Source organism: Solea solea, chromosome 6, assembly GCF_958295425.1.
Source record: "Solea solea chromosome 6, fSolSol10.1, whole genome shotgun sequence".
Taxonomy (NCBI): Eukaryota; Metazoa; Chordata; class Actinopteri; order Pleuronectiformes; family Soleidae; genus Solea; species Solea solea.
Window position 1 is genome coordinate 3,927,464 of NC_081139.1, and position 243,608 is coordinate 4,171,071.

General features: G+C 40.8%; 14 protein-coding genes across 21 annotated transcripts in view; 7 read left to right on the forward strand and 7 right to left on the reverse strand.

Annotated features, from left to right (window-relative positions):
* Positions 1–19,735, reverse strand: part of uba7 (ubiquitin-like modifier activating enzyme 7) — a 34,299-nt gene extending 14,564 nt beyond the window's left edge. The window contains exons 1-21 of the mRNA XM_058632170.1: positions 19,552–19,735; positions 19,272–19,440; positions 18,022–18,156; positions 17,819–17,925; positions 17,635–17,725; positions 17,408–17,537; positions 16,155–16,252; positions 15,917–16,066; positions 15,665–15,829; positions 15,422–15,526; positions 15,248–15,328; positions 14,781–14,936; positions 13,995–14,160; positions 13,711–13,907; positions 12,670–12,734; positions 10,151–10,361; positions 7,849–7,923; positions 6,918–7,119; positions 6,744–6,835; positions 4,359–4,451; positions 3,082–3,273 (exon numbers count right to left, since the gene is read on the reverse strand). Coding sequence (XP_058488153.1) covers positions 3,082–3,273; positions 4,359–4,451; positions 6,744–6,835; positions 6,918–7,119; positions 7,849–7,923; positions 10,151–10,361; positions 12,670–12,734; positions 13,711–13,907; positions 13,995–14,160; positions 14,781–14,936; positions 15,248–15,328; positions 15,422–15,526; positions 15,665–15,829; positions 15,917–16,066; positions 16,155–16,252; positions 17,408–17,537; positions 17,635–17,725; positions 17,819–17,925; positions 18,022–18,156; positions 19,272–19,440; positions 19,552–19,724 — 2,853 coding nt within the window. The 5' untranslated portion in view covers positions 19,725–19,735. The remainder of the gene's footprint in view (positions 1–3,081; positions 3,274–4,358; positions 4,452–6,743; positions 6,836–6,917; positions 7,120–7,848; positions 7,924–10,150; positions 10,362–12,669; positions 12,735–13,710; positions 13,908–13,994; positions 14,161–14,780; positions 14,937–15,247; positions 15,329–15,421; positions 15,527–15,664; positions 15,830–15,916; positions 16,067–16,154; positions 16,253–17,407; positions 17,538–17,634; positions 17,726–17,818; positions 17,926–18,021; positions 18,157–19,271; positions 19,441–19,551) is intronic.
* Positions 19,736–21,969: 2,234 nt separating this feature from the next.
* Positions 21,970–37,291, forward strand: LOC131461114 (macrophage-stimulating protein receptor-like). Of its 4 annotated transcripts, none has more exons than XM_058632117.1 (21): positions 21,970–22,229; positions 22,848–24,141; positions 26,338–26,514; positions 28,852–28,971; positions 29,089–29,259; positions 29,360–29,526; positions 31,370–31,499; positions 31,599–31,735; positions 31,821–32,000; positions 32,083–32,191; positions 32,352–32,570; positions 32,672–32,818; positions 32,899–33,055; positions 33,486–33,575; positions 33,702–33,911; positions 33,985–34,065; positions 34,146–34,327; positions 34,412–34,521; positions 36,358–36,523; positions 36,613–36,749; positions 36,898–37,291. In XM_058632117.1, exons 2-21 carry the CDS (start codon positions 22,936–22,938, stop codon positions 37,121–37,123), a joined length of 4,122 nt encoding a protein of 1,373 aa, XP_058488100.1. In that variant the 5' UTR covers positions 21,970–22,229; positions 22,848–22,935; the 3' UTR covers positions 37,124–37,291. The 4 variants fall into 4 exon arrangements, with proteins under 4 accessions (XP_058488100.1, XP_058488101.1, XP_058488102.1 ...); XM_058632118.1 differs by having other exon boundaries at positions 33,705–33,911; XM_058632119.1 differs by having other exon boundaries at positions 33,486–33,560.
* Positions 37,292–52,075: 14,784 nt separating this feature from the next.
* Positions 52,076–67,519, forward strand: LOC131460856 (caM kinase-like vesicle-associated protein). Its single transcript, XM_058631709.1, has 11 exons — positions 52,076–52,410; positions 62,288–62,405; positions 62,494–62,625; positions 63,383–63,457; positions 63,545–63,683; positions 63,807–63,927; positions 64,052–64,127; positions 64,918–65,054; positions 65,172–65,250; positions 65,389–65,476; positions 66,097–67,519. The coding sequence occupies exons 2-11, from the start codon at positions 62,311–62,313 to the stop codon at positions 66,370–66,372; spliced, it is 1,218 nt and encodes a 405-aa protein (XP_058487692.1). The 5' UTR covers positions 52,076–52,410; positions 62,288–62,310; the 3' UTR covers positions 66,373–67,519.
* A 1,028-nt stretch (positions 67,520–68,547) lies between these two features.
* rbm6 (RNA binding motif protein 6) lies at positions 68,548–81,993 on the forward strand. Of its 2 annotated transcripts, none has more exons than XM_058631338.1 (23): positions 68,548–68,667; positions 69,654–69,729; positions 70,363–71,878; positions 71,988–72,077; positions 72,185–72,254; positions 73,107–73,180; positions 76,138–76,209; positions 76,799–77,093; positions 77,565–77,722; positions 77,832–77,932; positions 78,026–78,095; positions 78,197–78,263; positions 78,358–78,407; positions 78,493–78,610; positions 78,837–78,934; positions 79,205–79,546; positions 79,631–79,780; positions 79,916–79,981; positions 80,063–80,290; positions 80,379–80,453; positions 80,543–80,628; positions 81,217–81,268; positions 81,360–81,993. In XM_058631338.1, exons 2-23 carry the CDS (start codon positions 69,674–69,676, stop codon positions 81,453–81,455), a joined length of 3,930 nt encoding a protein of 1,309 aa, XP_058487321.1. In that variant the 5' UTR covers positions 68,548–68,667; positions 69,654–69,673; the 3' UTR covers positions 81,456–81,993. The 2 variants fall into 2 exon arrangements, with proteins under 2 accessions (XP_058487321.1, XP_058487322.1); XM_058631339.1 differs by having other exon boundaries at positions 78,200–78,263.
* Positions 81,994–99,503: 17,510 nt separating this feature from the next.
* Positions 99,504–183,534, forward strand: sema3fa (sema domain, immunoglobulin domain (Ig), short basic domain, secreted, (semaphorin) 3Fa). Of its 3 annotated transcripts, none has more exons than XM_058631776.1 (19): positions 99,504–99,729; positions 138,662–138,816; positions 162,437–162,597; positions 162,683–162,745; positions 166,432–166,551; positions 167,874–167,963; positions 168,831–168,924; positions 170,421–170,540; positions 172,552–172,691; positions 174,594–174,708; positions 178,331–178,400; positions 179,100–179,244; positions 179,329–179,551; positions 179,893–179,981; positions 180,077–180,118; positions 180,206–180,363; positions 180,998–181,065; positions 181,184–181,317; positions 181,433–183,534. In XM_058631776.1, exons 2-19 carry the CDS (start codon positions 138,705–138,707, stop codon positions 181,859–181,861), a joined length of 2,373 nt encoding a protein of 790 aa, XP_058487759.1. In that variant the 5' UTR covers positions 99,504–99,729; positions 138,662–138,704; the 3' UTR covers positions 181,862–183,534. The 3 variants fall into 3 exon arrangements, with proteins under 3 accessions (XP_058487759.1, XP_058487758.1, XP_058487760.1); XM_058631775.1 differs by lacking the exon at positions 99,504–99,729 and adding an exon at positions 136,341–136,680; XM_058631777.1 differs by lacking the exons at positions 99,504–99,729; positions 167,874–167,963 and adding an exon at positions 136,341–136,680.
* A 1,844-nt stretch (positions 183,535–185,378) lies between these two features.
* gnat1 (guanine nucleotide binding protein (G protein), alpha transducing activity polypeptide 1) lies at positions 185,379–189,441 on the forward strand. Its single transcript, XM_058632767.1, has 9 exons — positions 185,379–185,707; positions 186,719–186,761; positions 186,861–187,002; positions 187,104–187,261; positions 187,340–187,468; positions 187,570–187,699; positions 188,333–188,486; positions 188,593–188,813; positions 188,897–189,441. Exons 1-8 carry the CDS (start codon positions 185,602–185,604, stop codon positions 188,781–188,783), a joined length of 1,053 nt encoding a protein of 350 aa, XP_058488750.1. The 5' UTR covers positions 185,379–185,601; the 3' UTR covers positions 188,784–188,813; positions 188,897–189,441.
* Positions 189,442–191,122: 1,681 nt separating this feature from the next.
* Positions 191,123–199,079, reverse strand: edem1 (ER degradation enhancer, mannosidase alpha-like 1). Its single transcript, XM_058632660.1, has 12 exons — positions 198,439–199,079; positions 196,969–197,041; positions 196,338–196,441; positions 195,802–195,973; positions 195,476–195,659; positions 195,016–195,190; positions 193,957–194,077; positions 193,698–193,868; positions 193,540–193,613; positions 193,366–193,462; positions 192,537–192,722; positions 191,123–192,448 (listed from the first exon to the last, which is right to left on the reverse strand). The coding sequence occupies exons 1-12, from the start codon at positions 198,906–198,908 to the stop codon at positions 192,359–192,361; spliced, it is 1,917 nt and encodes a 638-aa protein (XP_058488643.1). The 5' UTR covers positions 198,909–199,079; the 3' UTR covers positions 191,123–192,358.
* Positions 199,080–200,789: 1,710 nt separating this feature from the next.
* On the reverse strand, positions 200,790–205,497 carry arl8ba (ADP-ribosylation factor-like 8Ba). Its single transcript, XM_058632687.1, has 7 exons — positions 205,281–205,497; positions 203,330–203,410; positions 203,130–203,203; positions 202,933–203,026; positions 202,749–202,816; positions 202,232–202,302; positions 200,790–201,744 (listed from the first exon to the last, which is right to left on the reverse strand). The coding sequence occupies exons 1-7, from the start codon at positions 205,401–205,403 to the stop codon at positions 201,695–201,697; spliced, it is 561 nt and encodes a 186-aa protein (XP_058488670.1). The 5' UTR covers positions 205,404–205,497; the 3' UTR covers positions 200,790–201,694.
* A 1,770-nt stretch (positions 205,498–207,267) lies between these two features.
* tnfrsf18 (tumor necrosis factor receptor superfamily, member 18) lies at positions 207,268–210,397 on the reverse strand. Its single transcript, XM_058632686.1, has 7 exons — positions 210,245–210,397; positions 209,943–210,068; positions 209,708–209,839; positions 208,921–209,029; positions 208,756–208,826; positions 208,491–208,625; positions 207,268–207,847 (listed from the first exon to the last, which is right to left on the reverse strand). Exons 1-7 carry the CDS (start codon positions 210,363–210,365, stop codon positions 207,702–207,704), a joined length of 840 nt encoding a protein of 279 aa, XP_058488669.1. The 5' UTR covers positions 210,366–210,397; the 3' UTR covers positions 207,268–207,701.
* Positions 210,398–213,662: 3,265 nt separating this feature from the next.
* On the reverse strand, positions 213,663–220,341 carry si:ch73-361p23.3 (tumor necrosis factor receptor superfamily member 4). The gene is made up of 7 exons (XM_058630746.1): positions 218,801–220,341; positions 218,560–218,679; positions 218,315–218,449; positions 218,131–218,197; positions 215,163–215,398; positions 214,970–215,074; positions 213,663–214,793 (listed from the first exon to the last, which is right to left on the reverse strand). The coding sequence occupies exons 1-7, from the start codon at positions 218,880–218,882 to the stop codon at positions 214,708–214,710; spliced, it is 831 nt and encodes a 276-aa protein (XP_058486729.1). The 5' UTR covers positions 218,883–220,341; the 3' UTR covers positions 213,663–214,707.
* Positions 220,342–221,564: 1,223 nt separating this feature from the next.
* Positions 221,565–231,027, forward strand: ddi2 (DNA-damage inducible protein 2). Of its 2 annotated transcripts, XM_058631965.1 has the most exons (11): positions 221,565–221,703; positions 221,863–222,039; positions 224,637–224,766; positions 224,854–225,171; positions 225,259–225,385; positions 225,678–225,805; positions 226,005–226,133; positions 226,269–226,372; positions 226,475–226,667; positions 228,191–228,239; positions 228,537–228,637. In XM_058631965.1, exons 2-10 carry the CDS (start codon positions 221,902–221,904, stop codon positions 228,199–228,201), a joined length of 1,278 nt encoding a protein of 425 aa, XP_058487948.1. In that variant the 5' UTR covers positions 221,565–221,703; positions 221,863–221,901; the 3' UTR covers positions 228,202–228,239; positions 228,537–228,637. The 2 variants fall into 2 exon arrangements, with proteins under 2 accessions (XP_058487948.1, XP_058487947.1); XM_058631964.1 differs by lacking the exon at positions 228,191–228,239 and having other exon boundaries at positions 228,537–231,027.
* Positions 231,028–231,699: 672 nt separating this feature from the next.
* si:ch73-15b2.5 (rho guanine nucleotide exchange factor 5) lies at positions 231,700–236,200 on the forward strand. Its single transcript, XM_058631127.1, has 12 exons — positions 231,700–231,923; positions 231,995–232,138; positions 232,216–232,280; positions 232,366–232,664; positions 233,175–233,335; positions 233,425–233,577; positions 233,656–233,785; positions 233,870–233,944; positions 234,456–234,548; positions 234,639–234,787; positions 235,183–235,347; positions 235,453–236,200. The coding sequence occupies exons 1-12, from the start codon at positions 231,700–231,702 to the stop codon at positions 235,496–235,498; spliced, it is 1,704 nt and encodes a 567-aa protein (XP_058487110.1). The 3' UTR covers positions 235,499–236,200.
* cplane2 (ciliogenesis and planar polarity effector 2) lies at positions 235,714–239,738 on the reverse strand. Its single transcript, XM_058632560.1, has 5 exons — positions 239,322–239,738; positions 237,586–237,738; positions 237,346–237,470; positions 237,075–237,214; positions 235,714–236,630 (listed from the first exon to the last, which is right to left on the reverse strand). The coding sequence occupies exons 1-5, from the start codon at positions 239,437–239,439 to the stop codon at positions 236,411–236,413; spliced, it is 756 nt and encodes a 251-aa protein (XP_058488543.1). The 5' UTR covers positions 239,440–239,738; the 3' UTR covers positions 235,714–236,410.
* Positions 239,739–240,392: 654 nt separating this feature from the next.
* Positions 240,393–242,220, reverse strand: LOC131461365 (heat shock protein beta-7-like). Its single transcript, XM_058632561.1, has 4 exons — positions 242,031–242,220; positions 241,805–241,938; positions 240,814–240,939; positions 240,393–240,713 (listed from the first exon to the last, which is right to left on the reverse strand). The coding sequence occupies exons 1-4, from the start codon at positions 242,107–242,109 to the stop codon at positions 240,696–240,698; spliced, it is 357 nt and encodes a 118-aa protein (XP_058488544.1). The 5' UTR covers positions 242,110–242,220; the 3' UTR covers positions 240,393–240,695.
* Between the last annotated feature and the right edge of the window lie 1,388 nt (positions 242,221–243,608).

Consider the following 243,608-nt stretch of genomic DNA (forward strand, 5'->3'; position numbering starts at 1 on the left):
GACATTCGAGAACATCATCAATTCCAGGTTTGACAAACACTGATCAACGTTTTTGAAAGTTTTCTGGTCCAAACGATCGGAAAATAATCGACGAAATAGTCGTTAGTTGGAGCTCTAACTGTGAGTAAAGTAGCATTACTGTATATAGTGCTACAACATCCTTTTAAAAGCCTCCAATCACAACAGCCGTATTATATTCATATATTTTTCTTACTCAGGAGTTGATGCAGTTCAGGCTGGTGTCAAACATCTAGGATCACTGTGACGGTGGTTCATGTGGGACGAACACTGGGTGGGCCGCCAGTGCTAACACTGAGACGTAAAGTGCGGTTACTCGATATAAATGAACTGAGACTGATCTCACAAACGGAGAGAGAGGTCCGTAGTCTGAGCTCTTGATAGTGCATGTCTGATCAGTGATATTCAACAGCTGCACGTCTGCGAGTGCTTTGAAGGCTGTCCAATAAAAACCCCTCTAATCTTGGCGAGATTAGAGAGATAACAGATTATTAATTACTCACTGTTTTCTCAGCTTTTACCACTGTGAGCTCATTTCTACAATGTCTAATCACTTTTTATTGACTTTTAATTTAAGACGTCGCGCCTTACATTCAACTTAATGTTAACGTTTCCTTTGATGAGATAATGCCGAGACTTAAAGAGCCATCAGAGATCATTGGAAAACGCAAACATTCATATATATAATTACAAGATCAATAAAGGTCACACAGGAAGCCAAAGGGCCTGTGGCTTTTGACTGGAACATGATTATACAGCAACTTAACTAAAACTTAATTTCAGACATACTGGTATCAACATTGATACCTACGATGGAGTATGAATGCCAAACTGAAAATAAAAACATATTTAATCTTTCCAGAAAAAACTTGAAATATTGCGAGAATAAACTTGTGATATTAAAAAAGTCCTAATATAACGAGAATAAAGTGATAAATTAAAAGAATGAAGTCGTAATATTATAAGAATAAAGTCATAAAAGCATTTTGTGAAGTAATATTTTGGTTTGTCCTTCACAAATAAGGAAATACTTCATCTTTTTTGTCACGTCAGAGTTTGTTTCAAAGAAAGAATCACACAGGAAATCATCTTCCTGTGTGAGAAAATGGCTGGTAAATTTTAAAATTAAAATAAATAATGGTACAAAATCTTGTACTATTACGACTTTATTCTTTATTCTTTATTTTCTTTGCTTGGCCCTAATACTACTGTCATAGATAACATTATCACAACAGTTTTAAAATGGCAATGCATTTTAAATTGAATGAGTGGATTCTATCCAAGGAAGTGAGGTCATCTCTATGAGTTACTACAGTGCAGGTTAGTTATGGTAATAACTAAAATCAACCACTATTACTTGTCTGCCCTTTTATAGGATGGTTACCATTTGGAATCACGTCTCACTTTGATGTAAACTGCAAAAACATGTGTCATTTGATGCTACATGGCTCATGTACAACACACGAAGACATCACCGATCTGAGCTAATTCTGAAATTTAAAACTGACTTTGACATCAGAGGATCTCCCACTCAAATGGCTCAAAGGCTCTGGCAGACAACCACCTCATGCATGCTCTCTTTCCCTCTTTGTGCTGGTTTTTAATGTCCTGTCTGTTCTCTGTCTCCTCTGCTGAACCGTGCAAGGCTGAAAAGCTGATGCTGCACTACAAGCCTCACTGCAAAAGCCTGAGTTTGGAAAATCTTACGTCTACTCATCGCTGCGACTAAACGATCCAGCACTCCCATATAAACCCTCTGTCTGGGGATGATGTCAGGTACTCGGTCTGTGTTACCAAGTGAATCCTGGGCCAGCAAACATCAGAAATGATTCACGTGTGTGGAAACACTTTGATTGAGCTTGCAGATGACAACTGCGAGCACACAAGGGTCTTTGTAGATAAGTAAGAGGGCATGCCGGGAACTCCAGAACTTCACAGAAAGTCACAGCTGCCTCTGTCATCATAGCGGCGTTTTTATGCAGCTGCAGCGTTTCAGCCTGTAACCAAAGCTGAAATCAGACCTACACTGTCTCGGAGACTCTGTCACTCCAACCTCACGTCCTCCGGGACGGAGTTAGCCCCCTCTACGACCCCCATTGACCCCTGTCTGTCAGAGGCTCAATGCCCTGAGTGAGAAAGTTGGGGAGGGCAGCCCCCAGTGTCTGATTCCCCTCTGAGGCGAAACATCGAGGGGCAAGCGAGTGAGAGGACAGCAACATTATTTGACTGGATACTGGATACTGGATACCCTCTCAAATTTGACCTTAGATGTGACCCCAGGGTGTGTTTTTGTGGGTACTAGTCATTTTATGTTGTGTGTTTTAAAGCCGTAAAGCATAAAAGACCATCCATCCATCCATCCATCGTCTACTGCTTTATCCTCCGCATGAAGGTCACGGGTCACTGCAGCCGATCCCAGCTGACATAGGGCGAAAGGTGGGGTACACCCTGCACAGGTTGCAGTCCATCGCAGGGCAAACACACGCAAACAAACAACCATTTTACTCTCACATTCACACCTCATTTAGAGTGTTCTGTGGACTGTGGGAGGAAACCGGAGAACCCAACTGCAACTGCACTAATCACATACTCCGCCGTGTGACCCTCATAACAGACCATGTCTGACCTTTGAATAGAATAAGCTACTTTGGTACTGCTTTGAATTAAAGCTGCCTTAGAACCACTTGATTTGTACAAACACAGAGGCAGACGCTGGTGACTTATATGCACCGAGATGGTATAAGGAGCACACTGAGCTGGCTGAAGACGTGGCTTTCATGCGAGAGGATGAAAGTTTGCGATGGTCTCTCTGCGCTGAGAGGCACTGATTCATGACTTAATGCTCTCCAGCAGAGAGGAAATAAGTAAACCCAGAAAGGACTCAACAGATTTATCCACAAAGTAGAGAGGCTTAAATTATGAATGCATATACAGTAAGGGTCTGTCAGGCTGTATAAAGTGCCTCAGTCACGTCTTTTAGGGAGAATGACTGCTCCATAGATCTCAACTCTAAATCCTCCCATGATCGCTCAACTTAAAAAATAGTCAAAGGCTGTTACTCACTTGGAATTGCCGGGGCTTGTTCGGCTGGGTCATAACAAAGTATTGAACGGCCAGGTTGATGTAAGTCGTGCGGTACGACCTGATGTCCTGGAGACCCTGCACCAGTTTGTACAACTCCAGGCACATCAGACCTGCCACTGCTGCGGTCGTGGTGGCAATTGCAGGGATGATGCGTCCAGCGATGCGTTTACTCTGTAAAGGAGAGAAAATACAGATTTCTTTTATACATGAGAATATAATTATGTTTCAATGTTTATGTTTTTTACTCCACTCTTGTAAGATCATTAAAACTACTATAACACCAGATCAAACACTAGTTTCAACGTGATAGTAATCACTACAGTTGCTCATGTAATACAATATAATGTTACAGGGGTAATTTTTGCTACATAATGACTAATTTGACCTTTGACACTTAGTCTGGGTTTGTGCTTTGGTAAATAGTGCATTATTTTACCCAGTTGCATGATACAGTATATACAGTCATTTTTGGTTATTCTATAGCAGATTTTGCATCTATTAAAATGCACGTCATACAGTAGGAATTTACAAATCCCTTTGCTCAGCTCTTATGTGTGTTTACATATGGTTGCTGCAATGGTGTATATACATTTATGTATAGTTTTTCTTCCTGTACAGTTTTTTTTATATATATAATTTAAAAAACAAAAATTAACCAAATTTTAAAATGTTATACTGCTGAGTGTAAATTGCATCAAAGGGAGTTGCACTCCAATTTCATTGTACACAATACAATGACAATAAAAGGCTATTGGTCTCACTGTGTCGAACCAAAGGACAAACACCTAAGAAGCCTGATGGTGATAATGTTGTTCCCAAACGAGATGCAACACGTGGTCTCTGTACGATCACACACAGTTAACCCTCTTTTCTCTCCCCCCTCACTCAGCAGTACCCTTCTTTGTTTTTTTCTGTTGCTGTGTGTGTGTGTGTGTGTGTGTGTGTGTGTGTGTGTCTGCAGCAGCGGCTGGTACAAGGTCTGGCTCAGGTGTCGCCTCCCAGGCGACAGGTAAAGTGCCGTGATTAGTTCTGCTCCTGGGACAATAGGTGAGCCGGCCGTTTCTGCGGCTCTGGGGCAGGTGTGTGCTGCACCAACTCAAAACACAACCCCAAGGGAGGGGGGAGCAGCGTGCAGTGTTCTTCTCTAATCTTCACCGCCTTGAATCTCTGACTCACTTTATATGATATGAAGAGAATCAGAGGTATTTGTAAGCCTTCGTGAAGACTGAATGCGACGATGTTATGAAGATGTTAACCTGGTGGCGATCTGCTGCGGGGATGTCGTAGTTCTCGGCCCTCAGGTTCGAAGCGGCAACAATGAAGTCCATGTGGAAGTTACTGTCATCGTCCTGTGCCAGGTGAGATGTTACACATGCATCAGTGAAGTCTTATTACTATATAACAGATGAGAAAATACTTTCATGGACAAAGTGCTGGGAGGCCTGACGTTCCCTGTGATGTGGTTCGCGAGTTAGAACCGCTTTGAAGGCTTTGTTTTTGTGTCCCAAACTACACTGATACACGACATGGTCACCTCATCAGAATGCGGTGGAAATCAGATTTCCGTCGTGATCGACGTGGCCAGTGAGGTCATGCCTGTGCCGCTGTGGCTGCACAAAGGCAGGGGAAGGCGACTGTCACTCAGGGATGGCTTTAGGGACTGTGAGGACGCTCCTAACTGGCAACCTGATGCCTCTGAAACCCTCCTACACACATTCCATCTATCCACAGCATGACCAGGGCACGTAAGGATGAAAATGAAGGGGGGGCAACAGGGAGATCTCATTCTTATTCAAGATGACATTCGATATGTGCCTGCCTTACCTCATACACCTCCATCCTGCTTCTCCTGAGTGATTTATCAGAGCCCTAATTCGGGCTGTCTGGAATTCACTTTCAATAGCCTCACTAATTCATACCATTCACCCCTGCAGCTTTCACTATGCAGCTGTAACTGCATCTTTTCCAGGTTGCTTACAGCCCTTTGTTGAATCCGGAGCACCCCACTTCCATGCTAGAGGTCTCAAAATTGCCCTCTATATATTCAGGGAAAGATAATAGATTACTATTATGTATAGACAATAGATTTTCTCTTATGGACCATGTGATAGTAAAATACCCTCTGTTGAAACGTAGACAGTCCTATACCTTTGGACAAAATGGTTCAGAGAGAACGTATTGGTTGTAATTGTACAAGACAACAAATTAGTGGTGTTTTTTTCTGAAAACTGTGCAATAAAAAGACACACTGTAAGAAACATAGTGGTATCTGCAGTATTGGGTATTGCACTGAATGGTAAAGACAATAAAATGGATTTTGAGCTCAGGATTCTGATGGCTCAGGCTAAGTTGCAAGTTGTTCTTTGTCTGTTTCTTTTGATGCTCCTTGAATGCTACTCATAGGGAAGGGAAGCAGAGAGAAGAGTCTATTACAGCTGTTAATGGCAGATCTGAAAAGAAATCTACAAATGATTTGACGGCATGTTCCTCAAAAGGTTGTATGCAAGAGTAAAGAAGTGTCTTGTTGATTGAATAACTGACTGTCACAAAACAACTAGCTAAGGGATGCGTTTGTGGAAATCTATCTCTATAAGCTCGTGCATACTGTTTCCTGTTGACCTTTACGTCACAAAAAAACAAACAATGAACAGCAAGATGGACGGTGAGTAGTATCGTGCTGTGTTTCTCTATGTGTCGTACCCATTGTACGTGTTAATCTTGATACAAATTAGATGGAGCATGGCTCTTGTGGTTGCTGTGTTGTCCGTATGATTTGCGGCAACATTACTGCATTTTATACATTGTCTCCTTCTACTTCCAGGTCAAAGACCAGGGAGGAAATGTTGGTGCATGCACAGAATGCTAAGTCCGACTCCAGTCTGACTTGAATACATGCAGCAGTAATCAGACTATGAATGATATGTAGTCCGACTAAGACTAGCTTGATTTTTTTCAGACTAACATGTTTACATGACATTAAGAAAAACAAATTATTGTCTTAGTCCGACTAAAATCAGACTTTTAACATGCATTTTAAACACACTGACTATCATACAGGGAAAAAAATTGTTTTACAATCCCTGTACCCAGCCACAAATGCTTTAATTGTCAGCTTAGTGCTAAAGCCAATGAAGTCCAGACAGAGAGTGATGAGGTGTTGAAATGGGGTGTGAATGAGTGGGAGGAGAGACTGCAGTGGTGGCTAGATGCACAGTAGACATGTTATAAAGAGTCAATTTGCCTTGAGGGTTCAGAGTGTGCCACTTCAAAGACTCGGTTTGACACAGTATGTCTCCGTCCCAAGTTCTCAAGTGCACTGCATTTCAGCAAAACAGTGTCACTGGAGCTTTCACTGGAGCTTTCACATGACTCCTGTAGAAATAAATCTGTTCCATATGAGTTGAGTGACTGAAATATTCTTTTTTTTACTGTTTTTACAAGGAGGATGTTCAGTCCCAAAATATACATCTTAAATCCAGGGTGTTCAGTGAGCACAGAAAACAAGCAAGCTCTGTTTCTGTTGGGGGGAAAAGCTCAGACTCAGGTCACTGAGGGGGGGCACCCTGCTAGGGCTCAGCTGCCACTGTGTCTGTGGTGTCTGCACTGGGAGCAGCAGAGCTGTCACGACAATCCCGCCCTACCTTCTCAAAGTCGATGGGGTACATCCGAATGGTTGAGCTCTTCAGAGACGGCGACGCCAACTTTCCTTTCAGCTCCTCAAGTCGAGCGTCCTCTGCAGCAAAGACACAAGAGGTCGTCAATAAAAGATGATGATGGGAGTATATGAGAAAATAAAAGTGTTAAAGGTAACTCACCTGCGTCATCACGTCCCCGTTCCCTGCTCTCCTCCATCTCCTCGTCATTCGCATGAATCGTCACAGAGGAGCTGGGAGTAAAAGACGGTACCTGGACTTTCTCTAGGATCCGTGCGATCGAGGCACCGTCTCTTGTCCCTTTGATCCCATAGATGTGTCCATACAGATTAGCCGCTGCCACCACATACTCCATATGGGTAGTCTAAAAACACAGTATCCATACATGAACTGTTCATGATCATAATCGTAAATAAATGGGTTATTTGAGTATACAAAATAAAAAAAATGCTTATTATATATGACAATAGCCATCTAAGAAATCATGAAATATGTAATACATTACATTTAAAATGCAAAAATGTTTTTAAACAGCACAGAGTACAACTAATATAAAATATAATATATAACTATTTCTCAGTTGTGGATTAATATACAAGTAAATAAATTAAACTGACATATTTCAGATAATTCAAAATTCAAATAAATAGAGATATTTTACATTTGTACACGAGATTAAATGGAAATAGCAGGAGGTAAAAAGCTATGGCAAGAGTGCAAACATGGGGTAAGAAGAAAGCAGAATATAACCTTAAATAAGTTAGATATATATTATATTACTGTGTATTATAGTGTTGTCAAATTGCCAGTGCTTCTGAGCTACAGTATCTCCCATTTAATATCAGCTTATTAGCTCCTTTGTTACTTAATGCGAGAGTGCTGTTATCGAGATGATTATCTGCCTTTCTTTGTCTGTATGCAGGTGAGGCTGTGTCCGCAGCCCAGATAAGACTTCAGTATATGGTTGGATTGAGGAAGAGCCTCTATCAGACCAGATAAAGAAGGAATGTGAGTGGACATCATCACCAAATACTGCGGGGTCTTTTCTGTCTTACCATTTTTATGGTAAGGAACTGGACCAGACACGACTTACATTGTCAGGGTTGAAGATCAGAGGATGAGGGCATCTCTTCGATCCAGACCAAAAGGGCAGACCAGATGAGGTCACCTAAAGAGAGGCAGTAGAAAATCCCTTTATCCAAATGATCAATGAACTACTATTACATTTTATAAACTGGCTAACTAGTAGTACCGAATATTTCCTTCATCGGGGGTTCGCGTCAGATGTTTAGCAGAGACGGTAAAGTGGATATCGTCCTTAACCCATTAACACCTAACCCTCAAGTCTGGACATTTATTTATTTATATATATATTTTCATTTGCTTATTTCAAACATTAAAAGGGGCCACAAAATGTCCTGTGACTAAGTGTTTTTGCCCATTTTTCCCTGTTAACTTTCGATATCTGGAAGTTATTTACAATTTACTGCATGTTAAGATGCAGTTGTACATGAACACCAGATTTTGCGTGTTCAATTTTAAATTTGAGCAGTATAGCACATATTTAAAATAACATCGTCTTTGTCTCAGTGTGTCCAAAAACAGGCCAAAAAGTGGAAACTACAGTATGTACAGGCAGTTTTTCCAGCTCTCTCCTCTCTGGTGACAGAGACGCTGATTCGCCAGCTTCTTGCAACGGCACTAGTGAAATTACCGTAATAACCGCATGTTGGCTTTGACATGCGACTTCTCAGCTTTCAGAAACCGCTGGAATTTTTCCGACAGCACAAACCGCAGCGTAATTTCAGTAATGCAAAGTGTGCTTGCGCAAAGGTGTCGTCTGCGATACGCTGGGTGTTAAAGGGTTAAAAGGTGATGAAAATGAAATGGTCTGTTACCTACGAATTTAAAGAGAGCTGGAAACAGTACTTATTCAACATCATTGTTGGATATTTTACTGCAGAGAGGTTACATACTATAACTTTAATTCGACAGGATTGTGGGATTGCAGATCTTCCCACAGAACATCCAGACTAATATTGTTATCAGTTGTGTGTTGACAACAGTAATTTGTACGTCTGATAAAGGAACAAAGGAGCCTGAGAAGCTTTGATGTTGCCAAATGGTCCATATGTTGGGAAGGAGAGAGTCCTCTTGTGAAAGTGCCGCTTTTTCACTGTAGGGGAGCTTTGTATAGCAGCCAAAAGGCGTCAACAACATTGTCCTGTTTTCATTTAGGCCTCGGATGGCCACAGAGCCTTTAAAACATACATTTCAAGTATTTTCCTTCACCTAAAACATCGGTATATACATAGACAATAAAATGTCCTCTACATATTTTGAATACCTTTTGAGGGAGGTGCATGATTTGTGATTTTAGAGTATAAATACCACCTATTTTGTCTGTTTATTTGATTAAAAAACAAACAAACTGGTATTACATTTTCTGTGATTGGCTCCACCATTCCCCTTAGAATGTTGGATTATATGACGGAGAAAAACAGCTAAAACAATTAAACCTTAATAAAAACATCAAAGACTTCAGTCGTAAGCTAATGTTATTTCATGAAGACCTTTAGTTTCTGCCGTTTTATCTACATCCACATGTGGGTTTATCTTTATTTATCCATAATTAGTTCTTTCTGATCCAGTCATTGTTCTGTGTGTCAACGTTTAAACCACATCCACTTCTGTGTGCAGGCTCACATCCAACTGAACTAACCGTCATATGCCTGTATGTACCGGCATTTGTCAGGTTGGATTGTGACGGTTAACTGACGTGAGCGGCCTTATCATAGTTCCTCAGAAAGTCTGTGGTCAAAATGGTGTGACGCACCGGTAACAAACAAACAGGTAACGGGCACAAAGAGAACTTTGAAAAGAAAAAGAGAAACAAAAAAGTGACAACCGTGATTGTCAAGAGTTCCTCTGCACACAGTTTATCGTCATAAATCATCATAAAAACAAGTGAAAGCTAAATCCATCATGACAATCAGGTCTGAGGGATGTTTTCATTCCTACAGAGATGTATATTGATGGCAGAAACAGCCACTTTTCTGCACTGAGACTGGGGTTAATGAGGGTCTGTTTGGATTGATACTGAGCCGTAACCCTCCACCCCACCCCCCCACCCCAAGATGTGACGGAAACATGTGACATCACTCGGTCTGCATGCCTCACCAGATTACAAACCTACAGGGATGCTGATATTTATCACCAACTGGCTTTTGGTAGTTCAGATTTCAAGCGAGGTCAAAAGTAAACTTTGAGCCGGGGGGAAAAAAATATGCTGAAATACTCCTTTAGGTAAAAACTCCATGCACACACACACACACACACACAACAGTGCCCCTCTGTGTCCACAAACATTAACTACAGCTTTATTTGATTTTTACCTCGTTGGCAGGAAAACAGTGCAGGAGCTGGCGAATCTCATTGTTATAGTGAGTCTCCCATTTGCAGCGAGCCCAGCTCACACAGTCCTCCCAGTGTGTTGGACGTTGTCCTCCACTTTTCATGTCCTGCAGGCTGCTCCACACGTCCCCAAGAACCTCTGATGCCTCCGCATCCTTGTGGTCAAGAGTTCGCTCGACAAAGCCTTCGTCCCTGCAGGAAACCGTCAGAGCAGTTCTTTATAATTGTATTGACAGACGCACACTGACACTGACGAGAGGAGTATGATCTCATTTACGTTCTTAAGGTCTAAAATCTTCAGTGGAATCCAGATGTGGAAAAGTAATGAATTACAATAGTTTTTTTGTGTACTTTTTTGTATTTTAAATGTTACTTTTACTGAAGTATGTTTTTCCTGAAGTACTGTACTTTGCTACGGTTAAAATCAAATCTGTTACTGAGTTAAAAAATGTTGGCCTGAATTTTAAAAAATTAAAAATTCACGCACCAGAAACTTTGGCAGTGAGTGATAAGGACAGGTGAATGATGAGGACAGTTGAGGACAGGTGAATGAAGAGGACAGGTGAATGATGAGGACAGGTGAGGACAGGTGAGTGATGAGGACAGGTGAATGAAGAGGACGGGTGAATGATGAGGACAGGTGAATGATGAGGACAGGTGAGTGATGAGGACAGGTGAATGTGATGAGGACAGGTGAATGTGATGAGGACAGGTGAATGAAGAGGACAGGTAAATGATGAGGACAGGTGAATGTGATGAGGACAGGTGAATGATGAGGACAGATGAGGAGAGGTGAATGATGAGGACAGATGAGGACAGGTGAATGATGAGGACAGGTGAGGACAGGTGAGTGATGAGGACAGGTGAGGGCAGGAGAATGATGAGGACAGTGATGGATGACGACAGGTGAATGTTGAGGACAGTGAATGATGAGGACAGGTGAATTGGCACTAATTAAGGTCCCTGAGTGAGTGAGAAAGCTAAAACAGTTGTGACCTTTGACCCATTTTGACTGACTCATTATGTGTTCACATGTCTTATTTTGTCTGCACTTTAATTTGTAAAGGTTTGCCTTTAATTAAAAACAATTCATGTGAGATTTGTGTCCCCTTGTTCTTTTTGCACGACAGAAAGAACCCCCAACCTTGTTTAAAAAAAGTAACAAAGTAACCTTTACTCTTTACTTTTACTTTACTTAACTTGAGTAAATATTTAGACCAGTACTTTTACTTGTACTTAAGTAAAATGTTATCAAAATAGAGGTACTTTTACTCATAGTTGAAATGGGGGGAAGAATATTTGAGGAAGTGAAAATCTGTAATGTCCTCATGGAAAACCATATAGCTCAATGAATCAACAACAGTCACAGAGGTCACAGAGGTCACAGAGGTCACAGAGGAGAATGACTGAACTCAATCTTTGTGTATTAGTGTGTAGTCCTGACACTGACTCAGAGGGAATTCCTTTGATGAGTGACCATCGACTCATAAGAGAGGAAATGTGGTGTTTTTTGTAACTTTGTAATGTGCTGGTCAGTGCAACTCTACACCCACACGCCCGGACAGTTTTTGTTCCACAGTCACATACCAGCTCACTAACGCATTACACTGCACTTTACTGTGCAAAAGAAAAAAAAGAAGAGAAGAGAAGAGAAGAGAAGGGCATCTGCCTCCTCTGCATGTAGCTCCACCCAAACAAGTCTAAACAGGAACACTTTAGAGTCACGGTTCTGCATTGAGCTACATGGGCAGAAGCAAAACTCATTAGCCGTGACTTAACATTTACATTTTTTCCATGACTGCACTATTCTGGCTACAGTGCACTTACTAAAAGGCAAGGAAAATGGTATTTTTTTAAACATAAGGGTAACATGAGAAACTCCCATCAGCTGCAACAATGATAGCAACAAAAGAAAGTGCTTTAGAATGAGGGGGGGGAGGGGACAGGGGGGGGTTACACCAGATATCCCCAAAACAAACAAAAACACAGTGGGATTAGCGAGGCTCCGATTGGGGCTCAAAGCTCAGGCTGGAAAGTGGAATCTGTCACTGATGTGCCGTTACATTCTAATTAGATCAATACTTTATGGCAAGCTCTGTGTTTTCCCGTTTTCCCCACTTAGTACATAAATCAGAACACCTAATTAGCTGAGAGACTTTATGAATTATTTAGTTTTCAAGTTGCCGTGTAAGATACTTTACAGTGCACAGCCTTGGCAAAGCGTACTGTTTATGTCATCTTTTACTGGAGGGGTTTACTGCTGAGAGCCAACCGCACATTTTCCTGTTTGTAAAACAAAATAATGAGCTCATGCCACTTCATTAGCCTCGTAGGGCCCGCTGGAATGCTTTCTAAGAGAGCAGAAACATCCTTGTAAAATGAGAAGCGAGCGGTCTTTATGTGACAGCCGATTGGGAGAACGCAGTTTCTCACGTTTTTTGCCAGAGGCAACGTTTTTGTGTTGTGGAAAAAACTAAATAATTTTGGCATTATGTCTTACCTCAGGAAGAGATTCACATTTCCGGGCGTTTGTTTAAACAGTCCTTCAAACTGGTCTCTGGCCCACTAAAGGAATTACAAAGCTGGGTGAGTATAAAGCCATTTAAATACCCAGTGTATGAGAATATACTGTGTGACCATGAAGTAGCAGTTCATGTTAATCTCGGTTAGTCAGTTTAAGTCCAGACTGAAATATCTTTATTGTTGGATCAACTGCCAGTAACAATGACTGGAATTCAAATATTCCTCAGTAATGACACTGGTCTGAAGATCTGAAATCCCTGTTAAGCTGCAGTGTGTGACTTTATTTGTGTTGTTGATGTTATTTTTCTGCCTCGGTTTAGTCTCCATGAAAAGAAACAATGCAACATGATTTATAATGCTGTGCGTTTACATAAGCAGGGCTTAAATATAAAATATTAAGTTTTTTTTTAATATATTGTGTCTAATGCACCAAAGCAAAGTCCTTGTCTGTTTATTACTTAAGCAATAAAACTGTTTCCAATTTAGATTCATCTGAAAACTGTCAAGAAATACTTGTGTGTGTACAAAGACATTGGTGGTTTGAAGGCAAGAGACATTTGTTTATATATAAAAGTTAGACACTACAGTTTTAACATCTAATGTCTGTTACGGCAAGGTTTAACCCTTTTGCATTACCGTGCAATACGCAACGTTTTACACTGTGCTATCAAAAAGAAAATCTTAAAAGCTGAGAAGTTGCATGTCAAAGCCAACATGTGGTCATTAGGGTAATTTCCCTCGAGCTGTTTCAAGAACCCAGAGAATCAACATCTGTACATAGTTTCCATTTTTTGGCCTGTTTTTGCACATTTAAGAAACAAAGACCCCAAAAAATGTTATTGTAAATATGTTTCTTACTGTTCCAATTTCAAATGTCACACGCAAAAATCTGTTGTTGATGTAAAACTGCAGTGCCTTTTTCTTTTTCTTCATTTTAATTTGTTAAAACAGTATTTTAATTTTGAGGGTTAGGTGTTAAAGGGTTAATTCGACTCTTAAGTCTGAGTCTACAGCCGACCTGGAGCGTGTGCTCGATGCGGTGAGGGAAGTTCTTGAGTGTGCACAGTGGGATCTCATCTTTTGAACTTGAATTGTCAGGTCCATACGACTCCGTCAGGTGAGGGACCACCACCAGAGTGTGACCTTTGCTACCAAGAGTTCCTCCCTCCAGCATCGGCTTCTGGTGTTGAACGCAGCGTCCGTCCAGATAGACCCCTGGGCACCAGAGAGAGGGGGTGGGTTAAAAATGCTCAAAGCAGTGCTTTAATGACACTTGTGCAGAGACAGAGAAAGTGTCCTCACTGGCTTCCACATTGTCCAGCGCCGCAGCCACTCCATCAAGGCCCTTGAAGAAGTCGTACCCATACACGCCTTCACTGTCGGAGTCCAGACGATTCTGATGAGCAGTGATATTCATCCGTGGGTTCATGTCTCGCACCGCTTTGGCCGCAACCTCCGACTTTGGTTTCTGTTCATGGATGAGTGAGCAAATGTGCAGCGTGTACGTGCGGGAGAATGCAACACTGATCTAGATGTGTTATTAGAAGACAGAAGGCTTCCTCTCTTTCACTATAACCAGCACACACTGTGTTACTTACGCTGTTTAAACACGAGCTATAAAAACGCCTGATTGTCTAGATCAGGGGTGTCAAACTCAAATGACCTGGGGGCCAATTAGCATCTAGTTTGGTCAAGTTTGGTCAAGAGGGGGCCGGTCTAGAGAAAAAAAGTGTTCCATAGCGGGATGGGCAATATAAGATATTCATGATGATATGAGACAGAATTTCAAAGTAAAAGAGCTTGTTTTGATGTAAAATTGCGTATACTTCAAAATAAAAAACCTATTTATGATAAATAGAAAATTTAGCGGAGGATAATTATTATTAAAACAGCTTAAATGTTTGTAATTTAATGTTGAGTAATACATTTAATAAAGCAATAATTACAACCGAATGTCTTATTACTATTATAAGAAATATTGCTAGCCAATTAATTTTGTCAATTGGAGGGCCGCATGTGGCCTGCGGGCCGCCAGTTTGACACCCATGTTCTAGATGAATAAATAACTAGGTTGTGTGTTTTCCTCACCCCGATGTCATGAGACCTGAACAGGAATTGTCGATTCAAGTTGGACCGCTCTATGAAGTCCATGTCAGTGACGGTGATTTGGCCTTCTTCTCCTGCACCGAGCCCCATGAGGGCAAAGTTCTTAAGAAGCTCACAGCCGATGGCGCCGGCTCCGACCTTGAAACGAGAAACGACAAGTTTGAGGACAAAGACTGCGAATGTCTGCGTTACACGCGCATGAAAAGGTCGTATGCACAAAAGCTGCAAAAACAACACTGTTAAAGGAAACAGACAGAGGGCCTGGCACTGCTGCGGGGCCCCTGCACACTGAGGGGTCAACAGCGGCAGGAAATGCCACCTGAATCACAGCCGTTTCCTGTGTGTGCCATCATTAACACCAGGAGGGGAGCAGAACAAATGCAGCGCCATCTTTTCCAGTGCAGAGTGTGCCCCCTGCTGGGCAATTTTATTTTTAAACTGCTCCTCACCAGGAAGTACTTCTGCTTCTCCAGCTTCTCCTGGAAGGCAGAGCCAAACACAGCGACCTGTCCATCGTACCTCGTGTGTTTCTGTCGGGGAGAGAAAAAACAAACAGTTCAATTAGATCTGAATCATCATAAATCGGATGGAAGGAAATTGAATCGTGGAATGTCTTCACATACTGCTGAAAAGGAGGTATCTGCCACTTCACTCTCCCCCTCAGACAAACACTCCAGTGCGTCGAAATACAGCCACTGACGAAGAGGTGTAAACTTCCCGGAACACGCCTGCAGGACGATCATTTATCAATCAATCTGCATATTTTACATTTAGTTTCTCTTCTTATTCATCTCCAACTACATTTGGCTGCTCCCCTTTGTGTCAATTTGAATTTTTCCCCTCAACTTAAAACCCTTAATCGTCACCTTAATAACTTCCTGCGCAGCGAGGCCTCCGATGAAAGCGTTGATTGGAGCTAAGTCGCCGCGTGCAGTGTAGGAGAGGTTTCTCACGGCGACTTCATCCAGCTTCTCCAACCGTGTCACTGCGTTCATCTCTCTCACCATATCAAGCAGGACATCTGCGTCTGACTGTACGGCACAGAGCCACAACGTTTGAGTCTCATTAACATCATTATATGTTTTTTTAATTTTAACTATTAATACTGCTTCCCCTACCTGAGATCGAATATGAGGGAGACGCTGTTCTTTCTTCACGAAGCCATGCAGAGCTTGGAAAGCCAAGTGCAGCGTCTTGTGCCTCGACGTCTTGACGAAGTCGTTCATGTTCAGGAGTTCGTAATCCGACAGCGCCTCACTTAGTGGTTTCTGCAAATTCACGGTGTGGACATTTTATTGACTGTGTGTTTTTTCCCGAAGGGAGAAAAAAAACAACAAGATGTTAGTTAATACTTACAAAATTCAGTATGCAGGACTCTTTGACCTCAGTGACTATTCCACCACTTTCATACTCAGAAAAGGCGGACGTGTCACCGATGCTGAAGGAGTAAGGGTCTGTTGATAAAAGGAAACACACACACCAAATAGTTAGACTTTCATCGACTTTTAAAGGGGCCACAGGTGTGTGCGTGGGTTTCCTCCCACAGTCCAAAACATGCAATATGGGGATTAGGTAAATCAGCATACAGCACTATTTGATCTCAAGTGGGCTGGACAAGTAAAATAATAGCATCATAACCTATGAACAACAAGAACTGCGATTTTTTTTCCCTTTGTTTTACATTTAATAAAATATATTTTTTTTAAAAAACATGAAATTGCTTGAGAAAAATAAGTGCAATTTCAACAATATTATGCCTATATTAACCATTTACACATCACACTGGATCTTTAAAGGCACATACATTTATTTAGTCACAGGTGTCTGGAAATGAAAAATATAGTATTTCACACTATGATTATAATCTTGTCTTAATGTGAAATTTTAACAAATTCATCCTGCGGGCCGGATTGGACCTTCTGGCTGGCTGGTTCTGGCCCAGGGGCCATACGTTTGACACCCAAACAGCGCCCCCTGTGACCCTCATGTGGAGGATAAAGTGGTAGAAACAGGTTAGATACAGCAATATTGGAAAACCACAAACATGAGTGTCTGTCATACTATGTCTAAGGCAGAGGTGTCCAAACTTTTTTTAACAAGGGCCTTATTTGATAAAGTGAAGATTTCCAGGGGCCAATGGTCCTTTATTTCCCCTTTTTTTAGCAGTAACATTTGCATACAAATGCACTGTTTTATAAAAAATGTAGAATAGAATAGCCTTAATTTGTCATTATGCAGGTAAAAACACACCGAAATTGGGGAGGCTTCTCCGCAGGTGTGAAAACATAAACATAAATATGACATTAAAATAAATATGTTTGCCTGGCAGCAACAAGCAATCAGACAATGCAATACAGTATTATAGGAACAGTTTGTTCAGAATTAATGATATTGGGTTATCTTTTTTTTTTTATTGAGATGTAACCAAATCAAAGCCGCGCAGGAGTGAATAAAATGTCTTTCTTTCCACATCTGGAGTCAAATAACATAATAGGAGTTGAGTGCATATAGCTGTCTGTCACAGGTGGGCTGATGGGGGTGACATAAATAATACATTATAAAACTGAGGCTGTGGGTTATACAACATGTGAATGTGAAGCAACACTTACTACGCACTGTGATTTCTATCGGGCCGATGCCGTTGAGCTCCGTCATCCCTTGCACCTCAAAGAAAGAAACTTTGGTGCCGTCTATGAATCCATGGTGCTCATCTGTGCAGAACACCACGCCACGATTTCCCTAAAATAAACACAACACTTTGAAATGTGAAGAAAAATATTCAAGTATACACCTAAAATACACCTAAGCTGCCCAAGGGTGTTAAATAAGGATTTACCTTCGTGATACTCTGCACCAATGCGGACGTTGGTATCTCTCCGTTCTCGTCCAACACCTCAAACTCTTCCCCAAAGTCACAGAACAGCTGACTGCAAACAATCCACAGAGCTCTCACTTGTTTTCCGTCCCCGCACTATAAGCCCCATGGAGTTATTTTCTGACCGTGTGTTTAGTCCACTCACCCGCAGAGTCCTTTGGTGTCTGCCACGATTAACTTTATCGAACGTGAATGGCAGAATTCGCCAAAGCGTTTCTGATCGTCCAGTGAGGAGTCGGTGAGGACCACCACCTGAAAAATGACAACAGAATCAAATATGAGCCCAAACTGAGCCGAGAGAGCAGCTTTCACGTTACACAATTCACACAGTTTCATCCGGTGAAGTACCTGATGTTGCAGAAGCAGGTCCTCGTCCACCGGTCCAGTGTGCGCTGACACTTGCACATGTGGGTTTAAGGCTGACAGCTGTTTCAGGGAACACGTGGCTCGGTTATGACCGAGGTCGGACTCCTTCAGGAAAAACTGTGGGAGGGGGACAACAAAATCACAGACTGACGAAAACGACCCTCGGGTCAAGGTCCACCGGCTCACTTGTTCTGGAGCTCCCATCGTCTGTGTCTAGTTGTCACGGCACCGTCTAAATATTCCACCTCGTGAAAGAAACACTACAATAACCTATATAACTCTATAACATCACACGTAAAAACCACAAATACAAATCCAGACTGAACAATAGCCTTTGGAATTGTAAAACAATGGAGCCACTAGAGCCACAGGACAGGCTGATAGATAGGTGAGGTCATCGGGGGCAGTTTTTGCTGATGTTTCAAAGTGAAGAGAGTCTGCATCTTGTCAACTTTACGCACCCTCAACCGGTGGCTTTGTGTCGCAATAGTCATCGCACACTCAAGTCTAAGTCTGTGGAAACAACAACAATAATTAACTGGAAACATGTAGATTAAATTTAACAGCATACCGAGCAGATATGGGACGGCACGATAGCACTTCTTTGTGTATGATACATTTGTGCTGAGTCATTTCAGAGACATAATTCTCCAACTGTGTGTCAAAATAAGCAGCCCAAACATGACTCAGCTAAAAAAACATATGTGATGATATCATCTCGCGCTGAATCTGTTTCCCTTTCTTGCATTTGTTCCTTAATTGTTTTGAATAACCTATGAAAATGGTAACTTAAGTTTAAAAACATCATGTAAAGAAGGGGGTCAGGCTCAAGTCAGTATGTTTACACACTTTCCTACTACTTCCTGACACGGATCCATGTCTTTTGTTTTCTGTTTTACTTTCGTTAAGAGGAGTTAATATTAAAAAAACTAAATATTTATGACCCTACAGTTGTTGTTACTGTTATTATGTTACAATGAAACAATAACACAGGAGACAGACAACCTTACCAAATATCAAATAGTATGTAAAACATATATAACAATTTCATTTATGGACTTTTTAAATGTGGAACATACACGTTTAATGTAAGAGGTTATAAGAAACTCAAGGGAAATCACTTCAGTTTGATAACAGGAAGTTATAAGTGATATGTGACGAGCAGCTCAGTGTCTTCTCTCAATAATAACGAGAGAGACCAGGGTCCCGGGTCCAGGGTCCCGGGTCAGTACCTGGGAGGACAAGTCAGTCCACGCTGTGAGGCCTTCGTCCTGGACAGTGACAGACTTCACTCCGGACAGAATCACATTCTTGGCGATCTCGACCCCGAGACCGCGCTGACCTGCGATCAGGACGCTGGCTGTGGCCATCCTCTGCATCGCCTCGTGACCGAGAACATACCTGTGGGCAGGTGTGTGTGTGTGTGTGCGCGCGAGAGAGAGAGGGGGAGAAAGGGTCAACAATCTATGGCTCACGCACAGCCTCGTCTGGACGGTCGCGTGTTTTACTCACAGTTGTCTGGAGTAGAATCCCTCATCGATTTCGCCCGTCGCCGACATGTTATTGCACTTGTAATAAACACAAGGTCCAGTCGGACTGAAGTGAACTGACCTGAGATCAGCTGTGGAGCGTGAACAGGAGTGAACACACAGAGAACCGGGTGAGAGGATGAATGACTGAATCATCCAGCTCTCACCAGAACATTTCACTTTCGATTCAGCTTACTCTTTTGTAACTCTCCGTTTCTAGTCAAAGCCACTAGAGGGCGACTCAAGACTGTTAAATAATAATAATACAGTGTGGTTGTAGCTGTAGTTTCAACATAATAATAATAACAACAATATTAATAAATGGTATCAATAATAATGATGATAAAAGTCTGATTTTAAACGACACCATTAACAATCAAGCTATGTTTTCAGTATCCAGTAGTGTTATTATTATTATTGTTGTTATTATATAATGATTATTACCATGATTTAATCTTATATAAAATCATATATTTTATTCTTACAGCATGAGTTCTTTTTCAGAAAGTGGTCTGAGTGGAGTGTGGATTGTGGATGCATTCCTCTCATAGTTTCCCGGATGCAGTTTATGTTGGAGGAAGACAAACTTCATACCTAAAATGAGAGTAATGCACGTTTGGCAAAACTCCTACAGGCACAGAGAGAAAGAGGGAGAGGGGGAGAGAGAGGGGGAGAGGGAGAGAAAGAGAGAGGGAGAGATAGAAAGAGATAGAAAGACAGGACAGACTGTTTGTGGTTTTCCACGGAACTTGAAAACAGTGATGTCTGAGTTAAGTTGGTGACACAACATGACTCCATGTTTCTTTTCTTTATTTAACAAAAAAAAAACAAAAAAAAAAACATGTCAGATTTCGCAACTATTTAGTACTTCCTTGCTGCGGGCGCGGCTTGGCGTGACTGCGCCCACTGGAGGAAAATCAGTGTCAAGCCACTTAGAAAGACAACGGCATTTCCGGTCCTCGCCTTTCAAAATACATCTCCGATTCCTTACAAGTGGCTCACTATCACCAGCTTTCTCAGATTGTCTTTACCCCTCCATTTTAAAGAAACGAATGGTTTGTGGTTTATATTTTCTGACATTTTATGGACCAAATAATTGATTAATCAGCAGGATAACTGACATGTTCTTCTGGCCTGTGGTTCTGCTTTTGAATGCTGTTTTCATTTGTTTATCATTAACTTATGTGTATATTTAGAGACGTGAGAAGCCACTTAAGTTTCATTATTATCCTCAAGTATAAAGATTTCTGACTGATAATGAAAATAATAATAAGTTAGTTTCAGCCCCACAGGTTAAATGTAATGTGCCACTGTGTATTGTAATGTGTATAAAACTATTGCACCATAAGAGTGGATTCTTATCTTATCACATTCATCTTGTCGCGCTAGAGCAACATCAGCAATTCAGCTTTCCGTCTTCATGCAACTGATACCAATGTGGCCATACATATACATATATATACATATATATATATATGTTATTTAAAACAGAACATTTCCCAGATCCAACTGGACAGTTCTGTTCTATTCTATTCTATTCTATTCTATTTTATTTTATTTTATTTTATTTTATTTTATTTTATTTTATTTTATTTTATTTTATTTTATTTTATTTTTATTTTATTTTATTTTATTTTATTTTATTTTATTATATTCTATTGTATTATATTCTATTATCCATCTGTCCTCTACCGCTTTATCATAAACATGAGGGTTATATTATATTATAATATATTATAAAAAGGTGGAAAGACTACTGAAATGTTCTACTCAAGTAAAAGTACAACTATAAGTATATAAGTACTATAAGTACTATATAGTACTACTAAGGTACTGGTTTAATCATGTACTCAGGTTCAAGTAAAAAAAAAAGTAGCTTGTTTAAAATGAACTCAGAGTAAAAGTTACTTAGTTACTTTTTTAACAAAGTTGGGGTTCTTTCTTGTGTCATGCAAAAACGACAAGGGGACACAAATCTCACATGAATTGTTTTTAATGAAAATGCTGACAAAATAAAACATGTAAGCACATAATGTATCAGTAAAAATGGGTCAAAGGTCACAACTTTAACTTTCTCACTCACTCAGGGACCTAAATTATGCCAATTCACCTATTATATCATATCATATCATATCATATCATATCATATCGTATTAAATTAAATTAAATTAAATTAAATTAAATTAAATTAAATTAAATTAAATTAAATTAAATTAAATTAAATGATATTATTTTATATTATATTATGTTATATTATATTATATTATATTATATTATATTAAATAATATTATATTATATTATATTATATTATATTATATTATATTATATTATATTGCATTATAGTATATCATATGAGCGCACCAGAGACACTCCAGAGCAGAGACTTTGTCCTTAGACGTGCTTTTATTTTGAAGGCAAGTGTGAGATCCGGTTGAGACTAGAGTTCAGGTCGTCGCTGGCTGTTGAATGGTTCAGTGTCAGTGTAAAGTCTGTGCCAGTGGCACTTCAGGCGCTGTCAGGTGAGTGGGCCCACGATAGTTGAGTGAGTGAAGCCTCAGTAACAAACACGGGGGCCGTTTGACTCGTGTGGATTTGTCACGCTGTGGGACCGTGGGACACATTTCACTGACACCACAGCACCTTCACACAAAAAAACCGAGGTATGACTTTATTTTTATTTGTCACGGTGAGGACTGGGAGTGTGGAGCTGTGATTGGTCCACGTTAATGAATGACTCGACACATAATCGAGACAAGTCATTAGGTTTCTTTTGCTTCCCTTACCTTAAGGTTTAATCTTAATTTATCACCTTAATGTAATGTTTTCACCTTACAGAGTAAGAGTATTCTCCTCACTGTTTTGAAAAGTGGTCCATTTAAACTGGAAAAACAGAATAACATCTTCATATATTTGTGCCAGTTGGGTATTTATTCATTATTATCATTATTATCATCATTATTATTATTATTTTACTTCTTGTAAATGTATTTTCCTGAGACAATTCTGTGTTTGGCTCTAGGGTCCTAAACATTTCCATAATTGCAGCACCAGTTGCAGCATGTCATGTCTTGCCCATGTCTTGTAGATTTTCTAGCCTCCACTTATTTTTATTTTTTTTTTCCACTCAGGTTTATATTTCTATTCATATAAGCTTTAGAAAAAAAAAGCGGGTGTTTCTTTTCCTTTTGAACCTAAGATACAAACAACAACAATATCCACTTCAAACACAGCCGCCTCTGTCAAATTTCAACATTCTTCTGTCTGTCCTCCCTTTGCAGTGTGAGCTCCAGCTGGCGACCCAGAATGTTCCCTCTGAGCAAAGTGTCTTACAGGTAGCAATCCATCACAGTGGGCTGTGACGTGGAAATGGTCACTTGGGCTGCTCTGCTGACACTATGCATATGGATACAGACACAAACCGCCTCGGGACAGCACTCGTGCCCGGCGACTCCTCGCAGGCTGGTGGATTTCACTGTGAACTACTCCCTCCCCCACTTCCAGTCGCACACACCTATACAGAACATAGCAGTGCACTGGGATGCACATCAGCCCGAGGTGTATGTCGGGTGTCAGAACGTGATCAGGGCGGTCAATTATTCGATGGAAACTGTATGGGAAGTGAGAACTGGACCCGTCGGCAGCCTCGAATGTGACACGTGTTGGGTGTGTGACATGGACGCAGACCCCGACGATCCAGTGGACACAGAAAATGAGATTCTGCTCTTGGATCCTGCTGAATATGTCCTGCCGAACTTGTACATATGCGGGAGCACCAACCAGGGCATCTGTTATTCCATTGACGTTACCTCGCCAACGCCCGAGCCTCTGTGTTTGTACAAAAGCGCCCAGAACTCTGAATGGAGTTGTCCAGATTGTTTGGCCAGTCCGTTTGGCACCAAGGCCACCATCATCGAGCAGGGAGCCACGTCGCTGTTCTTTGTTGCCGCCGCCGTGGATGACAGAGTGGCACAGAAGTATCCGCGGAGGTCGATATCGGTGATGAGGCCACTTTCAACCGAAGATGGCTTTCATGTGGTCACTAATGGCCTGACAGTCCTCCCCACTCTGCGGGACTCCTACAGGATTAATTACATCTACAGCTTCTCCACCGAGGAGTACGTCTACTTTCTGTCCATGCAGAGAGAAAATCCTCTCAAGGGCAATTCGGCGTTTCAGACTCGCCTGGGACGGCTGCCCATATTGATTCCCGAGGTGTGGATGTATAGGGAGGTGGTGCTGGAGTGCAGGTACGAGCCGAAGCGCAGGAGGAGACGGAGGGAGGGCTTCAGGGACATTGTGTATAACGGGCTTCAGGCCGCGCACTTTGGCCAAGCAGGGAAGGACCTGTCCGACGAGCTGGGGGTGGACGACAAAGAAGACATTCTGTACGGGGTGTTTGCAAAAGTGAACGAAAATGGCCAGCCTGAAAGAAACTCAGCCCTGTGTGCCTTCCCTCTGAAGAAAATCAACCTCGCCATTGACATGGGTGTGGAGGCCTGCTGTAAGTCAGGCTCAGAGCAACTGTCCAGAGGTCTGTGCCACTTCCAGCCGTGCGAGAACTGCCCACATGAGGTGAGTAACTCATGGTGTGTGTGTGTGTGTGTGCGTGTGTGTGTGTGTGGTTGTCATCAGCAGAGCAGAGGAACAGTACAAAGGTCCCCGCTGCCAAGACAGGAAGTGACATAGACAGACAAACACTGTGTAATAAAGTCAATGTGGTTTATAATTAAGCTTACAGTTTCACGCTGTCTTGGGCAACAAGCGATAGCATATTATAAGTGATGTGTGCGATTAGTAAGTCATGTCAATCTTGGAACTCTGATGATGATGATGATGATGGTGTTGTGTGTGTGTGTGTGTGTGTATGAGACTGTCTGTGAGGACATGTTTGCTCTTTGAGGCTTGTTTTAGGGTAAAGGTTAGAAGTGGATTTAGGTGAGGTTAAACTTTGTTTGGGGTGTCCAAATGAGTGAAAGGAATGGATTCCTTATGTTGTGGGGACCTACATCTGTTTACACACCGTAAACATCAAGTCCCCAAATCATAAATTACTACATTTTAAGGTGAAGACTCAGGGTCAGGGTTAGGATTAGGATTAGGATTAGGCCAGTAGTAGTGCTGAAACAATTACTCGATTACTCAATTATTAAAAAACTAAACTATAGTGGGTTAGAGGGTTTTTTTTCATTATTAAATGTGAATATTGTCTGGTTTCTTTGCTCCACATAACAAAAAAATAAACATTCAAACTGAATAATATAACATTTGAGGACGTCAAAAAAGATTTTCTGACATCCTACGAACCAAAGCCATTACTCGACTAATCGAGAGAATAGTCGACAGATTCATCGATGATGAAAAGTTGCAGTAGTAATTATTTTAGTGAAGGTTCGAGTAAGTCTCCAGGAGATTCATGTGAGTCAATGCAATGTCCTCTGAAGTCATGGAAACCAGTGTGAGTGTGAGTGTGTGTGAGAGAGAGAGAGAGAGGGAAAGAGAGAGAGAGAGAGAGAGAGAGAGAGAGAGAGAGAGAGAGAGAGAGAGAGAGAGAGAGCCAGTGCCGGGTTAGAAATCTGGGAGAGGTGGATGAGTCAGATGTGTGACATGCATGTTTCTCTGCCCTGATAAGTCTTTCTCAATGAAACTATGGAAACTGTTAATTATCTCTGACTACCCTAACAACAGATTTGAAATAAATTCATCAGATATATATTTCCTCAGTGCACTAAGATAAATTCTTCCACTTGTTTTTGGATTAGTTCCTTTTCTTTTCTTTCTTTTTCATGTTTTTGTTTAATATAATTTGATCCTGATCAGTATCCTTTAAAAGGTGGTAAACTCATACAGTTAAATCCTGATTCGTCCCTTTCTAAAAACACCCTGACTGAGGATTTGGCTGTGGTGCTTGACAAAATAATAAAGGTGTGGTCTACTCCTTTCATGGCGTTCACTTCTGTGTCCTCTTACAGCCATGTGTTGTGTGTGTGTGTGTGTGTGTGTGTGTGTGTGTGTGTGTGTGTGTGTGCACCTACAGGAGGAATGTGTGCCAACGAACACAAGTTATAAATCCTGCTGATAAAAAAGGAAAAGGTGGAATTCAAAGGGGAGGGCCCGCGTTGGCAGCTGCACCTGGTTTTTTACACATTTTATTTGAGGAGGAAATAGCAAAGGATATCCAAAAACAAAACAAAAAAACACGCAGACACAGAGGAAACACTTGTACTCCATAAAACAATGCCGGCTGAAATAGTCGTAAAGTGTGGTAAGCGTGGATGCTTAAGTGCACAGTGGTGACGTGTCTGAGAGGATTAAACGATGTGAACATAACAAAATAGTGGGAAGGCTTATCTTTATTTACCCTTTACTATTATGGACTTCATAAAAAACTGTCATCTATTGTTTTATCTATTATTTGATGTATTTAAGTATGTAAATCTAGTGTTAGTAGCTGAAACCCTCTCCTGTGAAACAGTCTCCATGTCAACATATGGGAGCTGGAGCGACTGCTGTTTTATGACCTCTCACAGCTTTGTTATTATGACTGGAGGTGAGACTTAAAGCACTTCCTCTTGAAATGGATGCACTGAGTTTCCTTCTGCTTCCTCTTTATACGCTTATTCCAGTCACACTCGCGGGTGTGCGTGTACACACATATCACTCTTATTTGCTTGCAACATTGTTAATTGTGAAGTTTTCTTATTTATTTCCGTTGCTGACACAAGTAAGTGCTAAGAGGTGCTGCTTCTGTGTTTTTGCCTCCATGCACAGAGCTCGGAGGGAAACGTCACATGCACCGCCAAGCCCACTCTGGTGTCACAGCCCTACTACAGAGTGGATCTGTTCAACAGGCAGATGACAGATGTCCTGTTCACTGCTATCCTGGTTACCATCATTGAGAATCACACGCTGGGCCACTTTGGTACGTCGGACGGAAGAATCCTGCAGGTAAAGCAACGCCTTTCTTTGATTCTCTTGTTAATGAACAGTGTGATGTCGCTTAAGCTATAAACCAGGGCCGTCAAACTCAAATGAGCCGGGGGCCAATAAGCGTCTAGTCTGGTCAAAGGGGGCCAGACTAGTGAAAAAAAATATCATATTCATGATGATATTTCCCTGAATTTCAAAGTAAAAGTGTTTTTTTTTCAATATGGAATCACATGTTATACAATAATGACATATCTGTGATGCGAAAACAGAGAAATAAATCTAATTAGAGCTGCAACTAACGATTATTCTCACAATCAATTCATCTGTCAACCATTTTCTCCATTAATCGAGTAATCGTTTGCTCCATAAAATGTTGATCTGGACCTGGAAAAGATGACGTTCTCAAATGTCTTGTTTTGTCCACAAACCAAAATGATTCATTTTTAATGGTGTCTTAGTTATACGGAGCTAATAAATTAAGAAAATAGGGACATTTAAGAAGCTGAAACGATCAGAAAATCTTGTTTTAACAGTGAAACAGTGATTCATCGATATATATATATATATATATATATATATATATATATATATATATACATGTATATATGTATGTATGTATATATATATACATGTATGTATATATATTGTATGTAATACATTTAATTATGTGAGAATCACAAACGAATGTCTCATGAATTTTTTAGCAAATACATTTAGTATTATATTCTGTCTACATTCTATCACCTCACCTCTGTGTTTTAAAGGAAGAGGAGGTCACGTTTCATTATAACAAGATATTAACTGGTGGGCGGTACCAATTTGACACCTCTGCTATAAACTGCTATCCTCCACTAGTTCCCCACAGGGCTGTGTCCTTTCACTCACTCACTCACTCATTCACTCACTTCATCCTCCACACGAGGGTCACGGGGGAAGCTGGAGCTAATCCCAGCTGACATGGGGTGAAAGGCGGGGTCACGCTGGACAGGTCACCTGTCCATCACAGGGGTCAACATACAGAGACACTCTCACACTCGCACCTACGGTCAATTTGTGTCCAAATGAATCTCCGCATCTCTGTCCCAGGAGAAAACCCTCGTCCTTTCACCTTTGCTTTTTACTTTGCATATTAACGTCTAGGAGTAGGAGTATGTATAATACATTTTGTATTTTATAAAAAATCATGATGAAATGACTCACTTTTAATGATTTCTTTGTTATCCAGAGCAAAGAAATTAAGAAAATATTCACATTTAAGAAGATTAAACAATCGGTTTTAATGGTTTTAATCATGAAAAAAGCTTCAAACCGATTAATCGATTATCAAAATAGTTGTCGATTAATTTAGTTATTGATTATTAATCGATTAATTGTTTCAGCTCTAGTTAATTTTGCAAAAGACATAAATATCCTTCATCGTAGGTCACAGCTTAGTGTTATGGCGTGTTTCCACTAGCACAACACGACTCGCCTCGCCTCGCCTCGGCACGTTTATTTTGCTTTTCCATTAGCGATAGTACCTGGTAGTTTTAGTGCCTGCTCAGTTGAGGTCCTGAGCCGATATGATGCGTGGCGTCGTCAGACTGCCGGGCACTGATTGGTCAGAGTGCAGGAAGAGATGCAAAAATCAAAGCCGAACAAAGCCGAACCGTAGCTCAGCTAAAAAGACTTAACAAGCCTGAAAATGTGGTTTAATCTCCAACATTTAGCAAAGGAAATGTCTAAAATCTCATCGTTTAACAGAGGAGTCTGGTGTATTTAACTGCATCATGTGTAGAGTCGAGGCGAGGCGAGGCGAGGCGAGGCGGGACTGTGTAGTGGAAAAATGGCATTACATATACTGTAATTCAGGAGAAGGATATTGAGACTATTTCTTATCATAAATACCTGAGAACCATTAATGACAATACTTTTGAACCCAACACTGATGCTGTTTGAACTTTTATACAGTAAATTTAGTCTGACAAAGCTGATCAAACTGGAGAGTATTGCTACAGCTCGTCCGGGTGCAAGATTATCTATAACACCTAAAACAATAAATGTAATCGCCTAGAACACCTAAATCAAGTGCCCAAGCTTACTTATTCCTGCGTCTGTCAGACAATTTAACTCACTCGTCTAACTTGCTTTCTTTTCTGATGTTCGATTTAACAATGATTATCTCATCTGTAAATCATTTCATTTATTTATTCTGTCACTTATTGTTTTTAACCAACTGCTACTTTAAATGTGTCTCATTTTGACAATGTGTTTTGTATGTACTGAATGCTTTACATCTTTGTTTATCTTCTGGCGAGTTACAGTCTTTTTAAACAAATATCTTTTAAACATTACTCCTCTGTCTCACTGATATAGGTGATTCTTGCCACATACAGGCCTTTTGTTTTTGCCAACTATTCTCTGGGAGAGACAGCGGTGTCCAGCACGGCAGCGGTGTACTCACATGATTCACTTCTCTTCGTAGTTGGAAACAAGGTAACGTCTTTGTGTGACGCAGGGAACTGGTAACCTTTTTTTTTTTTTTTACTTCTTCTTCTTCTTCATCCACGTTTGGCTTACCCCCACCGTCTTCTTCCTCTCTCCCTCATCAAGATGTTTAGGGTGCCCTCTGCAGGACCAGGGTGTGCACATTTTATGACATGCTCCATGTGTTTGACAGCTCCACTCTTCATGAACTGTGGGTGGTGTTCAGGAAACTGCTTGAGGCAGCACGAGTGTTCTTCACAGTGGAACAAACACTCGTGTGCACCTATTATTACTGAGGTACAGCCGCTGCAGCTGGTTATCTAACTCACGAAGCTTAAACACAGTGCTCACACACATGCTGATTGATGCTCTGCATGGAAATCCTTGTTGTCTTCAGTTTTTCCCTAAAACGGCACCTGTCGGCGGTGAGACAGAAGTGACCTTGTGCGGTTGGGAGTTTCAGTCCCCTCAGCGACCGGTCATCGTCAGTGGCAAAACCCACGTGGTCACAGTGGGCTCTGGAAACGTGTGCACCGTTCTGCCCGACAAGAGCAGAAGTGACGTGTGAGTAGCACTGATGCAAATTTCCGTCTGCACAACATATGCACAACGCAACACAATGAGTTCATCTTCTCAGGGGTGGAGTGGCTCAGTGGTTAAGACCCTACCTTGTGTACCAAAGACATCATGGTCGCAAGTTCGATTCCACCCCTGGCTAATTGTACTTGATCCATTGTAAGTCGCTTTGGATAAAAGCGTCTGCTAAATGACATGTAATGTAATGTAATGTAATGTAATCAATAACACTGGATGCACTGTGCGCTATTTAACCAAGTGAACAAGCCCCAGATGGTACTGAAATGGAATGAAGGAAATGTTGCTGTTACTGTATTAGAGGCAGACAACTACAACTGGAGGCTTTTTCTTTCTTTTTCTTTTTTTATCCTTTCTGTAATATGATCATTTCTGGTTATTATATATTATATATATATATATATATATATATATGTTATATTATTCTGGTCATAGCAGCAGCACCCTTGTTTGAATCATGACTCTGACTATGGTTTAACTAATCATGACTATGACTATGGTTTAACTAATCATGACTCTGACTATGGTTTAACTAATCATGACTATGACTATGGTTTAACTAATCATGACTATGTTTAACTTATCATGACTATGGTGTCACTAATCATGACTATGACTATGGTTTAACTAATAATGACAATGGTTTAACTAATCATGACTATGACTATGGTTTAACTAATCATGACTATGGTTTAACTAATCATGACTATGACTATGGTTTAACTAATCATGACTCTGACTATGGTTTAACTAATCATGACTATGGTTTAACTAATCATGACTCTGACTATGGTTTAACTAATCATGACTATGGTTTAACTAATCATGACTATGACTATGGTTTAACTAATCATGACTATGACTATGGTTTAACTAATCATGACTATGTTTAACTAATCATGACTATGGTTTAACTAATCATGACTATGACTATGGTTTAACTAATGTATTATCATTGTATTATTGAAGAAAACTTTCTCAACATACTTTATCTGGGATATTTCAACCCTTAACATATAAACATTCCTATATATTGTGAAAGTTCATTATGTCTATTGATTGAACTTAGTTTTTTGGTTCGTTTTTAGACAATAGAAAGTTTTCCTTTAACTGAGTTTCGGCGAGTATATTCTGCCTTCCTCACAACTGTCACCTGATGTTAGGTGGTGACGTGCCTTATCAGCTGTTGTTAGGGAGGCGTGATCTTCCTGTCAGATTTGATGAGTCGACCACGCCTCCTGCTGTCCGGTTGGAGGGCGCTCCAGGTGTGTGACAGCATATACGCTCCCTTATCCCGGTTCATCGTCCTGTGCGCACGTTTATTTATTTTCACTGCCGTTTGCAGTGATCTGAAATGGCTGATTTAAGGTTTTCCTGGTATGCTTTTTCTTTTTCGGGTCTTGTGTGTCTCGTTTCGGTTTCTTTTTTGCATTCTTTCTGGTGTTCTTTTTTGCGTCAATGGAAACATCTGCCCATTTCCCCGTTTCAGAAGAAACTGGTTAACGAGGTAAAGGAAAACTTACTGTTGTCTAAAAAAATGAACCAAAAAACTAAATAAAACATCGTTTGTCTATGGACGAATGGCATTTTTCCACTGTATAGTAGTGGAAACATGCCATAACTAGTATGAGAGTAAAAGAAAAATAGCGAATGTTTCAAATGTGGCTTTAAAAGCAAAATGGATCACTCTGACACTTCTTTATATCATCTCAGTATTAATTATTCTGACATTACTGAAGACAGAGTTCATGTTGTTTGACAACTGGCTGCTTTTACTGTGGTTCATGCATTGACTCTTGTGTCCTTAATACAGGTTAGTTTGTAAGATTCAGGAAAAAATACCAAATCAGAATCTTAGCATCACGCTGGAATTGCACGAGGGGAAAGTGGACGGCCGTTACTCCATCGAAGGCACAGCCCAGACTCATGGCCTCTCTTTTGTGGTGAGAATAACATCTTTTGCGCAATTATTATATAATTTTAATGTTTGGCATTGATCGTTTGTGGCTAATGCAATGTTGGATTGTATCACCTCCTATAAGGAACCAAGCATAACAGAAATCAGACCTGACTATGGGCCTATGTTTGGAGGAACGGAGGTGACACTGACTGGCAGGTATCTGAATTCAGGGATGCAGAGAGACGTCTTCTTTGCCATAAACAAGTGTAACATTCAAAGGTGAGCACACTCATTCATTCATTCATTCACGCTGTCTCAAATTCAAGTTGTATTTGAAGGCTTACACACTCATACATTTTTGCAGCGTATCTGAAGGAGGAGGGGCTTTATCTTCAATTGTCTGCCTAACAGCCGCCGTGGCAGATAGAGGGCAGGTAGCTGTGAACGTTGTCATCGACAGCTTACATTTGACCACTTCCGCCATGTTCTCGTACAGGAATAATCCTGTTATAACCACTGTGCATCCCAACTGCAGTTTCAGAAGGTAGGACTTATGAGGAGAACCTCATGCAACAATGCCGTGGTCAGTGATCTTTATTAACGCGTTCATTTTTACCGATATGCAGTGGCTCCAAGCTGGTGATACAAGGTGAAAATCTCGACTCTGCCCACAAAATCGTGGTTGAATACACTCCCAAAAGTCACTTAAATCCCTTCATACAATCTCGCCAAAAAGTAAGTGGAGTCTAATAAATATCATGAAAGTGTTTCCTGTTTTCAGTACAGAAAATCATTTTATAGTGACACAAGTTGCGGTCAATTTCAGCTGCAATCATTTATAATTTCAGTATTACTTCCCTATTATGACAAATAAATTTACTTCACTTCACTTGAGGTCTGCAATGGTGCAAGAAATGCCACGCATATGGAGTGCTGGGCCCCCGCCTTTGAAGAGGAAAAATATGACCGGGGAGAGATTTCCATTCACATTGATGGAAAGAATAACCTCTGGAAGAGACGTTTTGACTACTATCCCGATGCCAGTGTCATTCCCTTTGAAAACGACGACAGGAAATTGCTTCTTAAACCAGGAGAGACGGAGGTTTCACTGCATGTATGTGTACGCCGCCCGTGAACAGCTCGTCAAACTCATTTGTAGACGTTTCTGTGAAAACTACTTTTAACAGTTAACAATTGTCTGTGTTTTTTCCCCAGCACAACAAACTAAATATAGTGAGCACATGCATGAAGATCACCATGACCATAGACGGTGTGTACTGCAACGTTCAAGTTCTGTCCAACGAGCTGACGTGCAGGATTCCCAAAGGACTTGTTATTCCCAGCGAGGGTTCACCTGTTAAGGTAAGAAAATAAGATTCACTTATAAATACCCCCAGCGTACTGTGTTTAACGATCAATATTGATCTCTTCCACTGTGGTAGGTGTTTGTGAACGGGGAAACGTACGACGTGGGAACAGTATTGTATCACAACAACGACACTGTCATCGCGGGTATTGTGCTGGGCATCATCGCTGCGTTGGTCGTCGGCGCCGGCCTCGCGCTCATTGGGATGATCCACGTAAAGAAGAAAAAAAGAGGTGATTTCTATTCCATTAATTGCCAAGTAATAGCTCGGCGATATCATGTTGTGAGTGTGATACTATCTCCTTATTACCACACTGTTACCATTGTTGTTTCCAAACTGGAAACTGCATTAAAAATAAGATGGTATTACCATAATGTTGCTCCACTATTTATGTTGTTACACTATAATGTGAAGTGTTTAGAGCTGCAACTAACCATTATTTGGAGCAAATAAATGAAGAATACATGGAAGAAATTTAAGAAACCATCATAAATCTTGTTTTGATAATGAAAAAACCTTTAAACCGATGAATCGATTATCAAAATAGTTGACGATTCATTTAGTAATCGATTTATAATCGGCTCAACAGTAGCTCGTCAAGCATACTCATTCTGTTCCATGCTTATTATTATCATCACTTTAACTTGTGTGTGTCCTTTCAGCCATCATAGAGAGTCGTTTATCGACGCGACTTTCGCGGAGCCGCATGAGCAGCAACTTGGATTTTTCCCCAACAGGTGATTACAGACGAGGTATGACACGGTGAACCCTGATATACAAATGATTTTCATGTTTCTACTGGTTAAGAATGCGTTAACTTCCACTTCTACTGTACACCAGAGCAATCAATGGCCTTTTTTACGCTTTTTGTGCCACAGTAGACTTGTCCCATCAAACATCCGGCTCAGGAGGAATGGCCTTCCAAGGTTTGCTTTATGCTGCCAGCTATGATCATCTGTCCGTTCCTTTGGCGCCACGGGACAATATCTCAATGGTCAGCCTGAATTCTGAGCTCCTGGAGGAGGTTAAAGATGTGCTGATCCCTGCTGACATGCTCAGGATTGAGTATAGCCAGATAATCGGCAAAGGTATTCTGTCTTTCTTTCTTTATTTCATTCTTTATTTCTTTCTCTACATCAACCATTTTCTCTTTGCATGCAGGTCACTTCGGGACAGTTTATCACGGATACTTGATAGACAGCAAAAAGCAGGAGACCCACTGTGCTGTAAAATCATTAAACAGTATGTGAAAAACCTATTTTACAAAGTAAATCATCGCTACGTGAGCGCTTGGTTGGTAAAAGTGTCTTTTTTTTACACAGGGATTACAGATTTGGGGGAGGTGGACCAGTTCCTCAGAGAGGGCATCATCATGAAAGGTTTCCACCACCCTAACATTCTGTCTTTGCTTGGCATAACGCTGCCTAAAGAAGGACTCCCCCTGGTGGTTCTACCCTACATGAAGCACGGAGACGTGCGGCATTTTATCCGTTCGGAGAAACGGGTAAATTGTGCGACGAAAACTTCCTGCAAATGCACGGTCATGGTTGTGAGTATTTAGGTTAAAATGCTTCTTTGTCCTCTTCAGAACCCGACAGTGAAAGACCTGATTGGATTTGGGCTTCAGGTTGCCAAGGGGATGGAGTATTTAGCTCAGAAGAAATTTGTCCACAGGGACCTGGCTGCGCGTAACTGCATGTGAGTGTGAATCATACCCTGCTTCTTTTACTGGCTGAAGGTAATTAAATCAAATTCAAGTTTTGCTTTTCACAGAAACGGTGATATATTTGGAGCAACACTGATCACTGCTATGTGCACCTGGGGTGGAGAGTAGATGTGGCTATTTACACCGATGTGGCATAAGCATCCATGTGTTACCATCCTTTACACCCTGGTTTTAGCCACAGCAGCAGAAGCATTGTGAAAGGATATTTTTAACATAATAACTTTTTAGTCATAGTATTAGTTGCCAAGAGTGACATTTTGGGAAGTATAGCTCTTTGCTTTCTGTGAGATCATTTCATAATACAATTTGACAATAATATCCATTTTTTACTTGCACTTCCTGCCTGCTTTCTGGCAAAACTCTCATGGGATCATCACACATCGTCAATCTGATTCTAACTAGAGTTAAAGTGGACCTAAGCAAAATCAGGCTGTACCTAACCCAACAGGCTACCCAGCTCCTAGTTCAGGCTTTGGTCATCTCCCACCTCGACTACTGCAACGCCCTGCTAACAGCAGTGTTGTAGTCAAGACCACCTAAACCGAGACCAAGTCGAGACCAAGACCACAGTGTATTGAGACCAAGAAGAGACCAAGACTTTGAGGGGTCGAGACTAGAGTTGCAACTAACGATTATTTACATAATCGATTAATCTGTCGATTATTTTCTCGATTAATCGATTAATCGTTTGGTGTTCAGAATATCAGAAAACCTTAAAAAATGTGGATCGGTGTTCGTCAAACCTGGAAATGATGATGTTCTCAAATGTCTTGTTTGGTCCACAAACCAAAATGATTCACTTTTGATGATTTCTTTGTTATCTAGAGCAAAGAAATGAAGAAAATATTCACATTTAAGAAGCTTAAACAATCGGAAATCTTGTTTTAATCATGAAAAAAGCTTCAAACCGATTATTCGATTATCAAAATAGTTGTCGATTAATTTAGTAATCGATTAATAATCGATTCATCGATTAATCGTTTCAGCTCTAGTCAAGACCGAGACAAGACCAAGACCGAGACGGTCCCAGCCGTCTCCGTTAGCGTCGCTTTGCAGAATTTACACGTTGCGCTGTGTTTTCGTTTGTATTAGGTATTTATGCACAAAAAGTTTATTATAGATGAGTTGGCTTTTCACGGCCTCTTCTCCTGTCACTCACATGCACTTTTATGGGAGGCGTGTGAAAGGGGGCGGGAGTGGTGACAGCCGTTAGCGGTGACAAAAATTTCAAATGATAAATGAGTCAAGTTACTGGTTGTACCCGAAGCAATACGATTTACGCAAAATCACAGTCATGATATTGAAAAGTTAATCCAAAAATGCACAGGCAATTTATTGATATCCCCACAATTGTGGTCTTGACCGGTCTTGAAATAAAATCCAGAGTCCGCTTTGTCCGAGACCGAGACAAGACCGAGTAAAAATGCAGTCGATTCCGAGACGAGCCCGAGACCTTCAAAAAGTGGTCTCGAGACCGGACTCTAGCTTCAAGAAGCTCTTGAAGACCCAGCTCTTCCAAGAGCATCTTCTGTCCTAGCACTTACCTTATCATCTTTGTGCACCTGGATCCACTTCTACATTCTCACCCTCTGTCAGTCCACTGTTCCCATGTAGGGGATTTATTTCCTTGACTTCTTCTATGTAGATTATTCCTCTTTTGTAAGTGGCTTTGGATAAAAATGAAATGCTTAAATGTAAATGTGAATGTAAACTTGGATCTTCTCAAGAACACAGAGTTTAGAGTTGAGTTTTGAAAGAGAACTGACTTGAGTAGATCATCCTTTCTTAAGCGGATCTCCTCTTTTCAGGCTGGATGAAACCTTCACAGTAAAGGTGGCCGATTTTGGCATGGCAAGAGACATCTATGACAAGGAATACTACAGCATTCAGGATCACAAACGAGTGAAGCTTCCAGTGAAGTGGATGGCCATCGAAAGCCTGCAAACGCAGAAGTTCACGACCAAGTCTGACGTAGTGAGTTGACTTTACCGAGACCACAGACCTGTGTTTACATCCGTTATCTACAGGAAGCTGCATATCTCTTTTCTACCCCCCCCTCGCAGTGGTCGTATGGCATCTTATTGTGGGAGTTACTGACCAGAGGTGCCAGTCCGTATCCGGAGGTGGACCCCTATGACATCACACACTACCTGTTGAAGGGGCGTCGGCTTCCACAGCCACAGTTTTGCCCTGATGCTCTGTAAGCAGCACCTTATAAATATCACACAGTTGTTTTATTTCAGCTGTTCTCATTTATTATCACTCAGTAGTTTAACCATTAATGCACATTCATTCATTCATTCGTTCATTCGTTCATTCATTCGTTCATTCGTTCGTTTGTTCCACAGGTATTCAATCATGCTGACATGTTGGGACCCAGAGCCTGAGTGCAGACCAAGTTTCCACAGCTTGGTTACAGACGTACAAGACATCCTGTCCTGTCTGGAAGGAGAGCACTACATTAGTCTGAAGGTAATCTATGTAAACTTAGACCAGCCAAGGCCTTACCCCTCTCTGACTGGATCTGCAGATGAGGCCGAGGCCTCGGACTTGGATTCAGATGCTGCCAGCTGAGAGTGCTAAGACTCACTCTTAAAAGAAACAGGATCTGGATCAGCATTGGACAACTTAACCTGTCACATGGGTTCTAAGTTCATGTCTGCAAACTGGAGGTTTGTGGAATATTTGGCTACTGATTTCAGACACTGTAGGTACAACAAACTCTTAATGGAGCGGAGACAAAAATCTTTGGTGTCACAATTTCTAACAAAACAGAGACAATGTGTAGACGGAAGAAACGTTTTTACTCTTCTCTCACGTCTGAAGCGCAAGTGTGAGTGAGACAAAGTGAATGTAATAAGTGCTGTTGTTCTCAGATGGTTTTTTTTGTATATGTCCACGTCTTAGACTGTGCGGCGTGGGGGTCTAACCCACGCTGACTTGTGCTCAGGGTTCTCCGTTTTTCTTGCTGTATGGGGATGTAATATATATTACAGGATATTCCATCATATACACTATGGAGTGTAAACTACAAGGGCACGAGCACATGTGAATGCATCACAGCGCATGCATAATAGCTCCATTGATATTGCGCCTGCTGAATTATACAGTGCGATATCAACTGTACCTGTCATCGTCACTAGAGGGCAACCAAAGCCTCCTTCTGAAACAGACTTGTGCTGCTGCTGCTGCTGCTGCTGCTGCTGCTGCTGCTGCTGCTGCTGCTGCAGTGATGCTCCGCACTACAGCAGGCAGCTCAACACAAACAATGGAGCCGTTTATCTGTTGAGCAAATGTGACAAATTCAGTTCTTCAACAAACAACAACGCGGCACAACGTTTGACACATTTGGGTCATTTCTGTTTTCTTTTTTTTTCTTTGCATGAAATTAAAATGATGTCCTCAGATTAGATTAGACAGTCCAAAGCATTTTAGAACATATGCACTGATTATTTCCTCTTTCTTTTTGTTCTCTTAGACAGCAAGAATAATCTTTTAAGCAGGAGCAATGAAATTGGTTTCCATATCTATTTGTCTTTATGCAATTATTGTCCTGATTCTTCAAGATTTCACTGTACTCTACTTTCATACAGTAACACAGTTTTGCTTTATTTTCAACAAACATTAATTTAAACAAACAAAAATAAAGAACAAAATCCAACCGTAGATGAGCAAAATAGGAGACTATAGACTTCTTCCTGAAAGCAGGTCACCACAGCCACTGAATAAGTCTTGCTCTGGTTCTCTACCAAACTCCTGCTTTCGCCTATTGTCAAGTATCTAGTGTTTTTAAATAGTTCCTATGAATAAATTATAGAATTCCATCCGAAAATTCCATTCCGTTTTCTGGTACTGAAAAGGTTCTGGTAATGACAAGTTCTGATTGTCTTTAGTTTAGGACCGGGATTTGAAAAGCTAAAGCCAAAAATGTTTTTGTCACACCAGGATTTTTATTTACAGACTAGTAAAATAGTCAGTTGAAGACGTGGTTACCACCGATTAAATGCTGTGGGGTATTTATCGACTGCACATGAAGAAGAAGAAGAAGAGGAGGAGGAGGCGAAGTGAGGAAAATAAGGGGTTAGACGATAGATCAGCCTGACGTGCACATGAATTAACTCTGATACAACCTGTGTCCTCAGTCCTCTCATCACTCCCACCTGCAATGGGATTATTTTATTTATGTAAATCAAGTCTGTTTCTGTTGCACAGAGCAAATTCATTTGCCAATTTTTTTTTGGTGGGGGGACTGTATGACAGCCGTCGGTATTTAAACTCCAATTTGGTTCAGACACTGGCTACAGAAGTAAAAAAAAAATAAATAAGTGACCATAGAAAGGTTGGCATAGAAAAATAAAATGATTTTTCTTTTTTTATCCCTTTCTGTTTTGACCGTGAATCTTATTTTCTTAATATCTTTATTGTTATTATTTATTGTAACGTCTTAGAGTTCCGAGAGTTTCAAACCTACAAAGACATACTATAATACTATATGAATGTGAGTTTGCCAAAGAAGAGAGTGAGAATGCGTCGTCAACTTTTGACAGGCTTTCATTTGAGACAAAAAGACGCACTTAACAACACAGTCTGAAGAATAAAATCACTGTGTTATTTGAGCCAAATGAACTGGCAGGGAACTGGAATCATCAGTTACCGGGCGGGTTCTCGGATCCTTATGGAACAGTTTTAAGAGCAAATGGGCCTTCATTTGCAAAAGTGTTTGATTCTATGAGGAAAGACAGAACCAGCCAGCAATGGACCAAGGAAATGCCTGGAAGTTCCTTAGCAGAAAGTTTCAGTTGATCTATTTATTCAGAACCAACACACACACACACACACACACAGAAAGAGAGCGAGAGAGACCCATTCCAACCCAGTAGCGCAGTGAGGGGGAATAGCTGTGCTGAGACTGGACCTCTAAAGTGCCTGGTCTAAAATTCCTTTTGTTGTCTTCAAGTGTATATATTTATAAATATTTTACACTTTCATTTCACACTGCCCTGTTCTGAGGAGCAGGCTTTTGGTTGGAATATCTGCGAAACTGCAAATATCATACAGCAGCTGTTGTGCGATCCGTGGCAAACTGGACAAGGGGAGAAAAGGGAGCTCGCCAGTCTTGGCGAGTTCCCTTTTCTGCAAAGAAGACGCACATATTTGTGCCCCACAGATGGGGGGGGGGGGCATGAGGGGGGGCATGAGACATGTAGCACTGTCAGAGTTGTTGCCAGGGTTTAAAACTTTAATTACTGCTTGGAAAAGTGGAACCCGGTTTAAAATCCACTTGTGTGTGTGTGTGTGTGTGTGCATGTGTCCTTCTAGGCATGGACCCATGGCCTTGAGGGAGCCAAATGTGATGACGTAATGACACATTATGGTGAGCCGGGCGCATATGTGAGTGGTTTCGGGCGGATGAAAATGTACGATCTCTCGACACAGACGCTCAAGTCCCACACGTATCGTTGTGTCGTTGCATTTGCGCGGCGTTAACTCGTCTGAAAGGATCCACTTCGCGAAGTGGACTCGTAGACCTTTGGTATGACTTACATGCCAGCAGATGCTCTGCAGTGCACCACTTGGTATGAAATGGCCTGAGGAGTAAGGGAAGAAGAAGAAACGCACTCACACACTCGCTTCATTCGCTGTTGTCAAACCTTTCCTTGCAGGTGTTTTGAACTGAACTGTATGCGGTCTGAAGTTTTTCAGCATTGCTCAAGGTCTCGGGTTGTTTTTTTTTTTTTCAAGATATTGGCGAGAAAGAAAATCTGCAGAGGGAGAGAGTGAAAGAAAATATAGCACTACCTATGTAGTTACGAACACAGCCTTCTTTCTCCCCCTCATCTACCATTTGTACTAAATTGTGTACGATTTAACAAAAATCTGTGGTAAAATCCAATATTTTGCACATTTCTATGAATATACAGGGGAAAAAAGTACTCCATATTCCAGAAATATTCATATTTATGTAGAATATCAAATCTCTTAGCATATCTAATGTCGCCATCGTTTTCAAACTGCAGTTTTAGACGGAAGCCGTTCCAACCTGAAAACCCTCTTGTGCAAAATATCTCCTTGCAAGTGAGTTTGTAGCTTTTCTTTTACTTGTGTTCTCTGAACTCAATCCGCCGTCCTTGAGCTTGTGTACATCAGTAAATACCTGAATAGCGAGGCAATCTTCCTCCCTCTCCCTTGCTCTTCGCCATTGTTGCGTCGCATTCAGAGCCGGGGAGGTCACAGATGGAGAGAGAGGTGTTGTATTTGTTCCCGTCTCTGCTCTCGGAGTGGATGTCTCCGCAGATGGGGGGATTATATTGAAAGGGAAGAAGAAGAAGAGAAAAACAGAAATTTGCCGAGCAATTAAAGCGTTTAAAAGCACAAGGCCATGCCAGGCACACAGCTAACTGTACCTGACAGGATATTTTTTTTCTCATCATCCATTTTGTTATCAATGTGTCAGGATATTTTGTAGCTCAGAGAGGCTTAGAAACGCTGCTCTGTTGCTGTAGAGATTGATGCTATTCAGATAAGTGCACAAATGCAGCTAAATATCAGTCACTTTATTGTTTATAGAGGCTTTAAACTGCTCGTGAGCACAAAAGATGCACGTTGCAACTGAAACTATTATGTTTCTGCGTCATAGTCGGTGTTTGTTGTCGTCTATTGTGTTTATTCATTGTTAGTTAGAGTTTACACACTATGTGTTCACCAAGTTGCATTTAGCTTTGTATTACTAGAATAGGGCTAGTATTTCCCCCGAGTCGAGAAATATCTTCATTCTTTTCTTTGTTATGTGCCCACCAGTGACACTTGGTCCGAGGCTGCGGAGCTTAGTTAGCTTAGCTTAGCTTAGTCGGCGGGTCCGAAGTTTGGAAAATTAAAAATTCTGACTTTTATTGGGTTTTTTAGAGCCAGGATGACGGCCTGTTTGCGCATGCTCACTGCAAATCGGACAGTGACGGACCTCATTCCCAGAATGTAAACAGTGTCGGCCATCTTTGCTAACAGTTACGCTAACAGGAACAAGTGTCACTGGTGAGCACGTAGCAAAGAAAAGAATGAAGATTTTTCTGAGGTTGAGAAGCACAATTTATCAAAAATACTAGCCCTGTTCTAGTAATACAAAGCTAAATGTATTCCTTTAAGTATAATGCACTAGAGAACATTAGCGATGGAAGCCTCGCAGCATTTTGTACATTTTTCCGATGTCTTGTACTTCATTTACAAACGTTTTTTTTCCAGTAAATAATCATTTGCAAACATGTGTAAGTATACAATATTTACACATGTATATATTATATTTGTAGGACACAAAATCTGTACTCGTGAACCACCAGTGAAGTACGACAGCAAGTAGTTAGCACTGCTAACAAGTCGTTTGCCTCGTGTGTGTCCTCAGAAACAATTTGCTCTGACCATGATTTTGTAGAAATCACACTTTTTTTTTGCTCTTTTCTTTTCTTTTTTTCTTCTCCTGACACTGAGTCAAGTTTTTAGTTTCACACCAGCTTTGGAAGCAGCTCACCAGGATGTAATGTGTTTAAGTGCCTGGCGTGTGCTTAAGTGCAGTGACTAAACACTCCAAAGATTGCCTACTGGTGTCGTATCATGTCATCACATCATCACACACATAATTGTGTGGGATTCTTTACACCTGTCAGGATGTTGCGGGGCTGAGACGCAACTGCTTTTACTTTACTGAGTTTACTCAACAATAGTAGTGTGTGTGTGTGTGTGTGAAGTGTAACACTCTCCTCCTGCTTACTTCTTCTCCTCCAAGTCCACCGTCATTCTCCACAAACCTGCCATTGTCTGTCCACCCACAAGACATTTACACACTTTGATCCAAGTCCTAGTATTTTAGGGTCATTTTAGTGTTAAAGTATCTCGTCCCACTTTCATGTTTTCCTATGCTGATGTCACCAGCTCTGTGTCTGTTTGTCTCCTCAACTTTGTCATCGCCTGCGTGTGAGCTACCTTTTTTGTTATGTAACCTTATGCATATAACGCTGGTTCTACCGCACTGGTTTCACCAATTAAAGCAACCTCCCTCTCTCTTTCTTTCTCTCATTCTCTCTGTCTCTCTTTCTTTCTCTCTTTGTGTGAGTGTAGGTCCAACAACCTTGACCTCCAGACATTTAGAGACTGGACAAAGAGATGGTAAAGGAATTGAAATTGTGTGTGTGTGTGTGTGTGTGTAGATCATAGTATTTCATATGGCGTCAGCATATATTCTTTTTTTTTTGCCTCCAGTGGTTTATCACTTTGCCTCATTAAAACTGCTTCCAGGACAGAACAGTGTGTCCGACAGAGCCCCTGTTACTGTTAAATCTGCAGCAAGATGCTAAAAGTAGAGAGGAGTAAAAAGAAATTGCCTACGTTCACCTTGACTTTTATGTCTCGTATGATTTGCCACTGACGCCTAAGTAAAGCAAAGCGTGCGTGTCTTCGTCTTGCCTTACACGCCATTAGGTTACTGGAGCACTCGGAGGAAGCCTACGCACCAAATATGCAAACTGCACACACACACACAGAGGGAGACGTCAGCTGTTCACATCACACTGAAACAAAGGCCCTGTGTATTTCATACCACTGATCCACTGCATAATTACAGTTTAATTACTGCATAACATGTTGCAAAGTGATGACTGTCACTTACAATTATCATTATTATTATTATTATTGTAATAATAATAATAATAATAATTTCCCCCCCTGTGTGAACAGGCATATATGTTGAAACGTTAAAGGAAAAAAAAAAAGCTTTCATCTTTGGGGTTTAGATTGGTTTACAGAGAGAAAATGTGCATAAGAGAGAGAGAGGTTGTTTTTTTTTTTTCCTTTCCCCCCCTCTTATGCTGCTCTGTATTTGTCTTCCAAAAGCCCTGTTGTGGCTTGTGAGCCTGTTGCCATGACGACCATCATTTGATACCAGTGTGTTGTGTAGGAAGGCAGAGAGATATGGTTGAAAATTAGCAGCAAACTGCTTTATGCATGTTTTATAATCTATTCATAATTTCCATGTACCGTGTGTGTGTCTGTGTCAGGGGATTAGATGAGGAAGAGGAGCAACACGCACACACACACACATGCTGGGAAAGAAAAAAAAATGAAAATTCATTCAACTGTTTAGTCAGTGGGTCATATTCCCTCCCATGATTAATTCAAGAAATATCATACTGTACATGCCTCAAAGTGAATACTTTTGAATACATTTTTCCCACTAACTCACCAAATTGCCTTCTTTACCCATCTGCGTTAATGGGTAGGTAGTGATCTTTCATGAGGATCACTACCTCCCAATCCCCTGCACATAATATGCTACAAATGTGCTGAATAATTGAATAATTCCATTATAATGACAACAAATGGTGTGTTTGTCTGTAAAAAAAAAAGAATATCTCACTCACGGGGAAGTTATTTATTGACTGATTTATCTACAGCTGCAATTAGCGATTATTTTCATTATCGATCGATCTGTCGATTATTTTCACGATTCATCGAGTCATCGCTTGGTCCATAAAATGTAAAAAAATGTTTGTCAAACCTGGAAGTGACGATGTCCTCGAATGTCTTGTTTTGTCCACAAACCAAAATGATTCACTTTGAATGATTTCATTGTTATGTGTAGCAAAGAAATTAAGAATACGTTAACATTTAAGAAGCTGAAACAAACAAGAAATCTTGTTTTAAAAATGAAAAAAAGCTTCAAAACTATTAAAATAGCTGACGACTCGTTTAGTAATCGCTGAATAATCGATTCATTGAGTAATTGTTCTATATTTTTCCATAACGTAATATGTTCTTAAAAGATTTAAGAGGAAAAAAATTGTACAAAGACGTCGGCAAAGAAAACGAAAGGAAAGAACAACAGTTGATGAAAGTGTTTAAGTGATAGGACGCAGAGATTATTTGATGATTTGCATTTCCACATACGATCATTACAAGGATTTTCTTTGTCCCGGGAGCACGATCTAATAACCAGACGCAGCCAAAGTTTTCTTTGGAGTGTTTTAAATCTGAAATGAAACAAAGAGGACCCGGGATTATCTGAGCTGAGACTTGTCAGAGACATGCACTCTTGGACTTGGAACAGTTTTTGGAGCGTCAGCTCACAGACACAGGCATCATATATGCACCACACCAGCCACGAGCTCATTGGCGTTATGGACATCCGGTTTTGGCTCTGTTGTGGTAGCTATGGTAACCTCAAAGAGCACCAAATGTTCTACTTTGAAGTGTGAGGGTAACGATTGTGACACTATCCCTCCCTCCCTGCCTCCCACCCTCCCCTCCCCTCCCCTCCCTCCCTCCTTCCCAGCGTGGAGGCAGAAACAGTCAAAATCCACACGACTTCTCCAACTGTCCAAGTCATTTCATCTGTTCACGCCACACAACTCCATCTACGGTTTAATTTCGGTTTATTGTTGCAAGTTTTGTCTCCGCAAAATACTTTGCTATTGACTCAGAAGAAAACAAAAAAATAATGTATTTGAATGTTTAGAAAGATTATCTGAGACAATAATTGATTTATACCTTTAAAACTGAGTAACTGGATAATAAACACCTTCGAAATAATCTGTGAAATAACAAAAACAGCAGCAGAATTATTGATAAATATATGTATATATATATATACATATATATACATATATATAATATTATATAGTTGCTGAAGTTTCATTGAGTTATTTACCTTAATTGGTTAAGGGAGACCTTCATTTCCAGTGATTTCAAGAATTCTGTTCTAAATATTTGGTGCATTACAGTTAGACACATTCGACGTTACAGATTTTAATAAAAGGAGAGATATCGCATTATGTGATATGGCTTTAACTTCCTCACTGTAAATAATTGAACACATTCTGATATTCGGGTCGTCAACCTACTACCTGTATAATATAGACATTCATTGAGATGCTGATTTACACCAAAACTTATTTCTCAACATTCTTAACAGTCTTTTAATAGCAAATTCCAAATTGTATTTGTTGAATATTTTTCTGTCTCTACGCATGTAAACCTGTTTAATTTGAATATTATATTCTAACGTTTGCATTCTTCCTTTGTACGATTTGCAAAAATCATTTGAATTACAATCCTCCCCGTACCTGTCAAGGTCTCAGCTCCGCTGGCGCAGTGAGGAGCGTGTTCTTCAGCCCTTCAAAAGTTTCTATCACATCACAGACCCCATGACTATTGGTTTTAGTTTCTATGACAACTAAGATGAACCATAAGTTGACTCATCTTTTACAAGCAGTACAGGACTGTGGAAAAAAAAAAAAAAAAAGAGAGAATATTTTGGTCAAAGAATCATTTCAGAGCCAATCCTGCGTGACAAAATGTGTGTTATTTTACCACAGCATTTCCAGAATGATCCTGAAACAAACTGCAGAATTATCACTTTTGTTGTTTGTGTTCTTCTAATTCAATTATTGAAATGTTTACAACTCATACATCATCTGTTTAAACAGCCTAAACGGGTGCCTGCCACCTACTGTGTTGACGTTTGTACTTTTTTTTTTTTTTTTTTTTTTTAATCTTTTTTCAGGGATGTGCTAACCATATAAATGTGATCATGTGATAATATAAAAAAAACAACACTGAGCTCACTGTGTGGAGGAACTGCATTTCAGGTTGCGGATGAGAAGACAGACATTTTAAAAAACTGTGTGAGAGCAGGGGAGTCACTCCGGTCCATTCATAGACTTACAAATGCTGGATTAACTAGTCGCAGCCATGGTAACATAACGATGAGCCGAGCATTGAGTATAGTTTCAGTGAAGCACAGTGAGACGCTGCCTGTGAGCTCAGTGACGCAGATTCCACTTTTGCGTACATGCTTCTGACGGAATAAATAGCCTTGTTGTGGGTAACTGCGACGGATAGAGATCACGTGAGAGGAATATATAGTACTGTTATTGTTTGGGGGTTAGAAATAGTCTATTGTGATACATGAGGCACAAAAAAACTTACATACATCATACAGGGCTCCTGTTTACTGCAACACTCTGGGCTCGAACCTGTTCATTATTCATTAGACGGCTACAGAGCAGAGCGTGTTCAAGGTTGAACTCTACCTCATGCACTTTCAGGAGAGCGGCAATGCAAACAATTGTGACAAATTCAAACTGATTTCATAACCGAGATGAAAGATAAAGAGAGGAACTCCATTATCACAGGCAACAGAGGACCACTTTGGAAAAAGGATAGAATTTTGGACCTGTGCTCATCCGGGTTTTCTTTTATTAGCTTCCTTTCAAACGGCACCGAACGCTGCAATATACATATCCCTTAAGAGACCGTTACTATGGTGACAGTGCACCAAAAAGGCAGATGTCAATGACAATTTTGCTGTTGTGTCACGCACATACAAATGCTAATGCTACGGCACAGCGTGGCCTATATAACACACCGGCATTGTTCGCAATCTTATGAAACCAACCTCTTCACTACTTTCAGTGGATAAGTGGTTTTGTTCTGCTGCTGCGGTGTCACGCGGGGTTATATTGATGCTCCCGTGAGTACTTTTAGTGCCAGGAATTAGTATTTTCCTCGTTAAAATCCACTGTTTTGGACTTGAAGTCGAGGCACTGATACCGGGGGGGGATTTGAAGAGGATTTATAAACGTCTCGCTCTTAAAAAATGATGACTGTGATATAAGGGATTTCAGGTCTCAGGTGTTGTGATGCAGCACTGCAACGGCAAAGTGAGTGGAGTTCTGGAAAAAGCCATGTGATACCAGGAGTCAGGGAAGAGAGTGGAGTGGGTGGTTTTGTGGGTAGGTGGGGAAGAGGTTAAAAGATGCTCCATCACTCCCCTTCCTGTTATCCAAGTGGCCTCTTAGCGGTGTTACTCATTTTAGGAAAGAGACACTCCTGTTACATAAGCCAGTGCTACAGAGACTGCCTACCATCCAAAACCCCTACAGATCCTCTGTATACTGTACTTGTGCATAATTGCAAAAACGATGCCACTGGTCAGATCTTTTTTTTTTTCTCTCTCCTGAAACGAGTGAATGCACAGAGAGAATTCTGCGTGCAGCCGCAGAGACTTTAACCCTTAGAACTCAGAGCATTTTGGCTCCATTACTATGTTAAAACATACAGTATATACAGAGGCTATAAGAATGTTCAATATAGAGTCTCTTATATCCTTTTTTTTCAGCACAACCTAGGCAATCTGATGAAAGAAAAATGACATTTTCACCAACTATATAAACGCACCTGAGCAAAAAGTACTGAAAATGTTTAAAATCGGAAAATACGTCACAGTTTAAAGTTCACTTAGTTTGTTTTTAGGAACAAAAAGAACAGAAAAATGCTCTATTTTGTGACTTCTGCACAATTGCTACTTTCTACCGCTACTAAAAATGTGATATAAAATGAATCATGACTTTGACTCAACGACACATAAGAAGATGGAAAAAAACAGCCTGGATATGTGACCTATCAACACACCCCCCAAGGATGTCCTTATAAGGAGTTACACCTGCGGCACAGGTCCGTGCCGTGTGAGGACTCAGGGTTAAACAGAGTGTCTGAACACAATGGAACCCGTGCACGTCTTCATTTTTTGTCTTTGTACACACAAGTGGGTCATTTTGGGTAACAACAGAAAAAAAGGTGTTTTAATAAAGTCAGCAAAGAGGAGGAGAGTGTGTTGACAGATGTAGAGTTACATCGAGAGGTTTAAACCGTTTTAACAGACAAATATCTTCTCATCTCTTCATGTAGGAATCTACACTGTTTTTCTGTTGTGTTATTTATCCAGCCCAGGGGTGTCAAACTCAACCTGGGGGCCAATGAGCATCTAGTCTGGTCAAGCAGGGGGCCGGTGGGCAATATAAGACATTCATTATGATATTAGACAGAATTGCATTAAAAGTGCTTGTTTTGATATAAAATGATTCACAATAAAAACATATTTATGATGCACAAAAACGGAGAATTAAATTGAAAATTTAGTAAATAATGACGAGGATAACTGTGATTAAAACAGCTTAAATATATGTAATTTCATGTTGAGTGTAATACATTTAATAAAGCAATGATTACAACCCAATGTCTTATTACTATTTTAAAAATATTGCCGGCAAATACATTTAGTCTTATATTCTGTCTCTATTCCATCACTTTGCACAGTGGTGGGCAGGCCGCATGTAATCGATTGGAGGGCCACATGTGGCCCCCGGGCCACCAGTTTGACACATGTGATCTGTGACCCACTATGCTTTCCATACTTGTTTCGTCATATCCTCTTAACCACACACACACATACATGTAACTCCAACAATTGATCATTAAAAGAACATGAAGGAACCTCTCATAGTACCCACTCTATCTCACTTCAGGTTAGTTTTTTACATCATTTATCATCCATGTACTTTTTAATCAGTTATCTTTACATCACTGCAAATGCTTTTCTATTTCCTCAGGATCCCCGGTTTCATTTTATTTCTAATTCTGACAATCAGCAGGACAGGAGGGACCAGGACTCAAAGTGAGTGTTTCTCAAACTTTTTTTGTTCAATTAAGCTTTGTCTCAGAAGATCACTAGCATTTATATTTTTTTTTACCTCTCTATGGGTTGGTGATTCACACTTTGATGAGGCCTGCATAATTTGAGAGTAGAGCTGGATTCAGCACAACCGAGAGGAGAGAACCCATCTGCTGCTCGCTTATCAACAGCATTGGTGTGCTGGCAGATGCATGGAGCTACATGTTCTTGCCTATACTCGCGTGCATGACTCAAAGTCAATGAGGCAGCATCGTGCAGTGTTTTATTCTGCCTTCTCGCCCCCCTGTAGGGTGCCTGATTCCAGAAAATATTATTCTATCACTTGTTTTGTTTTTTTTGTCTGTCTCACTGCCTCAACCATAAAGAAAAACATTCTTTTTTGTTCCATTTAGGCGTTTGAAAGGCATCACAAAAGATTGCCTACATGCCCCGGACTAGTGTGTCCTCGTTTCAACTCCCAGACAGTGGACCATTTACTCCATGCTGTTCCCTTCCTCTCTCCTTATGTTTCCTGTCTCAGTCTTCTGTTGGCAACATGCCATAAAAGAAGCTTAAATCTCCTCTAAAATTCTAAGTTCAGTTTGATTTTTTTTTGTCTCGAGCCCTCTGGCCCCTTATTTTGTGAGCATTTTTGCTTAATTCACAGTATATTTTGCAGCATCTGTTGAAGTGGGGGGGGGGGGCCTTTAATTATTTTCCGCTCTCTGCTTCAACCTCACCTTTTTCCTCCTGACCACGATAACAGTCTATTTCACTGAGCAACTTCAGTGAGTCGCAAGAAGCAGGTAGAGAAGGTTGCTAGGTGCGTTGCTGAGGGATGTGATGACATCACAAGTCCTGAGGTCTGTCAGCTCACTCCCACATGCTGTTTGCAGTCAGACCATTATGAATTATGGGACCCCGGGAAGTGTCTCAGTGCTCCTCACGGACTGTGCTCTTCAGCCAATAAAAACTCAGGGAACAGAGACAATCTCCCCATCGCTGTCGCTGTCCATCTGTGGTGGTGCTGAAATATGCATCGTCTCAGCAAGCGACAGTTTGTGTTTAGTCAGTTAATCAGTTTTAACAATAACAGTGTAATTCTTGTTATTTTATCACTTTCAATGAAGTGTATATACAAGGGAGGGCGTACATGTAATGCATGTACGTACACTGCAGGCTCCTCCTTGCTACTTTTGAGTAATTGGTGGCCCGACTGCCTTCCAATTAGGGGCCGGAAAATGTAGGAGCCGTTAATGAAGGACTACTTGTTACAGTGTACTTTGTTGAAGTAGCTAACCGTTGTTCTTAAGCCTTTGAGTAAATATCTGGACCCTTTGATAGCTATGACAGATAGAGCGATAGGTAGATATGTACTGCATTTTGGGTCAGTGGGCGTGTCCGAGCTAGGTTTGGGGTGAAAGGGTTATGTTACTGTTACTGTTTAATCAATAGATCGTCGTTCATAACATGTAACATCAAGGGAACATTTTTAATGTGTTATTGATCTGAGTGAGGCTTGGACATATGTGGCTGGAAATGTAACCTGGATGTACAGCAAGTGGAAATAAATGTGCAAACCCGTCACATGACTCTTCCTGGCCTTGGGGATTGAGGAATTGAAACAGTGCCTACGAGTCAAGCCCATAGGAACCTGCCTACAGCTAAAGACTTTAGGTGGCTTTAGTTTACGTTTGCCACTACAGTCCAATTCTATATTATTCTATTTGTCCTGTTTTATTTGGCTTTGGTTTTATTTCTTTTTTTATCTTGTTATTTCTTTTGAACTTTAGGTGGAAAAGTGCTCTATAAATGAAGACCCGTCCAGATGTGGTGCTGACATCTGTTCATACCTGGCATTAACATGTGTCCTGCATACATGCTCTGTCCTCCCCACCCTTATATGCAAATACACACAGACACTATGTTTTTAATGAGTGCCTATTGTTCCGTGTGTGTGTGTGTACATCTGAAAAAAGTCTGGAGGAGCTGAGTGAATAAATGCACTACTCCCGCTGCTGTAACATGAAATGAGATTTTTAATCATGAGAAAACAAAGACATCATCTTTTCCTCCGTTTTTCTGTTATTATATCTAATGTTTACAACATCGTCTTCTCTGTTTTTTGTCGGTTCGGTTCTCGGTTCGGTTGTGTTTCCATTACAATATAGTACCTCCTCAATGTGGGTGGAGCCATCACAGCACAGCTGCATGAAAACACACAAACGAGTGACTTGTAAAGCAGTTTTCCATGTTTTCCATGTACTGAAACATTAGAATGAGTTCATTAAAAAGATTAGTTCAGTACTTTCTCCATGACCAGAGCACAGACTCCATCTGACACAGTCACTGAAATACAGCGGCAGGGTTTGTGACGAGGCTCACCGCTCACAATCGCAGACTTTCAGCAGTGCTGTCGCTAAATAAATGATGATAAATGATGAGATTTTAGACATGTTCAGAGTTTGACCCACGTTTTCAGGATTTTTAAGTCTTTTTTAAAAGTCATCGGGCGCTACCTCACACGATCTTTGGGATTGTTCAGTTTGATTCTTGTGTCGGACGTCTCTTCCTGTGACGACACTCGCTGACAAATCATTCAGTGGCCGGCAGTCTGACGAAGTCACACGTAGTATCGCCTCAGCTTGCTTGGAACCTCGCCAGAGCAGGTACTAAAAAAGTACCTGGTGCTATCGCTAATGGAAACACAAAATAACCACGCCGTGCCGCGGTAGTGGAAAAGGGGCTTGCGTGACAGCACTGACATTTATAAAAATCACATTATTTAGTTCAGTTTGTAATAAATAATTATTCATTATTAATTATTTTTTCATTGAGTCATCTTATGATACTCATTCCTTTAGATCAGATGGGGGGGGGGGGGGGGGGGGGCTAGGGAACGTCCCTCCCTCTAATAGTCTGGCTCCGCCCCTGACGTTGTTGATTTACTGGCCACCAACTTCCGGAGAAACTTTAAGGGGGTGAAAAAACAAAAAACAAACATGCATTGACCCTGCTGTTTTATATCAGTGCACACACACACACACACACACACCCTGATACTGCTGTCAAAGCACGCTGCTGCACTGATGTGCTCACACACACACACACACACACACACTTCCCCTCCTTCCTGCATCATAGCCCGCTGTTCCCATCATCACACGTTCACGTAATACTCCCGTGAACAAGCTGACTTGTTAGAAATGCTCGAGGAGCTTAAACCGCTCTGATAGCGCGCGCGCTGGCTGCAACACAAAAATCGGTGGAATCATCCAGAGAAAAGTGAAACCGCACCAGGGAAATAATCCCAAATTAAGACACGGCGAGTGGATTATTCATCAATTGCCTGTTGACTTCACTGAAGGTACGTGCACGCAGTTTATTTTGTTGTTGTTGTTGGTTTTTTTAATCACATCTTTGCAAACCATACACGCGTGAAGTGACGGAATCTCTCTCCGGGATGAAAGTGTGTCCTCTTTGACCACATTTGTCACAAGTCATGTTTGTTTCGAAAAACTTTTACACGTTTTCACAGACATTTGCTCGTGGGATTTGCAACAACCCGCATATATGCGATATATATCCGCGCATGCAGCTGCATCCTCAATCCAAACCTGGATGATGAGGATGATGATGATGATGATGCGCAAATAATCTACTGCTTTATTGTGAACTGTCAAACTGAAGCGTCCGCTCATTATGATGACTGCTGACTTCATTCACAACATTTACACTCGTCATTCATGAAAGTGTCATGTAGACAAAGCCAGTGGAAGGAAAGAAGAAGAAGAAGAAGAAGAAGAAGAAGAGTAAAGCGCGCTCCAGGTTTACATAAGAAGGCTCTTGTTGCACTCAGACTGCAGCACTTCTTGAGTTCACAGTCTCACAGTCTCGCGGTGTCCCTGCCTCCTTTGTCGTTATTTGTCATCATTTCACAACCAACAAGCTTGTGATCGCAGTACCCACTTAATTGCTGATGCCTAAACCCACACACACACACTGGTTTCCATGACTTCAGAAGACATTGCATTGTCTTACATTATTTATTTCCTGGAGACTTACTTTAACCTTAACCACAATAACTACTTGCCTAATCATAATCCTAATCCTAACCCTGACTTTAACCGTAACCTAATCCTAAAACATGTCTTCACCTTAAAATATAGTAATTTACATTGTTAGGACTTGATTTTTTTTGTCACCATAATGTGACTGTGTATACAGATACAGGTCCCCACAACGTAAGGAATACCAGGTGCACACACACACACACAGGTCCACACAGCTATGATTTTGCACAGCCTTACAAATCCTAACCAGTTAATCCCAATTATACTTTAACCTTAATCTAACCCTTAAAACATGTCTTCACCTTAAAATGTAGTCATTTACATTAATAGGACTGGATTTTTGTCCCCATAAGGAAGACAAGTCCCCATAATGTGACTGTGTGTAAACAGATTTGGTCCCTACAACATAGGAACACCAGGTACAAGCACACACACACACACACAGGTTTGCACAGCTATCCTTGTAAGGACCTTACATTGACTTGACATTGATTTTTCACAGCCTTACAAAGCCTAACCTTAACATAACCAGTTCATCTCAATTACCCCTTAAACTTAATCTACCTTAATCGAATCATAATTCACATTTTAGCCCTAAACCTAACCAGTTCCAGGACCAGGTTTTGGTCTCTCACGACTACACACACACTTGGTGCTCGTCCCCTTCATGAAACAAACGTGTGAAAGTTGCGAGGAGGAAGGATCAGATTTCATTTGATCCGTTGCCCAAATAGATTTTTGATCGAATCACGGTCCACCACATAGGGAGCTGATCATATTTTATATAAACTGTGCACAAACAAAGTTTGTTGTGAGGGACTGGAGGACACGCGAGACAACAGACAACAGAAACCGGCTCTTCTGTTTAAAAACAGTTCTTTATTTTTGTTCTGTTCTGTAGAGAGTGCACACACACACACACACACAACATGGTTTTCATCTAATAAGAGTTATTACTGTGAGTCTTTTCTTTAGATTGAGATTATTCTGATTTACTTTAAATCCAAGCTTTAAAAAGTAAAATCATTGAAGAATATACAGAGATAAGCTCTGTCTTGCTGCTGCTGCTGCTTTTCTTTTAACAAGTTTATGATTTATACATTATACAAATCTTTTGTTTAGGTACCAAACTTCATACTGCATCGGCTGTGTTACCCTTCTTTATTCAGTTGCTGAGAGATTACAGGAACACAGATTGATGTGGTGAAATAATAATCCCAGAAATCTCTACCTCTCATTGTTTTTGTCGTTATGTTTTGTCTATTTTCTCAACGACTGCTCATGTGATCGACGTAGATGCGCGTCGTGTATTTCTGTGGACTTTTGGGGAGAGTGTTGAGCGGTTGTGTCGCCAACTGCGTGGCCGTGATGTCACGACGAGGACGACTTGTGTTATAAGTCACAGTTTGAATAGGCAGTGGTTCTCTCTGCCCTCTGCAGAAAGAACCACTGCAAACTTGAAGTGCAATCGTCAAATGTGAGGTTTAGAGGATAAAAGATTGTCAGGAGGACCCCGCCCAGAAAAAAAAATCCTAATCCCCCCTATTTTAAACTGAGTTTGCTGCAATGCCACTCATGACTGGAGACACGGGGAAAAAGCAGCAGCTAAATCTCATGTATTATTTAATTCAGTATGCTGTAATAGAATAAAAAGAAAACCCAACACGTATGGAAACAGAACGAATGGGTATTTGTGCACGTCAAATTTTTGGTTTTATATTCTCTGAATTCCAGATAAGGAAATTGAGTCGCATGAAGTGGCGGTGGTCTTTGTCGATGAGCGTGCAGGGAGCTATTCTGTACAGACAGTGCCATGGTGCATACTGTAGAACTTGGTCGCCATGGCAACAAAACAACATCAGAAGGAAACTGGTTAGATGATGAGCCAGTGATGCCTAAAGAGATGAATGGTAGACGCCGCGCATCACACAGCCAAGCACAAAAGCTGGCGCGATTCATAATAATCAAAATATTCTTCACCTCTGGACGAGTCGGAGGAAGAAAAAGAAAAACCCACACGTCTGTTTTGCTTCCGTTCAATTCGGAATAAATGTCGTTGAAATCTGAAAGCGGTCTCAGTGCTCACAACTCGCTTTAAGTGACAGTTAGGTCTTAAATGAGGCTTTACAGGATTCAGAATCTGGCTCACACATGCTCTCACTACCATCTGCCCCCTATCACCAAGCCTCTTCCTTTGAAGAGTGTCGACTGTGGCCAGATCCTCAGCTCTCGCTGGCCTGCTGCCACCATATCTGACTTTAATCGACAAACACGGGCTCCAAAATAGCAGTCGGAAATTATTTATTTGATTACAGGCCCCTTGTAAATCGTCACATGACAAAAACACAGCACACAGACCCGTGGTTTCTTTTTAAATATCTATCTGAGGCAGAGGAAAATATCTTAGATTGTTTTTAGTGTTTTTAATCTGAATTTCATAGACAATCTTCTCATGGAGCCGGACGTATTTGTTGTATCGACCTCTGTGAGTTTTTCAAACATGGTGCAGATTTGCAGGCTAATGCAGGATTGTACGGCCTTGATACCGAGCACTTGTAATCCTCGTCAGTGTAGTTCTGCCACAGCAGGAAAAGTGTGAAGATAAATCCTCTGTTTTTATTCAATGAATGAATAAATTAATGACTCAACTCTTGTTTGTCTATAATGCCATTTGTAGGTTCTCACACTATTTTGATTTGAGGTAATCTAATTTAATCTATTGGGTATTGTTCAGGGGTAGGGGTTATGAAGCTTGTAATCTGAAGATTCTAATCTCAAAAATATGTTTGTCTTGCCATTAGACGACCTTTTCTGAATGGACATTGAATGGCTTGTGTTGCGTTGTAATCCACCCCCCCATCCCCTTTTGTTCCAGGGCTAAAATCCTGTTTTCTTGTGTCCCCGCCCTGCTGGCAGCCATGTTTTCAGTGAGAGTGAGTGTTTGTGTCTCAGCCTGTGGCGCTACCTCATACAAGCACATTTGAGAAAACCTACTTAATGTATGTATATTATTTATCTGCCCATTCCTCCTGTTCTCATGACATGTCACATGTTATAGGAGTCAGAGCCGGCCCAAGGCATATAAGTGAAGTAAGCATCTGCTGCCACCCCCAATAGTGGAGTGGAGACAAAAAGCCACTTTTGTGATTTTACTGCCCTCTAGAGTTCAAAAAGTGACACTTGTTTGGTGTAAATATCCCAATGTATAGTGTTCCATTTATATCAATAACAGTCAAGCACTAGCTACTCCGAGGTGGTGGAAGAAGGCCCCCCCATTCAGCTTAGGGCCCCATAAAGACTTTGGCCGGCCCTGCTGGGATGTTGTTTTAAGGAAAGTTAATCAAATTTGGTACAAATGCTCAAATTCTCAAGGAGGGACTGATACTATTTTGGTGGTCAAAGGTCAACTTAAGTGCAAACACACAATAAAAAAGTTTTCTATACCAACAAATATAAAATGATAAGGTGACAACTTGTTTATCACGATCATTTAAAACTGGAGTGCGTGGTAAACACGACCTCTGTATACACACAAATGCTCCCTCACTCAGTTCGACAGAGACTTTATATTCAGATGAAGGATGCAAATAATGTGACATCATTATGTCTATTCACGCAGACTCAACAGAGGCGGAACAGCATCAAAAAACACCCAAACATTTAGGCCCTGCAGCTTCAACGGAGTAAAAACACCTTGGAGGAGGAGGAGGAGGAGGAGAGTTGAGATTGTGACTGTGTGTAGTTCTTGTAACGCTGACTGTGGTTGGCAGACACATACAGCTGCTGTGCAGTAGCTCCATTTTTCTTTAAAGATTTACAGGAGCTGTTGCCATTTTCCGCGGGGGTAATGTTGCTCCTGTCACCGCCAGCTCTGTCTTCCATAACTCCCACAAATATATAACGTGAAGTGCAACTGATTCAAACCCAGTCACCAGACGACGTTGCCACTGTGCTTCTCCGCAAACCACTGATTCGCGTGAGCTTACGTTCCCTGAAGCAAAATGACTCTACTTATTTCTGTTTACAGTGGTGCTTTTGGTTAAAGTGTACGAAATCGAAGTGATAATTCCTTCATTGCATCAACATCCTTTCCACATTTTAAGGTTAAAAAACGCCGCAATCGTGTCCCCATAACAAGAAAAGCAAAAACACGGGCAGCCTTGACCTGGTCTCGAACTGTGGTTGCCAAAAAACATACGATTTTTTTTTTAAAAAGCATTTCGCATGGCTTGCAGAAAAGTAAAAAAAAGCATCTTTTTTTCTTTTCTGGGAGACCAGGCTGACTGAATATGAACCCTTGAACCTCGGGGCAGTTTTTGCAAAGTGCTCTCACTGCAGATTCTCTCTCCTCGTCCTGTCTTGGTCTCAGAAGCCATGAAAAAAAACAACTTATTTCCATCATCAGTTTTTATTTTTTTCCATTAAATGATGCAGACAAAAACCAAACGTAATGATGCAGTTTATTTCCGTTGTTTGTTAATCGGGGTTAATGCGTCGTGCATGGGCTTTTATTTACGCCACTGGAAACTTGATCAAACTTGAGATTTGAAATGTGTTAATGAAACGCAACAGCTTTGCCTCTTTTCATTAATTCCCCTCTGGGACGCAGTCACAGTGAAGTTTTTCTCAACGCCAAGCGTCGCAGAGGCTGTCATTCCCATTAATGAAGAACACTTTCATTCAGATATTTTCAGAGGACGGAGATAAAAGAAGTCTGATTCAGCAAAGTCAAGTGCCTCCTATATCTGTTTCTTCTTCTTCTTCTTCTTCTAAAAAACAAACAAAAAAGCCACATTCTGCCTCACTTGTCACAGTCTGTGTTTGGTGCAGTGTGAGCCTCCACAAACAGGTGTAGAGATCTGTCATTAATTTTTAAAGTGATGATCGCTTGAAACAGCTTTTTCCTATATTTACTCCGCTTAGCCTGTAAAATATTGTTTGTATTTGTGAAAATCTCGTGGTCACAGTGAAAGAAAGAGTGTGGTAAATAACATGATAATTATAGATTTGACTGAACAGACGTTTGCCATAAACGCGATGAAAACAAAATAAGGAAAACTTGTTTTAGAGCTGCAACTAACGGCTATGTTCATAATCAATTCATCTGTCGATTATTTTCTCCATTAATCGATGAATCGTTTGGTCCATAAAATGTCAGAAAACCGGTGTTCATCAAACCTGGAAATGCTGATGTTCTCAAATGTCTTGTTTTTGTTCACAAATCAAAATGATTCACTTTTAATGATTTCTTTATCCAGAGCAAAGAAATTAAGAAAATATTCATATTTAAGAAGCTTAAACAATCGTAAATCTGGTTTTAATCATGAAAAAAGCTTCAAACCAGTTATCGAAATAGTTGTCGATTCATTTAGTAATCGATTAATAATCGATTAATTGTGTTTACTTGTAGCCATTGATCTCGTGAGCGCGTCACTGTAACGTACCGGTGTGAACTCAGGTCAGAGCCTGAATTAATGGCGAGTCTGAGTGGCTTCCTTGCAGGATTCAGGCAGATGGGGTGATTTAGCTGAAGTGTATCACCCGAGTGCTCAAAGTGCTCCAGACTAATTGAACCCACATCCCTCGTCTTTTAGAAAAGGAAGAGGCAAAAAGACATTGTGTATGCAGCGTTTTGATCAGGGCGAAACAGAGATATGGTTTGGTTGGAGCAAAAAAGATGGATTCTGCGTTTGTGTTTACGGCCACCCTGTTTTTAACTCACCCAGAGGAAACATTCTCCATTATTTTCCATTTCTTTACTTTAAAAAAAAACAAAAAAAAAACAGCCCTGAGTAAAACCATTATCAGGCACGGACTTACTTGGATATGGGTTGAATGGAAGAAGCGCGGCCCCTTTGGCTAATTGAGATGACCTCGAAATGGGCTTAGGTGCTTTATCACGTAAAGTAGTGATGACTATAATAAAAAAAAAAGGAAAAAAAAGTTATTTTAGTGTCATAACAGATGTGAGCTTTAGGGCAGGCGTACTTTTAAAGATGCAACAACAACAACAACAACAACAACTACTAAATCACCTCCAAGTTATGTAGGGCTGCAACTAACGATTCTTTACATAATCGATTCATCTCGCGATTATTCCCTCGATTAATCGAGTACTTGTTTGGTCCAGAAAATGTTGAAAATTGTCGATCGGTGTTCTTGAATGTCTTCTGTTGTCCACAAACCAAAATGATTCAGTTTGAATGGATTCTCTGTTATAATGGAGCAAAGAAACCAGCAAATATTCACATTTAAGAATCAGAAAACCTAATAATAATAAAAGAAAACCCTCAATCTGAGTATTTGTTTCAGCCCTAAAGCCTATATGTTTTGATCCTGTAATCTGTAATCTGTTATTATGATAATATTGACAGAACACCAGTATCATTTGCCATTAAATAGCATTTTATCTGCTTTTACCAGCATTTAAACACTGTGTCGTGAGGACATTATGTACGGCAAAAATAAAATGTTATTTCACTATCACCAGCTTTAAAAACAGTGACAAAACTCAAAAAGCATCAATGCATAAAACATTAAATGAAACAAAATACTGTATATTCAGATGAAAATGCACGTCATATAAGGCCCCCCTCTTCATAAAAGGTCATTTAACCCCCGTCTGTATCGACTGAAGGAGCTCATCCACACAGAATGACTTCAGTGCCATATCAGCGTGTCGGTCCGCTTCCAAAACACATCAAAAAAACCGTCATGGATTATTTCTTTCCTCATCAAAGACCGACAAGATCCATGAAGTCACTGTCAATAAAGAGGCTGAAACAGAGGCCCTGCTCTTTTTATTCATTTATTTATTTATTTATTTATGATAACCAACCAATTTAAATAATGTAACACGTTTTTTTCTTTTCCATATCAGCTACACGGATCTGTGGAGACACGGATCACAGAGTAATGAGTCCCCTCGTGGACAGTAGCATGCTTTAAACACAGCCCCGCTGTCTTGGAGCTGAAGGTCTCCCTCTTGATTTTTACTCTATCATGCGTTTCCAAAGCTGCATTAACCAATGAGCTTTACGTGAACACGCTGCGTGTGCTTTGTTGCCCATGCAGATTCTACCTGACGCTATTATCTGGGGGGGAGAAATCTCTCGCCTCTGATCGGGTCTTGACTGAGACTCCAGACATCACCTCAGTCAGAATCTCTCTCTACTCCCACTCTCTTCTGTGCTGGCTGCCATTTCTGCTGGAAGTTGTGCCAAGAAAAAAAAAGAAGAGGGAAAAAAAAGGAAAAAAAGAAGTCTGTTTTTCATACAAGCATCCCATGTCACATTGCTGCTGTGGTGGAATTATAATCTTTAGTTACCTGGTTTGTTAACTGCAAAACAACCTGTTGTTTATGAGTGTAGCCACTCAAACGTGTCAGATAGTCTACTGTGACACCAGAGAGAAACACGTCAGAGCAAATTATCCAGTGTTAGATCATCCTGCGTCTATGGTGAAAAAGGAAAAAAATCTGCAGTGTTTTGTAGCCCCGGCTCTGAAATTGGCATATGAACGTGTTACAGGAGCTCATGTTGGTGAATTTCATTTCATAGGCTTTTCGTTCTCTGCTGTGAGAGATTCTGTGCACTGCACTTGTGAAATGTATTTTCAATCGCGTGACCCCGGCGAGCGGCGAGACTGCTCGTACTTTAACCCTTCAGTGCTCACACGGCGCGGTTCTGTGCCGCAGGTGCACACCTGTGGTAATACACAACTCCTTATATGGACATCCTGGGGGGGGGGGGGTTTATTGGTCACATATTCAGGCTTTAAAAAAAATGTCTTCTTATGTGTTGTTGAGTCAAAGCCAAAAGTCAAAGCGTTTTTCTTTTCTTTTTGATCATAAAAACGAGCCAATTGAACTTTGAACTGTGACGTATTTCACAAATTTCACAAATTCAATCCAATTTTAAACAATTTTGAATACTTTTATGCTCAGGTGTGTTTATATAGCTGGTGAAAATTACTTTTTTTTCCATCAGATTGCCTAAGTAGTGCTGAAAAAAAGATATAAGACGCTCTGGGGCTGAAACAAATACTCGATTAATCAATAAGTAAATGAGTCGTCAACTATTTTGATAATCCATGCATCGGTTTGAAGCTTTTTTCATGATTAAAGCCAGATTTCTGATTGTTTCAGCTTCTTAAATGTGAATATTTTCTAGTTTATTTTGCTCCATTTAACAAAGAAATCCTTTAAACTGAATCATTTTGGTTTGTGGACAAAACAAGACATTCAAGAACATCATCATTTCCAGGTTTGACAAACACTGATCAACGTCTTTTAACGTTTACTATCGTCTTATGGACCAAACGATTACTCGATGAATGGAGAAAATAATCAACAGATTCATCGATTATGAAAATAATAGTTAGTATAACATTCTTATAGCCTCTGTATATGCTCTACGTTAAAACATAATGGAAAACCACAGAATCCAGCCCTAATTTAAACATCTCTGATGACCCATTGTCAGCAATGCTAGAAATCAAGGAGAACTACTGTGTTGATGAATTTCTAAAGAGATTAATAAGTATAGGGTTTTGTGTTGAATTAATTGTTTTAAAAATGTCCCTGTTACATAAACACACACTTTCTCTCTCTCTCTTTTTATATATGTGTGTGTGTGTGTGTGTATCGGCCTGTCAGTGTCTCTTGACGTGGAGCTACTGCGCAGGTCATTATACAGTAACTGCAGGTTGTTCCAGTTTTCAGCCCAAATTAAAAACACAGCGTCTGGAGTGAGATGATCAACTATCGGAAAAGTAAAAAACCGTGGAGGTGATAAATAAATAATAAACAGCTGCAGTGTGTGTGTGTGTGGGGGGGGGGGGGTGTCAGGTTTCTGTGCAGATTCTTTCGCTGTTGGAAAAAAAAGAAGCAGATAGATGAATAATGCGAGTGCTGCTGCAGTAGTACAGGCGCTGACTCACTGCAGAGAGAGAGAGAGTGGCAGCCTGACAGAGCTCAGTGAAGATCATGCTCATCATGATCAACGATCAGTGTTTGTTCTTGTTACATTTGTGTTGACTTTTTTCTGACGGTTTTGCTCACATGTAGATGTACTTGACACGAGAGATTATTTCTCTGTAAAGCAACATTTGTTGGTGCTCACTCGATTCTCTAAATAACTCTGTGTAACATTGTGTGTGTGTTGTCGGCAGGTCGTGTTGTGGCAGGAGCTGCCATGCCATTTGGTTGTCTGACACTCGGGGAGAAGAAGGATTACAACAATCCCTCAGAGGTGACCGACAAATATGACCTCGGACAGATTGTTAAAGCGTGAGTACATCGGTGACGTCTCCATTTGTGCATTTTGTGAAGACACCCGGGGTTCACAATGTGACGTGTTCTCTCCTCTCGTTTGCAGAGAGGAGTTTTGTGAGATTTTCCGGGCCAAGGATAGGAACACCTTGAAAATGTACACCTGTAAAAAGTTCCACAAAAAGGACGGGAGGAAAGTGAGGAAAGCTGCCAAGAACGAGATAATGATCTTAAAGATGTGAGTGAAGGTTTTATCTCCTCGTTCTAACATTTTTACACGCCCGAGGCAGTGTCTCGGCGCTGGGTGTGTAATCACCAGTGATCAGCGGAATTTCTGAAACTCCACGTCGAGCACAAAGCAACGTGTAAAATACCCTCTGAGTTTTCTCCTTTTTTTAGTAACAATAACACAACAGATGTTAAGACTCACAGCAGAGTGCACTTCCGCCTATTCACAGAGTCTCTCTGTGGGAGCCACACACACAGTTGAATTGGGTGACATGTTCTTTTATTACCATGGACATATACAGCAGAAGTCCCAGACTGAAACTCTGACAGTGAATGTAACCATTTTTTACTCTGTTTGATAAATGTACTGAGACTCCTTCATTTGTGTGTAGTATTTTTCCCTAAAATGTACAGACAAAAAATGTAAATGACAGATAGAAGGAGAATGTTAAAAAATAACTGGATATTTCACTGTAGGAGATTGATAGATAAAAAGAAAAGATAAGAAAAGTTGGGTTCTGTTTTGTGTAATTACAATGGTGAGCAACATTTTTGCCCCACATTAAGTAAGTTGTAAAATAACTTTTGAAGAATTAAACACATTATATCACTGCTGTTCATTCATTTAAATCCCCATTAGCTGTTGCCTAACAGTGGCTACTCTTCTACTACTCTTAAGTATGTGAATCAACTGTTCAAATCAGCTTTTTAAGCTCCTTTTCCCCCTCTTGCTGTTATTCTCTGTCCTGTTTTCCTGCTTTTTAAAGGGTAAAACATCACAACATCCTTCAGCTGGTCGACACGTTCGAAACCAAGAAAGAGTACTTCCTTTTTCTGGAGCTGTGAGTATCGACTAGTGTACTTTCCTGACATATTTCTGCATATTCAACATTTCCATATGTTTAATGTGGGTGTCCTGTCCTTGTCAGTGCTACGGGCAGAGAGGTCTTTGACTGGATCTTAGATCAGGGCTATTACTCGGAGAGGGACACAAGCAATGTTATGAGGCAGGTGTTGGAAGCTGTCGCTTACCTGCACTCCCTGAAAATTGTCCACAGAAATCTGAAGGTACGTTACAATGCTGACACCTAGTGGGAAGCAGCCGCACTGTCCCTCACATACAATTCTGTATATTTGGTTGTGTTCCAATTGCCTTTCTTTCTTTCTTTCTTTCTTTCTTTGTGCACACAGTTGGAGAACTTGGTGTACTTTAATCGTCTGAAGCACTCCAAAATTGTTATCAGTGACTTTCAGCTGGCAAAACTGGAAAATGGGCTCATTAAGGATCCGTGTGGAACTCCAGAATATCTTGGTATGACAGTGTTTTTGTTAAATAGGTTTGTTTGATATTTTTGTGACTGCGTGTGCGTGGTGGGGAAACAAATCTTGCTGCAGCTTATGTCGTCGGGATAAATGAGTCTTGTTTGTGCCTTCAGCTCCGGAGGTGGTTGGCAGGCAGCGATACGGACGACCCGTGGACTGTTGGGCCATCGGCGTCATCATGTACATCCTGTAAGCGCACTGCACATTTCATCACAGTTGTGCCGTTTTCTCATTTGAATTTACATGATTGCTTTTTTGCAGGTGCATCCATGGTAATAATACAACATATTCAGGCTCTTTTTCCCCATCTTTTTATGTGTTGTTGAGTCAAAGTTATGATTAACTTTATCTGGCATTTTTAGTAGTGATATAAAGTAGCAATAATTGTGCAGAAGTCACAAAATAGAGTATTTTTCACGTTCTTATACCCTCTGTATATACTGTATGTTTAATCGTAGTAATGTTCTAAGGGTTAAATGTACAGTATATACAGAGGCTAAAATGTGTTAAATAGAGTTTCTTATATCCTTTCACAACCTAGGTAAAAACACCAACTATACAAATACACCTGAGCAAAAGGTACATAAAATGTTTAAAATAGATTGAATTTGTGAAATTTGTGAACAGTTCAAAGGTCACTTGGCTCGTTTTTATGAACAAAAAGAAAAGAAAAACGCCCTATTTTGTGACGTCTGCACAATTGTTGCTACTTTATATCGTGACTAAAAATGCGATATAAAATGTATCATAACTTTGACTCAACAACACATAAGAAGACGAAAATAAGCCACATTTTTTAAAGACTGAATATGTGACCTATGATGTCCATATAAGGAGTTGTGTCTTATTCCCACGGCAAAGTACCATGAATGCACCTGTGGCACGGTGCACTAAGGGTGAAACATAGTAATGGAAAAATCAGCCAAAATGCTCTGTGTTCTCAGGGTTAACAAAGCACGTCTTGTCCTTTTCTCCACAGTCTGTCTGGAAACCCTCCGTTCTATGACGATGCCGAAGAAGACGACTCTGACAATCGTGACAAAAACCTTTTTCTGAAGATTTTGTCTGGGGACTATGAATTTGATTCACCATACTGGGATGATATCTCAGATTCTGGTAAGAAACTACATCAATCAAAGGCAATTTTGTACTGATGTAACTGTATTTACACAGATCACAGTTATTACAAAAACACAAGGTCACTGTTGATGTTTTTCCTCCTGTGCTTTTCAGCCAAAACCTTAGTGGCATCTTTGATGGAAGTGGATCAAGACCAGCGGCTGACTGCACAGGAGGCTATAGCCCATGAATGGTAAAGAAAAAAAGAAAATAGCATTTATCAAAACATACTGGGAATGGTACCACCAATACAGCGGTTATTAATCACGCCGTATACGTGCCACAAATCTAATAATATGCTGGAAAATTTTTTCTTTATTCCTTCTCTTAGGATTTCTGGAAACGCTGCCTCAGACAAGAACATAAAGGATGGTGTTTGTGCACAGATAGAGAAGAACTTTGCCAAAGCTAAGTGGAAGGTATTGCTTCTCATAGATCTTATTTCTGCCCCTATATCGTTATTTATTACGTGTATCTGTTCTGTTCAGTGTCAGGACTGCAGTGCAGAGTTTATTTGCAAATGGTCTGGAATCTTTAATCCCCTCCTAATGAAATGTATTATAGATTTCCCTATAATATAACCACGTTTTTATGCTGAAAAATAAAAGCAGCAAACAGTGCTCAAAATGTTTAAAAATCGGATTGAATTTTTGAAATTTGGAAATACGTCACAGTTCAAAGTTCACTTGGCTCCTTTTTAGGAACAAAAAGAAAAGAAAAACGCTCTCATTTTGTGACTTCTGCACAATTTTTGCCACTTTATATCACTACTAAAAATGTGATGTAAAATGAATCATAATTTTGACTCAACAACACATAAGAAGACGGAAAAAAACGCATTTTTTAAAGACTGAATATGTGACCTATAAACACACACCCCCAGGATGTCCATATAAGGAGTTGTGTATTATTCCCACAGATCACGTGAGCACTAAGGGTTAAAACAGTTTTTCTGAAATATCGCTGCTGTGTTGACCACCTTTCATTCTACACGTTAGTCTTGTATTTAAATGTCTATATCTGTTTGAATCCCTCACAGAAAGCTGTCAGAGTGACCACCCTCATGAAGAGGCTGAGAGCGTCTGAGCAGGGTGAACCTGGGGCAGGGGCTGCAGCCGACCCCAACACACCAGGTGGCGCTCCTGCCGCTCCCCCCGCGAGCATAAAGGCTGCTCTCAGCGAAAAGGCTCCTGAAACACAGACTGCCACCATCACCACTCTCACCTTGCCCAGTGCAGCGCGACAGGACGAGCAGCCGCAGACGAGGTGCAACGGCGATGTTCCCCAAATGTTGCCACAGAGAAAGGGCGAGTAGACGTCAGGTCGGGGTAAAAAAGAAGAGGAAGAGGACCCTTGCCATCCGAGAAGCACACGTGCAGTACAGCCATAACTTTGGCATGATGATACCATATCTGTGATGTTCGGCTATCCCCAGTTTGCAGAATAATTTCACGCCCATGCATTTCATCCCTTTTCGACCTTCTGTACTGGTTAGTCTATTGAGTAGTGTTCTCTAGTCTCCCCTTGTTATTTTATGTACAAGTCCCTTTAAAGATAGTTGCAAAGTAGCTCTTCTGTTCCCCCTTTTCCTTAAGACTGTAAAAAAAGACCTGTGTAATTTAGTGAGATCTCCCATCTTTACTCATCCAGCTCTTTGTATATACTGTAGATGTGTTTGTCCGTTCGGAAAAAAAATAGCTAGTTTTTAGCCGCAGAACTTAACAATTCTGAGTTCATGTCTTGTGACTTAAAATTATGAGTTGAAAGAGTTTTGTAAATTTATCAAGATTAATTTCAAGAGATAAAACAAGTATATTAAAGACGTTTTAGAGACCATACCTCAAATTAGGATACAGGGAGTTACAAGTTTTGTCATGTCTTTCTTAAACGGATCATTTAATTTAAAGGAGACTATTCGGAAAAGTCCCTTAAATATTTAGACACAATTCACGATTCGACGCCCTGAAAAGACATCACCTGGTTTATTTTCAGCGCAGTGTAACTTTAGACAACTTAGAATTTTAAGGCACGAAGAAAGTCTATTTTTAAGTTAAAGTGCCTTAATATTTGTTGCTGTAGTGTTTTAAAAGAAAACTTGATGATAACTGCTTAGTTCTTTCTTTTTGATACGTTTTAGCCATTTTCCTTTGCCTCCTCCTCGTTTAGTCTGACGCTGTTGTACTGAAGCTTGTATTCTGTCCACTTCACACTTCATTTAAAAAACACAGAAAACTAGGTTTAGAGCATTTCCTATGTGGAGTGATGTTTTTAGCTGTTATTGTGTTGTCACTTGTAACCAGTAAATAAATACAGAGTTTATTGCCGAGTCCCTATACTGTACTGCTATGTATATTTGCATTGTATACATGTGTATTTTTTTATTTACATGTGTATTTAGCAACATTTAGCTGAGCTAATGGGTTGCTACAGCGCTTGTGAATGAATAAAATGAGCAATACTAATGTTGCTGAAACGGACGTTTTTTCCCCCCCCTCAGGCTGTCCTTCATTAAGTGCTTTAATGTTTTCACTTAGTGCGCGCCTACATTTTCAATATTTAAAAATAGAAAACATTGTGCTTTTCATAATGAATAATTTGGGAGACATTATTCGAGTGCTCAGCCAATTTCACAGTAGAACGCAAAAACAATAAAATGAACAGTTTTGTTGTCAGTTAAGTGTAATGAGCAGCTCATTTATGCCACAACTAATGCATCATAAACCTTAGTTGAATTAACATCATCATTCATTTAAATTACGACCAGATGTTAAGCACGTTTTAAGAGAGTGGCCCATAAAGAATTCTACTGTGATAAACTACAGCTCTTAACACGTTATATACAGTAACAGTAATGCCATAAGATATTTACATAGTACGTGCCACGCTGTTCACACTGTATACGGTATACATATATGTATATATATATATATACATATATGTATATATATGTATATATATATATATGATATGTATATATGTACATATATGTACATATATATATATATAGACACACACATATAAAAGTACCATGGTAACATGTACAATAGCACCTGCCATGACACTACATATAATAGCAGTACTATCAAAACAAGTACCACAGCACCTAATTAATGTACCATAGATAGTGGTAATGGTATATAATGGTATATTATTGGTCTATTGAATACCACAGTGCACTACAGGTCCAATGGGGACATTTCTAGCCTATAGCCTCGTATATGTAATAAAGAAAAGAAGAAGAAGAATCTTTACACACAGATTTACAATTCCATTAACAAATGTGATATCAAATCAATAAAAGAGTTGCAACAAAAGTGAGTCAATGAAACAAGGTACCACATTTATATACATGGTTCAAGTAGTTCACGTCCAATAATAAGAAATAGTAAATCAATACAGTAGGAGGTATTTTTAAAGGTAGGTGGTGGGTGTGATCTACACTCCGGAGCAGAAGGTGGCAGTAATGCACCCACCGCGCTGTTTGCCAACCGCTATTATAACAGAAAAAGATGGAAGAGGACTCTCCTCCATTTTTCACCAGATTGCTAAAGCTGTGGCGAGACAACGTCCGAGTCACTGCAGTATTGACAACAACAAGGCCGAATAACAAGTAAGATTTGGCTTTAATAACAACATATACGATTATAAATAAAAAACGGATTGTCTGTGAGGTGATTCGTTCTCGAAAGGACGGCGTCCGGTTGCAAGACGACGCAAATGAAACTGCTTGTTTGACGTCAACGTTAGCAAAGAAGTGTTAGCTGAGAAACAGTCGCCCTTCTGAATTGTCTCTTTGGTAGAAATGGTTCTCTCTAGCTAATCCGGAATTCCCAGTACGATGCTCCTATTCCTTTGAATTTTCCAGAATGTTCCTGTTTTTTTCCCCACCACTCGTATTCATTTACTGAATTCGTGTTATTTGATTTAGTCGTGGCGCAGATTCTGTAGGCCTATTGATAGCCTAGTTATGTCCAGTATGTAGGCCGACAGCAGCACTCATACTACCACTGGCTTGGGACATTAAATCAAACACCCACCGCCATCTTTTATTAGGAAAACTCGTTCAACTGCTTGCTAACACAAATGTCTAGCCACCCAATCACATGACAGCAACTCGACGCATCCAGATATGCAGGCATGGCCAAGATGATCGGCCGAGGTTTACACCGATAAACAGAGTGATGAAAGGAATCGATTTAAGAAGCTAGGGACGTGCTACGGGTTTGGGTGGTCTGTGTATTTCAGAAACTACTGTTCTACTGGGACTTTAATCCACGACAATCTCAAAGATTTAGATGTAGAACGGTCTAACAAAGGGAAATATGTTTCAAAGAGGAGGAGGGGGTTTGCAGAAGGACAGATGTGAAAGGTCAGACTGATAAGTAATGCAGGCAGCAATAACTCAAATATACCATTTCTGACATCTGTGAACCTAATAAAGTGGTCGATGAGTGTATATTGGGTGTGTGCATTGAAAGATATCTCGTTATGATTGTGAAAATAAAGTTGTACAGTAGCAGCCCTTATATTAACAGTTACGCATTAGATCTGCTAGTTGTTGCAAAATAGAAATTGGTGGATTCATCTTGCTTCCAGATAAAATACTTACTGCAAACATGTGGGATGGACCTGGGCCCAGGCAAGGACCACGAGGAGGAGGACCATCCTTTCGGTAAAAGAGCATCATCTATACACATTGATTGTATCTTTCTGGTAACTGTGTGTGTACTGTTTGGTTAATTTACACCACTTTTCCAACCTCTTGGAGAGTGGTACAGTGGGGGAGTGGCTCAGTGGTTAAGACCCTACCTTGTGTACCAAAGACATCATGGTCGCAAGTTCGATTCCACCCCTGGCTAATTGTACTTGATCCATTGTAAGTCGCTTTGGATAAAAGCGTCTGCTAAATGACATGTAATGTAATGTAATGGTACATTCACATGTTTAGATTTTAGAAAGTACTTACTTACGTAAAGAAATGTAGTCTTTTGGGCTCAGGATGGTGGATGAATCTAGAAACAACGCATTTCATTTGTTAACTACACCATATACAGTGTCTCAAGTTTTTGCATTTGCAGGCTCCACTAGTATTTTTTTGTGACAAAACATTACATTAGACAAACTCTTCCATCCTCTCACTATGAAGTCTATAAAAGACTGAGTCTCAAACCTGTGGACACAACTGTATATGGTGGTTGGTAGACCAGATTTAATTAAGTCAGTTAGTAGTTCTCCTGCTTATATTATTTATTGAAGGCTTTGTTGTCAAACAAATCAGTTTCTAATATATTAATAAATGTTCCAGTGGTGATCATCGTGGAGAAATGTTCGGGGGCAGAGATCGCCCCATGCCTGACTATAGAGGTAGAGATGAGATGAATATGGGTCACATGGGCCCAAGACCTCATGATCTTCCATCTATGGACATGAGAAGGATGGATGGACCACCCATGAGAGGCCGTGATATGGACCCACGTGACATGCAGGGTAGAGAGCCTAACAGAGATTTTTTCAGAGGGGGAGAAGAAACTGATTTCACCCTCAGGAGGCAATATGAAATTTCAATCAGGGACAAACTTATGAACTTTTCTGGTTTTCCGGGACCAGGCAGGAACTTATCTGAAATGGGAGGGAGGGGTATGCCACCATGGGATGCAAACAACAAATTTAATGACAATAGAGACAGAGAGTCATTTCAGCCCAACATGCCACGGTTCAATAATCCAAATGTTGATGGAAGAAGGGGGTTTCCAATGGACCGAAATGATGGATGTAGGGATATGCGTGACTGGCAGCCAATGGGCACTGGTGATGGCAATCGCTATGATATGGACTTACCTCCACATGAGAACAGAAGGATGGACTCTGATAGAAGAGGAGGTCCACCTTTCAATCCAAGAGGTGAATTTGATTCTGATATGGATTTCCGAAATCGTCCTGCACCATCTGCTGAATTTAGAGGAAGAGATCGATCACCTTTAAGATTTGGAAGCAATGATGTTCCCTCAGTGGACAGGGCGAGATCAGATATGCCTCCAGACTTTTCGGGCCCTCAAAGATCTGAGTTTATGGGTGCAGAAAACGCTCTCAGACAGAACGAGTATCCAGAGGCAAGTGATAGTCCCCTTACGGATTATCGAAGTGGTGAAGAGATGACTCTTGCAGAAGAATGGAAAAACCGCCAAAAGGAAAAAAAACCTTTTGTGGGTAAAAGTATTGGAGGTGTATCTGAACCAAACTTCCCTGTAGGTTTTGGCAGTGATGTGAAAATTAGAGATGCACCACCTTTTCAGGAAAGGAATAGGCCTCCTGTAGAATTTCCAAGGAAAGATATTGGCTTTGCTCGTGATGAACGCTTTCCTGTTATCAACCTACCGCCAATTGGTAGCAAAGGCCCACAAGAAAATCCACCTCCAGAAATAAGTAAGTTTACTGGAGCCCCTGGTAGAGAAAATGAAAGTGAACATTGGCTTGGGGAAAGGCCCCCAAAACATATTCAAAATAAATCACATGGTCAAGAAAGGCCTCATTACCATCAAGAGAAGAACTTGCCCAAACCAGAGAATCAGGAGCCAAAGGATTGTTTTAAAGGGATGGAAGTCAGTCCAAGTCCTGCCAGGGGTAAAATGGAACTGGAACACAATTTCCAAAGCAGCAACACCATGCAGGTGAGAGACCAAGACTACAGGGACATTGATTACAGAACAGGTTCTGGCAGAAACTTTGATTACAAACATGAGGAGCTTCAAGGAACAGAGGAGAAACTCATTACGGAATCGAAACCAATCACACCTTCAAAATTTAGTGAATCTGGTTCTCAGGTATGTGTGATAATTTCTCTCTTGGAACTATTGGTTATAAATGTGTTGTAAAGTTTTCACATTTTCATTGTTTAATAATCAAAATTGTAATCTAAATGTCTGGGAAAAGGATCAGGATTACAGGAGCGCATCAGTGGAGGAGAAGGTTTCCAATACTATATCCATCATTGGTATTCCAAAGACTGCCACAATGGAGCAGGTAATTATTAGACCGAAGCCCAACCAATGAGTCATAGTTATTCATTGTTTGCATTTGTTTGCTTAGGTGGTCACACAAGTCACTCAGTTTGACATTTTATTTCGCAGATCCTTGGTGCCTTTGCAGTCCGTGATGGTGTTCCAATGCAGGGGATGAAAATCAAAAATGTTGTGCCAGGTAAGAATTTAGTGTCTTTTCGAAATGTTTTACGACAATCGATCGTACGTTCCTCGACATTTCGCTTTTTTATGACATTCGATCCTCTGCACTCTTTCATCTCTACAATCATGGTCTCTGTTGTTGCTGGTCTGTGTGAACTTTGCTCATAAAGAAGGGGTTAAGCCATGTCGGAGTTTTGTTTGGGGACATTGTTAGCAAGAACTACCAACGGTTCAACTTAAGGAACCTAGGAGAGTGATAGTCGCAAGAGATATGTGACAAGTGACTGAATATTAACAATTTTGAAATGGAAACTGCCTTGTTCGTGCTTTGTTCATCCTGCTGATCCTAACATCTCCATTAGACTGAAAAGTCTCCTCAACAGATTGCTGTAAATATGGTTGTATATGATTTCAAGCCTTTTCGTCAAGATTATGAAATTACATCTCAAAAACATTTCTGTTTACATTACACAGTATATCCAACGATCATAGTAAAAGATTTTGGGTGCCTTATTTCCTTTTGATATAATTATAAATGGTAAAAAAAATTGTTCTCCATGGTGTGCACCATGCAGTTGTTCACTGCCACTGGTCCAGAATATCTGTTTTGTTCAGGCTCGGCTCTATTGGAGCCTTTCATGGCAAAGTCTGATATGACCTCAGTCATCAGAAGACTGAATAGAAAAAAGCATAAACAAAAAGTGTTTTCCTGAAAAGGTATGTGTGTCACTAAAAGGGAAAAACAGAAATCCGCTCACACTACTCTCGATGTGTTCACGAACTGGTGTCTTTTGTATTTTAGTGGGTGACTTGTCATTTCTGGTTTTGACTAACAAAAACCCATCTGTATTTCAAATGCTGTCCCCAGGTTACAGCTACGATACGGCCTATGTGGAGTTTTTAAACCTCGAGGATGCAGTCCACTTCATGGAGTCCAACAAGGTGGCCCATCCTCGTCACTCTACGAAGGCCCATCAGGATTATGAGGGGTTCCGAGGGCATTTTTATCGATGGGGGTGGGAGAGACTCTAGGAACATGGGGTTGCTATTCATTTTTGGTCCACTTACATTAGATAAGGAGATGAAGGTTCAAAAGTTAGTCCTCATTATGTAAATATAGGTATTTTTACTTTGTACTGACCAAGCTATCGTGCTACTTTAGGCTTCTCGTTTAGAAAATAAATGTTCAACTCTATATGCAAAGATAGACGCACTATTTTTTCTCTTAACTCTAAGATTTTCTAAGACAATCCCAAAATACCTGGAATGAATTGAACCAGGAAATGTTTGGGTAAACAAAAACAGTCCTCGTTGGTGGGAGCTCTTAAAACTCAAGGATATTTCTAAGGAATATTTATTGGTGATATTGAACATGAAGGTAGAGAACCATCACTTTGTTACAAGGTCAGTTGAAGAATGTCTTACTGATCACGGTTTCCTTTTAGCTTTGTGGGTTTGGTTGAAGAAGCAGCTTCAAACTTTCCTAAAATAATTGATTGGCCACTATCATGCATCTCTTCTTTATTACAGTGGCATCCCCATTGTGTCAGTGGATTGGCCTCTTCTAAATGACTTATGTGCAGGACTTTTTCATGCAGGGCTACGGCTGTTCTGAGTGTAGCCTTGTCACTGAGAAACCCGCTTTTACAAGTTGCTAGTTCATATCAGTCTATTTTACCTCCATGGAAAAAAGGGTACGCCCTTGTAGTGAACACAAGTTGTCCTAGCTTACATTGCTTCTGAGGGCCGTTGGCTGTGCTTCCAGTGTGACTGGGTGATGATGGCAGTCGCTCTGTCAAGTTTGGTTTGGGTAAAAATCTATTCTACACATTGTCAGAAAAGTTTGCACAGGCATGTCTTGGTGCCAAGGAAGGAAGGAGCCTGCTCACTTGATGATCCACCGACGTCCGACTTCCTCTTACACCAGTTTGAGGTTGAATATTTTTATTGAAATGTCTATTGGATGGTAATAGTTGTATCAAATACAGCATCACACAATCTCTAACATGGACTCAGACCTTCGGCCTTCTTTTCAAGTATTCATAGGAGTCTGTCACTCCTTCTTCTGTGACTTTTCCCACAGTATCCGTCTTCTTGATGGCATTCTTTTAAAATTCTTCAAAATTTCATTGAATATTTCAGTGGAGTTTTCATCTTGAGACAATGAACAGTCTCCAGTCAGTTTGCTGTGTTTTTACCTTAAAACATTCAGAAATGGCAACCTCATGTTTGATGGGATCGTTTGTTTTGATGGTTAGTTTGGCTTTGTCAATTATATGCTATATTTTGACCATTACTTTTTATGCAGCTTGAAGATGGGTCATCATAACAGCTTACGCGGTCAGCAGTGTGATGGTTTGAATTTCATAAAGGGTTTTAATGGCCACTGTGAGCTTACCTTGTGCAACATAGAATATTGTCTTGCAATTAAGCATGGGTTGGTTTTAATGGTTTTGTGCAAATGAGAGTTTTGGTGGAATTTACTGTTAACAGCTTCATTAAACGCAATGGAATGTAATTTATACTAATGCTTTGTTTGGTTTATTCACCTTATGTGCCAAGAGTGGTTCTCATTTGCGCTTTGATTTTTTTTGTCTTTTTCTTTATTTGATATTTATGGATTTGAAGCTTGAAATAGAGTTGGGACTATTTGGAGTAGAGCTGTTTTAAAGGTGCCGTCCACAAGTCAGGAAATGCTAGCAAGAGCAGGTTTTGAAAAGCTTAAACTGCCTTTGGTGCTCTCACCAAAGCACATAAGGAAGGTACATACAAGTAAATTGCTATATAACTTCAATCAGTCAATCAATCACAGCCCTTTCAATTCACACACACAGACATAATTACACTCCTCAGTGAGAGTTACAGTGATACCTCCACACACACACACCAACATACATGCACACACGGGAAGCTTTCATGTTCTTCAGCTGGACTTTGCTGAAAAAATGGTATCGATGTTCATCTAGTTTTTGCCTCGTTTGCTGTCAATCGCTCAGGTTTTTTCTTTCTTTTTTTTTTTTTGTAAAGCCTCATCTTAGGCTTTGCTCCAGAGGTTGAAGGGACTGAATTGTGGCTGTAGTTTTTCTGCCATCTCTTCTGCCATGACTCGCTGTGTATCTGTTGCTGCTTCTGCATGTCTTGGTGTATTTGTGGAGTACCGTTTCCTGAGGCAGGTGATACCTGGGCCCGGGTTAAGATTGACAGGTACACGAGCCAGTCCATGCTGGTCTGAGCCAGTACGACCAATCGAATTCACGAGTGTGAAGAGAATGATTGGTTGTATTATTGCAGCATCTGTAGACAACTAGATTTGTTATTTATTTAATTTTTTTAAATTTTTCCTCAGACAACTTTATTTATGGATTCCTTTCCTGATATGAAGTGGGATTATATGAATAAAGTAACATGTTCTTTAGTAACCAATTATAGCCAAAGGAAACTGGTCAATAACTGATTAATTGCAGTTTTAAAGCAAAAAATGACAAACTAATCTAGTTCATTCTTGTTCAGTTATGAGGTTTGGTGCATTTTTTGTCTTGTGTAGAAGTGAAATGCAGATCTCTCTGTTTTGCTTAGACAAAAGCAAGCAATCGGAGTTTGTCATCAAGGGGTTTAGAAAAAGTGTTTTATGGACCCAAGTATTACATGATTTATTGACAAAACAGTCACTAGATATTGAAATAATCAATGTAGTTAATGTAGAATGGGGGCAAATGGGCTGTGTGAGGCGTGGTTCTCGACCCCGGGCTTTGCACACACCACCATAAGTGTTTGGTCTATTTCGTTCTCTGCAGTGAAGACGAGGGCAGAACCTGCCTCAGTGCATGTCATTGATATTATTTTAGGTGTTTTCGCCAGTGTCCTATAACGCTGATTGATCTGTTTTGTTCCTCCTCCAGGGATCCCTAAAGGTTGGCACTAAAACGGCAACCATGAAATTCATCCAGCCAGACAAGCATGAAAGAGTCCATGTAAGTGTAGTGAGCAAATAATCATTTTATGTTTTTGGAAATAACACATTTGTCATTATAGAATGAAATTGTTGAAGGCTTATTTCTCCAATAACTATAAGGCCATCATTAGATGTGCTGTTTCATAAATGCTCTAATCATCTTACAGTATAATTATTTTCTCAATCACGTTATTGGAATAGAAAATATATAGAACATATATGCATTGCGTAGTTTTAGAGTGGGTTGAAGTATTTAGTGTGATCTACCATTACTCTTGAACAACAGAAAGACACTGGCTTTCTTAAAACTGGAGTAGAATCCGAATGAATGTTACTTGTAAAGCCTGTGTTTATCCTACTGTTTCACATCAACAAATATCTGCTGTGAAAGAGGTTCCTACCCCTACTTTCAATACAATTAGATTAAGGATTGTACAGTTATAACCCTAAACAGGGAAAGCAGATGCTTAAGATATGTTGAGAGCCTGCCCTACATAATGTTTGAGGTACATTCACCATGTAGATTAGTTTTGTACCATGTTGTTCACACCACCATTTTATTTCAGATGTAATGAAGAGTTTCCTTTTTTCCTGTTTTTGTTATTTAGGAATCTGATCACAAAGTGCCTCTACTCCAGGAGCCCCAGTTGCCCAGACCAGACGAACCCTCGAAGGATTTTAATAATAGTAACTTGAACGGGACCAAACCCAAGGGTCCCGTGGAGCCAGTGTCCCATGGGGCTTGGCAGCGCAACTCTGACTTAACTCCAGAGGCGTGGCAGCAGCAGGTGGACCAGCAGCTGCAGCAGCAAGAGAGGGAGCAACTGGCAGACTCTTGGGGCTCCCGCATCCATCCTCCTCACAGTTCACAGCGATCTGAATCTGTCTTTAAAGACAGCAAAAGTATGTTGCATAAAGCCGTCAGTGCTGTGTATTTGCTCAAGTTATTTATTATTTATTTATTACTGAAATCGGATCAGTGACAACTAGTGCTGGGCGATATAACCGTTCATACCATCCATCCGTTGTCTGCCGCTTTATCCTCCACATGAGGGTCGCTGGGCTGCTGGTGCCAATCCCAGCTGATCCTGGGGGACTGGTATATGACCTGACGTGGTGCAGCAAAACATTGTTTAAGGGGGGGACCTTTTTCACTGCTGCACCACCGATGCAATGTGCAAATGTACTCCACCAACACGTCCTGGAGTACCAAGAATATATGCAGTTACATTCTCACACACACCGCTCCCTTCTTCCCCTCTCGCTCGGCCGTTTCCTTAATATGAGCACACACATACTCACTCAACTGTAACTGTAAATGTTTGCTCATACTGCACAGCACTAACCGATGTTATTCCTTTTGTCACCGTGCAGCCATGATTATAAAGAATGTGAAGACCACCACCTCAGTCGACACTATCCTGAAAGCCTTGGACCCCTTTGCATATCTGGATGAACGAAACGTCCGTCTCGTCAAGGGCAAGCCGCCCGGAACAAAGTGCTTCTGCTTTGTGGACATGGACTCCCATGAGGTACGCAAACTTAATTATGTTGCTGATTATTTCATGTTTTAATAGTATTAAGTTTTCATCTTTGTGTAGTGTTGCTGAAGTGTCTAAGCAAGTGTCTTCTCGTTTGTAGCAAGTGACACGTCTGGTTGAACTCCTCACTAAACCTAGACCCCTTTATATTGACGGAGTCAGAGTTTATGCTGAGGTTGCCAAACCCCTGAAGAACCAAACGTAAGACACCGAGCTGTCAAGATTTGTTCCCAACCTCTCTCATTCAAGAAATCCCTAATCTAATCTGTTGTGGTTGTTTTCTGTCTGTTCCAGTTTTAGAAGAGATTCTGATAAACCAAACAGTTCTATCCTTGGTTATCCACCCGAGCCCAACACGATGGGGGTACGTTTTTACTGTTTTTATATTGTTATTGTTTAAAATGACCAAAGAAAAGAATAACCATGTATATATTTATATTTTTTGTCTTTGCTTTGGTATTTTAGCAGCTACCGTTCTCACAACCTCCGCAGTTTCTGCAGCCACCTGCTGCTCCTCCTCCTGGAATGACAGGTAACACTTCATCAAACACACAGTCTAGTATAGGTTCTTTATTATAAACAGTATCATACATCCTCAACTGGTCTCACTTTTTCTTTTTCACCAGGTGATTTGTTACCTGCCACTAATCTGTCATTAGATCCCAGCATTAGTCAGGTAGGTGGTTGTGTAGAAAGATGTGGAAATCCTGTGTCAGAGCGAAGGTGTTTTAATTGGACATGTTTTTGTTAAATTTCAACAGGGAGCTGGTTTCTGTGAAACCCAAACTATGGATCCTTCATTTCATGCCGGTGGACCTCATGTGCCCACAGAGTCGGCTGGTATGAGCTCTGCTATAGATGGACAGGCTTACATGTCTGGTGAGAGACAAAACATTGTGACATTTATGATAATAACTACTTTAGATTTGCACTTGTTTGACATAGTTCTTACGCGGTCAGTGAGGGTCATGTTTGATCATTTCCTTCCTAAAGTTGTAAATAACCACAAGGGTCATAAACGTATGCTCTTCCCTGTCTGTATCTTGATATATTTTTTCTTTATGTGTAATTTATTACTTATTTTGTCCTGTTTGAATTCATTTAGGCTCTGAAGTCCCAGACATTGCCAACTACTTGTTTGACGCCACATCAGGCTTCTACTACGATCCTGAGACAACATTTTATTACGACCCCAACTCTAGGGTAAGAGTGCAAACATGATCGACATGATTTTGACTTGCATGTGCTGCAAAGACAGATGTTGTTTTATCCTACAATGAAGACAAACACTCAGAATCTGTCGGTAATACTATAGTACAAGTGTTGCGTGTTGTAGGTTGTACAAAAAACTGAGAAATGTCGTAGAAGGGATGACAAAGACCATAGTTTAAGTTTACCTGTGTCAACCTATAGCTACCATAAAAGTGTTATGAATAATTGTTTTTGTTTATAACATCTTTTGTGTGTGTATAGTATTTCTACAATGCTCAAACCCAGGAGTACATGTACTGGGATCCGACAACAAAGACTTACATCCCAGTTCCGGGAGGGAACTCCACTGCAGAGACCCAACCTGTGGCCATGACTGCCGAGGACCAGGCTATTCTTTCCAACCCAGCGGCAGACGCTCCTCTGGAAATGAAGAAACCATCGGTGACTCCCTCGACCCCGGCCGATTTGGAAGCCGCTAACACGTCCGCTCTGGAGCCCGATCCCGCTACTGCAGCGACTCCCGAGAAGAAAGAAGACGACGACTCTGCGAAAAAGGACAAGGATAACAAAGAAGACAAGCCGAAGAGTCTCGCTGCCGTCAAGGTCGCACATCAGTTATAAGTGCACGACGCGTGTCATACGTGTGCTTCAGTGGCAGGTGGTTTCATAATTTGTTTATGTTTGCAGATCATGAAAGATATGGAGCGCTGGGCGAAGATCCAAAATCGTCAGAAGGACATTGTCCGTTCCCCGTCACCGCTGCTGAGATGTGGAATGGATGATGATAGGAGGCAGTCCAAGTCAGCTGATGCTGGTTTTGCTATCTTTGAGAGAAAGGTTAGGAAACCCACTGTTAACAAGTCAATTTATTTATATAACCCATCTCAAATCTCCACAAAAAACCCTTGTATTAAAGATGTTTTGACTTCTGTCTTTGAGTTTAATTCTAACAATATACTCTATTTTCCTCAGATCTCAGGTGGAGATGATCTTTTTAAAAAGCCCCTTGCTCCACCAAAGAAAGATGAAAAGTCAAAGGTAAAATTCGTTTAACAACTAGATCAATAAACGTGTTGAAATAGACTGTTTTGACCATTTGTTTTGGTTTATATTTTGCAGCGTTCAATGGGCTCTCTTGGTATGCTAGCGTCAGACTATGCAGCCGGAAGTGACGACGAAATTGAAGAGGACAAGGAGGAGGCGGCTAAAAGCAGTCAGAGCGGCCAGTCTGATGACAGGGAAGACAAACTGACAGACTGGAAAAAGATGGCCTGTTTGCTGTGCAGGAGACAGTTCCCCAACAAGGACGCTTTGATCCGACACCAGCAGCTCTCTGATCTGCACAAAGTACGACCGCCTACTTCTGTGTAAACTGTATTTGATAAGTGAACTCTGGAAAAACAGCTTCTTAATACTTAATTTATTGTCTCAACAGCAAAATATGGAGATCCATCTCAAGATCAAGAGGTCAAAGAAGGAGTTGGAAGCACTAGAAAATCAGGAAAGAGAAGTCAGTGAAAATAATTAGGTGTTTAAAATATAGACTGCTTTCTACATGTTTGTTGAATATTTAACATTGTGTCTGTCTGTCTTCAACAGTTGAGTGCTAAAGAGTCAACAAGATCACCAGAACAGAAAAAAAGAAAACAGCAGCAGCAACATAACACCTGGGCTGGAGGCTCCAGGTAGGTTTCCTCAGCTCAGCTCAACTCAACTCGACTCAAAACAAACAAAAACAATGGGAGTGCAACACAACCTGTGTTAAACACAATGGAGTAATAGTAGGTTTTTAAAGGCAACAGTCTGGGTGCATCTGATATGCCAAGGCAGGGCATTCCAGAGCCGAGGAGCTGCCACTGCAAAGGCTGTCATCTCTGTTCTTTAGCTTTGACTCTGGGACTTCTAAAAGCAGCTGGTTAGCCGACCTACGCGCTCTTGCCTGTACTGTGTAGGTGCAGCAGTTCAGCCATATATTGAGGTGCCCGCCCAATGATTTAAAAACAAATAAGAGAATTGTGTTCCAAGTGCGTTCTGCATGAGTTGCAGACGAGACATCAATGATTTGTCAATGCCACAGTAGAGGGAGAGGTGATTAAAAAATGTGGATTACCCTCTCCAGATCTGTAAGGGGGAGGTGGCCTTTGACCTTTACTAAAACTCCTAAGTTGGTTACTCTCTTTTTAGTGATAGAAAAGGAAAACAAAGCAGCATTCGGTTGCTTTAATTTAAAATAGATCTGTCTATTAACAGTCTAAAATGTTCTCTCTGTGTAGGGAGATGGGTAAAGTCAGTGAGAGGCCCGGCTTAGGGGCTGAACCCGTTCAAGTACGTATGGAGCTTTTTATATATTCACAAATATCTTGGTGGTGCCCGTGTGTTTAATTTAACTTTCTGTTATTGCACTTGTGTCTTTTAGCAAAGGAAAAAGAAAGAGCATGTCGTTTGGGACCATGCCACCTACAAACAAGCAGTTCGCAAGGCCATGTTTGCACGGTTCAAGGAACTGGACTGATCAAATTCTTACTTTAATATGTGATATATATATATATATATATATATATATATATATATATATATATATATATATATATATATATATATATATAAAATGTGAATGAAGTGTTTGCCCACCCTCGGCTCCAAATCACCTGCACTGTTTTCCCGGTTTGCCATGGACATTGTCTCCACTGTATAGCCACAGTTTTGTAGACTGAGATTAAAAATGGTGCGGTCTTTCACACAACGGAGGCATGATGGACGGTTTTCAAAAAAAAACACAAGAATTCTTATTATACATCATCGGCGATGTATGTTGTACAGAAATGATCTTGTGTCGTTCATTCGAGTATTCTTCCCACAAGGTATGTGTGTGTGTGTGGCCTGTAATGTAGAACCCCTGAAATGTGTCCACACCGTTTTTGTTTTTTTATATATAAATATATTGCGGTCACACTGGTTAGAAAGGTGATTTTTACATTTTAATTCTCGTCAGTTGAAATTGCTCTTATGTGCATATTTTTAAGTAAAAAAACAAACAAACAAAAAAACCACGTGTGTGTATGTGTTGAATTTTCATTGCTGTTGTGCATCCACATCATGACCACTAGATGGCAGGAACATGCTTTTTTTGTTTTTTTCTGACATAAAATGTCAAGATTGCTGAATCAACTGATCATACATGATCAATATGAACTAAGATACCTAAATTAGATGTGTTCTTGTTAGAGTTTATACCCACATGCACCTGTAAAATGGTCCACTTGTATGCGTTTGGCAGCAGTAATAGGTTTTACAGTAGTTGTTGCTTCCCCTCCTTTTCACTGCAGGAGTTAGAACCCATCCCCGACCTTATCGGATATGAAGCAAGCAGCCTCCCTCTGGCTGTGGCACGGTGAATGTAGAGAGGATTCCATGGGTTTAGTGTGCTTGACATACTCGCTCCTCTTGAGTGCAGTAATAAGAACACTTTAGGACCTGCAGGCACTGACGAATGGCAGAGACCATGGGGAAGGGAGCCAGCGTGTATGTGCAATAGCAGTCATGCTTCCTGTCTTCTGTTTTAATTGTGGACAGTGACTTAAGGACACAAACGGAACGCCTCCCATGGTCTGGCCCTTCTCCAAACATCACTGGGTAAAATGCCAAAGGTGAACATCATTTTTTCTGAGTGACTGACAGTACATGGAGTCTCTCTGTCTGAGGAGATGGGGCAACATGGTGACAAAGCCTCACAATTAAGTGTAACCCCTATTTTGTGGTTTGGCAATAAAAGCCAGAGAAAATCCCAATAAACTAAAACCACGATGATTATCGCAGGTTCAGATGTGTTTCGCAGTAAATCCTGACACGTTGAATTGCTCTCGCCTTCGCTGCAATTAAAGAATCTCTACTTTTTTTTATTAAAAACCATTCATTTTGTTGCCATCGTAGAACACTGCCGATGCATGACTGGACAAACTATACTGTAGAATGGAAAGAGAAACCTGTAGCTACCTGTGGTCAGGATTCAGACGCAGTTTATTTCAATGAGCTCCTCGATCACGTATTTTGAAAAGAATTATACGCATTCTTTCAACCACGGTGCCTCACACCTGTAGGATGGAGAAACATGTTTGTATTGAGTTGAACTTGTCTGTGCGGGAACTGTTTTTACATAAATATTATACAAAAAAAATCCCCCTCATTAAGTGTATAATTTGGGGAAAAGTTGTGAAGCATCTTCAATTTTATGATCCCATACATTACATCAACTGAAATTAAGTTAAAATAATACGGTATTTTTTTCAGTATAGCCAATTTTCAGCTCACACGATAACTGAGAATTTATTCACTCCTTGAAAGATGGACAGAGAAGTTTGCTGCCATATGAATAAAATGGACAAACTTACCTTTGAAGCTTTTATACGGTCACTGTATTCCAGCGTGTCCTTGGAATAATGTGCCGCTTGCATGTGGCTCAGAGTATTTGCATATAAATAGATTATTTGTTACCAAGATTCACATACACTTACAGCTTTCATGTAGTGATGTGGGATTGCTGTGATTAGATTATGATTCTTTGTGAAGGGCATTTCCCTGAATAGCAAAAAAAAAGCCCATGACGTTAAGAGTGATGCATGTTTTTACTGCATTTTTATTTTTTTTTACATGTTTTAGAAGAACTACACCTCATTATTTGAAAAGAAAGAATAATATATTCTATTATAATTAGATAATTATCACAAAGAAAATAAAGAGTAGTTAAGATAGGTAGATTCTAGCTTGGTAGCTCGCAAGCTAACTAGCATGCTAACTAGCAAACACGTTAAAACTTACATCTCGTCACAGGTTTGAAAAGGAGAAGGCAGAAATATATAAACTTTTATACCTATACCCCATTCCTATTACACACAACTCAATTTATACACTATCCCATCACCAAATATTTACATATTTACAGTATTTTAAACTTTGTTCTTAATGTTCTCTGTACAACTCAAGAATGCTTTTGACTACTGAATACGACCATTTCATAAAACTGCTGTTCTCATCCTTATATTTATTTAAAATTTGTATTTGGTATATTCTTTTAAACTGATGTTTTCACTCTGCTTAAATTCACCCCCCAGATTGAAACACATACTTTTTAAAGTTGTCCTGGCACAGTGCATTATTAAATTTAGTTTCCCTTTCTGAAAACAACGTCTTTATTTTGTTTTGGAAGTAAATTAATTCTTGCTTTGAAAACCATTTGCTCTGTTTTAAACTGAATCACATCCAGGACATTTTAGAGCTTGTACTTTTAAGGAAAGTTCATGTGCGGTCTCTATATCCTGCGTTATTTATTAATCTGACTTCCCTTTTCAAAAATCATAAGAACCAAATTCTTTTCATGAAATACTGTACTTCAACTACAGAGAAGTTCCTCCACAGCCATCTTCTAAACTTCAAGCAAGCAAAATTCAGCCATATTCTTATTTATATTAAGTTTACAGCCTGCTGGTCACTGTGGAAAAATAACTGTCAGGTAATGTAGGAGAGGAATCTTGATCTGACTCTTTTTCTATTCTGTATTATTGGTATTTTTCTCACAATACAGTTATCGTCGTTATCCACATGAAAATATGCTGCGGTTTAATATGGATGTCAGGCCCAACAGAGAGTTGCTGCTACATCTGGCACATGTGAAGGATAGTTGGTCACATTTTAGGCAGAGCAGATCACAGAGATACATGTAGATAAGATAGATAGGTGGCAATTATCTCAGCTGGACGGCCCTTAGCAGCAGGCGAGAGGATCTGGAGCAACAGTCTTGAGACAAGACAGAAGGAGACAGACAGACAGACAGACAGACAGACAGACAGCAGGACTCTCAGATGTTGAGATGTGTTGTCAGCTCACTGACGCAAGAGAGCTTTTTAATGGTAGTTTGACACCATGCTGCTGCTGCTGCTGCAGCTGCAGACGGACAAAAAAAAGGCTCTGAATATTGAAAACACATTAGAAATCTTATTATACATTTTTAAAACATCCAGCATCAAACTGACAGGCGTCTCCCCACATGTTTTCCCAGTGTCCTGTGTTAAAAAAGAGACTTCTGTATGAAAGTCCGTGTGGTATTAAAGATGAAGTGGATTATTTTTACACTGTGTGTGCACTCACATGTAGGACGAATGTGTGGTTATCGCAGAGCTCTCGTTGTTTTTGTCTGTTATGACAAATGATCAAAAACATAACCCCGTGTAGAAAGACTCTGTTAAGGAGAAGCATGTGTTTGTGGTTTGCCCAATGCAAACACACCGAGACTGTATCGTCACAAGCTCATAGAAGACTCATGCTTCTCCGAGCAGTTGCACCATCTGGTTTGTGCTTTTCAAGTGCGAGTTGAGAGATTATGGCGGTTATTGATTGCTAATCTGTAACATCATCTTGGAAATGTCCTGGTGATTGTCAGGCGTCGGGCTACAATTCAGAGCACAGTTTGCTCATTCATAGCAGAACCAATTCCACAGGCATAAACTGTCACTGAGAACATTTTAGACTCCACCAAACATTTGGAAGTCATATAATAGTTCTGCACTTGCAATGATGGAGGAATGACAGGAGCGATAGAGCTGATTCATTCAGGAAACCTGGAATGTTTCCCTTCATTTTCCAACTGTAGAAGATATATATATACACATATATATATATATATATGTATATATATATATGCTCTACCAACTTAAGTTGCAAACATACGGAAGAGTATTAAGGCTGCATGTAAAAAATAAATTGAAAGCAAGAAAAATAAATAAAATAGCATGAATTCTGAGATTAAAGTCAGAATTCTGATTTTAATCCTTTAAAAGTCTGAATTCTGAGATTAAAGACATTTTCTCAGAATTCTGAGATTAAAGGCAGGATCCAGAGGAAAAAAGTCAGAATCAATCTTATAATTCTGACTTTAATCTCAGAATTAAAATTCTGACTTTAATCTTCGAATTCTGATTTTAATCTCAGATTTTTTTTTCCTCAAAATTCGGATTTTTTTCTTTGATCTCAGAATTCTGACTTTAATCTCGGAATTGTGATTTAAATCTCAGAATTTTGCCTTTAATATGAGAATTTCTGATGTGAATCTGAGAATTCTGCCTTTAATCTCGGAATTCTGACTTTTCATGTTTTTAGTTTTACATTTTTTTAAAGCAAATTTGAAGATGCCTTTTTAACTAAATTGGGAGTTATGGGCGCTATCATGCACATTATTCTCTTCTATGAATTCCACATGTATTGTGTCATGTGATCTTAATAGTGACATACAAACACAATTTCCATACATTAGTATAAATGCTGATCATAGTGGGGGGAGGAGAGCAGGACGAGTCCACATTAGGGAAGCATCATATTTGCCTGGAGGCACCAGTTAGAGTCTACTGCAACCAAAGCTATAAAAATAATCATTGCAACATGTTTATCTCAATGTAAGCCTTGTTCATGAGATCACATACCATAATAATAACTGAAGACTTTTCCATCATGTGTGGGACAAGCAAGGACACTATTACTACTACTACTGCAACTAAGAATAATAATAATAATAATTCCTCACCGTCATGGATTTCTTTTGTCCTTGTATATTATTATTAATGTCCATTTTAATGTTTAATGGAATATGGGAGTAAAAGGCTGAGGGAAGCAACAACAATATTACTATGAGTCAATATGAGCAAGGAGGAAACGTAGGACCGGTATAATCTAACAGTGGTTAATATGTTCGAGTAGCACATGTGTTTGGCCGGGAGGGGACGGCTTTATTTTGATTATCTCGTTAGAAATACCTGGCAGTGTTGTTATTAACGTTTCTGTATGCTAATGATAACCCAGGAGAATATATTTGATGACTTTCTCATATGGATGGAACATTATTCCAGGTCAGTTCCTTTTCCTCGGTTTATTATTGTAAGTCACATGAAGTGGAAATACACATCCCTGCAATCAGCCATTCATGCCACACTCGTCCATTTTGATTGTGTTTATTGATGTCATGGAAACTGCACTGCTTTTAGTTGGTTTTTTTCTCCGTAATTTGAACTAACTGGTCGTCCTCTCTGACATGTAAAAGCAATGTGTGCGAGAAAGTATTAATCTTGTGCGTGGATGTCAAAACTCTCCATATAAGGAAACTGAATAATTACGATAGTGCAATGATTTGTCAGAAAAAAGGTTTAAGCTGGTGATTGTTCGAAGCAAATTATGAATCATACATTTTGTCAAGTCATCTTTAAAATGAATTAGGGATGGTAATCGGTATCGGTCCGATACTGGTCAAAATCACTGGATTCATCGGATATTGGGCAGATAAAAAATGTAGAATCAGATCCGATGGGTTTTTTTTTTCTTTTTCGGAGAATCATGTCTTTGAAATAACTGGGAACAAATGTGGCATCAACAGCTTCATACGTTCATTATTCGGAGTAATATCGGTATAGACGCTCGAATTGTTGATATCGGTATTGGACACAAAAGAAGTGGTATTTGGACATCCCTAATTTTAATCGGCTTTTTAAAATGAGGGAACTAGAACCTGATAAATTATGACCTGTTCATCTGAGGTGGTATTGTACAACAATTTGACATTGATTAAGTTTCATAGAAATAATAATAATAACTCTAATACTAACCTTTTAAAACAAAGTAAAGTGCTTAACATTAAAAGCAAACCACTCAGGTATTAAAATGAAGTAGTAAAATGCAAAACATGGAAATTAAAAAAATTATACTATAGAAATAAGTTTTAAGAAATGTTTTGCCTCATATGGCATGCAAAGCTATACATTACTCTACAACACTATTGCTTATTGCTATAAGACTAAACTGAAGACTAAAATATTTATATAAAATACAACTAGTACTTAACCCTTAGAACACAGAGCATTTTGCTGCTTTTTTCAATTCAATTCAATTCAGTTTTATTTGAATCACAACTCCACCACTACTACCTCCATCATCTTTGCCTACTGCCGTACACCAGTGCATTATCCTGTGAAATAGTTCATATTCATAAGTATTTATATTCTGTATACACAATATTCACTATATTTATTTAGACGTCTACCTGCAAAATGCAATATTTCTTTATTCCTTCATTCATTGTATATAATGTCCATAACTTTTTCCTGTACATAATGCACATAGACTATAGTCCTTTTTTTCTATTTTTACCTTCTTTAATCCCTTGCTGTCTGCACACGTCTGTCTAAATGTTTTTTGCTGCTATAACAAGTGAATTTCCCCTTTTTTCCTGATGAAAAAAAGTCACAGTTCAAAGTTCACTTGGCTCATTTTTATGAACAAAAAAACGCTCTATTTTGTGACTTCTGCACAATTATTGCTACTTTATATCACGACTAAAAATGCGATATAAAATGAATCATAACTTAAGAAGACGACACACACCCAGGATGTCCATATAAGGAATTGTGTGCTATTCCCACGGCAAATGGGTGCACCTGCGGCACAGATCCGTGCAACATGAGCACTGAGGGTTAAATCAAAGACTTAACTGTATTACATAAAGTCAACAAATGCTTTTTTTTAACAGTGTGGGGACTGAAGGTAACACAGCAGACCAGTTTTACTCTTTATTTTATAGTAATAAAAAATATAGTGGAAACCTTCACATGTGAACTATCGTTCCCTGCTGCTGCTGCTGCTCCTGCTGCTGCTGCTGCTGCTGCTGCTTCTCAGGATAACACAAATGTTTTCCATAAAAGTATGTGTTGGAACAGCTGGAACACAGATCCCCTCGTGTTCCAAACCCCCCCGATGAGAGAAACGTGGCGATGCTTTTCAACCTTCTTCCAGAACAATACCTGTGTCGTGAAGCCCAGTAAATGTGAGGGGGTGCTGAAAGGTGCTGGCAACACCGGCCTTTTAACCCCCAGCACAAAAAGCTCCTCTCTCTCTCTCTCTCTGCTCTCTAGTCTCTGCTGTGGGGTGAACCAGGGGGAACACATGGCTCGTTTCATCAGCACTAGGTTTACATTAGTTTTCCTCAGCTGATAAACCTCTCAGCACAGTGTTAGGAAACAGATGAAGACGTAGTGTCGCTGCCTTTTCTCATTCAGCCGACAATACGACTTGATCCCACTCTGAGCTGCCTTCGGGATATTTCATTACCCCCGATGGCCGCACAACGTTCAGTGTATAGTTTTTATGTGACGGCATTGTTGTAACACAATCGGTGTGTGTCGTCGCCAATTCCTGGAATGACAAAGAAAGAACCACGCAAATTATTCATTGTCCCTGGAGCTACGAACCAGTGCATGGACAAACATTCACAGCCATATCACATTTGTCAGCAGTGAGGGATTATAGTAGCAGCGTGTAATACGGCCTGCAGGCCTGCACACACACATATGAATGGATGGAGCAAATATAATTGTCTAGATTCTGAGCTCAGACATTACATCCGCACTGGGGTTGTTGGTGAAAGCCTCACATTTATGCTTATCTATACAGCACTGTGTGTGTGACTGGGTTTGAAAACCAAATCAGGTTTATTGTTTATGTCTGTGCGTGATTCTTTCATATAAAGTCATCAGATGCACTTTTATCCTGACAGGAGAAGACCAGTTGAAAATATTTTATATATACTCTTACTGTATATAGGATATTAACCCTTAGTGCTTGCGCAGCGCGAATCTGTGCCGCAGGTGCACCCATGGTAATTTGCCATGGGAATAATACACAACTCCTTAAATGGGCATAGGGCATAGGTCACATATTCAGGCTTGAAAAAATGTGTTGTTTTTTTTCATCTTCTTATGTGTTGTTGAGTCAAAGTTATGATACATTTTATATTGCATTTTTTGTAGTGAAATAATAGTAATAGTCACAAAATAGACTATTTTTCCTCTTATTTTTGTTCATAAAAACGAGCCGTCACGTGAGACTGTGACGTATTTACATATTTGCTCCAATATTAAACATTTTGAGTATTTTTTGTTCAGGTGTGTTTGTATAGTTGGTGAAAATGAATTATTTTTGTGCTGAGAAAAAGGATATAAGACACTCTATATTGCACATTCTTATAGCCTCTGTATATACTGTATGTTTAAACATAGTGATGGTGTTCTAAGGGTTAAAACAAAATCTACATAATGATTTTTATCTGCATGTCTTGTATTTTCCGTGCCTCACACACTTGAAAGAGTCAATCGAGACGTTTCCACCTCGCAGAGGGAAGCGCTGACAACACATCAACGCAGACGCTTGAGAAAGTCGATCCCTGTCGATGCTGCGTAAGGGTCTGAGAGCGAAAGACGCAATCATTTGTGCGTCTTTATAGGAGCAAGTGTGGCAGCAGCACATGTGCACACACTGTGTAAGCAGAAGTCTAGTGTTTGAATTAAGTACATGTAAAAAAAAAATGAGTTGAATTCGGGGACATGTCACCTCTGTTTGGCTCTCTTCTCCTTCTTTAACTCTCTTAAGTTCCTTCTCTTCTCCATCACATCTGCTGTCAGACTCCAAGCCCTTCAGCTCATATGTTCTTTTACTCCATAATTAGTGTCAGCACGGTGACTTTTGCCTCTTCAAACTTCCAAATAGTGTTAAACTTCACATTGGTGTGTGTGTGTGTGTGTGTGTGGTTATGCAACACAGAGTTAATCCTAAATCACAGCAGTTAAGTCTGGGTGGTCCTGTCCTGTCAGGGTGTGTGTGCTGGCCTCCACTTGTCTAGGGTCTACTGTTATTTACCTTTACCTGATGACTGATAACTTCACAAAGAGACCAGGTGTGTTCATTTGCATGTTTAGATCCATTTTTTTTAACTCTGGTGTCTGTAGGAAGTATTAAGTACAAAATGGCTGATGCAGGTGTGGGCTGTCGGCTTGTTATCGGACCGCGCCAAAATGTTTCATACTCTATTGTCCGGAAAAGTGTTTGAGTCAGGAATGACAGGTCTGCATCCTCGTCTTCGGCTTCGTCTCGCGCAGCTGTCTTCGTGTCAATTTCACGCAAAACAGAAAGCACAAATCAAAAAAGCTGTCAGACCGAAGCTGCGTGCATGAGAGCGTGTTTGCGAAAGCTCAAATGTGCACTGCCTGGATATTGCGTTATGATTAAATAAGGATGTAGGATTACTCTTCTGTGCACAAGCTGGAACCTTTGAAAGATTTATATGCACTTGAATGTCTTCATCATGGACACACCTGGCTTTTCCCTGGAACTAAATATTGATCAGTTTTCCAGTTGAGGGCATAAATTCATAAATTCTAGTGTTGCTCTATAGGTTTAGGCAGTGTCAGTTGTTAGTACACAAGAGATAAAGGTGTTATTTGCCAATAAAGTGCATTTAAAAGACATGTATATCAGTTTGCACTCTGTGTTTTCTACAGGTTTTGATGTTTTCCCACAAAAACAATGTATATAGTTGTGTTGGAATTCACCAGATGTGATCTCTTTCATATATACAATATTTTTTTAAGGCTTTCTCTAACATTGATGTGAAAAGTGTGCAATAGTCATGTCATGCTGTCACGATCCAGGAACTCACAGTTCATCATCTGCTGTTCTCTGTCTGATCGTGTCCAAGTGGTCTGTGAATCATCTGGTTCCACGTGAACCTGATCAACTCTGCAGGCCTCGGACTGAATCAGCGGCTGGTGGTTGAGTCAGGGAGGAGCTCGCAGGGCCGGAAGACACGTCCACCTTTAGTTAGTGTTTGTGTGTGTGTGTGTGTGTGTGTGTGTGCCACCTCTGCAGCTGTCCATGTGTAAATCAAACAAGGAAATTCGATGAGGCCTCATGGTGGGCACATTTCGACTAATCAGTGATCGTGAGTGTCCTCAAACTAGATTTCTAAACGTTGTCAGCGATGCAGTCAGTGGAGAGAATAATTCTCTGACCTGAGACAAGTTGAACTTTTTACCGCACAGTGAAGAAGAAAAAAAGATGTGGTTCTTTTCCCTCAGACTCTGTTTTGTGAAATCCTAGAAGGTGTTTGATCTGCTGTTCTGCATGTGGCCCCGGCACACACACCATTATATGTCCTTGGCATATCAGTTGGTTCAACAATGGCATGCTATCCCTCTGGCCTTTGCTTCCATTTGAATATCATCTGTCAGACAGTACAAGAGGAGACCTGCTCCAGCAGAAAACGCCCATAGCGTCTGAAATTACACAGCAATTTATGTGTCATCTGTAATCGTTTTGCATCAACTACGTGTCCTGTGACAACCATTAATTATCAGCACTTTTTTATTCCCCCCCCACCACCTCCTCCTTTCCTTCGTCTGCTTTACAAATCTACCTGGATTCTCGGGGTGTTCAATCACAATGCAAGCTTTGATATTGGAGACAGACTGTGGTGATAAAGGTGGACGGCATAATACTGTAGGTGCTGATATGATTTCACAGTTATCTGAGCTGCTTTGAGGTGAGCTGAGCAGAGCTGTGGCTCTGTGTGGGTGAAGAGAATTATTCCTTTAAACTGCACCAAGCTGTTTTTACAATGGTTTGGAGGTTTTTGCCGTACGGCAGAGCTCAAATTTCTGGAGCAGTTTTTGCTTAAAATCCTCTTCCCATCCCGATTGTAACCAATTAACGAATGCATGGTCACAGAAATGAAAAAGGTCAGTGAGCTGTGGAACGGACAGGCCTCTAAAAACACACATCCAATCATGTTGAACGGCCCGAAATGATGAATTGGATCGTGATGCATGAATCAAACCTTCCCCCCATGTGCGTACCACTCAGCGCCAGAGCTTATGCTGGCTTGCTCAATCCAACGAGACAGTTGCAGCAACGTTATGGTAGAAAAGGCACCAACAGCAGGTGTTGGTTGCAAACGAAAGATGTTTTTTTGGCGACAACTGAAAGCCCAGAAAGTGCTGCAAAGTGATGACATGGTGGCGCTGTTTCAACTGGACAGGTAGTCTTTGTGATCTTTTTGTTGTTCTGTCAATTGAGGGTCACACGGTGGTGTAGTGGTTAGCACTCTCGCCTTGCAGCGAGAAGACCCGGGTTCGAGCCCCGGTTGGAACAAGGGCCTTTCTGCATGGAGTTTGCATGTTCTCCCTGTGTGTGCGTGGGTTCTCTCCGGGTACTCCGGCTTCCTCCCACAGTCCAAAAACATGCAATGTGGGGATAGGTAAATTGGACACTCTAAATTGACCATAGGAGTGAGTGTGAGAGTGAATGGTTGTTTGTCTCTATCTGTGTGTGGCCCTGCGATGGACTGGCGAACTGTCCAGGGTGTACCCCGCCTATCACCCGATGTAGCTGAGATTGGCACAGCACCCCCCACGACCCTCTGGCAGAGGATAAAGCGGTAGATGATGACTGACTGACTGACGTTGTCAATTGAACAAGTATCATCAAAAGTTACAGATGCTGCGCAGTGTTTGTGAATCAGTGTTCGTTGCGTCTTCCTGTGCTCTGGAGGCGGAGCTTCGGAGGGAAGTCTGAAGTTTTGAAATCAAAATGTAGCCTGCGCAAAGAGTTTTTCCAGGATCTCCAACTCTACCTTTAATATCAAGCTATTTCTGTATATGTTTCTCTAATAATAGACTAATTTTGCATCAATTATACATTTGTACTGTGAACTATGTATCGTTTCATATCAAAAGAAGCACAAAAATCGTTATGTTGATATTATGATGGTTTTTTTTTCTTCAAAATACTTTTTTTTATTTGACTGGCCCCTGCTGACTGAATTATTCACTACACTAGGCCCTGGCCTAAGGTATTATTTATATAAAAGATCGATTAAAGAGCAACACAGGATGAACTTTCTCTGTGCAGGATATATCAGGCTTCCCATATGATTAAAGGTCATTTGAAAGGAAAAAGGAACATTTTTATTCAACGTTTAAATGCTAAAGCTATGTGAGGGGGTCAGGACAGTTCTTTGTTTGCTCTAATGCATTCCACTTGTATTCAGAAGTTGAGCTTGTTTCAACTTTTGGAAGTTGGAACAAGCTCAACGACACCTGACATGGGATTCCACCACTACTTTTATTGTTAATTGTACTTCTGTCATATTTGTTTCACAGTCAATCATCCATGCCGATAGTAGACCATGTTTATTAACTAGTATCATCTTTTTTCTCAGAGGGTGACGTCACTCCCACTTGCCGGTGTTGACGCTACGCAGCATAAATGAGAAAAGCTCACACCATCATCAGCCACCGGCCACAAGCATCTTCATTGCATTGCTGTGTTGAAGTGACAATGAAAGCACTGTGTTCAACACAGGCTAATTAGAGGCTAATGCTCGACTGAAAGATAAGAGAGACACCGCAGCGGAAACCTCACTGTGAACATTTCTCACTGTAGAAAGTAGTTTCAACAAAAGTGGTTCAGAGTGTGGTCTGTGGTCTGCGTCTGAGTGACTATAGGCATTGTTTCTGAACAGACACGCTGCTTGTTGACTTTTACGAGCGACGCTGGGATTATTTAGCCGCAAACAAAATTCCATTCGTGGCAATGGTGTGGCAGCAGAAATCTTAGATTTTGATTGATTGATCTTTATGAGTGTGTTATGCACGGGAAAAATATGCCCAGCCCAAACAGACGTACAAGACACCATTATACAGAGACACAGAAACCCAGAGTAGAATATAAATGACAAATAATACTTGAGAATAAACCATCTGGATGTTTGTCTTGTTTCCCAGGCTTTAGACAACCAACATAAAGCATTAAACATGAACGATTTCATTGTCATTATCACTGCACCAGAGGTTTTTTGTCAAGGTGGTGTCCAGAAACTGTGTCTGTCCCCCGACCTACTAAATTAAGTAAATCTACAATACACAGAAGAGGACTTAGACATTCTAATTTAATAAAAAAATCACCACCAATAATACAATAGATTCCAAGAATACCATTTTTAAATGTGGACTATATTCAATTATCATTAAATTACATATCACATTGATATATTCTGTGTAAGTGAAACTTGGTTACATGAAGAAGATTATGCTGCTTGTATAAATGACATATCAGCGTGTCATAACTGATTCGGAACTGTCTTGACTAAACTTATAACTTGATACAATTGTTGTATTTCTGCTCCTTTGTCTCTCACCCCTTTCTGTCCCCCATTTTCCTTTCACCCCAACCTGTCTTGGCAGATGGCTGCACGTCTTTGAGTCTGATTCGGTCAGAGATTTCTTCCTGTTAAAAGGGAGTTTTTCTCTCTGCTGATGCCTAGTGTTTGCTTCATTGTGTAGGTATTCTTAATTCTTCACGATAAGGGCAAGAGAGAAGAAACCACCAACTTCATTTAAATCTTATTTTTCCTATTTTCTTCCATGTATTATTAGATCAGGGTTCCTCGATCCTGGTCCTGGGGACTCAACTGTCCTGCATGTTTTAGTTAAGTTTATCTTGCTTCAACACACCTGATTCAAATAGTCAGCTAATCAGCAAGCACTTGTGATGCCTGATAATGACCCATTTATTTGAATCAGGTGTGTTGGAGCAAGGGAAACTTAACTAAACCATGCAGGCCAGTGAGTCCCCAGGACCAGGACTGAGAAGCACTGTATTAGACAATGGTTTTCTTTTTCTTTGTGCTAAAGTAAGAAAAGAAAGACCTGACCTTGTGCGTTTATCACATTTTCCTTGCACAACGCCCAACCCATGTTACCTCCTCTGTCCTCTATCACTTTAATCTGAGGCTTATGAGAAACATCCCAACAAAGGGAAGATAATTAGATAAATCAGGATTCATTTCTGGCTGCTGCATAAAGCGTAATCCTCTCATCTCTAAAAAATGACTTTCTGTCTTGAGATTTATTTTGCTGACACAGTAGCTCCAGACACACCTAATTATAAGCAATTAGTCACAATACTTATCCAGGGTTTACCGAGTCTGCAAGGATTTGTGTGGCCTCTCAGTGAACATTCGACATTCATGTGAGTGACTATATATGTTCTCGTTTGTTTTCCATATCCTTAATCTTAAAATAAGCTTATCTAAATCATTTGGCTCGCTTTACATTTCTGATTGCTCCACAGACGACAGCCTGAATCTCCTGCTCACTTCAAATCACCAAATCGGACTCATCTCTGATCCGTGTGCAACAGCTGTTGCCGCGGAGACCCTGGTACACACAGTTGTATACAGTACACCCACCACCACCATCACACATGTGCACACAAAGTCCTTTTTTCCCCCCTCATCATGTAATGAGGTGTCTCAGAATCGGAGACACCAATCGTAGTAACACAAAGCTGGAAGCAAAAAGTAACACTTAATTAGCTGGTCAAGCTGTTCTTACAACTTAAAAGGATTTTTAACACAGTGAAATCATTTTTATTTTTGTTTTAAATAAGCACAAATATTAATTAATGTGGTATTGGGAAATTGAAATAATAAAATGCCTCATAGAAAGTTTCAAAGAAATTGAAAAAGAATCACATTCTGCACTCAACTATGAACAAACCTTTAAAGAAGTTGTCACACATGTTTTGCATCCCTATCGTTTTTTTTCTTATTATTATTATTGTTGATTTCTTTCTTCATGTTTCTAATTTGGTGATGATGCACAAACTAAATAGACATTTTTTTTATAATGATAATAATAATAATAACTCACAGTTATGGAAGGGCCCTCGCCCCACACAACTCGTCATATCCGAGCGCAACTGTATCAAGTTTGGTTAAACTATTTTACGACTTAGACACAATAGAAAAAAATCCAAAATTTGTTTTATCTTTGAAATAAAACAAAAGATGCAAATAAAACAGTAAAATGCAACACAGGGTTGAATAAAATAGGAAAAGGCTCGAGCCAAGAGGTTAAAAACCCTGTTTTAACTTTAAGATAAACTAAAAATTCTAATAAAACACAACACAGGGTGGAATAAAAAGGGGCTAGTTGAAGGCTACATTACAAATATCTAGTGAGCTTGCTTCCCTGATGTGTTCCAAAGTTTATGTAAACAAACGTAAGATTAATAGGTTAAAATCGGTCAGTGGTTATTTGAATGTATGTCTTACTGTCCTTGTTGCAATAAATACACATTTCATTTAAAAAAAAGAAGAAGCCATTGGAGAACATGAACCTCCACTTCAGAAATCGGTTTGACCATAGAGCAATTTGATGGATCACTTGGAGTCTTAGCTTCTCTCGTATGCCTGCATCGGATATAGGTCTCATCTGGACCACATCTGGACCTCATCAAGGCGAAGGTCAGAGGAGGGGGAGGCGTGAAACAGCCTCACACTGAGCATCAGGCTCCATCGCAGGGGAAATAATGGAAACAAAGGTGCGACACCTGGTCTCACCTGAGGTCTCACTTCATTTAAGTTTGTCCAGATGAGCACGGATGAATCTCAGCGTTGCAAAGATTTGAACCACATCTGTAAAACAATAAAGTTGAGGGTGGAGCAAATCAATAATCAGAAAGTGTGTGGGGGTGTGAGTGAGGTGGAACTGGCTTTTATATTCAGTGCATGGTCTTCTTTGTGTTTTAATGGAACGAGACTCCGAAAGGCTGATTCCAGACCAGCCCCTATCACTTGGCATCAATACATATCCATGTTGACAAATTCCACAGCTTCTTCGAGTTAGTTTCAGGTCACATAATACTTCCCATATTTCAGAGTGAGAGTGGGCTCTACAGGGAAAAGCAAACCAGTGCAAGATGGCGAGGAATGCATCATGATTACTGAATTGTCTTTAATCCACATACAGGGAAGCTATTCTCTTCTTTCATGTCATGATATCATCCATGCCATACGCAAATGGCTTTCAAATCCAGCGACCACTAATCCAGAAACCATGATCAAGAGCCCGCTGGTGCATTACCTTACAGACAAGTCCAGTCCATTATGATGCAGTCCACTGAAGGCGTGTTCCAGCCACAGGAAGCAGAACTGCTGTGCTTGTTCGTGTGCTGTCAAATGAATATTTCTGCTCGTAAGTGAAACAGTTTCTTACAAATAGGAGACAGCTTACACTTGAAAGAAAGGGCTCTTAACTTCCTGTGGCATTCAGCAAACTTCTCTTTGCCCAGCGGGGGTTCTCGTCTGCCACTTGGTTGTGTCCAAGCTGTTCCTGTTTAGCTCGGTGACAGTATATCTGACACAAGTCTTGCTCCAGCTTCCTCTCAGCCATAACAGACCGCGGGGCAGAGCAGGAGGCTGCAGCGCATTTGTGAAGGTTAACTCTGTTAATGAAGCCAGGCTGGCCCACAGGAACCCGTGGGTTTTTTTTTTGTGGGGCAAAGTCATCCACATGCCACTCGCTGCAGGAGAGCTGGACTAAGAGAGTTCTCATGCTTGTTAATCAGCAGGTTTTACCAGCAGGCAGCACCCATGAACAAAACATGAGCAAAACCAGAGCAAGACAAGCTCTTAATGAGGAATGAAAAGCCCCATTATTACATCTTACAAGGCAAGTTTATTTGTACAGCACTATTCATACACAGGGCAACTCGTGGTGTTTTACAAGGGGCATAGGCATACAGGGCATTAAGAAAATCACAGAATAAAAGCAAGACATTAAAATGAGATTAATTAAAATAAAAGCAAGACATTAAAATTAAATGAAAATCATGAGAGATAAAAGAGTAATTTTCAACAAGAATGAATTGATATTTAACATTTTTAATTAAGAAAAATCTGCAGTAAATAATAATGTTTTCAGGCCTGATTTAAATGAGCTGACAGTCTGAGCAGACCTCAGGTGTTCAGGAAGTTTGTTCCACAGATGAGGAGCAGAAAAACTGAATGCTGCTTCACTTCGTTTGGTTCTGCATCTGGGAAACGCACTGTAAACCTGTTCCTGGTGATCTTAGAGCTCTGGATGCTTCATAGGGAACTAATAAGTCTAGGCTTTCAAGACTGATGCCGATCAAAATACAACAAGGTTTGGGTCTGCTCAGCCACTTTAAAGACCTGCTGGAAAATTAGTGTCCAGACAAATGGATTCAAATCAGCCCCGAACATAGTTGTGTGTTGTGTTAGCACTTTAAAGTCTATAATATACATTCATCCATGCAATATTCACCTGGTATTAACTCATTGCATTAAGGCACGTAGACGAGGTCAAGACGGACCTACCGAAACTGAAAACTGAGCATAAGAATGGAGAAGAAAAGCTGATTTGAGTGTCTTTGAAAATGGCCTGGTTGTGGTTGGCAGGCAGTCTCGTCTGAGTATTTAATTAAAAAAAAACCAAAACAACTGCTGATCTACTAGGATTTTCACACATAACCGTCCCTTCTCTGGGTTTACAGAGAATGTAGGATAGGGCTGTAATTTTTTATTTTTTTAATCTGAAATTGGGGGTGGAAATTGGCCAAGTGGAAAAGGAACTTAGCTTGTAACCGGAGGGTTGCTGGGTCAAGGCCAATGTACCCCATTGCTCCCAGGTTCCTAGTAGATGATGGGTTGAATGCAGAGGGATTAATAAAGTATAAGAAAAGGGGAAAAAACGTCACACTGTCTGAAGTAACTACTGCTTGGTCCAGCAGGTGGCGCTCTGAGCACAGCTTGGCCTCAGATCCATTTTGAATGCCCTCTTGGCCTTTCAGAAAAGTAAAGACAGCTACGGACGTCGCTGTAGTGTAAAAAGAATGGAGACCAGAAGCAAACTAACTAAACCGTTTTCGTGAGCACACAGTCGTGACGTGAAAGCATCTAAAACACGACATGTGGACGTATTTCAGATTCTACAACGTACAGTAATCGACAGAGCGGAAGACGTACCTGTTAGCTGTTAGCTGTTAGCTCCAGCTGATAGCAGAGTCGGCGCCACAGATGGACAGGTCAACAAGTGATCAACCTGACACGGCTAATAGTAAGAATAATATTTATTTTATTTATTTATATGTTTATTTTAAAAAAATAGAAGCGTTAAATAAGAACCAAACACTTTATAGCTTGGCATACTTGAAGCACTTAATTACTTCTAGCTCTTGTTTGTACCCACATGTTGAAATGCACTTATTGTAAGTCGCTTTGGATAAAAGCGTCTGCTAAATGATATGTAATGTAATGTAATGAACCAGATATGTCTCAAACACACACCTGTACACCATTTATTCACATTTGCCCCAAATGCAGAATGACATATTTCTTTGAAACTAGAATTTTAAATTAAATTCAGTGAATTTTGACTGAAACTGACTGTGTCCCAGTATAAAACACACTGTACTGTTTTGTTGTATGTTACTGACTTAAAATGATTCCCACCATTAAGTCGTCACAAGCAATGGATAATCACAACAGATCTCAGTTACCACTGAGCAAGCACTTTCTCACTATGTGACACCATGTAAGGGACACATGGACCGGAGTCAAGGGGTCAGGGCACAAGTGGTCTCTAGTCCTCTAAATGGCCTCATTGAGGAACAGCTAATGTAGTGTGAATGGAGGTTTATTGTGATGAGGTGTTACAGGACAAGTGTTAATGCTGTTTCAGCAACAGCAAGTAAGAGCTAATTCAAAACAGAATACGATAAGAAGAAGAATTGTAACAATGCTATTGAGTTTAAATGATAACATACTTCAAAGTCTTTATTTGGTAATGAGCAGAAATGTCGTTGCTGCTAAGTTGTGGTCAGATGACGAGTTGGCTGTTGTACGTGGACAGATGTTAATGAGGTGTCTGTGCAGACTCTGAGATTATGCTGGAACGTTCCTTCAGGCGGGACAATGGTAACCCTTGCTTCCTTTCCTGTTATGATTTGTCTCGATACAAACACCCATTTTGTTCTGGTGCGTGCGTGCGTGCGTACATCGAGAGTGAGGCCGCTGTGAGTGACTGATTTGTGTTCACATCTGGTAGCGTACGCACATGACGGGGGGGCTTATACATGTACAGCTGTCGACTTAAAACACTTCCTTTTGCGGTAAAATCTTCAAGACTTTTAGCAAAGTGAAGCAGGAATGTACATGTGTGTATATATTCTCTAATGTGCATTTGGGCATGTGTTTGCAAATGTTCGTTAACCCGTTTATATTCTTTGGGAGAGACAAAGTGTGTCGATGATTGAAAAGAGAGAGTGCCGCGTGATGTCAGTCCTGTGAGTATTGTTACCGGTTTTAATTGCAGCAAGGACGCATGAGCATGAGTTTGCTTTTTCTGCGTGTTTATTAAACATTTCAGGCGCAATTCTTTCTGTGATTTACAATCCCATTCTCAGATCCATTTTAAACAATTGGATTAGAGTCTGTTATTGGCCTAACCCAACCTAATTTATGCCCCAAAAGCAAACTCCTGTCACAGTGCTTTTAGAGCCATGACAAAAGATGAATAAGACTTTCTGAGGACTTAACCTTATTCTTGTCTTCAATATAGAGGGTGGGGGCTGGGCTGGGGCTTGAAATGGAAACTAATCCACTGTGAAATGGGCCTTGAGGCCAGTCCATTGGACCTGTCCAAAAGGAAAACATATCACACGCAGAGCAAGATCTGATGTCATCTGGATCTGGGGGGAAAGAAACCTGGCATGTTGTTCACTCAAGTGGCTGTTGACAGCACTTGAATTTATTGTCCCCTCATTATTTTTGTTCCATGATGAGGTATCAACAATCTCAATAATGGAGTCAGAACAACAGCCGCAGCACTCATAAATAATGCAACTGGATATAGCCTGAATGGACAAACCCAAAGTCCCAGAGAGACCCCACAGAATAAGTTTAGGGAGGTTAAAAGGCCTGTCAACAACATAAACAGTATCATGAGGGGAAAGAAAGAGGGGTGCTCTGCTGTTTTACTTCCCTTTTCCCCTTTTGTTCTGCTCTCACAGAAATATTTAGTCATTGCCCGTTTCCCTGCTCGCTGATACAATGGGAGCTCTCTCGTGTTTGTGAATTCCCTGTCTACACCCAGTCCTAATCCTCTTCTGAAGTGACTCTCCAATGAGCGTGAGGCATCTCGGAGGTCACTGGCAGGATTGTTTAAGCTGACACTGACACAACTACCGGGGGGCATCTTTAGCCAAGCAGTGCGATTCGAGACTAAAGTTGCAACTGGAGTTGAACCACTTGAAAAGTCACGTCACGTCGCCATGTTTGTGTGCGACTTCCTGTCATCTTTGTCATCATTGATTCACACTGCAACAATGAGTCCCTTTAAATAATGATCTTATTAAGCAAGGAAAAACATACTTTATACCACTTAACAGACACATCTGGATTTAGTCCAGCACTAAGATATTTATTCCTTCTCTTTTTCCTCTTCGTACATTCAATCCCTTATCCAGAGTCCCTCTCTCAGATATAGCCACACACAGTCAACCATGTGCATTAGCTTTATCCACAGAGAAGTGTATCGTATTGATCGCTAAAAGTCCCTGTTGATGATAAATTGATGGTAGGAAGTGGACGTCTCTCTGAGGCTGCCAGATCATCAGGTTTTACGATGTTAGAGTAGAAAACTAATATCCTGTTCGATAAAGTTGAATAATTGATACGCGTAAGTCCTCATTCAGGGATTGTGGAATTGTCAGCGGTGGCTTGTTTACTGCAAATAATGGTAACACAGATTTGTAATGGATTCGGTTAATTCAGCTGCTTGTTTGCGCTTTTGGCATATTTACCGTACGGTATTGAAAGATAATTCATAATTTTCATAAGGTATTATAATTATGTATACTCATTCCTTTTTTATGAAGATCATCAATTATAATATTAATGTTCAATCAACCAATAAATCAGAATCAGAAAGGAAGAATGTCAAGTGAAGAGCAGACTGGCCTTGTCAGTATGAATAACCACGTTATATACCAGTTTTCATTGACTCAGTAGTGCCACACATGTGTAACACTGGTGGAGTGCCCTTTTAAATCTCCATTTCTAATGTGTAAGTGTATTTTTTCAGTTTAGATTTGGTTGTGGTTTGGCAGCACGGATGGACCGCTGTCGCACATTAGAACACATTAAACTAAACTCATTGAGAAAGGTTTCCTCTTCACAGTAGCTGAGGGGGAACTCCCTTGTCCCACTGTGTCCCTTTAGTTGTGGCAGATTGTCCCATGAGACCCTAATTAGCACGACAGTGATGACTGAGACTGAGTGAGCGCTGTGTGGTGAAGGTCCACTGAGGCCCCCGTGGAGGGCGACCATGCCAGTGAGTTGGTCTGGGTGGGAGTAGGAGGCTGTGGACTTGAAAGAGCAGGGGACATGGTGGGTGTGGAGAATCTCTCCAGCGGCCCTTTTAGTCCAGATCAGGTGTCAACACTGCATGCCAGAGTTTATATAGCATTGGGCAACAAGTTGTGAGGAAATCTGATCCTCTTAGAGGTGGCGGGTTGGCCCTCTTCACACTCATGCAGCCCCATGGCTGGCCACCAAGCCACAGTTACCCCACTACTTGGGGTGTGCATTACCTACTCAACAGTGCTAAACCCTCCCTCCCTCACCTCTTGCCCCCGCGGTGTAAAGCCTGTCCAGCAACTCTCAGGTTTCAGAGACACCGCTGGTAAAACCCTCTGACGACAGCCCTGTCGGCAGTGGACGAGGCAAAAAGAGGATCAACTGACTTTGGCCGCTCCCCGGACCCGGTGTATGTGGAATGCTCTGCAGAAGGAGAGGAGGACATCACTACTTCTAAGAGGAAGACACCGCTTTCTTCAGACGCCTACTTTCATATCGGCATGTAACACGATCACTCCTCATGTACTTTGGCAGAGTAGGAGGCTCCTTGGCGCAAACTGGACTTGTACCCCCTATCAGTGTGTTTTAGATCACAGCAGACGTGATTTATCTCTCCTGAAGAACTGGAGAAATAATAGAGCTGATCTGTATTTGTGGTCAGATGAGCACTCCAGCTGGATATATTGGAAAACCCTTTTTGATTTTTGATCATCCATCCCATCCCATTTTAATTTTAAGTCATTATCAACCCGTGAAGGTGGCAGGAATCTGCAGCCAACATCAGTTGACCCAAAGCGAGATGTGGGGTACGTCACCAATCCATCGTGAAGACATCACACAGAGGCGAACAACCATTCACTCTCACATTCACACCTACGGTCAATTTAGAGTGTCCAATTAACCTCTGCATTTTTTTTGGACTGTGGGAGGAAACTGGAGAACCCGGAGAAACCCCCCCCCCCCACACACACACACACAGGCAACATGCAAACTCCATGCCGGCAGGCCCTCGCAAACACAGGTCTTTTAGCTGTAAGGCAAAAGTGCTAGCCACTACGCCGACATGTGGCCCAGTACAACATCTAAAACGAAACACTACTTGTGTAGCCTACAGAGCAAAGGAGAACTTTAGGTTCATATTCCAAGTTTTGTCTTTCAGCATTCATTTTGCTATCTCACTACTTCACTCTCAGAGAGCTGGGGTTAATTCCTTAACCTAACATTTGCTGCCCTCACGCTTTATAGACATAGCTGTTGTGCTTTTGCCTTCCCTGATAGATATCCCTGGTAGATGTTCATATTCTGATGGTGTCATATGGTAATGTTCCATCTATGGCTGCAAAGATTATTCGATTAATCGAATGTTAATGGATGACTAAATTAATCGTGAAAAGAGAAATGATAAATTGTTTTTTTTTCAATTAATACAAGGTTTCTGATTTTTTAGCTTCTTAAATGTGAATATTACCTGATTTCTTTTCTCCATCATGATTTCCAGGTTTTGTAAACACTGATCGTCATTTATCAACATTTTCCCATTTATGGAAAAAAGAATACTCAGATTACTGTGACAGATTACTCTATTCTAAAAATAATCGTTAGTTGCAGCCCTAGTTCCATCACAGTTTAACTTTAAAACATAGTTAATATTGAACTGAACCCTTTCTTTAAAAAAAAAAAAATAAATAAAATAAAATAGAATGACCACAAACAAGAGAGAGCACTCAGGGAGCACAAACCAAAATCAATAATTTCTTCCTTGGCTCATAAACTACAGTATATCCTCCAAAACGTTTACTTTTTGATTTATGCTGATAACAGAATTCCAAAAAAACGCAATTAAATATTTTCCCCTAATCATTCAGACTTAATGACAGTCACATAAAAGAGAGACACAACAAAGAGTTTGCTTGTACCAGAGCACATTCATTATCTTGGAAACATAGGAGGTGGGATTTAAAATCTTTAAAAGTGATTTATGGAAATCCACCTCTTTGGAATAATTCAGTTTTATTGGTAATTTTACTGTGATTATTTCTCCATTTGTGACCGGTAAAAAGAAAAGCATGACACTTTGTGTGATCCCCACTCTCAGAGCCAGATTATCCTGCTTTGAGGTGAATATATCACTTCATATGAGCTCATTCTGGATCGCCATGAACTTATTTTGCTTTTACTGCTGAGCATGGCATGTGCTGATAGTGGGAGATGAATGTGCTCTGTGAGAAGTGTGAGAATAAATCTCCTCCACTTTGAGAAATAACCCTTGTTCTCCTAAGGGAAAGCTGGAATATGTAAGATACGTGTCTTCCTTGAACTAGACGTGATATAGTGCAGTCTGACATCTTCCATCTTTTGATTTCCATCCAGTTTATTGGTGTGCATCGTGTTATCAGCTGTACCAGGCACCCAGAGCAAAATATCTAACAAGAGGATATGAAGGATTTATTAGTAAGGACTATTAACTGTTTAGTTTTTTTCCAAGTGATAAATGTATCCGCCATGTGTAGCGCCAAAGAACCTTCTCAGCTCTTATGAGAATTTCCTCTCGTGTGACAGAATCTCTGACAGGAAGCAGTGTAAACTCTTTTAGTAATTAAAATAAACGGTCCTAATTTGAAGATGTAGTTCACATGTTGTAAATAGAGGTGAGAGTTAGTGGTTTGTGAAATGTGAGGCTTATACTGAGGGCCTCCGACCACAGCTGATAGTAGAACCTCACAGAAATGCTTGTTTTCTGCCTCCTGACTGTGACACCAATTCAGTTTAATAAAACTGTTTGCTATTATTATTATTATTATAACCTTGGTTCTAACCTGTTAACACTTAAGCCTCAAAATCCGTCTGGATTTTTTTTATTTTGCTTATTTAACCATAAAAGGGCCAGAAAATGTCCCTTAGTGAGTAAGTTTTTTTCAGAATAGCTTTCAATATCTGGTGTTTTTTTTACAATTTACACTACTAACTAACAATTTAAAATTAAGAGAAACAAAAAGTTTTATTTAGAAAAAACATTTGAACACTATAAAACATATTTACAATAACATTTGTTTGAGTCTTTGTTTCAATGTCTAAAAACAGGTAAAAAAATGGAAACTATGTATAGGCGTTTTTTACAACTCTCTCCTCTCTGGTGACAAAGACACTGATTTGCTGGCTTCCTGCTACAGCACGTGTGAAATTACCGTAATAACTGCACGTTAGCTTCGACTTGCAACTTCTCAGCTTTCAGAAACCACTGGAGTTTTTATGATGGCACAAACCTTCGCGTAATTACGGCAATGCAAATTGCGTGTTGTCTGCGATGCGCTCGGTGTTAAAGGGTTCATTTTTTCATATTATTGCCAGAATTTTCAACAAGAAAACAAAATGAATTTGCATTAAATCGTCGGCTGTAGACTGTGCTGCTAAGGAGACAAGACAAAAAGAAGACTCATGTCATAACCCAAACATTCAAAGATAAAAAAAAGTATCAGAGTGGAAAAAATGCCGCCATAGCATGCAAAGCTGGAGAGGTAGCCATGATGACAGGAGCAAGAGTTGGTGGCAAAGGTTAGTCACGCATGACTGAGTGGGGATGATAACCTGCAGTCGTAGAGCATGTCGTCTTCTCCTCTGGACTTTATGTCTGAGGCTGGATTCCACCCAACTCACTCACAGATAAGAGGTCTGAGGAAATCAAAACAAAAACCTGTATCAGATCTCCCTCTTCACTCTGTCAGCTTTACCAGAATGGCCACCGATAAGGCCGAGCCTATCATGCAATTAAAACGCAACAACATCACTGCACTGTCTGTCTGCAAGGAGTCTAATGTCTTCTCTTCCCAGTTGATTTTCCAATAAAAACTCTTCACAAACAGATGGAGAGGCAGACAGCCTGGGAGCCTGTCAGTCTGAATTAATTAATTCTTTTTTGCTTTTATTTTGCATGTGTTCTTGATACGGAAAAGTAGCAGCTGTCACTGAAGTGGGTGAGTTTAAGATTTCCCTCTCAAACTTTCTCAAATATAATAATAATAATAAGCATATCATCACGCCAGTATGAGCAACTCTGTTAGCATGAGAGGACTTCGCGTGAAATGAAATCTGGGCGCTCCAAATGTTATCCAGGAGATCTAACTCAAATACCCCCATCCCTTCCATGCAACAACAAAGAGGTGCGCTGCTGATAATCTGTGTTCCGTGCATTGACAGGGAAAGAGTAGGGGTGGTGAGGTGGTGGTCGAAAACAGCAGGAGCATCTTTAGCGGCTGTTAGACAATGTTTTGGGGTGGAGATTGACTTTTGTTTGAAGTGGCAGATAAAGAAAACAGATCCAAAAGTAAAAGGATGAGTCCAGCAGCAGCCCATGAAGCGTATAGCGTGCAAAGCGCCGGCAAAACAGCATGGCATGGCCATCATGGGCCATGGAAGCTGAGACACAGACGTAATCGTCGTGTAAATACAGTGAGAGCAGCTGGGATACGGCAACACAAGCATGAGAACATGTTGTGTTTACTACTGTTGTGAGAGCATTCCACTCATTCAAGGTGAGACAGTCTCACAACTTTATTTTTATTAGATTACTGGAAGTTCATTTATATTCTACCAAATAAAAAAAGGAGGATGTCACTTATTAAACACTTGATTTTTGTCGTTAGAGTTAGATAAGAAGACCAATGGTCTACCATTCTCATGTCACAGCTGGGCTATTCTATTCCTTTTGCTGTGTGTTCTAATGAATTCATTCTGACTTGATTTTACTATCTACATGTAATTACACCACTAGTTTCCCCCTCTCTGCAATCAAGGAATGACGGTAAATTACAAGACCATCACTTGAGCTTTCACAGCCGCCTTGTTATGTGTGCTTTCATTACAAAGGCCTGACTGCCAGCAAATTGACTGCAATCTCACTTCACACACAAAATAGGTAGTGGGGACTATAAATCCTCCCTCCCAAGTTCACTAAACGTCTTACAACCTTTTTTACTTGTAACGTCCGGAGCCAAGTGGACATGCTCCAAGGGACATTATCGGTTTCCATAATGTTACTCAGTTCTCAAGTCTCCCATTAAGGCCGAACAACTGTTGCCAGAGACAAAACAGAGCTCAATGCCGAGATGGAAGTAAAAAAAAGTCGTCTTTATTAATTCTCTTCTTTAAAGGAAGACCTCGTGGACAGAAAGAGGAAGAGTGTTTGAAGAATGGGCGCAGGGTCGTGGGAAGTTTCTGTCATCGCTGTGCAGATGCTTAAGAACTTGAAAGTTGTCATGGGAAGATGTCGTTGTGACACTGTGCAGATGCTGAGACAGAAATGTGCGGCGGAGACATATTCTCAGACTGTGTTCTGATGAGAAACCTTTCAATTGCAGTTGGAAAAAAAACATGTCACGACGTTTGGCATATGGAATCCATATTTTATTCATTATGGCAAGAGTGCACTCTGTCGTTATGAGTCTTTTTTTGGCATTTATAGAATGTTTGAGAGTGTTGTTTATTTAATATTGTCATAGTATTTCTTTGTTTAACTCGAAAATCCACCCAGTATCCCAGAAATTGTGTCCAAGTTCGACTAACCCACTGCACACAATGCAACGCTTCACTGCCAATGGAGGACGTTTTATGTCTTTTATATGGTGATTCAGGGAGTACGGCTGGGTTCAGACCAGCTTTAGTTGTGTGATAAAAATGCAACACGCCTGCCAATCCATAAATGTCACCGAAAATGCAACTTCTGCCAGATTCAACCAGTTTTGGCTCCGTTGTGGCCAATCAAATACACACAAATATAAGTTGACAGATTAGTTTTTAACACAATACGATTTGTTTGTAATGATAAAATATGACAGTTGTGAAATCCTGTTTCTGGAAACCCTTTAACCCACGAGTTGGATTGCATTTCATTGTATTACCAGGATCTAAATTATCTTTACAATTGCATGTCACACATTAAGTAAGCGTAGCGCTAAACTCGCCATCTACTCGAGTTTGAAGTTTTGGCAATGGGTACAAAAAATGTCATTCAATAAATTCTGGGGTTTTGCAAATTGTGCCATGTTCATTGTTCTTGTCAGATAATAAAGTAACTAAATCACATCAAAAGTGCCACATTTTGTAAGGATAAATTGGTCTCATTTCAAAAGGGCAAATGTTTGTGGTGACATTTGAACATCCTGCTGCCAAGGATTAAAAACAGAAAGAACGAAATGAGGACCAGCCTAAAAAACTGCACGTTTCAAGTTCATTCTATTACCCACACACACACACTCACAAAAAAAAGTGAGTCATCAAGGTTGTGTTTTGATTTTCTCTTATTAAGATGCACAAGGCAGAAAAAATAAAGACAACTGTGAGGTAGAAAGTGATATAAAGAACTGTAAAAATAATGGTTTCTCAACTTAAATGAGCCACACAGATCTGAGGTCGTAAAAGAGGGCGTTCTCTTCTCCAAATGACTCTTTTTTTGGAGCCCGAGAAACATACTCTCACACACTTGATTTATAATTCATGCTAAATGTCACTGGATGCAGAATTCACTGAGTGACTTTTTGCTGTTGAATAATTATCACCTGTAATTTTAGCTTGTGTCTCTGGTTCACACAGCACACACAAATCCAATGAAGAGGGAGTGGATACAAAAAACGTCAAGTACTGTTCACTTTTTATTAACAATAAATCAGAACTACGGTTGCAAGCAAAAGTGGGTTATTAAGTTAAATGTGGGTTTTGTTAAATACATGAAATACATTATTTATCCCAAAGTTCCCAGTGAAACTTTTTTTTAAGTATTTTTCCCCCCGCAGCCATTGTGCTAATTGTTGTTTTGGGCCGTGGGCTCTCATTCAGTTTAACAAAAGTGGCAATCACAACAATTATCAAGTCAAAACTCCCTGCCATATAACGGCGTGGCCAATACAGGGCTTTGAATTTATAAAAGCCTGTCAAAATTTGTCAAAAAAGACACAATTTTAGAGCATGCATCGATGAAATTGTTAAATTTAAAGTTATTTTCACACACTTTCAGTGTGAAGTTGTATTTGCTCATATTGGCACAGACAAAACCATTAAAATGAGCCAAGCATGTGTGTGTGTGTGCGTGTGCCTGTACAGTATGTGTGTACATGGATCATTCTCTCACTCTGTGTCTTTGCCTTGCATGCCTGGCACTCCAACTATCTGCCTGCTTTGGCTGAGGCTTGGCTGTTGTTTCTCTTCAGGCTCATGCTCTGGAGATAAGGACAGGAGAGGAATCGAGATAACGCCGAGTCCCAGACATACCCCCCCTCCTCTCCCTTAATCCCCAGAGAGCCAACACTGTGATAGCCTCATTCCAGCCCTGATTTAGTGACTCTGACACTACATAATTATCCTGTAAGCACAGATAATCACAATCTGTATCAATGAGCAATTAGTGTAGACAAGGGTTGAAGGCTCCCTGGGGGAAGCCAAGTTACAAGCCTGCAGAGAGGCTTGAAGGATAGTGAGGGAACAGCGATGTAGGATTCACCAAAACATCCATGATTCAAAACACTCAATGTTTAATGTTCCATGCAGACATCAAGTATTGTCTCATAATTAGTTTTATACAATAACATGTTATGTTATTTTGCTCTGACATTAGCTGCAAACAAAATCCGGCCCTAATTCACAAATCACAGTTTTGATTCAGTGGGTTTGACAATCTGCGACATCCCTTGTCAACAAACGCCCACAAAAAAACTTTATTGTCCAGGACGGACAGATGTGCAATAGACGTCAGAGCAGAAAAAAAAACACATTTCTCGCAATTTAGACAATAATGCATCACCTTGCTTTGTCTCGGCATTTCTGGAGGCAAACTGCGATGAGATCCATTGTTAGTAAAAAAAAAAATGAAATTGGGCCAGCTGTGTACTCCAAACAAGGCAGGCAGACTCTGGCCAGTTCTCTCAGGCTAATGAACTGCTGTTGAATATGCTTCTGCAAACAACTGCATCTCTCCTGGCTGTGGCTCGGGCTCTGTTTATATCAGCCGGAGGACAACGCGGATTCAAAAAGAGAAGTAAATACTCGCAGACACTCGGAGAGTATTTACTGAGAGATGCAATATGTCAAACATTCGCAGGACATGCTTAACTGATGACAACGAAACTCTTTTATGTGGCAGTGGACAATGTCAACATTTTATAAATGAATTGGCATGTGGACGTTGTATTGGTTCAAGCATATTGAAATTAGCTTGTAATGCCGCAACGCGCCGTCTTTTGTAGTTAACCCTTTGACACCGAACCCTCAAAATGTCTGTCTGGGCTTCTTTTGTGTTTTTGCCCATTTTTCCAGAATAGATTCCAATATCTGAGAGTTATTTACATTTTACTGCATGTTAAACTAGTTTATTAACAATTTAAAAATAAGAAAAACAAAAGTTGTAAACGGACAACATATTAACAATTAACAATTAATTTTTTTGAGTCTTTGTCTCAATGTTTTTACACATTAAGAGATTTTGCCAACTCTCTCCTCTCTGGCGACAAAGATGTTTATTTACTGTGTACTGTTTTTGTGACCTTCAGAGTGGCCTCTGTTTTTGTTGCTGTAAATGGGTGAATTTCATCTTAAATCCCATCTTTGTCAAAAACCCTCTCTCTGAGTATCTTAAACCATCCTCGCTTCTAATTCCTGATCCCTCGCTGTCTCGTCAGTGCCGTCCTCAGACTCCAAGACCCCTTTACTTGTTAGAGGGACAGACATAACCCAATAAGTCTGTTTACTGCAGTGGTCAAAGGGCAGGCATTTAACGACACACATACACAGACATGATCGGCTTCTGCTCTGGAAACTGGACACTGAACGCTGATGATGCAGAGCGACACATGTGATTTTCTTACAAGAGATAAGATTTATTATATTATTATATTAGGAACGAGACAACCCAATGTTGGAGTTATGTGTCTGAAAAGCCGGCAAAGTTATTGTCCAACATTTCTTGGAATCTCTCTTGGAAATGAGTGCTCTCATCTGGCGTGACATCAACTCAAACGGCTTGACTTAGTTGTGCTGAGTCTTTTATTAGTAGTCGATGCATGTTCTAACTAGAAACTGAGCGATACAAATTAGATCTGACTGATTCAATGATGATTGCTGAGATCAGTCCCAACAAGGTTTAAAGTGAGCTGACGTCCCTCACGATGACAAATGCCTGATAAGCTCCTCTGACCTCACCTCTGCCTCAACTTGTTCAAATGTCTGAACATTGTATTTAGTTGAGGCAACACCCAGTCATTTTTATTAAGACTAGATTTCACAAGTATTGGCCCAAGGCAGGATTTTGCTCAATGTAGCATCTTAGGCAGCATCATTTAAACGTTTTTGAGGCCGCATTATAATCATCACTGGCTTTATTGTCGTAATCTAATTGCCTTGATTTCATTTTCCAAGCAGAAACACTGCGTCAGGCTTACACCAGGCTTTTTCCTTGTCCATGCGTTCTTCGTAAAGTAGTGCAGCTTTCCAGCTAAATAATGTGATAAATCTTAGTCAGTTGTCCCTAATTAATGTGCTTTGGGCAGCTTTGATGTTTTTGTTTATTGTGAAATTGGTCTTAAATTTCACTCCAACTGGCATTTAAAAAGTCTTAAAAAGTCTTGAATTTAACTTTCTTTTAGCTGTAGGAACCCTGCACAGTGTAGTATTGTGTACAAGACTATAAGTAGTTTTTCATTAGTTTCAGTTTGTATTTCATTTTGACTTTTTGTTTTTAAAATGAGTTAGTTTTAAGCGGGTTTGCTAGTTTTTAGTAGTTTATTATTTGTAAATGCTTCGTCTTAGTTTAGTTTTTATTAGTTTTAGTATTTGCCAGGTGCAAGATTCAAAAAGGTGATAAGTTTTGTGTCTCAAATACAACCTTTCAAAATTAATACACTTAATATGAACCCAAAAGGATTATATATGAAATAAATTTGCAAAGACTACACTACATTTTTAACATAATTCAATTTCAGTTAGTTATCGCTTTTTTAACTCTAGTTTTTATTTTTATTTCAGTTAACAGAAATGTTTTTTTTTTTTATTTTAGTTTTTATTATTTTGTTAGTTTTTTGTTAACTATAATAACCTTGTCATGCCTTTGCAGACCTACAAGAATCATAGTTGGAGTTACAAGAGTACAAAAGCATTACGAGAGTGGTTTTCCACTGAGGATTAACATTCCCTCACTTCATCTCGTCTTCCCCCAGCAGTGTGTCTGAAAATAAAGTGAAGGCCTGTTAAAATCACGAGCCTTATGTAATCATACTCACACCAGGGCACAACAATCACAACTCGGCACAGCAGAGAGTCAGAGTTCAAGAGAGACATGCTTTTCATTTTGAAAGAGAATACTCAAGGGTCTTTAGAGAAACTTTGTTAGACTGACTTTGTGTCGGGAAGAAAAATGAAATGCATGACCTCATGAATGCATAAAAACAGGGGAATCTCATTTCTGGCCCAGTTTTATACAGAAATGTATACATAAATTCTTCAAACGAACAATGAGAATGAAAATGGTCTGTATCGCCGAGGCAGAAAAAGGCTTCTGCATCGCTGTCCATCAAAAACTGGTTCAGCCCTTTCAGACAGTTCCTCCAATCATCATGTAGAAGCCCAGTGTGAGCATTGACTCCCAGAGAAGCTGAGCTGATGATTTTGTCGCATTTGAGCTCACCGCAGTGAAAAAAAACTATTCTGTTCTGTCCCATAGAGGACAGTTGAATACGGGAATACAAAAATCACGTAAGATGATCCGTCATCCGTGATAAACAGCTGAACTATAGAGTGCAATGCTAGTGGACCTTTAAATATTGAAATGTAAATACATATTTGACGACATTTTAGAGAAGGCTGAGGTTCCCTTGGTGTCTTAGCGCAATCACCACTGGCATTTACATAACATTACATTAATAATATATAAAATAACATAAAATATATATATAATAGCAGTGGTATTGTTTTACTCTGTATAACATGAATCTGAGAGGTACACGTGAACTCAGGTGTGTTTCACATTCTACCTCATCCTAGCTAACAATTTTTGGTTCCCAGAACGTTCTTAACAACGTTTCCTAACATTAGTTTTTGGTTGCACATTTGGTTTCTAATAATGTACCTTTCATAAAACCTTTAGAGCAGAGGTCCCCAACCACCGGTCTGTGGGTCATTTGGTACCAGGCCCACAGAAAGACTGAATATTGATTATCAGAGTCTGAAAGATCTTTTATTGAGATTTCAAAATTTTAGCTTACAAGTTAGCAAAAATTAGTAAAAAACAAATGTCTTTGGAGAGCTTCTTTGGAAAGAGAAAAAAGGAGACAGAAGAAGAAGAAAAATCTGTATTTACGAGACAGTATCAGGAAAAAATAGGGGTTTAAATACTTAGAATACAGGTTTGTCGCTACAGGTGTTTCTCACGCATCAAGCCCACTCTGCATAATAGCAAATGAGGCTATGAAGCCTCATGAAACAAACTCAGGGCAGGATGGTGAGTTGTATTTTTACGCATTTTGTTTTGAGTGGTTTCTATACCGGTCCGTGAAAATATTGTTTTACGTGAAACTGGCCCATGGCGCAAAACAGGTTGGGGGCCGCTGCTTTGGAGAATGTTCTTTGAAGGTTCCCAGAACGTTTTGCGGCGTGAGTGTTTTTAATATGCTTATGCATATGCTGCCGGATGAGCCTCTGATGACACTGCAACAGCTGTGGCTGCTATTCTTTCAGCTCGTAGGGACTGTGAATGGAGCATCATGTTTGAAGTGTGAGGAGTAAGCACGGACAGTATGCGAAGGACTCTGTAATCAGAGACCCTCTGTGCGCAGGGGGGGAGAAGTCAGTAAAGCTGTAAACACTTCCGAAGCACAGCCCTCCCCTTTAGACTCCTGCCAGTGCATTAAACGTGCCACAGTAAACATTGAGGGTGATCTGGTGGAGCCAGTTTCAAAGACGTTTCCAAATAAACATTCACATCCAAATGCGCCCAAGCTATGCGTTACTGTTTTGGCAGTTTCTCTCATTTTTTTGAATTCTAATTTCCGACATCACGCAGAAATGGGCTCCATCCACTTGGAATGAGTGAAATGGTATTGGTTTGAATGTCATGCATGTGCATGTCTAAGTGTGTGGGAGCCTGTGTGTGTGTGTGTGTGTGTGTCACAGAGGTTGATTAATTACGACAAAGGTTGACAGTTCTCTTGCAGTGGTGATGTATTTTACCACACATGTGCACGAGATCGGAGAGCATTTAAACTCGTCACCTTTCCTCCGTGAAAGTATCGTTTTAACTTGAAGGCCATGAAACAGATCTTCCTCTTCTAATATGTCAGAAAATGAAAGAAAGAAAAGCCTGTGTGAGTCCACTCAAACCAGGATCTTGGATAAGTGCAGGCGAAACTGAGAACTACCAAGCCTCTATCACAGTATTATGCTTTTTAAGTTCAGTGCAATTGATTACAGGTTAACTAATCTATTTTAACATACAATTTCATTGGATTAGAACTGATTTATCATAGTTGCTTGTGACATATTGACGTCAGCAGACGACAGTTTGAGACCAATAGTCAGATAATTTTATGCAGATTTGTTGCAGTGTTCTGAAGACATTCTAGTGTGGTTTTTTTTACAAGGTTTATTATTTCAATGTTGTTGACGCAAGGAGGAAATGATCGTTTCCAAGCTTTAATCAGGTGTGTTTTGTGCACCAAAACCTCACCACTTTCATAATGAGGAAATTGTTATCGTCCCCCTCGTTTCCTCATTTTTGCCGAAAGCGCTGGAGTGGTTGAAACACTCACGTTGATTGGCACATTTGTCGGCATGTAAATAAGTTACATAATTTCGGTTGAAGAAACGTGAGCTCACACGTATCTGTGGTCTGCAGAAATGTACAAAGGCAACATATGATCCTGATGACTGGGTTGGACGGCCTCTTCTGTGGTTATTTAAAGCAACAGAGAATTTTACAATGAAAAAAAAACAACTCAGTACGCTTCAAACTAAGGATTTGTTTGAATGTGTCTCCCCCGTACGTTTCCAGCGTCAGAATGACGAAACTACATCTGGCAATTTTCATTGTCATTTCAAGTCATTAGGAGTTATACACACTTTAAAAGTCTCCACCAGTGTTTGCGTGCTTATGATTCATTGAGTGAAGACATACATGGATGTACAGAGGCCACTTTTGTTCGATGGCTACAGGTAGTAAGGATCTTGAGGTCAAACAGGACATGATGTGTGAGAGAAAGTCACCTGATCTCTGCCACCCGATCACCAGGTTGAGCCCTCCAGGTGGAGTTGGTGTGGACAGGCCAATTTACTTTCAGAGGCTTCCCGGGGTGCGGGGAGGGGGGGTGTGCAGACCTTGGGTGATCCCATTAATCTCTTCTTCTGTGACACCCAGACCAACGAGAGTAAATAATGAAACAATGCCATTGGTGATCTCCTTAAACACAAGAGGCAGCTCATCAGGCTTTGATTTATGGCGTTAGCCTCTGCGCGATGGAGGAAGACTAGAGTCGCAGATCTACAGTGACAGCAGTTTGAATTAGCGACCACATTCTTATCTATCGCAAGTGCCTTAAAAGGTGCTGTTTGAAAAATGTAGTTAGGCGTCTTCAGGAAACACATTCACCAGCACAGAAAAAAAACAAAGACATCACATGTTTTGTATTCTTTGTAGTCTGTCTTTGTTTGTTGTTGATGTTGTTGTTATGGTTTTCCGTTACTTTACAGTGTATGAACTCCAGTATTTGTGTTATTCCATATGACAGATGTAAATTAGCCAGTGGATACAATCTGGCGTATGTACATTTTATCTGCATATGTCCCTCTCAAATAAAGAAATAAACACTGAAATAGCTTTCATGATCCATCCTTCCATCTTCTACCGCTTTATCCTCCACATGAGGGTCGTGGGGGGTGCTGGTCCTAGCTGACATAGTGGGCACCCCATAGCCAAGAGGAAAGGAATTGGGGTTGTAACTGGAATGTCGCTGGTTTAATCCTGGGGTGGGCCAGAGGCAACCCCCCATTGCTCCCTGGTCACAGTTATGTGCTGCCCACTGCTCCTGCGCCTGGCTTGTGTTTCTTCACTACCGGTGTGTAATAAGGATGGGTTAAATGCAGAGGGCATATGACTAATTCTAAATAGGGCAAATAGATTTCATGATTTACAAGAAAAATGGAAGTTCTTTCAGATCCAACCCCATCCAATTTGATCTATAAAGCACAGGGTTGACCAACGTGCAACTAAACGAAACAAATTGTACACATTGTACATTGTACATAATGACTGGTTAGAGGCATGATGTTGTCAGGTCCTCCAAACATGGTATTGCAATGGTCAAGACCATTGTGATTGTAAAAACACACATTTGACTGTATCTAAGTAACTGCACAATAGTTAAAGTTTCCTTCTTTTAAAAAAAAAACTTCATAACACATAAATTCAAATGTTGACAGAGGCAAAGGCAGTAATTTATTAAAATAAGCTTGTTTTGTGTTGCACTAAACTGTGTGACTGAATAATACAAAGCACAAGATGAAGAATATGTAGCCATTTTGACCAAGTGTGACTTAATTAATTTAATTAAATGTCTAGCCCATTTTTTATTTTTTTAAATGTGAACAAATGAGTTTTCATGTAATATCATCTCACTTAGTATGCTCTCATTTTAGCACATGCAGTACATTTTTAGTTTCAAATTTACAGAACAAGAACACTGCAAACCGCTCCATCTACTTTTCCTCATCCAGACTGTGTGTTTAAGCAGCAACCACGGGGATTATGGGATGTTAAGAACCAAATAATATACTATCATGTCAACAGAAAAGCTCTCTAGATTTAACTACATGGGTCTAAGTATAATATGTGAATCAGTGATCAAACAAACTTTGCCAATACAGAATTATGGGACATTTTGTTGTTGTTTTTGTACAGAAATTCAACCAAAAGTAACCTAACGGATGTGAGTGAGGTCAGTCATTTTTTTCAGCTGTTGCTTATTCCCCCTTGAGGTGTCGTGACCTTTACCTGAAGCTTCTTGTTGCGGCACCTCCGACATTAATTATAGGCAACGCCAAACATGTCACAGAGCCTGAGTAGATCTGGAAAAGGAAGGAACATGCTGCTTAGGAAGTGGAAATCTCCACGCAGTCATCAGTAGTGAACCATACAGTATATGCACGCATCTCACAGGCTGTCTGGAGGCGACTCAACACTCTCCAGAGCAGATGGACTTCCTTTAGGGTGCAGAGGGCAGAGAGTTTATTGAGCGCAAATCCTCTGGGTGTCTGATGGGCTGAAAAGGAGGTTGGTTGTTTTCTGAATGGGAGAGATATGGTTTTCGGTGGTGTGGCTACTGCACATGGTGTCTATCATCCTGGTCCTGGACGAGGGCCTCCATTTCACAGATGGCAGAGCCGATGTGGGCCGTGGGCTTTCTGGTTGGGGGTTTTTGATTACGTGACCTGGTTTCAGTGCTTGAGAAAAGGTGTGGAATGTGGGGAAAAAAAACAGCCTCTCTGACAATGTGCAGCTGCTTTCAAAAACACAAGGAATCTGCTTTACTCTCAACAGCTTATTAAAAAATGTGGTTGGAAATGATGAGGGTGGAGTACTTTATCCCTGAAAAGATTTTTTTGACTTACAGTGAAGATGAAACTGGCCTTTGTAAGCATTTCATGTCTGTGTTCACAGCAGAAACCCTCTTTGTTTTCCTCTAAAGTAAAAGATTCTTTATGCCACAGTTGCTTCAACACTTCCTGGTGCAAAACTCAGAATCAGATTGTATAACAACCATACTGAATCCAGGTCATCGGTGAGGCAGCTCACAGTCACTGCTTTCTAAATTCTGCCTGTAGGCCGTTGGATCAACATGTTTTATTTAACTCCATTGATCCACACCCCTTAATCCTGTCCCACATGTCACTGTCAACACTCCACAAACCCTCACACACACACACACACACACACACACACACGACACTGTGGGATTTAAATTACCAAGTGACCATAGTGTAACCTGTATAATCATTACCTTTTCACACGCTGGTGTATAGCTCATGACTACATCTGTTGGCTACTCCTTTCCCTTCTTTGTCAGTGTCTCATGTGGACAATCGGATGTTTAAGGTGTTTGCTCACTGTCCTTAAGGTTGTTAAGTCAATGAAAATCCCATTTAAAACTGCTCTCACACATCATCTGCTTCGTCTGCTGTTAATTGGCTCCGTCCCATTTGCTGCCTCTCTGGACGAGCGGGGGGACGAGATTATCTCAGGCTTCAGGTGAGGAGACTTTGAAGTCGCTTTCTCCCTCCTTTGCCCTTTTGCCCAGACGCCTTCCCTCTTGTATGTAAACACGCACATATATTCCAACATAGACACATCATTAGTGAGCTTGGTCTCCATGGAAACACTAAACAGGTGTCAGTATTCCAAAGGGGGAAGGTTTAGTGTGTGTGTGAGAGGTGTTGTGTGTGTTTACTTGTATTTGATACCTCTTTAGGACCTTTTCTGGCATAAATACTGACATTGTCAGGACGTCCTCATGGAGACCAAAACCTGGTCCTAATATGGCAAGACCTCATTCTGAGGAACTGATTATGTTTAGGGGTCAGATCTAAATTGGGGTTTGACATGAACTAATTATGGTTATGGTTAATATGGTTATGGTTAACAAAGTCAGTGTAGTGTAGTGTCCTCTGTTTCATAAAATGAGTTTTATAATGAGAATTCTTGATATCTACCATTAATATAAATATAGTCGAGTCACATTTTCTATTGTTTAAAAACACCAAATCATTAATGATAGAATATAAATTGCATTTAGACAAACACAAACATGGAAGTCATTCCATGAAATCTAGTTACCAATAATTATGGAATTAGATTTGTGTCAATATTTTCAAACAACACTTTTCATGAAACAAATAAAATATCGATTTAATCGTTCAAAAATATTGTATTTTATTGTTTGAAAATAGACTTGGCTGATTGGAGTTTTGGAGCGATGGCTCAATGGACGGGACCGGACAACGTCCCATCCATTGAGCTGTTGCTCCACAACTCAGTAGCCAATCAGCAGGCAGCTTCCTACACCCCGCCCACAAACAAACAAAACACGACGCAAAGAACCAATCAGGGAGCGCAAAGAACAAGTGTATTTTCAAACACTAAAATACAATATTTTTGAATGATTAAATCGATATTTTATTTGCTTCTTAAAAAGTGTTGTTTGCTGCTTAAAAGGTGTTATATGATGTATGACATAGATAAAAACGTACAGTAATCTAAAAATATTTAATGTATGTGTATGGCTATATGAACAACATGACTCTTATGAGTAACAACTGCATTAGAGACAACAGATGATCAGAATATTATGATGAACACGTTCTCACACGTTGATGAGGGCAGCTGGGAATGAGTTAATGTCAGTGAGTGACACACACACACACACACGAATTGGTGGTTTAAACATTGAAGAACACACACACACACACACACACACACAGTCGTCTTTGATGGCATGACCAGACAGTCAAAGTGTCCTGAGGCATTTCCCCCTTTTTGCCATGTCAGCAGGGGATGAATCCACAGTGGGACACCCAGCCTCTTTGTAAATAGCTTGTTACCACAACAAATAGAGTTGTTTGTGCACAGAAGGCGAAACAAACAGAGGGTGGTCTCTGGTGGAGTGGGTGTGCGGGTATCTCCAATTCGGAGCGTGACAAGTTTAATGTGTGGGGCAGCCTTAATGTCATGCCTATGGGGGTCGGAGGTAAAAAGACACGGACGGCTAAGGGATTTCATGTGGGGAAGCAGGTTCAGAGTTCATCATGCTAGTTAGATGAGGGGGAAAGTGTCACGTGTTGCAAAAGTGTGGCAAAGGTTGGATTGAGACATCTGATACCAATACCGATATTACAAACTCGAGTATCTACCAATATCGATATTAGAATTAGAATTAGATTTTTTATTAATCCCCTTAGGGAAAGTATTCCTCTGCATTTGACCCATCCTAGAATTAGGAGCAGTGGGCTGCCACACTGAGTAGCGCCACAAACTTGAGTATCTACCAATATCGATATTAGTCCGATCCAGTCATTTTAGACCATATGAACGTATGAAGCTGTTCACAACACATTTGTGCCGAGTCATTTCAAAGACATAATTCTTCCAAGTGTGTAACAAATATTGTTCTCCCAAAAAGACGAAGAAGAAATAAACAGCCCAAACACGACTTTTACAGTCTGTGCAGAGTGACGCATGCAGTATATTTATATCGGTCTGATATCCAATCCAGTGATTTTGATTCCAATCCAGATTTACATTTTTTGATGGGCAGGAGGTACAGAGGAAATCATTGTTATCATAGAACAACATGGCAACCATGGAAGAATGAGTCAGATCGCCTGATACTTTAACCACTTTCTTTATTATCGTACTGTAACCATGGCAAGGGAGGTCCTTCACCCTTTCAACTCAAACCATAATCTTTTTTTTAACTAAGTTGGTTTGTCGAAGCCTTGTTAGATCACAAAATAGGTGCATTGTTTTCTTTTAATATAGTTTTGACATGTACAAACTATGTTGTTCTGTTAAAACTGGCTTAGGATCAGGTGTTACTAAACCAGCTATCATTTATTTTGTTGTTTACACTTGTGCTTTTCCTTCTGTGCCTCGTCAAAAAGTCACAATCACAATATCGGATTAATATGGACACGTTTCAGAGTCGTGCCCGCTCAGTAAAAAGCCTGTGCGCAGTGTGCAGTCCTGCTGTGACACTCAGGCATCCCAGAGTGTATTACAGTGTACGTAGCCATGGTAACAGGACTCAGTTGGGATTGGAGGGAGGAGATCAGGCATGCACAATCGACCCAAACGTCGCTACAGGTGAACGCGCATCACTTCACACGGGGCCCTGACGCTCTGACATGTACACGTTTCAGCTGACACGCATGTCGGGATGATGAGGGAGAGAGAAATCGGCTGAAAACATCAGTGTGTCAGCAAGCTGTCTCTCCACGGTGGCCTGTCAGACATGAGCGAGGTCTCCACTGCCTTCCACTCATGCAATGTGTTGCACCGCAGGTGAGTGTCAGGCTGGGATCTGCTGAAGGTTCATTAATATTAAAAAATGGAGCCGGCACCAGCAGTCACTGAGCGCTACCAGCTGCACAAATGGTGAAAAAGGATCTGTGAAGAACAGCGAGAGCAATGAGGACACTAAGAGGCTATGAAGTGTCAAGGAAATGATCCAATTACACAACAGCCAGAGGCACAAACTGTCACACAGACGTCCCTTTGAGCTCTTTGAGAAAATGTGATTCCACTGTAAAATATACAGTTTGACTGCCATTGTACTGGAAGGTGAATCCACGTCCCTGTAGATTCTACTGTAAATGAGAGCTCTCCTCTTACCTGACGCTCTGCGTTAATGACAAGTGACACTGAAGATGTAGCTGATTTCCTACATGGCCCTGGCAGTCGCTTTGCATTAGCAGGGATGACAGATGATTAAGAATCGGGGGGGGGAGTTAGAAAAGTGGTATCTTGCTGAGTGACAGTCAAATGAGGGAAACAAACCTGTGAGAGGCAGGAGCCTGATTGCTTGATCACTCTCTCTCCATGGCCGCTGTGAATGCATGCAGGTTCCCAAGCTATTTTTAATGAGAAAAAGATGCAGATGCAGATAGTCCAGCTGAGTGGCTATTAGCGCTTGGAGAAAGAAAAATGCTCTCTGATTGAATGTGGCATTATGATGCTGTTACATTCAGTGCTTTACCTACAAGCTGTTATTATCTATGCAGCGAGGAAAACGACACTTAACACCAGACATGGCCATTTATAGACTTGTAGCTGTTTTGCTGTTGTGCTTCTCCGTAGTGGTACGTATGTGACGTTTTACCACCACCATCTATTTAAACTGCACAGGTGATAGAGTCGACGTTTTAATTCCCCGATGATGTTTGCTCTTTTATTTTAGGATAACACGACAACAATGTTGGCTCAGTTATTCACCAACGTAGATCTGTGCGAACGCAGTATTCACTGGAAACACAATGCTCAATTGAGTGCTGCTAATTTGTTGGTTTTCCAAAAGCACCCCCATTATTTTTCTCTTTTTAAAAAAAGAAAAAAAAAAAACCTTATTATCCAAGCATTTGGATAATAAGGGGTTTCCACTGACACTCACACCCAAAACCTTTACTGCTGGTATTTCAGTCCAGAGGGAATAATTGAAAAGTGTCTGCTTAGGGTCTTTGTGCCTGAAGGAGAGCAGCATGTGGGATTTTTTCCCCCTGCTGTTTTCAGGAAGGGATTAGTGCATTTATTGTGATGACTTCTGCATTGTGTTCAACCCCCAGACTCTGCATCTTAATCATCTCTTGTTGCAGAGAATGTGCACGGATCCTCAGGCATCGTGACGCCCCCCCCCCAAAAAAAAACCCCTCTCATTTGAGTTTAATCCATATCATACTAATAACCTCGACTAATCCATTTTCATGTTTTACACTAATTAAAATTCTTTGCCCAGGCTTTCAAGTCATTTTCGGTGAAAAACAACAAAGCCACTTAACATTTCCCATACGTATCCGCTTACATAACGTTGGGTAGGTAAGTAAGTACCGGAGAGGTGAAGGTTCATGTCAGAGCCTAGTGACCCGGGTCCTCGGTGTCTCGGGAGGGAAGTCCACGCATGGCGTTCCAGGTAGCTCATGTTGCAAAGAAGTCTAGAAGTTATAATCGTTCAAAAAGGAAAAAAGAAAAGAAAAGAAAGGCTTATACCACCTTTGGTGCTGAGAGCCACTGACCTCACAGCTGATGTGACGGAAACTTTGAGGCCTTTATTTCCCCCTCAGTAAGCCCTAAATGTCTGCAAACAGGTTTTCAGTTCGCACTATCCAACACACATTCGATGATTCTCATTTAAAATATGATATCAGTAACAGCCTAAAGTTGCCTCAGGCATAAATCCGCTGACATGTTTATGCTAGCACCAGGAGGTCCCTGCTTGAGTAACTCTGGTCTGGGACCATTAAACACGTTAAAGTTTCTGGATGTTTCTGAGGATTGTGTTTTACACACATATCAAACAAGTACAGCACAAAAAAGAACACAATTTATTCCCATCAACCTCCGAAATTGTTAACAATACGGGGAAAATATAATGTTGGTCAGATATGAAATCAAGAAGGGATAGTGTAGTGTTGTTATTAATATGTTAATTTGAACCAAATTGAGTTTGCATGTTCTCCCCTTGTGTGCGTGGGTTTTCTCTGGGTTCTCCGGTTTCCTCCCACAGTCCAAAAACATGCAGATTTGGGGATTAGTCAGATTGGACACTCTGAATCTGGGGTCTGTGCTGGCCGAGTGCTTCTCGTGTTTTTTGACATTTATTCTCATAGCTCCTTTCAACCCAAACAAACTGAATGAGCTTGAAGGGGGGATTGGATAAAAATGTAAGCAGGTTTTTGTTCGATTATTGAAACCTTTGGCGAGCTACTTGGAAAGGGACTGGGAGCTCACAAGGTGCTTTTTGGAGATCCATGCTCTAAATTGACCATAGCTGTGAGTGTGAGAGTGGATGGTTGTTTGTCTCTGTGTCCCTGTGATGGACTGGTGACCTGTCCAGGATGTACCCCGTCTCTCGCCCTTTTTCAGCAGGGATTGGCACCAGCGTCTGAAATAATCAAAATCGATCTGTTTTTTTTTGCTTATTTTAACCATAAAAGGACCAGAAACTTATCCTGCTTTTGCCCATTTTTTTTTCAATATCTGGCAGTTATTTACAATTTACTGCGTGTTAAAATTGTGTATTAACAATTTAAAATTAGGAAAATACACTAGTAGTTGTACATGAACACCAGATGTTGTTTTGATTTGAAATTTGAACAGTATAAAACATATTTAAAATCTCTTTCTGAGTCTTCTGAGACTCTCAATATCCAAAAACAGGCCAAAAAAATCACTTATGTACAGGCGTTTGTCCAACTCTCTCCTCTCTGGTGATAAAGACACTGATTCGCCAGTTTCCTGCAACATCGCGAGTGAAATTACAATAATAACCTTTCACATGCATCTTGTCAGCTTTCAGAAACCGTTGACATTTTTCCAATAGCACAAACTGCCGCATAATTACGGTAATGCAAAATGCACTTGTGCAAACATGTCGTCTACAATACACTCAATCTTAGTTAAAGGGTTAATTCAGAATCACTATAGACTGCCGTCAGTGTAAATCCTTCACATGAAAATGTTTGTGAATAAGAGTAAATCATTGTAAACACTCTGCACTCTGCACTGCAAGTGATAATTTGACAATTTGTGTTCCAAAGTGATAATTTGTCCATTATTCGTTTATTTATTTGCCAGAGCGAGTGTGTGCGTAACCGATGATGTCGTCTTAGCTGGCAACAGAAGGTGGAGATGACATCACCTCTTATAAATGTTTAACTACCTCTGGCCTCTATCAGCTCATAATACATGGAGCATGACACAGTGGTTGCTGGTCAAACTCCAGCTTGGATTAAATGTGGGATACTTCATACGGTACACATGCGAGAGTGGTCACAAATCGAAATGCTGAGGTGTGTTATTGAACGCCGACATCTCCTCGTGCCCATCCTCATCTCTGCAAATAGCCCGAATTATTTCTTATCTGTCGCCAAAATATCTCCTCAATTTTACCAGGCCCAGATTTAGATGTAATTCAAAAGGACTCTGCATTACGTCAGCCGGCATGTCAAAGATTGTTGGGAATCCTGATGTGCTTTGAGTGAAACTAGCATAGCCTTGACTAGCATGCTTGTCAGAGTGAGCCATCCATGGCCCCTGCGTGTCCTGGGCATCGTGCCACAGGTCTATTGCTGGAGACATGAACTCTTGGGAATGTTGGGATAAACAGCAGGTCACTGTATGATTACAGCCCGTGTCCCTTTTCCTTTAGGACGAGGAAAAATGAGAAAAGTAGCACGTTCCAATCGTTTGAATTAAGTTTATATGTATATGTTGCAGTCAATCGCCATTTGCCTGAGATAAGTAAACTGTTTAACTTCCCAAAAACAAGAATTGGCGTTGCATAGAAGACGAAACAAAGCTGGTTTATAATTAACCCTTAGTTCTCACACAGCACAAATCTGTGCCGCAGGTGCACCCATGGTAATTTGCTGTGGGAATAAGATAAAATTCCTTATATGGACATCCTGGGGGGGTGTTTATAGGTCACGCATTTTTAGTCGTGATATAAAGTAGTTATAACCGTGCAGAAGTCACAAAATAGAGCGTTTTTTTCTTTTTGCGTATAAAAATGAGCCAAGTGAACTTTGACCTGTGACGTATTTCCAAATTTCACAAATTCAATCCGATTTTAAACATTTTGGGTACTTTTTGCTCAGGTGTGTTTATATGGTTAGTGATTTTTTTATTTTTTTCATCAAATTGTCTAGGTTGTGCTAAACAAAAAAGGATAAAAGTCACTCTATATTGCACATTCTTATAGCCTCTGTATATACTGTATGTTTAAACATAGTAATGGAAAAAAAACCAGCTAAAATTCTCTGTTCTAAGGGTTAACAAAGTCCATAAATATCACTTAAAAATTTAAAACCAACTTATTAATTCATTCTACCATTTTCTCTTCCATACAATAAATACATATAATAATATTAATAATAATATTATTACTACTACAACTACTACTAATAAAAATGATGATGATGATGATGATGATAATAATAATAATAATAATAATAATAATAATAATAATAATAATAATAATGGTGGCCAAATAGCCCTTGCTCACAGAAAATGGTTAATACACTGTAAAGAGCCAAACTAATTTATTTAAATTTTTAATTAAAAACAGGTGATCTATTGTGGTAACCCCTAAAGAGAGGAATAAAAGCTAGTTACCAAGAAAACAAAAGCATATCGTTTTAACACAAATGTGTCTATTTGTTGTCGTTTAGTGCAGAGAATAATAACGTGACATTAGAGGTGACACCATACTCTTATATAGCAGGGGAAAAGAACAGGTCTGCCACCGTCTTCCTCTTGACACAGCAGGTGGGGTTTTCTCCTTTGGATTCGAGGTGGATGTGCTCGTTTGTTTCACTGATTGGCAAGCCAGACATGAGAGGTCTAACGGAGGCTGCGGGGCACACACAAGAGTCTGCCTGGACCCACTTGGTATGCTGCCGGCTCTCAAGGGGCAGAGAGGAGGGACGGGGGCTTTGGTCGCCGCTAATCTAGTTGGCAGATGACTGACGTCTCCCTGTCCATCAAAGTGTGACCTGGGGCACCGTTTTAATGAGATCCATTCCACATGACGGGCGCCACCTCTCCTTGGGCTGTCTGTCTGATTGCCTGCTCTGCTCCAGTCCGTTGGCTACATGTGTTGCTGTTGTAGGTTCAGTGTGTGTGTCTATGTGTGAACGTGTGTGTTTAAATGTCCCACAAAGGAATTATGGTGAGGCCTCCAACAAAAAAAAGTGAATGAACTTGTCAAACCCGCCCCGTCAGCCACTTGTGTCGGACTCGAGCCTCGGAGTTGGATGTTTTTTCAGCGACAGTTCATTTGAGTTGGAAAATGAACTCGTCAGCTCTGTGGAAACGGCACAAAAAAGGCACTGAATGGTTTAAAATGGCATAAAAAACAAGTCATTTCAATTTAATTAACTCCATTTATCACAACAACATACATGTTACTACTTCAACACCCAGAGAACATTCACAAAGCGTGTATATAACTCTGAGTAAGTGACTATATTGCAGTATTTGTGTGCTATTTTCAATCGTTTCATTCGTTCTGCCGTGAATGCAGTCATTTTGTAGCTCGTCCTCATATTTTTAATGGGTTATGATGAATGTCGCAGAGGCACCAAGTATTTATTTAATAGCTCAAGCTGTCAGCTTCACTTTAGTGTGTGTGTGTGTGCACTTATACATAATATTTACTGTATGTTTGAAGGGTAGCATTCGTCATCCACCCAGAAGAAAACCGCCGAAGCATCGGTGCTTTGGCTGGACTGACTCGGTTTTGTATCGGGAACACATCTGGCAGGGAGTTTCTGCAACCTCTGCCACACATACTTTGAAAGATCCCGAGCTTTAAAGGGCCGGGGAAAGAGAGGATGAATACTAAATAGAAACAAAAGCTCACAGGGGAGAGATGCGAAGGGAGTGTGGCTTCTCTAGTGTTGCACAATATTTGTTTGAGGAATAAATACACGACTTGAAAGCTGGCATCTGTGTGGTCTGAGGCAGCGAGCGAATCTGCGTCTGTCCAATTCATCACCGTGTGCAACAGCAGCATATCCGTCCGTATGAGCCAGAAAAATGTGTTGCTTCACCACCAACATTTTTAAGGCCAACGTGTGCTAATGATTCAGACATTTGTCTGAAGGTAATGTTGCGGGGAGGCAGCAGTGATGGGAAAGCAGACGGTGATAAGACACAGGGACTTTGTTCTGGGATTGACGAGGGAGCCACCAACAGTTGTGACATCCTACAACAACATTTCCATCGCTAATTCAATTGCAGACTAAGCCAGAGAGAGAAAGGCACAGTTGAGAATATGTGCTTGATGTGCCGTACGTTCTCCAGACGACTTCCTGTAGGACCTTTCAAAGCAAAACTTACTGCTCCTGGAAACTCAGCTGTCCACAAAGATTCTTTTATTTTACAGAGCATTGTTCAACCTAAACCGATTCATCGTGTCACAGCGAGTTTCTTCTCATGGTTGCAAGGCGGCGTATCTGTTTCAAATGAAATATGCTAAGCTTCGGTCATGAACGCTTTTATTTTTGCATAAACCATCTGTCGCTGCTTGGAGCTCTTCATCTGCGATACTTTAGAGCGCCGAGTCTGTATCAAGCTGGATTTCATTAACTTTAACTTAATTTAGGTGTTTTCTTTCAAAAGGGGGTGGGGGGGGCAGTCTTAAGGGTAAGACTAGCCTGATACAACACAGAAGAAACATTAAGAGACGTGGAAGTGTTTTTTTTTGCAGAAATGATCGGTAAACACAAATTAGTGTTTTGTTTGTTATTGTTATTTTTGGTCAACCTTTCACTTTCTTCATCTGTCTTTCATGAACACAGCACATGCAAATTCTCTCTCTCTCACACACACACACACACAACAGTTTGGTCTCCATCTCTCCTATGTCATTTTGAATTCTTGGGCCACCTGTTTCACAGCCTCATCACAGCGAGCGATGACAGGAGGATGAGATGTGTGCGTGTGTGTGTGTGTGTGTTTGAGGGTGGCGGTGGGGGGTGTAAGGGTGAAGGACAAGGGACACGGCATAGTCCAAAAGGAGGGGTACATTCAAGGCAGGCATCGCAAATCTATCATTTAAATGCTGCATAATTTCAGCTCGGCATGAGCCACACTTAGCGCGCAGCCTGTCGTGTTTAATACCGCAGTGGCAGACTAATGTTCTTACAATGACGATGCTGATACAGATATGTTACTGTGTTCAATTTAATTTAGTGTGCTTGCAAACACCATAACCATCCAGGGTGGTGTGAATGTGAGTAGCTGTGCAGTTTGCTCATAAATAAACATACTGGATGTAATAAAGGTTTGGGATCACTGGAGTTAATGTAAATTATGTCGAGGTGTACATAAATGTCTCCATAAATTGTCCCTGTGTATGTGGTTCGAGAGAAAGGTCAAGGGGTCACCAGAGTCAATCCATCCAATACTTTTCGAGATTTGTATCTCTGCACCGGAGTCACAGATCTGATATTTTGAGACCCTTAGACTCTCACAGAGCCATGCCAATATTTTTTCAATACAAATCAAAAGGCAAAAAGAGGAAGACGGAGGGGAACAAGAGATGAAACGAAGAATGCACTTTTATAGCCTCTCCCAAAACTTGGAAAGAATACAAAGCAGGGAAAATAAAAAAAGAAGAAGCAAGAAACCCAAACAAAAAGAGTCTCTTTGGATTATTAAAAGGCCGGGTTATGACACAAACAACCCAACACCCATGTACTCATTTATCAGACCACATACTACAATAGACCCAAGTTCAGCTACAGCGTTTGTTGTGCAGCGTTGGAACAAAAAGCATAGTCATTTCCTCTGGCTGTCCTCGGTCTCTCCCTCTGGCCAGAGACCTGCGGTCGGTTGCCGATGAAGAATGACACTGACAGAGCAGACCCTCAGGAGGCCCGCGCCAAAAACACTGCATGGGAAAACTATTACACCCCCCCCCCCCTCCTCCTCTCAACCCACTCAACCAACCACAGGTAGTATCTCTGGAGCACCTTCAGCTCCAAAGTCATGCTAAATATAAGGCCATTGTTATTGTTTGCGGTATATTTTACTACAGCGACGACGCAAAAACACGGAGAGGACGGAAAGAGCCGATGTAACGTAATACACGCTCTCTCTCTCTCTCTCCTCCGCCGGGTACAGAATCCACCAGACAAGCAGGGGGACAGGATCAGACCTCATGGAGCCTGTTAGGAAACAGCTTTAATTCATACCAAGTCATCCCACCACAGCTGCCGTCCTCCTCCGTTCCCAGGCAGGAGACATGTGAGCCACATACAATGAGATAAACTTGTGTCATTTAAAAAAAAAAAAAAGAAAAAAAGAAAGGCAGCTGTCCCATTTTTAGCTCTGTAAAGCTCCAGCTGAGTCACAGTCAGCGTCAGTGACAAAAGATGGAGAGAGAGAAAAGTATGAAGAGAAAAATGATAATCAGCCAAACACAGTGCGATCTGGGTGGGAGAAATGTTCTCGTAGAAAAAGGGGTGCCATTAATCTTTAGAGTGCGGCTCAAAAGGCTTGTCATGTGTGCGTAATTAAAGACAGGAGAAAGTATGCTAAACAGAATTTGCATTGAAACAAATTATTATTTGGCAAATTATGGATTTATCACAGTGAGCTCATTGTTTTAGCTCGAAAACCAACATTTCTAGTAAATGCCAACCAACCAAGAATAGCAAGAAAGTATTTTCGGTGTTTCCAGGTAAAGTAAAACCAATAATGACACAACAATTTTCCCCCGTCAAGAATCTCAAAAAAAAAGTTTTCCGCGTCTCATTCAAGTTTTTTGGCTCCGTTTGCCAGCGACGGAGGCAAAACTCTGTGAAGTGCGGCGTTATCTTTTTCCCATTTAAATGCTAATGAGCCGCTGCTGCCCTGCTCGTCGCCGCGCTGCAGAAACAGTGTGAATTTTTAATATCTTACCACACCAAAAAGGTAACAGCTTTCCCAGTGAGGTGTAGGGATGAGTACACGGTGCCTCATTAAATTATACACAAACGATGTGTCCCTCCAAGAGCACAGAGGGCCATTCTGTGTGTGTGTCACCGCGTCATCTAGCCCTGTCTGTTTGTATGTGTGTGTGTGTGCAGATGTGCACAGCAGTGTGTGGCTGTGCACTTGTCTCTTCACCTCACCGGTAATGAACCGCCTGTTAATTGACTCCCATCATGTGGTGATGGGAGTCACCGCACAGAGGCTAAGGTTTGTCACAACCTGTGAGTAATTACTTTCCTCCACTGCTGGAGTCGGCGACGGCGAAAATATCCATCGAGTGGAATGAAACTCGTATAACATGACCCCAGCTCCGACACCGTATTCTCTGCGGCACCTGTTTCCATGAAAACCCACCAGTAAATGCTGCAAAATCATCCGTAGTTATCGCTTTGCGGCGGATAAATAAGCGCGAAGTGGTTCTCGCGAACCGTCCTCGGAGACGTCGACGTCTCATAGAGTGATGGCTATAATCTATAGACCCTTTCATTGTATACAAAAATTCCAAGCCTAGCAAGAATGTGTGTGCAGTTTGGGGTCAGAAAACGTTAAAAACAGGTAAGTGAAGAGCACGTACGTCCCCGGTCCTCCACTGAATAATTCTGAATATGTTCTTTCATTGCCGATTAAAGGCGACATAGACCGGAAGCTCCAATTAACGCTGCGTTTGTGTGTGTATCTGCGTCATTACCTCGTTTATGAAACCCTAAAGTTTCAGAACAAACAGTTCAGCCACTGCTGAGAAAATAGTGTTGTATTGTTTTCCTGGGCTCTGCGAAGCGGATCGGCACTTCCCTATGCTGATGATGTCATCAGAAATCCTCACCACTCCTCTCACCACCGTAGCGCCTCCTGGTGCGGGCACTAGTCCGGGCACATCCGATTGCGTACATTCAACCGCAGAAGATGAAGAACTACTCTCGTTGTAGCTGCTGAGATGCAGAGCATCCACCGTGCCAGAGGGGGAGCTGTGTATCTGAGAGCTGGCCTACCAATTACGTCACTTCCAGGTACCTGGCCAATCACAGGACAGTGGGAAAGCTCTCATTGGCTGGCCAATCACAACACAGTCCACGTTCTGGGGGTGTGATTTTGGTCTGAAACAGCGCGGCTGACGAGAGTGTGAGGAGATATTTTTATCGGCTCGTTTGCAGCGACTAGGAGGTTTTTAACCATGAAAACAAGTTAATATGTGTAAGTAGACCTCCATAACTAACATATACAGTATGTGCGATACAAGCATTCGATGTCACCTTTAAGGACCGCGAACTAAGTAAATTAGTACTAGCCGATGGCAATAGCCTGTCTGACCCAGCTTCACGGCATCCCGTGGCCGGGAAAGGGAACTTGGCTTGTAACTGGAGGGTCACCGGTTCAAATCCCCACCCGGCCAAAAAGGGCTGGGGTACCCCTGAGCAAGGTACCCAACCCCCAATGCTCACCGGGCGCTACTCAGTGTGGCAGCCCACTGCTCCTAATTCTAGGATGGGTCAAATGCAGAGGAATACTTTCCCTAAGGGGATTAATAAAATTAAATTCTTCCATAAAATATTGGGTAGATGATATTAGCAGGTGGTCAGATATTCACTCTCACGTACACATGAGAAAGTCTATGCGCATACAAGTCTTACAAGGAACGTTTTTAGCACACCATGTTTACTTGTCAATGCGCTAGCCAGCTGGCAGCTAACTAGCTACGTCCAAGACCACAACATAACTTTAGGCAGCATAGGTTTCATATACACATGTGCATTGACACACACATCTTATTTGTTGTACTGTTGTACAAGTTAATGGTACGAGTGTGTTTTCTGACCCCACACACACCCCGCACATTTCTGTGACCTAGCTCTCGAAAGGGTCTACACAGTGCTGCGTTCAAATCCTCCAGGTGTTTAAATAGATGCACTCGATCCCAAGTCAAACTCGTGTTGTGAAAAGTGGCAAGTTTAGCCCGGCTTGAGAAAGAGAAGTGATGTAATGTCTTGAGGGAGAAGAGAACGAGAATCTTAAGAGAAAGATGAGTCGCATCTCCTGCCAGAAGATTTTTAGACCTGGCATCTCCACGACAGAACAAAAGGCCTTGATGGTAGTTTTTTTTTTTGCTGAATGTGCTGCCTCTGTGGTCTGGCACCCGGCGGTGATCTTTGGTTTCAACATTATCTTTCGCTCCTCAGATTGCTGCTTCGAGGAAAGCAAAGCCAAAGAAAAAGGGAAAAAAAAAAACTGGAAAGCATGAGGGACTTTTATGAAGGCGGGCACTCCTTAAAGCCAGGATTCAATAATTGCGCTCCTCTTGTCTCACGCAAGTGACAGATGGTGAGGCCACCAGAGGCACAAAGATGGGAATAATATTGTTGATTAAAAAGAAATATAGGAAACAACATGCAGCTGCTGGCTTTGAGACGTGGGGAGGGAAGACAGAAAGACAAGAGAACGGGAGAAAATAGAAACAGATCAGAGCAGGGGGGGGAGAGAGAAAGGAAGAATTGGTAATAATGACACAATTAATCCTGGCAGCTTCACACACATTTCGATTGGATGTTGTTTAAACTGGAGGGGGGGGGGACTTTAACATGGCGAGTCCTGTGTGTTCCAGATATTTATGAAAGTTGTTATTTATTTGGAGCTTCTACAGTCTGGTGCGCAGACCACCCTTCAAACACAAACACCCACCTGCATATGTTCAACTGTTTCTCTCTCTCTCTCTCTCTCTCCACGCTCGTTTCAGATTGACTGGAACACATCAGTGTCTTCTGTCCTGCATGTGTGTGTGTGTGAGGTAATAGTTTCTCACTGCTCTTTGTTGCCACCGAGGGTAATTTTTTGCACTTTAAATGACGAGCGCTGACGCAAATCTCTCCCTTTTTTTTTTTCCCCTCTGCTGTTTTTTTGACACAATGACTACTGAATTATTTTTCTTACCAAGTCGTGTTTCCAAGGAGAGAAAACTCGTCTTTTGGTTCAGTGGCAATCAGAATAGGTTTAAAGAATATTGACTAAAGTGACAAAAACCAGTGTGTAGAGCAGGATTTAGAGGATTCAAGAAGAGAAGAAACACGTACAGTACATCGACGCCATGCCTAAAGTGTGAAAGTCTGATTTTAATATTGTTTCCTGCAATCGTCCGGTCACTAAGACTGAATGGAATAATAAGCATGCACACGCTGGGCATCAGCTGCATTGTGTGTTGACTGGATAAGAAGCACTGTAAGCCAACATGATCAGGGGAGGGATTGAGTGAGATTAAAAGATTTAAGGCTCCATTTGCCCATGAATATCTGATGCCTGTCTGAGGCTCGAGCCTTTGATTCTCTATCAGGCCACGGAGGTGTTGGAAGAGAATCTACCTCATCGACATCCGGACACTTTTTTAACAGTTTCTGATGTGGACATACAGCCAGATTTAAATGCTACGACGTGTGTATAGTGACCAACAAATCAAGAATATTTCCTTCCTTTCATCTGAAGGTGCGTCTTTCTTCCCTTTTCTTTCAAAAGTACAGCATGTAACTCGCTGTTCATTCAAAAAGCAAACACTGTTTCATAATGTGAGCCTCCCCAATACCAGGAGAACAATTGTTTGGCTGGGTACAGACTCTGAGCACAACTTGATCCTGGCTCCAGTCAGTGAGTGGAAATCAGTAGCTGGCAGTCACATGGGAACCAAATTATTGTGAAATTACCTCAGTCCTTTTTCTCCTTCTTCTTCTTTGGAAGAAAGGAGCCACAAAGAAAGAGCTTATCTTGTCATCCAAAAAGAATACTTGTCCCTGGATCTAACATCTGAGCTCATCTCCGTTGATCTTAAGTGTTGCAGCTTGGATGCAGGTTCGCACGATCGTGAACTTGTCATAGAGAATTATTGCCTCCTTCAGACAAAGTGAAGCCATACATCACATCCATCCATGTGTGGCGTGTTACAGTATGTGTGTGTTCTTGTGTCGCTGTGTGTGTCTCTTGCACATACATAGTGTATACATTAGTGTCACATCAGGTAGTTTTTATCTCAATCTGTTAAGATTAATGGAAATTCAAACTAGTTGCATGTTTTTCCCACACTAAATATGATAAACCCTTAGTGCTCACGTGGCACGGCTCTGTGCCGCAGGTGCACCCATCGTAATTTGTGGGAATAATACACAACTTCTTATATAGAGTTGTTTTATGTCTCCTTATGTGTTGTTGAGTCAAAGTTATGATTAGTTTTATATCAATTTTTTAGTAGTGATATAAAGTAGCGATAATTGTGCCAAAGTCACAAAATAAACTTTTTTTCTTTATTTTTTTTGTTCATAAAAACGAGCCATGTGAATGTTGGAGCTGTGACGTATTACACAAATTACACAAAATCAATCTGATTTTAAACATTTTGAGTACTTTTGGCTCAGGTGTGTTATACAGTTGGTGAAAATTATATATATATATATATATTGCCTATAGGTTGTGCTAAAAAAAGGATATAAAACTCTATATTGCACATTCTTATAGCCTACGTTTAATCATAGTAATAGAAAAAAAAGCAGCCAAAATGCTCTGTGTTCTAAGGGTTAAATAAAAACGTGAAATGATCTTTATTTACCTTATTGATAAATGCTAATGATATGAAAACTAATGTGATAATTCTCTCTTATTAAAGCTTTAGGCACAGTTTTAATCATAAAAACTACACAAATCATATAAACTACATTGTTTCCTACACTAAATATGGAAAATCACAAGCACACAAGTCAAAACGGGAGATGTGCAATGTTAATGACAGCAGCTCAAGTCTAAGACTCTTTAAGATTTAAGAAGTGAAGCAGAAAATGTAGAATCACTCCTCCTCCTCCTCCTCCTCCTCTGGATCCATCTCTTCCACCACTTTTACCTTCCTGAGATTTTGGGGCGGGACGCAGTGTCAGGATGCTGGAGGTATAATAATGGTTCCCTCCCCCCCGTGGGTGTGTCCAGTGCCGTGGAGACCTAAAGTCTATATCCACCTGCACGAGCCGCTTCCCTCATTAAACACACTTGAGCGTCGCTGCGCACTGCTGCGCCACTCGTCTCCAGGAGCAACTCTTCTTTTGTTATATATATATATATATTTATATATATATATAAAACACCTCCTGCCTGGGAAACATAACAGAATCTGTTGATGCGATTTAGAGATCACACCAAGTTGAAGCGGCTGCGTCAAGTTGATTTAAATCCAAGCAAAAAAAGAGAAAGAGCGAGAAAGAAGAAGCTTTGTTTGACTGTGGGATAATCGTGCAGGATCTGCGGCGGATACTCTCCTGCGTGCGGACACACACGGGAGCTCAGAGGGATTTGGGGGTGGATGTTTTTTAAATGTTCACCAGCTTTGTCACAATATTCACTGGACGCGGCCACGAGGTAGGTCATGTTGTCCAAGTGCTTGCTTTGATCCACCGATGACAGCTGAAAGAAATTAATTATGTCTTAATTATGATGAAGCTTTGAAGCCACGTTTGAATAAGAAGAGGAATACATGCGCGTTAATGTTTGTGTTTGCGTTAAAGTGCGTTTGAATGATGTTCTCCCGCAATATTTGCACGTTTTTCTTTTACTTAGAGAAACACACTTCTATTCGCCTGCATTGGGTTTGTCTTCTTTTGGCGCGTGGGAGTTATTCTCTCCTCCTAATTGTGTGTGTGTGTGTGTGTGTGTGTGTGTTGTCGTTTTTGTTACCTTCTCTAGTAGAAACACTGACTGTGACACAGAGTCCAAACACCGAGGCTTTATTCTTCTGAAGCTCTGGTTAAAGTTACGATTGAAATGTGTATTGTGGTTAAAGGTTGTAGCCATTAACTGGTTGTGGTTAATGGTTAGGCATAAGGTTTTTGGTTAGGCTGTCTAAATGAATGGAAGGAAGACACAGAACTGCTCGAACACAGAGACCGAAACCTGGTCCTAATGAGGCAGAACCTTATTCCACAGGAACTGTGTTTAAGTTTATGGCTATGATTTTGGAAGTGTGGTTAGGTGAAGGTTAGGGTTAGGGTTAGTTTAGGCTGTCCAAATGAATGGAAGTCAATGTAGGGTCCTAACAAAAAAAAACCCTGTTAAAGCTAGTCGTCACAGATACCAAAACCTGGTCCTAATGAGGCAGAACCTTATTCAAGAGGAACAGTTTTTTGTTAAGACCCTGCATGGACTTCCGTTGATTTGGACAGCCATAACTAACCCATCATCCTTAACCTTAACCTCCACCCAACCACAATTCAAATATTGGCCCCAAACCATGTCTAATCTAGTCTTCACTGAGACTGAAACCTGGTCCTAATATGGCAGAACCTGATTCCAGAGGAACTGGTTAAGTTTGGGGCTAAGGTTAGGTTTAGTTTTCAAATGAATGGAAGTCAATGCAGCGCAAAAGAACAATAGTTGTGCAAAGCTGCACTCTGTCTGTTGCATGTGATGCTGCATCTCCAAAAGTGTGCTGTTTTCTGAGCAGCCTAACATACGTTTCCCCTCCACTTCTGACCGTTTAAAAATCAAAAGCACACCCATAAAAATAAACGACACGTGGTTCATGTTCACGTCCTCATAAGTCAGAGAGCAGTCGCTCTTTATTTTGGTTGACTGTCTGATGTTGACTCCCGCCGTCGGGCGCTCAGTGTGGAACTCGATCTTAAGCCCCGGTCTGGCAGTTTGACCTCAGCCTCAGATCCACGTTTACATGTAGATCAGTGCCATTGCATGGATAATTACAGTGAGACACACCGCCGGAGTCGCTTTTTATTCTTTCCCCCAAAATGGTTTGGACACAGTCGTTTTCTGGCACGTTTGTGTTATTCAGCACGCTTGTGTCACGTCGTCCTCGGAGTGGTTTTGATGCACTTTTGATTTATTTATTTTTTAATCTGTGAGCGGGGGCCAGTGCGCGTCAGGCTTAACAAACATCTCCATGTGGTGAAATCCAAGCCTCGCTGTAAAACAGTAGTAAAATTCCTTAACTCTTGACCAGCTTATTCAGCCGCTTTCACAAACATGCTCTGTGGTGAGGTGTGGGCAGCGGCGGTGGCTCCGTCTGTCTCTCCCAGCTGGAAGCAGACTCCGTCCATTCATATTATAGCAGCAGAGGAGGAGGAGGAGGAGAAGCTCTGGAGCAAGAATAACTGTGGATGTTTAGCAAAGGCATATTAAAGCCATGGGAGATTTTTGTAAGAACACCCAGTAGCAAATGGTGAAGCTCATTTCTAACCCAACACTTTTATGGTTGACTAAATGCCTTGTTTCCTCATGAATTGTCCAAACAACATGTGGAATCTGTGTTTGAGCTTGTGCTGGTTGCTGGATTTTGTCTGTGCTCGTTGTCTGACACTCGTCCCCCCCCCCTCCCTCTGTCCCTCAGCTCCTGGACTCTCCGACTCCCTTGTTAAGAAGCAGAAGGGAAAATGTTGTGGGACAAACTGTGCTGGCTGCTGGCCCTTCTGGCCTTGTCGTCCGCAGTGCTGTCTTCCTCTAATGAGCCCCTCTCTGCTCCGAGGATCTTCCTGTCCTTCAAAGGTAAGACGCTGCAAATATTGACGTACCACCGCTACTACGACATGGTTTTTTTTGTGTGTTTCTGTGCTGCTTTTCACACTTGCTCCGTCTCGTTCAGTCACTATAATGGGTAAACTATTGGCACCGTGTGAATTCAGGGAGGGCTCAGCGTTTCCTCCTTTTATCCCCTGACAGAGAGTTTAATTGTCTACTGAGGAGATGGGCTGTCGGTGATTGTCGCGACTGTTTGGGGCCACAGAATATGTCTTCATTTAATCGCCCGGCTACTATTAGTTTTCCCAATCAGGCCTTTTGTGTGACCTCGGCTCCCTTCTGAAATCAAGTCAGATTTAACACTTGGCTGGGCACTGGCTCGGAGATCCAACGTGGTATGAATGTTTGCCAGTGCCACATGAGAACGTGTGTGTGTGTGTGTGTGTGTGTGTGTGTGTGTGTGTGGGGGGGTAAAAATAGGTCTTATAACTGCAGTTTTCATTGCTTTGTCAATCTATTGCTGGTCTCTCTTAAGTCATATTGCACCTGCATCTGAGACGGACTGTGAGGGACCTCTGTTGAGTTAGTCCAAAGTTTGTGTGACAGGCTTTTGGGAATCAAAGCTTTGATATTACATGATTTATCAATAATGTGGCATAAATAACACGTTTTATATGTGTGTCTGTGACACGAAAACACTGTCAGTGAAGGCTTGTGTCCTCTCTGTCTCACCTCCTCAGAGATTGTCCAGCTCTCTCTCTCTCCCTCTTAAATTTCGTCCTTTCTCTCTCCGCCTCTAATCAAGGAAGATTTCACTCTCGACTGACTCCACATTTCCTTCGTAGAAAGTGGGTAATTTATTCTCTGTGCCCTTTTTTTTTAATTGAGTTCCTTTTTGTTTTTAATTAGTTTGTGATGTTACTTTATGCCTCGCAGAGCAACTTAAGATACCCAGAGTCTAGAAATGCACTTAAGCTGTGCGTCCTGTAATTGTGTTGGTTTTGCAGCGCACTGTTGGGAATAGCACAGTAATGTGCTCATATTAATTTTTTATGTGCCACTGTACTTAAACAAATAATTGGCTTTAGTTTTGTAAGAGCGGCGTATAGTGCTGACATACATGTTTGGTTGACTTGTGTGCCTCCTGATAACTTAATCCAGATTATTTATTTCTTATAAACATTTTTGAAGTTTGATGATAAGCTATTTTTTGTAGTCGGCCAACTGTTGCTGTGTCGTCGCGGTATCACTTTGCACTGCTTTCATGAAGCTGACGGAGAAGATTTCGGTTGGTTTGGTAAGAGAACTCCCACTCCTTTCTTTTTCTTCTCAAATATTTGCCCTCTGTCAAAGCAACAGACGTGGATAATAGATAGACCATCACATGTACAGTATTTATACAGAAAACACTAGTGTCTTACATAATATACTGTATATGGTGGAAGGCTGTATTTGAAATTGACCGTGCTGCTAATACTTTCCTTGAAATTTTATTCCACATTCAGCTGAGTCTGATTTGTAGCGAGGTAATTTAATGTCCTACGCCCATTTCCCTGAAACCCCACATGCTTTAAAGCCAGAGCCAATGAGATCACATGTAACATCACTGCGACATACGAGGACATACGAGAATTTAAACTCTTTTGTAGTTACTTAAACTCTTATTATGAGTTGTTCAGCATATAAATTAAAGAATACTCGTCTTAAAGGAACAATTATCCAATCAGTAAGCCTTTATCGCTGGCAGTTTGTTAAACTAAGGTTTACAAAGTAAACACAGTTGATAGTTTTTTGTCTTTTTTGAAGTTGCCAAAGTAGCTACTGAGTGTGTTGGGGTAGGCTGAGTTATTAGCGCTGATAAGCACCGAGAGAGCAAACACAGAGCAGAACTAAAGGAATGTGCAGATATAGATCATCAACCCAGACTTCCAACGGGTTGAAAAATAGTTGCACACACTTAAAATCGCCACTCATCAATGCAACTATCTTATCTTATTTTTGTAACTTGTTAGATGTCTTGATATTATTACATTTTATTATTATAACAGCACAAGGTCACATTTTCTCTCCTTATGTCAGTGTATTTCTTTTTTTTCCTCCATAAAGACGACACAAGGTGGCTTAAATCAGCTGTTGAGAAACTATATTTACCTTTTAAACAAGGTCCATAATCGCGTGCTATTTTAGTGTGAAGGGCTTGGGGAGGTTGTGACCCCTCAAACAGAAGCCAGTCACACCGAGGTTAACTGCCCTCAGACGATGGGAGAACGGCACCATATTAACAAGTAATAGCTTGTTAGGCTAATCCTCGGGAACATTTGAAAGTGTTTAACTCTTGTTTTCCTTTGGCCTCTTCAGTTTTCAACAGAACACCTGGGTACAATGTTAATTGTGGGAAGACGGCCTGCTCAGACAAGAGACAAAGGCGCGCAGGCCGTCCTGTAATTGGACTCAGCTTTTACAATCTTCCAACAGTCAAAATGTCCTTTATTCTCCTCATAATTAGGAGCTGCTACTGTGTTTGAACTTTTACTGCTCTTTCTATATGTCACTCTACAACAATAGATCCACAGATTATGTTCTATAGGTAGATTACACTTCAGGAGTGTGTGACATGCCTCTATGTAGGTGGTCCTACTCTTTTAAGAATTTTAAGCATCCTTAAACTTCTGCTGAAATATCCCAGCTCCCCTGTATTGTGAGAAGGATCTGGGAGAAAAGTTTTATCTCCCCGTGCCTCACCCAGCCCTCGTACTTATTATTGTGACACTGGAGACTGAGTTAAGTGCCTCAGCAGAGCTGCGCTGCAATCAATGAGCTGCTGAAAGCTAATCCACAGCTAACCTGCCTGCTCGCACATGACCGCTGGCCACTCAGGATGCATGCATGGATCTCGAGTCTGGCCAGTGAAGTCCAGACAAAGGGGAACCAAATGCTCTTATGTTAAAATGAGAATTATCGAAAGTCAGTTTGCGTCTGTGAGTCGTTTTAAATACGCGGCTGCTGACGGATTCACGGGCGCCTCAACTTGTCTCCTTGAACAAGAAGGTGGACGATCACGTGCATTGTTCTCACAGCCCAGTATGCCTCCTGCTGCTCGGCAACAAAAACCGATGTCATTAAAATAAAAAAGCCCTGTCATCAAGACGACATTACACATTCCATTGCTTTATTATTCCACGGTCCATTATGTGAGTCATCAAATTGTAAATATAGATCTAACGCGTGTGAGAAGCTGGTAGGATAAAGAAATGTGCAGATTAGAGTGGTGCGACTCAAAGAAGCTTTTTGGAAAGAATTTTCCACAGAAGGAAAAAGAAACTTCTGTCTTTTTTGTTTTCTGCAGTTAATCAGTCTGACACTGATGTCACAGTCTCTTGCTTATCATACTCCAGAATTACGGAGCTTAAAATGCATTATTTTTACGTTAACGCTGACACAAGTTATTTAAAATGAACATATTTTTTCCATCCATGCTTCCATTGAGTCAGAATAGAAAAGGATTAGGATTGTACTTGAATTATGTGAACAGTAAAACTTTGTGTAATCTAGAGATAACGGTGAAAGTGTACCCAGGAAAGGAATTGCATGCAGTAAGAACATGTGCTCTAAAATAAATGTTCATGTTATTTTTGGTGTTTTTGGGGGTTTTGGAAACATGCAAAAGTGCTAGTTTTGTGGGTTTTTTTCAAGTCAAAAATCTTGTGGCTCTGGCTAAAGTCCATCGTGGAGCGTTTGAAACACTGTCACACAGCACTATCTAATCCACATTCTCTGTATCCCACCAGCTGTGCTTGTTTACTATTTTCCCAAAGAGAAAACCTCATTGATTTGTCACGTCAACAGTTTTGTCCCAGTCGTACAAGCCTTTCAATTCTGAGAGGTGTTGAATTGTGTGTCTTGATATGTGAATAATAACTTAAAAAACTAAAAACCTTTCCGCAATATTACCTCGAGAGAATATAGGAGCAGCATAATATGTGCTGTGGCTGTGGCACGCAAGCCTGCAGCAATTATTACATTACTTTGCTGCTTTCCCTCCAGAGATGTTGCTGCTGGTGGATGAAGGGGAAGGAGGGAGGAGAGTAAAGAGCATCCCAGCAACCTCTGCTGCTCTGCAGGATACACGCTGTCAAACTATGATTATTCAGGAGAGAGAAACAGAAGGCGACAGCTTCGGTGCTAAATATAGTGGCCTTCCTGTTTGTTTCTTTCTCTCTTTACCTCCCTCTCCTTGTCGGCCTCCTCCTCCTCCTCCTCCCCTGCCTTTTACTCTTCACTCACACCCTCTCTTTTTTGCGTGTTGATAAGAGGTTGGCAATATGAGCTTAAAGAGAAGAGCACCCAGTATGCTAGTATGCTGCCCACGGCAGGGGCATGCTGTTTTAGTGCACTCAAAAATAGGTGAAAGGGGGAGAGGAGGGGTCTCTGAAGTACCCAGACCTTTTTTTTTTTTGGTGAGGAAGACACAAGCGTGAGGGAGTGTGTGTGGACTTTATGAATTTACCGACCTGCTGTGAGCACTGTAGGCTTGGAAGAAAATAAAGCGTCTTTTATGTTCTTGTCTCCCTCTGATGTCACGTTCGGTAAAACACATTCGAATCATCGCTGCGAGTGAAATGCATCAGATTGAAAATAGTTCTGAGCTGATGCCTGAGCACTTATTAACGTCGTAATGTGCCGCAGTGATACAAATGCACAACGCCCCAAATTAAATCGTAATCACTCCGCTATTTATAATTCAATTCCAATCTTAGATTAAATTATTTTCACTGTGGAGAAGCAGATCTACTTATCCTGCCTCATAACAATACTCTTCAGTCGTCGTCAGTGAGCTTAAGGTGACGGCTGTATGGGTTTTTTTTAGGCTTTAGTAATGAATAAATACTGTAGTTTGACAACAGGGTGATAGTTTTGTTCAGAATGACAGCTTTTTTGTATTAAATGTGTGGTGAAAGAACAGGTGGACCGTTAAAGGAAAGTACCAACAGGCAATGTTATTATAAAACAACACACTTTGTATTTTAAATCTCCCTCTGGGTTCAGTAAAAAATATTTGCTTCTGTTTATTTTTATTTTTATTTTTATGTGAACATGCTTCCCATGAACCTTTTTAGTTTTTCACAACTTTTTTTATCCACTTTTTTTTTTTTTTTAAATAATACTAAGGTTCTAGATTCCCATTTAAAATCATTTGAGCTTTGTTTCCAAGGTATCTTAAGAAATAATATTTTCTTAATATTAAAACCATTCAAACCTTTTGATGGTTTTGCCATTAAGAAGATGCTTTTGTAATTGTAGTTTGAAAACAAAACACTGCTGCTGCTCCTGACCCTGAATGGACCACATATCCTACTTTGTAAATCTCGCCATTTTGTGTTTATTTGTTTGTTTATACTACATATAAATTCCTTTTATTTATGCTGTTATTTATTTTTGGGGATCTCTATGTGAATCCTGGTCGGGCCTGGCCTTTCTGTCCTTGTTCTCCCTGTGTGTGTGTGTGCGTGCGTGTGTGTGTGTTGGTCCTGTGATGGACTGGACGCTGGGATCGGCAAGCAGTAGACAATGGATGGATCTTTTTGTGAATAAACGTCATATTGTGGATACTTTGGTTTGTCTTTGTAACTGTAACACAGTATGCAGGAGAGTGGGGGAGCTGAAGGAGAAGGACATTATGTGTTAGAGGTGGCTTTTGTCAAATCTAAAGTGACAGAGAGCAGTAGGAGAGTCTTCTAAAATTGATGTTAAGCCCATGTTGTTACGTTTGTAAGTGTGTGTGTGTGTGTGTGTGTGTGTGTGTGTGTGTGTGTGAACTCACATACTATGACACTTGCTTTGGTTTGGTTTCCATGGCAGCGTCTTACCTGTCACTCCTCACAAACCAAATCTCGCTCAAATAATTTTCTCCACAGAGGAGAAGTGGGATGTAATCACAACACTGAGCTTATTTCCCCTGATGTTTACCGTCTCATCAGCTCGCAGGAAATCCTAAAGCGAAGATGCCCCGAGGCTTAGCGGGGCTTAGAAGAAGACAAATAAAAAAACAATACAATTTTGCTAAAACAATAGATGTTTAAGGCCGGAGAGCGTATCGAGTGAGAGAGTGAGGCGCACGGGTCAGCTTTGTCTTCTTTGTGGAGACTCCTCACGACTGGACGTGCTCTCCAGATGTGGTGGAGGTGTGGGAGTCCTCGGGGCGGCGGGGGGTTGGGGGTGTTTGCAGCCCAGACCGAATTAAGGAGACAGCAGGTCAAGGGCACCTCTCCACTTGTTTACCCAGACAGCTATCCTTCATTATCATTTGTCTGTCAGTGTTGGGATCTTGTTACTGCGGTGCCATTGACCCCCCGTCATGTGATGGCCATTTTCAAGCGTTGGGGTGGGAAACTGTTATGGACACATTCTATACGGGGACACAGAGTTGTGCTTCGGTTGATTCATCAAATGTAGTATTAAGAGTCTACAATTACACATCTCAGATTATATTTAATTAGAGTTTTATATCCGCAAAGGAAAGAGTTTGAGTTGTATTTTTTGGAGCTTTCTGTCGTGAGAAGTCGAGGATGTATTTGGATTAACCATTATTTTCATAATCGATTAATCTTTCGATTATAATCATTAATTGAGTAATCGTTTGGTCCATGGTTTCAGCTCTAGTTTGGATATAAAGCCTTCGAAAAACAATGTCACACTTCAGTGGCTCATCTCTAGAGTCTAATTAAAACTTTAAAGCGGTGTCTTTATATTAATGACTTAATTCAACAGTCATTTTATTATCGATTGCCAAAATAATTGAGTCTAGGCAAAATTCTAAACATTCAGTTTCCACTTAAACGTATCAGTATTACCTTAATGCAAATATTTTTGGGCTGTTTAACAAGTTTTTACTTTTCAGGATGTGTGATTTTTATTTAATTTTTTCCCCTCATACTTGGTGACACTCTGTAGACTAAACAGTGATAAGCAACTTAAAATAATCAATATCATGAAAATGATTATTTGTTACACCTACTTAAGAGGGAGGCACCACGGGGTGATGAGGTGAAGACATGAGCTTTTACTGTGCTGTCAGTAATAAGCGGTGCGACTGTTGAAGGAAAGTCAGGCTGCAGATTTTATCACATCGTGTGCCTGAGGGTGATTTTTCTGCAGCCCGGTTGCAGTGATGTTTTGTGCGTTTTAATCCTCCCCGTTGACGGAGAGTGACGTGTTGAACTCGAGGAGCTTACGTCGTTCATCTCTCGAGGAGAGGACGCAGACGGAGGCAGATAAGGGAGTGTGAGAGTCGAAGTTATGGCTGTCAGGAAAGATATAGGCAGGGTGGAGGGAAATGTGAAAGGGGGCAGCAGTGCAGACTGGGCTCTGAACGTGTAAATGGACTGCACGGCATCAGTGTCAGCCTTGCTGTCTCGGGCAGAGCGGGATATGGATGGTGGGATTTGAGAATGGGGGGGAAAAAAGCAGCGAGAGGAGTGTGGGCGCGCAAAAGTGTATAGTGGACAAATTGAGTGTCTGTTTCCCATTAGCCGTGTGTGAGTTTTGGTTGAGATGGTTTACCTCAGCTGGCGACTTGCTCAGAGTTCCTCCACAGTTCATCACTATACCGGTGCCCCGGCTCTAACCTCACAAGGTTCAGTGTCAGTGTCAAAGAGACCCGCAGCCTTAATTCACACATGCATAATGTCATACCACTCATCTTTAGTAGGAGTGTTTTAAAGTAAATTGGCTCAGGGGAACATTTGGACTTGAGCCCAAAGAGCTGCCTGACCCACACATCCTTTCACCGACAGTACAACATGATGTGAAGCTCATGCAAATATGCGTTAATTCTTTCCTGCTCTTGCCGTGTCGGTTTGGCGATGCTTTTTAGGAAGTGCCTGCTTTCCTGTCCTGAAGCGAGAGCCGTCTTTAGGCAAAGCTTGGGCAACCTCAGACATCCACAGCCTGAGGAAATTCTTCAGGTGTGTGAGAGTTTGTGGAGCCTCTCGTTGTGTGTGTGTGTGTACATTGGATGAGGACCAAGAGGCTGTCTGTGTGATTATGGGAAAAACGAGGCTTGTGGTTGAGTCTGACCATGATCCTGTGGGAGGTTGTAGTAGTTGTGTCTCACTATTGGATTAAAAATACAGGAATATTCTCCCTTTTTCCTCCTGCTCCTGTCAGAGCTGGATTTCATACAACTCTCTCCTACTTCCTCCATTTGCCTTATATACTGTATACGTTCTCTCTCTGCAGGGCGCTTTTTTTGTGAAAACTGATCCTTCGTCAGATGCTAACATCATTACCAAATCCACCTACCGATGTTTGAGATGTTAATGTTGAATACCAAAGCCTTCCTTGCCTGATTGATCTTGATTCAATGGGATTTGTATTCCTTGTGTTCCATTATCTGCTGTGGCTTTAGGCAAGAGAAGCCCAAGTCTGAAGGTCAGACCTTTTTGGAGTGAGATCACCATCATGTGTGGGCAGGAACCTCATCTCGTCTTGGAAAAGAAAAAAAAAATGAAGAGCTGAGTGCAGGAGGAGGAAAAGCTGAATGTGGTAGAACAAGAAGTTTCAAGGCCTTGCTTTCTGTACTCATGCACCGATAATGTGCTGATTGTGGAGGGGAGGAGATGGCCTCTCATCCCCAATCATTGTGATGGTTGCATTGACGTGATGCCAAGATTTTCTCCATGCCTGCCCCCGCTCACGCCCCCTTTGCCACCGAGCTTTGTTAGCCAGCCCTGTTCTCAGGAACCCTCTCTAGGTGTTGCTGATGGTATGTTTGGCAGTGTTGTCCGCGGTATCTGTGCCGTATGTGTGCGTCTGTGCGACCGCATACACATGTATGCATGAGAAACGGGAGCATGGGCCTCCTATGTTGCTGTTGTTGCTGTTGCTGTTGTTGTTGTTGGTGTTGACGCCTCACTCATCCCCATGAATGGACTGCTTGGTCTCAATAGAGGAGAGGCGTTTGTGTGGGCCGGGTCCATCATTCATCTACTTCATTCATGCCCCCGGGGGGAAGCGGAGGGGGCGTGGCATACAACACTGGCATGGCATTAGCGCCCAATGTGTCTCTGTCTGTCCCTTTACCTCTCCCTCGGTCTCTCATCACTCTCGTCTGGCATATTCCCCTCGTCTTGGCACAAATGCTGTAGCAGTCATCTGTCAAAGAGTGGCCATCATCCTGGCCTTTCATATTCTGTATGATTTCATGTTGAATGAATTGATGGGCTCCTCCTCTGGAGCCTACGCTCTCGTACAATGATGGAAGACCACAGATAGCCCATCAGGGAGCTCGGAGGAAGCGGCACGTCCTGGCACAAACACACACACACGCACAAACGTCTTTCCATGGCTGACAGATCTAGTTTTAATGTGGTCGACTGAGCTGAGAATCAGACTGAAGAGACAAAAAAAATGTCTTCTGGCATTGGGGACGATCTCTGACCTAAATGACGCTTTGTTCCAGTATAATCACTTTAAAATAGTATGAAAGGCTTGGAATTTAGTGCTCCGTGGCTTCTAATTATACTAAGGTCGTTCACACACAGCATGAAATTTACCTTCTCACTACCGTAGCCAGATTACACTGTCCTATTAAACCAACAATGCATGATTAATTAGTCACAACACATTGCGGAGGAAATTAGACCTAAAACAACAGGAGCTTTGCATTTCTTCTATTTGTGTGGATTTTATCTAAACAGCATTTTTACATTATTGAAATGTTTAATGTGTATTATAGTTGCACAGCTTCACATTTTATACAAGCTGTTATATATTATATCTGCTGATAAAGAGTCCTAATGTGTAACTCCCTGCGTTCATAACATTAGCTGTGTTTCCCTTGCACAGAAAGATGTTACTCGGTTCTGTTAAGAAATACTAAAAAGTGGTGATTTTCAAAGAGTATCCTCATCATACAGTACATTTGCAAGAAACACAGTGACTACGTTCATTAATCTCCAAAATGACACGAGCACTTAAGGTGTGGAAGCAGCTGTGGCGGTAACATCTGGGTTTTCTCATCAAGGAAGAAATGTCCTCACTGGACCTTTCGAGCTCTTTTTTCCTTTTTTTTATTTTAATTGCATGATTGCGAGATGATCAGTTGTTGCAGCAAACTGTTGCTAAGTGTGATTTGCCGGTTCATTAGATGATCGTAACCATACTGCTGGGGGAAAAAAAAATAACACGTCTGCCGTTCAGATGTGATGAATGAAAACCAGATAAAAAGAGAAGATTCTCCTTCTTTCTCATTCTCTCCATTCGTGGTGAGGATCAGCCCGTTTGGTCATCTTATCAGTGCAGAGCGGAAGGCTGTGCACTGATTTGTGACGAGGTATGATGGTGTAAGATCAGAGGATTTTTAAGCTTCCATGTGTCCATGTGTGCCTCCTTCAACACCCCACGTGAGGACAAACGTAGGAGCCGTGGCCAAGATTTTTCCACTGTCACGCATATCGCCTCCTCCCGAAACTGATAAGACTCCTCCTGCCTTCCTATCCATTTTCTCTTCATACCTCATTATCTGTCTTTCATTCTGCAATCAAAACACCAGCTACACTTTTGTTTGGTGAACAGAGCATCGCGCACCTGGATGTGCAGACGCGTTGCAGACGGTAAATAGGTGCGAGCCCCGAAGCCAAACGGTTATTTATTGCTGCTGCTGCACAAATTAATAAGCGGGATGTGAGTTTCTACCACTGTGGCGTTTGAATGTGTTGCATCATTGTTGTTTGTGTTGGAATTGGACGTCTCAGCGTTCCTTATCTTTCTCTGCTTGTGTGCAAACTAAATCTCACTCAGCAGAGCTGCCAGTGACGGCGTGCCAGAGAAATCCCAACCATTTTCTGACTCACTGTTATATATATGATTTGTGTTGTTATTTGATTGCATTGTTTGAATTTGATTGCAATTGCAGTTTGTTTAACTTGGTGCATGTAAATTGATGAAGCCTGTAATCAAACAAGGGGGAACATTTCATTTTCCCATTTTATGCCTGGTGGGTAGCAAGTGCTGCTTTGTCTCTGTGCTGTTTGTTTAGGACAGACATGTTATCCATTGTTTTGTTTTCATGATTTTATCCATTTGGCTCTGAACCGCTCTCTGGGTTTTGCCATTTAAACCAGACTATTCAAGCTGTCTGAGGAAAATTATGTTTAATAATATGAATTAATAAGCCAATCCAAATATACTCCCCTTATCCCTTACAAAGCCATACTCTGCACACTGACCCTTGTGGTCACGGGTGTGAAAAGGCCACAGGTTCTTAGAGTAGGATGTCCCATCTGTCCGTCAAACATGAAAGCTGCCAAACCAACAGGCGCTGGTGTTTTAAGAGGGAGGGCTGAGTGCGTCAGTCAGTGAGGGGAGTAGAAAGGCTGTGGATTACACATGCAGACAATAATGTATAGGTCTGTCAACCCGTCACTCACACTGACCTTCCCTAACTTTGTTTTAATTGCACGCCGGGATGAGAGGGCGGGGCCTGCCTGTAGCAGACAATTCACATTATCCATTAAAAACTTAATGGTTGCCAACATGTTTCATCTTGAATGACATTTTCTGTGTTTTCAAAGCACATATTTGACCTATTGGAATGTAAATAGCCTTTTTTATTTATTTTTTTTAGCCTGTAATTATTTTCTTAGCTTCCTTTTATTTTTAAGTAAACAAGGCCTCTCCTGTTGGGAAGGATCATCGTGACATTCCACTGGTCACGTACTGATGTTTCGTTTTTTTTCTTTCTTTTTTGCCTTCAGGAAACATAACTATAACACTGACTACACGACATTAATGTGGTCTAATCTCCCCTTTTTAACATTACTCCATAATACCTCACCTATTTGCACCATTCTTGACACCTCAGCTATCACCTAGTCACATTATCTTTATATATATATATTTTCACAGAGGCCTTTTACATAGAAACGAGATGAGTCGTGATGACAGAGTTTGGAAAAAGTAACAGAATAAAGCAAAATAAACAACTAAGGGATAAAAAAAAAAAAAAAAAACATTTAGGATACTTGAAATGAAGATTAAATGATTGGTACTGCAACAAGAATCTGACTCAAATTCAGTTTTTACCCATCAACACAGATTTGTTTTAGCAATGGTATAGTGACCATACAGTATAATTATTTTTCACTTGACATGACACATGTATGCAGTTTTAAAATAACAATTTTATTTGTGAAATGAGTGACTAATTATATCTGCTGTGAAAAACCGCTAACACATTATTACCAACACAGCTAACATTACTAACACATTATTTTAGAGCTGCAACTAATGCTTATTTTCATAATCGATTAATCTGACGATTATTTTCTAGATGAATCTTTTGGTCCATAAAATATCAGAAAACCTTAAATGTTGACCGGTGTTCGTCAATCCTGATGATGATAATGATGATGATTTCTTTGTTATCCAGATCAAAGAAATTAAGAAAATAGTCACAGACACAGTCAATAGACACACACCGGAAATGTTGTTTTAATCATGAAAAAAGCTTCAAACCGTTTATCAAAATAGTTGTCGATTAATTTAATAATCGATTAATTGTTTCAGCTCTACATTATACATCATTTCAATCCAAATTCCATTACCATAAGGTGTTCTCACAGTATTATACAGTATGTTCCAAAACTACTCTCTGCACTCTGTACCATCTGCATTGTCTGCGTTCCTGCCGTTTCCTTTGATTCAAATCACTCCATTCCCACTACCATCATATCCATCCATGCAGCCTCTCTTCCTCTGCTGAGAGAAGATGAATTCCCTTGACTGACGGTCATCATCCCCCACTTTGTTTTCTCCATGTGCCAAGCAGACAAGACAAGGGCAGCAAATGGACGCGTTAACAAGGAGGTTCTGTGATTCACAGCAGTCGGCCAGCTTGGTCTCACCAGGTGGTCTCTTCTATATGCTTGTCCTTACATGGGCCTCGTTGAACTTTCCCTGTTGTGTTCCGTTTTATTTTTGCCTCAGATCTGCATGGGTTTGCCCATGTTTTTTGTTGTGTGGACATAAGTTACAGTAATGCCCGCCTTGCAAAAATTTAAAACTGTTAAAATTGAGGGAAATACGTTGTTTGTGATGACATTGCTCATTTTTGGTGCTAACTAGTGGCGTATGCAATGTTTTACTGTTTGAAAGTGTTAAGTTCTGCACTCTTGTCCATAAACTTACAGATAGAGCTGCTGTTTTACTTTTCGTAGACCTCAATTATCTCTCTCCCAGGTCATAAGTAGAAAACACAATATTGCTCCTGATGTATAGGCGTTTTCTTTAGGTTGTTATTAGTGGTGCAACGGATCATCATTGATCCGTGATCTATTCGGATCAATATCTTCGGTTCGGCACACACGTGATCCGTGGATTGGGCAACCAAAACAGCCTCTGGAAACCATGAAATTCTGTTTTTTTACTGAAATCACTATGGGTTATCCTCTCAGAACCTGAAAGTCTTGACCAAATTGATTGACTGACAACCCTTCATTGTGGCCCATACAGCAACAAAAGGTATCAGTCATCTGCCATCTCGGAATAAAAACATTGTGACTCTATATGAAAAAAAGCTTCAATGATTTTCCATTGAAGCTTGTTTAATTTGGTTTGCAGAGGACTCGCTCTTACAGTCGCAACCGCCTCGGTCTTTGCGGTAAAGCTTCCACTGGCTGTGAAGTGAGCACAAAGCCTGTCAGACACATGAGCAGGTCCTCACTGCAGGCTGAAAGTCCCACAGCCCATCTGAAGTCCACACCACACTGCTCAACAACTAGCCGCCTGATTGTTGAGCATTAGCTGGTTGTCCCCTGCCTGTCATAGGCAATTAGTGCACAAGACTCAAGCCTGGATCTATGCTGACATGTACCTGGTCGGGGGGTGACCCCGTCTTTGTCTAGCACTGACGTGGGGTCAAGTGTGGGTGTATGCAGCAGCAGGGGGAACCAGTATTATGCTGACTGTGCGGAGGCAGATGGGCTTCATTAGTGGTCTTGTGGTATGATGACTGAATTCTGGTGATCCCAGAGCAAGACGAGCTGCCCTGCCTGGTCATTTGGGACTGAGGGCAGGTTTTATATTCACATATTTAACCCATGATTGACAATCTTGTTTAATGTTTGATACAGGATAAGGAAATATTACCATAAGCATTCATTTTCAACTTTTGAGAAATTGGCTGTCTTTTGGATTTAATATTTGGGTGTAACATTGCTGTTGAATCACTTTAGTCACGTTTCTTCATGCTGGAGTTGAATACTTTGTAATGGGTGAAGTATAAGCCTGACAGTCATAGCAAAACTCATCATCATCACTGCACACATCATGCACACCTTCTTCCACCTGTGCCATGCTGGGTGCTAAAGAAAGGAGTGAAGGTATCAACAGAAAGAAGGTCTGTTTTATCTCAAAGTGCTGGTATGCAGACATGGGCTAGTGGATGCTGGCAGGATCAGACACGCCAAGTGAAAGCTGAGGTGTTGGGAGGAAGCTGGGTGATGAATCGAAATGGCATAGAGAGGAAGATTTAAGATCTGCTGGTACGCCAGTACTTTCTAATAGAGCAGCACTGACAACATCTTTAAAGAATTCACACAATTGCGTGAATGTGTGCGAGGCTGGCGGAAATGCTCAAACAATCTAAGGAGATTGATGCAGGAAACGAAAATAATGACGATGCCGAGATACTATGCATTCTCTAATCACTCCTCACGGAGAAGTAGTTCAGTTTTATTTCGTAAAATAGAAGAAGCAGCATTTTCATGATCGGACATTTGCTTTCCCCATTGCCTGCGATTTCAAAATTGTCCAACTGAAAGTCAATAATATCTCAATATCGGCTGGTGCTTAACCTTATCTGGACAAGCAGTTCTTGGAGGACTTGGCACATAGCTAACACCCCTCCCAACCTAGTGAGTGCCCACATCCATGTTTTAGAGGGAACTTCCCAGAGCATTTCATTCAGTAAGCCCAGGTTACTGTTTCCCTTCAGGCCATGAGACTCATCGAAACTCCCCTCCGCAGTTAACAGGCCTGATTTGAACGGCATCTTCCCGTCTCCTGGTACAAGTCACTTCATGCATCTAGCAGCCTAAACTTGGCCAAAATCTCTCAACAGGTAAACCAATATAGAGCGTATTGCACATCATGCAGAGATGCACGTATTTTACTCAAACAGGTGGTGAAATTTCTCCTCACAGCAAAGTTTTAAACATGCATCTCCACTCTTTCCGCCCCGGATCTTTACCTAAGCGAGTGGCCGAGGTTTCCGTTTGTGTGTTTTGTCCTCTGTCCAACTCATGATCAGAATACACATGAAAGAGCCTCTGTGTGCCTTTTGTGTGTTGTGTTTTTTGCCCCTCGAGTCGCGGTGGGATCGTAGCCTCTCTCTCTCGCTCTGTGTGTCTGTTGCTGAGGAGCTCTCCAACTCGGCTCAGAGTTTCCATGGCTCTCCCCGGGCCTGCTTTGATAAATGGAAGTTCTTACGTTTGCTGTCAGGCTTTTCTACCCGTGGGACCCCTCCCTCCATTCTCACTCCTCCACCACACCATTTGCTGTTGTGGGTGAAAAATGACCGAAGGGAGCAGAGTGGATTCTCAGCGCTTGGACCAGAGAGTGGAACACCCAGACAGGATAGAGGTGGCTGTTGTCCCCAGTGGACCTTGAGTCAACACTTGCTTCTAATGGTCTCTCTAAATTTACCTTCTAATTACCCCCCACTTATTGCCCCCAGCTAGCAACACACTGGCCATGACCTTGATGCACAGGGAAACACGAGGGCGCTGTTAAAAGTGCACTTTGTTTGGTTCTGGCTAAAATCAGTGAGACGTGAGCTGATGCATTATCGGGGACAGCGCAGATTTCAACAAACTGAATTGAATAGAGGAATAAAAGAAATCTATAAACAACAATAAAGAGATCACTCAGTAAAATGTGGTGCATCTGTGTGTGTGTTAGCGCAGCTGACGGAGAGGGAGAGTATTTGCCAGGTCAGAGGTCGGTCGGGGGGAGGAGGGTTTTGCACTCATTCACACCAGCGCCGTCTCATTATTCAGCCTTTTCCATAATCCCTCCATCCTGAGGTGTCACAACACACCGCCGCTGCCACCCTCACCAGCTTGCTGCGAGCAATGGCACAGCTACGACAACAAACACAGCTTCATCATCATTACAGTGGCTCGCTGCATCTGCGCGACCCCAATCCCACACATAAACCCTTGTGCACACACTGGCCCGGTCGCTGGACCAGGCTGTGCTTGGGGATTGAGAATTTTCTAAACAAAGTAGGGAACCACTCGCGTGTTTTTTTATGTCCCTAAAATGCAGAGATTATTCATGTAGATGACGAAAGGGAAGACGTTGGATTGGATTCCTGTTCTATTGTTATAGTAACTGTTGGCTTATATTATTTAAAACATATTATTTAATCTAATTTGACTGTTTTTCAATCTAATTAATGTGTTAGTCTGACGAAAACTGACCCAGAAATAGAAGGAAGAAAAATATGATTTGTGAATCCAGAGCGGTGTGTCAAGGAGACTCTTTCAGCTCATAGAATTAAAATCCTTTCTTTCTTTTTTTTTTTTTCATAGAGGGTAATGGTCGGTAGAAAGACACGGAATGGTGATCAACATGCTACCAACTAGCCTGCTACAGTTGTACTGGAAAATGCTGAAATAGGTTATATCCCCACCTAACATTGCCAGAGGCAGACACACATCGTTCAATATGTCAATATCATGCTAGTGCTTTTATACTGGAACAAGGACAATGAAAAGTGTTGTTGACTGTGCATGGAAACATTCCTCTTTTTAGAAAAATCATTTCCCATCTCTCCCTGGTCTCCTCCTCCTCCTCCTCTCTACCACCATCCATGTTGAGTATCATCAGGACCACCCTGCTCTCTCCTGACCCAGTGTGGAGCAGGCACCCTGCCTGACCCCCCTAGAGATAATCCTGATTATGCTGAAGTGTGCAAGGGGGCCAGGATGAGCTTTCACCTCAGCCCCCTTGTGCCCTTTAACCTTTCACTTGCGTCCCTGCAGCGCTATTGTGGGCAGCTGTCTCTGTCAGTGAGTGTGTGTGTGTGTTTGTGTGTGTGTGTGTGTGTAGAGGAGAAAGCAATGGTCAAATCCATATAAGGAAAATTGCAAATGAATGTTATTTTCTGTCCGTTTCTTGACGTGTAATACCACCGTATCCACGTCTGATTATGTACAGTATGACATGAATGTAATGAGGCTTGGGTTCACAGACGAGACGAACTGAGCGAGCCTCTCCTCCTCCTGCTCCCCCGTGCTTTAATTAACCTTTCCTGTCATCCAAAACCCCAGAAATAGATTTGTTATAATCTCTCATTTCCACTCAGGAAGTGAACTCCCAACTTTAAAATCAATCTCTCCCTGCTCTTGATTTGTGCAGTTGGAGACAGGTGTCCCTGGTTTGATGTGAGGCTTAGAGAGCTTTACTGCCGTGTCTGTGTACACACACACACACACACATTTGCACACCGTGTATCAGTGGCAGACAAGCATGAAGAGCATCTGAGTGACAGCATCCGGAAAGGGAATAGATAAGATATAATCTGTGGCCAATTACTTCTCCTTGTCAAGCACAGGTAGGCAGCAATCAGTTCCAGTGACATGTGTACTAGGTCAATAGTTGTGGCTCCTGTGAGAGGCAAGAGGCTGATTATAGGGTGGTGAACGGAGGCGGGACACAAAAGCTTGCGACAGGTTGAGCTGATAAGGCTTCCCTCTGCTGTGCAGCTCTGCCCGTCTCCACAATGACCTCTCTGTCCTCTGCAATTACACACGTGCCCTCGTCTCAGACAGTCATTGTATTGTGCTTGTTTTTGCAAAGTTTTGCAAAGATTTCACAAATACGTCTGTGTCTTCAGACTTTGTGCTTACCTAGAAGATGTCTTGGGAACCTAAAATGTTTTTACCAGCAGTGGAGAGCTGCTGTCAGCTGTTTAAGACATGAGACTTGACTTAATTGGAAAAACCTGTGGTCATCTGTCCAAAGTGTTGGTCCTAGTTTGTGCTGTGAAACACATCCACCAGTGGCAGATGTGGAACTTAAGTGAATGTTTGATATTTGTAAACTGGTGTTGGTTGGTTGAGGTGTGTGTGTGTGTGTGTGTTCTTGTATGGTATCTTTGCAAGGACCAAAAAAACCTAGAAACTATAGGGAGTGTGTATTTTGGCTGGTCCTCATTTTTTGCTTATTTTAACCATAAAAGGGCCAGAAAATGTCCTCTGAGTACTTGCTTTTGCCCAGTTTTCCAGAATGACTTTCGATATCTGGCAGTTATTTACAATTTACTGCATGTTAAAATAGTGTATAACAATTTAAAATGAAGAAAAATTAAGTTTTATTTAGAAAAAAAACCCACTGTAGTTTGAGTTAAATTTGAACAGTATAACACATTTAAAATAACATTTGTTTGAGTTTTTGTCTTAATGTCCAAAAACAGGCCATAAAAATGGAAACTATATGCACTGGCATTTTTTAACTCTGGTGACAAAGGCACTGATTTGTTGGCTTCCTGAAACAGCGCGAGGGAAATTACCATTATAACTAACTGTTGGAATTTTTCGGAATTACATTAATGCAAAGGTTTAGGGTTAGAATTGGGTTTAGGTTAGGGTACGGGTCTAGGGAATGCATTAGGTCAATGAGTGTCCTCCCTACAAACACTGTGCAAATGCGTGCGTGTGTGTGTGTGTGTGTGTGTGTGTGTCACCTCTTCAGGACCTTTTCTGGTGTAAACACTGACTTTCAGGGACGAGTCGTCCTCTTGGGAACCAAAGCCTCGCCCTTATTTTGCTCTGGTTAAAATGTGATTTGTGTTAAAGTGGCTTTGATCAGTGAATGGAAGCCAATGCAAGTCCTTTAAAAGGAAAGCTGTGTGTGTGTGAGAAGAGACACAAGGACAGTCTAAAACTTGAAAATGTTGTCCTCCAATAAGAACCTGTGAAATTCAGACTCGCTAATGGAGAAGACATCTCCACTACCTGTTTAAATAGATAAACAATAAGGAGTGGGACCTCCAGGTGACACACTGGGGCATGCATGACTGCAGATGAGCTGCATCAGTGTGGGGGTCACAACTCTAAAAGAATGTGAGCACCCATGGATTGGGGAATTCTGACAACATGCTGAGGATGCCTGGGCAGGTATGTGGGATTCTCTGCCACCTGCCTACTTCTTTTTCCACTTTTCCACACACACAAACACACATACTCCAACGTATACAAGCACACACCGACAAAAGAAAGCAAAGCTCTCCAAGGCTGATAGCAGCCTGTGTCGGTGCTGCATCTTTAGTCATCTCCTGCGAAACAGAGAGTCCCTGTTGTCCCTTTTTTTAAATATGACCCAGGAAAAGCACACCATACACAGCCTGGCCAAGGGGTTACATACCTTGGCTGCAGAACAGAGCAGACAGTGACACACACAGTGCAGTGGGATCACATCAACAGGTGGACTGGCTACAGGCTCAGTTTACCAGCAGATGTCATTCACATTCATTAAGGGTAGTAGGAGCAGATTGGGCTTTATCCAACAAAAGGGGTCCTGAATAAACTGAAGAAACGTACACCAGGGAGAAAGACGATGTAGCTCTGTCTGTCTGTCTGCCCGCCCGCGTGTCTGCTTGTGATTACAAAGACCACGCTTGGAAACTTGTTGATACACACCAGATTCTGTGGTCCTCAGCGACAGACGCTCGCGCGCCAGTTAAAAGTTAAAATCGAGCGTTAAACCCAATGTCAGGGCTGTGTGTTTTTGTTTTGTAGCGTTTTATTGGCTTCAGCTGTAACGCAGGAATGCGTCTGACGGGATGAATTTGCGCTGACAGTGGAGCTCGTGAGTGCTCTGAGGCTTTGAGGTGGACTGTTATCATACTTTGCTCCTTATCTCGCCACCGGCATTATTTCAAAGAGAATGTGTTTTAGCTTGTATCCTCTCATAAAGACGTAATGTTTCTGCCGAGTGCGGCGTTTCCACTTCATTTTCACGGATTAAAATGGCAAGAAAAGTGGAGTTAATGTAGTGTGTAGCTCTGAGAGAAGCGTGGCATTTTACCTGAGGCTAGAAATATGCTTGGTGCATTTCAAGTCATGGTTTGCAGTTGGCGCTAGAGCTAGGATTATGAACTATAGCATTAAAAAACAGAGCTTCGTACAAATAGGGTGCTCGATGAGGCCATAAGCAATTGACAGTGATTGCACAGCCGTAATGCACTTTTATTTTCAGCCCCTATCTTTTCCGTACTTTGTCAGTAATCTCCCTTGTTCACTTATCGAAAACATAAAACAGAAACGTGTTGTTTAACAACTATAAGTTGTCCAAACCACAATTGACAACAATTTGCACCATGAGAATTTTCTGTGAGGGAGATAATTATTCCATTTTCAATTTTCGTAACTGCCAATAAAAAAATGTAATTGTTCCATGCTGCGAAGTTATCAGCCCAGACTAAAAAAAAGAATGATCTCATCCTTCTGTAGCACAAACTCGTCTTTGGGCCTCGTGTCTGGATGGTTTTCTTTTAGTGTTTCATGGTCCTCGTGAAGTCAATATGATCTTTATTTTTCCCAGGACTACATTAGGTTTGCTCTAGATCCAATGATCCAGAATAAAAGACTTGAGGAGAAAATAATGCACATGTGCAAATTATGATGTGGTTTGATTAATGCTTATTTTTAGATGGAGGTCGACGTATATGGACGTTTATATCTTTAGAAATCAGGGCAGAGGATGGCCCCATTTTTTTTTCCCTCTACACCAGTTTAAACAGAGTTATTCAAAATTCAAATTTTTATTGCATTCAGCAGCATTCATCAAGTTTCTGAGAAGAAACATTTGCAAATTTAGATAAATAAATAAAAGGCCAGTGAATTAAGTAATAAGTTTCTTTTAAAGTTTTTTTTAAAATAGCAAAAACTCCCTTGAATTTTTACCTAACGTAGATCTGTCCGTGTGTCTTGCCGCCTACTTGTCTCGTATCACTGCCTCTTTACACCCATTGAACTTTGCAGTGACCTAACCACCGTCAGACTGTGACAGCCAGTCACCGGCAGCGTGTTGCCTGCCGTTCAGATACCTCCCCCGAGTGTGAATCTTGAGTGCTGGGGGTGATAAATGTGGGACCTCAGTTGGTGGCTGTCCCTGGAGCTGCAGTAGACAAGGATGAGGAAAATGAGACAGGAGGACATGGAGAATGGAGCAGAACGACTTTGGGAAAATCTGTAATTTGCAATATTCCACTTTCAATTTGATTTGAAAGATTTTAAGTTTGAGAATGTAAACTTATAATATAATAAAATAATTGCTTCCAACATGTAGGAATTCATTTTTTTTAAAGGTATAGAACACAGAACAATCAAAAAAAGCAACACAATTTTTAATAAATAAATTGGACCTTGACATAAAAGAATCTCTTGCATCAAAATATATATATATATATATATATATATATAATTTACATATGGTGTGATTTACTATAAATTGCAGCCTTTGCAATTTGCTAATTGTATTATTTCGCACTGCAATTTGAAACAGATTGTTTAGCACTAATGGGATATCAGCTGGGAACCAATGCTGATATGATTGGAATTGATATCAATTGACATTTTGAATATTGCACGCCTGTGGTTATAACAAACACTCCTTGACCTGCCACTGTGTCAACTGGTTTTTGTTTCGCCTTTCTTTGTTTTCTCCTGTTTTTAAGTTAGGAGCATAGGAACAGGGTTTTATTTTTACCTTTTATTTTCTGTTTTTCTTTGCTGGAGGTAAGATTAGAGTCACTGTTTGTTATTTTGGCATTGCTTGTCTCCAATTTATTAAATAGACTTTTGGCTTTCTTTGGAGAGAGGAGTCACACACACTGCCCCTTATTTTTCTAGGTCAGGGACATAAGACAATAGTGCCTAAAGTACAAAAAAAACATGATTATTTACTGTAAGTTACAGAAAAATACTTATTTACAGTTGCAAATAGTAAACAGGTTTTTAAGACAAACCCCTATCACTGCCAGTTCCCCACAGTTTTTGATGAAAGTGAGTCAAACATCAAGGCCTCCATACTTCAAAGAGGCATCACAGATTATCTTAAGAAAACATACCTCATGGTATCATACCTGATACCATGTGCCGGGATGCTTTTCACCGCATTACCTGACAGAGCTCAGCACTCCAGCAGCTGATTTAACTTTCTGGTGTGAAATAGGTTTTTGCTGCTTTTTGAAAGCAGTCGTAGCCGTTCGGGGGAAGTGTATTTTGTCATCAAACTTGTTCAAAGAAAACAGTGGAGGTGTTTGTCTGGTCCCATTGAAGTGGAACATGAACAGATCCTCTGTCCGGGTTCTCTATCTCTGTAAATAGAACAGCACAAGTGCTGGCTTAACTATCGCAAGCTCCACTTTCCCAAGTGTAGTTTGAAAGAGAGCGAAAGAGAAAAGAGGGAGACCCTCCTATCAGATTCTCTAACAGCTTGAGAGGTAATGGGAGGACCGGGAGGAAAAAGCTGCTTTCTGTACACCAGATCCCCACTTATCTCCACTCGCACACCGAGTGAAACTTAAACTCCCAGTGAAATGCCTTGAGCAGTATGTGTGAGCCATCTGAGAACTTGTTTTTATTTCAAAAATAGTATTGGAAATAAAAGTGATTTTTGAGGCAACGACGTGGCAATCTTACACATGATATGATGTGGGACTGAGCCTGGGGATGAGTCGACATAGCAGAGACTCTGCTGCCATTCAACTGGAGACAATTCACAAGTTAATGGCTATTATGTCTTTTACGGCTCAACATAATTGAAGGGGGGAAAAACGTGAATGAGACCCAGGGTCAGAGTACAGGTTCTGATCATTATCTGCTTCCAGGCCTTGTTGTAATGGAAACCATGTACTGCATGTTTGAAGTTTACTATCCTGCTACTTTTCTGTCACCATTCAAGTCCGACTCTCGTCTCCCGGGGATTTAAACATAATACAGCTGAACTGAAAAAGTTTTAATTCAAATTCAACGAAACCTTTTTTACTTTTCCTTAATATTACAAAACATTTTGAAGCAAACGCCCGGTCACTGTGTTGTGACACTTGTGCATACATGTGATTTCTTCTTGTTTCCTTGCTTTCGTCAAGCCCACCATAACCTGATTTAGCCTGCCCATAAGCCCATAATGACGGGTTTCAACTGCGATGCCGAGACGAAAAAGAACAAATGTCTTCTATAAATTAACTGAGGAGCGTCTGATAGTAGGTTTGCACATCGTTTAACTGCTATCACGCCATCAACATGACTTGTGTTTGTACTTCCATAGATTTGCATACTCGGTTCAAACCATGAGTGACGGTTATTTGTGGGTTACAACATGGTTGTAGGGTTAAGTCTGCGTGTGCATGTGGATGTGTGAGTAAATGAAGAGGAGAACACTTTTAGAACAGGAAGAATGAAAAAATGCTGGCAAACCAAACGGCATCTCGCTGCCAAAAATGAGCAGCTTACAGACATCTCCTGTGACCATGCCTGTGGTTTTGTGTTTCCCAATTTTATTCTATGGCTTTTCTACTACCTTCCCACAGACAGAGCACTAACAAAAGCATATATTTTCTTTTTTTTTGTTATAGAGTTGAAATCCACTGGCACCGCTCACCACTTCTCCTTTCTGCTAAACTCGACCGACTATCGCATCCTCCGCATGGACGAGGACCACGACCGCATGTATGTGGGCAGCAAAGATTATATCCTCTCTCTGGATCTGCACGATATCAACAAGGAGCCACTCATAGTAAGAAAAAGCCTGGTGAAAACCTTTGACTGGACGAGTTCAGCGCGAGTTTACAGCTAACCCACATTCATCTTCTCCCCGGCAGATACACTGGCCTGTTGTCCCCCAAAGGAAAACCGAATGTGTTTTGTCTGGAAAAGACACGAATGTGAGTATCCCAGCAGTCATTTGGTCCCTTTTACTCAAACATATTTACAATCGATAATAAAAGCATTTGTTAATTCTAGATAATTGACAATTGATTATTGTCTGTCACATGAAATGAAGAGTTTTAAAGACGTCACATTGGGCCACGGACGATCGCACTCGCACATCTGACATTGTGTGGCCCGAACAATAAATCGGCTTGTCAAAAAAAGTAATGAACACATTAATCCCTGTAAAAGTAATCATGCTGCAGTCCTAATTTAAAGTCTCATGCTGGTGACCTCCTCAAGTGTTTTCATACCGGCCATTCGAGCAATTCATCAAATCTCAACACCAACTGGGAGACCTGTAATACACCAGTAAATATTACAGCGCGGCCGTAAATCTGTGTCCTCTGTGACCTCCCGCCACATTTTAACACCTTTTTTATTTTTATATCGGAGTAAAAAAATCCCCCCCACTGTTGTTTCACTCTGCCACACCGCAGATTTGAGTGTGGCAGCAGGGTCAGTGAAGGACACTTCAAATCTCCTTCCAAAATGTGACTGACTGTGTGGCTCCCATTCACCGTCTCTGCCTCCCTGATTGCTGATTGCATACAGCTGCCGCCAATTAAGACTCGAGTAGGCGCCCGGGACGTGTGACATTCAGTTGTCGTCGCTGACAGCTGAAAGTACTTCCTATGAGTGACCCTGCACTATCATGACAGAGTCTTTTACGAGAATAAAGTTTCTTTTTTTTATCATTATCTAATGTATTATTAGTATTATTATTAGTATTATTATTATTATTATTATATAAATAGCAGCAGCAACACAGATGTCACCAGCGTTATCCTTGCAGTCGACCACTACCAGCCATTTCCTCCTCCTCCACAAAAGAGTCTGTTTGTGATTCTTTCTTCCAAACAAACTCGGTTTCTTTCACAATCTTTTCCAAGTCCTGAAACTAAAGATAATGTGGCAAAAATGTGAAGTGTTTCTTTATTTGTGAATAGCCCCAGTCAAAATGTAATAATTACGACTTTATTCTCATAATATTACAACTTTATTCTCCTAATATTACGACTTTATTCTCATAATATTATGACTTTATTTTCGTAATATTACGACTTTATTCTCCTTATATTACGACTTTATTCTCCTAATATTACGACTTTATTCTCATAATATTATGACTTTATTCTCCTAATATTACAACTTTATTCTCCTAATATTACGACTTTATTCTCCTAGTATTACGTTTTTAATCTCCTAGTATTATGACTTTATTCTCCTAGTATTACGACTTTATTCTCCTAATATTACGACTTTATTCTCCTAATATTACGACTTTATTCTCATAATATAACGACTTTATTCTCCTAATATTACGACTTTATTCTCCTAATATTACGACTTTATTCTCATAATATAACGACTTTATTCTCATAATATTACGACTTTATTCTCATAATATTACGACTTTATTCTCCTGAGTTTGGCCCTAATACTGTCGTACACCCCTGATGCATATTATAATACTGTCGTACACCCCTGATGCATATTATAGATGAAGGTTTCTTTGTTGCACGTTAGTTGTTTGATGTAACAGTTGTTGAATGTGAAAATGAAAATGAGTTAGCTCCAGGAAGCTAGAGACACATTTGAATTTGAAACATTTCAACACCGACCTCAGCCCAGGATGAGACAGAAAAAAATGATTAAAATTCGTATGAAAGTCAGATCTTTATCTTTTGATTTGCTCATATATTCTGACCTTCCTCACACACACACACACACACACACACACACACACACACACACACACACACGCGCGTCCATGTTAGAGCTGAGCGCTGCCAGAAGTGGTAGAGTGATGAGGTGCGGGCTAATAACCCTGCGATCCCCTGCTGGTACAGAGTACAGGCTGCTGTTTATCCAACTGGAATGTTCATTTATGCGTGTTTCGTGACCCGCGCCTCTCACTGCCTCTGGCTACATCGCATTAGTCCCTATATTATGTGAGCATGTACTGTATGTACCTCTCTCCGTGTGTGTGTGTGTGTGTGTCAGAGTTAGGCTTGAAATTTTATCACAAAAATAAGAAATACAATTGCCCACCAGGAGACATCTCGGCAGTCCGAGCTGCTCTTTAGGGAATGACCGATGATGACAATTCAAAAGCAATTCAAAGGGGATGTCGGTTCAGCCAGGAGGTCAAAGGCAATCATCCCCACTGTGCTGTCTGTGGGGGGGGAGCACAACTGTGCGCTGAATAATACACACACACACACACACAGAGAAAACACATCCTCTGAATCCTCCTGTCTTGTGCATCTGTCGTGCTGCTAATATCTGCCAAAATGGCTCATCCTGCATTCAATCTTTTTTATGCTCGGTACATTCTTTCTTTTTTTTCACCAGCTGTCACAAACTCCCCGACATGACGGACAAATCTGTAAGCCCTGCACAGTTTTTGTGTTTTTGATTTGCACGGATTGGATCCAGAAAGGTGGACAGCTGGTTAGACGAGCAGAGATTAGGAAGCTGCAGACCTCGAGAGCTCAGAGCGCCGTTCGCCACCTCTTTGTCTTGAGTTGAGGAAAACGTTAAAACTTTAATTCTTATCATGAGAAAAACAGTTGCCACAGTGTGAATATGGATTACAATGTAGTTTTGACCAAATTACACAGTAACCTAGATAAATGACATCTTTTTTTAATGTAATGTTGACATTTAGCAGAGTTTTTGAGGGAAATGTTGAAAAGAATTACTCGATTACTAAATGAATCAACTATTTTTATTATCGATTAAATGGTTTGAAGCTTTTTTCATTATTAAAACAAGATTTCTGATTGTTTCAGCTTCTTAAATGTGTTTATTTTCTTCATTTCTTTGCTCCATATAACTAAGAAATCACTAAAAACTGAATCATTTTGGTTTGTGGACAAAACAAGACTTTCGAGAACTTCATTTCCAGGTTTGACAAACACTGATCAACATTTTTTTGACGTTTTCTGACCTTATGGACCAAGCAATTACTCGAGTAATGGAGAAAATAATCGACGGATTAATCCATTATGAAAATAATCCTTAGTTGCAGCTCTAAAGACCTTTTTATCTCGCAGTGTTAACACTGAATCTGGATCATTTCCAGAGAATGTCATTAAAATGTGTTACTTTTAAATTTACGCAGGCGTAACCTCAGCTTTTAGACTCTCACATCTTTGTCTTAAATAAAAGCCCAAATTGGATTATATACTCTCTTGTTAGGAAAAGCCAAATCTTTCACTCGACGGCCTCATTTGGGTCTAACCAGAATGTTTTTTAGTTGTCGAGAAAATGACGGAACGTTGAATCGACTTTGCCCGGCACTCGACAGCTCCGATGCTTAGCTGCTGCTGTTGGTTTGTGCCACACAGAGTTTCATGGTGTTAGGAAACATTTCCCCCCTTGACAGTGTGGTCTGATGTGAAGTCTGAGCCAGGCAGAGCTGCCAAACACAAGTCAGCCAACAGTGGAAATGACCCATGTGAAGGTTGTAAGCCTCGGCAAAGAGGTTATTAACCATCAGTGGCGGCATTTTTTTTTTTTTTTTATTTTGTATTGTGTCAAAAAAAATTCCCTCATTGCATTTTCATGTTTAGAATCCCTGTTTTAATCTGAATCTCTAATCCTGCTGGGTTTTTGTTTGGCCCTCCCTCAGGGAGAATGTGGAAACTTCATCCGTCTGATCGAGCCGTGGAATCGGACCCACCTGTACGTGTGTGGAACGGGCGCGTACAACCCCATCTGCACCTACGTGGACCGAGGACGCAGGTCGCAGGTAACAAAGACGCAGCCGCGGAGACACTGTGACCTTTTTACTCTGCGCTTTCCTAAAGCACCATATCTGCCAATCAGTGTTGGATCAGAGAGTCCCCCTCCTTCTGCTCCTGCTCCTCAGTTTCACCGCCTCTGCTTTTCTTCCCTCATTTTCATCGATTTGCACAGTTTTCACAGTCTGCAGGTTTCAAAGAAAAGAAGAAAAAAAAAAGTTCATGGTAGCAGCTCAGGTCTCTAGATCTCCATTATTTTTTGGCAAATTGCTGTTGGTGAGGCACCTAACTGCCAGCGCTTAGAGACGAGAATGTCACGCTGGCGGTATATCTAGAGCAAATGTCACCTCCTTGTAGACCTCCCTCCCTCGCTCCCTTCCTCACCTGCTTACATGCACCAGAGCCTGTGGCCTGTCTTTCTGTCTGGCTGAGAGCCTCTGAAAGCCCATCATTACTGATGGAACCTCTCATCCATCATTGGCCGTGTAGCTAACCCTTCCCTCCCTCCCTCCCTCCCTCCCTCTCTCCCACCCTCCAGCACGCCAGCCATGCAGAGCAGCCCAGCCCGGCTATAGTCCACACACGTACATTCAGCAGTCTGCCTGTTTAGTCTCACTGTTCAAATGGAAGGTTCAGATTTCATTGTAAAGGTCAGTCGGCCTCTTGTCATTCAGTTTCTCCCCCAAGGCCCAAAAGCTATGTTGCTTCACACTGTAAAGGTTTTCCTCTCTGAGAGCAGATGGTAACAGAAACCAATTGTTCAGACATTCTTCACACGTTGGTAGCCCTCACTTTAGTTCTTATGTCTGCGTTTTGGTGCCGTTTCAAAGCACATTTTGCAGATTTTTTTTGTCTTTTCAAGTTGATTTGAATGACAAATAAAACAAACACTTCTAAAGTAGAACGTTTAGTTTTAGGAGCTTCAGTTGTTGAAATCATTTAGGGATTCTTCAGTTTTCCTGTCTTTGTTCTACTCCTCACTTTATTAAAGTCATGTTTTATATTCTTATTATTGTTCGTCTCATGTTGTATTCTGTCCCTTTTTCTTTAATCTTTCCTGTCGCTGCATGGATTACGCATGTTTGCAGCTGTGTTTGCATGAAGTCTAATCTTACATGGCTGCTGAATCATGGATGTTATCCACCAGGCTCTTCCCTTCTATCCCTTTTTTTTCACTCAATTTTCGTTGAAATTCTTATTCAATTCCACCTGTAATTTTTTCCCCCCAGACCTTTTATTTTTTTCCCCTTTCACCAGTTGAATGTAGCTTTGATGTGGAATTGAATGATCGGTAATGAGATGGCCCACTGTGCCATGTCTCTGTTTTTAGGGGTCCCACTATCTACAGGCACCCCAATCAGGAGGGAGAACAAGTCGGGCAGCAGACACCACCGCTACAACCGAGCATTTGGACGCGAAGGTGGGCAGAAGGACGCTGTTGTTAAGGCTCTTTAAGTCTGACGCCCACACGGAGACTTTGTCCGTCTCAGTTGGACCAGTGAAGAATATATAACTTTGCTTTTGTTTAGTTTTTTTGGAAGAACCTCCCTCACCTCCCTCCAGTCGCACTCAGCAGAAAACAATGCTTTGTAAATGTCTTATCAGTTATTTCTTTCATTTGTAGAAGCCACACACGGGTAAACGCTTAAAGACACAAGTGTGTCTGTCACTCCAGTCTGGTCGGGTTTGGATTAAGCAGCACTTTGGTCAAAACACTTTTATTTCTGAGCCTCGCTGCGTCTTTGTTGAAAGAACGGTTTATAAATGCAGCTTTGGCTGTATCCTGCTTTCCCTCACATCATCTCCCTACCTGTCAGAAAATCCCCAGGAGGCTTTAAAGCACCAGACACATCTTGGCACAAGTGTCGGCACACACCCAGTGTTGACACAGATGTTCCAAGATGTTCCTCTGTGAAATAATGGGATTTTATTTTGTTCTTGTTTGAGCCACTAACATCAGGCATGGTGGATAAGTTTTGGATTGCTCTCTTAGCGTCTTCCTCCTCCTCTCCATCTCGCTGATAACTGGCCGTGTTTGCAGTTTTTCTTTTGCTTTGCCCCCCCCAGCAGATGCAGCGGTCCCACAAGAGTCGGCTGATCAGTGCCTGTAGGGTCACAGCTCACTCCTCCATCAGTGTTATTTTGTCTTCCAACCGATCACAGAATTAGTTTGAAGCTGCCTTGTAAATGCTGCGTAAAGAAAAGAACCCTTCCCACCCGAGAACAAAAACATAATTCTGTAACAAGAGAGTTATTAATGTTTGTCGTCTTTTTCTTTCTTTTACAGGAATATATTTTCCGACTTGAACCCGGTAAAGTGGATTCTGGGAAAGGAAAATGTCCGTATGATCCCAAACTTAACAGCGTCTCTTCTCTGATCAGTGAGTACCTCCCTTTACTTCATCTATTGTTGGGAAAACACAGATTAGATTTATTAGTTATAACCAGCTCTCGTACTTTAAAAGGATCATTTAAATATTTTAAATAGTTTTATAATGTTTAGTAAAAGAAAGATCTATTCAGTTGGTTACAGTATTAACCCCTAAAGTAATATTTACTCAGTAAATCATGCTCCTGTTGTGAACTACATTTATAGATGAGATAGATGGGTGTAGAGCTGCAAATAACGATTATTTTCTTAATCGATTAATCGGTCGATTATTTTCTCGATTAATCGATGAATGGTTTGGTCCATAAAATATCAGAAAACCTTAAAAAATGTTGATCGGTGTTCGTCAGACCTGGACATGATGATGTTCTCAAATGTCTTATTTTGTCCACAAACCAAAATGATTAACTTTTAATGATTGATTTGTTATTTAAGAAAATATTCACGTTTGAAAAAGCTTAATCAATTGGGAATCTTGTTTTAATCACGAAAAAAGCTTCAAACCGATTAATCGATTATCAAAATAGTTGTCGATTCATTTAGTAATTGATTAATAATCGATTAATCGTTTCAGCTCTAGATGGGGGTGTGAGAAGGGGTGTGGTTGTATTCACTATTTTGTCCATTCGCTATTATGGAAAAAGGCCCTTTAAATTTCCTAGATTCAGGTTTATTTATTGTAATGCAACAGAGAAAATGCTAAATCACGACAGGAAGTTGAACCAGTGCTTTTTTACGCACCTGTCAGCTGTGTTTTAGGTCGAGTTTTGCCACTGTGTTCATTTCTATGGTCAGCATGCTTGTGTCAGTGGGTGGTCCTTCTCTGTCAGCAGCTTACAGGTGGTCAAGCATGGCGGCTGATCGCTGACCTTTGCCCTGTTTGTGTGTGTGTGTGTGTGTGTGTCAAAACTGTAACACAGCAAAAAAAGAAATGACTGGCATGGCAGATGCATACCACAGTGACACATCAGAGGAAACTGGAATTTCCCTTGTTTTTCTAATGCCTCCTTTAACATGTCACTGAAGACAGCTGCAACTCTGAAGGTTCATCTTCTTTATATTAATGAAAAATCAGGATCTGTTTATGTAGATGTGGGACACGAGGGCCTGAGGACTAAGTGTGTGAATCTGACGGGACGTGCTGATGTGCGTCACCCACAACTTCATCAAATGCGTATCTGTGTAAATCCAGCTGTTCCTGTTAAATCCCACTGATTGCACTAATGAGCATAAGTATGATTATGATGTAGTGATGAGGTCAATGTGACATTTCGGCCTCCACTGACTCTGACGAGATGTGTTTCTGGCACCGCTCTGTCATCGCATAGTTGATCTCAAACTTCAAACGACTACAAGCGGCGTGCGTGTCGTTAGTCTGATTTGGATAAAACTCAGAGGAATGCGTTTCAATCACACTCGGACAACAACATGTTCTCCAACCCGTGACTCCACATCTGTAACACCTTTCTTTTTTTTTTTGACTCGCAGATGGAGAGCTGTATGCAGGCGTCTACATCGACTTCATGGGAACAGACTCGGCTATCTTCCGCACGCTGGGGAAGCAGACGGCCATGAGGACGGATCAGTACAACTCCAGATGGTTAAACGGTGAAATCTCCAGATCATTTTCAATTAATCCCCTGTTGCTTTAACGACTCGGGCAACGCCCACCTGCAGCCTTTGATATTTACCCAGCAAATCACCCTAGTCTTTTAGGGACGACAATGCTGATCCGCAGCCTGTGCTCCGCGACCCCTCTGTCATTTTTAAGTCATAAAACGCACAGCACTAATGTTTGACCGCGTGCCTCCGGAGCCTGAAAACAAGGTCAGTAAGTGTAGTAGCAGCAGAGGGATATTCACTGAATGTCAATAATGACTCAGCGTAGCCTCTGCCGTCTAATGAGCCGTGGTTGTTGCAGGACTATAAATGCCCGTCAGGTGCTTTTGTTGGTTGATGTTTCCAAATCAGTCGCAGCTTCCCCTAGTGCTGCTGGCTCCCAGATTTTCCTCTGACCCTGTTACCCTGACAACAGTCCCCTGGTAGAGCTATGCAGAATTGGGACACCTGAGTCCTGCTAATCAGCCATGTGGAATCTCTTGGATAGTCGTCGTCCCCCGCTATTCCATGCCCCCCCGTCCCCATTTGGGGCCGTCATGGTGGGGAGGGGCACCCTGTGTCGCGTGTCCAGTGATGACCCAGTAACTCGGCCGGTGGGACCACACTGTGACGCCATTGTCAGGAGGGAGAAATAAGAGAGTGGATTAACAAAGGGACTATAAAAGTGTTGCTGAGTGGTCCAGCCTGCTGTTATTAATAAAACCCTGCATTATTCAGTGTCTTTGTCAGAATTAAAATAATGTGCAAGTCTAAATCTGCAAAAAATTTGTGAAATCTAATGGTGAGACTGCTCCTCCACTCACTCCTCTCTTTCCCAAGTGTGTCCGGGAACTATGATTCCCTCTGTAACCGTGAAAGGATGTCGTTGGCTTTTATTTTCGTAGTAAGCTTCCACTTCAAAACACACAAAAACGCACGCTGTGGCTGGTTTGCACGGCCTCTACAAAGCAGAGGCCTTCGCCTAAAGCGCATACAAAAGGGCTTATTATAAACAAACAAAAGCCAAACTAATTTATTATAAAGTAAATATACACTTGTGTATACACACACGACAAACATATTTAAGATGATATATTCAATTTCTGGATTTTTATGTTATGTGATACTGTGGTGTTTTCTTGTGGGTGTGTTTCCAAGGGCCCGTCCACACGGAAACGGGTTTAGGTGAATTTGGATATTTATATCGTAAAATAAAGGAAACAAAACCTATTTTTATTTGAATAAACAAAACCGCTCAGTGATTGTTCCACACACAGTCGACTGCACTGAACATCCACAGCTCGTTGTGTGTGTGTAAATACAGTCCGATGCATCTCACTCGTGCGGCAGAATTGTGCATTCTCGTTAAATATTTAGGTTTATGACAGGAAGTTGCTACATTTGTCGCTAGTCGCTTTTTAAAAAACATTTCCGGGGTTCTGTAAAGTCGCTAAAAATGCACACGGAAACGGCACGAACCGTAAACTTAACCAGACATTATTTCCCATTGTTTCCTCTTTCCTTTTCCTGGCTTGGATTATTCAATTTCAAGTTTCTGTTATTGTTATTCTATCTAATGATTACAACGTTGTCGTCTCTGTTTTTGGTGTAACGTTACATATGTACTGCAGCGTTTTGAGTGGACGTGGCCTAAGTAGCAAGACCTCACCTGTTTCCATTGATATAGCCACGTGTAACTGAAGTTTAAAATTCATTTTACCATCCGTGTGGGCTACATGCGAGTATTGTTTACTTTCTCGAAGCACAGTCGGATCTATACATCGATAAATTATAGTTAATGTCTCAACCAAAGTCTGGAAAAGTCTGCTGGAGGCCCCTTTCAGACTTGATGAACTGTGGGTTCGAGCGGTCCTCAGCGCTCGCAGGCTTCCCACACCTTTTATGTGTGGTGAGGGCTGAACATTTGGAGGCAGCTTGTGTGCAGAGCAACATGTGCTACACAGCTTGTAATGCTCTCTCTCTCTCTCTCTCTCTCTCTCCATCTTTCTTTCCCCCTCAGATCCCACATTCATCCACGCACACCTCATCCCAGACAGCAATGAGAAGAATGATGACAAGCTCTACTTCTTCTTCCGCGAGAAAGCCTCCGAGATGGGCCAAAGTCCCATGACCCAGTCCAGGATAGGGCGGATCTGCCTGGTGAGTTATCGCGCCAGTCAGCAAACCTCATGTTGATCATCACACGTGAAAGGTTTATATGTCTCCACAATGTTACAGTCTGGTTTCTTTGTCTCTTAAAAGGACCAGAGAGCAAACCCCTCCCCGCCCACCCCCCCTCTTATGATCATCAGCAACTGCTGAGCACACAAAATAACACACACACACACACACACACCGATGTGAGGAAACACAATCTGTGCCGTGTGCCTCAGCAGCCGGGCTCTGAGAATGGTTCTGTTATTTTTGTTCCTCTGGATTAAATGTTTGAGTGGCACAGTTTACTTTAGTCCACATCTGTGTACATGCACAGACATCCACACAGAGCCAGAACTATGTTTACTTACTGATGTAGTCCCATGGCCCAGAACACCGTTTTCCACTAAAAAAAAAAAAAAATTACACGGTGTCCAAAACTTTTTCTGTGTAGACTTCAGAAAAATGTCTCTCAGGATGCTCCTGTGTTTGCGAGATGCATCCATAAACTGTGTAATTTAGAAGTATACTAACCAAGACCTAGAGCCTTCAGCCTGGCTAGCTGCTCACTGAGGCAGCGCTGTGAGCTACATAAACGCTAACATGGCAATAATGGCAATGTAGACATAGAGTTATCATGTGTACAGTGTGTTTCAGCTTGTTAAAGGAAGACTTCACCATGCATTTAGCTTTGTATTACAAGAATAGGGCTATTTTTTTTGAAAAATTGCATTTCCTGACCTCGTTTTCCCCTGAGTCGAGAAATATCTTTATTCTTTTGTTACGTGCTCACCAGTGACACTTGGTCCCGTTAGCGTAGCTGTTAGCAAAGATGGCAGACACTGTTTACATTCTGGGAATGAGGTCCCGTCCCCCTACGAGTGGGTCTAAAATGTACGGAATTAGCGTTCTAGTTCCAAGGCTCGGACCAAGTGTCACTGGTGGACACGTAACATAAAAAAGAATGAAGATATTTCTCGACTAAGGGGAAACTGAGTTAAAAATACTACGTCTATTCTAGTAATACAAGTATTCCTTTATGCCAACAAATCCAGACATTTCTGTCCTGAAACGGGGTTTTACATTTGTTTTACAAATCATGACAAAAATGTCAACATTGAGGGAAGAAAACGCATTAAATATGTGCAAAATTTGTTTTTTTCCAACATGAGATATGTCACTGGATTTGGCCTGCTGGTGGTAAACCTTAAAAAGTGCATCCTGTCGGGAACTCGTAATGTGTACCACAAAATTTCAGTCCTAACAGGGAAAAAGTCAGCAAATCACTAAAGACACTGTGTTGACCGAGTCTCATTTTCAGACGCTACTGGTTGCTAATTGGTAGTTTGTTCAGACGTGTAACATCGGAGAAATTGATACTTTAACTCAAAATGCGTTTATTTTGCACACTGTCCACACTCTGTTATGAAGTTACTCTCAATAAGTTTTCCATACAAAGCCTTTTAAACCTTAAACGTCCCACACAACAACACCTGTGATCAGTGACATGAACTTCAGGAGGAAAAAACCCAGAAAATTAATTTTGAAAAAGCTAGAATGACCACAGCAACGTTTAAAAACAGAACTCCTCCATTCTCTATTTTCCTGAAAACACGACGGTTGTAAGAATGTTTTTCTTCTCGACTCTGTGAAGTCTGTGGAGTTTTCAGCCTATGAATCATTTTCCCAAGGGTTGAGCGTCTACCTCCGTCGTAGATGTTGGCCGACCTCACGAGCAGATGGGCCAAGCTCAAACACAGCGCTGATCTTTACTCAAACAGGCCCAATAACAACAGAGCCGCTGCAGTTATTTTGGACGTTTGTTTGAAACAGCTGTTAGTCAGACATTGTGTGGACTCTTCACGTTGAGGTGGATGAATGACTATTGTGTGTGTGTGTACCTCACAGAATGATGACGGTGGACACTGCTGTCTGGTCAACAAGTGGAGCACTTTTCTGAAGGCTCGACTCATCTGCTCCGTGCCAGGAGCTGACGGCATGGAGACACATTTTGATGAACTCAGTGAGTTTTAATTATAATTTCCCTCTTTTAACTCACTCCTCTACAAGTGACATCTCTGTCCACTCACTCTCTCATCTTCTGCCTCTTTATCTTCCACATGAGGGTCCCGGGGGGGGGGCACTGTTTGTGCCAATCCCAGCTGAGACAGGTTGCCAGTCCATTCCAGTCTTACATTTACACATATTCCAATTGTCCTAATCCTCAAATCTGCATGTTTTTGGACTGTTGGAGGAAACCAGGATCTGAGCCACAGGTGCTGCACCCATGGGAATAATACACAACTCCTTATATGGACGTCCTGGGGGGGTCTTTTTTTCTGTGTTGTTGAGTCAAAGTTAGGATTCATTTTATATCGCATTTTTAGTCGTGATATAAAATGGCAATAATTGTGCAGAAGTCACAAAATAGACTTTTCTCTTCCAAATTTCACAAATTCAATCCAATTTTAGACATTTTGAGTACTTTTTGTAAAAATAATTTATTTCTTTCATCAGATTGTCTAGGTTTTGTTTTTTTAAAAAAAAAAAAAAAAAAAGATATAAGACACTCTATGTTGCACATTGTTATACCCTCTGTATATACTGTACATTTAAACATAGTAATGGAAATAATCTGTCAAAATGCCCTGTGTTGTAAGGGTTAAAATGAGCAGATATTTTGACAGGCCATCGTAGTAAAATCACACGTTTAAATGATCAAATGAATGCTGGTTCACTGTCACGCGGTCCTGACTTACATGAACAGAACAGTTCATGTGACCAGTAGCACATTATGTGCTTTTTCCTGCTAAAATATGCCAACATGGCTGCTGTACACAGGTTCCATTCCAACCGTTATTACAGGCGAGGTTCTACATCCCCAGAGAAATTATAACGCGTCTGCTTAGCATCAGCCATCACGACTTTTTGTTGACAGCTCCAGTATCGGTAACTTTCTCATTGGTTGAGTTCTCTCCACATTTTAATCCACAGCAAACCACTATTTAGCACATCTCCTCTTATGTGTCGCCTCCCGTAGAAACTGCAGCTCTTAGATTACGGTATCACTGACTCATACATGTTAATCTCCGCTGACATGTGTGTTACTTTGAACATTAACACGGCTCTGGTACAGTCGCTTCTACCCTTTCTGTTTCTAATCAACATCAGCGTGTTTTTATGCACGATCACAGCGATGAGCAGCTGGGTTTGGGGTTGATGACTGACGGGATTAAGCAGGAATTTGTAGTAATCCTGGAGTTTATAGTGACTGGTGGCATGAGCTGCTGATCTTGGACTACTCATTTTGTCTAAATTTCACTAGAATGTGTTTTCATTCATTGAGTTTAGCATCTTTAGCAAAGATGAAACCTACTTTCCCTGAATCCATCTGACAACATGGACTCCAGTTAATCTCTCGATCGATATTTTGAGTCAACTGTGAAGCAGCTGCTTCAAGAAACAAGAGATGCATGAATAAAATAAAGCATACAATGACACAGTGCTCAAAATAAGAATAATGCAGATACTGTATGCTATTTTAAATCATTTACCCACTTGTTTATGCATCAAACAGAGCTATTATTTCCGTCACAAAGCATTCAGCATTTACGCTGTTCTGTCAGTGCAGATGAGCGTTTGTGGTTAGGCCACTGCGCTGTGTCCCATAGCTCTGTGGTCGGCCTTTCCCCCCCGCAACCAGGCAGTCTGTCAGAAATGTGTTCTGTCTCCTCCCGGTCCTGATGGAGCCCAGCAGAGGCATCAGAGTGGTTGTACACGAGCACTCATGGGAAACAGCAGAGTACACTCAGCAGAGCCGAGCCGAGCCGAGCCGAGCTGAGGCGAGGCGGACGGAGGAGAAAGCGTTCAGCGTTCAGCGTTTTCCCCGGGAGAGGAACGGGTTATAAAGGCGGAGTGAAAACGACGCGTAAAGACACTTTAGAGTTGAAAATGTCTGCCAGACAAGAAATGAGAATAAATGTGTTGGCAATAGGTTTTTATTGCCTTTTCTGAAATGTAATTATAGAGTTATTTCTTTTATGTGACTTTAGTCCCTTAACCGTTTCATTCTTTAGGAAGAAGTGGACGTTTTTGTTGTTGCTTTTCTCTGTAATCATTCATCCCTAAGTGGACATTTCAACAACGTATTTTAGGTGCACATCTCTTAGACTGGGTATCATGGAGATAATCGCATACAATCAGTAGTCGTTTAACATCCAGCGTCTCTTTAGTTTCTCCGCAGCACCTTTATTTATCTCCAGTGGAGATGTTTCTCCGCTGCTTCAGAGTCTGTCTGATCTGACACATCAGAACAAAAGTTGCTGTGACACAACTTTGTGCTCCACTGATTTATTTCTCTCCCTCTCTCTGTCTCTCTGTAGCCGGGAGGTCTGTCAAGCTGGCGTCAGATGGTTATGAATTCCTCCTCTGTTTGCCAAGTCAAATTTTCTCTCTTTTTTTTTGCAGCCATTACCTGTCATTTCTGTACCTTGACGCGTAGAAAGAGTTTTTTCGTGATCAAAAGAGGCTTTGTGTACTTTGCAGCTTTGCCAAGTCAGAAAATGCTGCGTTTGAAGCAAACCATGTGGATTTCAGCTTTCTCCTGTTTATTCAGCGCACCTTAGATAACGCCGAGGGCACAAGGATCAACATTTAATCCTCCACATCGTTCCACATGTGAAATTGTAGTTTAGCATTTTATTTCAGGTGATATCTGAGAGATTAACACGTGGGGGGGGGGGGGGGGGGGGGGTCACATTAATAGCTCGGCAGAGAACCATGAAAAAGATCTGGAGTTATAAACGGAGAGGATATATGATTCCACGATTTCCAGACTCTAGTAATTGTCTTTTCTCCAGTTTCACGTTGATGCAGTGAAATAAATGGACGTGTGCGTTCATGCGGGTGAGGTGTTCTTCTACTGAACCTGTCTGCTCTACATTTATTTCACTTTTCTTCTGTTATTATATTGTTTTTCCTTGCACTTTTTCCTCTTATTAGGTCATCAGAGGATATATGCAGGTTTAAAAAAAAAATAAAAATACCTCAACCCTTACAGTCAGTGGATGCATATGGCTCCTATTAAAGCCATGTTGCACTGGAGATCTCTATTTCACTTCTATTCCCCACTGAGACGGGGCAGTTTCAGGTTTTAGGAGAGTTGGAATTCAGGTTCCTACCAAAATTCCAGAGGACGCGCAGAAGAGGGCTCCATAAGTCACAATTAGAATCTGTGGATGGATAAATACAAATGCATATGTTTAAGCATTCATGATGTGAGTGTTTTCTCTGATTCTGCAAATGAATCCCCATTTCAGAAGGGAATACTCGTAGGGTTTTTTAAAATAATATTGGGTATGACATAAGAAGAAGCAAACCAGCAGGTCTTGACCTGTCTGTCATGAAAATATAAAATATTAACATCATTACATGTTTTTCAACAGTCCCCACAGTAACATCATGAAATGTCAACATGCTAATTGTGTTTTAGTAATAAATGAAGAAAAATGAAAGAAAAATCATTAAATCAGTCACATTTGAATATATTTTATTGATATTTTCATTGAATTTAAGAATATTTTCTCTACCTCTGCTGCTCAATATTCATTCCAGAGACTAATAACTACAATTTCTTTCTTTATTAGGGGATGTGTATATCCAGCCCACTCAAGATACCAGGAATCCTGTCATCTATGGTGTCTTCTCCGTGTCGGGGTAAGTGACTGACGAGCTCTTTAAACTCCCTTAACTTTCATGTAGTTTTGAAAGGAACGCTGCAATTTCCTCTTCCTGCAGTTGTATTTAGTTTCCGCTCAAACCTGAAGGTGTGACAGCGCGCTCTCTCTCTGTCTCTCTGTCTCTGTCTGATATTGAAATGATCTGTTGCACACGGCCTGTCACATTCAGGCTACAAAGACCCAGACAGAAAGTAGAATGTGGAAACTGCGAGACTGGCACGTTTGATTCAGCCAAACACGACATGTAAATCGAGCACGACACAAACTTGAGGAACACATATTGTTATCGTTTTCCTCCCGTTTTCCCCGGGCGTCGAGCGCATTCTTCACCCAGCTCATGGAAACACATGCGGAGCTAATGACAGAGGCGCGTGACAGGAGTCACAAACACGGCGGCGAGAGCCCGAGCGCCGGCGATTCTCTCCCTGCAGGACGTGGGTGTTTGTATGTCAGCGCGTCAGACAGCCTGACTCGAGTCGAGAGTGCGTTTGTGCGTCATAATGTTTCAGCGCGCTCCCTCTAAGAGGCCGACTGAGTACGTGGGAAGGAAGTAGATTCTCGCAGCCACAGAGAGCCGCCATAGTAATTATCTCAGGGAGTGAGTTGATCTCTATCCACTCGCTGCCCGTCTCCGTGTGCTCATCCCTCTCTCCCTCTCCCTCTCTCCCTCCTCCAGAGCCGTGTTTAAAGGCTCGGCAGTGTGCGTTTACTCCATGGCTGACATCCGCATGGTCTTCAATGGACCGTTTGCCCACAAGGAAGGACCCAATTACCAGTGGGTGGCGTACACAGGGAAGATCCCCTACCCACGACCTGGCACTGTGTGTTATAAACAAAGCAACATGATGTATATTCTTAAATATGAGCTCAGATCAATGAGTGACAGGTGTTTTTTTTGTCAATAGTGTCCTGGAGGCACTTTCACCCCCAACATGAAATCCACAAAGGATTATCCAGACGAGGTTATCAACTTCATGAGAAACCACCCGACCATGTACAACCCCATATATCCAGTGCACAAGCGCCCCCTGGTGGTGAGAACTAACGTGGACTATGAGTTCACCACCATTGCAGTGGACCAGGTGACGGCCGCCGACGGCAGCTACGAGGTTCTCTTCCTGGGAACAGGTGAGTGGAACTGTGACTGTCATAGTTATATAATCGTCATAAGTCCATAAGCCTTGAGTCTATCTGGGGGAGGGAAAGGAAGTGTTCACACCTGCTATACATGCAGTTCACTCACATGTGCTTACTGTGGAAAGGAAAAAGTAAATCTTAAAAATGAACGTTTTGCATACTCTTCACACTCTTATCAACTTTATTTCACACGGTTGTATTTTTATTGTCTTGTATTATCAAAATTAATCTGATTCTTGATTTTAAATATAACTTCAATTCACTTAATTAATGTTAAGACTGAATGTGGGTCAGCAGGGTTTAAACTCTCTTTCTCCCGTGTGTTTTTATAGATCGGGGGACGGTCCAGAAAGTGATTGTCCTGCCGAGAGATGACTTACAGACAGAAGAGCTGGTCTTAGAGGAAGTGGAGGTCTTCAAGGTACAGTAAGCCACCGTTCTCTCACAAATAATAATATTTAATGTCATTATCTGCACTTTTAAAACTGTTTTTTTTTTTTGTAACTGTAACTGCAGGTTCCTACGTCAATTACCACCATGAAGATTTCATCCAAACGGGTAAGTGACATGGAAACGAAAGCAGAATTCAAACATGAGCGTGTACAACAATCTCTATTCTGATCTTTACATGTGTTGTTATTATAGCAACAACTGTACGTGGGCTCAGTGCTGGGCGTGACCCACTTAGCTCTGCACCGCTGCGACGTGTACGGTGAAGCCTGCGCCGACTGCTGTCTGGCCAGAGACCCGTACTGCGCCTGGGACGGCAAATCCTGCTCAAGGTACTCGGCGTCACAGAAGAGGTGAGGATCAACACAGATGGTGTGGACTGACTGAAATGTATGGTTACAGTGTGTGTGTGTGTCTTTCTGTTTGAGTATAAGAAATAAAAGAGGATGTTTACAAATCACTGCCCTCCGTGTTCCACATTTCACTGCATGGGGGGGGGAAAGAAGGTGAAAATGCAGACGCAGTGGGTAAGAGGGGGTTTGTGTGGACTGATGAGAAGCAAATATGTATCAACAACCACTGGTGGCTCTTTATTTACATCATCAAGGGACTTTTGCACCACCTACAAACATAAATGTGCATTTTCTTTTACTAAATTTACGAAAGGGTTAGCCTGTGGCCAAGTGGAAAGGGAACTTGGCTTGTAACCAGAAGGTTCAAGTCCCCACCAGGCCTAAAGGGCTGGGGTACCCCTGAGCAAGGTACCCAACCCCCATTGCTCCCTGGGCGCTACTCAGTGTGGCAGCCCACTGCTCCTAATTCTAGGATGGGTCAAAATGCAGAGAATAATTTCCCTAAGTGGATTAATAAAGTATCTAAAAAAAAAAAAAAAAAAAAAAAATTTAAATGAAAAAAATTTAATATTTGAAAAAAGCTGAAATATGTGATATTTTTTTTTATTCACATCTGTTGATCTGACCCCTTCAGACGGAGCCGCCGACAGGACGTAAAGTACGGCAACCCGATCCGCCAGTGCAGAGGTTACAACTCTAACGGTGAGTGTTCGTTACGCACGCGCACGCTCGCCCAGCTCAGGAACTCGAGGGTTCTTCTCCTTGTTCCGTCCGTCTTCACGAATTAAAACCTAAAATATATTCACATGTTGGCATCTAGCAAACAAGAACACGTTGGAGGCGGTTCAGTATGGTGTGGAGGGAAGCACCACGTTCCTGGAATGCCAGGCCCGCTCTCCGTACATGTCTCTGAAGTGGCACCTGCAGAAGGAAAACAGCGACAGGAGGAAAGAGGTGAGCTAAGCGCCGACCTCGCCTCATCAGTCTTTGTGAACAACACTGGTGTTAATTTGTCACTCCCCCCCCCCCCACCCCACCCTCACCCCCATCCTCCTCCTGCTCCTTCCAGATTCGCTCAGAAGGCCGCATCCTGAAATCAGAACAAGGTCTTCTGATCCGCTCGCTGCAGTCCGCAGACAGCGGCATTTACCACTGCAGCTCCACGGAGAAGAACTTCAAACACATGCTCGTGAAACTGCAGCTCGTGGTTCTCTCCAGCCGCACGGTCAACAACGTGCTGGTGGAGACGGGCAGTCCGGCCCTGCCTCCGCTCCAGTCCAGCGCCTGGACTCCGAGCGCCGGCCAGTACAAAGACCTGCTGACCATTCTGAGCCAGCCGGAGATGGGCCTGATCAACCAGTACTGTCAGGACTACTGGCAGCTTGGAGACGGCACGCTCGGGGACAACAAGGCCAAAAGCCTGAAGGAGCTGAAAGAACAGAAGAAGCCGCGCAACCGCCGGCATCACGACGAGCAGACGACTCCAGCTGAGACATGAGAAGCTGGACAGAACCCACGCAGTCGTCCTCAATCATCACCCGTCTACCTGTGCACACGGCAAACCATCTGTTTCGTGAAAAGACTTCACACCGATAATAGAAACATGGAAGTTTCCTAATGGGAAAGAACAAGACACTTGCAACCCAAAGTAACAGCATCGCGACAGTTTCTATGTAACTGTTTCAAAACAAGTACACAATATTTATTGTAAGTTGTAAAAAGTAATTCTTTGTACGTATCTTAGAAGACATGTTTTTTTGTGAATAGGTAAATCTGTGCAAATATTGTTGTTATTATAATATTATTGTGCGTGATCTTTCTTTATAATAATTGTGTTATTATGTTGAGGATACCTTTTTATGTTTGGTGTTTTTTGGAGAACGATAGCCCCACCCCCCTCCCCGCGCGGCGTGGATGTGGACCGTGCTCAGAGACTGTAACAGGCGACCGTGTTGGATCACATGACTGCAGGCAGTATTTAAGTGTCAAAGCTGGGACGTGGAGTCCAGGACGTAGCTGAACCCTCTCGGCTTCCCAGAACTTTTTTTCACCAGAACTCAGACAAAGACGCGCGCTGTCGACAGGAAGTCGATGATGGCATTTCACAGGGACATGTGAGGGATTAAAGGAAATGCCCGCAGACTGCAGCCGTGACGGCGCGTCACACTCGCACGACCACATGTTGAACGAAAGACGCGTCTTTTGATGATGTGGTTCAATCACTCGCGCCCCCAAATTCTTCCTAAACCAAGTGTTTTGTTCTGTTTATATGTGAATATCACATTTCAATGTTGTAACCTTAAAAAAAATAATCTTTGTGATAATAAGCTGTTTTGGGGTGGTGGGGGGGGGGTTGGAGAAATTGTCTTTTAACAACAGGAGAAGCTGAAAACATAACATTGCCTTCTCTTTTATCTCTTTTAACGAGATTAAAAATTCCAGCGGGCAGCTAACTACACGTGAGTTTGTGCCAGTTTGTGATTAAGAACTATTAAAGAGACAACGAAGCACCTTCTGTCGCCAAACGCGCTCATCTCAACGCACAGTCGACACTTGACATGTTTTATGCAGTGTGTGGTGTCTCTACAGTAAATGAATCCAAAGTTTGCATTCCTGCCAGTTTTCTCTCACTAAAGGGAATATTGTGTCCGGCCGCTTCAATAATCCACACAAAATGTCACCACAGAGCTTTCACTGCGACCCTTTTTCTTTCTCCGCCTTGTGTCGTCGTGCCGTCCTGCGCTCAACACAGTGTACACACACACACACACACACAACCACGAACCTGAAGAGAAACCTTGTACCAGTATCTTCAGAAGGTGGCTTGTCGTTGTGCATGGGCATGTACATGTATATGGTATTTGTCTAAAATACTGCGTGGCTGTGCAAAACGGTTCATTTCTGTGGGATTTTAAACCCTCTTTTTTATTCTCCCTCTCTCGCCCACTCTCTCATAAATTAGGGAAAACAAAATGTGCATCTTTGAAAAATCTACTGCATCTACAGTATCTTGTTTTTCCTCTACTGGACACACGTTTGAGGTTAAATTGATGTATGATATCCTGCACAGTTGATGTTCTGATGTAATGACTTGTAAGATATTACTCTCATCTTTTCTTCCTCATCAATGTTGCGGACTAATAAATTAAAGCTCTATATTTTATAATAACACATGTTCTCTTCTGTTTGACAGTGACGGACACACTCGGTCTACGGGATTATTTGTCGCGTCTTTGCAACTGTCATTGTGCGTTTGTTTCCTTGTATTTCCTGGAAATATTCCTGAGGCTTTACAAGAAGCAGTCCCACAAGTTAAAGGTGCACCGGTGTAGTTTAAGGCACAGGTTTAGCTTTGCCACAGCCTCACTTCTTTCAAACTTATTTAGATTTTTAGCCTGAAGGTAAAAGCTACACAGCCTTGTTTCCCAAACGTAGGTTTTGCATTTCCATAACATTATTAAAACAGTTTTTTCATTATTTTGTCCTGTCACGGTGTGACAACTAAATAGAAATAACTGCAGTTGTTTGTTTGCCATGATTTGGCTTTCTGTTACTTTACCACTGCAAAAACATGAAAATATGTGTATGTGTGTGAATTCAGTGTATTGATTTAATCTCACCATTTTTTTGGACTCATTTATTTATTAAGGCTGATGATACTTTGATAACTTGCTTGAAACAAGTCATTTTCCCTAATAGTGGTTATATTTTCTTGTTTTTGCATTTTTTGCAGTGCATCTGGACTCCTATTTGTTCTTTAAATTTGAAATGCAATTTAATTTCAATCTTATTTTATGTGCCTTGCTTTTACCTCTTGTCCTTTTAGCGTCTCTGTGAGAAAATGTGAGCTATAACCCTTAGTGGTGCCACGTGAGCAGTAATTTGGCGTGGGAATAATACACAACTCCTAACATGGACATCCTGGGAGTGTGTGGTTTATAGGTCACATAGTCAGACTTTAAAAATCGTCTTATGTGTTAAGTCAAAGTTATGATTCATTTTATATCACATTTTCAGGATTATAATTGTGCAGAAGTCTGAAAAAAGACGTGTTTTCTTTACTTTTTGTTCATAAAAACGAGTGAAAAGTGAACTTTGAACTGTGACGCGTTTCCAAATTTCACAAATTCAATCCAGTTTTAAACATTTTGAGTAACTTTTTGCTCAGGTGTGTTTATATAGTTCGTCAGATTGCCTATAGGTTGTGCTAAAAGAAACGGATATAAGACGCTCTATATTGCACATTCTTATAACCTCTGTACATTTAAACATAGCCGTGTGTTCTAAGGGTTAACTTTAAAGATCCTGCTCAGAGCATCAGTTGAAATGATAATAAACATGCAGATGAGGACAGAAACAAGTTATAGTACATGGGAAAAATCCAGTGCACACACACAGCAGTTCTGTGTGTGTGTGTGTGTGTACTTAATTGAGAGTGAGTAGATTAGGATCCCAACCAGCTCCAGATTGAGGTCAATAAGATCTGTCAGGTGAAACCGCAAAGCCTGTTAATTACCTCAGAGCTCACCTTTCAATATGTTTGCACAATCTTACAAGAAATAACCGTGTGTGTGTGTGTGTGTTTCTCCTCTTTATGTTTATGACTGGGATGTGAGGGTGTGACCCCATCTGAGACAGAATCTTGTTTCTGTTGACTAATCCTCCCCCTTTTCCAAAAAAACATATATCCTCTGTTTAATCCCACACCTGATTCTTTATTTCTTCTTCTTCTTCTGACATTTGTGTAAAATGGTTAAACTTGTGCAACCAAGTTTATGACAAAAACCCCACAATGATGGAGCTTTATGTGTTTCTCTTTTTAAATGGACCAAGAACAGCACAGAGAGAGATAAGCACTTGATCCGACGTTTATCTTCCGCTGAGCACAGCAAAGTCCCCCCCCCCCCCCCCCCCCCCCCCCCCGAAAGGTTAAATCACTCCTCCACTGATGTATGTATGAATGTCCGCCTCTCCTCACACCTTTCACTCTGCCCTAAAACGCCCTGTCCTTGTGCTCCATTGGCCACCTCCGGTCAGGTGGACAGGGGATGCCCGAAATCCTTTCCTAAGACAAGAAAATACTCCCAACATGCTCCAGTGTTCGCTGCAGGCAGTTGATGCATCAGCTGCACGGTTGACAGCACCGGTCGGGCAGCAGGCGATCCGCTAGGACCCATATTTTTACCCCCGACACCTGGCTTTTGAGTAGAGGGGGGCCCCGAGCCTGGGAAAAGTAAGATGGGGGCTGGAGCAAGCGCCGAGGATAAACGCTCCAGAGAGCTGGAGAAGAAGCTCAAGGAGGATGCAGACAAGGATGCGAGAACGGTCAAGCTGCTGCTGCTAGGTAAAGACACTCAAAGTTGGCTCAGCGGGCAACAAAACCTCATTATTGTGGCACTGATTACACTCATTTTAGGAAACTGAGCTACTTTGTATTTTAATGTATACCATCGTTATCCTATCTGTCTGACCGAGGAGGAACTTTCTATCTCAATCCTAATTTCTTTCATTTACTCGTCACAAACTCATGCATGTTAATTATTCACCAAACTGCAGAAGCAGTCAGTTAAACAGTCGACACATACTTGATTCAATTAGTATCGTTATCAATCTGTGCTTTTCATTGCTAGGACACTTTATTAATCACATAACCCCAATCCCCTTGTTAATCCTTAAACACAGAGGGCTTAACCATGAAGGACAAAGATACTCGACTGACCAAACCCAGAATTAGGCTCCATGTCTACACTGTATCACAATCTTAGTCATTTATTTAATTAATCATTATTATTATTATTATTTACCCATTAGAGCTGAAGCTTTTTCCGTGATTAAAACAAAGATTTCTGTGATGTGAACGTATTCTACATTTCTTTCGCTCCACATAACAAAGAAATCATTAAAAAAGTGACATTTGAGACGCTCATTATTTCCAGGTTTGACGAGCACTGATCACAACATTTTTTTTACATTTTCTGACGTGTTATGGACCAAACGATGACTCGATTCATTGAGAAAATACTCCACAGATTAATCAACTGTAAAAAAATGATCGTTAGTTGAAGCTCTATTACCTATTTAGTCTTTATTTAAAGCAGGCTGTACAGTGTAGTGTTAGTGTTGCAATATGAAAGCAAATGTCTACGTACGACTTTACAATTTTAACCTTTATTAGTTATAATAATATAATAATAATCTTATTACCTGCGATAGATAGATAGATAGATAGATAGATAGATAGATCGATAGATCCTCACTCATGCCCATTAAATAAAGATACATGTCCATTTTTTACAGTTTGGAATAAAAACATCGATCTATTTATTAACCCATGTTTTTTCTCCTTTGATCACAGGTGCGGGAGAATCAGGCAAAAGTACAATTGTCAAACAGATGAAGTAAGAATGAACCCTTTTTCTTGGGAACATATTTTTTTCTTAACTCCCTGGAATGGAAAGAATACAAAAATACTTAATACTGTTTTATTTTCTCCACAGAATTATCCATCAAGACGGTTACTCACTTGAAGAGTCCTTGGAGTTCATCACGATCATCTACAGCAACACGCTGCAGTCAATGATGGCCATAGTGAAGGCCATGAACACCCTCAATATTAACTACGGCCACTCTGACCAGCAGGTAACGACGGCCACACACACACACACACACACACACACACAGGTACATTTCTGTGTTGTGACTTGTGAAGTGAAGCTGGTTTTCCCGCGCTCACGTTGCAGGACGACGCCAGGAAACTGGTGCACATTGCAGACACGATTGAGGAAGGCACCATGCCCAAGGAGCTGTCGGACATCATTTTGCGCCTGTGGAAGGACTCGGGCATTCAGGCCTGCTTTGACAGAGCGTCAGAGTATCAGCTCAACGACTCTGCTGGATAGTAAGAAATCACCCAGGCTCAAATTGAGCTCGTTACAAAGTCTTTTTTCTTAATGAATACATTTATTTCCTCCTTCAGTTACCTGAGCGACTTGGAGCGACTGGTCCAGCCAGGATACGTCCCCACCGAGCAGGACGTGCTGCGATCAAGAGTGAAGACGACCGGTATCATTGAGACCCAGTTTGGATTGAAAGATCTGAATTTCAGGTGAATCCGTGCTGTGATTTGTGAATGAGAATGACAAACAGTTACATCCTCATCATCAGGGCAGTCGTAATTAACAATAATGTGCACGTGTGTCCACACAGGATGTTTGATGTGGGCGGCCAAAGGTCAGAGAGGAAGAAGTGGATTCACTGTTTCGAAGGTGTCACCTGTATCATCTTCATTGCTGCTTTGAGTGCCTACGACATGGTGCTGGTGGAAGATGATGAAGTGGTATGAAGACTGTTGGAATACACGCTAGATATTACCAATAATCTAAGTCTTCCTCTGTCCTTTTGTACAGAAGAGTATTAGGAAAAAAAAAAGTGAAAAGAAGGAAATTCGGAGAAAAAAGTCAGAATTAAAGTTAGAGAATTCTGTTCATGCTGTTTTATTTTTTTTCCATTTTTTTTCTGACTTTAATCTCAGAATTCTGACTTTTTCCCATAATTCTGACTTTAATCTCAGAATTCTGACTTTTTCCCCCCAGAATTCTGACTTTAATCTCAGAATTATGACTTTTTCCCATAATTCTGACTTTAATCTCAGAATTCTGACTTTTTTTCCCCCAGTATTCTGACTTTAATCTCAGAATTCTGACTTTTTCCCATAATTCTGACTTTAATCTCATAATTCTGACTTTTTCCTATAATTCTGACTTGTTCCCATAATTCTGACTTTAATCTCAGAATTCTGACTTTCCCCAGAATTCTGACTTTTTCCTCAGAATTCTGACTTTTTCTTTAATCTCAGAATTCTGTTTTATTTATTTATTGATTTTAAAAGGTGGCCCCAATACTCCTCCGTACTTTTGACACACAAAATCCAGTTGACTTGTTTCTCAGCGGCTCTTCTCATTCCCTTCAGAACCGAATGCACGAGAGTCTGCACTTGTTCAACAGTATCTGCAACCACCGCTACTTCGCCACCACTTCCATCGTACTTTTCCTCAACAAGAAAGACGTGTTCCTGGAGAAGATCAAGAAAGCTCATCTCAGCATGTGTTTCCCCGACTACGACGGTGAGGTCCACATGTAAATAAAGATTGAATCAAAGAAACTGAAAACTACATGTCAAATATGTCCTTTCTTTATTTATTTTTTTTGTATTCATCTTTTTTTATTTAGGACCCAACACCTACGAGGACGCCGGTAACTACATCAAAGTGCAGTTCCTGGACCTGAACTTGAGGCGCGACATAAAAGAAATCTACTCTCACATGACCTGTGCCACAGACACAGAGAACGTCAAGTTTGTGTTTGACGCCGTAACCGACATCATCATCAAGGAAAACCTCAAAGATTGTGGTCTCTTCTAAAGAAGAACCACGCTGAGGAACCCTGTGGAGGTGGGTGGAATTTTAAACAGCATTAATAATTCCGACAAACCGTTGCATCGACTAAACCAGCGTGAATTTCCTTCTGTTCACAGGGAGCTGCCGTAGCCCCGTCACGTTCCACAAATCCCTTCCTCGATTGAAACTGAGGGGCCCGAGATTAGAAACTTGTCCCCTAAAAAAAAAAAAAAAAAATCACCTATTTTCGCAAACCGTAATTTCAAACTTGTAGCTTTGACAAAAAGACTTGAGGTCAGCTGACACCAGAAGACTCTTCCCGCGCTAAAGACTAAAGAGGAGTTGAATTTTAGTCGAGTCTAACTTCTTTAACGTCTTTCAAGGAGTTTGCAATCTGTAGTTAAAACGTCAAAAGCTTCAGTCAGCGTAGGGGCGATTTCATTCCTCTAACGTATGTACGATCGTGAATAGATGCCACAGGTTAATGCGTCGTCTCTTTGCTCCAGTTACTGGTCAGTAAAGCGTCAAAGAAGAAGAAAGAAGGAAACGAGATGTGATTAGAGATTTTTAAATGAACACTAGAAGCTTTTTTTTCCAGAGCAGTTTTGAGACAATTCCTGCAGGAGATGATGAATAATTTGTGAGGGAAGAGGTAGAAAATGTAACATTGGGAAATAGTTGAAAGTGATTTCTCAGCTCGCGGAGTGCGGCGACACCATGTTGACTATTTAAACCCGCGTCATGTCGAAGAGTGAAATGAGGACGGAAGCCTTTGAGCTACAGTGTATCCTGAACAGAAACCTGTAAACCTTTAAATCCATTAAAGCTTCAGTAGACAACTGAGTATTTTCCATTTTTTCACAAATAAAAGGCAACACAGCATTGACTTGTTCATTATCTCATTTATTATTTTCTTTATTATTTTATAAAGATTAAATTGTGGTGTTTTTTTTTTTTTTTTTTTGCATTCTTGTTAGGCGTTAGATTAGAAGAGATTATATTACTTTCACATCTGTAGAGTCCACAGTTTTAACAGCTCGCCCAACACTGTCCAAAAGTCGGGCTGAAACAATCACTTTCTGATTTTTTTAGCTTCTTAAATGTGACTGTTTTGTGAAATCATTACAACTGAACAATTCCGGTTTTCATGATCACCATCATCTCCAGATTTGGAAAACACTGATCACCATTTCCTGACAGTTTCATGAGAAAATAATCAACATATTCATCGATTATGAAAAATAATCATCAGTCGCAGCCCTAGTTTACAAACGACGTGTGTTTTGTTCGATAAATGCCCACAAAGTAAAAGAAGTTTAGCACGTTATTGCACCAAAGCTGTTTGTTGCTTTTGTGAATCTGGAGCTACTAATGAAAGCTAATGACAAACCGACACCGTACGTCTGACCCGTGTACGTGAGAGACGATTATCTATCTGCACTTTATGAGCAACAAACAATTGTGAAACATTATTACGAGCATTTTTGCAGTATGCATGCAGCGGCCAAAAGGCTTTTGTGTCATAGATCTTCTCTCATGCAACCCTTTAAAAAAAGAAAGTAAAAAAAACATCACATTTACCAAAATGTTAAATAATAATCTGAGGAAAAAGTGGGTGATAGTGTTGTAACGGCTGATTTGGGGAAAAATGTTATTGCAACCACAGCCACATTAGATGCTAGTGAAGTGTGATTGAGCCCTGAGCTTCACACACACACACACACTCAGGGTGTTTAAGGAATACTTCAAAAATGTACATTTAGCTTTGTATTACTAGAATATGGGTAGTAGTTTTGAAAAATTGTGAGATGAGAAATATCTTATCTAATCTTTTCTTTGTTACGTGCCCACCAGTGACACTTGGTCCTGTTAGCGTAGCTGTTAGCAAAGAGGGCGGACACTGTTTACATTCTGGGAATGAGGTCCCGCCCCCCTACGAGTGGCTCTAAAAAGCTCTAAACTCCACTCTGGGGAAACTGAGGTTCGGAAGCAGCATTTTTCAGAAAATACTAGCCCTATTCTACTAATACAAAGCTAAATGCAAATCGGTGAAGTTTTCCTTCAAGGATTTTGGTAAAAAAAAAAAAAAGAAGCTGTCAGTATGACAGAGTGAAAGAGACTAGGTAACTGGGACAAACATGAATATCCGCAGTAATAAGGTGTGATTATTCCCCGACATTTTAGATGAACAAGCTGTAACATTTTGCAATATAAATACCTAATGCTGTCTGTCTTAAGACATGTATAGACACTTAATTTAATGAAAGCTCTTATTGCTTTCTGGTTTTTTTTTTCCTTGAAACCCCTGAGTTTTCACCACCAGACAATTAATAAACGTGAGAATAAATCAACTGACGAGAAAATAACAACAATACATGTTTGTTTTCACTTATTTACCATTACAAAAAATGTGTTTTATGGCTTATTTCGTCATGATGTAAAACTGTCACATAGACATTTTATGGATTAACCCTATTGTGCAGTTCTGTCATTGGCCTCAAAACAAAAAAAATACTCTACTCAAAATTAACCACAACTAATTTGCACTGTACAGCATCGAGAAAGACCACAATCATTTGAAGGCACTTTAAAAACACAAAGAGTCTTCCTTAACCTCTCACACACACACTTCCATTCATTTGCCCTAACTTTTACCAAACCACAATTCAAATCTCAGCCCGAATCCTAACCAGCGCCTCAGAAAATGAGGTTCACCGAGCCTCATTAGGACCAGGTTTTTGGTCTCCATGAGGACTACTGGTCCTGACGAGGTCAGTGTTAATGCTAGAAAAAGGTCCTAAAAGAGGTAACAAATACAAGTACACACACACACAGACAGACTGATGGCACGTTTGTTTGCCCTTTTATGAGACGTTGAGAAACTAAACTGTTTGATTATTGTTCATTTTGTTCTAAAGCGAGACAGACAAAAGTAGCCGTGTCGACAGTTTTGGACAAACTAGCCTCAGGTCTACAAAAGACCCCGAAAAACTTCCTATAGGCACAATCTAAGAAAAATGCATCGCAAACCTCACAGGATGCAGTGTTTTACAGTGCGTGTAAGAGGCGTCACCTATCCGTACGTAGCCCTTAGATAACAGCGACGATGCAGTCAAGATTCCACTGGTCGTCACGTTTAGAAAATGAACTAGAGGTGAGTTTTTATAGGCAATACATTTTACATCATGTGTGGCTACTAGATGGCACTGTTCCCTTAAACACAACTGTATTATTCACAGCTTAGCTGTCGTGTGAACACATTCACACAAAAGTAGACACACACTGAACAGACACACACATCTAGTAATTCTAAAAAAACCACAGTCTCAATTTATCACCAGCCAAAACAAAAAAAATTGGTGACGCATGGCGACTCCTCCTCTTTGTCGTCTTCAAGCAGGAACCATTGTTTCCATTGCTCACACACCCAGAGAACTTTTAATTAATACAGCAAGGAAACAAACTGCTTTGTCAGTTTCCCGTCTGGATTCTAAGCAGCTGAGGGTTTTTTGACCAGCAGTTTGGTGTCTCGCTGCGTTTTGCACGTCGGGAGGACGAAAGCGAAGGCTGCTTCACAGCTTCATTCTTCATTCTTTGTCTCAAAACAGCCCCACCATGTGATCGATCTGCTTCATGTAGACGCTTTTCAGTGGCAGAGTGTACCGTCGCTCCTCTGGGATCCTGTTACACTGCAGAATGAAGCGAGAAGGAAGAAAGGAGTGAGACAAAAACCAAAGTGTTGTACAGTGAGTTAAAAAACATTTTTAACGGCCTTACATTGCTGATGTTGCCGAGAGGCGGTTGTGCGTTTGGCTCTCGCTCCGCCAACGCCCCCTCCTCACATGGGAACATGTCGTCCCACTGTTTCTCCCTGAAGCGTTGGTCTATAGGCACGACGTGGCCCTCTGTGGTGAAGATGTACTTGTTATCAGATTTGTGAAGTGGGTTGTCCTCGTCGAATAGCTGCAATAAAAAAAAACACAAAAATATGTTATTTGTATGACAGCTGGGCAAAATGTGAACATTGTTTTTTATAATGGCGACTAATTTATCACTGGTTTGAATCTCACTGACGCTTGTTTTTTTTGTTTTATTTAAAAGTTACACACTTCATTTTTAAAAGGGACTATAATATGTAAATACTGCCACGAGGGGTCGCTCAATAAAAACTAAATAACAAAAGGCATTGCTGAGATCAGGAGAATTGTAGTCTCTGTAGAACTTTGGCAGCAGAGCATACAGTGACATTAGTGACAAATACATTCAATAAAAAAAACACACTGGCTAACTAGTAGTTCTAAAGTATTGGTTTCCTCACTCTGATGTTTGCCCTGGAATTATATTACTTTAATGTGTAAAGATTACATATTATATCTTTGTTTCTTTCAACTAAATGAAGTTATTTTATTTCAAGTAATCCAGTTTAAAGATCTCTGTATAACACATTTGGTCTTATTTCCAAGAAAAGATAACAATAACAATATCTTGTACTGCAATTATCCCAATGTAACAACGTATGTACTGTAATATTATGGTCTGATATTTTGCCTCCTTACTGTAGAACCTAGATCTATCTCTGATATCTCATGCTATAGCGGTAACTTACAAGGTAAAGGTATTTGCAGGTCTCGCTGAGGAAGAAGCTCTCCATGCGATCCTCTTTGGATTTGTCGACGACGTGGTGAAGAGTGGCGTAACCACACCTGTGCAAATAACACGGCTCAGCTCACAGCACAAACAACATCAGTGAGAGGTAGAGTACGTTATATATGAATCATACCTGACTTTGGCATTTTTCTCAAGGCTCTGCAGAATATCCATTCCGACATGCAAATAGAAAGGGTTTTTGGTCGCCTGTGGAAAGTAAAGTAAAAATGTGTGATTATCAACCGCCACCATCATGATTTCTGTGTCTGGGCAGCATGTCAGCGTTGTTACCTGGTACAGCAGATAAGTCGACTCCACCAGTTCTGGTCTTAAGGGATAAAAGAGCACGTCAGGAGCCTGCAGCTGCCAGTTGTATCTCTCTGGCAAAGCCCCAAAGCGTTTCCAGATGGCATAGTAGAAGGCATGCAGGCAGATGGCATTATCTACATCACCATTCAGCACCTAGGGCACAGGACAGAAGCCTTTCTTCTTCAGGCGAACACATTTTTACACTTTTTATCTCCTACAAAGTGAAAGTAAATAGCCTCACCTGCAGCCCGGGAAAGAAGGCCTGCAGCGAGTCAATCCACGTGTTCATGATTTCACCACTGAACATGTTCACGTTCACATAGAGAGGAGGGTCGCCGTCTCCTTCATTACAGGACTCTCTCCTGAAAAATAAACATAACATTACATTACATTACATTACATTACATGTCATTTAGCAGACGCTTTTATCCAAAGCGATTTACAATAAGTGCATTTAAACATTTGGGTACAAATAAGATCTAGAAGTAAGTAAGAGCTTCAAGTAAGCCAAACTATGAAGTGCTAGTCATAAGTGCGATATATAAGTTGTTTTTTTTGTTGTTTTTTTGGGGTTTTTTTTGTCGTCGTCGTCTTATTCAAGGTAGAGTCTGAAGAAAACAGCAGCAAACACAGTTTATATTATGTCATACGAAGAAAAGACACTCTAACTCTCTCTCTGTTTCTTGTTTCTTTAGGACAGCAGCTGCATAGTCACAGGTAAGAGCCCTTCTCAGCCAATAATTTGGTTCTTTTCAATGAGCTATTTAGCTGCTTAAAGCAGAGTGTTAAATACTGCTTAAATAAATGAACAATTTCACATCCAAATCAGCACATAAACGGCTTATAATAAAATATCACCCGCATCTTTCCACCTGCTCAGACCGCACATCCCCATTAGTTATTGTGTCATTTTATATTAAATGCTATTTTTCTCCAATTATCTACCTATGGTTTAAATCCACACCATTTCAAATGAATGTATAATCTTTTTAGAACTGAACTGCAGCCCTCTGAATCATAACCAAATTGAATCGTGACTACATTCTTGTATAAATAACCACAGAGCACAATTCTGCTTACAGTATGTTGTTGGCCACTCAATGCAATGTGTGCTGCACTTGGGGGATGTTTTATTTAGTGGACGCTGAAAATGAAAAGTGCATTTATCTCTCTAGACAAACACACGCCTCAAATACTTCAAGAGAGGAAAAATAATACTGCAAACTGTCATTTTAACTTTTTAGCTGTTAAAGGTTTAAACTGAAACAACAATCTACTTTGTCACTTGTATGGGACTCACCCTCTCCGCATGTGGTTCTGGATACTCTCATAAGAAGCTTGAAACATCCTGTAGTCCTCTTTTTCACCGAAAAGGATGTATGACTTGAGCAAATATTCATAGAACGAGTCCATACCAGCTCCAAGCCCGCTCTGCTTGCCAACCCACTGGCCTGTTTGGATATTAACAACGTTCCCTGGGGACAGAAATCAGTTAAATTTAACAGATGAACTCTAGGCACCGTAGCCTTTACATGACATAAAGAAAAAACAAGGGCCCATTAGAAAAAGAAACTCTGACCACTGCATCATCACATCTTATATTTACCAAAAGTGGTATTTATCTGAAGATATTCAGGTCATTATATTATTTATGCTGTGGCCCACACTTGCATTTTAAGCTTGTGTCCATTTTGGCCACATGAAAGCCAGTGGTGTCACATCATTGTAAGAAAAGTGGGTGGACTGTACACTATACACACCTAACAGACCGGTTTTGTTGCTTCTCAGATTCCAAAGAGCTCTCACAGCTCGCCTGGCTACCCATTCAAATGTGGAATCCCCAATTAAGCGGCTCAAAATCCCAAACTCCACCAGTAGGGACCCGGCTCCTGCAGTGCAAGTCTCGTTGACGCTATCAGAGGGGACGCCGGTCTTCAAGTTTACCTGCATTTGAAATAGAGACGGTTTGTATGAAGTCACGGAGACAGTTATGAGCAGGTAATGCTGAAAAAAAGCTTGTGCGTACACACGTGCAGGTACCTTATGTAATACACCTGTAACTTGTGGCCACAGCAGCATCACTCACCCTGGGGTAAGGAATGCCTGTGCTGGTGTTCTCAAAGGCCGGCAGTAAGCGGACGGCCAAGTCATGAGCCAAGTGGAGCAGCTCGTTGTCATAACCTTCAAGGCCCACTTTGCCAAATGGATGCTTTGGGTCAGTCAGCAGGATATGAGCCGAGATAAGGCTGCCCAAGATCCTTCAAAGAGAGATGGCACACAGAAACAGAAATCAGGATATCTGTGTATATATAGAATAGTATAATCATTTAATCATTCATTCACAATTTAACTTGATCAGGCATAATGCATTGCTACTTTTCTTACTTTATTTTAAACACGTGTGCGTCTGAGATGACTTAATTCATATTTAAAGTATCGTAGGAATTGGGATGCAGTCATCGGTCAATTTAAAATGTACATATTTAGTAATGTAATGTAAAGTAATAAAAGTTTGTTTTGGAATAACAAGACCATGTCGACACACTTTAGACTGGATTGACGTTAACTGTGTTTAAATGTTGTACTTTTTTTGGACACTGAAAATAATAGCGACATTTGTACCTGATGTTTGCCTCAAACACCTGCACCGTTGAGTCCTTGTCAAAAGATACAGTATCTATAACCAGCTTGACGGCTCTCTGGAACTCTGTCACATTGCCAAGCACCTGGGAGAAACACCACATTGTGTACAAAGTCACAAAAGGGGAACAGCCATGGTGACAGAGAAGAAAGCAAACTATTAACAAAGTATTCTCTATGGAATCATTGTGATCATCGTTCATAAAGACATGTTGTTTCACATGGATGCGAGACATCACACACACACACCTCAATGTGTCACTAGTCAGGGCTCACACACACCCAGACTCACACCTACTGGCACATTAAAAGATTTGCTCCACTTAGTGGTTTTTCAAAATGAAAACCCACACCTTAAAACAGAGGAAGTGTAAGCCACTGTTCCACTTAATGTAGTGCAAAATGCAACTACATTCAGAGCATGTGACATTGCAGTAAAAATACTTCAGTTTATGCTCCTTATTGCTCTTTTTGTAATGTGAATATGTTCCAGAATCAGAAGTGAAGTGCAACAAATCGGGTGGGCACAAATATGCAGCTTTCAATTTTCTTTTCAAGCCACAATTAAGAGAAAGTCAGACGTAGAGGGGTAATTTAACTCAGTGAAGCTTACCAACAGAGTGTCTAAGGTGTCAATCAGTGTAAGAGAGTAGTTCCCCAAGACATCGTTTATGTTGATGTTTGACCTGAAATGAAAACAGTGAAACAGGAGCAGTTTTGTCATGAGAAATAATCACAAGACCACAACAAAAGGCAAATTTTATGACCCAACATCAAAGTCAAGCATTTGGATCAAGTGTAAAAATGTTTAGTTAATCTTATTTTACTTCCCACTACCAAAGCAGCTTGTTGGTTTTTTTTTGGTGTACATTACATTGTCTTTCACAACACACAATTCAGGAAAAGAGTATTAAAACAATCACCAAAGCTCAGCTGACGACAAAAGGTGGCTGTGCTTTTAACATGCTGTAGTTTCAGTACAGACAGAGCTGAATATACATACTTCTGACTGAAGGGCAGAAAAAACTATTTTTTGGAAATACTACCTTGGGCTACATGGAAATGTGTTCACTCTTGTCAGTGTGTCAGGTACTAGTTTCAGCTTTTTTACACATAATTAAATGTGACAGAAATGCCTTGGACTTCAATGGTTCCGAGTTAAAAAGACCTGTTGAGTGTAAAGGTGAACTAATAACCATTACCTGTTCACCACTGGGCAGCACTAAGCAGTACTGTTACACTGCTGGCTAATTTGATTGCCAAATAAATGAGATGGTGTGCAGGGGACAGTAATAATGATAATGTGCACAGCTGCTTTGAACGGCCTCATGTACAAATGGAAGCTAGTCACTCACGACAATTTTTGAAGCCACAAGATTTGCAAATTGGCAGAAGTTCACACCTGCAAACACACACTGTCTTGACACATGTGTACCATGCTTTATTATCTATTTCCCCAATAAACAGGAACATACTTTACAAATCCTGCATCATGTACAACTGAATAAGACCCAGAGTAGCTATAGAGATAATTGACTCCCTTGAGAAAATGTTAGTGGCTTTATAAATCAAGTGGGAAGAAGACTTCCATTCGAACCAAGTTCTTTTTATATAGTCAATGCACTGCTGGCTCTATTCTGATAGGAAAACCCCTACTAACTATTTTAAATTCCAGTTTAACCTTGTTGTTAGTCCACTAAAAACAATCCTTGTTTTACATGTCACCATTGCCTTTTGTTAATAACACTCTCTGAAACTAAGCAAACAGCTGCAGAGGTGATAATTAACAGCTGTTGACACCAGCGTGCACGTGCCCATTTTAACCTAGAATGGTCATGTGATATAAGTGAGTATGGACGCAGATTACTTCTGGTCGCAGGTCACATTTGTCTGAAAACACACTTTTTCAGTGAGTATGTAGTATGGACCTAACCTGTATTTGACGGATATTAGTTATTTTAGTAGTAGTAGTAGTATTAGTTATATTATTAGTAGTATATTACTACTAATATCTGTGTATTGTGATATCGGTATCAGACATGGTATCGAACCATATCACCTATATTGCCCTATCCCTACTCACGGGTTGAGCACGTCCGGTCCCCGTCCTTCACAGTCAATGGGATTCAGCTCGTCCTCGGGAAAGGCGTATTTCATGTAATTGTCGTATCCGAAATAGAACATTTCCTTGGCCATGGCTTTCATTTTCGTCTTCAGCGTGTCGGGGAAGGAGCTGTATCGCCGCACGTACTCGTCCTTGTTGCCGTCGAAGAAGCTCAGGTAGGACCTCTTGGGTGAGTCCTCCTCAACGTGTGTACACGTACTCGCCGGCTCTTCATAGCTGTGTCCGCGTATGCGCTGAGACCAAGAGTTGCCCCTCTGGTCGCTCGCCTTCCCCTCCCTGAACAACAAGTCTAATTTGCCCAAATTGAATCCAAGGGGGAAGTTGAACCCGCAGCTCACGTTAGGTCCCAGTCCGAAAGCTAGCCACAGTACACAGCTGAGGGAGAGTCTCAGCACGACCAGACCAACCACTATTGACCTCCATTGCATCTTTGCCCTGGCTCGATCTTACAGAGCATAGTTTAAGTTCGCACACCAACGAGGGCATGGGCGAATGAGAACTCCGTCGGTTCCACGGGCGAAATCAGTTTCACAGGTTAAAACCACTGCAGGTTCGAGTTCGAGTGACTACGGTGGCTTCCACACTCTTCCTGTCAACAAACTAGTCCCGCCCACGTTCTGTGTCGTCATTAAAAGTGAGGCGCACTCGCCCGCTGATTGGCTGCAGGGACGTCGGTCTCCGAGGTGCGTCTCGTGGCATTCGTGACGTGTCTACATTTAACTTGTGCGCCAATAGAAAACAGACACAACCACTTTCTTTCAAAAAATGATTTTTGTATGCTTTTGTGACGCCGTCTGACACAGAAACTCATTTACATTTATTCTGTGAATGTGTTCGTTATATAATTTATTTGTTGAAAAGGCATTTAATGTTTAAATGCTAGGATTTCCTCTTGAATTCCATCTTATTTCATATGAAAGCTACATGTTTTATGTGGTTTAGTGGTTTGTCGTGTAAAGTGGTGTGAAAGAAAAACGTCCATCACCCACTAGTTCAAAAATGAAATGACACTTTATTGTGAAACTGACAAAACCCAAATTTCTTTCAAAAAATTATCTTTGTATGATTTTGTGACACTGTCCGACACGGAAACTAATTTACATTTATTCTGTGAATGTGTTTGTTATATAATTGATTTGTTGAAAAGGCATTTAATGTTATTTTCTTTTAGAGGAAGGATGTAATCAAATGCTAGGATTTCCTCTTGAATTCCACCTTATTTCATACGAAAGCTACGTTTTTATGTGGTTTAGTGGTTAGTCTTGTAAAAAGGTGTGAAAGAAAAACATCCATCACCCACCAGTTCAAAAATGAAATTACACTTTATTGTGAAACTAACAAAACCCAAATGTCGGTCAGAATATGACACAGAAACCCTCGGTTTGACTGTGTTTCCTGTTTGTTTGTGCGTCACCTGTTTTCTTACAAAAGTAAAGCTGAATCATGAAAAAGACACAGACACAAACATGAAAGTAGTTTTGAACCTGGGTCATTCACTGTGACTGATGACTAGAATGTGTAGGTATTGTGGAAGTTTAAAATTAGAAATGTTGATTCCACTATTTAAATTGTGGCTTTATTGGTCAGTTATTATTTAAAGCTGTATGAACAATTATAAACCAAAACCAATCCCAAAAGACTGTAATAGTATATCTATTACCTTTCTTCCCTCATTTCTATTCTTATTTCTTTGTGCTGTAAATCTTTGTGTTGCTGTGTCCAGTTAGATTTCCCATATGGGCGATTCACATATATATACATCTTATAACAATGTTTGGGTTGTCCGAAAGTGTTTTTGAGTGATTAGACTGTTCCATTTCGTGAAAAGGGCTGCAAACAATCTGGATTAAAATCCATTCATTTTTACAAAACTATGACTTAATAGTAACTATTATTTAACATTTATGTGTGTTTCCAGCATCCAGGGGTGAAAGGATGGTCATCTTGCAATATATCCTTATTATAAAATAGTAAAGCATTTGATAAGTTGCAACATTTAAACATTTCTAAAAGGCTATATTACTGTATGTAATATAGTACTTAATATAATGTTTTGTTGATCAAGGTTTAAAGTAACTACTTGGTGTTCTCTGAAGGTTTTAGCAGGATTCAGCTTTCTAGCATCACATAAAATTAAACCTATACATAAACATTTTTGTTAGCAATTTTGAAAAGGGCCATATATATCACTAGCACTGGAATAACATTTTGTTTTACCTGCGCTGTAATCTGCTAGGTAACTGAAAACTCTTATCTCTTGTTTTTGCTGTTTACGTTCTCCGAATGTGAAGACCAAACAGGACAATGTATAAATTAAAAAGCATGCCTTTTTATTTCTTGAATGTATTGAAGTGGTGTATTTTCACTCTTTCCTGGTTCGGCACACCTTGCATGCTGCTTTTGCCACAGAGGTGAGAGAGACGCTGCACAAGGCACTTTAATTCTGCCACTCTGTCAGCATCGAGGCAGCACAAAGGACATCATCGTTGCACTGAGGCTACTTACAAACAGAGGCCCGCATGAACCACACAACTCCATACAGCTTTTACTTTTAGTACATTCAGTCTTTAAATAGAATCAGATATTCATACACGCACATCAGTAAAAATCATATTAGCTTGGTATTTTGTACAGACCTGCTCAAACTGACGTTGCGTCAATGCACAGTTTTCTAAAATGACAGAGGCGACGTTGGAAGAAGAAAACGAGATCAAGCTTAAAGTGACAATCGTGAGAGTAGAGCTTGAGAGTATGTCCACATCAGCCATCTCCTGACATGATAATCACACTGTGTGATGAAGAACTTCTCAGTTTGTGAGGCCTGTTTGATGGAATTAACCGGTCAAGAGTGTGTTGTTCTAGACCCAAGAATAGTGTTATCAACCTCTGGGTATGATAAGTGAGTAATGCCTGAGGAGTAAAAGGTGAATCAGAATTTAGGTTCTAACTCCAAGATAAATTACAGCTTCACCTTAAGTATGATCCCAATTATAATGCTCAAATTTGGTACCAGGTTTTCATTTAAGTAGTGCATTATCAGGGTTCGATAGGAAAAAGAACAATCATGGTGTGTGTGAAAGTGAGAAAAGAATTTCTACGACACAAGCAGAACAGTGCAGCGCGTGACCTGAAGACATAACTGTACATCAGAGCGACGAGGGTGTGGCATGACCGTAACATGGCGAACACAGCTGGCGAACAAAACCTGGAATTTTCAGCTCCTCCGGGATTTCGAGTGCTGGATGAGCCACTGAAGCGTGATGTCTGAAACCGACATAAAACAAAAGACATCACTTCCATCCATACAGGCATTTCTAATGTTCTATTGACACAAAGTAGAATTACAGAAGCCACACATTTAGCTACACAGAACCTGCTTAAACTATTTTATTCATAATTTCACTTCAAGTCTGAAGGTTGCTCAGTAACCAACTGCATTACTGATGCACTCACCAACTCAATATCATGTGTAGTTTTTTTTTAAATTAGCTGATTATCTGAAAGTGAGACCATACTTTGTTTTCTTGTACATGTACGTACATGTGTATGTATGTATGTATGTGTACGAGAACATGAGTGACAAAGGGATTCACAGTTCTACCAATGGTTTGAGACATGTACTTTATTCCACTGAATATCTGATATTTAAGATAACCATAACTTTGTTACAACTAGTAGATTATTGTAAATACAACATTAATGAAGTCCAGATTGAAAATTTGAATTTGAAGTATTTCCCACATCAACTTACCAATGTTGTCTTTCTCTTTGCAGGAAATGGAATAGCAGCATATCTCTCTGTCCTGAATAGCTGCCAGATTCCTATAAAGAGAGCAAACAAATACAAATGGTAAGTATGCATCCAGATCAATCACCACTGTCTTTCATCCGAGGCTTTCTGGGTACATGACTCTTGGAACGTGTTTCCAACTAGACAGCAGAGGGAGCCAGATCCTTACAGTAATCTATGATGACAGGTTGTTTTTGCAGTTAAGAAAAATGAACAGGAAATGGTTTGAAATGTTTGTGTCAACAGCATGAAGGTATTTACTGATGTGGAATTTAAAAACAAATCAGATGTGGGTAGATACAGAAAACACAATACTCCAACCAAACCAACCAAAATGATTCTTCTAGTAAAATTCCAAGCAAGTTAAAATAAACACAATGTCCATGACAGTCAGAATCTAGAGTATAAAACAAATGTATATTCAGTTGTAATAAAAATAAAATAGGTCAAGGACACCACTATTTTTTTTGATACTTACATCTTCTCAATGAGCTGCTTTTCATCTAGAGCACTGGGAAGGTCCCTTTTGTTGCCGAGTACCAAGACCTGAGAACAGATTACACCTGAAATCTGCAACTGCAGCTTGAAGTAAGCGGCAGAACCCACGCATTGCTTTGCAGAAATTGTAGAAAAGTTTCAAGTAGCTTCAAGGAAAGACTTACGGGAATTCCTTGCAATTGAGGTTTGTCTAATAAATTATGAAGCTCATTTCTCGATGCCTCCACCTTTTCTCGATCTGCTGCATCAACCATGTACCTGGAAACAGAGAGGTTTGCATATAGTTGCAGGTTGTGCAGTGCAACACTCCTGTCATTTAACCTCTCTCTTACTTGTCTTACGTCAGACCATGGATACTTACACAATTGCATTAACTCCCCGACAGTATCGCTCCCACATGCTCCTGAACCTGGGCTGCCCTCCAATATCCCAAATCTGCACAATTAAAAGGCACAACATCATGATACTCCGGCTTTCAAGTGACAATAATAGTAGAATGACTAATCTTTAGGTGTTATATAATAAATGTTTTGACAACAGGATTACAAAATAAAAGTAAACCTTGATGGTGACATTTCCTTTGGCGACCTTCCTCATGTTAAAGCCGACTGTAGGGATCATGTCTTCACTGAAATGCCCAGACTGGAAAGAAAGAGTTGACAGTTATTACTTTACTGTGTGATTTTTAAAATATGCACATGACCACAATAAATGAACAAAGTTATTCAATAAAATTTCAGTCAACAAAATAAAATACTGATGCAGTGGTGTTCCAAATACTTGTTTTGAAATATCAGATTTCTTGGGTTTGTTCATGTTTTTATAAAATAGAACTAAAAACCTATAAAACCTGTGGAGAGGCAGGAAATGGGATTTGTAAAAAGCAATCTCCTCAAAACTCAAAAGCTGATTCCCTCAGCTTGTCTTGTTTTGTAAAGTGGAGAACAAAGGCCGCTTGCTGCTGTACACACATTTTACAGCACATGACTTGCAAGAGTCACCTGATGAAGCTAAGTGAAAATGAGTGCAGCAGTCTTATGACTGAGAAAGGAGGAACCACCGCCACTATAACTGTGCAAAAAAAAATATAAATCTGTGTTGCTGGCTGAACAAAACATTTGTCCCATCTCTTCAACGTGAAGGAAGAAAGCTGAAGAATGTTCCAACCTTGTATACAACGGATGTTTCTAACCCCAAGCTCCACACACACACACACACACACCTGACTTTTATCAGTCACCAAGGATTCTGACATTCATTCTGACTCCTGTCTTTCCTGACACTCTGTCTTACCCTTAAACTTAAATGTTAAATAAATAAGCATAGAAGCATTTGCTGCCTGGGAAACCTACTTTATGGCTAAAGAGTAAATTAACAATTATTATCAATTAATATGCTGATTGAGTGTCTTAGGTAATGTTTAAAAAAAAAAGGTCAAAATTGTTAAACACTATTCTTAAGCCTACACAATAACCAACAGTCAGAACTATAGTATATTTGGTTTAGTGCATTATAAAACAGAGATTGAAGTGGTGGTAAGTGTTATTTTAACACTAGATTGGCCTGTTATTTGATACATTGTTATAAGCAGACTGATAATGAGCAAAGGAAGTCTTTTAGTCTCTGCTGCTTTAACCTCGAGTTGCTGCTGTCTGGTGATTGGCCAACAAAAATTGCTCCATCCCTGCAAAATTACCCAAGAGAGTACCAACCTCCTTGTGCTTCTCTATCACTATAAGCATCTTAACCAGCTACAGTAATAAGTAATTCTACCTGGATATAACTAGTGAAGCAAAAAAAGATGATGTGTTTGTATTAGTATCCTGTTTGACTACACACACAGGCAAATGTTGTCATTGAGAGTGAACTCCCTGGTGTTTGACAGAAGAGAAACACTTAACACTTGCCACTGAAGATGATAATAATAATAATAATCTAAGATACAACAAAGCAAATGTACAAATCCTTCTGTATTACTAATTTTCTTCCCTCTATGGGATCTTCTCTGATATTAAAACACATACCTTTCCATGTCCAGTAGTCCTCATTTGTGAGGCTATGGGTAAAGTTAGGATTAGGACCTGAATTTGTGTTAGGTAACGGTTGGGCATTAACTGGTTACAATTCGGATTAGGCTTTAACTGCTTGTGGTTAAGGTTGGGGGTCAGGTTTTGATTAGACTGTCCAAATCAATGGAATACAGGCTAGTGTCCTCACAAAAACTGCTGTATGTGATGCGCCTGGGTTCAGCATGCTAAACATTCATAACAGTCACCAACTAGCCGCGGACCAGTTAGCCCAGGTGACTTGTTGACACGGACTTAGGTTTAGTCTCATGTGTGCTACTGTGGATGCTACGGTCACTACAAAGTAACACTGCGTCGTTTGTGGGGCTGACAACTGGACAATCTAAGTCAGCAAAGACCCAAAGTGGCTGCTACTGTCCCCATTATTAACGGTAATGGCATTAGCACTACCATAGCACGGTGGCTAGCAGCGGCTTAAGACTTACGGCGATCACGTTTACAAATGTTGTTTTCCCCGAGTACTGGAGGCCGACCAGCGTCAGCTCCATCTCCTCCTTCCAAAACAGAGACTTGAACCAGTCCAGTAACCGGTTTATGAGAGCCAGCATCTCGACGTCGGTGTTCGCACTGCGCTACGGTTGTTGTCCGTCTCTCTCCCTGTCAGATGTGGCGTTTTCCAGCGAGGAAGGGAAGGGGGACGCTGTCATATGATCAGTCCGCCAATATGTGCTCGACAGCGACACCAACAGGCACGCTGGGGTATTGGCGCCACCGAGTAAAGACTGGACTTTACACAGATGGACAGCAATATTAATCAGATTAGATGTCCAGTGTGTAACATATAGCAGGGAATTTAGCTGTAATTTGAATATACTACTCATGAGTATGTATGTATAAGTGCAGAGCCGGCCCTGGGCATAGGCAGCATAGGCAAATGCTAGGGGCGCCGTCATCCGCAGGGGGCGCCGAAAACAGAGGAGAAAAATATATATATATATATATATATATATATATATATATATATTATAAATACTACTTTTTTTTAAATTATAAATACTACTACTGTTCAGGTGTTATTTCACAGGTGTCTTTCCTGCTTGTATGTCAGTTAAAATGCTTTTAGTTGTCCATCCCCTTTGTAATAGGGTGGTTGTAAGCCTTTGGTTTTATGTGTCACAGTTTATGTTTGTTAAAGTTTACATCAGTGTTAAAGTGCAGTTAAAGTGTATGACTGTTAATATTTCATACCTTAGCTTTCCCATATCATTCATAGGCTATATATACATATATTCATTTCACTGCACTTTACTGGTTTTTGCACTCTGGTTAGACTGAATTGCATTGCAATGACAATAAAGTTGAATGAATCTCATCACATTTTCATTATTAGTCTATATTAGTCTCATGTATAGCACACCAAGCATCTGTTTTTTTATTAAAATGTAACATGCAGTCGTCACATATACTTCTCTTCTCTCTTCAGATGCACTTTTAAAATATTTCAGTACCACCCCCAGTGACACAGCATCAGGTGCTCCTGTCCTTTTTAATTTTATCACTTGTTTCTTTCTTTAGTTTTTATTTGGTGTGATATTTTTTACTCAAAGAAATAAAATCTTGAATACACACATGCAGTTTCTGTGTGATTGTATGAAAGTTACATTACATTACATTACACACAAGTTGATTGTGAAATTGACTGCTGCGATGCAAGGGGGCGCCAGCTAAAATCTTGCCTAGGGCCCCAAATTACTCAGGGCCGGCACTGTATAAGTGTGTTATCGCAGTAGAATGAGCAAACCTCAGGTATTCAGGAAGTTTGTTCCACAGGTGAGGAGCAGAATAACTGAATGCTGCTTCGCTTTGTTAGGTTCTGCATCTGGGAAACACACAGTAAACCTGTTCCTGATGATCTTCCATCTCTGTATGCTTCATGGGGATATAATGAGTCTAGGATGTATTTTAGCCCAAGACCATTCAGTGCTCAAGATTTTGAAATCTATCCTTTGACTGACAGGAAGCGTAGTGTAGTGTAGTGATCTGAGGACCGGAGTGACGTGGTCCAGTTTCCTGGTAATAGTACGCATTCTAGACCTGATAGATTTTTTTGTTAAGACCTGTAAAGACACCATTACAATAATCTAGTTTGCTGAAAATAAAAGCATGAACAAGTTTTTTCTGTGTCTTGTTTAGACAGAAAACCCTCAATCCTTGCAATGCTCTTCAGGTGGTAATAGCCAGACATAGTGATAGCTTTTAGATGGTTGTTAAAATTCAGGTCTGAGTCAATAATTACACCAATATTTCTGGCTTGATTTGTAGCACTCAATGACATGGATTCAAGGTGAGCTCCGACCGTTCATTTTTGGGGCAAAAAAACAATCACTTCTGTCTTTTCTGCATTGAGCTGGAGAAAAGTTCTGGCACATCCACTCATTGATTTGATTTTTTACTCAGTGAAAGTAAGGGAAACTTTAGGAAAATGCATTGTAAACTCTAAACTGGCATTTGTACAATCACTTCAAATCCATCACAAATATAACAACAATGACAAGAAGTTTCATTATAAGAGTTTTTTTGTTTTTTTACAGCATTTCATTTTTAAATTCAACATTCACATTTATACAGTCAACATAATCTGCTGCAAGTTAAACCCACTGCCTGTCTTGTTGAACACTGGTGGAGCAGTACCTTGCTCAGAGGAAACGTAGGAGAGGAAGAAGTGCTTATCTTCGAGTTTCCTGCCCATGTGCATCCTTTTTGTCTCGAGATCAAATGTGGCAACTCTAACCTTTGCAGAGCTCTCTCTCTTCATGTGTTATTTATATGTATGTATATACAAATGGTTTTGGTACAGCTTTTTTAGATGCAGCTATCCAGACTGTTCAAGTCATGTAGGCTTTCTATCAGAGAGGGGTGTCTCTTCCCAGATGCAGTTCAATATTGTTGTTGTCCTTGGATTCATCCTGAATGATGAGCTGGAGTCCACTCTCCTCCTTTGACAGGTGATAGTCAGTGTTGTTGGTGGAAACCGCTAACATGGGATAATGATCTGAAGCATGATAAAAAAAAGAGGGTTTTTGAAATCAGTCATCTACTGAATGGATAAAATGTCAATGTGTCTACGGTATTTTGTGTTCTTTCTAGGCTTTTGTCACCATAGACCACAATTACGTTTTATTTTTATTATCTCAGTTTATTTTAGCACTTTTTTTAGGTTTACGTTTATTTATTTTGCACAGAAAAGCACAAAGCAGTGAAACATCAAAAACAACAACAGTGGGAGAGATTCAGAAAACCCCCCATGGGTTAATGAGGGGAATCTCTCCTCATTATCAAAGAGCAGTGATTCATAAAACTGGACAGACACGCAGCAATATCATTTTTCATAGATGAAAAAGAAACATATAACAGTTAAAATAATGCAAATGTAGTGACATGTGGGTGTATAAGTGTATGCCTGTTGAATCATACATACCAGAACATCTTATAAACACATTATAAACGTGCATTTAATGCAGACAAACACACATTTTTACTTTTTTACTCTCACTTTTAGAATAACAAATTACAGCATACTGTAAAATATAGTATTAAAACACAACAATAACAGATTTAAAGTAAACAACATCGACGTATGTTCATATCTCCACTTGACATGATATACATTGCATGTCCCTATAGGTATGACTTACTTGCTTTATGCTTCCTTAGGTTCTTTACACATGTAAAGGAAAGAAAGAAGGACACAAGGAAGGCGAGGGAGAACACGACAAAGCTGATGCCCAGAATTACATGAGAGGTCTCTCTATCTCTGCCATGCGTCAGTGCTGAAACATGAAATCACACGTGAGATTAGTTCAATTCAATCATATTGTCATCATGTTCACAGTGTAACAAAAATGTTTGTTGTGTTCAGAACACCCAAGTCTATTTTGTGACAGTCATATCTATTGTTACCTTGTACATCGCACACTGAGTTGTGGGTTTTGTTTCCTGGAAACAGTTCAGCGAGTCCAAATGCATTGCACCTGTTAACCACAAAGTGTTTATTAGTGTATTTCTAAGCTTTATGGACAATTCTCTTTCGTAAAGTTGAACCTTTTTTTTTTGAGTGGTTCTTACTGGGTCCACGGTTTGCAGTTATTTGCTTTCACGTCAAAATAGGCAGGACCAGGGCAAACGAGCTCACACTGATATGAATAGTTGAGTAACTCTGCACCTATTGGAGTTTCTGCAAAGACAGATTCAGGTTCACCACCATTACAAGTTGATCTTTTATATCAGCAAACTGTCAACATGTGATGATCCAGCATGAATAAACCTGTTATAGTAGCAGCTTTTACCACTAACATTGATCAGCTTTCCACTCTGTATACATGTTTCCTGTATTTCCTGGGTGTGTTCCAACAATGTGATTGAGTCGTAAGAAGTAAAATCTACGTTGCTAAAACAACAAATCAGCAGCTGTAAGGCTTTTTGCACAGTACCTGACTTTTCCTTTTGATTAAATCAAAATAATGCTATTCTAATGCTTTTCTTTTACGACCAAAGTCTCCTTAAACTATTGTGATAACCTTAACTAACTAACCCTAACTCAAGTGTTATCTGTGTATATTTGCGGTAGTTCAAGTCTCATCAAATTAATTTGTGTGTGCATTTGCCCACACTGTGCTTCTTTGAGCGTTTAACTTTTTGAACATACTCAGAGAGGGACACAACGTTCAAAGTGTTTCTGATATAAACAATTTGGTTGTGGTTGTATTTAACCTACATAACATATTTCCTCTGCGTACCTTGGCATCCAATGGTATGACACCCACGATCATTCAAGCAACAGATTTGTGCCAGCAGTCTGTAAAGGTCGACACCGACGAGCTTTTACAACAACCGAGTGTTTTTTTGTTCTCACCTGTTCTTTTTAGTTTCTCCCCTGCGGTGCATTTGTTTTCCTCGCAGGCTGAACAGACATTATTGGAACACAGAAATCCAGAGTCACATGAACACCTCGCATTTGAGGTCGGTGTACACTTCTCTGCGTATTCTGCAGAACAGACAAAAAATCACAACTGTGGGACTTCCAGTTCTTAACAATGTTTGCTAAATCACTGGCAGGTGATTTGAAACAGATTTAGTTTCTGTCTTACCTTGTTGGCATGACTGGCATTCCTTACATGTGTCAAAGACGCTGTAGTGGTCCGAGAAGGAGCCATTCTCACAGGGGCTACAGATAGTTTTCCTGTGTTCAGTGCAGAACTCTTTCACATATTTACCTTCAAATGTGACAAAAAGAAAACGCAGCCACTCATAAGAATGTTGTTCCTTGAGTATGATCTCTCAGGTCAAATAAACACACACTAATAAGTGTCTCAACTTAAACAATCATATTTCAACAGATGTTTTTGAAGAATGAATTCCTTTATTCTAATTATTCAATGGCATATTTTACCTGGAGGACACAGGTCACAGCACCACCCGTTGATCCTAGTTTGTTGTTCGTCACAGCCTCTGGCGAATGCTATCCAAATACTCCATACATGTATGATCAGCCAACACTTGAGGGAAACCATTGTGACCAGTGCTTTGTTCGTGCCTTCAGGGTTTTATTACGCCTGTTTGCTGACGTCATAGTCAGATGCGTGTGGTTGACTCACTGAGAGACACTGCGAGACTGAAACATCAAAACCCTGAGAGGAAGTGAAAGACCCCTAATCATGTTCGTTCTGAAGACAGTCGAAGCAGAATGATTTAGTTTTTCTGTATTTCTTTTTCTTTTTGATCTCTTTCAGATTTTGTTTTCCCTATGATTGGGGTTAGATTTTATGTAATTTATATAAATATGTGCTTTTTTTTAGCTTGTGGTCATGATGACACCATGGTGTTTGATCATATGATACAAGTTGTTGTTGTTGTTGTTTTTGTTTGTTTACTCCTCACCTGGCATTTCTTTTTTTAATGAGAGGACAGAATATATGCTTAATGTAAAACATGATTAAGACACCTTAACTGGGTTTTGATATGTGTTTTCTTCTGGCACATATTTCATTAGATTTATTGTTGCAAGTCTTCATTTGCTTGTATTAACATATCAACTACCAGGCTGTGATTTTTGTTTCTTTCTGTCTCATGTCTCACTGGTGACAGACCTTGTAACTTTTGTCTCTTGGAATGATCAAAAACCTTGCGATCTGAAAGGGTTTGTGTTGTGCCAGATTGAGAAATTCTCCTTTAACTCTGTCTGCATTTATTTTCTTAACTTAAAGTTCATTAATGCATGTAGCCATTCATACAAACAAATGTTTGATTATCTTGTAAAGGTCCCTTTATTCAAATGATTAATACATGCATTTCTGCACAAGTGTTGGAACAGGTTTGCAGTGGATGTGATGTGTAATATACGTCCAATATTTTTTTTGGATCACTGCTCTAAACCTCGAGAAATGCTAACAACCATCAGTGATGGCATTAAAAAGCAAACAAAACCGAAACACGAGCAAGTTCTGAGCATCTGACTCATGAGTCCTGGAAAACCCGTAAACCTACAGTAACTCCGCACAATAAAGCAAAGTTTGTGTCATATAATTAAATCTAAAAATCTATTTGTTAAAAGACCCATCATTGTATTGACAGTTTAATACTGCTAGTAATTACTGCTAGTTAGAGCTAAAATATGAAAAACTAAGTATAGTCCAGTCAATTTTTAAAGGGTTACGCAATGCGAGTATTACATCAGTTACAGTTGTATAACCTTAACTTAAAAAGTGGTGAAGCGTACTGTGGGTTTTATTTGGTTTGTTCATGCAGGTATAACATGCTGCACATTTCAGATGGGAGTGTACACGCTACTGTTTAGACTATTACTATTACTATGTGTATAGTGTGGTTATGGTTTGTTGACATTTGGTGCAGAGAGGCAATGGCCGAGGGGGGTTTCCTGATGAGTGTTAAAAAAATATATAAAAAAGTAGAAAAATAGTGGCATCATGTAGAAGTATTTGAATTCTTGTCCAACAACACGTTTCGCCATACGGCTTTACCACCAACCTTTGGTCATTTACTTCTCAGTCTCAGAAACGTAATCACAACCACATGGTTGCAAACCTTCGTCAGGATGTGACGTCACCACGGAGGCACATGCTGTTCTCAAAACGTCGTCTGTGTCAATTTTGTAAGCCACAAAAGGCGATGTGAAGACAGTGAGCAACGAAAGATTTCTGCTGTACTGCACAAGTCCCTCCCCAACACACACACACACACACACATTGTGGTGACAGTGGCTGGAAAACACACACGCTATTTACTGAGCCTACACGAGGCAACGTGAAGGTTATGACATTTGATGATGAAGGCATCGTCTGAACACTGTAGATCTCTTCTTTTAAATCACAGAATCACTGGGAAAATACAGTGGTGGCAAACACAAGCATTAACCTTCTCTTGATGTTGACATCGGGGTGTCAGGGAGATACCATTGAATTAAAATGCTTGTAGCTGTCTGAGGCTCTAGGTGGAGCTGTGGGACGTCACTTGAGCCAGTGTCAGGTGGAGACACACACTAACCTGCTATGAACTTAAACTGCATTTTTGATAGAGCCGCTGACGGTTAAGCCATCAGGTTTTCACATGGAAGAACATGTTAAAGTAAATGTTTATTTCAGTTTAATTCATTGCAATGTTTTGTTTTTACCAACGGTCCTTCATGAATCGATGTACAGTAAATGTAACAGAAGTGTAATCACAGGTGGAAATATTCTACTCAAGTAAAAGTACCACTATTGTGATAACATTTTACTTAAGTATGAGTCAAAGTACTGGTCTAAAAATTTACTCAGAGTAAATGTTACTTAGCTACTTTTTTAACAAGTTTGACACAAGGGGACACAAATCTCACATGAATTCAAACCTTTACAAATTAAAGTGCTGACAAAAGAAAATATGTAAACGCACAATGTATTAGACAAAATGGGTCAAAGGTCACAAATGCTTTAACTTTCTCACTCACTCAGGGACCTTAATTAGCGCCAATTCACCTTCAATGTCTTCATCATTCACCTGTCCTCATCATTCCCCTGTCCTCATCATCTTTCCCCTGTCCTCATCATCATTCACTTGTCCTCGTCATTCACCTGTCCTCATCATCATTCACCTGTCCACACATCGTTCACCTGTTCCCATCGTTCACTGCCAAAGTTTCTGGTGAGTGATTCATTTTTTTTTTAATTAATTTAATTAAAAATTAATTAATTTTTAACTCAGTAACGGATGTGATTTAAAATGTAGCAAAGTACAGTACTTCCAAAAATATATACTTTACTTTACTTTACTTTAAAAAAGTAAAAATACACAAAAAAACCTACTGAATTACAGTAACCTCTATGTGTAATGCATCAAAAATGGAGTAAACCCTTTACCGAAGTAAATCATGTGATACGTGTGGCTTATGCCAGCAGTGCTGAAAAGATCATTATAGTGTCACAGTGAAGACAGATCTCTAAAATGTGATCACAGAGCGACAGGTCAAACTGTCACAACAAACACTAAATGTTTACATAAAGCCACTTTTACTGAAATAAATAGACAGTGTACCTGCAACCTGTAAACAATACAAACAATCAACCTTTTTAATATATATGTATATGAGAAGAATGTGCGTTGTTATTATGATTCAGTGATATAGATTTATCAGTTTATATCGTGAGTTACTATAAGCTGTACTATAAGGCACTTACTGCATTTAGTTCACTCTTTCTTTGAAACGTCACACCGTCTTCCGTGTTCACTGACATTTCCTGAAAGTTTTTGTCACAGACTGTTTCCATCATGGACTCTGACACAAATGCCCACGCTCACTTAGTTTAGTTGCACAGTTTATTATTATTCACACGATGCAATTTGAAAACAGACTGGACAGTGCAATGCATTTCTACATTTCTAAGTTTCTTTTTTCAAAATTAAGAGCACACGTACACACACACACACATACATTGACACACACGCATTATTTTGTACAAAATGTATTCTAAACAAGAAATACCGGTTAATTAATTTTCTTCAAAGCATGTCTCAGTTTAAGAAATACAGATCCTATAGAAACAAAGAGCTAATGGAACTACATTTCAAGCCATCAATCATATATCTGATTTTTTTTTTTTTTTGCAAAACACAAATAGCTGAATAAAGGATAATGTAGGTGTGCTTTCATAACTCGCGTGGGTGCACTGATCTGAGTTATAAAAACACGAAAGTCTTCACATTATAATGTCGGTCTCTCCGACAGTTGACATAAAAACATTAGAGGAAGTGTTTTTCAGTTGGAAAAAAAAAGAAGAAGGGGAAACTCCCCCAACCCCACATGCTACTGAAAGCATGTTTTTACCATTACTGGCTTCATCATAATTGTCACCAGTGGAACAGAACTGATAAACGAAAAACATGACCAAATAAAGACAAGACAAACACACTGATAAAAAATATAATCATTTCTATAATATTTAGCGGTTCATAACGGTTTGGATCAGTGGTCTCCGTTGATACAAAACCCATTAGAACACTCTTCATACTCTGTATTTCTCAGAAACTTGTCACTTGCCCCGTTAAAGGGTATCTCTTACAAAATTCTACTAATGATTAATATGAGTAATACTTTTTACTGTAAAAAGTAATGTATGATACACACAGATGGTTCAGATTCCCCTGAAATTACGAATATTAGTCAAATATTGACCACAGCTCAGAACGTGAATCCGGATAATAATAACAACAACAGCATAAATATACAGACCTGACGTGAGAGTAAAACCAGCAACGTAATGTCATGTATGAATGAATGAATGAATGAATGAATAAATAACACCTTTCATGTGTTAATTTCACACCATCAAGTGACACATTGGTGTCGAGGAAAGTTTCACTTCAAGGCTCCCCCATGTTCAGTTTGACGGACAATTCGCTGCCATCGCCACTCTCCTCCACTGGCCTCTTCCACACCGAGTCCTTTGCTGAAACCAAACATAAAGTTAATGTGGTTGAATGGCATCATTGACTGTCATCTTCTACATCTCACTAATTAATACAGTGTGTGATATCTAACAACTGAACTGGTATACTCGTCAGAGGTTTTGTTTACCTCCAGCCTTTGTGCTGATGCCTATCACTTAATTGTCCTGCAACTTACTTTGCTCTGCTGGTTTTCTTTGCACATTTTGAGCGATGTGCAGCTTGCAGGTCACCGTGGTCAGAAGAAGCAGGCCAACAATTCCGAACATGAGGAGGAACAAACCTGAGACGGGACAGGACATGTTACAAAATGACTAGAATCGGTTCATTTTTCAATCTTAAGATTGTTTCACATAAAAGATCGCCTTTACCTATGTAATTGCCTGTGTTGGCACTGGTGGGGGAGTCCCCTTTTCCTATTTGTTTTGTGGTGACTGTAGGAGGTGAGATGGTGCTGCTGATAGTGGTGAACTTTGTGTGCGAGCGGGTCTCTTCCTGTGGACGTTGGGATGTGAAGGTGATGTCGGTTTTGATTCCAGGATTACTCATCTCATTGCAGATGACGTCTTTGGTGCTGGTTCCTGTGGTGTTCACTCCTGACTTGCATCTAGGAGGAGGGATAAAGTGTTATTGTTGTATGAGGTGTTGGCACACAGACATCACTGACTTCATCACCAGCACAGTTGCTGCAAAACCAGCCTGAGACACATGGACACTTGTCCTCACCAAGGATGTGGCTAAGAAACACTAATGTTAGCCACGTATCATGAGGTCCCGTCCCCCTACGAGTGGGTCTAAAAAGTGCGGAATTAGCGTTGCAGTTTTAAGCCTCGGACCAAGTGTCACTGGTGGGCACCTAACAAAAAAAAGAATGAAGATATTTCTCGATTCAGGGGAAACTGAGGTCGGGAAGCACAATTTTCCAAAGATACTATCCCTATTCTAATACAAAGCTAAATGCAAATCGGTGAAGCGTTCCTTTAAAGGCGACATAGACCGGAAGCTCCAATTAACGCTGCGTTTGTGTGTGTATCTGCGTCGTTACCTCGTTTATGAAACCCTAAAGTTTCAGAACAAACAGTTCAGCCACTGCTGAGAAAATAGTGTTGTATTGTTTTCCTGGGCTCTGCGAAGCGGATTGGCACTTCCCTATGCTGATGATGTCATCAGAAAACCTCACCACTCCTCTCACCACCGTAGCGCCTCCCGGTGCGGGCACTAGTCCGGGCACATCCGGTTGCGTACATTCAACCGCAGAAGAAGAAGAACTACTCTCGTTGTAGCTGCTGAGATGCAGAGCATCCACCGTGCCAGAGGGGGAGCTGTGTATCTGAGAGCTGGCCTACCAATTACGTCACTTCCAGGTACCTGGCCAATCACAGGACAGTGGGAAAGCTCTCGTTGGCTGGCCAATCACAACACAGTCCACGTTCTGGGGGTGTGATTTTGGTCTGAAACAGCGCGGCTGACGAGAGCGTCAGTGAGGAGATATTTTGATCTGCTCGTTTGCACCGACTAGGAGGTTTTTAACCATGAAAACAAGTTAATATATGTAAGTAGACCTCCATAACTAACATATATGTGCTATACCAGCATTCGATGTCACCTTTAAATCTGGCTAAGAATGTGTTGGCCACATTTTTCTTGCTGTTCCCATTCACTCAAAGTCAATAGAGAAAAGTGCAATTATACACCAGCGCAGACAAGAGTTCAAAACATGTTATTTTATGACTTTGGTGTTCAATGAGAAGTATGAACACAGAGCTAAAAATTCAGATTTTCTCAGAGGTTAACAAAGGTAAATCATAAGTGAGCCTTTTGTAAAGTGTTAGAAAAGCAGTTTCTCATCTTGTCCCCGCTGATGGCAATGTGTCAAGCAACAGACAGAATCCGTGGGTCAGACTGTTCAACCACAGCTCAGAAGACCCAATTTATCACTTTAATAAGGCATAAACAACAGCCAACATCTTGAGTTAGCGTTGTTACGACTGTTTTCGTTATTTTGCAGTCGAACTGCTTTGTGTGCCCTGTGTTTTTCTCTGTTGTCAATCTCCTAGGCAAATTGCTGTGTGCCTAGCCGCGCCAGGATTGGTGGAGTGGTTCTGGGCCCTGCCTCTCGATTGGCTGTACTCGATCACCACCTAATACAGAAGGAGCCAATATGGTGGACGGCAGGAGGGCAGCATGGCTGATGGCAGCACGCACTTCCTCATCCTCCTCCTCTCCCAACCGGCCACACTTCAGCTGTAGTTACACATTACATTACATTACATTACATGTCATTTAGCAGACGCTTTTATCCAAAGCGACTTACAATAAGTGCATTTAAACATTTGGGTACAAATAAGAGCTAGAAGTAAGTAAGAGCTTCAAGTAAACCAAACTATGAAGTGCTAGTCGTAAGTGCGATGTATAGTTTTTTTTTTTGTTTTTTTTTTGTCGTCGTCGTCATCGTCTTAGTCGAGGTAGAGTCGGAAGAAATGTGTTTTTAGTCGGCGGCGGAAGATGTGGAGGCTTTCCGGTGTCCGGATGTCGATGGGGAGCTCGTTCCACCATTTGGGAGCGAGGACAGTGAACAGTCTCGAGTTCTGTAAATGCCTCTGCGATCCTCTCAGTGAGGGGGCAGTGAGCCGGTTTGCCGATGCAGAGCGAAGTGGGCGGGCTTGGGTGTAGGTTTTGATCATGTCCTGGATGTAGGCTGGACCGGATCTGTTTGTAGCATGGAACGCAAGCACTAGAGTCTTGAAGCGGATGCGAGCAGCTACAGGAAGCCAGTGAAGGGAGCGAAGGAGAGGTGTAGTGTGGGAGAATTTTGGTAAGTTGAAGACCAGTCGAGCTGCTGCATTCTGGATGAGTTGCAGGGGTCGTATGGCATACGCAGGGAGACCAGCCAGGAGGGAGTTGCAGTAATCCAAGCGTGAGATGACAAGAGCCTGGACCAGAACCTGTGCCGCCTAGTTGTGTGTTTTTGTGTAGTTTAGTCGTTGTTTCAGTAGTAGGGGTGGACTGCCAGTTTTGTTAGTGTTTTACAGTTCCTGTCATTTGGTTTGTTTAAGGTTGCTTAGGTAAGGTTTATTGTTTTCTAGACAGGGACCTTTTTTGTTTGTTATTTTGGCCTTAGTCCACCCTGAAGCCTAGACCTCAGTTCATCTATCTTTTGTCATTTAACCTACTTTTTGTAAATAAATCATTCTTTTTTCTGAATATAAAACTAAAAATCGTTTGTGGTCACTTGGGACTTGGGGAAGATGAGGCCTTTTCACGTTGTGTCCTAGGCCCCCTAGACTGGGGCATAACATTGTAAAGGTTACATGTGTTCAGTAATGCACAAGGACGTACTCTTTCCACTTTCGACACTGTGCGTTGACGTGACTGGTGAAAAATCCTTCCTCACATCGTGAACACTCTGACATGGGAAAAAAAGAAAGAAAGAAAGAAAGAAAGAAAGGGAATTGATCATGAAAAAAAGACAATAACTTCACCACATCATGTGCAGTATTTTGTTTGCAAGCATTCAACGTACCTCCATTTTTCAGCCCAAATCCACGGTTACATATGCAAATGGTAAAATCGGGGGAAGAGGTATTAAAGCCTGCGCGGCAGGCACATTTTGTATCCGTCTCCTTTGTGCACACCTGTATAATCTTACTCCCATAGTCTACAGCAGTAACAAAAATAAATAAATAAATAAATGTTCATCTGGGAAACCAGCAGGTTCATTTCGGATTGATTCGGAATGTTTGGAAAATACAAAGGATTAGCACTTACCTGCATTACACGTTTTACATGTGATGCACTTCTGAGAGTCATTTTCTGTGGGCTGGTAATATCCATCAGGGCAAGCGTCACATGTGTATCTCTTACCCCCAATCCTCTTAACTTTTTGACCTTGATAATTTAACATCATCAAAATATACAGTGTTCTTTAACAACAGCAATGCATTGGAAATAAGGGGAAGTTGTGTAGTCTAGCATTTACATAGAATTAAAAATAAAAGTCATACGTTACCTTTTGGGCAAATAGTGGCATCCAACTCCACAATGAGTCCATAAAAAGTCAACAAAAGTAGGAGAAATTTGACGGGAAACATATTCAGTGATTCAGTGAGTAAGTGCTACCGTGTGCATTCCCTCCGTGAACTCGTACAGAAACTGAGCGAGACACAACAGATGAGGCATCTTCACCTCTACAACCACCTGCGCAAAATATGACGGGAAAACCCACATGTTCTTGTGGGTTTTAATCATCCAATCCACAACTCGTCTGATTCAAGTGGAAAAAAATGTGAAATATCACATCTCACAAACAGGAGCAAAGACCACAGATAAAGTTAAAACTTAGTAATGTATCATAATGTCTTTCTCACTAAAATGTAACTATTGTGTCCATGTGCTGAATATTTAAGGAGGATTTTTTAATCAGGGGGAAAATATCAACTTGGTTTACTACAAAAACGCTCAGGCTTTAAATGCAAAAACAAAACAACAAAAAAGAGAGAAATATGTAAACCGAAATATTCCTCAGTCCTGTATCTTCATGTCTATAGGTACAGAGATAGCGAGAAAGGGACAGACCTGAGATAGGCAAAAGGACATATGGTCATAGCAATATGAACAGAGTTTAGAAATAGGCTCAAGCATAGAGATTTTTTTGGACGCTGCTTAACAAATCATTTAATAACAGTTTGTTTTTTGCATCAGCATTGACACTTAGAAAAACCCTGACAAAATCAGTGAAGAGCCTTCTCAATTCTTTAAGTTTTGGGGTGAAAAAAGAATACCATTATCTATGATGAAACACAACTTCAGACTACTTGGGTTAGCAACCATAAGTAGGAAATTGGGTATGTACTTTGTAGTTTTCGTTCGGTAATGATGCAGTTTTCTCAGAAACTACTCCCCACACATTTTCGATTAGCAAGATAGACAAACCACACAAATGGCGAAAGCTCGACTTCTTGAAAACAGATTTAAAAGGAAACATACTTTAATCAATGCAATTCTATGAAAATGTGAAAATCATTTAAATAAGAGCACCACAAATGTTTTTTTGGTTATTTACAGCGACCCATAACACCTAATTTTAACTGGGTTAGGGTAAACCCTAACCCGGTTTACATTTACGTCATAATATAGACTACGTCAAATTTGCAAGCTGAAAATTTATCGACAGACCAGACTGGACTTTTTTTGCAAAGATAGAATTTAATTTACACTTGTCAAGATGTGTATTAGTGGAGAATCAATTATTTATCTCTACATGACGGGGTGTACGGATCAGAATGGGGCAGAATGATATGAGCTCAGCTCTTTTCTTTTATGAAGTTAAAGTAAAGAAATGACACAATGCATGTCCTAAACACTGTGATGCTCCTATACTGTCAGTTGTATGTTTCTACAATGAGTTTTTCCTTTCATAATAATCATAAAAACGTTTTTTGGGGGTTTACTTTTCCTAGGAAGAAGCAAATGACTTTACATGATACTATTTTGGTCCATAGGTGACTGACTGGCACAAGTTGCAAAGTGTATGATTAACAGTTTTTTGTGTTAAAGGTTGCTTTAATGGAGTATAAACACCACATAAGTCATTATTGCAGAATCTTTTTTTCTTATAAGATTATAAGATTGGGGTTGTGATCAGAGTTTTTTCATGATTGTGTCATTACATAAAATAAGACGACCGGAGTACAGATCTTTGTCGTGCGTTTCATGCAACATCTGCTTGGAGTTAAAGAAATAAAATATGTGGTTAGCCAAGAGGAGGAAAATGAATTGCAGAATGAATTGCATTTAATAATAAAAGATGGATGGATGATACATAACATCCTCTCTTGAAGGACTTGCATGTAACATGCTATTTGTATACGTGTGTAATTGCTTTGAAATAATCCTTTTTTGTTGCCTTAAAATAAACCTATATATGTACTTTAAAGCAAGGGTCAGGCTTTATGGAGGCTGCTATAAGATATTATCTAATTCATCTGCTGGTTATATATAAGTATTAACATGTTTTTGCTCTCAGAAGTTTGAAAACTATTAATAAGTGCACTAAAATATTGTTGTTTTTTCACCCAAAGGTATGCTATGAACAAATTTATATTTTGAATGTGTTTAATATTTAGTCTTATACCCCCAGAACTTAACCTGGCAGGGACTTGAACTGGCAACCTTAAGTTACAAGCCAAGTTCAGTTTCTGCTTGACAATGATTTTGTATTTACTTTGATTTGATTTTAAATATATTATACATGCTCTGACATGTGGACACAAAATGCAGATTAGAGAGAAAAATTCAACATCGATCACAGAAAAACGATATGATATGAACTTAAAATTGAATCATCATTTCAATTATGATGTCACAGTTACACAGTCAATTATGGTGATATTCCACAGCACTCCAAAGTTTGTGTGTGGTTCACAATATAAGCACATTTATGATGCACAATGAATCAAAAATAGCGAAGACAGTCAAAAATTAAATAAATAATTATGTGTGGACAGTAAAAAAAAGTATTTATTGTTAAACACAATACATTTAATAATGTGATAAATATACACATTTTTATTATTATAAAAAGTGTTCATTATTTATGCCAGTTGTTTACAAAGCAGCTCACACATGCTGTGTTTACATTATAGCTTAATCATAAGAGGCGGACTCTATGGGGGGTCGCGGGCCGTGAGTTTGAGACCACTGAATGAGAGAATAGTGCCTTGCAATTTTTGGTCGGTCCAGTAGATGGCGGTAAAGGGACACCAGTATTGTGAAGAAACTGTATTTACGACAGCAAGTTGTGTAGTGCGACATGTCGTAAAACAGGCTTCGTGAAATGCGGCACCATTGAAAAAAATTTGGTGGTGGTGGTTAGTTGTTAAAAGCGAAACTGTCACGCCAGGCTTCTACCCTGTAAGTGGAAAGCAGTCACTGTGTTTCTGTGCACTGATATTTATCCCTACTACGTTATTTTATGCTTAAACGTGTCTTTAAATTGGAGCGGATAATCTTAATCATAAATGTGTTTTCCTCTGCGAGACAAGAAACTACACTAACCGCAATCTGTTACAGCGGGTTTGTCCACCAGATCCTGTCTCCCTCATAAAAACGATGCTGGTCACCGTTTTCTGTGCGCCGAGGGATCGACCAGAAACCACCTTCGCCCTCGACGTGTCCCCAGACCTGGAGCTGAGAGACTTTGTAGCACTTTGTGAACTGGAGTCAGGAATCCCAGCTGGGGAAATTCAGGTTAGACTGAAGCTCGCTGCGGCGGAAAGGCTAATGAAGCTAGTGGCTAGCTTGGAACTTGCTAGCATGAATCGGTCTCCTGCTGTTTTGACGGAACACGGTGTTGCGTAACGACTTATTGACATTACCGACCGGTATTCCTCGATTAATGAAGCTTTAAAGTGACTCTTTTCTCTGTGGGTGTCTTTATCCTAACCGAAAGTCGTCCTAACGACACGCTACCTGCTGTTTAGTAGTGATATAGCCCAGAACATAGACACTGATCGAGACTATGACCAAGATCAGAGTGAACCAAGACAAGGCTTAGACCAAGACTTAACCATAACAAGACTGAGATTGTTTTGGGACCAAGACCCAGTCAAGACCAGTACACTTTGCACACTCACTGGCCACTTTAAAGTACACATGGCTAATATTGTGTTGAACCACATTTTTCGTGTAGGTCTGATATTTATATAGAAAATGTAAGTAAGCAAAGTAATTCAAAGGTTTTGTAAGATATTAACATGATTGTATCGCGCACTTGCCACTACAAACCAGATGTGCTCTATTGGATTGAGGTCTGGTGACTGTGGAGGCCACTTCAATACAGTGAACTCATTGTCATGCTCACAAAACCAGTTTGAGAGTTATTTGAGCTATGTGATATGGTGTGTTATTCGACTAGATGTAGCCTTCAGAACATGGGTACGCTATGGTCATAATGGCATGGCCATGGCCTGCAGCAACGATTCTCATGTAGGCTGTGGACTTTAACTCTCATGGTGCTAACTGGTGTCAAAGAGTGCCAAGTAATCGCAATTACACCAACATCAGCCGCCTGAACAGTTGATGCAAGGCATGAGTCCATGATTTCATGTTTATTACAAATTCTGACCCTTCCATCAGCAAAATCAATATATATCAATTTTGGTGAGCCCTTGTGAATCATAGCTCAATTCCTGGATCTCAGCTGACATTAGTGAGGTCTTCTGCAGCTGTAGCTCATCTCTAAGACCAGTCTGACCAATCCCAACCTTAGAGATGATGGCAAGCATATCAACAGGAACATTTTATTTACTAAATATAATAGCATGTGCTGAAATATTGTACTTGAAAATTGAGGAATTCTTAATTACCACAAACATTTTGCATAATGTTCTTTAAAATAAAAAAAAAAGACTTTACATCTAATAATATCAGACAACAATCCTGACACTGATTTGTCTGTGATAGGCCAATACGCTACCTGGTAGCCTGAAAGTGCTGTAGTTTGGGACAGTGTGTTTGAAATATTTTATACAACGTTAATGTTTTATCAATTTTGTATTTTTAATTAATATTTCTGCTGAGAACACAGCCCATGTCTATAACCAAGACTGCTTTATGAAATCTGATCTGTGGGTATTTGGATTAAAATAATGCACTTGTGCATAAAGCCCTTTCTACATATATAGATGCAGCAGCCTAATTGATAGGATTTACACTTTTTAATAAATATTGAGGTGCATTAATTGATCGCCACTCTCACTGTCACATCTCTAGCTCTCTCACCCAAGTGGGGGAGCAGTAGCTGGGAGAAGTGCTTGCTGTGTGTTTTTGCTTTAGGTGTCATTATGTATATAACAGACAACTTGGCGACATCTCTCCCAGACAAACACAACTTCTCCTCTTCTCCGCTAACCTAACTTTACTTTGTGTGAAGAGGGGCAGGAAATAAAAGAAACTTCTCTAGTTGTCTTTAAACAAGACTGAGACAGGATCAAGTTAAAATGTGTCCAAGTACAAGAACTTTGCGTACTGTCGCACATTTGATAAAATTTACACTGGCTTCAAAATAGCATACAGTAATATAAGATAGCAGCTGTCTAGTATTACTGAAGATTGGGGGGAGGGGAAGCTTTATCTTAAAAATTTTTTCTGTCTTAACTGGGCTGAACCTTTGCCCAGCTTTGTTGTCCTTGGTTTTGGCTCTATGCCCATGAGTATTTCCTTGAACATTGTTATTGGTACAGAAACATGGGCCACTTTTAGTGCCATGGTTCTCAAACTGTGGTACGCAAGCTTTCTCTGGTAGTGCTCGGAGGAAAATCAGAAATACTGTTCTACTGTATATACCAGGGTATGGGACCAAAAAATAAATAATTGATGACATAATGATTAGAGATCTTGGATCTTATTGTGAATAAATCTGCCTCCTGTGAAAAGTCTGTAGCTGACTTTGCTCGGTCTATTTACATCACTGTATTTTAACGTTGGCGAAAATGGTGTTCCTTCGAGAGCTCAATGTTTTCTCAGGTGGTACTTGGTATAAAAAGTTTGAGAACCACTGTTCTAGTGGAATCTGTTCTAATTCCAAGTTATCAAGGCCGAGTCAACCTCCAGGATTGGCTGCAGTGCTCCCTTCCTGCACAGTTGAAGGTCTACAATAATCAATAACATATGTATACCAATTTGCTCTAGCAGTGCAGTCGTTTGCAATGGTGTCAGATAACAAGGTTTTCAAAATGCCTCACTCCCTAACATTCCTGGTGCAGTGTAGTCTGTAAATATGTTGGGCACACTGTAGACCGAATAAGGTTACTTAAATAAATGCTCTGTATTGTTTTTTTGTTCAGATCACATATATAGAACAGCCCCTTAAAGACCCCACCCGTGCCTTGGGTAACTATGGTGTTAAGGATGGAGATGTGGTCGTTCTCAGGCAAGCTGACAGAAGGCCACCGCCAACTCAGCCAGCCTTTCCAGGTAATGCATACGTTTGTTAAAATGTCATGAAAAATAATGACCCGCTGGTATGGAAAGCAACTAATCTTAATTCTTTCTGCCCTTCAGGTCTGCCCCATATAGACTTCCGATCCATCACAGTCCCAGGCACCTCTTCTTCAACCAGTCAGCGTGGCGCTGTAAGGCCACAGCTACAGGCTCCGCAGGCGCAGGCACAGCCTCAGCCTCAGCCTCCGTCACAGCCTGTTGTGCAGCCACAGCGCGCTGCACAACCTTCCACGCCAATGGCCTTACCAGGCTCCTCTGCTCAGGGGCTGGACGACCCTGCCTTACTCCAGCAAATGCTATTATCCAATCCACACGAGCTTTCGCTCCTGAAGGAGCGAAACCCACCGCTTGCTGAGGCTCTTCTGAGCGGAGACTTGGGTAAAAACACCTGTGCAGTGATTCTTTTAATTTCCATTAGATGTAGACTTACCATGTTAGTGTAACTGTGTGTGTAAATCTCTTTAGAACGTTTTACCAAAGTGCTGCTGGAGCAACAGCAGGATCGAGCCAAGAGAGAGCAAGAGAGGATCAGACTTCTGACTGCGGATCCTTTTGATTTGGATGCACAAGCAAAGATTGAGGAGGACATCAGGTACGGTCTAAAAACCGGAGATTTTGTTGACCACATACGTTGATTAAAATACATTCATAATAAAGAATGTAGACAACAACATAATATATTCTTTCACTTCTCAGTTGGATATTGTAATACAGTAAACATGTAGTGTGAGACTAGTTGAACACTAGTATTACACTATTATATACTTGTCACTATAAATGTAAGGAAATGAGAATGTAAGAAGGGAAAGGCCACTTACTGCATACTATTGGCAACATGTTTTCAGTCTTGCTTACAACGTAAAGTGGATTTGTGCATATTTCAGGCAGCACAATGTGGAAGAAAACATGACCATTGCAATGGAGGAGGCCCCAGAAAGCTTTGGACAGGTGGTGATGCTCTACATTAACTGCAAAGTCAATGGCCACCCTGTGAAAGCCTTTGTTGACTCAGGTAATTGGCATTAAATATGATCTTATGTGTATTATTCAACACACGGGTGTAGTATCTGTGGCTCGGTAGATTAGTTAAGTCTTAGTCTCTGCAGTTATATAAACTACACTAAATTATTATGGTTGTTGTCAATACCGTTGTCTTATGTCACCCTGGTTTGAACAACAATTGCATAGAGCTTACGGCTTGCTGTTTTCAGGAGCTCAGATGACCATCATGAGCCAAGCATGTGCTGAGCGCTGCAACATCATGCGGCTGGTGGACCGACGCTGGGCTGGAATCGCTAAGGGAGTGGGCACTCAAAAGATCATTGGCAGAGTTCATTTGGGTTGGTATCATAAAATTAAATGGTTCAAATGGGATTCAAATTTCTTTTCAAATACAGTTTAACATTTATTTTTAAATGAGAATTTAACTTATGTGGTTAAGAAATGGTGTGATTTGACTGTTTTCCCTCATCCAGCTCAGGTCCAAATAGAGGGCGACTTCCTGCCCTGTTCTTTCTCCATTTTGGAAGACCAGCCGATGGATATGCTGCTTGGCCTGGATATGCTGAAAAGGCACCAGGTGTGTATACTTTTGTTAGTATATTATAAACATTAAATGTACAGGAAGGAAGAAGATTCATTTATTAGCCTGGGTTATAGTGTGTTTGTTTTTTTCCCGTAGTGTGCGATTGACCTGAAGAAGAGCTTGCTTTTAATCGGCACCACGGGCACCGAAACCCGTTTCCTCTCTGAGGCGGAGCTGCCAGAATGTGCCCGTCTGGCATATGGAGCAGAGGGCCGTGAAGACGCTCGTCCAGATGAGATGGCTGACAGGGAATTGGCAGAGGCACTTCAGAGGTCCATACAAGAAAGCGGTATGAAACTGCCTCCCATCTCTGCACTTCAGCCTGTTTTTCACTGAGCTTTTTCCACCAGAGTCAGAACTACATGTGCATGTGCCACCTGAAGCTTTTTTACTCTCAACCCCATTTAAGTAGTCGTCTCCTCATAATCATTTCATGCCATCATGAGAGCAAATTAGTAGACTTTGAGGGATCAGGGATTCTGAAATTGCCTGGTTAATTAAAGGAAGAGATTTGTTTTGAACATAAATGAGTTCCTGGCTGAAATCAAGCTTTTTAGGCTTAAAGGGAAACATGCAGGCTAGGAAACTGTTTTTCCATATCAGTGTTATTGAGAAAACACCTCATCAGCAGCTCTTCGTCTTTACTGGATATGACAGTGGAGTGGGTAAACACTCCATTAGCAGGCACATTTTCTGTACGTCTTTAAACTCCTGCTGATGATCTGTACAAAAGGCGCCACCAGTGTCGATCATCATTAACAACTTGTTGTCAAAAGTTCAATTTATTCAGAATCTCTGTTGGACAACAGTGCAGATGGCTCCATTAAGGAGTCTGAAAACCACCTTTTAAACAAACATCTAATGCTAAAAATATGCAGGTTTGTTGGTGTCACCATTAAGTATATTCCACATTAAATAAACTGTTAGGAAGACATCATGGCAACACTACAAAAAATGATAACACTAAATGTCCATATTATGTTCAAATGTACCTGTATGTATAATGATCTTTTCATATGTCAACCAGTGTTTACATACTAATGATATTATCGTCATCATTTAACAACAACTATGGGTTTTAAACCCAGCATCGTAGATCAGGTAGACTTTTTTTTCGTGTCACGCGGATGGTTTGTTTCCTCAGATTTGTCAGATGGTTATCTTGGTTTATTCTTGGTTTAATTTACTGGGTTAATATATGACAAATACAAGACAAACCCTCTTGACTTGTTCAGTTTGAATCCATTAATGTTATAAGACAATAACAGCATTGCAGTTTTTCCAACTCCTACTTGGGTTTAAAAGTCAGTCAGTTGACTAAAAGTTGGGCTTTTTTCCAACATATTTTGAACTTTAATTTTATAAGTCGCAGCAATATTGACAATAGTCAGAATATAATATGTTTCCCTTTAATGCATTTCAAGGCTTACATTAATATTTGTGTAACTGCCGTTGATGCACTTCCTCTACGATGTTATTACTTCCATTAGCCAGACGGAGAAGTTAGTTTTGTGATGCCTTGTTGTTGTGGCATCAGTTCCAGTCTTAGTTTTGAACGTCATCACGATTTGACTTATCATTATTATTTTTTTGATCCCTCTGACGTCACCTCATCTGAGCTCTTGGGGTTTCACATTTGTGCTGTGACCTCTGTCAGGACAGAGGCTCAAGTTGTTTTTGGATGACACTTTTCACATCTACAGTAGGTGTGTGTGAAAAGGCCGATAGGTTGTTGCATGCCCTGTGTGTGACTGCTAACTTTCTCCGTCCCTTTGCATGATGTGTGTGGTGTGTGCCTTAACCCCTGAGCAGGACAGCACTGATGCATTTGGAGACAGCTGGAGAGGGCCCTACCAACCAGGTACTGCAAATTCATAGCTCCATTGCCAGTGCTAAGTCCATTGCTTTTTTATTACTTTTGTTTTGCTGCTGTTATGCCGCTGAATTTGGGTTAATTGATGTTATATTTTAACTTATGCCGTGTGTTTATTATTTTTATTCTGATACATGTAACTGTTAATGAGCACAACAACTGCTGAATAAATATTTGTTGAGTTGTTTTGATGATTGAATGAAAATGCACATTATTTAGTTATACTCCCAGACAATCACACACAGTCCAGCTGTTTAATTCCAATTTTATTTTCTCTCACAATAGACACTGCAGATGGACAAACTACCTCACCTCAACCCCCACCATTTACTTTACCCAGAACCTTACAGCAAATGTCCTCATCCACCTCCCCATCCCAAAGCCCATCTGACCACCCCCAAACTGTGGATCGCTCTCAGTCCGCCCCAGCTGCCATGGAGCAGGTCTTAGCACCAGGGCAGAGTCGGGACCCATCAGGTTCTCAGGAGCTGTCTCAACCTTCATCCCCCGCAGAGGCTGCTAGTTCCACAAATAATCTGGTCCTCCCTCATCCTCTGCCTGTCCATAGCAATTCTGAAGTGCCCCTGGTTCCCAGTCTTTCAGCAGATGTCCTCCCTACACATACTTCTCCCGAAGATATAACTATGTTATCTCAGTGTCCAGAGGATGAGGAATTTTGTACAGCTACAGAGCCTGATGCTGAACCATTTGAGGTAGATAACTCATCCCCACATCCTGAGCAACATTGTTCCATTCAACCTATGGAGCAGGAGACGATCGAGTCTCACCCAGCCGCTTCTACTGAAGCCTGCGTGGGTGCTCTCAACCAGCCCGACTCAGTTGAAATGGAATCTCCTATTTCCTCCCACAGTGTGGTTCCCTCTGAGAGGGACCAGCCTGAAGGAGAGCGCTGCTCTAGCTCCGACAGCATCCCTTCGCTGGCAGCTGCTCTGATGGAGCTCCATGAGCTGCTGGTAACCAACAACCATGCTCAGTCCCAAAACCGCAGCTCCTCCTGCTCCCCCTCGCATCCATTCACACAGGACACAGACAACCTGGCCACCGAGCCACTAACCCCACCACCCGAAAGCACCCAGCCTACCCTCTCCACTGCCATCACATCTGGTGCAGAACCAAGCAATGCCAAAGCCAACCTTGCTGCTTTTGTGTCTGATGAGGGACCATCTAACTGTCTTGTGCCTGACCTCTCTGGCCATGATGAGCATCTTGGCGAAGATGCAGCAGAGACAGTGGTAGAACTAGAGCCGCCTGAACATCTGGACGGTTCAGGGGAGAGGAGAATAGGTGGATGTGGGATGGATGAAGCTAGTATCATTGGCATTTCTCAACCTGAGCCAGAGGCTCCCCCTGATCCTGTGGGGGACCTGGAGTTCAGGGAACCTCCCGAGGGGCAGCAGGGGAGAGGGGTTGCAGATGGACAAGCCTCTGGCAACAACACCACAGACACTCTTGGCCCCCAGAGTGAGCAGACTTTTCGTAGCCCTTTGTCGATGGCAGCGGGCTCACCAGAGGAAGTCTCTAGCACCTCTTCCTCCTCTGTCCCTCCTCTTGCTCAGGCTCCTCCGCCTACATCTACGGCCCCTCGTCTCCCTTCTCCACTTCCCTTTATAGAACAGTTTCCAGCGGAGCACATCCAGAGAATCCAGGCAGCAGGCTTTTCTGCTAGGGAGGCTGCAGAGGCACTGGAACAAGCCCAAGGGGTTGTGGAGCTAGCTCTGCTGGTGCTACTAGCTCGCAGTATCACTGTGCCCATCTAGACTCATAACCACTCCCTTGAGTCCCCAGCCTCCCAACTCGGCGTCTGTCATATTTATACCTTGTTACTGATCCAGATGTCTCTGTCCCTTTTTAAACAGGGAGCATGTTTAAAACACAGGGAAATGCGGTTTCTTGGTCTGTCATAGAGAATGTCCAAGAACAAACAGGGCAACTGGTTATACTTTTTCTGGATATAACAGATATGTGAGGTGTGTGTTTGCATGCAGATGTTTTGGTGCCCACCCATTTCATTGGTTTTTAGAGTTTTTCGTATGATAGTTTGATTTTTCTTCTTTAGTTGTTGTCCAACATTGACATGGTCTAAAATGCCCAGTATGCGAATGGTTCTTCAACCATTAAAACATTATTATAATTTTCCTTTTTTGATATCTCAACAAGCTATTGTTATTCAGGAATTTAATTTGCAGAGCAGCTCTAATTTTCATCTGCTCCTCGTGCCAGAGTGAACTGTCTGGTGAGTGTCAGATATTTTGTTTTTAAAAATGTTGTCGATTTCATGACTAGGGTTGTTCATCTTTTTTTTTTTTAAATGAGTTATAAATCATTTCTGCAGATAATTGGAAACCCCTAAATTCATATCCATTATTACACTGAAATATCAAGTGAGCCACATGTGTGTATGTGTTGGAGTTTGGTCACAGACGGCATTTTCCAAATATTACAGAAGGTATCTTGTACTGTATGTATGTATTCACAGTTCGAATGCTTTGCCATTTCTTTTTTTCAATTATAAAACTGTTTATCTCCTGTTCAGAAAATCAATTCTGTGTCAAATCATCGTAGTGTGGTCATTCCTTAAAAACGTTGATTTTCTTATTTGAAACCTGTTTTTATTGTCTTGTTTTTTTTTCAGTATATCATACAACAAGGATTTGAATGGCTTTATTTGAGTCATATACCAACAATGTTCAGGCAGAATGAATTATTTACTTTTATGAAATTTTAAACTGCAAATAAAATTAAAGTAGTATTTGTATGCCTTGTGATATAATTGTCATTTTTCAGCCAAGAATCTTCACGCTTTTATAATCTGACGTTCTGTCGCTAACGCTTATTTTCATAATCGATTAACCTGTTGATTATTTTCTCGACGAATTGAGGAATCGTTTGTAATCAGTGTTTGTCAAACCTGGAAATGATGTTCTCAAATGTCTTGTTTTGTCCAGACACCAAAATTATTCACTTTTTAATGATTTCTTTGTTATCTGGAGCAAAGAAATGAAGAAACTAATCACATTTAAGAAGTTGTTTTAATAATGAAAAAATAGTTGTCGATTAATTTAGTTATCGATTCATTGAGTAATTGTTTCAGCTCTACTTTTCCTTACATTACTATAAATGAAGATTTTATATTTATATGTAACCAGTCCCAGTGTGCACCCCTCACAAACTCCAACTTTGTGGCTTGTTGACAGTTCGCACAGGTGTAAATAATCAAGTTAACGACGAGCTCCATGTGGCTGCTCCATGTTTCTGAGTTAATATCATCGGTAACACCTGTGCGTTTCCTGCCAGAGCAAAGCACTGTGAGGGAGATAGAGGACACACGTGTCTGTGGGTTAACACTTTCCACCACAGCACTTTTAAATACATTTTAACAAAAGAAGTCATTTGTGTGCTGGAGCGGGAACATCAACATTAAAGTATTATGGCCCAGTGTGATCACGGAGAAGAGAACCAGAGCTCCCTGTGCAGCAGCGGCGACATCCTCGCTAATCTGCACTCCTACTTTGGGAATCCTCATCTCGTGAATAGTTTAGTATCACATATATTAACCACAGAGACAAGCGAGCAGCTTCCTTCTCTGGAGGCCGAGGATAGTGGGAGCCATGATGAGACCAGTGACCCCATGAACCAGCTGGACAATGGCAGGTAAACGCCTCTATCACTGATGTGAACCTTTTTATTTTTATTGTGAGGTGAAATGTCTTTTTTTTTTTCAGTTCTTGCACAGACACGTCTTCGGCTTTAACGCACATGTGGAGTTTTGGGAAAATGCTATCTGTGGCAAAGTTGTTCTCAGCTCCTAGACTTGATGAAGATGTCTCATCTTTGTCCTTGTGTGATGAGGATGAGACTGCAGAGGGGTAAGAGGCCGCGAGTCATTTCTACAAACATTACAGTTAAGCAGGAAAACTTGAGCGTTGCTTGCTTTTCACACAAGGGAACGAAAGGACGACGAGAAGGAAGAGCTGAGAATATCATTCCAGTCAAAGTACATCCAGATTGGTAAGCATCTCCCAGAATCCTCTTGGGAGTCCCTGAATGTTAATCATTTGTGTTGATGCCTGTGTTTTCATCCTTTGCTCTGCAGTGCCATTGTATCAGGATTATTGTCTGCAGGAGGTGAAGAGGGGAGTGCACAGGCTGGACAAGACCTTTCTGTCTGAACTGATATCGCCTCAGTATGTGCAGGGTCTGCACTCCCGTCTCAGCCCCTTTCTGTCTGCTGAGGCCACGTCCTCTCCGTCACGACTCCCTGAAGTCGCCCTATCCTCGCCTCCACCTCAGCCTATCAGGGTAACGCCATGTACACTGTGGCACGATCTGGACGAGGTGAAGGCGTCTGGCCTGCTCGACCGCTTGACCCCCAAAGAGATTCGCCTTCAGGAGGTGTGAGAAGCTCTTTCGTACTCTTACTCGTGCTCACGTGTGAAAAGGATACAAGTATGTGAAGCATGGTGCCACAGTGAAGTTTCAGGTTGACATTTACTCTTAAATGTATTACAAGGATGAAAAGATTATTGATTGAGAGTAAGAATTTATCTTTCTTTCCCTCGCAGGGTTTTCACAATAGGGACCATGAACAAATTCTTATTTTGAGTAAAAGATCACAAGCTACCATGTCATAATTGTATTATTATTGTAGTGAAAGTGTACACAGGACAGGCCCCGGATAGTTTTGATAAAATGTCACCTATAAAGGAGTTATTAGTACCGTAGGTTGTATAAAACACCTAAGAAATAGAGGTTTATAGAGAGGATGGATGAGCGGTCGGGTGTCTTCTACCCACAGGAAATGCTGAGTTGGATCAGTTCAGTGTTTTGGTCTTTGATGTGATGGTGAGAATGCACGGGGAATAGACCGAGGGAAAACATTTGATCCATTTTGTTCATTTCAAGTCCATGTTTGAGTTGATCAGTTCCGAAGCGTCTTACTTGAGGAGCCTTGGAGTTGCGGTCGATCACTTCTACGCGTCCAAGACTCTGAAGCAGACCCTGCCTCAGATGGAGCATCACATTTTATTTTCCAACATCCGTCACGTCAGGGCAGCCAGCGAAAAGTGAGCACTCCACACACAGAAGAACCTCTTAATACCTTTTGAACTGTTATTGTGTTTGATGGTAAAACCTGGTTTCCTGCTGATTCCAGATTTCTCATGGACCTGGAGATACGACTGGGAGAGTGTGTGTTAATATCTCAGGTCGGGGACATCGTTCTCCAGCACGGCCCAGAGTTTCACAAACTCTATGTGCCATATGTGACCAACATGATGTATCAGGAGGCTCTAGTCAACCAGCTGCTGTAAGTCTCGAGATATGGCATCTTAAACTTGTTATGTGTGTGTCTAGTACAGTCTTCACTTGCCCTTTTTTCCCCCAGGCAGCAAAACCGAGACTTTGTGTATTCACTCAAGAGGCTCGAGAGTGACCCAGTGTGTCAAAGACAGAACCTCAAGTCATTCCTCGTGCTTCCCTTCCAGAGAATTACTCGCATTAAGCTTCTACTAGAGGTAGATTGGAGTTGAAAACGCTGCCTTGATGCAGAATGTTTCATACGGAAGGTGTTTATATATATTTGTGTGGTTTCCATTTAGAACATCCTGAAACTGACACAACCAGACTGTGACTCAGTGCCAAATGTGGAAAAAGCAAAAGAAGCTGTTCATGAGGTAATCCTGCTTTTTTTTTACTTTCAAGATCTAGACATTTGTCTTAGTCTAAAATGGGGAATGGAAACTATGTCATTGAGGTGATGTTCTGTAAAATTGTACTGAATAAACAGGAATTAACAAAAAAATCCACCCAGTAGTAAACAAATAGAGACTTTCAAGTGTTCATCTATAGAGATTTTCCTGCCTGAGTACTTTTAGTTTGTGCATTTTAGGTATATGTTGGTGCTTAAACTTGGAACAGTATTTCTAATGGATGGCTCAACACCGCTTTTAATGCCAACACCGTTATCACAACCTTGAGTTTCTACAATATCAGTCTTTTTACAAAATGTTATCTTAAAATAAGTCCATATAACTCGCATGAAAACTGCATTCCTTGAGTTCTGGTCACGTGTTTGAGCTCCATCTCTTTGTAATATTTAGGTTTTTTTGTTTTTCCTGTATCTGATCCAGCGATTTTTAACCTTCTGAGAATTCTTCTTCTTCCACCAACGTCTGCTCTCACCAGATTGCAGCAGATTGTGACAAGGGCGTCCGCAAAATGAAACAAATCGAAGAGCTGGTCTACCTTGAAATGCTGCTGGATTTTGGTAAAGTGAAGGTAAGAATTGTTTATGTCGTTCCTAAAGTTCCTAATGCACTCAGATGTAGACGGCAGTTCACTCGTAACAGACTACCCTTCGTCACGCAGTCCGTTCCTTTGGTTGTAAGTGAGCGTTTCCTGGTGCATCAAGGTCCCGTGAGACAGCTGACCTTGGAGGGCACTTACAACTCCAGGCCATCATTCGTCAGTGTCTACCTCCACCTCTTCAATGACCTGCTCATCATCTCTCTTAAAAGGTATTTGATAGGGATTTTTGTGTCCGATATCAAAAACTCGACTATCTACCGATATCAGTGCGACACAGTCATTTTAGACCATTTATGAAGCTGTTGACACATTTGTGTCGAGTCATTTCAAAGACATTTCTCCAACTGTGTAACAAATATTATTCTCCCAAAAAGAACAGCCCAAACATGACTCGGCTAAAATGTTTTTTAGCTTTCGGATTCTACATTTTTTTTTATCTGTCTGATATCGATCCAGTGATTTGTGACCCGTATCGGACCGAAACTGACTGATACCGATTCGCATCCCTAGTATTTGAGATTGAAATATTCATGTATTACTTCTGACACACTGAAGGTTACGCATACACTAATCAGATTATTATTATTTTTTTCCTCATGTTCAGGGATCAAAGGTTCATAGTCATGGATCACACCGTGTTCCCCACACACGTGCGCATTGAGCACCTGAAGACCGAAGTCCTGAGTTTACCCCCAGAATCCTTCCTGCTGCATCTCTTACACAGCCGCACAGGACATCCCACAGCCATGATACTCGTGACAAACACAAAGTGAGAGCAAACTCATTTAATATCATCTTCATGCCGACTAATAAATCTCCGTCAGAATCATATCATCTGTGACAACTTCTACTTTTTTTTGTTGTTGTACTGCAGGGCAGATAAAGAGACATGGATGAAGCTGCTGTCAAGTACACAGTGATGGAACATGAGACTTTAGATGCCACGCTTTTTTTTTTCTTTTTTTTTTTACTTGCACACTTCCAGTTGTGGTAATTGACACTAACGTTGTTCACCGTTGAGCTTTATCTGCACTGAATGTTCTAGACAAAGGAAATGTGACGGCACTGATGATTCAAATAAGCACTGAACTCTCCACACAGCAGACGCACATGAGGTGAAGGGAAACTTTTATACTTTTTTTTTTTTTGCTGTTGCTCGTATTTAATACCTGCCTTGTTTTTATAAATTACGGAAAAATAAAATAATCTGATCAAGCCAAACTTATACAGCACATGCCTCAATCCATGTCATGATAAATGGCTAACTGGGCATTTACAGTAAAATTAATCTGTTTTGACTGAGCAAATGCATTTTCAGATAAAGTAAAATTTTCTACAGCAGCTATAGAGGGGGGAAAAAATGAATTCAGTGATTTACAAACACATGGGTATTAAATACAAGGACACAAATCACAAAGATTAGGAGAAAACATTGTAAATGTATGCAGAACTCAGGAAACTGAGCACCCTAAAAGACATGCACGGAGCAAAGGCAAAAAAGTGAGACAGTTCTACAGTGTTTGAGCCATTACTTTAAAGGCCCTTCACTTTTTACTGCTGTGAGATACTCATCATGCCCTGGTCAGGAGACCCAAAACTGGTGATTAGGGACGGAGAAGTCACAAATAAACCCTGATCCTGACCTTAAAACGGCCTTGAAACACTTTTTCTTTCCTTTTTTTTTTTTCCTACCATGACTCAACTAAATCCCTTGGTAAAACCAGTGTAAAGTAAGTTTCTCAGACCTGCTGCTAAAGCAGTTCCTCAAAGGCAGACACTGAGGTGTTTGTACATTGAGTTTTTTTCTTTCTTTTTTTTTAACTCTTAAGTATTCAGAGAAGAGTCTCCGTCTCCTGTGTGTGGATGCCTGTGGATCCCGCTGTGACGCAATCCTGATGCCACAGCTGCTCTGCCAGACAGTTGAGGACGGGAGCTACGTCACCCAGGCCGTCGCTGACCTCCCCTCCCACGCGCAGCAGCGGTAACCTCCACCTCTCCTGGAAGAGCTTCACGTCTCTCTCTGCCACGTCACAGTGCATGAAGAGATCAAATCTGAATAAAGCATTAAGGAAATTATAGCTTTAAACTTAATTTATATTAAACTAACTGTCAAAATCCTAACGATGACAAAGTCACAAAGAGGTTAATCATTCCTAGACACTGGGTCAGGACCCACAGATTTTTGTTTTTTCCAGCTTTTACATAATAAATAAAATAAGTTTAAAATCATTTATCAATCTGGTTTACTGAAAATATTGTTACATGGCGGTAAAAATAATCACATTTGCTTTTGTCAAAGTTTATACTGTGAATGTTGTTTAAAAGTCTGCTGTAACCCATTTCACATGCCAAATGCAGTAGTTTGTCAACAACTACATAAATGTTAAAATGCTTCGAGTTTAAAGGGGCAAAATACAAAACTAAAAGACGACTGTGTCTTCATAACTGACAAGGAAAAGATGAAGAAACCCAGCATACAAATTCATAAGAGGATACTTGGTGCCAACCACCAGTTTGACCACTGGACTCACAGGTGGAACCATCCACTTGGCGATTTGATTGGACAGATCGTCAAAGGATGTCCTGTCGGTGAAGGAAAACAGGAAAAGGACGGCGTCCACCTGCTCCTTACAAGACTGGGAGACAAGGCAGAGTGATTAGCAGATTGGCTATTTGTTCAATAATTATACAAAGTGCATAATTGTGCCTTTTCTGTTGCTCCCATGTTCAGTGCAGGAGTCATAATAATCGTGTGTTTTATACATACGGGAAGCAAATGGTCGAATCTACGTAAGGCGTTCTCTCCACAGTCCCACAGCTGTAGACGGAAGAAAAGCACTCTGCCGCTGTCTTTCAGCTTCACTGGCCAATACACCACTGATGTTTCAATCCCTGCAGAAACAGAAAATATTTGTGGGATAACATTTGAAAAAGAGAAAAATATAGGTCAAACTGACTAACAAGAGTAAACTGTTTCTGTCGACCTCAGTGGGAAACCGGGACCTACCTGTTGTTTCATAGTGCAAGTTAGGAATACTCAGACCAGCGAGACGAGCAGCAAGTGCAGTTTTCCCAACTCCACTTTTGCCAGAGATAAAAATCTTATAGTGAACTGTGTCCACAGCCACTTGTGGAGGCATCACTGGAGACTCCAACAGGCCTGTAAACAAAAACCCCCACCAGATTTTCAATTGTACATCCATGTTTTTCATACGCTGCCAACAAAGTGGTTAAACCAAATGAAAGTCTGCCCTCCAGCATGAAACTGCCATTGAGTTTCTGTGTAACAGATTAGTCTCTTTACTTTGAAGTGTTTCAAATGTTATTCCACATTTAAGACTATATGCCTTTTGGGTATTTTCCCATTAGGCCTATTTGTTTGATAGCATTTGTAGTTAATGGTGGTTGTCCCAACTTAAGTATTATAGAGGCATGAAAGGTGTAATTATGTGTAATTTTACCTTTCAAAATGTCAAACAAGCAATAGCCTGAAAAACAATATTTCTAGAGCCTCATAAGATAACATATGACACCTAAATGTAATATTGACAAATTTAAATCTTAACATATGTTGGTAAACTACCAACAATTTCCCAGGAGATCAACTTAATAGACGAATATTCTGATAGTGATAGTGTAAATGTCTTCCAGCCATGTTTTGTGACTGATATCTTGAAGGATAACTAACTACTCTGAAAATTTGTTGCATAATCACGATGTGGCCAGAGGGGTGATGGTGACTCTGTGGTAGTTGGAAGGCCGAGAGTTCGATTCCTGGCTCTGCTAGTCTACATGCCGATGTGTCCCTGCTGGGCAAGACTCATTACCCCATGTTGCTCGTGAGTATACACCAAGAGTGGAGCACATACTCAGATTCTGTAATTTGTTATAAGTAAGACCACAGTGTACGAAAATGTCTTACTTAAGGTAAACAGCATTGCACCTGATTTAAAAAATAATAATAAAAAAATACAATTAATGATCATTTATTACATGGACTGATCTGTTTATTTTCTCAACTGACAACACATTCATATGTCTAATAGTTTCGTAATCATGTTTTATCAGAGTAATTAAAAAGTAAAGCAGAAACCTGTCATATTTAAGAAGGCAGGACCATTAAATATTAAGACTAAAAAAAGGTAGGCCTGGCTTGTGCTTTGCTAAGATGCTGGATATATAAATTAGTTAAAGTTTCCTCCTAAAGGAAAATTTCTTCCACACACTTTGTTCTATGCAGTATCTTTTCCCTATAATTGCATTTTTTGGGTCTATTCAATCTTCATTCAGGTTGAATCATGTATGATTAGATGATAGTCAAATAGACAGTTCACTATTTTTTCCCCACTGATACATTTGTTTTTTATATGCTTCTGATATGTTTTTCATTGTTTTAACATAACAATGACAAAAAGATCTCTTCTGTTCTATAAAAGTGAGAAGACACTGATCGAAATGTGAAGGGACTTTTTCTATCAGCTAAGACAAAAATAAAATACTCACCAGTACAAACCATAAGTCGATCCTCAGCTCTACTTGTATGTACTTTCAAATTGTTAAATCTTTAACAAAACATATTTATTGATAATCTTTTCAAATGTTGTGTTAGTAAACGCATCATTTGTAATGCAGCTGTCAGATAACTGCAGTTGACTATAAACATTTACCATTGAAATGTAGTGGAAAAATTAGCATGAAAGCAAAAATATTCAGCTCAGACTTGTATTCAATTACAACACATACCGAAGTTTTTGCGCATTTTCTTGTGGAGAATCTTGTTGAAAAACTCTTTGCTCTCCTTACATCGATGCCAGTCACTTACTAGCACCGATCCTGGAGCGGGAGGACGAACATCTGCCATGTTGTTCGTGTTGTTGATGTTTATGAAGCTAACCGAGTTAGCATCATATGTGTGTCATGTTCTTCCGGAAAAAATATCGACACATTCGACTTCTTTATCGGTTTAACAGATGCAAGTCAAAGCAATGTTACCAAAAAACATTCATTTAGTCGTTGAAAAGGTTTTAAATGCGGTCAGTAATTCGCTCTTTAACAAACTACCAACAGCTCAATCACTTCCGTAAACCAAAACGTCCCTTGACGACCATAACGTCACTTCCGTTCGTTCGTCGTGTTGCCTTCAGGTGCAAAAGAAAGGTTTGTATTTACGCCGATTGTATCTGGTACTCAACCTGCTGCATTTTAAAAGTCTAACGCGACGTTTTGGTAATTTCTTATAGTAAGTAACGTACGTTTTGGTAAACAAGTTAAACGCGGTAAATAATTTAAAATGGTAAATAATAAACTGTACAGTCAGTTGACATCACATAATACTAATGCCAGTGATTTCAAAGCTATGGTCCAGAGGTTGAAGTACTTAATATTCTACTCAAGTTAAAGTAACGCTATTTTATTAAAGTAAAAGTACTGGTCTAACAATGTACTCTTAAAGTAAAATGGTAGCTTGTTTAAAATGTATTGGTAAAGGTTACTGAGTTACTTTTTTTAATAAGGTTGTGGTTGTGGGGACACTAATATCACATTAATTGTTTTTAATTAAAGGCAAACCTTTACAAATTAAAGTGCTGACAAAATAAAATATGCAATATGGGTCCAAATGGGTCAGAGGTCACTAATTACTTTCCACCTCTGCTATGGTCATACACAGGGACAAATGTGTGTATCATCAGAATAAGCGGTGTAGTGTGGTCTACTATTGTCACTGCCACTAAAACGGCACTCAACACCTACAAAAAGAGTATGCGCAATGTGAATTTTATTACATATTTAATTACTGTTTTTAATGAAAATTGGTCATCTCCACTTTTTATTTGAAGAAAAAGAGTTGATGTGCATTGTTATGCTGCAAACTTATTTGATTCGACTTATTTATTTGCAACCTGTTGCTTTGTAAATAATACTCAAATAATACTAGCACCTAACAACCAGTTGTAAACAGTTTTGATTTGGGGTTTTTTCCGGGTATTTGCAATGTGGATGTCGAGTCGAGAGGACTAGATTGTGTTGCTCATGTTTCCCATAGTCAGTGAATGCTTCATTGTTCTTCGGCCTCGGCACTAGTGGGCGCTGTCGTGCGGCTACTGAGACCAGAGTGATTCAGTGCAGAGATGACATCTAGAGTGACAGAACAGAACAGAACAAGAATAAAACATTTGGAAAAACAACACAAATGTGATTGTTATTTACTGACTTTAAACTCTAAGAGAGAACAAACCCTGTGAGCTCTGACTGTCAGGATCCCACTGCTCTCCATGGACATGGTCACAGACACGGGGTCCACATCTGATGGCAGTGTGCACCGGTGTGAAAATGTATTTGTGACTGTGCCATCTTTTCCCAGCTGCTTGGAAGAGATATTATTATTATTATTATAATAAATATTTTTATTTGAATAAATATTTGAGAAATCAAATCAGGAGGGGAGTGGACTGCCACATGGCGGAGTAATGGCTTGCACTGTTGCCTTGCAGCAAATACATCTGGGTTCATGACCTGGTACAAATGGGGGCCTCTGGGTTCTCCAGTCTCCTCCCACAGTCCAAAAAACATGCAGAGGTTATTGGACACTAAACTGACCACAGATGTGAGTGTGAATTTGCCCTTTGTCAGCTGGGATTAGCTCCAGCGACCCATGACCCTCATGTGGAGGATGAAGCGGTAGAAGATGAATGAATGAATGAATGAATGATCAGGTGTGGGGACATTTTGCATCTTACAAACAGGACTGAAAGACGGAGATAATATTTGTAAAACAGGCCATAGATTGAGTGTAGTTTTACCTAATATTTCAGAATTGCATTCACTTTTATTCACATTTGAAGTTCTATATTCCAGCCAGAAAACGTCACAGGAGGCAGATTGTTCTTGCATTATCTTTCAAACTAGTCTTGCTGCAAAGGCAAGAGCTGCTCCAAAAGTCTGATGGTGTCAGGTCTGATTTTCCTCTCACATCCTGACTTTCAAAGACACTTGAAGACATTTGAGTTCTTGTGAACAGTGTTATAAAGCTGTTGTATACAGTTATGCCCAAAAAATGGGAATTTCACCCTTTGGTTCCAGAAGAAACTTCCCATAATTACGATCCTATGACATATATTTCACTCAGTTATGTTAAGAAGTAACCCCTTCCCTGTACGTGCTCTTTTGCAGTTCCTAAACTTTACTTAACTTTTACTTTAAAGACCAGGCCCCCCACTATGGCTCACCCTCTCAGCGTGGACCTCCAGCAGGTTGTTTGAGGATGTGATGATAACGTCCTCTGGCGAAAATTCGCTCACGTCCACTGTGAACTGAACTGCGTCCCCAACGACCTGGATCTTCCCCGTGGGATGTGAATGTCCTGTAAGACGTCATTTATGGCTCGTAAATTTAACAAAGAACTCAAATCAACAGGTTTTCTATTCTTCTCAAATCACGCTGTGTTCGACTGACCTGTGAATTTGTGTTCTCCAGTGCTCTGCTGAGGAGTCCATCCTGAACCTTCAGCCAAAGTTCTTCGACCTTTCTCCATGCGGGCAGAGGGAGTGACCTGTCCTTTACCGGCTGGACCTACAAACTAAGAGAGGTCATTCTAATCTAATGAATTGTTCTTTTGTCTCTGATAGAAATGTCACTGTACACCATATGGGCCTTTTATAGCCTACCAGGAGCTGGTGGGTGCCACGGGGTGTGGGTGTGGATGTGACCGACTCCCTGAGGTGACATGGATCGATGATATTTGCTGTTGTCCATTGTTGTCAAGGGGTCCAACATTTGTAGCCACACCCGTTGGCTTCCAGTCTTTTTGTCTCTGTGTTAGAAAGGGTGTGACGGAATTGGAATATCAAGTGTAATTCTTTTTTAAAAGAGGGATCATCCACAAGTAATGCAGCACGGGTAGGATTTAGAACCATATATGATACGATGTGCAGGCCTTCTTTAAGGGTGTGTCAGGAGTAAAGTGTCTTAACAGTATCTGTTGATTTCCAGTCGAGGTCTTGTAGAGGTGGTGGAGGTGGTGGTGGGGTTAATGCTGTATGTCTGAGTGGCAGTGGTATGATAGAGCACAGTCGAGTGTAGGTGTGGAATTTTGCTCTGCCTTGTCAGAGTCACCGAGGTTGATCAAGTCCCTCTGGATGACAGACGTCGCCATAACAAGGTTTGCCAGGCTGAACTGCTGAGAGTTCAGAAACGTCGACACTGATTTCAGACTCTCGTTGTCATGGTGAATCCACTTACTGATTAGCATAACAAGGGTGAAAGGTGATCAGACTGAAGTAGCCCACTGTCACCGGGTTAGATAGTTTGTGTTGAGATAGTGTCAGAAGAAGCTGCAATGCGTAACTTGCGACTTGTGACTTGTTGAGATTTTGTTGTTATTACGATTTAACATTATTTGCATGCTGTGCCGTTCGTCTGAAAACGTGAAAACAATACGATCAGACCCGACTGAGGGAGCTGTAGCATCGTTGTCTTCTTCTTAGGTAGGAATGCGTCCTAATCCCTGCGTCCAGCCTTGTACGGCCACCCATTAGCGAAGGGGGATAGAGGACCCTGACGCACGAGTATACCAGTAGACCACTAAATAAGTGCAATGTTTCTGTTGCCTCCGTCTGTGTTGACATAAAAAAAAAAAACATCCCTTCCTGTGTGCAGCAGGAGAATGTCACCGGGCGACACAAGATCTTAGTGAGAAACGCAGAGAGAGTTTTGTGGAGCTGTGTGTGATCTCATGTGACAATGATGCGAATGTAACGTTGTCACATTTGTTTATATTGAGAAGTTGAAGTGTTATGTTGCCAGTTAATTGGGTGAACAAAGATGTCCATACCTTTTTGAACATGTAGGTATTTACAGGTGTGTGTTTACCAAATCTACTGATGTCAGTACTGCACGATTTGAATGTGATCGGCAGAGTTTACCACAGTTACAGTGCAAGTGTAAAGAAATGTTACTTTCACCTCGGACATGGCTGTAAAAACTTAATAGACCGGGGTCCAAATTAAAAACGGTCCAAGTCGAGGGCCAGAC

Coding starts and splice junctions, on each gene's coding strand:
- LOC131461114 (XM_058632117.1), top strand. CDS start 22,936: ATGGTCACTTGGGCTGCTCTGCTGACACTATGCATATGGATACAGACA. Junction 32,001..32,082: donor CCCAACTGCAGTTTCAGAAG/GTAGGACTTATG, acceptor ACCGATATGCAG/TGGCTCCAAGCTGGTGATAC. Junction 32,571..32,671: donor AGACGGAGGTTTCACTGCAT/GTATGTGTACGC, acceptor TTTTTTCCCCAG/CACAACAAACTAAATATAGT.
- LOC131460856 (XM_058631709.1), top strand. CDS start 62,311: ATGCCATTTGGTTGTCTGACACTCGGGGAGAAGAAGGATTACAACAAT. Junction 63,684..63,806: donor TTGTCCACAGAAATCTGAAG/GTACGTTACAAT, acceptor TTGTGCACACAG/TTGGAGAACTTGGTGTACTT. Junction 65,477..66,096: donor TTGCCAAAGCTAAGTGGAAG/GTATTGCTTCTC, acceptor AATCCCTCACAG/AAAGCTGTCAGAGTGACCAC.
- rbm6 (XM_058631338.1), top strand. CDS start 69,674: ATGTGGGATGGACCTGGGCCCAGGCAAGGACCACGAGGAGGAGGACCA. Junction 78,408..78,492: donor TAGATCCCAGCATTAGTCAG/GTAGGTGGTTGT, acceptor AAATTTCAACAG/GGAGCTGGTTTCTGTGAAAC. Junction 78,611..78,836: donor TGGACAGGCTTACATGTCTG/GTGAGAGACAAA, acceptor GAATTCATTTAG/GCTCTGAAGTCCCAGACATT.
- sema3fa (XM_058631776.1), top strand. CDS start 138,705: ATGTTGTGGGACAAACTGTGCTGGCTGCTGGCCCTTCTGGCCTTGTCG. Junction 166,552..167,873: donor ACCGAGGACGCAGGTCGCAG/GTAACAAAGACG, acceptor CTCTGTTTTTAG/GGGTCCCACTATCTACAGGC. Junction 179,245..179,328: donor CCTACCCACGACCTGGCACT/GTGTGTTATAAA, acceptor TTTTGTCAATAG/TGTCCTGGAGGCACTTTCAC.
- gnat1 (XM_058632767.1), top strand. CDS start 185,602: ATGGGGGCTGGAGCAAGCGCCGAGGATAAACGCTCCAGAGAGCTGGAG. Junction 187,469..187,569: donor TTGAAAGATCTGAATTTCAG/GTGAATCCGTGC, acceptor GTGTCCACACAG/GATGTTTGATGTGGGCGGCC. Junction 187,700..188,332: donor TGGTGGAAGATGATGAAGTG/GTATGAAGACTG, acceptor CATTCCCTTCAG/AACCGAATGCACGAGAGTCT.
- edem1 (XM_058632660.1), bottom strand. CDS start 198,908: ATGCAATGGAGGTCAATAGTGGTTGGTCTGGTCGTGCTGAGACTCTCC. Junction 195,974..196,337: donor GTGTTTGAGGCAAACATCAG/GTACAAATGTCG, acceptor CTCTCTTTGAAG/GATCTTGGGCAGCCTTATCT. Junction 194,078..195,015: donor CAGAACCACATGCGGAGAGG/GTGAGTCCCATA, acceptor TTTATTTTTCAG/GAGAGAGTCCTGTAATGAAG.
- arl8ba (XM_058632687.1), bottom strand. CDS start 205,403: ATGCTGGCTCTCATAAACCGGTTACTGGACTGGTTCAAGTCTCTGTTT. Junction 203,204..203,329: donor AAGGAAATGTCACCATCAAG/GTTTACTTTTAT, acceptor TTAATTGTGCAG/ATTTGGGATATTGGAGGGCA. Junction 203,027..203,129: donor CGGGGAGTTAATGCAATTGT/GTAAGTATCCAT, acceptor CTCTGTTTCCAG/GTACATGGTTGATGCAGCAG.
- tnfrsf18 (XM_058632686.1), bottom strand. CDS start 210,365: ATGGTTTCCCTCAAGTGTTGGCTGATCATACATGTATGGAGTATTTGG. Junction 209,840..209,942: donor ATGCCAGTCATGCCAACAAG/GTAAGACAGAAA, acceptor TCTGTTCTGCAG/AATACGCAGAGAAGTGTACA. Junction 207,848..208,490: donor CCTAAGGAAGCATAAAGCAA/GTAAGTCATACC, acceptor ATCATGCTTCAG/ATCATTATCCCATGTTAGCG.
- si:ch73-361p23.3 (XM_058630746.1), bottom strand. CDS start 218,882: ATGTTTCCCGTCAAATTTCTCCTACTTTTGTTGACTTTTTATGGACTC. Junction 218,680..218,800: donor TGCCACTATTTGCCCAAAAG/GTAACGTATGAC, acceptor TAAATTATCAAG/GTCAAAAAGTTAAGAGGATT. Junction 214,794..214,969: donor AAGAAAACCAGCAGAGCAAA/GTAAGTTGCAGG, acceptor GTTTGGTTTCAG/CAAAGGACTCGGTGTGGAAG.
- ddi2 (XM_058631964.1), top strand. CDS start 221,902: ATGCTGGTCACCGTTTTCTGTGCGCCGAGGGATCGACCAGAAACCACC. Junction 226,134..226,268: donor CATTGGCAGAGTTCATTTGG/GTTGGTATCATA, acceptor TCCCTCATCCAG/CTCAGGTCCAAATAGAGGGC. Junction 226,668..228,536: donor GAGGTCCATACAAGAAAGCG/GTATGAAACTGC, acceptor CTCTCACAATAG/ACACTGCAGATGGACAAACT.
- si:ch73-15b2.5 (XM_058631127.1), top strand. CDS start 231,700: ATGGCCCAGTGTGATCACGGAGAAGAGAACCAGAGCTCCCTGTGCAGC. Junction 233,578..233,655: donor GCTCTAGTCAACCAGCTGCT/GTAAGTCTCGAG, acceptor TTTTTCCCCCAG/GCAGCAAAACCGAGACTTTG. Junction 234,788..235,182: donor CTCATCATCTCTCTTAAAAG/GTATTTGATAGG, acceptor CCTCATGTTCAG/GGATCAAAGGTTCATAGTCA.
- cplane2 (XM_058632560.1), bottom strand. CDS start 239,439: ATGGCAGATGTTCGTCCTCCCGCTCCAGGATCGGTGCTAGTAAGTGAC. Junction 237,739..239,321: donor GAAAATGCGCAAAAACTTCG/GTATGTGTTGTA, acceptor TTTTGTTTACAG/GCCTGTTGGAGTCTCCAGTG. Junction 237,215..237,345: donor GATTCGACCATTTGCTTCCC/GTATGTATAAAA, acceptor CTTGTCTCCCAG/TCTTGTAAGGAGCAGGTGGA.
- LOC131461365 (XM_058632561.1), bottom strand. CDS start 242,109: ATGGAGAAAGGTCGAAGAACTTTGGCTGAAGGTTCAGGATGGACTCCT. Junction 241,939..242,030: donor TGGAGAACACAAATTCACAG/GTCAGTCGAACA, acceptor GACGTCTTACAG/GACATTCACATCCCACGGGG. Junction 240,940..241,804: donor TGGAGGTCCACGCTGAGAGG/GTGAGCCATAGT, acceptor TCTTCCAAGCAG/CTGGGAAAAGATGGCACAGT.